The sequence below is a fragment of the Caretta caretta genome, chromosome 8 (genome assembly GCF_965140235.1).
Source record: "Caretta caretta isolate rCarCar2 chromosome 8, rCarCar1.hap1, whole genome shotgun sequence".
NCBI lineage: Eukaryota > Metazoa > Chordata > Testudines > Cheloniidae > Caretta > Caretta caretta.
The window spans coordinates 74,839,583-75,127,940 of record NC_134213.1 but is presented as its reverse complement, the minus strand read 5'-3'; the positions used below and the strand labels follow the sequence as shown (position 1 = coordinate 75,127,940).

General features: G+C 41.2%; 5 protein-coding genes and 1 long non-coding RNA gene across 13 annotated transcripts in view; 3 read left to right on the top strand and 3 right to left on the bottom strand.

The window, feature by feature from the left end:
* The window catches only part of LOC125641790 (uncharacterized), a 44,459-nt gene extending 19,514 nt beyond the window's left edge, over positions 1–24,945 (bottom strand). The window contains exons 1-4 of the mRNA XM_075131986.1: positions 24,936–24,945; positions 24,159–24,782; positions 22,820–23,064; positions 10,879–11,018 (exon numbers count right to left, since the gene is read on the bottom strand). Coding sequence (XP_074988087.1) covers positions 22,964–23,064; positions 24,159–24,782; positions 24,936–24,945 — 735 coding nt within the window. The 3' untranslated portion in view covers positions 10,879–11,018; positions 22,820–22,963. The remainder of the gene's footprint in view (positions 1–10,878; positions 11,019–22,819; positions 23,065–24,158; positions 24,783–24,935) is intronic.
* Positions 8,038–19,158, top strand: LOC125641788 (retinol dehydrogenase 8-like). The gene is made up of 6 exons (XM_048862215.2): positions 8,038–8,146; positions 9,428–9,589; positions 10,902–11,081; positions 12,549–12,642; positions 14,453–14,636; positions 18,582–19,158. Exons 1-6 carry the CDS (start codon positions 8,050–8,052, stop codon positions 18,813–18,815), a joined length of 951 nt encoding a protein of 316 aa, XP_048718172.1. The 5' UTR covers positions 8,038–8,049; the 3' UTR covers positions 18,816–19,158.
* Positions 24,518–42,580, top strand: DR1 (down-regulator of transcription 1). The gene is made up of 3 exons (XM_048862214.2): positions 24,518–25,297; positions 33,810–33,973; positions 40,398–42,580. Exons 1-3 carry the CDS (start codon positions 25,078–25,080, stop codon positions 40,542–40,544), a joined length of 531 nt encoding a protein of 176 aa, XP_048718171.1. The 5' UTR covers positions 24,518–25,077; the 3' UTR covers positions 40,545–42,580.
* A 12,137-nt stretch (positions 42,581–54,717) lies between these two features.
* LOC125641785 (uncharacterized) lies at positions 54,718–80,341 on the bottom strand. The gene is made up of 3 exons (XR_007358148.2): positions 80,202–80,341; positions 56,903–57,022; positions 54,718–56,190 (listed from the first exon to the last, which is right to left on the bottom strand). It is a non-coding gene; the product is annotated as an uncharacterized LOC125641785 (long non-coding RNA).
* On the top strand, positions 80,185–176,924 carry FNBP1L (formin binding protein 1 like). Of its 4 annotated transcripts, XM_048862199.2 has the most exons (17): positions 80,185–80,318; positions 135,489–135,604; positions 146,764–146,817; positions 148,642–148,789; positions 149,189–149,251; positions 153,826–153,930; positions 154,541–154,669; positions 159,949–160,095; positions 161,576–161,779; positions 164,246–164,404; positions 167,940–167,954; positions 170,452–170,561; positions 171,365–171,497; positions 172,005–172,099; positions 172,815–172,963; positions 173,353–173,511; positions 174,763–176,924. In XM_048862199.2, the coding sequence occupies exons 1-17, from the start codon at positions 80,295–80,297 to the stop codon at positions 174,768–174,770; spliced, it is 1,818 nt and encodes a 605-aa protein (XP_048718156.1). In that variant the 5' UTR covers positions 80,185–80,294; the 3' UTR covers positions 174,771–176,924. The 4 variants fall into 4 exon arrangements, with proteins under 4 accessions (XP_048718156.1, XP_074987721.1, XP_048718154.1 ...); XM_075131620.1 differs by lacking the exon at positions 167,940–167,954; XM_048862197.2 differs by lacking the exon at positions 174,763–176,924 and having other exon boundaries at positions 173,353–173,703.
* A 2,206-nt stretch (positions 176,925–179,130) lies between these two features.
* Positions 179,131–272,503, bottom strand: BCAR3 (BCAR3 adaptor protein, NSP family member). 5 transcript variants are annotated; one of them, XM_048862194.2, is made up of 12 exons: positions 272,254–272,503; positions 263,094–263,421; positions 237,438–237,477; positions 195,476–195,604; positions 193,781–194,217; positions 191,601–191,701; positions 188,053–188,699; positions 185,805–185,920; positions 184,701–184,872; positions 183,280–183,391; positions 181,442–181,654; positions 179,131–179,676 (listed from the first exon to the last, which is right to left on the bottom strand). In XM_048862194.2, exons 2-12 carry the CDS (start codon positions 263,411–263,413, stop codon positions 179,498–179,500), a joined length of 2,466 nt encoding a protein of 821 aa, XP_048718151.2. In that variant the 5' UTR covers positions 263,414–263,421; positions 272,254–272,503; the 3' UTR covers positions 179,131–179,497. The 5 variants fall into 5 exon arrangements, with proteins under 5 accessions (XP_048718151.2, XP_048718152.2, XP_074987719.1 ...); XM_048862195.2 differs by lacking the exon at positions 272,254–272,503 and adding an exon at positions 271,435–271,520; XM_075131618.1 differs by lacking the exon at positions 272,254–272,503 and adding an exon at positions 270,658–270,829.
* Between the last annotated feature and the right edge of the window lie 15,855 nt (positions 272,504–288,358).

Below are 288,358 nucleotides of genomic sequence, written 5' to 3'. Positions count from 1 at the left end.
ACCACCCTCAATACAAATGGATTTTGATCTGGCAAATTAAACAAGGAAGTTGAAAGTAAGATTCTGACTACAAATACTACTTTAACTAGCATACATATCTATTTCAGGGACAAAGATTGTGAAGAAAGACTATTGCCGTCTGACAAGCAATAAAACATAAGTGAAATTGTTTTAACACAGCATTGCATTCAAAGAAGACATTTTTAATTCAGTCATGATGTACACAGTTAAATATATTTATATTGATTGTAAATCCCAACCCTCTTGTTTTTCCAATTTTGTTTTAATATTATTGCTTTGAAATAATTTGTATGGTAACTTTGTTTTGGAAATAAAGGATTGTTTTTTTTTTTTTTTTTAAAAATCCTTAAATTATAGGGATAAATTTGGCTGGTCCTTTGTGACTAGGATTTTTAAAATCAGAGTCCTTAATCTTTATATCTAAATTCTACCTAAAAGTGATCCTGAATCACTGCTTCATTAGCAATTTTTGTTGAGAACGTTTTATCTTTAGTGTAGTAAAAATATACTGTTGCTGACAAGGCTTTTCTTCAAACCATCAAATATAAGGCAATTTAGAATATAGGGTGAGCATAATATTGAGTCAAGACTTTACACAAAATCTTGCTTGTCTCACTCCCACAAGTAGTTTCATTCACTGTTAGGGGAAGGAAATTCAAGGCCTAATCCTGCTCTTTTTGAGGTCCATGGACAAGTTCCCATGTGCTTCAGTGGAAGCAGAATTGTGCATTTAAGTTGTCTTATTTTAAGTTGTAAATTAATACATGAAGTTCATAGAATCATAGAATATAAGGGTTGGAAGGGACCCCAGAAGGTCATCTAGTCCAACCCCCTGCTCGAAGCAGGACCAATTCCCAGTTAAATCATCCCAGCCAGGGCTTTGTCAAGCCTGACCTTAAAAACCTCTAAGGAAGGAGATTCTACCACCTCCCTAGGTAACGCATTCCAGTGTTTCACCACCCTCTTAGTGAAAAAGTTTTTCCTAATATCCAATCTAAACCTCCCCCACTGCAACTTGAGACCATTACTCCTCGTTCTGTCATCTGCTACCATTGAGAACAGTCTAGAGCCATCCTCTTTGGAACCCCCTTTCAGGTAGTTGAAAGCAGCTATCAAATCCCCCCTCATTCTTCTCTTCTGCAGGCTAAACAATCCCAGCTCCCTCAGCCTCTCCTCATAAGTCATGTGTTCCAGACCCCTAATCATTTTTGTTGCCCTTTGCTGGACTCTCTCCAATTTATCCACATCCTTCTTGAAGTGTGGGGCCCAAAACTGGACACAGTACTCCAGATGAGGCCTCACCAATGTCGAATAGAGGGGAACGATCACGTCCCTCGATCTGCTCGCTATGCCCCTACTTATACATCCCAAAATGCCATTGGCCTTCTTGGCAACAAGGGCACACTGCTGACTCATATCCAGCTTCTTGTCCACTGTCACCCGTAGGTCCTTTTCCGCAGAACTGCTGCCTAGCCATTCGGTCCCTAGTCTGTAGCTGTGCATTGGGTTCTTCCGTCCTAAGTGCAGGACCCTGCACTTATCCTTATTGAACCTCATCAGATTTCTTTTGGCCCAATCCTCCAATTTGTCTAGGTCCTTCTGTATCCTATCCCTCCCCTCCAGCGTATCTACCACTCCTCCCAGTTTAGTATCATCCGCAAATTTGCTGAGAGTGCAATCCACACCATCCTCCAGATCATTTATGAAGATATTGAACAAAGCCGGCCCCAGGACCGACCCTTGGGGTACTCCACTTGATACCGGCTGCCAACTAGACATGGAGCCATTGATCACTACCCGTTGAGCCCGACAATCTAGCCAGCTTTCTACCCACCTTATAGTGCATTCTTCCAGCCCATACTTCCTTAACTTGCTGACAAGAATACTGTGGGAGACCGTGTCAAAAGCTTTGCTAAAGTCAAGAAACAATACATCCACTGCTTTCCCTTCATCCACAGAACCAGTAATCTCATCATAAAAGGCGATTAGATTAGTCAGGCATGACCTTCCCTTGGTGAATCCATGCTGGCTGTTCCTGATCACTTTCCTCTCATGCAAGTGCTTCAGGATTGATTCTTTGAGGACCTGCTCCATGATTTTTCCGGGGACTGAGGTGAGGCTGACTGGCCTGTAGTTCCCAGGATCCTCCTCCTTCCCTTTTTTAAAGATTGGCACTACATTAGCCTTTTTCCAGTCATCCGGGACTTCCCCCGTTCGCCACGAGTTTTCAAAGATAATGGCCAATGGCTCTGCAATCACAGCTGCCAATTCCTTCAGCACTCTCGGATGCAACTCGTCCGGCCCCATGGACTTGTGCACGTCCAGCTTTTCTAAATAGTCCCTAACCACCTCTATCTCCACAGAGGACTGGCCATCTCTTCCCCATTTTGCGATGCCCAGCACAGCAGTCTGGGAGCTGACCTTGTTAGTGAAAACAGAGGCAAAAAAAGCATTGAGTACATTAGCTTTTTCCACATCCTCTGTCACTAGGTTGCCTCCCTCATTCAGTAAGGGGCCCACGCTTTCCTTGGCTTTCTTCTTGTTGCCAACATACCTGAAGAAACCCTTCTTGTTACTCTTGACATCTCTGGCTAGCTGCAGCTCCAGGTGCGATTTGGCCCTCCTGATATCATTCCTACATGCCCGAGCAATATTTTTATACTCTTCCCTGGTCATATGTCCAACCTTCCACTTCTTGTAAGCCTCTTTTTTATGTTTAAGATCCGCTAGGATTTCACCATTAAGCCAAGCTGGTCGCCTGCCATATTTACTATTCTTTCGACTCATCGGGATGGTTTGTCCCTGTAACCTCAACAGGGATTCCTTGAAATACAGCCAGCTCTCCTGGACTCCTTTCCCCTTCAAGTTAGTCCCCCAGGGGATCCTGGCCATCCGTTCCCTGAGGGAGTCGAAGTCTGCTTTCCTGAAGTCCAGGGTTCGTATCCTGCTGCTTACCTTTCTTCCCTGCGTCAGGATCCTGAACTCAACCAACTCATGGTCACTGCCTCCCAGATTCCCATCCACTTTTGCTTCCCCCACTAATTCTACCCGGTTTGTGAGCAGCAGGTCAAGAAAAGCGCCCCCCCTAGTTGGCTCCTCTAGCACTTGCGCCAGGAAATTGTCCCCTACGCTTTCCAAAAACTTCCTGGATTGTCTATGCACCGCTGTATTGCTCTCCCAGCAGATATCAGAAAAATTAAAGTCACCCATGAGAATCAGGGCATGCGATCTAGTAGCTTCCATGAGCTGCCGGAAGAAAGCCTCATCTACCTCATCCCCCTGGTCCGGTGGTCTATAGCAGACTCCCACCACTACATCACTCTTGTTGCACACACTTCTAAACTTAATCCAGAGACACTCCGGTTTTTCTGCAGTTTCGTACCGGAGCTCTGAGCAGTCATACTGCTCCCTTACATACAGTGCTACTCCCCCACCTTGTTATGTCATTATGTCACAGTTATGTCATTTGGTTTTTAACTTCACAAAAATTTCACTCAATTTAGCCCTTAAAAATGTCTTCTCTACGCCCCCAGTCTCTAAAGTTAAAAAACAAACAAACAGATGTATAGGGATCATATACAACAAACCCAGGAACTAGGTGGACTTAAGGGCATGAAGTCTGAATCCCCTATGAAATCCTGAATCTACACAGTTGAGATTCCAAAGCTTTATAGTATTAAATCACTCAGAATGAGCCATGCTAAAAATGTACTTGCGTGAAAAACGCATCAGCAAAGCTATTAGCAATGAAAGTGTTTCAGAAGAACAGAAAATAATAGTGTAATGCAGTTAAGAATTTAAGGCCCAAATGTGCATATTTAGAAATCATTAAGGGTGCATCTCAACCAGTAAAACTAGCACTTGTATTTCAGCAGCTGTGCAAATGAAATTGCTGTACAGACACAGAGCTCAGGCATTTTTACCAGTGTCAGGAAAACCTGCTCCACTGGTGCTGGCAGCTCCTGAAATACAGGTACAGATTTTGCTCATATAGAGAAGGCCTAAATACACAAGGTACATGTTCTTGGCTGTTTGGAAAGATTTATGCACTGTAACAGAAGGACTTTAGTTTACTTTTGGAAATAACCACATTTTAAATCTTTTCATCAAGCCATTTGCTTCCCTACAGAATAACAACAATAAAATCTATTAAAACTGTCTTGGCCAGTGTAACAGAAAAACAGTTCAGAAGATTTAAACCTTTTTTTTCCCTCTAAACAAACCAATAGGCCTCTAGGCTAATAACGTGTGTGCCAAGTTTCAGACAGATCTTTTAAAACAATAGAACTTTAAACGTTAGATCTCTCAAACCAGGATTTCAAATGGAAAGCTTAACCAGCCCTTAATTAGAGTTGCATTACCACATCATTGGAATTTCATCATCATAGGTTGTATAAAGCCTAGGTTGCCCCTCTTACAGGTGCTAAATATAAATGTGCATGAACAGCGAAAGCATTTTGTCTAATAGCTGAATCAGCTAAATACAGTGTGAGCTGAAATTTTTTATCTGGCCATTTGCTTTCCCTAGTGAAGTCAGGATCAAACCTGATAGCCAAGGTTAAATTATAATTACATTTAGCTCATTCATTTTAGATGTCATCTTGTGCCTTATTTGAAAAGCTAGTTATTCTGCTTGTTACATTAGCAAATGTATTTTTATTAGTTTGGAAAGTAGGGAAAGCCTGTGCCAAACCATAATTTCACTTTAGTAGGGATCTAAACAAGTCATTTCTTTATATGCCTATATAAAATGGTTATTAACAATACTGGAACATTGAGTGCACTTTTCCAAACTGTATTAGATAATATGGGATTATTGATTCTTGGAAAATATTCTTGTTCTGTGTATCCTGGACAGCATTGTCATCCTGAATGCTATTTAGAAGTGTAACTGTTAGTATCATTTTATGTAGCTCTAAAGTTGCAAGAGACCCACTCAAATATTTCTTACTAACTTGTAATTTATCTATTTGTTAACCATGTATATGGACATATTGTAACATTAAGGGTGGACCCATACTAAATTCCCAGCTCTAAATGCCCCCAAATTTTGGAGGAATTCAGATCTAATCCAAACTTTTCAGCCAAACCTGTTTGTGTGTAAGTTTTTTTGTTTTTGGTAGTAAGATCTCAAGGCATGCGAGTTCCTTCAGCCTGTTCAGGAAGCAAAATGCAAAGGGCTTTTGCATCTGAGTAACCGTTAGAACTGTTCTGCTACAGCGCTTGTCTTGTAACCGCCTTAGGATATCTCTTTATTTTCACTTCTTCTGGGTGTGGCTCTTCTCTTCTTTCACTGATGAAGATGGAGGGAAATCAACCAGGGAGTTACTTCCCCCTCTCTGATTCGGCTGCTGTTGGGGAACTATCACTCTCCTAATCAAATACCCAACAACTACTTGTGTTAGACCTGGTGCATTATGAATTCCCTTTCTTACAATGCCCTCTGAAATGGTGTCTTTATTTGCTTAATTGCTGTTTATTCACTGCCTCAATTCACTTAATAGCACTTTGAGTGGCCTCTCCATATTTCCACTCATGGGATGTGCTGGCCAGGTGTGGTTTAGACTGTGGAACTAGCAGTTAAAATATCTAATGTGCCCCTCTACTCACCATTTGTGAATGTTTTGAGAGCTATGTTATAAAAAGGGAGTGTGGCACTCCAGCTGAGCTCCCTCCGTTCCATTCTATCACATCTAGCTGACAGTTCAGAAAATGCTCAATCCATCAACCTTCTCTTCAGTGCCTTTCAGACCAACACTTCAATAGGTTTTAGATAGTTTTGGTACATTTTAAAAAATCTTAGTGTACTCTCCCTTATTTAGGCAGAAAAAAGGGCCAAATAATTTCTAAATGGGTTTAATTATATATCCACAAGTTTTATAATTTAGCACCAGTCTCTCTCCCTTAAGGGATTAGAGCCCATTCCACTACAACCAAAGCAGCATCTATGCCCCACTCATTGAAATACCTTACAGATTTAATTTTACAAATGCCAGCCAGTCTTACAAAAGACCAGTGACAAACTATTTTTCAAAGCAGGGATAAAAAATCATATGAAAGTGATGTTGATGAAGAACAAGTCAACACTGCTTCACATTCCAATGCCTTCAGTGTATTGGAAATGGTTTCACTGTGATTTGAAAGACAAAGTGATGCAGTGCACTATACTGCAACTTATGCACATTTACTGTAACTTTGAGATGTTCAATTTTATGAACTTTTCCATTTTAAATTCCTCAATCCCCGACTAGTTTGTAAAACATGGCTATTACTATATGTAAGGCGGCAACCTTGGGTTCTGTTCGTACTTTCTCTAGACTTGGTATCCAAATAAAATGCTAGATTTGGCAGAGCAGTTCTGCAGTCTCTGTTTAATTACGACTCCAGATCCTTCCTTACGAGCTTACGGTTTTTTAAACTATTCCATGAGTGAGAATATGCAGAAGTCGCTCACTAGAGGAAGAAATGAAGGTTACTTACCTGGAACTGGAACTGTGAGATTTGCTATGCGTATTCACATTCCCTGCCCACCTTACCCTCTTCCTTGGAGTCCTAATTTCTAAATGGAACCTGACTGAGTGGTGGAAGGAACTGAGGTGGTTGGAGCTCTACGCCCCTTCTTATAACTGCCCTCAGGATGTTTGCAAACGTTGGCGGGAGTAAGAAAGAGGGCAGAGGAGTGTTCCAACAATCATTGCTTAAATTCCACTGTCTAAACTGCACGCAATTGGCACATCCCATGAGCATAAATAGGCAGAGACCATCTCAAACAACTCTGGTTACAGGTGAGTAACCTTTATATTTTAGTGAAAGACTTAAATATGTGACTATACATGTAAATTAAGCTTTTCTCCATATGACTATCATGTTTTGTTATAAATGAATAGTAATATAAAAATTTACTAAAAAGGAAAGGTAAAAGCATTGGAAACTCTAACGGGAAAGGAGGCAAACTGCAAATAACAAGGGAAAGCTGCAAAAATAGGGAAAAAAACAAACATAAAATGTTTTGGATTGGAGCAGAGGCAAGTGGAACATTGGGAAAACTCTCAAGAGCGTTCAGTCATCTTTCTGTCTCTCTCTTCAAAGCCACACTCCTTTTTCCATTTCACTTCTTCCAGATGTTCTATTAGGACTTTTAGTTGCAAACATTCAATAATATATCGTCAATTGGCATTGTGTGGTTAAATCCTTGTGTGCCTCTTTGAGGGACAAAATCTGACCTCACCACTGTGGCTGTGGAGAGATTGGTCTATAATTTGGATAAGTGTTGTCCTGTTACACAAACAAACAGGGAGGAAGCTAGGCCTGAACAGCAGGGAGCTATGCTTCATGTGCACCCTTCGTACCCCAATGTGGAGGGTAAAGTAGGGGTGGATAGTTTATCTGTGATTGCATAGATCACTAGTCATCACTCTCTTGTGCATGACTTGTGGGTACTCCCCCATGGGGGCTGTGATAGAGGCAGCGGAGTATGACAGGAGGAGATGGTGACTCCACCTCCCTCCCCCGATATGCATGGCCTAATTATTCAACTATTTAAAACTTTTTGGCACAAATGTTTTGCAAGATTTTAAAATGGATGTTGTAATTGTGTTGAATGTACTGTACATTGATGATCCCCATCAAAGGCAGTTCAAGACAATTTTCCACCCTAGGTAAATGTCAGTGTGCCTTCTTCCGTGCCACCCAAATTTGGCCCAGTCGCCCCTGCATCCTGACAGAGGAGTGGCCACACCAAATCTACTGCCCTTGGCAGCTGCCTAGTTTGCCTGTACATAGAGTAGCCTCTGATCCAGATTATGTATACATGCAGAAGCATCTGCTCCTATTTATTAGTGTCCAGTTGGAGATTATCCCCCTAATCATACAATGTCCAGGTGTGCATTTTCAGTTTTGTTGGCTCAGTGAAGCTGTAAATAAAGCATAAAGGGTCAGTAATACTCAGCTGTAGCCACAACATTTAGGTGATTGTTCATCAGAGTAGCAAGACTTCCCACTATATCTGCTGCCGTCCAGCTGAAAATAATGGCTCAGAAAACTGTACTCATCACAGGTTGCTCCTCAGGAATCGGACTGGCCTTGGCTGTAAAAATGGCCAGAGATGAACAGAAAAGATTTAAAGGTAATGATATTTCTGAAATTAATATCACACAGTACTGTATCTTCCATGTTGTTAGTCACTTTCATTTTGTGATGTAACAGAGTGGACTGTGCTAAGTGCTGAGTGTCTCACCGTCTTATGGATAGATTTTCACCAGTCTGTACCTGAATTCTGTTTAGCTTCCCTTCTCCGCCACTCTTATTAATTTTCCCTTTCCTGACAGGAAGATACAATGCAATCAAATGTACTAATTTTTGCGAACAGATGGCAGTTCTGTAACTGTACTGAAATGAAATGTTTATCTGAATTAACAGATGATAAATGTAGCAGTGGTATAAAAATGGAAACTTTTTAAATTAAAAAAACAAAAATGCATTTGCAGCACACTAAATAAATGTACCTTTTTACAGGTTAGTCCTTCACACAACTGCAGATAGCTTTACTTGGCACTTAGCAAAGTTTTGTTGGTGTAAATGCAATTCCTAATTTTAGGAGGAGAAACATTGTGTCTGGGAGCCCTTAATTAAATTAGCAATTTGTTTCTGAGAGGCAGGATTCAGTATTTCTTCCTTGCATTTACTCCCATGAGGGAGGAGAGGGAAAACTTGGTTTCACTGTCTGCCTTACAAAACAGAAATATTTGCTGCAATTGTATGTAGCTGACTAAATAAATTTAGCAATTCAGATCAGGTTTACTCTCTGTGTCTTATTCACCAGGGAACAATTGTATGGATTTATGGAAGTTAGAGTAATTAAGTCACAGTAATATTAAAGCTGATCTATACGATGATAAATATCTTGCAAAACAATTCTGCAGTCTGAGGAATCATTTGTTTCACTCCCATGTAAAATCCTGGCTGCTTTTCTAAATACACTGGCTGTGATGTTCAAAAATGAGTGCCTAAAGATAGGCTTCTAACTCATTATTTAGGTGCCTAAATGTGGACTTAGGAGCCTAACTTTGGCACCCGTTATTTAAAATCTTGGGCTTAGTTTTTCTACCGTATCTTCCCTAATTGATATAGAAATAAAAACACATAGCTATGAACGTGGCTGTATAAGTGGTTTATTTCTCCATTCGCTCCTTCCCAAAATCTGATTTAGGAAAGTTAGAAGCACTATATAAAAATTTAAAATACATTCTGTTTTAGGTTGTTATCAAGGCCCTATCACCAAGATATCTAAGCACTAAAATACGGACTTAAAGGTTGTATGCACTGTAACTTGTGTCTCCTGTCATTCTCAAAGGAAAAGCTTTCTCTGTAGTTACATTTCTGATTACTTATTTATAATACTTTACAGTGTATGCTACCATGAGGAATCTGACCAGGAAGGACAAACTTGCAGAAGCTGCAGGCAAAACCTTGGGTAAAACCCTGGAAATTAAACAACTGGATGTCTGCAATGAAGAGTCTATTAAAACTTGCGTCAGTAGCATCCCTGACAGAAGGATTGATATATTAGGCAAGTAATGAACACAAATGAAAGATGGACAAGAAGTCAGGATACAAGATTTAATTTAAGGGTCCTTTTAAATATTTCAGAGATGTTTCTGTAACATATTATTCTTTCTAAAAATGTTTATGGATTTAAGTATAAATATATGAATAAAACCAATAATACAGTACACTTCTATAACGTCTTCCATTCAAGGTTCTCAAGCCATTTTACAAATACTAATTAATTGAATTCAGGCACAAAGAGATCAAATAACTTCTACAAAATCATCCAGTAGGTCAGTGGCAAGGCTGAGAACAGAACTTGGATCTCCTGATTCTCCATCCTGCACTTGAGACCTAAGACCACCTCTACCCTCTGAACACAGTAGACCCCTATTTATTTGCTCTAACAATAGGGTGATCCCTTGTGAATTAGCAAGTAAGTGAATAAATAATTAAAAGACTAATGCATCATCAAATGCACATGGTTAATTTCTAATAACAGTTATAGTTCCATTTTATTTTATACTTTACTAGTAAATTTTCTGTAATATATTTTGTAAAAATAAATTATAACATAATATGGCAACTAACTACACCCTCAGCTTTTAAATCTTGGCTAAGAGGAAGCAGAGCCTGCCTTTTGGGGGGAGATGATAGGGGAGCAGCAGAACAGCAAGGTAAAAATTAACATGATTTTCTGCAAATTGCACTATGCTCCAATTTGACATTCCACTTCTTACTAACAAGTGTTCATATTATGGCATGACCATTCTGGATTTTTGAAACCACAAGCACTCAAATGGAATCTTCTTTTGACCCCCACATAGTGACAAAGTTCTCAACCCCCAATGCCAGTTCATTTTTAAAAAAAATAAACTGACATTATGAGGCGCTAAACACAAAGTAGACCAAAAATATCAAACAAACATACTAAGGCCTGATCCAATACCCAGTGAAGTAAACTGAGATGCCATTTGACTTGATTGGGCCCCTAATTCTTAATACTGAATTATAAGCAAATATCATAGGGAAGTTTTTGCTCATTTTTTCCCTTACCTTTTCCTGATTTAAAGAAAAAAAGTAAGGCATAAATCAGAAATAAACAAGAAAAACTTCAGAATAGCAGATATTTTAAAATGTATTTGAGTAAAAGCAAAGACATTCCATGTCAAATGTAATCTCAAGGTTTCAGTGAAAAGCTGAATAACTAATTGCTCTTGTGTGTTTTAATCCCTTATTCCAGTCACTCATTTATACCACGTGTTTTCCAGTGAAAGTGCTAAGTTAATATTTATTGCCGTTACTACTCACTATTGTGTTTTGCATCTGTACAGTTAGCAATGCTGGAATGGGGCTCATTGGACCTATTGAATGCCAGACCATAGATGAGATGAGAACTGTGATGGACACAAACTTCTTCGGATTGGTTCGCCTTTTGAAGGAGATTTTACCTGATATGAAGAAGAGAAAGAGTGGACATATAGTTATAATAAGTAGTGTAATGGGAATACAAGGCAAAGTATTATTATGTACTAATTATTTGTAATTTAAAACTCACATTTTTCAGTTCAGAAAAATGTGAATGCGATCTAGTATATGAAGTTATTGTTTCCAATTTACAAACATGGGCTTCAGTTCTACATTCTTACTCACACTGAGTAATATATTATGTCAGTACTCTCATTTAATTTTAATGGGACTACTTGCAGAGTAAAGTACTACTGCTTGTGAGTAAAGCTGGCAGATTTAGGACCATAATAACGGTGTCTGAGTTTTCTGGAAAGTAGCACTTTGCTCTTTTCACAAAGTGATTTCATGTGGAAACTTGTCTCTGTGTCTTGCTTGAAGGGACTGTGCAGGAAAGACCAACACATTTTAATACACTTTTTTTATGCACAGGTATTTTGTGAAACTAGCTTTAAAAAAAGCTCTGCCTTCAAAAGATTTAGTACATATGCAGTCTGTTAGTAATTCACATATTTGACACAGGAAAATATTCCAAGCAGTATATACAAAGTTGGTCTTCCAACACTGCTCTCTCTCTCTGCCCCCCACAAAAAAAAAAACAGAACAAAAAGATGGAATCAACAGTTCTACACTGAAATATTCTAATTGTTTGATCAGTAGGTCCTTTCCCACCTCCATTGGAGTCCTCCATGTCCCAAGTCCTCCATATCCCAGACTATCAAATCAGTATTTTCTTTCTGTAAGGCTTTCCCTCTTACTAGACACCCAGGTGTTGCCACTAACCCCCAAAGGGGAAACATCAAATGGACCTCACTTTAGAGCCAGATAATGTTGCTCTTAATTTGGTGCTCCACCCTGCATAAACTTACTTGTATGCATCTTCTCAATAACTTTAATAGGCCTCTCACATATGGATTATTCATGCGAGTGGGCAGTTAAAGGGTCAAGGCCTTGGCTACTAAGAGTTGCTAATGAGCAACATGATGCTCACCATCCATCTTAGAGGGTTGTATATTGCCTCCTCCGAGTCACCAAGAAGTGAAAAATCCAAATCTTTTAAATCTTAGATCTCTTGCTTGCATTGCAACACAGCTGCCATGCCAAATGCTGCAGATTGTATTACACATGTAGATCGCTGTATTAGACAACAAAATATCTAGCATAAATACCATGCACTAGATCCTCTGCTTTGGCCAAGGAACAGCTTGAAGGCTGCTCTAACCTGTGCCAGTTGCCAATGGCACCTAGGGATCATAATAGTCAGGGTGCAAAGGAGACAATCGCTGCTCAGCAGGTATGCAAAAAAAACAAAACAAAAAAAGGCTTGGTCACCCCAGTGCATTTAATAGGAGTGGTTTTAACGTCTTCATAACTTGAATTAGCACAACATAAATCAGGAGCATTTTTTTCATGCTCTCATAACCACAAACAGCTTATATTTTAGGAAATATAAGCCCCTCAAAAACTTAAAATGATCTTAACATGATCTGTAACTATTTTGTTTTTGCCTTCAGGTATTTTGTTCAATGATGTTTATGCTGCATCTAAATTTGCTGTGGAAGGATTCTGTGAAAGTTTAGCCATACAAGCACTCAAGTTTAAACTTCAGTAAGTGTTGACCCAAAGGTGTGAGGTACATATCAGACTGTGCTTTAAAATATATCTTGAGCTAGTAGGAGTCGTACAACCCTTATATAGCAGGCTGCTGTCCCGGAGAAAGAGGATGAAGAATTTTTCCTCTTGAATTGAAGCTATACATTCACAAGAAGCCATTGAAACCTTCTTATAGAAGTTCCCTTGCCCTCCCTACCAAAGTACTGCAAACATTTAAATGACAAAATAAACATGACCTACAGCATTCAGATTAGAAGTAAGTTTAGCTTTGAAAAAATATGTATAGCTTTCATATACATCCCTGGAAACCTGGACTCTCATCTACCGTACTATGGGGATGTGGTCATGTAATATGTGTACCTCAAAGAGAATGTTTTCTCTAATCTGTAGTACCCAGATACATTAGTGAAAATGATCAATAATGACTTTCATTATAATGATTATTGGAGACGTTTATATAACAACATAGTGGTATGTAGCACTTTCAATAGTGAATAAAAATGGGGCCTTGCCTCAAAGAGTTTACAATGGAAATCAATCAAAGCAAGACAGAAAGAGGAGATGCCTACAGTCTAAGTGAACAGAGCATGAGCAAAAGGGATGCACAAAATAAGATTGTGAGGTAGTTTACATGGTAGTTCATAACTTTTTTTATATCATTACTTAAAATGTATTAGTTTCTAATGAGAATTTTGTAGAGAATTACTGTATGTGTAAATAGGTGGGCTCTGAGAAGGGGTTTAAAGGAGACAAGAAATCTTTGTGGCATATAGGATTAGAGGACATTAAAGGCATAGGAGGCAGCATGAAAGAAGGAAGAAGAAAAAGGCTGCATGGAGAAATGTGGAACTGCGATAATGATAGTGACCAGCGATAATGTAAGCAAAGGCAGCACTGTGCAGAAGTTTTAATTTGGAAGTTCTGCTTAAAAATCAATAGCCTGGTATAGCCCTTAGGAATAAGGGGCAAAGTACAGTTATTCCATAACAGTTTAACCCAGCCACAGAACTGGCCAAAAATCTTTTGTATAAAAACCTTGTTCAATAGATAACTACGGTTGTAAACAGGAAGGACTTTTCATACTTAAAACTTGAGAATGGAGCTGGAGAAGGAACTGGTGCAGGGACCTTAAGTATTTCTTAGCTTTACTATTATGCACTTCTGGGCAAATCCTGCTCCTCCTCCATAGGTCCAGCGAGCCCAACAGCAGCAAAAGTCTGGGCAGCTGGACTTTCTGCCTAAGCATTTGTACTGTACTTTGTGGGTACCACAGAATAAGAGTGCTTTCCAGAATTATATACACCCAAGAGGTAACCAAAGAGAATCTTTGGGTGATCTCTCTCTCTCTTTCTTTTAAATACTTCTACTATTACTACTATGTAGGAGAGATAGCAAAGAGAGCCATTTAGCACTTTGTCCAAAAGGCAGTGAGGTTTACCATCATTTTTAGGTTTTGTTACAGAGATCTACAGCTGTGAGCCAGCAGCTGAGGCTTTGTCTCCTGCTCCCACTTCTGCCCTAGACTGATAGTTCCACTGCTCCCCAGCAGTGCAGCCAGTGTTGTTCTCCCAGGGAAACCCTCAGTGCCTGTCTGAGATACACAGGGCAAGAGCTGTGGTATGGATCTCCCCCTTAAAGAATGTATTGTTTAAAAAATGTTAACAAGTGCTCATTTATTTGCAGCCAGTCACTACCTATATAAAGGATATACACGTTTCCCATATAGAAGCTTTACATATATAAAGCTTTACACGTTTCCCATATAGAAGGACAAATCACCAATATGTTATTGTTCTTGTAACAGGCTAAGTCTGATTGAGCCAGGCCCAGTGATCACAGAATTTGAAAAAAAGGTGTTTGAAGATGGAATGAAAATGGATCTTTCGGCTGCTGATGAAGAAACTGCTGACATGTTTACTAATATTTACCTTAAAAATTACAAACAGATTTTCCAAAGCCTGGGACAGAGTGCAGAGGACATAGCAGAGGTAATTAGTCAAACTATTTTGTGCAGTCTTAGAATGCTCTGTTTGGTTGTTGACCCACTAGACTTCATTAAGCACAACCTCAAGCATTTACTGGATCTAGAATTTAGAAAGATCATGTTCTCCCAGTTTTAAAAGGCAACTGTGAATCTTAATCTGTAATACCATTGAGTGGATAGTTGCAATGTGATCTAATCACCCAGTGAAGTCAGAATGACACAAGTGTGCACGGCCACCAGAAATCTAGATGGGTTACTACCATTGTTTATGGCCCCTCTCTTGCTCAGATTCCCCTAGTGCAAACCCCTACACCCATGTGAAATCCAGCAGACTATCCCAGGAACCAACAACAGAAACGCAGCAGCAGATCACAGCAGAACATAGCTGGAGGCAATCTCTGATATTTGAGACTTTATAGAGCACAACCAACACCATGAACTGCTTCTAGAAGCAAGTAGGTAGACAACGTAGGGTATGGAACATCAGTCTTACAGACTCACCTCTCAAATTTAAGCTGTTGCATTGTGCCAGCTGACATGCTCTTCAAAAGTAGGCCAAAGTAGAACTCTAGGGTAAATGAATGCTTGAGGTTACAAGGGCCTGAATCACTGTGGAGAGGTTCGCAAAAAGAAAAGGAGTACTTGTGGCACCTTAGAGACTAACCAATTTATTTGAGCATGAGCTTTCGTGAGCTACTCACGAAAGCTCATGCTCAAATAAATTGGTTAGTCTCTAAGGTGCCACAAGTACTCCTTTTCTTTTTGCGAATACAGACTAACACGGCTGTTCCTCTGAAACCTGTGGAGAGGTTGAAATACAGGAAAGTTTGCAGCCTTCAGATCAACCATAAGTTAAAAAGGACAGTGCGTGATTAAGGGCATCTTGGAATCTAAGAGCAGAAATGGATTCTAAATGTTTACGAGCAGCATTAGTGAAGGTCGGACACACAGTCCACCTCCAATATATGAAATACTAGGTAAGGCCCTGATCCTGCAACTGGTTTTGTGTACACAGATTTGTATGCATTTACACAGCCATATTCACTTCAATAAGACTCTGCCCTGGCATAAGGATCTGCCTGTGCAGGACTGGGAAACTTACATAGAGTCCCAGTGATTTTGTTCGTGTCTTACCTTAGATCTATAGGGTGTGATTCTTAACACCCTCAGCATTGGCATAACACTGCTCCCACTGAAGTTAATGAGAGCTTTACCGCTGACTTCAATGGGAGCAAAGTTAGGCCAACACTGTGCACTTTTGAAAATCCCCATACAATGTATTTTTTTAATTTGAATTTGATTTAAATCGTGTCAGGCTCCTGAATCTCATGTTGTTTGTAAACTGGTAAATATGAAACATCCTGATTCACACATTTGATACCATATCTGTGAATTCAGTCTTGTTCTGTATTTAGTATTTTATTTTTAATAATTCCACAGTTAATCACTTCTAAATGATGAAGCACTTTAGTAGCTTTTACAGCAATATACAGTTGGAAAACTTAGATGCATGCAATTAATTCTTCCAGATACAAGTGAGTGCAGCTAGAACTTTACAGCTACATTCTGATCTTGACGTATAAGGATATGTGTGTTACTCCAACTGAAATTGAGATAACTCACTCTTTGCATGCCAAGTTGAAAATATATCTCTGTCAAACGCTTGTAGTTTGAACAAACAACAAATCAGCAGAGACCCTTCCTTTAGGCTGAGTTCTTCTAAGCAAGAGCTTCTAAATCAGAATCAGACTCCTGCCCTAACTTCAACCTGCATAATATGTCTTCATTGCAGAATTTACCCAGTGGATCAACATGCAAGTTTGCCTAGCTTGGGTGTGAGTGGCCACGCTGCAAAGCCACGCTTGCGTTGAGTTAGTGTTATACTCACCTGTTTGAGATGCTAAAACTTCTGGGATTATATCCCATGGTTCTTAGCACTGCAGTACACTAAGCCAGTCTGATTCTCTCTGAGTGAATTGTGGGAAAACTTGTCTGTCCTTTTGGGCACACAGGGGGAATTGTGGGAAAGCACTGGACATTTATCAGGTTTCAGAATAGCAGCCGTGTTAGTCTGTATTCGCAAAAAGAAAAGGAGTACTTGTGGCACCTTAGAGACTAACCAATTTATTTGAGCATAAGCTTTCGTGAGCTACAGCTCACTTTATTGGATGCATTCAGTGGAAAATACAGTGGGGAGATTTATTCTTTCATGTTCTCTATGTATATAAATCTCCCCACTGTATTTTCCACTGAATGCATCCGATGAAGTGAGCTGTAGCTCACAAAAGCTTATGCTCAAATAAATTGGTTAGTCTCTAAGGTGTCACAAGTACTTCTTTTCTTTTTGGACATTTATCAGCACTTGAGAGGTTCAGTGTATATCCTCACTGCAAAGTGGGCAGCTTACCAGCCTGAGTGAACATACCACTCCAGCTTTAGTGTATAGCGCCAGATGAGCCAGGTATCTTGGGTGCAAAGCACAACCAAACTTGGGTGAGAGGGGTGCATGTGTGAGAGAGAGAGAGAGATGGGATAGGGGCAAAACCCAAGCAAGAGCCCAAGTTAACCCTGCAGTGAAGATGCACCCTGAATCTCACCCTGCACTTTCTTTGCTTCACCCATGCTTATCTGACCACCTCCTTTCTCTCCTTTGCCTACATGTAATTTCATGTCCTCTTTCTTACCACCTCCATATGTTCTCAACTGATGTTTGAGAAGGTTCTCCTTGACCCTCAAAAATATCCTGAAAATCCGCTCCATGAAGTGCTCCTGCTTTAGTCACCACTTGCTTACTCTGCTTTTCTTTTGTTTTAAGACTCTTAAGGTCTTAGACAGAACTTGTCATTTGTTCAGCATGCATTGCATATCATACAGCACTACGTACAGGTTTAAAGAATACAGAGACACAACCCTTTGGGCATGAGCACAGAATTGCTAACCAGCAGTGATCCCTGGAGCCACAAACCCCTTACATATGGAACCCTATACAAGGCTATCAAAGAAATGGGTCTCCTACCTTTATTCCTTTCCAAGTTCAGTGCTGCAGTAGATTGGAGCCAGCTAGCAATTTTTATTTTGTATTTTTTTTAATATTGTTTTGCACCAAATTGGGAATTAGTATTAGAGCCTTTTTTGGTAGTTTATATGGTAGTTTTTAGCTTTAGTTAAGAAACCACTCTGTGCTGAAGTTCCCTCAATACCCATTTCAAATAAAAACGAAAAACCAAAATGCAGCCCTTGGACCCCCAATGAAGCTTAAGTCTTTCATAATACCAAACAGGAGACATTTGGGCCAGAATTTAATCACTATGATGCTTTTTAAAGGATAAAAGGGTCAAGCAAACATACTGCACCATCCTGCTTGCCCAATACTTCAAGAGCAGGAAATGATTTTACTCAGAAATAGGACTGATGTTGGCACTAGATGCAGTATTAGTATTAAAGATGCTCTGAAAATGTCACTGATACATGTCTGTATAGCTCCAAAGCTTGTATCTTCCACCAGCAGAAGTTGGTTTAATAAAAGATACCATTTTACCTACCCTGTCTTATTGATGCAAACAGCAAGTTTTAGAGAAAAATCCCTGTGGGAGTAAAAAACAGATTTCTGGCTTTGTAATCACACATTCCACCACTGATCTCAAATTCAAATGTTCTAAATAGTAAATATATTACTTTTGTTTAATATAAACTTCCGCTATATTTTCTAATAAAGTTGGAAAATAAAATTATGCTGATTAGTCTTAAAGAGAAACATGTTTTTTGAGGTTTCTAAATTATCCTAAGAAAGTCTTAATGGATTAACTGCCTGATTAAAATGTGGTCAAATTTCCTAAAGGATTTTACAAAGCTACCTTTGGTACTTTGCTCAGTCATTCTGTTTGTTGATTCTTGTACATCTATTTGGATGAATGATGTTCTCTAAAGATCCCATTTCTCATTCTAACAGCATACAGTAAAGATAATTCTTGCAGAAAATCCACCTTTTCGCCATCAGACCAACACCCTGTACACACCAATGACAACCCTGAAATACGCAGATCCAAATGGAGATCTACCTATTGATACCTTCTACAAAATGGTTTTTCAGCATGATAAAATCTTCAGTGCAAGTCTTAACTTCATCAAACTGCTAAGGTGGAGAAGCAGGAAAAGCTTTGATTTGGGAAACCCTTCACAATGAATATATGTATGCTATTGTGTGCATCTGGATCACTGGTTCTAGTCACTGCTGACATATTGTTTTGAAAAATATCTTTTCAATATAACTGATTACAAAAAGACATTCAAAATGTTTGGTTAGTGAGCTTAATTGAGGTATTAATGTTGATTAACTTTTATTTTGAACTTCAAGTTTCCAGTGCTTTGAAAGTAAACTGTTTCACCCACGTCAGTTATTGTCAGTAATCTTGGCCATATATTCTATTTCCAGAGTTGATCCTGGTAGAAATGTATGACCACTATTTTTTCTGAACATCAACAAATCCATTATCAAACAGCTCCCTTCAGCATTTATTAGAATTAAAAAGAAAAGATACTAAGATTAGTACTATGTGTATATCTTATTTGTAGAAAACCTGATTTGTTAGTATTGTAAAACATATTGAATTGCTTTGCTCATGTTCTAGTGATTTTTAAATCACTTAACACCTTATTCTATAGTGCTATACTTCTAATTAAAAGGATTAGAATAAACTACTTGTTAGAAACCTAAGAAGTGCAAGCATTTTTATAGTTTTTAAAATGTATTTAATATGTATATCCATATTTTAGGCATCTTCTAGTCAACTTCTATGATAGTGGTGAATGGCTTATGATAATTTCTATGCTTTCTTAGGGAACACAAATCAATATACTCAAAATTTTCAAACCCGAGGGCCTAAAGCTAGGCCCCTAAATCCAGATTTAGACATCTAGATAGAAGAGATCTGATTTTCAGAGGCGCTGTGCACCTGCAGCTCCCACTGAAGTCAGTGTGAGTTACATGTGTTCAGCACCTTTGAAAATCAGAGCACTATCTAAATCAGTGGTGGGCACCCTGCAGCCCATCAGGGTAATCCGCTGGCAGGCTGCCAGACAGTTTGTTTACATTTGCATGGCCGCCCACAACTCCAAGTGACCGCGGTTCACTGTTCCTGGCCAATGGGAGCTGTGTGAAGCAGTGGCCAACACATCCCTGTGGCCCGCACTGCTTCACGCACCTCCCATTGGCCGGGAACGGTGAACCACGGCCACTGGGAGCTGCGGGTGGCCATACAAATGTAAACAAACTGTCTGGTGGCCCGCCAGTGGATTACCCTGATGGGCTGCGTGCGGCCTGTGGGCCACAGGTTGCCCACCACTGATCTAAATGTCAAAAGGTGGATTTAAGACACTGGCTTTAGGCACCCACATTTGAAAATTTCATAGGAGTTGACTAGACATCTAAATGTCTTTAGGCTTTCAGGTTTGAAAATGTTGGCTTGTAGCTCCACTTCATTTACAGCTATGTTTGAGTGTCTGAAGCATGGGTGTTTGTATGTATGTATGTACATAGATGTACCAGTAGCTTTGATAAGGTTGGCACTGTTCTTGGGAATAGGATTTGCTGACTGTGCTATATAACATGCTTTGGTTATACATAGTGGGATTTTTTAAAATATCTTAGCTACACAGCATTTTTTTTTAATATTTAGAATTCAAAGAATATTTGTCATCAAACAGAATAATTTTAAAGCTAAATCAAAGTTTAAACTGAATGCAATAGTATTCCTTTAAATTTCATGTTGCTTTACTGAAATGGGTATGAAAAATTTGGTTTGCACATAACAGAATCAATTAATCATAACAGAATTTAAACATACAAATTACATATTTAAGATCAAGAAATGCTATTATAACACTTGCTTTTTATAAGGTCCTGCTTTTTTGAAGAACTTTAACTATATAAACAAAGTCAAAAACCGAACATAAGAATGGCCATACAAGGTCAGACCAATAGTCCATATAGCCCCGTATCTTACCTCTGACAGTGGCCAGTGCCAGATGGGGCGATTATTGACTGATCCATCCTCTATCGTCCAGTCATAGCTTCTGGCAGTTGGAGGTGTAGGGTTGCATCCCTGACTATCTTGGCTAACAGCCGTTGATGGACCTGTCCTCCATGAACGTATCTTTTTTTTTTTTTTAAGCCAGTTATGCTTTTGACAGTCACAACATCCCATGGCAACAAGTACCACAAGGTTGTGTGAAGTAGTACTTCCTTTTGTTTGTTTTAAACCTACTGCCTATTAATTTCATGAGGTGACACCTAGTTCTTGTTTTAGGTGATGGGGTAAATAACACTTACTTTCTCCATACCATTTATGATTTTATAGACCTCTATCATAGTACCCCTTAGTTGCCTCTTTTCTTAGCTGAGCAGTGCAGGTCGTTTTAATCTCCTCATGGAAGCTGCTCCACACCCCTAATCATTCTCATTGCCCTTCCCTGCACTTTTTCCAATTTTAATCTCTCTTGAGTAACTTTGTATCATCTGCAAATTTTGACACCTTACTAGTCATCCTTTTTTCCAGATCATTTATGAGTATGTTGAACAGCACAGGTCCCAGTACAGATACTTGAGGGACCCTGCTATTTACCTCTCTCCATTGTGAAAATATTTATTCCTACCGTTTCCTAGCTTACATAACGGTTGCTGATTTATGACAGGACCTACTGTCTTATCCTGTGACTGCTTAGTTTGCTTAAGATCCTTTAGTGAGGAATCTTGGACTTTCAGAAAGCTTTTGACAAGTACACTATATCCACATGCCTGCTGACTCACTCAAAAAATTCTAATAGCTTGGTACACCTATTCAACTATTCTAATAGTTTGAAGCATGCTTTCACTTTAAAAAAGCCATACTGACTTTTCCCCAACTATATCTAATAATTTTATTATAGTTTAAATTAATTTGCCTGGTAATGAAGTAAGCTGTAATTGCCCTCTAATTGCCAGGAGCAGCTCTGGAGCCTTTTTTAAAAACAGGCATTATGCTAGCTACCCTCTCACACACAAGCAAATTTAAACAGTAGGTTAATATATAACAATTAGTAGTTCTACAACTTAATATGAGCTACTTCTGAATTCTTGGGTGAATACCATCTGGCCTGGTGCCTTATTACTGTTTGTTTAATCAATTTCAATTTGGAACAGTTCCTCAGATTTGTCCCCTAAAAAGAATGGCTCGGATGTGGCTCTCCCCCATATCCTCTGCAGTGAAGACTGATGCAAAGAATTCATTTAGCTTCTCTGCAAAAACCTCATCCTGAGTGCTCCATTAGCACCTCAATTATCCAGTGCCACCACTGACTGTTTGGCAGGCTTCCTGCTTCTGATGTCCTTAAAAAACAATTTTTTGCTAGTTTTTGTGTCCTTAACTAGTTGCTCTTCAAAGTCTTTCTTGGCCTGCCCTATTATAGTTTTACACTTGACTTACCAGTTTCTATTTTCCTCACAAAGATTGGGCTTCTAATTTTTAAAGACTGTATTTTTTAATCTAACTGCTTCTTTTACTCTGCTGTTTGACCATTGTTGAATTTTTTGGGCTAAGGTATGCATTTAGTTTGAGATGCTATTATGGTGTTTTTAAATAGCCTCCATGCAGTTTGCAGGCATTTCATCCTTGTGCCTGTTCTTTTTTATTTCCAATTAACTAGCTTCCTCATTTTTGTGTAGTTCCCCTTTTTGAAGTTAAATGCTACTGTGGTGACTTTCTTTGGTATTTTTTCCCCTACAACAGTGTTAAATTGTATTACATTTCAGCTATATTCACCTCTTGAACCAGATCCTGTATTTCACTTAGGACTAAATCAAGAATTCCCTCTCTCCTTGTCGGGTCCAGAAAAAGCAGCTCCAAGAAATTGCTGAAATATTCTATGCTAAGTATTGTTGCACTGATCTTCACACAATTACTTCTGATACTTGGCAAGATTATAGGGAAAAAAACATTAAATGATTCTAGTATGCACACACATGTATCACATTCATTCTGGGGAGAGGTCGGAATTTTATTTTTAATTATGGTTTTTACCCAGCCTATACGTTTAGGACTAAGTACTCCCCCAAAATCCACAGCTCTCCCACCTATGTCAATGGGTAGTTTGCATAGTGCTCATGAGGGGAATGTGGCCTTTATCTAATAACTGAATTTATTTATTCTGTACCTAATTATTACATTCAGCATCATCCAGTGGGGCAAACGTTCACCTTGAAGACCACTATTACTTCTGCCCTTCATTTCTTTCTTCCCTGTCTTCATTTTTGTTTCTTTCCCCCTTTAATGTTTTTGTCACTCCTCTGTTTTTTCTTCATTTCCTTTCCTCCATCAACTCCTGGTTCCCAACCCCTCTTGGAGGGTGTAAGACATCTGGAATAGATTCCCTACCTCTATGTGACCATGCTGCTACATCTGTGAAATATATGGGAGAAAAAAAGTGTCACTTTGTCCACAAGATGCTCCTATTATTAGATTACTCAATAAAATGTAACATAAAGAGATCCAGAAATTGCCATCTTATTCAGCTTTCTGAAGTCGACATATCATTTATCTAACGTAGAATACTCTGCAACTTGATGGCTAAAAATTGTCTTAAAGATGGGTCAAACTGTACTAGCACTGGCTGAAAAGCTTTATAAAGACAACTGCAAAATGTCTCGGAAATGCATTTAGAAATCTAGGTATACTGTAGTACCTGCTGATGACCACCAAAAGGTCTACAGTTAAGGGCTTGTTAGCTGGGGAGTTATTGCAGAATAGTCATTTCTGATTAACTATTTATAAGCAATACATCAGATATTACAGGCTGAGAAACTCTCTCCTGTTTGCTGAAATAGTAGACCTAAAATATGGAATTGCTGATGGTATCACATTGGGAATAAAAATAAATGTTGGAGCTGTGGGACTAAAAGCAGAACTCCAATCAAACCACTGGCTTAAATTTAGATTGTGCAGCAGTGTGAGTTAAGTCAAATAACCCTAACTTAGACATGATATACTGTGTGCTACTGTCTGTGTGCTACATCAGAATACAACTTTGAAACTACTAGTATAGATATCAAAATGGGTTATTTTTAAGATGATTTATTTTGAAATTTGTAAATCCTGAAAAACTATGGTAAAATCAAGGTCTTGTTGATGCCTATAAAGTACTCAAAACTATTCTGAAGGTATCGACCGTGTACACTGGGCTCCTAGTCAGGTCACAACGCTCAATGCAACGAAAACAAATGATCAGGCCTTGTCATCCATTGGGGACGCACTGCAGACGGTGAAGTAGGGCCTGCTGGAGCCCGAGCTAGGGGCACTGTTAAGGAGTAAAGGTGTGCCCCCCACTAGGAAAAAAGATGGGTTTTAGCACGTGTTAGCTCACATGGAAGTAGTAACTAACAGAACAGAATCCGCATGCAGACAAGGCAGCGGTTGTTCTTGCTCATGCGTGTTAAACTACCCCGCCTGGTGCACAGGGGCCTTCAGCACGTCTGGTCCACCACATTAAAACCCACCTTTGCTGCTAGAGAAGAAAGACCCCAGAGGTAACACAGCCGCACAGGGCGCATCGCGCCGTCTGCACGCGTGGGCGCCGCCGCCGCCCCCGCCTTGCCCCGGGCGGCGCACACAGCAGCGCCACGAGGCTACTGAGCACGTGGGTCCAGCCTTGCCCCTTTCCTCCGCCACCGTCCGCCCGGTGCTGCCCCACTTCAGCTTCCGGAGCCCGGCTAGGGGCGGGGGGACCGCGGAGCGGAGCGGTGTGCCCCAGGGTGGGCGCGGGGCTTGCGCCAGAGCTCTTTCCGGGGGATGGGGTCCCGGAAGCGGAAGTGTCCGAGGACGGCTTCCGGCGGAAGTGGCGCTGGTCGTTGGCTGTGCTCCTCGCTGGCTCGTTTCCTTCTCCCGGCCGCCCTCGGTTCCGAGGGAACGGCCGCCGCTGGGTGAGTGCGGAGCCGGAGCCGGAGCCGAGCCGTGCGCGGGCTTTTCGGACGGCTTCCTGCGGCTCCCGTTCACAAGGCGGCGGCCGGCATGGCACGAATACCCGGCGGCGGTGCGTGAAGGATGTGGCAGAGGCTGTAGCCGAGGGAGCCCTGAACTCCGGGCAGCGCCTCCCGCGGCTGCTCCCAAGCTGCTGGCACCGGCTCAGGGGAGCTGGCAGCGGGCCCCGCGCCGGCCCCCGCTAGCGCTCTCCCGCCTTCGGGCGTGAATCTGATCCCTCCCTTTCTCCCCCAGCGCGCGGTCCCCTCAGCACCCGCCCCGCACCCAGCGTCCTCCCGCCCGCAGACTCACGGCACCTGCTCTCATCCCCTGCTTGGACCTGCCCCGGCAACACCGCCTCGGGACTCCCTGAGCAGCGGGTCTCTGGTGCTCTGCGTGTCTTGCTCTGGGTCTGAAGATTTGAGTTCAAAGAGTCTCGGAGAGTGTGTGTGAAATATAATGGCTTCGTCGTCTGGAAACGACGACGACCTCACCATCCCAAGAGCTGCTATTAACAAAATGATCAAAGAAACTCTCCCCAATGTCCGGGTGGCTAATGATGCCCGGGAGCTGGTGGTGAACTGCTGCACTGAATTCATCCACCTCATCTCCTCGGAGGCCAATGAGATCTGTAATAAGTCTGAGAAGAAAACCATCTCCCCAGAGCATGTCATACAAGGTGAGTTCCTCGGGGGCAGTCATCTGGTAGATGACAGACCATTTCGTTTAATGCAGTGCTGTTGTAGCCATGTCGATCTCGGGATAATGGAGAAACAGGATGGGTGAGATAATTTTATTTAGTTGACCAGCTGGTGGTGGTGAGAGAGGTAAGCTTTCCAACAATACAGAGCTCTTCTTCAGGTCTAGGACCCTACAACTGACTTCTCCAAAAGTACTGGCAGAAAAAGTCAATATTTTAAAGAATATGAGTAAGGTTATTTGTTGCCTTGCATTGCAAGAGGGAGGCTACTTTTGTGGTGAAGGGGGCAGGAGTTTTCAGTTCCTCCCCTTGTTCTTTTCCTGTGTGACTTTGCGTGAGTCACTTATACTTCTGTGCTTCAGAAAAGAGAACTATCTCTCAGGGTGGTTGTGCAGATTACTTCCCTGTTTGTTACAGAAATAAAATAAAATATTAATTACTTGCAAACCAGAGGCTGACACTGTATAACAGATGGGGATGGGAGGTGGGCTTTACAAGAGAGTTCCAGGCTCTTGCCCCGATGATCCCTAACCAATCCCCCAGCTGATGTAAAAAGAAAGATACTGGGATTCCTACCATACTGTCCCTGGACTTTCTTTGTGGCTTCATCTTTTGTATCAGTTCTACTGTAATAAGTGGGTACACTTAAAAATATGCTGTTGCACCCTATTCTGGCAGTTGGCTCCCACCTTCTATGGCTGCAGGGTGGAAAAGTTTTCTGATTCTTCTTTTGTTCTCTCTCGAATCTCGGAGCCTCCTGATTTTTGTGAGTATCTGCTGTTCTAGTCTTCTCCAGCCTGCATTTTTTTGAGTTTGTTCATTATGAATAGAACCAGTGCCTGCTACTGCTGCTCATAGCTTTCTCAAGCAGTAACAAAATGAAACTAATGACTAGTAACTGTGGGTTACTTCCACAGCTGCTTTTGAAAGCCACATGGGCTGCTCCCATCAAGAATCATGTTAATTTTACTCAGATACTTGAGAAAGCTACCACAATTCTTGACAGTTTCATTGCTGCCCACAAAGTTGTGAATTAAGGTAGTAGTGAAAGTGATCAGAGTTTTGGTTTTACTCAGCTACTTGGCAAGTCAGTGAATAGTGGCATAAGCAGTAGAACTTCAGGCTCAGGAAAACAATCCAGTATTGGTTTGTATCAGTTCACATGGAAAGTTGTTTTTGAAACTATAAGTACTAAATGCTCAATTAATTAGATTCTGCAGACTATGATGGGGTATGATAACTCCACTTAACAGAAAAAGTTTCCTGTTTGCAATATAGAAGTGAATTTTTCAAGCTTTGATTATGATGACTTATAATAAAGAGCAATATAAGAAAATATGAACCATATATCAACTTTTGTTATAGTTAACATTTTAAGAAAATGGTACCTTGCAGTAAAATTGATTCTTAAAAATCCTCTCAAACTCAGACTTTAAAAAGTAAAACCCAGACTTGCATTGTGAATGAAATTTTGTGCTGGTTAAATACATAAAGTTGCCACCAAAAGTATCAGTACAAGTTTTTAGGTTAATAGAGATTATCTCAAAAGAAAAGTAGAACAAAGTTATATTGGAAACCCAGTGTTAGTGGGAAGAAATAATTTAGTGATGAAAGACTGGTTGCCTATGATAAATGATTCTAAATGCAGATTTCACTTAACACTATCCTGATTCGTCCAGTGGATTATTTTTCATAATGCGGATTAAGAAAATTTGTATGTGGTTGGAAGCTGAAGTGAAATGATTACCACATACATACTGTATCTGCAGCATGTTGTCTACTAACAAATATTTTGTCAAGTTATAATTGCTAGTGTGTTCAAAGTTCTAACTTTTGATATAAAGCTCTTCTTGAAATTTTGTTAAATGAATGTTGATGTTTACCCATTTATATGGTCAAATGTGATAGGGAGGATGTTATAGTCATAAAATTTTATATTCTGCATCTACCTTCATTGCTATCCTCATTATCCTTCAGAAATACATATGGTACTAATTCCTTCCTAACCTGTCAGGTGATTCCTTGAAGCATGAGGGTTAATATTACTATTTTAAAGAAAATTATTTAAGATGTATGTGGTACATATAATTTAAATATTTCTATCCCATTCTGTATTGTAAAACTTATTTTGCTTTTTTGACTACTATCTTTAAGTTGTCTACAATGACTGACTTTTTGTCAAAAGCTTCCTGAAAGTTCAAATACATTTCAGTAAGTTCTTCTTTGCCTACTATTTTATCAACATACTAAAGGAAATATTTCATTGATATGCTCAAATTTTTAGTAAGTAAGCTGCAGTTTGCTCTTTCTGTCATAGTCATCTAGATTTTTATAATCACTTAAACCAGTTTACTTGGTACATAAATGAGGCTTACTGGTTGATTATTCCCAGGATCACCCCTACTTGTTCAAAATTTGCTACTCTCCAGAGCACCAGTATAGCAGCTAATCTTAATGAGAGATTGTATCTCTTTATTGGCAGCTCAGCCACTTCATTCATTCTTTCAGATATCATGGTCCATACTATATGGCTCTTGTTCCTGCACTACCTTTTTTGACACATCAGTATGTCAGTTGAATACCTGAAAAGAGTAGGTCTAGGGTAGGTATCACCAACATTCTTTGTGGGGAAAAATTGGAAAAAAAGAAATAATTTAGCTTCTCTATTTTTGTGTGTGTGTGTGTTTTTTTTTTTTAAATCCAAATTGCTATATGCTATTTTAGAAGATCACCATTTCTTCTGTAACCTTTCTGGTTCATATATATTTAAATAATTCCTTGTAGCTTTTTTTATGACTTTGACTATTTGCTCTTCAAAATCCCTTATACCCTACTAATTTTCCCTGCCATAGTTCATACTTTCTTTCTGTTGGCTTCGCTGGAGTTAGATTGGCATTTTCTCAAAAGATACCTATTTGGTTCAAGAGTAACAAACGTGTTAGTCTGTATTCGCAAAAAGAAAAGGAGTACTTGGGGCACCTTAGAGACTAACCAGTTTATTTGAGCATAAGCTTTCATGAGCATAAGCTTTCGTGATGCATCCGATGAAGTGAGCTGTAGCTCATGAAAGCTTATGCTCAAATAAATTGGTTAGTCGCTAAGGAGTGCCCACAAGTACTCCTTTTCTATTTGGTTCAGATGTTAGTTGTAATTGAACTGTTTTTTTGTTTAGGTCCTTTCTGTTTAGATGTCTGTGACTTTGTTATGGTATGTTTTAAGTGGCCTCCATTGAGTCTAAGGATTCTGATATATTTACTTTCAATTTTAATGTCTTTTTAATTAGTTTCCTTCTCTTTTTGAAGTCTCCTTTCTGAAGTTTAATGGAACACTACTAGATTTTGGTATGATTTCTTGCCCAAGCAAATTTAATCTGTTTCCTTCAATTAATGGAAGTTCTGATTTTAGTTTTTAAAGTAAGATCCTGCAACTGCAGCGGTTCTCAAACTGTGGGTTGGGACCCCAAATTGGGTCACGACCCCATTTTAATGGGGCCACCAGGGCTGGCTTAGACTTGCTGGCGCCTGGGGCTGAAGCCTGAGCCCCACCACGCGTGGCTGAAGCCAAAGCCCAAGGCCTTCGGCCCTGGGAAGTGGGGCTCAGGTTACAGGCCCCCTGCCTGGGGCTGAAGCCCTTGGGCTTTGGGCCCCCCGCGTGGAGCTCAGGTGGACTCCGGCTTTAGTCCCCCAGCCGCTGGAGTCATGTAGTAGTTTTTGTTTTGAGAAGGGGGTCAAGGTGCAAGGAAGTTTGAGAACCGCTGTGCAACTGGAGCTATGTGGGCTGATCCCTGTAGTTGCTCAGAGCCCCCTGAAGTCAGTGGCAGATGTGCTATTTGCTTTACACACTATTGTACTCAATATTGACAGTATAATCTCTCTTAATTTCAATATGCTGTGGTAAAATTCTGTTGTTTTGCTGAATAACAGGGTACGTTCAAAAGTATTCAAGTCTCTACCTATCCTAGAAAAAACACTTATTTGGAAGATTTCATCATTGTATTTCTTATTCTAAATAATGCATTGCATAGGTAGTATGTAAAATGCAAGCCTACCCATGATAATGTATTCCTTATTGTATTTCTTTAGATTTAATAAAATACTTAAGACTGGAACATTCTGTACATTGGTTAAAATACAAAATATTTAATATTTTAAAAATACAAACTTTCAGCCAGGCCACTATGCACAAGGCAGCTTGCATTATCACATATTCTACCCATTACATAATACAACTGTAAAATAAAAACCACCATAAAGAATAAGGCTCCTGAACTAAAGTTGCCTCAGATCCCAGCTGTTCAAAATGGATGCCAAGACTCTCAAACTCACTCTTCTGAAAGAGTTCTTTCAACGTGTAGGAACAGAAGCGACTAAGAGTGAACCTTTTACATACACTATCTCTAATCAACAGCAAGATTCCAGGGTTGATTCTGAGACATCTCTTACCCCTCTAGTTGACAGAGCAATTCAATTGTACCTGTGGAGCAGAGGCCAAACTTAAAGGCCACAGGGGCGAGAGTTAGTTTTCAGTTTACTGATACCCTACCTGTTCAGAAATGAGCTCTCTACGAGGCTTTTTTTGTATAATTCAATAAAATGAGTCACCTGATAAATCTTTGAAGGGGACGCGGTCTAAATTGTCTATGATCACTGCAGATTGACTGCTATTTTCTGTATATGACTGGAGGGCAGATCTGGACACACCAGTAGCCTTAGTCACTGAAACAACAAGTTTTGGTCACTTAAAAGCTGACCCCAAATGGCCATTAGACACCACTCTAAAACCAGTAGATAATTCTTAAGTCAGACTGGAGTCTACATAGGCTACCACTGTTGTTCAAGTGCACTTGAAACGTCAAAACCACAGCCTTCTGAATCATAGTCCCTTAAAAGAAAGCAAAGTGTGAGAATGGGCTTTAATTGACAAAAACTCTAGCCTACAGACATGGCTTTTTGAAGATACTGACCTTTATACTTGTTTAAGAATAGCAGGCATTCTCCCTATGGTGAGGTATTTATGATGTCTGACCGTAATTTGTATTAGTCAGTCATGCCAAAACTGGGTCTAAAGCTTCCTCCAGGTCTCGGTATGTTAACCAGATCTGGAACATACTACTAAGAGAAACATGAAGTCACACATTGCATATTCAGACCAAAACTGGCATCACAAAATCAAAAACTCATGCATGTTACCTGTCCTGTCTTGGTTGCATAGTTTTTCATGATGGGAACCAAGGTTTCTTTGGCAAATTCAAAACCTAGGTAATGGGCTTCAGAGCCTGAGCTCCAGCCTGAGCTGCAACTTCAAAGTGCTGTAGCAGGTGTTTTTAGAGCATTAGTGTGAGCCCCTTTAACCCAAGTCTGTCAACCTGGGCTTTCTCCAAAGCTGTGTAGATGTACCCTGACTGTCTCTCACTGTTTGTACAGTGCCTAATTACAATTGGACCTCAGTCTGTAGGTGTTAGTGCAATACAAATACTAAGGATAAGTAATAAACTAAAATTAATGCATTCAGATTTTTAAATCTAGTGATTTATGGAAACATTTTATTTGTTAGAAATAGAATATCAAACCTGTTTGCTTGGCTTTTAAACTAAGACTTCTGGTGGATGTTAAACCTGTAGCATTTAAAGTAAACCAAATAGATCAGAACGTTGATATGTACGTGTGCAAATAGTAATAACAAAGCTGTTGAAGGTTGTGCCATTAACTTAATCAGAAAATATTTGTCAGTGATAAAGTAATACTGGTATGTCAGTTGGCCTTATCTACAATAGGCTTTAAAACTAATTTTGAAAACAGAATATAAACTTAATTAAATTTAGATAAAAGATGCTGTCAACTAAATTTGCCAGTTTAAAACTGAAACTGACAATAAACAAAAGGAAGACTGTCTTTGTAGATTTTCATTGTCTAAGATTAGCAAAATGTACAAAATAACTAGAACATGAATTGTGACAAGGAAATTCTATTTTTACAGTTTTCATTTTTAATAATCAAAGATTTTACTAATAAAGAAATGTACTTGTTTTATTAATTATAATTATTATTAGTTTTCAAACACTTTTTGGCTGGTGAAGAAAGGACCAAACCTCTTCCTCTTATTATTTTTTTATAAATCAAATTTGAGCCAGGGGCTATTTATCCAGGTACTTATGTGGCTACCATCACATTAGTTTTGTAGTGCTTCCAAAGTATATTTAAAAACAGATAATCTGTCTTCCTAGTTTAATTAATTTGAGACCTTTTTCGTGTGTGAAGAACTAAGCTTTCGCTCAGTAAGTTGAAGAAATTAGTTTTACACTGACTTTTGAAAGTGGAGAGGTCCATAGTCATCCTTCTCATCAAATCTAAGATCTTTACCAGCAGCCGGTCTATCTCTCTCACTCCCAAGCTCGCTCTTCATTTGTCGTCTGTTTCTTTGTTCAGGGGAATGTTGCTGTTGTAGATGCTCATGGAGCTGAGAGGCAATCTCTCAGGTATCGCCTAGTCTACACTGGGTGGGGGGATCGATCTTAAGTTATGCAACTTCAGCTACGTGAATAATGCAGCTGAAGTTGACGTAATCAGATCTACTTACTGTGGTGTCTTCACTGCGGTAGGTCAACTGCTGACGCTCCCCCGTCGACTCCGCCTGTGTGTCTAGCTTCAGTGGAGTAACGGAGTCGACAGGAGAGTGCTCGATAGTCAGTTTATTGCGTCTTCACTAGATGTGATAAATCGACCCCCGCTGGATCGATCGCTCCGGAGGTAAGTGTAGACATGCCCTTAGACTAGTCCCAATGAGGGCTTTGAGTACCAAGACAGACTAGGATCCAGAATAGAGTCTGAGACTAGAATGCTCGGGTGGGGGTGATAACTGGGAGGGCCTCTGTTAAGCAGATGCATTTTGTACCACACGGAGCTTTTTCTGGGTTTGACTTCATTCTTAGATATGAGGTGCAATAATCCAGCATAGAGGTCACTGATGAATCAATCACTGTGGACAGGTCTCTGTCTGTTAAGATGGGGTGTAATTTACTGGCTAGTAACAGATGGTTGTTACTGCTGCTGTTTGGGCATCTGATAGCATTGAAGAGTCCTTAAGCCCATGGCTGCTGACCAATTTGGCAATCTAAACGCAGATGCTCTCTGTAGTACAGAGGCAAGTTTTTCAAAGTATTTCTGTAGCTTTCGTCCTATTTTCAGTGGCTACCTGAATAATGTTTGAAACCAGTGTATCCAGAACCCCTTTTTTCCAGTAGTTCAAACTACTTTAAAGCATGGTTCAAAGCTCAGTATAAACAAGAGTTGGATCTTATCTACAGTAAAACAACTTTTAGGAACTTGGTTACAACAGTTCTTCCCTAATGCTCTCTGTCCAACCCTGTTGTATCTTTTGTGGAGATTATTAATACCATGATTAGGTCCCAGCTATGTTACAAATTGGAATAGTGTCTTAGCATTTTAGGGAGGGTTGGAGGACAGTTACTGAATTGCAACTAGGTATGCAACACACTATTATTTACATTGCGGGTAGGGACTTAAATTAGCAATCCTTTCTCTCCTGAAATGGCCAAGTTGTTGCATATCAGTGCTGACTTCAGCCCATTAAGAAAATGTGCTTTTCTGGTTGGTCCATTATGCTTAAATAGTGGAAGGAGGGGACTTTGGGCATGTGTGGTGTGTATGGTACATGTTACTATATATCTGTTCTTAAGCAAATATGGGAAATATGGCACTGGTTCCATTCATTGGTCTGGTTTATATGAAATTATTTTAAATGTATAACTAAGAAATTAAACTGTCTCCTTGTCTTGCTGTTTTTCTCTGACTAGTTCCCTCACCTTTATGAAATACAGCTAAGAAATTTAAAAGTACCAGCAAAACCAAGAAGAGCACACTTGATAGTCTCAAGTTTTGAAGATAGTGCACTTTTGGTGCAGGAAGGGAGTAGGGGAATATGACTTAGGCCAGTGGTGTTCAACCTTTTGGAGCTGAGGTGCCCCCCCACCCCCACCCCTCTTGAGTTAAAAGTATTGGTTGTGCTGCCCCAACGCATACAAATATAGACACAACACCTGCCCCTCAGGTTTTCAGGGTGTGGGAAGGCACATGTGACAGTCTCTGGGGACGTAGCCAGCACTGGGCTTGGAAGCTGCCAGGAGCAGAAATCAGCAGAGCATCAGTGGATATTGACACTGACCCACAGGCTGGATGGTCTGTTGAAGTGAGTCAGGGGGGTGGAGGTGGTGCTCCCTCCCCAAGCCCCAGCCTCCTGGGGACACCACTCGCCCCCCGAATGTTCCTCTGTGCTCCTCGGTTTGAAAATCTCTCGTTTAGGCCTTTATATACTACAAGAGTAAAAAGATGCACATTTTTAAAAAAAACTGTTGTGGGTCACTTTAAATAAGCAATCTATAGGACAGAACAACTTGGTGTCTTATTACAGGAAATTGTTTTGATGTGACTACAAATTTTAGTTATGCTAATTGATCATGTTTTCTTTTTTCCAGCACTAGAAAGCTTGGGTTTTGGCTCCTATATCAGTGAGGTAAAAGAAGTCTTACAAGAGTGCAAAACAGTAGCACTAAAAAGAAGAAAGGCCAGTTCTCGTTTGGAAAATCTTGGCATTCCTGAAGAAGAACTTCTAAGGCAGCAACAGGAGTTATTTGCAAAAGTGAGTGAGGCAATGTTTCTGACTAAGAAATCTAATGTGGATTTTTTTCCTGTTAATTGCAAAAATCTATCAGTGAGGTTGAATGAACTAGACACTCCCTGATTTAGTGCCATAGAAACATGCATAAGTCCAGAAGAATCCCCTGTTTTATGGATTGCATGGCAATGAAAGATTTTACTGAATCTGACCTTGCGAAGTCAGGGCAAGAAATGCAAATGGATAAATAAGATGCTGACTTTTCTTTGTTAATTCTGTGATCTGACATGCCAGAGAGATTGTATAGAAATGTGTAAGTTTTATTAGTCTGAGTTTTAAATGAATGTATTACTTTACCACTGGTGATATCAAAGCCGTGCCACTCAATCATGTATTCCTATTTTACAGAAACTTTTACAAATGTTTGAGTTTTAAAGTTATTTTCAACTACTTTTTGTATTCCTTTACGTGTACTACGAGGTTGTCTTTAGTCCAACTGTATATATGAAGGGAAATGCCAACTAATATATTAGAAAATGATCACTTTCTTTAAACTATAATCATAGAAATGTAGTGCTGGAAGAGATTTTGAGAGGTCATCTAATCCTATCGCCCTGTGCTGCGGCAGGGTCATGTATACATAGGCCATCTCAGACATGTTTTTATCTAACCTGTCCTTAGAAACCACCAATGACAAGGATTCCACAACCTCTCTTAGAAACCTATTCCAGAGCTTAACTACTCTTATAACTAGAAAGTTTTTCTTAATATCTAACCTAAATATCTTTTGCTGCAGATTAGTCCGTTACTTCTTGTCCAGTCTTTAGAACAACTTTTAAAATAGCCCATAACATATTTGAGGACCGTTATGAGGTCCCCTCTGAGTCATCTTTTCTCAAGACTAAACATGCCCAATTTTTTTTGACCTTTCCTCGTAGGTCTTAAACCTGCTATCGTTTTGTTGCTCTACTCTACACTCTCTCCAATTTATCCATTTCTTTCCTAAAGCATGGCACCGAGAACTGGACAGAGTACCCCAGCTGAGGCCTCCCTACTGTTAAGTAAAGCAGGACAGTTACCTTCTGTCTTTTGCATATGACACTGTGTTAACATACCTTTTTTTGCAGCTGCATCATGTTGTTGACTCATGTTTAATTTGTGATCCATTATAACCCCCAATCCTTTTCAGGAGTGCTACCACCTAGCCAGTTATTTCCCATTTTGTAGTTGTGCATTTGCTTTTTTCTTTCCTAGGTGTAGTACTTTCCACTTATCTTTATTGAATTTTATCTTGTTGATTTCAGACCAATTCTTCAATTTGTCAAGGTTGTTCTGTATTCTAATCCTGTCCTCCAAAGTGCTAGCAACCCCTCCCAGTTTAGTGTCCTCTACACATTTTATAAACATACTCTTCAGTCCATTATCCAAGTCATTGGTGAAAATGTTGAATAGTACAAGACCCAGGACAAACCTCTGTGAGACCCCACTAGAAATGTCCCCCCAGTCTGATAGCAAATGGTTGACAATTACTCTTTGAGTAGGGTCTTTCAACCAGTTGTTCACACACCTTATAGTAATTACATTTAGCTCACGTTTTGCTAATTTGCTTATAAGAATGTAAGGTGGACTGTGTCAAAAGCCTTACTAAAATCAAGATGTGTCACATCTACGGCTTCCACCCATCCATTAGGCCAGTAATCCCATAAAAGAAGGAAATTAGGTTGATTTGTCGTGATTTGTTCATGACAAATTTATGTTCAGTTTTACTTATAACCTTATCCTCTACATACTTGCAAATTCTCATTTAATAATTTGTTCCAGTATCCCTCAAGTCTCAAAGTTAGGCTGACCGGTTTATAATTCCCCATGTCCTCTTTGTTCCTCATTTTAAAGATAGGAACTATGTTTTTCCTTCTCCAGTCCTTTGGGACCTCACCATCTTCCATGAGTTCTCACAAATAATTGCTAATGGTTGAGATTTTCAGCTAGTTTTTAGGTATCCACAGGTGAGTTTCATTGGCCCCTGCTGATTTAAACACATCTAACTTATCGAAATATTTTAACCCTTTCTTTCCTTGTTCTAGCTTGTTCCTTTCCCATTGTGGTTAATATTAATTATCGAGTCACAATTTAATATTTTAGCCAAGACTGAAGCAAAATGGGGATGTCATCTGTTATTAGCTGTCCTTCCCCACTAAGTGAGAACCTACATCTTCCTTCATCTCTTTCTCCCTGTGTATTTGTAGAACCTTTTTATTGCCTTTTATGACCCTTGCTAGGTGTAACTCATTTTGTGTCTTAATCATTTCAGTTTAAATATCTGTCTTGGTTTTGGTTCCATCACTTCATGGGGGGAAAAGGGTAATTTCCATCTCTCTAATAGTTTTTGTCACAAGAATGCTAAATCTCTAGCATGTCTCTTTCCTTTCTTTCTGTTCCCATGGTGAAAATGCTTATTCAGGTTCCTGGTGATCTTACATCTTAGTTGCAACCTCCTCCTCGCTGACCTTACTGAAACTCATGTAATGCCAAAACCCAGATAAACTTTATTTTTGTATGTTGTAAAGTGCCAAGTACATTATAGCTAAATAGATGATGATGATGAGACAGTTGAGGTTTTCACCAGGTTTGGAAATTTATCACATGGCTAACACATGTAATGGTAAAAAGAAAAGGAGTACTTGTGGCACCTTAGAGACTAACCAATTTATTTGAGCATGAGCTTTCATGAGCTACAGCTCACTTCATCGGATGCATGCCGTGGAAACTGCAGCAGATATTATATACACACAGAGATCATGAAACAATACCTCCTCCCACCCCACTATTACCAGCAGGAGAGTGAGTTTGTGTGTAGGGGGGTGGAGGGTGAGAGAACCTGGATTTGTGCTGGAAATGGCCCAACTTGATGATCACTTTAGATAAGCTATTACCAGCAGGACAGTGGGGTAGGAGCAGGTATTGTTTCATGATCTCTGTGTGTATATAATATCTTCTGCAGTTTCCACGGTATGCATCCGATGAAGTGAGCTGTAGCTCACGAAAGCTCATGCTCAGATAAATTGGTTAGTCTCTAAGGTGCCACAAGTACTCCTTTTCTTTTTGCGAATACAGACTAACACGGCTGTTACTCTGAAACATGTAATGGTGTAGTCCTGTGACAAATTAACGCATAGATACTTTTTTCCCCTTCATGCTAAGATTAAAAAAGCCAATGTGGCTGCTGCAGAAGCAGTGTTTGGTTTTATAACAAACTGGTTAGTTTAAGTTTTTATGTTCTTTTAAGCTTAATGCAATGAAGTTTAATGTGGATAACTTAAATAAAAGCTGCACTCTACACAGGTCAAAAGCAGCAGAGGAGGGGTGGGATAGGGATATTATAGAGTATTATAAACAATGGGGAATTAAAACAATTGACATTTCATTTAAAGAGGTATTATCAACTTAGACCTGATTTGTTTTTACCTACTTTAAAATTGTTTAATCTAGTAGACACTGTCCTCTGAAGGTATGCATTTAATTTTTTAATTATTAGAGTTTAATAAAAAATGCATTATAAAATTGTTAGTACATGCAAGTTGCACTAGTCTGTGTATTCGATCAGTAAATGAAACTTAAAATGGTCCTCATTTGATATTGTACAAAAATCTCTGATCAGATTCTAAAACAGTGCATTTTTATTTTATTCCACAATTTATGAAAGTAGTTTGTGGATGTATTGTTGGAACAAGTGCTGTACTTGCACTCCAGTCCTGCAAATACTTATACATGTGCATAACTCTTGCATGTGATTAATCCTATAGATGATCCAGAATTTACCAGTGGTTATATGCAGAAGGAATACTGGCTGCTTAAATGACAATCACACTTCTTAAAATATTCATCTACACACCTGAGAAATTAGGTATGCGTATAAGTGTTGGTAAGATCAGGGCCCTAGTTTTCCGTCATTTACAAAGATAACTTCCTTAATGAATGAATAAATCCAAATCAAGAGGCATCCTAATTTGTTGTGAACATTAGGCTGAAGTTTGTAGGAAAAATTCTATGTTGTAGTATTTGAGAAGTGACTTGATTGTGCAATTAAAGACTGGCATACTGCATTATGGCATGAGGAGGCAGATTTAAGATTGAGGACACCTTAAGTTCTGACTCTGAGTTCTTAGCCATGCAACCTTAGGGAGTTTCCTAGTATTTTCAAAAGAAAAAAGATGTGAAGAAGTGGTTATATAATCTGGTGGCACCTAATATTTCCAGAATTATCTGTCCAGCAGAAGGTGCACAGTCCCTTGGAGCAGTGTTTCTCGTCCCTGAGATCGCCCTAACACAGTTTAGGAAGATAGCAAGCTGGTCCCTGGTATCTGAAAGGTTGAGAGAAACTACTGTAGAGCCACTGACTCTTATGGAGCACTGACACATTGAATGTGTATCTTAGACATGCATGTCCACTACTAATGTGTTCACGTGTTGCTTTCATTTGTTTAGAACTTTGGTTAAAATGGCTAAAAGTGTACCAAGTATTGACACTGAACAAATTTTGATTCTATTTCAAACCCTAGTGACTGCATATGAATACTTTTAACTGAAACATTTAAAGCCTCTTTTCAGTGAGGGCTATTTCCTTTGCAGATGTCAACTTTTTTTTAATCCAGCACATTTGTGCTAGAGCTTTCCAAAGAGTTGCCACAACTCTTGGAATAGGGACAGTATCTTTTTGTACTCTTATTGACTGACTGAATTGTCCTTGATGAAATGTTCCAAAATATCATCCTTAGGTAGATAGTAGGTTCAGAAAATTTTTTCCTGATAGGCCAGTTATGGAAAATTCAAAATGAAAAGGGGATTTTAATAGAAATGTGCACTTAACTTTAAAGGTGTCCTATATAGAGGGGGGAAACAAGCTTTTGTTCTCTTTTGCTTTATATATAAAGAAAACCTGATATTTTTGTTTCAAAGGTTTTTTGTTTTTTTTTTTCTGCTGGGTGTTTTTTTTACAGTGCAAATTCAGGTTTTAAATGGACTTAACAAGCTGTTCAAGTAATCACCTATATGACCACTGTCAAATAGTCTCAAATATTTCTTCAAGAATACCCTGATTTAGGCAATGGCCTACCTTTTTGATTGCACCATTATACCATTCTTTCAGTTTTTAGAACTTCCATTTATTTGTGTTCCACATTTTTCTGAGTTAAAATAGCTCAGTTAAGAACTTTTGTCGTTGTTGTAATTAGGCATAAGTGTCTATCTAAGGTTAGGCTGATTGGAGACCATAAAGGCTTACTTTGTTTTCTTACTGTTATTACTATTCTAATAAATTAGTGCTTTAAAATATTTGGCCAATGTTTGACTGGTCAGTTGACCAATTATTTTTGGTCTGGGCAAATGCCCATCCCTAGTTTTAACTATCCTGGAGGCGACTATAGTGACTAAAGTACTAGAAAAAATATGACATCACAAGCAAATGAAAGCTGACAGTTGAGAGGAGAAGGGACTTCTAATCAAACTCTTTTTAGTTTGTTTGCACTTTTTATACTCTCAACTTCAGTACCTAACAATCACTTAACAAAGGCTTCCTATCAAATGTCAAACATCTTCTCTCCTTGAATTGAGGAAGATGAACTCACAATAAACTGCTGAAAATCTTGAAAATTCATGTAACAAAAGCAGACTTAACATTCCTGATATTTATGTAACAAAAACAAGCAATTTTTTGGAGATGGGGAAAGAAGCAAAAATGGTGTTGGGAGGTGGAGGATGATAGGGCTGAATTTAGGTTCAGCTGCAAAGGTTAGGCCCTTATTAAATAAGAATATTGTTACATCACTACTCTAGTTCTGACACTTTCAAACTATAACACATTGCACATGTTTCACTTTACTTACCCTCCATTTTTCTATTTAATTTAATTAATTTAATTCTTGCTTAAAGTAAGGCCTGGACTTCCTGATCAGTAAGTGGTGGAGGGACTTGTTAATGCTAATTGTACTTGTTGCACTTCTAGCCACTCTGCAACGTTCCTGGTTAATTTTTCATTTGAAAGCGGTGCCTCTATGACCCTGTGCAACCCCCAAAATTGACTTTTTTTCAAGTACGTTTTTATTTACCCCAACCTCTTTGGTTTTCTGAGCATAAATGTTCCAGATGATGGTTGAACTGCATACCATCAAAATAGGTTATGCCAACATGAAGAAAAAAAGGTACTGTATTAATAGTAAGGCGTTTAGAGTGTGGATGAGAGGGAAAGAATAACTAAATGTTAATATCAATACAAAGCATTGCAATATTTTGAACACCCTTTATGTACAGTGATTATTTTTAGGTATAAATCTTGTACTTTGCACCTGCAGTTTCTGCTAGACCATTAATGTAATCTTTGCCAGTGTGCTATACTAATTCCTTAAAAGGTTATTGGAAATTGGGTTTTGTTAACAATTTTGTCTGTTTTCAGGCTAGACAGCAGCAAGCAGAACTGGCCCAGCAGGAGTGGCTACAGATGCAACAAGCGGCCCAACAAGCACAGCTTGCTGCTGCATCAGCCAGTGCATCCAATCAGGCAGGATCCTCTCAGGATGAAGATGATGAAGATGATATCTGAAATTCACCAGCTGAGATTCTATTCCCACTGAGAAATATCTTTCCTGCACAATGAAAACAGTGATATGAATGCTTACCTGTAATTTTGTATGCATCTTGGACTGGCCATTGGTATTCTAGGGATGTCTGCTGTTGTGTGCTGTACATGTAAAAACTGTCTTTTTTTGAACTCTTAAAGATTTAAGGTTCAATATCATATCAACTTTGGATTTTTAATGGTGTATATGGAAATTTTAGATAGCAGTGCGTCATTTATTTGATCAATAAACAGTGTTAAAATAAACAACAAGTTTATAAAATAGTGAGATTTATACAGAAGCTCTAAATCCACATTTGCATTTCTCTTCCCTTTTAACTAAACTATAAAATCTTACATAAAGAATTTTTAATTGGTTTTTTTTTTTTGGGTGGGAGTGGTTCAGTAAACACTTAATCTGCATAATGGAAAAAAGCAAAGAGGTCAGCATAGTAAAGTCTGAATTCTTTGTCCTTTTAAAAATGAGGATATATATATATGGCAGTAAATATTATATGTGCTCAAATACCACATTTGTTACAAATTTGAAAAGATACATTTTCACTAAGATAGGAAAAGGTATGTTTAATAGGAGTTGTAGAAATTCGGTCATTTTTTTTGTATGGGGTGCAAAAATAAACCCATGATTTTATTATATCTATGAAGAGTCCTGAATCAATGAATATTTCATTTCAAAGACTGACCAGTGTAGAGAACTAATAATTCTTATTATTTCACTCCAATTTAATGTTAACTGTTGTTGATGGTATTACTTGCATAGTCCAGATATGTTCATATTGTTCACATGTAAAGCTGGAACTTGGTGAAATGCAATTGTATTAGTTCCATTGACTTAACTGGGAATTATTAAATGTTCAAGCCTACAAAAGCAAAAATTGAAGTTAATGAACATGCTTTCAGTAAAGAGGGATTTTTATTTAACCCTGATTTGTTAGTTATTGTTGTCAGCATAATGTTAACATTTTCCAGACTAGGTTACCAATGGATTCCTCAGCTACCTTGTGAAACAATAACATTTTCTTCATTCAAACAGGTTAGTAGGTGCAAATGATTCTGTACAAGTTTAGTTAAAGTATGCCCCACGAGTAATCAGGAAAGAAAATCAGGATAAGGAAAGAAAAAGGAGTCTTTTTGACAATTTGAAAATTCTGTTTATATAAATGGATGGGCAGCTGTTCTTTGTGTTGAAATAGACCATAGTTGTGTCCGTTATAGAATTTTAATGTTGAATGAAGAAATGTTGGCCAATGTTCTGGTACTCTTGTTTCCAGCAGAATGGAAAAGCCACTTGCATACTAGTGCAGATGATCAGATCAGATAGCTGTGTAAGAATGCACTGTCTTTTCTTTTAGTATGCTCTTGACAAGTTTCTCTGGAAAAAATTTTTGGACTAAAAGCTTTGCGTGCAGCAGCCTGTTCACATAGCGAAATAAACAGAAAACAGTGTGCCCATTTTAAGTAGAGATCTGAACAAGTACAGTTGGCATATATTCAGATCTCCAAGGATTGCCCAGTGGCTTTTGATTTAAATTTTAGAGAAATTAGGTTACATATTGAATTAACTTGCACATTTTCTAAATGCATCCTTGCAGTGATGGTTCAAAAAGTAAAGATTAGTTTGTTGAATGTTAAGTCGAAAAACTTTCATGAAATATGTTGGACAAGATTTGACTAAGGAAGTGGTTTTCTGTAAAGACTTCAGTACCAAAGGTAGTAAATCTAGTCTAGTGAAACAATGTTAATGTGCAGTGTTGGCTTTTCTAATTTGTACTGTAACACCTTACACTTTATATTTTAAATTAGTCTTTTTCTTTTAAGTAAACAAAATTAGGTATTTCACACTTGTTTTTTCTGATGCAGAATTCAGGTTAACATTTTACTGCATCTGGTATGTATGGGATAGTATGTTTGGTTCCTTGTGACCTTTTCTTTGGAAGTTCTTGTGCTTTTTTCATATGCTGTATTCTTCAAGCAATAAAATTCTGATGTGTTTTTATAAATGGTTTTTATATTTGATGTTGAGTAGCCACTTTTCTTCACTGCATTTGCAATGTTATAAGAAATTTAAGGTTATTTAAGCACTGCTGCCATTTTGACTGGTGAGTAATTTTTGTGACAAAGATAATGCTACCCAAAATCTGCTGTATGATATATTCCTGCTCAGTTGGGCTAATTATATACTTACAAACAATATCTCTGTTTTGTCATGTTGACTCTCCTTCCAGGAAGTATATTCTCCCTATTTGCATTTTTGTAAAGTGAACAGGTTCACTTGTTTAAAAAACTGCATTTCCAGCTTTTCAGTGCTAAAGGGACAGTCAAAACCTCTAGGTTCAAATACACATTACTTATTACATCTTTTAGAATGTTATGGTGAGAAGAAATTTTTGTGAATTTTTTAATTTGAACAAAGTAGCCATTATTTTTGTAGGACTTACTGCATTTATGTCTTGCCTTCTTCTGCTGGGTGTCTAGTGGCAAACACAAGGCTGTTTCTAGAGCTATGATACTACTGATGCTGGTACACAAATAATAAATAGGCATAAGACATTATAAATTTAAGTTTGGTGAGTAAATCAGATGTCAGTACTTAGTCTCTATTTGAAATAGGTGTGTCAGGAAATCAGTACAGTCCTTGTGGGAAAAGAAAAGGTGCAAAGAATATTGCAAATAAGTTAAATTACAAAAATTAGTTGTTCTTTTTAAGCTTATCAAATATAAACCTTGAATGTTCCATAGGCAACTTTTTGTTTTCTCTTGTCAGAATTAGGCTCTCTATTCAGTATCCAAAATACAGTTCAGGAATAGTGAAACTTGAAATTAATGTCAGTACCAAATGTGAGGCTTTGACACTTTCTCAAGGTAAGACTTATAAGAAACCAATAGAAAGATGGAGCAGAGTTGTTTGCTACCTAGTTACTTGTCATATGTGTAGCAGATTCTTTTCAAGCTTGGCATAGCACTAAATTGACACAGTACATCTCAGCAGAAGACATTCATTGCTGAGTAACACTTTCAATTCAAGGCTGTTATGGAATTTGAGTGAAGCTCTGTTTTCTGTCACTTCAATGAAATGTGTATGTATGACGTTTTACATGGTGAATAAAGTAGTTCCTTTTAATACTGCTTTTCTGGGATAAAATGAAGAGTGAATTTAAAAAAAAAAAACAAAAAACTTAAGCTAGAATCCCCCTTAAAAATATATTTGAATGTCTCTTGTTCGTACAGAAGTGCTTGTTACAGGTTTGTTGTTAATACGTTAAAAAAAAAAATCACGTTTCTAGGAATGGAGAAAGCTCCAGTGGTAGATGGTGCACCTCAGATTTTGTAAAAGTGCCTTCATTAAAGAAGATTCTTTTATATGCATAATAGTACATGTTCATTGATCTTCAAATCACTTTGAAATACTGTCAAATTAAAAAAAGACTAACTGTAAATTCTTCATTGTGTATGTGCAGAACTCAATTACTTTTAAATGGAACCGCTTACACAACTTCAGTAATCTCGCGTTGTAATGTAACATTGAATTTGAATGCAAAAGCTAAAGTTCCATAATGTTGCCTTACGATTCTGAAATGAAATATAATACTGAATGTGTAATGACTGCAGTATACAAAGGCTGCCAAGGATGACTTGAGTGCTGTAGTTCAACTGGCTAAATAGTAACAGTTTTACTTTCAATATTGCTTTATTATCTCCTGTGAATCATTCCTTTTGTATTTGACAGTTTTTACTCCCCACTCCCTTTAAAGGGACACTTTGTTAAAGTTAAGATGGGGTTCCAAAATACATCTGTTTGTGAGATCTATCTAGTTGTTAAAAAATTAGGATTTCAGTGCTGGGTCAAGTAAATGGACCATCCACCCACACTGAACATAGCCATCATAGCTAAATGTTCCTGGTATAACTGTCAGGGGAGGAAAAAGGTATGGCAGTAAGTTTAAAAGTTGGTCTGTTAAGGTGCACTTGTAGTCAGAAGTGGCCATTCCACTTCGACAGATGCTCTGTGTGCATTTTGTTTATTTTATTGACTAAGCTTTTATGGTACTTTTGTCTTCCAGCACTGCAGAGCTAACAGAGGTCCAGAAGTGAGCTGAATTTTATTCTGGGTCAGAGATCAGCAGTGGAATTAGTTGCATCCTGTCTCACCTCTCTGTGCACAGAGTTCTAAAAGCAGTAGAACTGAGGCAGTTTCACTGGACAGCGGGACAACCAAGGCGAGTTTTTATAGGGAGGGAGTGTTCTTTGCTGGGGCCCTCTCCCCTATGCAATGTTAAGTCACGCCATTGTACAGGTGCTTAACAAGTGGAAGTATAACAGCATGGGGGAATGGAAATTGGGTTTATGTGGATCCCCCTTCAACAAACTTTTGTGTATTGGCTCTGCTGCAGAGGCAAGACTAGCAGAAGATGAATAATCTATTGTACAAATGTACAACAATTTTTGTACAGCATCAAACCCAGACTTATGTACATTTAATTATACATTTGAGTAAAACTAATGTCACAAGTGCAGTGAAGGAGCTTAGAGAAAACAACTTGAATGTACAATGTAGGATGGACACTATGCTACAATTTCTTTAAAAATTAAATAATTTCAAGCTTTAGATATGGTTGGTTACGATAAGTGGATACTATCATACATCTGGTAGTGAGATCTGTGTGATAATAGCCATCTTAAACATAAAATTGATCAGTGGATACTATGACTTACCTACTTTTTACTGCCTTCTCTGTCTTCTGATGCAGCCCTACCAAGTCTATTGCTAACATTCCTAACATTTGAACAGCTTCACACAGCTTGTGTTTTTTAAAATAACCTATCAGATATGTGTTCTTCCTAACATCCTTAATAAATCAGAAATTATATTGTCCCAAGCCCTAATGTGGGCAATATGCACTATCTGTACCAGCGATGGCATTAGGGGCTGATTACACGAAGCTGCCATGAGCTAGAGGGAATTGTGAGAACTGACCTAAAAATCACTTTTGCTTCAGAATTTTTAGAGCCACACATTTAAATGTATATAGTAACTTTTCCAAAAGGACATTTTTATATCCCTCTCCCTTTAATATCTAATACTTCAATAATAATATGGTGAACATTATTTAATTTGCATGTTTACAGAAACCAGTAACAAAGCTACATTTATTTTTAATTTGCTGGGAGAGTTTTTCATTGGATGCTGTCATAAATATAAAGGGAAGGGTAAACACCTTTAAAATGCCGCCTGGCCAGAGGAAAAACCATTTCATCTGTAAAGGGTTAAGAAGCTAGGATAACCTCGCTGGCACCTGACCACAATGACCAATGAGGAGACAAGATACTTTCAAAGCTGGAGGAGGGGAGAAACAAAGGGTCTGGGTCTGTTTGTGTGATGCTTTTGCCAGGAACAGAAAAGGAATGGAGTCTTAGAACTTAGTAAGTAATCTAGCTAGATATGCATTAGATTCTGTTATGTTTAAATGGCTGATAAAATGAGCTGTGCTGAATGGAATGTATATTCCTGTTTTTGTGTTTTTTTGTAACTTAAGGTTTTGCCTAGAGGGATTCTCTATGTTTTGAATCTAATTACTCTGTAAGGTATTTACCATCCTGATTTTACAGAGGTGATTCTTTTTACGTCTATTAAAATTCTTCTTGTAAAAAGACACTGAATGCTTTTTCATTGTTCTTAAGATCCAAGGGTTTGGGTCTGTGGTCACCTATGCAAATTGGTGAGGATTTTTTATCAAACCTTCCCCAGGAAGGGGGGTGCAAAGTTTTGGTGAGGATTTTGGGGGGAAAGACGTTTCCAAATGAACTCTTTCCCAATAAAATATCCCAGTTAGACATTTGGTGGTGGCAGCGAAAGTCCAAGGGCAAAAGGTAAAATAGTTTGTACCTTTGGAAAGTTTTAACCTAAGCTGGTAAAAGTAAGCTTAGGAGGTTTTCATGCAGGTCCCCACATCTGTACCCTAAAGTTCAGAGTGGGGAAGGAACCTTGACAGATGCAATTTTGTTTCTTGTTTACAAGACTGTAAGCTCTTTGGGGTAGGGGCCATATTTGTATAGGGTGCACATCTTGCAGGATGGGCCCTGTGTGTATTTTTATTTCATTATATGCCTGAATTCTTTTTCTAAGTGCTTTTTTAATGTAAACTGTGTGGGGATTTTTTTCTGACTGTATAGAAGTGAACTCTCACCTGCAATCACAAATAGATTTCCACCTGCTGCTTAAGATAAATAGTACAACCATATTGCTTAGGCAAATATATCTCCCTTTCCTGTCTTTAGGTGAATTATTATGTACATGTTTAAACATTCATTCTATGTCGTTGTTAATCTCTGGGCAGAGATCATATTTTTATTATTGCTGTTAAGCAGCATACAGGCTGCAGTGAGAAAACAGATGGAGATAAAAGACTAGATTCAGAGATCCCCTGTGACATGTTTGTGGCAATACTGCTAAAGAGCCTCAGTGGCACAGATGGCCCACACAACGTGTGCAAAGCCACCTCTGTGCTGCCTCTGAGGTAGAAGGCATGTTGGAGTGGACTCAAGGCAAAGTTGAAACGGTGTGTCTGGGGCAATTTTGCACCTCTACAATTGTTCATGCAAACTATTGTAAAAGGCCGGTCTATTAGGTCAGTTCTCAGCTACGAGAGTCTGTAGTTGTGGTGGTGGGGAGGGATAGCTCAGTGGTTTGAGCATTGGCCTGCTAACCCCAGGGTTACGAGTTTAGTCCTTGAGGGGGCCATTTAGGGATCTGGGGAAAAATTAGGGATTGGTCCTGCTTTTGGTGGGGGGTTGGACTAGATGACCTCCTGAGGTCCCTTCCAACCCTGATATTCTATGATTCATGAACTAGGCCATTGCACTCTTTGAATTGAATTGGGGAAGCACAGGTCTTTCCCCCATCCTTGCACCAGTGCACGGATTAATCTGGGCTGAAGTCCCTGTCGGACACTACAAGAGACCTCTATAAAAGCAGTTTCCTGGAAGCTAGAGGGGAGTCTAATTTCTGAGTAAGCAGCAATACATACACAGTTCTTGGAGCATCACGTTATACACAGAGCTGGGGTGCTTCTAATTGTCTAAATCTCTTGTGGAGCTTCTGCACCCTAAATGGCAAGACTATTAATTCCCAGGGAGAAAAACTCAGTAAGGCTATGTCTATGCTACAGACTTTATACCCGCACAGCTGTACTGCTGCAGCTGAGCCACTGTAAGGTCTCCCTTGTAGCCGCTCTGTGCCAACGGGAGAGAGCTCTCCCGTTGGCATAATTAAACCACCTCTTACGAGTGGCAGTAGCTATGTCAGTAGGAGAGTCTCCCCCACCAACATATTGGTGTCCATAGAGTTGCCTGACCAGGCCGGCGCCTTTGTTGGTGAAACTTATGTTGGTCAGGGTGTGTGTTTTTTCACACCCCTGGCTGACACAAGTTTTACCAACAAAAGTGTTAGTGTAGATGTAGCCTTAGTGAAAGATTAGTTTTGTTGCTGGAGCAGCTGCTCACAGTGGAGCAGTACTGCATGGCATGAGTAGAGGAATTTCCATGCCTGTCCATGGGAGAACAATTTTGCTGTACTGTGAAGATTTTGAATTGGGTGTTAGATATTACTGCTCAGCACTTACACAGAGTGTTACATCTTCAAAGCACTTGACAAGGATTAATCAGGCAATGTTATGCTGCCTGGCATAATGTCTGTGTTCCCAACTAGGCTTTGAAGTTGATGCCTATTCATATACGAACATACTAGGGAAATAAATGGTGGTGCAGGGTGTAGAAGATCAAGCTGTTATCTGCATCTCAATCTGTGGAATGCTGACTTGTCTAAACAACATGTCATTAAAAAAGCTTTCTCTAAAGAAATTTGAAACCTTATTAGAAAAGTAATTCTCTGAACTGAAAGCATTTGTTCTATTCTCCCATGCCTGTAACCCAAACAGTGAAAAGTGTATTTCCCAAACGTCACCCAGAACAGAAAGCAAAACTAAATCTCTCTTCAGCACAAGAGCTGAACTTTCCGCAGTCAGGCAAAAATATAAGCCAAGAAAGAGAATTTCATCAGGTAGCAGTCCTTGCAGTGTGAGCAAGATGAAGAGCCTGACTACTCCATTCCACCCCACCACCAGATTTTCCAGTTGAGGTCAAACTTCCAGATTTTGTAACTCTTTGGAGAGGATGATTAAGGAGATGGGTATGGGAGACAATCAATGATGGCTATCTCATGTAATTCATCTAGCTGCTACAATTACTCTTTAGAGACAACCACATCCCAGACAAATCTTTGAAATATAGACAGTAGAATGTGAATCTTTAATGTAGATATGAAATGTATATTTACACAACTCCTCCCGGCCCCTTAGATCGTCTCTTTTTACAGTGTTCTTCCTCATCCACTTCCTGCTGCCAGTTGTGCCAGTCTTGATGCCTCCTTGTTACCTTTTCTCAATCTCATTTTCATATTTTCTTTTGCTGCCTTGTTTATGGAGAACACACTCCCAATCTCAATCCACCCTACTATTATTATTCAAATTCTTCAGACTCACTGCTTTCATGAGGCCTATAGAACAAAAACATACAGTGAAGTTCAATATATTCATAAATGATCGGGAAAAAGGGGTAAACAGTGAGGTGGCAAAGTTTGCAGATGATAAAAAATTACTCAAGTCCAAAGCAGACTGCAATAAAGGGATCTCACAAAACTGGGTTACTGGACGACAAAATGGCAGATGAAATTTAAATGCAAAGTAATGCACACTGAAAACATAATCTCAACTATACATACAAAAGATGGAGTCTAAATTAGCTTTTACCACTCAGGAAAGAGATCTTGGAGTCATTGTGGATCATACTCTGCAAACTGCATACTCTGCATTGTGGATCATACACTGCTCAATGTGCAGTGACAGTCAAAAATGCTAACAAGGTTAGGAACCGTTAGGAAAAGGACAGAAATAAAATATAATGCCAATATATAAATCCATTATATGTCCATGCCTGGAATACTGCATGCAGTTCTGGTCACCCCATCTTAAAAAAGATGCATTAGAAATGGAAAAGGTACAGAGAAGGGCAACAAAAATTAAGGGCATGGAACAGCTTCCATATGAGGAAAGATTAAAAAAACTGGGACTGTTCAGCTTGGAAAAGAGATGACAGAGGGGAATATGACAGAGGCCTTAAAAATTCTGAATGGTGTGGAGAAAGTGAATAAGGAAGTGTTATTTACCCCTTCACAAACACAAGGCAGCAGGTTTAAAACAAAAGTAAGTATTTCTTCACACAATGTACAGCCAATCTGTGGAACTCATTGCCAGGGGATGTTGTGAAGGCCAAAACTATGAACTGGATTCAAAAAAGAATTAGATAAGTTCATGAAGGATAGGTCCATCATTGGCTATTACCCAAGATGGTCAGGGATGCAACCCCACGCTCTGGGTGTCCCTAAGCATCTAACTGCCAGATGCTGGGAGTGGATGACAGGGGATGGATCACTTGATGATTGCCCTGTTCTGTTCATTCCCTTTGAAGCATCTGGTATTGGCCACTGTCAGAAGACAGAATACTGGGCTAGGTGGATCATTGGTCTGACCCAGTATGGCCATTCTTATGTTCTTATTTAAAATTAAGATGAGAGGAATAGGAGCATTTTTAATCTTAAAGTAACTTTCTTCTGGATCTCCCAGTGCATCTTATTCTTTTGTCCATTGTCTAAAAATTGCAAATTCTCTGTGGCAGGGACTTCACATGCTTCTACTTACCAAATAAGTAATAGTAATGACGACAATAATCATTACTGGTTGAAAAGCAGAAACTTTTGTGAAAAAATTTGAAATTGTTTCCCTTGTGCAGGGTTCAAAACCAACCTATTTCAGTTTTTTTGTGAAAACTTCCACAATTTGTTCGTACTGAAATTTACCAAAGTAGAAGATTTGAAAAATGACATTTAACAAAAATCTGGCTTTTAGTAAGAAAACATGAGTTTTGGTAAATGTAAAATTTCAAAAACAATTTTTTAAAAATTCAGTAGCTTCTGTAATAAAAAAAAATCAAGGATGTTTTGTGACAAACAGAAGATTTTGATAATTTTGAAAGTTGCATTTTAAAAAGATTGTTGCTTTTTTTTTTTTTTACAAATAACATTCGAAGCAAATTTTTTGATGTGCTCTACTAGTTCTGTATTGCAACAGAATTAAGTGGTTTCTGTTTACTCACTGAGGATTGTGACTTGTTATCCCATCAGAATATGAGAGTGAGAGATGAGTATGTGGGTGTGGAAACTGCTCTACTCATGCCATTCAGTGCTGCTCCCACAGCGTAAACTGCTGCTCCAGCAACAAAATCAATCTGTTACGAGTTATTCTCCCTGAAAACTAAGTCTTGTCATTTAGGGTGCAGAAGCTTCAACAGAAAGTTTAGACATGAATAGAAATAACCCTGCTGTGGGTATAATCCAGCCTGGCAAGAACTGTGTAGGAAGAGCTGCCTACTCAAAAATTAGCCACTCCTTGGAGGAGAAGGGATCTAGGGTGAAGGCTGAACAATCGTGAGGGAGTAAATATAGGAGCAGCCAGGCCAGGGGAGAAAGTTTGAGTTAATCGTTTTGTTATGTTAGTGTTTTCTCTGTTAATAATGCCAAACTCCAGAAAAAAGGTTAGTTTGGACCTTAACCGGTATATGGAATGTGGGTGTTTGTTTTTTTTTCCCCACAGCAGGTTGCAAAAAGGTATCTTCTCACTATATTGAAAGAAGCTTCTGAATACTGAATTTCTCTGATTCTCATACGTGTATAGTATGTTCAAAAAACATATAAGCTACCTCAATAATGTGCCTTACATGTGCCCCAGAGGGACCACATGCAGGTGGTGAAAAGATAGTTCAGTCCCCACATCCAGTTAAATCTTGGTACTGAGGCTGCCAACAAGTCCCAGTTTCGATGGTGGCTTTTTCTGCCATAGGAAATCAGTTCCTTTGACATACTAGCTACTGAACAGACTTAAGAGGCTGGGAGCTTTTTGGTCGTTAACAGCCTGGTTTGCATTTAAACAAGCAATGTATAGGTGAAACACTCATTAAAGGCTTTAGAAATCTACTTTTAAAGCAATCCAGTCTCCCCAAACTTGGCTTGTTTTAACTTCATGCTTTGTGTTAAGATTAACACACACAATAAGGTCTGGTCTATGCTAAAAAGTTAGGTCAACATAAGCCAGCTTGCGTCGACCTTGTGTCTACACTTAAATTTGTCTCCCACCGATGTAAGCTCTCCATTATGCCAACGTAGTAACACTACCTCTCTGAGTGGTGTTGAGTCAGGGTCAATGTATTGAGGTTGGCAGAGTGCAAATGTAGACATTGCATTAGCTATGTTGACCCTAACAGTCCTCCAGCAGCTGTCCCACAATGCCCAATGCTGACCACTCTGGTCACAATTGTGAACTCCGCTGCCCAGGGATCATGGCCATTGGAGGCGCAGGGGGCTGAACTCTGCTTGGCTGATCATGCTAGTTACATGCTCCAGATGCTCTCTGGCCTGGAGTAGACAGGAGATATTGGATCTCCTGGGTCTGTGGGGAGAAGAGGCTGTGCAGGCACAGCTCCAGACCAGTCACATAAATGTGGATATCTATGAGCAGATTACTTAGGGGATGCAGAAGAAAGGGTATGACAGGGACCAACAGCAGTGCTGTGTGAATGAAGGAACAGTATAAGGCATATCAGAAGGCTAGGGAGGCCAGTAGTTGAACCGGTGCCAAGCTGCAGGCCTGCTGCTTTTCCACAGAACTGCATGCCATACTTGGCAGAGACCCCACCAATACCCTGCACATCACCATAGATGCCTCTGAGGAGCCTGAGACAGATCTCTGCCATGAACAGTGAGGAGAAGATGGAGGAGGAAGAAGAGAAGGATGGGAGACATTCAGATAGAGGGTCCTATGACCCAGGACCTGTTTGAGATTCCACATCAGTCCCGGCAGTAGAGCACAGGTGAGCCCAATGCAATGAAAGGAACCTTGGGTAAATGTGAAAATTTATTTCTTCTTCGAGTGCTTGCTTATGACAATTCCATTCTAAGTGTGTGCCTGCCCATGTGCGCGGTCATCGGAGATTTTTTGCCTTAGTGGTATCCGTAGGGCTGGCCGTGGTGCCCCCTTGAGTGCCATGCCCATGTGCTGGTATATCAGACACCGCTGACCCTATGCCCTCTCAGTTCCTCCTTACTGTCCGTGGTGGTTAGTCAGAACGCCTTTCCTTGCTTAGCAAGGGCTAGCAGTTTTTTCTCCTTTGGACTTCGTGTCTTAAGGTCTTGTATATAGTTGATTCTTTAGTAGTTAGTGTTTGTTTAGTTGTTAATAGTTAGAGTCCCAGCGGGGATTGTGCCCCTCGCAGGACATGCCCTGGTCTCCAGGCTTCAAGCCCTGCGCAGACTGTAACAGGCCTACACCTGTGTAGTGACCCCCATTTCGGCATCAGTACGATGTGCACCCGACACCAAATCCCATTTGGCACCGTTTCCTGGTGCCGGTGCCGAAGAAGGCCAAGCAGCAAGGCTCCCTGGCAGTGGGAAAGAAAGAGTCATGTGGCAGTGGGCAAAACACCCGCCTCGGGACAGCCATCTACCCCGGAGTCCCACACAGTCAGCCTTTTCCCACTGGGGACATTAGCCCTGTGAAAGGTTCTCTGACTCTTGGGAAGCAGTATCAGACTAGCTCCCCTGCCAGCACAAATGTCTTCACGTGCTTCCCTGGCATCGAAGGAGCAAAGTCCTCTGCCTACACCGCCGATGCAGCAAGGGCTGCAGGCTTCAGCAAAGACTCCTCAAGAGGGAAAGCCAACCGATAAGACTCCTTATGTAGCAGTGGAGCGCCGCCGATCCCTGAGACAATGACATGCTCTCCACTTCTGCACTGCCAGTCACTGAGCCACTGCTGAGATCATCTGGGGCTCGCCATCGGTCTCTGGCACTGCGATCGCGGTCCCCGTCGTCTCGACATGGATCATCAAGAGGGAGATGTAGATCCCCTTACTACTGCTCACCTCCCCGCCAGTCACCGTCTCGTCTCTGATCCAGGTTGCTTACATGATGGGAGCGTTCTTCGTCCTGCCCCTGGTCCCCCTGGTATTGACACCAGTCTCCATGCCACTGGTAGCAGTTCTCTTGTACTGTGCACCAGACACCTTTATCCGTGATCTCTAAGCAGATCCAGGCATCCACAGCACCTTCGTGGTCTCTGGAGGGCGGTTCCTCCGGTACTGAGGGAAGGTTTAGCCCCTCAGCTAGAACCCAATGGAGGTGACTGGGCGACCAAGACTGTAGCGCTGGTGCAGTGGCCTGGCTGGAACGCATGGGAAGTTCCAGTCATGGCTATGCAGCCACCACTTCACTCGTCAGCTACCATCTCAGAGCAGCAGCTGCCGGCATCGACAGCACTGGGCTTGGTGCGGGAAGCACGCCCAGAGACCGAGGCTCAGGAAGTTGTGACCACTTCTAAGCCACCCTGCCCAGTGGAGGAGGAGGACCAGAGCCCACCACCTATGGTACGGTCTTCATCTTCGTCCCTGGATGAGGCAGTCGTAGGCCCCTCTAGGTGAGTCCGCCAGATGACTTTAAGGATCACCAGGCCTTGCTTTGTTGAGTGGCAGAGAACTTGGGCCTGGAGGTGGAGGAGATGGCTGAGCTGATGGACACCCTATTCAACATCCTTTCGGCCTCTACCCTGACCCACCTTGTACTACTGGTGCATGACGGATGTGACAGTTGGATCACAGAAACCCCCTTGGGACTGCCAACTAATGTGCTGAGGTTACTTCTAACCCGTTTTCCCTGCCAGCTTGGGAACCTTGCCTCTTTTGAGCCGGTCACGCTAGCCTTCTATAAACCCAGACCCAGGTCTGAACTACGTCCCCCAAAGGCTGCAGGCTTAACTGAAAACAGCTTAAGAAGTGTTCCTGTCTCCAACACCCAGATGCCCAGTTCCCAATCGGGTCCAAATACAGGGTAAACTTATAAATTGTTCACCCTCTATAACACTGAAGGAGAGATATGCACACCTCTTCCCCTCCCCCCCCAGGTATTAATGCATACTCTGGGTTAATTAATAAGTAAAAAGTGATTTTATTAAATACAAAAAGTAGGATTTAAGTGGTTCCAACTAATAACAGACAGAACAAAGTAAATTACCAAACAAAATAAAACACAACACACAAGTCTAAACCTAATTCAGTAAGAAACTGAATATAGATGAAATCTCACCCTCAGAGATGTTCCAGTAAGCTTCTTTTACAGACTAGGCTCGTCCTAGTCTGGGTCCAGCAATCACTCACACCCCCGTGGTTACTATCCTTTCTTTCAGGTATCCTTGGGGGTGGAGAGGCTATCTCTTGAGCCAGCTGAAGACAAAATAGAGGGGTCTCCCAGGGGCTTAAATAGACTTTCTCTTGTGGGTGGAGACCCCCTCCTCTCTCTTATACAGAATCCAGCTCCAAGATGGAGTTTTGGAGTCACACGGGCAAGTCACATGTCCATGCATGACTCCGTTTTTACAGGCATTAGCCATTGCCCACATGCTATCTTGAATGTCTCCAGGAAGACTACTTATGTGGATTGGAAGTCTTCCAAGATCTACTGTCAGTTAAGTGTTTCTTGGTTGGGCACTTAATTTGCACATTCCTTTCTCAAGAAGCTGACCAAATGCTTTACTAAGGCTACTTAAACTGAGACAAGTACACAGCCAATATTCATAACTTCAAATACAAAAATACTACATGCATATGAATAGGATGAGTATATTCAGTAAATCATAACCTTTGCAGAGATATGTTACATGGCATATGTATCATAAAACATATTTCAGTTGTCATATTTACATTCATAAGCATATTTCCATAAAGCATTATGGGGTGCAACGTCACAACGAGGCCTTCAGAATTGCTAAGTCCATCTGGCAAAGCCCTTCCTCCATCCCTCCCACCTCAAAATGGGCCGAAAAGAAATACATTGTGCTGGCCAAAAGTTCTGAATATCTGTATACCCACCCTCCCCTCGGCTCACTGATGGTCTCAGTGGCCAGTGAGAAAGAAAAGCAGGGTTGGTCCAGCTCAACCCCAAAAAATAAAGAGACCAAACAACTGTACTTGTTTGGGAGGAAAATTTATTCTACCACCAGTTTACAGTTTTGGGTCGTAAATCATTAGGCCCTCTTGGGCCATTACATCTTTAATTTATGGGACTCCCTCCATAAGTTTAAGGAGTCCCTCCTGCAGGACTTGGCCCAAGAGTTTGATACTCTGGTGCAGGAAGGCAGTATGGCAGCCGAGTGCTCCCTGCAAATGTTGTGGGATGTGGCAAACTCGGCAGCCAGTGTGGTAGCGTCCGCTGTGGTGATGAGGCGCAGTTCCTGGCTTCAAACCATCCGACTCTCCCAGGAGATGCTGACCTCCATCCAAGACCTCCCATTTGATGGGAATGGTCTGTTCTCTGACCAAATAGATGCGAGACTGCATGGGCTGAAGGACAGCAGAGCCACCCTTTGCTTGCTGGGCGTGCACACACCGCAGTCGGCGCGTAAGCAGTTCTGTCCGCCTCCGCTGCCAAGGCCATGGCAGCCTCGTCCGGGGTCTGCTAGAAGAAGGGATAGAGACACTGGGTTCAGCCATCGCTGCTCTTCCACCACCCACGCAGCCCAGCCCAGCGAAACGGTCCGGAGGCCAGAAGCACTAGTTTTGAGAGCGTGCTCAAGAGCACCACCCCAGCCAATTCCCCAGATCTACCATTCCTTTTCCTCAACCGCCTCCACCCCTGCCGTCTGGCCTGTTTGTGGGTTACCTTGGACCCCTGGGTACTGGACATAGTATCTCCAGGCTATACCCTGCAATTTTCAGTGCCCCTTCCTCCCGCCCCCACACTTTCTCCATCCCTCTTCAGGGACCCTTCTCATGAGCAACTCCTCGTTCAGGAGGTCGAGAATTTTCTGTGCCTGGGGGCGGTAGAGGAGGTCCCTCGGGACATGAAAGGAAAGAGGTTCTACTCCCAGTACTTCCTAATCCCGAAAGTGAAAGGAGGCTTCAGACCCATCCTGGACCTGCATCACCTCAAGAAGTTGAAGTTTGGCATGGTTTCACTGGCCTCCATCATCCCCTCCCTGGATCCAGGAGACTGGTATACCACTCTCAACTTACGGGACATTTATTTCCACATTTCTATATTAGCGGGTCACAGGCGTGTCCTTCGCTTCATAGTGGGCAGGTGCCAGTTCCAGTTCACCGTGCTGCCTTTTGGCCTGACTTCATCCCCAAGGGTGTTCACAAAATGCATGGCACCAGTGGCAGCTTACCTAAGACGTCGAGGGGTCCAAATTTTCCCATATCTTGACGATGGGCTCATCAAGGGCAGGTCTCAGGAGCATGTGAAGAGGAGCCTTGATCTGGTTAATTCCACCTGCCACAATCTGGGCCTGTTAATAAATATAAAAAAAAGTCCCCATTAACGCTAGTCTAGCACATAGAATTCATCGGGGCGGTCCTCAACTCCATGCGAACCAGGCCCTTTCTCCTGGAGGCACGTTTTCAGGCCATGTTGGGCTTGATCTCCCACTTAAAGAGCTACCCGCTCACTATGGCCCACACCTGCCTACGTCTGATGGGCCACATGGCCACGTGCACATACATGGTCACCCATGCTCGGCTCCATTTACAACTTCTGCAAGCACGGCTGGCCTAAGTCTGTATCCCCAACAGACATGGGTTGGACCAGGGCCATTGGCTGCGGGACGATCTCGCCCTCTATATAAATGTCAGGGAACTCAGGGTGGTTTGCTTAGCTTGCCAGGCTTTCTTGCCCCACCTGATGTATTACATCAACAGGCAGGGCGGTGCCAGATCCTCAGCCCTTTGTCAAGAGGCACTCAGCCTTTGGGACTTTTGTATGCAGCATGCCATTCATCTGGTCGCCACCCACCTGTCAGGCACCATGAACATCTTGGCAGATTGCCTCAGTGGGACCTTCTCGTCTCGCCATGAATGGTCGCTCCATCCAGAGGTGGTCAACATAATCTTCCAGAGGTGGGGGACTCCCCAGGTGGACCTGTTCGAGTCCAGAACAGGAAGTGTCGTGTTCTGTTTCATTCGGTGTTTGGACAGAGGTTCCCTTTGGGATGCTTTCTTCATTCCATGGTCGGGAACACTGATGTATGTCTTCCCGCCAATGCCATTAATTCACAGGGTCCTCGTGAAAGTCAAGCAGGATAGGGCAACAGTTATCCTGGTAGCCCCTGCGTGGCCCTGTCAGCACTAGTTCAACATGTTGCTGAGCCTTTTGGCAGCCACCCCTCTTCCTCTGCCTCTTCAGCCGGATCTGCTGTCCCAGAACCACGGCAATCTGCTGCACCTGAACTTGGCAGTGTTGCATTTGACGGCTTGGCTACTGCATGGCTAAGCACGGATGAGCGGGCGTGATCGAGCAGTGTCCAGCAAATCTTGGTGGGTAGCAGGAAACCCTCCACCATGGCAACCTACCTGCCTACATGGAAACGGTTTGAATGCTGGGCCTCGGAGCGATGTCTTGGGGCTGAGCAGGCCTCACTGCAGGACATATTGGATTATCTGCTGCACCTCAAACTCCGAGGCTTGTCCCTCTCTTCGATCAAAGTCCACCTGGCTGCCATTTCAGCTTTGGATCCTCTGTTCCAAGGCAGGTCTCTTCACCCATCCTGTGATGATGCAGTTTTTGAAGGGTCTGGAGTGCCTCTAACCACACATCCGGGACCCGGTCCCCCACCGGGACCTGAATCTTGTGCCATCCAGGCTTCCTGTTCCCTCCTGCTTCTCTCCTGGAAGGTTTTGTTCCTGGTCGCCATAACATCAGCTCACAGGGTGTCTGAGATCATGGCGCTCACCTTGGAGCTGCCCTATATGGTCTTCTACAAGGACAAGGTCCAGCTGCGACCTTATCCAGCATTTCTGCCCAAGGTTGTTTCTCAGTTTCATACTGGCTAGGACATATACATCTATTGGAAGCCCCATGTGTCTGATGAGGAACACAGGCTTCACACCCTAGACATCAAGAGAGCTTTGGCATTTTACATAGATAGAACGAAGCCGTTCCGTAAGTCAGCGCAGTTGTTTGTTGCGGTGGCAGACAGGATGAAAGGTTGTCCAGTGTCTACACAGAGAATCTCATCATGGATTACGGCCTGCATCTGTTACTACTATGATCTGGCAAAGGTGCCCCTGCTGGCAATCATGATGGCATACTCAAAAAGGGCACAGGTGTCGATCCAAGAAATCTGTGGGGTCGCTATTTGGTCATCGCATTACGTGCTGACCCAGCAGCAGGCTTGAGACGATGCTGGCTTTGGCAGAGTTGTGCTGCAAGACTGTGAATTCCGAGCCCACCTCCGTTGATACTGCTTGTGAGTCACCTAGAATGGAATCGACGTAAGCAAGCACTCGAAGAAGAAAAAATGGTTACCCACCTTTTGTAATTGTTGTTCTTCAAGATGTGTTGCTCATGTCCATTCTATTACCTGCCCTCCTAGCCCTCTGTCGGAGTTGTTGGCAAGAAGGAACCGAGAGGGTGTAGGGCCAGTGGCGCCTGATATACTGATGCATGGGCGCGGCACTCAAGTGGGCGCCACGGCCGGCCCTACAGATACCGCTATGGCAAAAATCTCCAATGACTGCACACATCTGTGCACACACAGCTAGAATGGAATGGACATGAGCAACACATCTCGAAGAACAACAGGTACAAAAGATGGGTAGCTGTTTTTTCCCATTACAGTGATGATATTCCCAACTTAGCAAGACATAGCTATTGACTTTTAATTAATTTACTTGTACAGGAATAGATAGTGGGACAACGAACAGTGGTGGAGCCATCTGCTTTTCATTCCCTTGAAGTTAGGCGCGGAGCCAGGGACATGCGGAACACTTTGTTTATGTACACAGGGATGTTCCTTGAATCCTCCTGGGTGATCTTGATGAAACTTCCATGGAGGTATTCTGCAATCCTCTTCCAAAGGTTTCTGGAATGGCACCCCATAATCATGGGATGCTTTCCCATGCCCCTCTGCAGTAACGTCAGCAGGCTCCATGGCAGTAAACAGTCTAGTGGCATACAGGCCCAGGTGGCTTCTGGATGCCAGCAGCAGCACTCTCTGTGTCTTTATTACTCTCAGGAGTGAGAGATCAGCTAAAATCACCACAGCCTGTGAAAATGGTGCCAGTCAGTGCTATTGCCCTATACTCATAATTTCATGCAACCAAGCAATTCCCTTCTCATTTCCCTCACCCCTGGCGTGTCATACTCACTATGGCTGGAGCTATGAATAGTGCCTTACACACACACACACACACACACACACACACACACACTCCAAAGCAGAATCTTAACTTTTGCTTTCCATTGTGATTATACTTAAAATGTTATCTATGTGTTTTATCTGTACCTCCCGCTGTTGTGGCATGAAGGGGTTCCCCTTCCACACCCGCAGAATGCCTAATCCAGGCATGGAGGAGAGAGAAGAGGACTCAGGATGACATGTTCAGTGAGATCCTGCAAGCCAGTGCTGTGTCAGTCTGAGTGCTGAGGGCCTGGAGGGTGAGTATTGCAGACTTTATAGAGAAGGAAAGAGCAGGCAGGAGGAAGGCCCAGGAGTAGGAGAGGAAGATGCACCAGGACATAATGGGCTTCTCCGGCAGCAAACAGATGCTGCAGACGCTTGAGGACCTATAGATTCAACATTCCTGGTGTCGCCTCACTTTGCAATCCATGAAGAGCTCCAGTATAGTACCCTATACTCTCCCTCAACATTCCATGTGGCATCAGGGTACGCAGCCTTACCCCTACCGCGCCATAGCAGGGGACATTAAGAACAACCAGAGCTTCACATGCAGTGAGCTGAGAGTGTCATGGTTAATGTATGTGTAGCTAAAATGGACATGAATGTTCCTTCCCATTCTTTAACTTCTGTTCCATATATTTATATGGTTTTATATGCATTTGCTTTTAACTTGAACAAAATTTTTTGAAGTATTTTCATTACTCAGTAAAACAATATTGTATGGAAAATAATTCATCTTTAACAGTTCCCAACATATGCTAAGCATGCCTAGTGGTACTGAAAGCACCCACTTAGTTATTGTATGCTGTGACACAACTCCTAGGATCAGTGACAAACACATGGTAATAATCATAAATCTAAGGCAAGCACCACAAAATTAATAGGTGCATTGTCAGTTATATTCATAGATGTGCTCCAAGCATCATGCTATTCCAACAGGCCCCCAAACAGCAGGGCCAGGTAGAGCACAGTACAGCACAACGCGTTACTGTGGTTTACTGTTAAAGTGCTCTTTCAAAGCCTCTCTGAGCCATATAGCTCTGCTTTGAGCTCTTGTTCTAGCCCTTGTGTTCAAACTCCGCAGACAGCCTGAGCCACTCCACCTCCACCCTGGTGGCAACTTTTCCACCTTTGCTTCACAGATATTATGCACAACATAGCAGGCAGCTATAACCATTGGGATATTTTTCTCACAGAAATTCAGTCTTGTGAGTAAACAATGCCAGCGTCCTTTCAATCTACCAAAAGCACATTCAACTGTCATTCAGCACGGGCTGAGCCAATAGTTGGATCTTTCCTTGGTTCTGTTGAGCTGGCTGGTGTACAGCTTTATGAGCCAGCATATCAAGGGGTAGGCTGAGTCCCCCAGGATCACGACTGGCATTTCAATTTTGCCAGTGGTAATCCTGTAATCTGCCAGTCCTTGCTTATTGTTTTTAAGAATACTCCTGCGTTCTTAAAGATGCAAGCATCATGCATCTTCCCAGACCAGCCAACATTAATGTTGGTGAAGCATCCCTGGTGATCCATCAGCACTTGCATAACCACAGAAAAGTAAACCCTCTGTTTAGATGTACTCTGTGGCAAAGTACTCTGGTGCCAAAATAGGGATACACATGCCATCTCTCACTCCACTGCAGTTCTGGAACCCCATTGCTGCATATCCATCCATTATGTCCTGCACATTGCCATGAGTCTCAGTCCTGCATAGCAGGAGACTATCAATGGCCCTGCACACTTGCATGACAATGGTTCCCACAGTGGATTTTCCAACTCCAAAATGATTTCCCACTGACTGGTAGCAATCTGCTGTTTGCAAGTTTCTACAGTGCGATTAGCACTTGCTTCTCCACTGTCAATGCAGCTCTCATTCTGGTGTCCCTGGGGTGGAGGACTGGGGCAAGCTCAGCACACAGATCCAGGAATGTGCCCTGAGCATCCAAAAGTTCTGCAGCCACTGCTTTTCATCCTAAACCTGCATTATGATGCAGTTCCACCAGTCCAGGGCTTGTTTCTTGGGCCCAAAAGTGGTGCTGTACCTTTGCAGCTGCTCTGTGAATGCTACCAACAACCTTAAATTGGTTCTTGCTATGTCCCACAGCAACCTGTCCTCCAGGAAATCATCATGTTTCCAGCAGTTCATGCACCTCTGCAAATGCTGAAGGATCATGCATCCTGTGCCTGCAACACTCATGACAATAATGCAGAGTTGTGTGGGCTCTATGCGTCTGTAAGTGATGGCAGACAGTGACCAGTCCCATGTGGATTCATGGGATCTTAAAAATAGGCAAAAAAAATTATCGGATAGAGATAGCATTATGGAGTGGAGAAAGTTGCATGATGGGAACTTGACCCCACAGTCCCAGTCACCTCTGTGCGACTCGTTTCTGTGCCATCGTGCATTGCCAAAATGTCCCAAAAGACAGGACACTGGACGATGGCAAGTTGCACACTGGGATAACTACCTAACAGTGGTGCACCGCATAGTGTATCAAAAGAAGTACGCCTGGTGAGTACACAAAGCACTGACACAAGGAGACAAGTATGGATGCACACAAGCAATATACTAACTGCAGCGGCTTTATGCCAACATAACCTGAGTTAGCAAAAAGTTGTAGTGTGGACATGCCCTACGTCTTTGTCTATACTTAAAACTTATATTGGCATAGCTAGGTCAGTCAGGCATGTGTGAAAACCACACTCCCTTCGTGACATAGTTGTGCTGACAAACCCCCCAGTGTAGATGCAGCTATGTCAACAGAAGAGTGCTTCTGTTGGTGTAGCTAATGTTGTTTGGAGAGATTGTGTTCCTACACTGGCAGAAAAACTCCTTCTGTCAGTGTCTGCTGCATCGACACTAAGGGGATATCCCAGCATAGGCTGTGTAATGTAAACATAGTCTATATTAAATTGAATTTTTATTACAGATTTCATGCTATGATTTAACAAACATACTTAGGACTCTGGATCTTACCTACTATCAATTTCTCTTTGTAATTCTCATTAAGCTTCTATCGCATTCATAAAATAATATGGGCTCCCTCTAGCGGTCAATTTAACAACTGAAAATGTTGATATCTGTTAATCAAAAAGACTGTAGGCCCAAACCAGGAGCAAATAATTTATTATTTTTCCATCACATGATGTAGTTTTCCTATCACTGTTGCAGTTAAAAGGCCCTCTTGACTCCATCGCTGTTGTGTGGGATACTCTCTGAGTATCAAAGTGAAGATTTTCTTTTTCCCCTTTGTCATTTGGTGGATGTGAGGGAGGGTTGGAAAAAGAAGAATATGGGGCCCTATATGGCAGGTTACTATCTGGCTGAGTGTCCACTTTCTTTGAAGCTGTTTCACTAAAAGCACTGCTAGTTGCTTGATTTGAATGCCATATCATTCTCACTTCTGACTCTGTATGATCTGGCTGATCAAGAAAGGGGACGATAAAGAAGCACTTTAGGACAGATATTCTGTCTCTCTCCTTGGCTATTTAATGTGATTGCAAAAGTGAGATGGACAGGGTAGAAATTTTTACTTATTTTTACTAAGAAAAGATTTCTTCTTCCCCAGATTTTTCACTGTTGCTTCTACGCGGGAGGGTAAGCATCACTGTAAACCCCTGCCACACCCAATGGCTTATATATTCACACTGAAGGTAGTAACTGAAGTGCATTGTTCATCTTAGAATCTCCTATAGGTGGAAAATACAACCCCTCCCCCCACCCTTTTTCCTCACTGAGGAAGGTACCACTTTTTCAGTTCAGCAGTTTGCAGGGGGAGATGGTATCCCTTCTGGATTTTTTTCAGGCAGATAATTGTCTGCACTAAGTGTTTTTGTTGGTTCTTCAAAATTGTTCAATTTAATACACACAGAGTTGGAAGATGCTCCTGCATTTCAGACCTACACATCACTGTATGCTAGGATTGTTTCCTTTGTACAGCACCTTTTAAATATAAGATGGCTGTCGGCTATGGAGGCTGGGATGCGAGAGGATTCAAGATGGAGGATCCAGACTCCTCAGCCGCCAAGGCCAGAAAGCAAGATGTAGTGTGTGACAAAAACCCTAAATGAGGGAAATAAAATTTGTGAATGCAGGAAACTTAAAATGATGTGGGATTTATGTAAATAGGTAACTCTTTTTATGACCTTGTCTACCTTGGGCTTTTAGCAACTAGTGTAGGTGCATGTGGCAAATTGCCGGTATGATTATGATGGGTCCCGCGCTTCCACTCTTGGGTGGGGGAGGTTTCAGGGCGCAGCTTCCTGCCCCTGAACTAGGGTATCTACTGTCCCACTAGTAACCCAGAGAAGGATAGTGGAGAGGGAGGGCCTTAGGAATAGTGGTAAACCATTTGAACTAGTGCTTCCTTCCCCTGGGCTACTTTCCTCTCCTGCTCTTCAGCTTGTGGGACTTCCTGCCCTCTCTCTCTCTCTCTGCACAAGCCAGGTGTCTCTTTACCCAGGGTCTTGGTCTTCTAGCCAGCCCCGGCACTTCTCCAAACTCTCCGCTACTTCAACTCCTTCCCTTGGCTGATTGAAGCGGGGGTTTTTTATCAGGTGACTAGCTTCAGGTGCTTTTAATTAATCTAGAGAAACCGTTCTTCCCTCTACAGGGAATAAGGCTTCTCCTCATTCTGGGACCTACATATCTCTCCTATATCACTCTCCTGCTGCCTTCTGGCCATGCTGTATCACATGCACTAGTACAAACCCCTAGCATAGATATGATTTACACCAGGGCTCCTTACCTCAATTTCAAAGCAGGGTAAACTGCACCAGTGTGAATAATCCTGCATTTGTGTGAGTCAGGTCTGTAGAAAAGCAATGCACCAGTATAGCAACACTCGTGCTTAAAAATCCAGTGTGGGAAAGATGAGGCCTAAAAACCTCAGTTTCATGATTTTTTTATATTTATTGTAAATAATTTCCAACAGTGAAAGGGAAGGGGACATCAATTGTGTGCACAACATAGGTAACGAGACTCAAATGTGGGAAGTCCTTTTGAAATTAGAAACGTCTGAGAGGAACTTTTGCAGCAAGAAGGAGCTACCCTACTTTCTCTTAGAGATTTTATATTTGTTCTTTCTTTATAGCTTTCCTTGATCTAATTTAAGTTATCTAGACCAGGGGTTCTTAACCTTTTTCTTTCCAAGCCCCCCGTCCCCAACATGCTATAAAAACTCCACAGTCCACCTGTGTCACAACTGGTTTCCTGCATATAAAAGGCAGGGCCAGCGTTCGGGGGTAGCAAGCAGGGCAATTGCCTGGGGCCCCACACTACCAGGGGCCCTGTGAAGCTAAGTTGCTCAGGCTTCAGCTTCAGTCTGGGTGGTGGGACTTGGAACCCCAGGCTTCAGCCCCATGCGGTGGGGCTTCGGCTTTCTGCCCTGGGCTACAACAAGTCTAAGGCTGGCCCTGCTTGGCGGACCCTCTGAAACCTGCTCGGGGCCCCTCAGTGGACCCCGGACTGCTGCTTGAGAACCACTGATCTTGACTAAAGGGCCGTGCTTTGCTCTTTGTATGATACATCCTCTTGGGAGTGTATCTTTTTTTCTTGGGATGCTGTACATATGTCAGGGAATCAACTCAAGTGGGTTGAGTAGAAAGAATAGGTTGTTTTATACTCCTAAACTTTCCTATTTTATTCTGCCCATTGGTCTCATACGTGTAAAGGAAATGTACGTGTTATGTTAAAGAATTACTTTACCAAGTAGCAGTAACACTAGATTTGATCAATCACTATAAAGTAAGACAATGAATGACATTATGCTCGAGTGTAGTTGCACTAGATATTAACATTGCGCCAGAATTTGGCCTTTGTGTGAGCATTCCTGCAGTCTTCCATACTCTCCTAGTTCTAGAAATTATTGTAGGGTGGTTGTTGTTATTATTATTGATTATAACTGACACCACTGCAGGGGGACATCGTGAGCATTTTAGATATCTGGTAGCATACTCTGCGTACCATGAGTTGGAGACCAGTGCTAGAGGGACTCCAAGCACTATGCTGTATTAACTCTATCCCTTATTGTGAAATGGAAGAAATCCTATAGTCAGTCCTTCTCCAGGCCAAACTCCCGTTTGAAGATTATTTAATCTATTTAGTGTATCTGGGCATTTATATTATGTTCAGCACTGTAGTTTGTGCATGCAACAGGATTGGTTCTGTGTATTTTGCTGGAGGCTACACCAAGTACTGTAGATAACAAAAAAGGAATATTTCATGCTGTCATATATTAATAGTGTTGCTAATTTCCAACAGATGAATTGCAAGCTTCTGCTGGTGTTTGCTTTTCATTGTCAACCATATTTCCTGCCATTCATCATCTAGACAGAGCCATCCCTTGGGTACGGCAAATCGAGGCAACTGCCTCAGGCCCCGTGCTTTAGGGGGCGCCTGCGCTTCGTCAGAAGGTGGGCGCCTGGCGGGGAGGTGAGGCAGGAAGCGGGCGGGGTGAGGAGGTGAGTGGCAGGTAGGCAGGCGGGTGGTGGGGGTGGCGAAGAGCCCCCCCAACAACCTCTCCTTCCCCCCAATGCCTCCTGCCTGCCACAGATCAGCTGTTTTGCAGTGTCTGGAGGCGCTAGAGGGGGAGGGGAGAGGAGTGAGGGCGCAGCGTGCTCGTGGGAGGGGGTGGAGCGGGGGTGGAGCCTTGGGGGAAGGGGTGGAGTGGGGGCAGGGCCTGGGCAGAGCCAGGGGGGAGCACCTCCTGGCAGATAGAAACTCTGCACCTATGTCCCACACCCCCTCGGGACGGCCCTGCATCTAGAGTATAGGGTTTTACACCTTTTTTGGTACTCAGAGGAGTGTGTATATAGCTGATAGAATGAAGGAATATATATTTAACTTTTGTCCAATATTTACTGGTATAGTTGTGTGTCTGCTATTTTTAAGTCACTGTAAATGGGTAGGATGAATGGTTCTTGTCCTACATTAAGTCAGGTTATTTATAATGTCATTGGCAGTGCAGTAGCAGTTTGCTGATCTTTCCTATGCTGATATTCAGTAGGTACCTGAGATGTTCCTGTTCCAGGGGATTTTATGGGCCTGTGATTCCTTTCCTTTTTATGGTGCTATATTTATCACATACCCATTTTTATGTGACTTGATGTGAGCAGGCTGGTTAGCACCATTTGTTCTCTTTATGGCACAGAGTAGGGTTTTTACTGTGCAACTGTTAATGGGCGATTTATTTTAGTGTTTTTATGCTTGGGAGTGAATGAATCTTCATTGAACCTGGTGGGTGACACTGCTGCCCTTCATTCAGAGTAAATATCAGACACAGTCAAGCTCTTTTGTGGAACCAGAGAGCTGAAGCAATAGGAGCCATTACCCATAACACAAGCATGTAGCAAGGCTAGAGTAGATGCTGACTACATGTTGCCCAAGGGTTTGCCCTGGGACGGATACAGTAAACTGTGGGGCTGTGGCATGGATCAGTGGAACTGTGTGCGTGTCTGTGAGTGAGAGAAGCAGCAGAAACAAATAGAAGGACACAGAAGGAGCAAAGAAGCCTAGACACAGCCAAAGAAGCCCAGGTAGCATGACCCTGAGAAAAAAGCTGAGAGGGAGCTTTTGGGTACAGTGGTGGCTGAAAAGAGGCCTAGAACTGTGAGCAAAGAAATTGTTTCCTGTTTTTTGACTCCAGATATGTTCAGGACTGTGCACATTCTTTGTAAAACCTTGTAAACAAGATGGCATCAAAGAATACACCTGACTCCCTCAATTTCTCATAGCAGAAATGAACCACCAAACCCTGAAAATTAGCTAATTACTCAGGTCAGAAAGGAGTAAGAGTATGTGTGACCAGGGTCCCAGTGGGGGCCAGCTGAGGTCACTCAATTAGGGTGAACTGCAAAGAATGGGGCAGACAAATCCCAAAGCTCGTTGATAATTCAATACTTAAATTTTCCAAGCCAGCATAAAACAGCTTCTTTATTACCTTGCTGGTTATTCAGAAGTCCAAAACAACACAGTTCCCTTAAAGTACCCAGCCTCAGGCCTCCATCCAGGTACCTAAGTCAAATATGATGAGGATTCCTGTAAATCTTATTTCATCATATAAAAGAAAAGGTTCTACCAATCCTAAAGGATCGGACACGTTACCTCCCAGGTTAATGAATATTCTAGATCTTACCCAAATACACGCATATAGCCAATTCTTATTAACTAAACCAAAATCTATTAAAAAAGAAAAGAGAGAGTGTATAGGTTAAAAGATCAATATACATACAGACATGAGTTCAATTTTTGAAGTGCAGATACATAGCAGAGATGGCTAATGGGATTGGCTGGGTCATTACACATATTGAATCTATTTCCTTAAGTATCCTCACACCTTCTTGTCAACTGTCTAAATGGGTCATCTTGATTATCACTACAAAAGTTTTTTTTCTCCTGCTGATAGCTCATGTTAACTAATTAGCCTCTCACAGTTTATATGGTAACTTCCAACTTATCTGTAAGTATGTATGTGTGTATATATGTGTGTGTGTGTGTATGTAAGTATATGTCTTACTATATGTTCCATTGTATGCATCGGATGAGGTGGGCTGTAGCTTATGCTCTAATAAATTTGTCTCTAAGGTGCCGCAAGTACTCCTATTCTTTTTGCAGATACAGACTAACATGGCTGCTACTCTGAAACATAGCAGAGATGATAAGCTTTGTAGTTGCAAAGAGTTCCTTTAGAATTTAGTCCATAGGTTATAGTCCAATGTCCAATATCTTGTTCAGGGCATTCCATCTCAGGACTGGGATCTCAGTCCTTATGGCTTAAGTTTCCCTTGTATGAAGCCTCAAGCAGATCTGAGATGACAGAAGCAGGATCCAACTGTCTTTTATACAGTGTTCTAGCATCCACTTGACCACACAGTCCTGGGTAAACAATAGGCTTTTGATGTAACCTTCTGTTTTCTAAACACCACCAGTAATTAGTTACACAAATTAATATAGGGCAATTTATCCATTAGGCGTTTATCACAAACTTCAAAGAGACATATAGACAATGACATTACTTCACCCAAGATTTATCTAAGTGTTAGTATTCCCTTTTGATCTCTGAATTAATAGTTTTAGTGACAGAAAGGAATTGTCTGTTTACATGGCTAGCTTCTAAGATACACACAATTAGTATTACTTCTAACTCCTAACAATGTAGGTTTACATTTCAAATTTGTGCTGGAAATGGCCCACATGCTGATCACTTTAGATAAGCTATTACCAGCAGGACAGTGGGGTGGGAGGAGGTATTGTTTCATATTCTCTGTGTGTATATAAAGTCTGCTGCAGTTTCCACGGTACACATCTGATGAAGTGAGCTGTGGCTCACGAAAGCTCATGCTCAAATAAATTGGTTAGTCTCTAAGGTGCCACAAGTACTCCTTTTCTTTTTGCGAATACAGACTAACACGGCTGTTCCTCTGAAACCTGTCATTTAGCATGCAATGACCCTAATTATCATTTGCATACCTTTTTAACATGTCTTTAAAGGTCGGCTTCCGGTCATTCAGCCTGCAAGCTGTTTAACCCTTTCTGGGCATGAGTTATATTTTGTATAAGATTTGTTGCAATTATATAACAATGGTAGCAATAATTATTTGCATGGTTATATTTTAATTAGACAATGTCACAATATGATACAATCAATTTGTGTATAAAGTAAAGTAATTCAGAATACTGTCAAGATACAGTACAGGGAAACAAAAAATGACATGTACAGGATGCAAAGATGCAAACAATTATACTCACTAGAGATGACTGCAAACCACAAAATTCCACTATGGATCCGGAGTTCCAGCATCCCAAAGCTAGAGAATGTTCACATTTGAGGTTTTGGTTTTGTTGTAACGTGGTTCATTGGATAAGGCACAGTGGACTTGGGAGTCATGAGACTTAAGTTCTACTTCGTGTTCTGCACTGAGTCTTTATTTGACATTTGGTAAGTCACTTGGGGCCTGATTCTGTCACCGTTTCTCTTGTAAAGAAGTACCTTTCTATAGAAATAGTTTTATGGTACTACGCAACATGGGAAAAACTAAGCAGCAGAATCAGACCCTTAACCTCTGTTTCAGAGTAGCAGCCGTGTTAGTCTGTATCTGCAAAAAGAAAAGGAGTACTTGTGGCACCTTAGAGACTAACCAATTTATTTGAACATAAGCTTTTGTGAGCCTCATTTTCCAAAATCCTTAGGTTTTGGGGGTCTGGGCCAAGGCAAATGAGCAATCCCAAGGTAGCAGTGAGTCAGTGAGAAAATGAAATTCTTTCAGAGCAACTACAAAATGGGGGGGGGGGGGGGAAGGGGGGAAGAACAGTATTCCTGAGGAAATGTGTGAAAGAGAAAGTACCCTACTGAGAAGCAAAGAGCCAAGAGGAAGAATAATTACAAGGGAAGAAGGGAGGGGACAATATTTGTTTGAGAGATCAAAAAGTTGGGTTTATCTGGCCTTCATTTAATTTTAATCTGCCACTCTAGATAATGAGTTTGTCAGGAGTTACTTTGTATTAATTCAAAGCCCTAAAAAAAACCCATTGTAATCCTTTCTTCAAATTTTATGTGTGTTTTTATGCTATTATTTATATGGAATTATTTAAAAATTTCTAATAACAAAGTAGCTTACTTATCAAGATTTAACAAAGAGACAGGGCTACATGCATATCCCTTTAGATGAGATCATTGTTTTGATCACTGAGATACACAAGATCCGTGTACAAGGTATGTCTTTACTATACACTATTTCAGTTTCTATTATTGGTTTATTTACTGAGTCCTATTATTCTGTTGATGGGATAACAGCAAAAGACAGAGAAATTAGTTGTCTCTCAGCTGTAATGCAGAGTACGTGGATTTCCTACAAAATACCTCAAAGAAAGTTTCCATCAAGGACACTTTTCCAACTGTCAGTTTCTGCTTTCTTTGATGCTAGAATGGGGTCTGGAGAGGAAAACTTCTGGCTATGTATTGAGTTCCTTTGGGTATTGTGGGAAAGAAGAGAAGTCACAGGATCTGCAATGGTGTAGGGGTTTGGAGGCTCAATCCCAGTGACCAAAAGGGATTGGGCCTTTCTCAGGTCCCACCATTTTTACACATTACACCTGATTTACACTAGAGTAATGAGATCACAGTCAGGCCCATTGTTCTTAAATAATACCAAGAAATTATTTTTCTCTTGTCATTGTTTGTTTTGGTGTTAATACAATAGGCCTTTATGTTCCATTATTTGCCAGTAGGTGGCTGTCAAGTCCAATACAATAATTAATTGCCTCCTGACTTCAGAAATGCATTATGCAAAAATCACTGCTTGAACCGCCTGTTTCTCTTTGAAGTTTCGCAAAAAGAAAAGGAGTACTTGTGGCACCTTAGAGACTAACCAATTTATTTGAGCATGAGCTTTCGTGAGCTACAGCTCACTTCATCGGATGCATACCGTGGAAACTGTCAAATCCAGACTCCAGCGAGAAACTGCTGAATTGGAATTCATTTGCAAATTGGATACTATTAATTTAGGCTTAAATAGAGACTGGGAGTGGCTAAGTCATTATGCAAGGTAGCCTGTTTCCTCTTGTTTTTTCCTACCCCCCCCCCCCCCACCCAGATGTTCTGGTTTAACTTGGATTTAAACTTGGAGAGTGGTCAGTTTAGATGAGCTATTACCAGCAGGAGAGTGAGTTTGTGTGTGTATGGGGGTGGGGGGGATGTGAGAAAACCTGGATTTGTGCAGGAAATAGCCCGACTTGATTATGTAAAGAGTTGTCACTTTGGATGGGCTAGCACCAGCAGGAGAGTGAATTTGTGTGGGGGGGTGGAGGGTGAGAAAACCTGGATTTGTGCTGGAAATGGCCCACCTGATGATCACTTTAGATAAGCTATTACCAGCAGGACAGTGGGGTGGGAGGAGGTATTGTTTCATATTCTCTGTGTATATATAAAGTCTGCTGCAGTTTCCACGGTATGCATCCGATGAAGTGAGCTGTAGCTCACGAAAGCTCATGCTCAAATAAATTGGTTAGTCTCTAAGGTGCCACAAGTACTCCTTTTCTTTTTGCGAATACAGACTAACACGGCTGTTACTCTGAAAACTGTATAGATTAACCACTGAGCTAGGATACTTGTCACTTGAGTAATTAAAACATTGATCAGAGGGTTTTTAAACATCAATTGTGTGCAATTATATAGTAGTATAATCGCCATCAGGAGTTCTGTAGAGCTCATTGTTAAAACAATTACAAAGCTCTGTACATTTCTTACAGCATTAACAGTTTCAATCTATTAGTTAACTGAATTTGTTAATTTAAATGTATAGATAATCTACAGCATAGTTTATTTTCATAACATTTAAATAAATCTGCTTCTGGACTTGTGATTCTGCTAGAGAACAATAACTGGAAGGGTTTTACTTTTTAGAAGGGAAGTATTACTGGATACCTTTCCATTGTACTGTCTTGTATTTTATCATATTTCAGTTGGACCTCTAGTGAATGGGCCAAAATACTTTCATATAAATATATGTCCTTTGATATTGTAGATGTTTGTATTGTGTTACTAAATTTATTGTAGTAAATGTCAGATTAAACTGAAAGGGAATTTTTTTAGCCTGTCAGAACACAGGGATGCTGTACACTTACTGATTCATTGCTGCACATGCTTCAGTTATACATTCCCCTGTGCTTTGACTCAGCAGTTGGAATTTGCATCATTACAGTATAGACATTTCTCTATATCCAAACAGTATGCAAATCCCTATATTCTGGTTGAAAGCTATTAGTCAGTGAAAGCAGAGGGATTTGGATAATCTCTGCTCTGCTCTGATTGGCATTGGTGCTCTTCATCCATATGCTCACAGCAAACAGTATCATTAAAACTTCTGGCCGCCTGCTGTCACCCAACTCCAAATATTAAATACATTTTTTATTTTTAAAGGAATTACTCTTCAGGGCATATTTCTCAAGAGGTGTACGTCTGCTCTCTGGAGTTAAGGGGAGTAGCACGGAGAGGAGGATTTCAGAGTGGAGGTGGCCAGGCCATGGTGGTTGTGGGAAAGGCTATGCCAGTCAAAGCAGAGGGATTTATAGTATTCATGCAGAGAATGCAGGTGTGAAGAGTTGAAAAGCACATTTCAGGAAAATAACAGCTTGAGGGAATTCCCTGCTAACTCAGTAATAACTACACCCAGGGTTTATAAACACCCAGCCACCAGCCGTCATGTTAATTTAGCTCAGGAGACTGTTATACTTTGTCAACAGGAAGCACCCACAAATTATCATTTAAAAGGGTAATTTAAAAATAAAGCAAGGAAAAAACCCTTTTATGCTGTCTCTATACACCATAAAGAAGAAAACCCCAATGTTTTAAATATCCATGAATGGGATGAAATTTCCTAGTTGTCTGCAAGGAGTGAAAATCCCAATTTCACACAGTAGAGAAACTAAAGGTTGACACAAATGGGGGTAAATGGCATCTCATACACAGAAGGCAGTACCTGGAGAGTATATGTTTGATCCACTGGATCCATAACGGAATCCAGCAAGAGAGACGGGATATAATGGAAGAAGAAAATGATCTCTGATTATAGAAAGATACAAATTCCAGTTCTAGAAGGGCATAAACAGCAATCTTGCTTTTCTGTTGTAATTAATTGGGCAAATCAAGCCAGGATTTAATCATCCATTTTTGGCAGCCCCAAATGCAAAATTTGAGACTATGAAAAGGCAAGCGTCTTCTGTCTTTAGAAAGTGTCTCTCTAGAGAGTGCCAAAGGGGTTTCTCTGCTAGTCCAAATTAATCACACAAATCGCTGTTCTGTCAACTTAATTTCCTTAGGTACTGCTGTAAACTGAGCAGCAACTGCTGAAGTGGACAGAATCAGTGAGACATGATAATTATTTTAATAAGTGGAATTCAGTCTAAAAAATGAAATCAGAAGTTTCTTTAAAACCTATATTAATTTGTCAACCATGGGAGAAAAATTATCTATTTCCATATAGTAACAAATAACCAAAGGTAAATGCAAACTGTCACCAGCTTCTATTAAAGGCAAATGATGGTTGCGTGGGTACCAGAATGATATGATTTGAGGCGTGTCTCCTGGAGCCTTTGCCAGGTATACAAATTACTTACATACATTTATAATTTACTTCCCCCCATGTCAGCCAGACTAAGCAGAGAATTTTTTAAAAAATCTGGTTGGTTTTAAAAAAAAGACTCTTGTCTTCAAATATATTTAGAGAGATATATTGCTGCAATACATTACAATGTGATTTAATAACTCCTTGGGAAAGAGCCAATTAGTATAGAAAACTGGAGACCAATTGCCTCCGTCAGCAGGAATTCCAGAAATTAAATGATTTATTAATGGCAGACATATTTCTAACAATATTCAGCACAGATGTACTGGATTGTTTCCCTCCTTTTACAGCTATGTCCTCAGGTGCTGATTTTTTTTAAGCTAAGCAGATTTGAGCCTGGCTCAGTATATGGATAGGAGTCCTCCAAGGAAAATATGGGATCATGCTGGAAGAGGGGCTGATTCATGATATCACACTTCCCTCTAAGTCAGTATTGAGTTATTGCCCCTGCCTGATATTGGGTGGTAGTGCTGGATTTGTTTTTTGTTTTTTAATTAGAGTTAAAATTAGAGTCTTGATCACTTGTGGTCTTGGGTGGTTTGTCCTTTTCAAATTTCAGTTTGGGTAATTACTTTGTCTATCTAAAACTTCCTTGTAATTTCAGTTGGATACAGTCAAACTGTTTTTGTAGTGATGCTGTGTGCTGCTGAAACAGCTGCTGTTTTCTACTGAAGAGGTGGCTGAATGTCAATGGTTCAGGGAAGAGTGAAATGTACTTGGGCATCTAAACATCTTAGAGATGGATATAAATCTAATCTCTATATCTGGAATATATACTACAAGATTTGGAATGTTCAAAAACTAATAGACATTTGGGACCCAATCCTGAAAACAAATAAGCACATGCTTAGATTTAAGCATGACTTAAGTGTTTGAAGGATGCAGGTTTTGGATTTGAATTTTGCAGCATGAACCTCTCTTGGTCATTCATTCATGTGTGTACAAACACACAAAGATGTAAAAGTGTTGCAGAATCCCACAATATGGAAAGAGCTGTATAAATGTAGGCCCTTTATATTATTTGGGGTATTTATATAAAGCTTTTAATCCTATAATGCGTGCATTGTTAAAATCTTAGATTTGTTTTGCTTTGTTGTAATGCTGTAATAATGTAATACAAGAATTCCAAAACTGAGAGACAAAAGCTACTTGTGTGTGTAAGAGCTCCACCTTTCCTCCAATTCTTCATAGACTATTTAATGATTATCCAATCTCCCCATAATTGTTTATACAATTTAGTTGCAGAACTGATTGCACCTCCAAGAGGCACAGAACAGAACTTGCAGTCCAAGGGAGAGGGGCTCGGATGGCTTTAAGACACCTTTGTACCCTCCTGATCCTGGGCTGCTTTGGGGTGTGGAACAGTCTCTGTCATTAAGTTATACAGGCCAGAGGGGCTGTTTAAATTATACACTATGGGTTGCAGCATTGCCTGGAATCTCTGTAACACTGAATGCTGTGGCTCCTTCCCCATCAATCCTTAGTATATCCCCTATACCAAGGCTTGTGAGGGGGTCCTTGAAAAACAGCCTTATGGCTGTCTTATGTACCTGGATTGCAGGAGTGATGCCTGCCTGCACTAGGGGAATCCTCCAACAGCCAGCATTGGGGCTTTATGCCACTCTGGCCCATCTACCTGATATGAAGGGAACCAGAGCAAGGATGAGGATCTCACCTATGTATACAATTTTACCCCCTATTTCATAATTTTAAAGTCCTACATGCCAAAAACAACTATGCGATCTGTACTAACTAATAAATGCATGATGGTAGTACTGTGAGATCCAAATGGTTCTACAGAATGGAAAATATCAACTTGAAAGCAATGTTTCCTACTGAGGAGCTCAGTGTCTGATGACTGCAGCTATGATACATTCTGTCATTGAAAGCTCCAAGCACTACTAGATCACCAGTATAACAGTAAGTCTGGTTATATTAATATGAATAGAAAAGCCCCTGACATTTTGGGGAATTTTTGTAAAATATATCAGGTTGAAATGGGAATATTTAATTAGTTCTTATGCAGGAGTTCCATTAAAAAAAATAAAAGTTCAGCACTTTAAAATATGTGCAACTCTTAACCAACCAACCAACATTATTGCAAGTATTCAGATGAAACCTCCCCTGGATGTAACTTTCATATATATAAAATCACAGAGCTCATATTTTTCAAAATTGTGGGCCTCAAGTTGTCTCAAGCTGAGCACACAAAATTAAGGCACCCAGAGTCACTAATCAGTTTTGATAATCTTGCTCCTGAAGTAATAGCTTATCCATTCCTTTTTACCTTTGACTGTAAGATTTCTTACAATGGGGACAAGTTACAATATTGACCTTAATTTGAAAGAGGAGTTATGTGGTAAAAAATGTATACAAGTGAACACGTTATTCTAATTTTGACCTACTCAGGATCTGAACCAAAATTTCCAGCGTTTACATAGAAATAGATTAACTTATCTGTCTTCTGAAGGATTTTTTTTAATAAGTGCAAAACTATAACAATTTTAAGGTTGATATTTCTCATGTCCTTGTATCTAAACAAAAAGGTAAATCAATACAGTTTAATAAAGATAATTTATGTTCCTAGATGTGAAAGCAAATTTATCTTGAATTATTTAATTTTTTAAGAATGAGTTATTAGTGTTTGAGGACATCAAACGTGTATGCAGTTTTGGTGAGCATTTTCTACTCTATTCACAGCAGTATTGTCATGCACTTATTAGTACAGATTGCATAAAATTGTTTTTGGCATTTAGGACTTTAAAATGATGAAATATTAACTGTCCAAGCACAGGCAGCAGTCTGAGTTCTACACAAGTTTGTGTGTGTGTGAAATTTAGTCTATAGACTAAAATATAGGGATATGTTTGCATTTACCCTAATTGTGAGCTCAACTGTAAAAAGTCTGTGAATGTTCATAAGATGTCATAATAACCTCTAATAATAAATGTTGATGGGAAAATTGGACTGAAATAGTCCAAACAAAAAGACCTACTGATATAACTCAAGGACTGCATTAAGATCATGCCTGGTAAACAAGAAAATGTGGGTCTGGAAACTAACGAACCAAAACTGGAGTGTTGGATATTAGGCCTAATTGGTGGACAAAATAATGAGGGGATGGGTTATTCCATCCATTGCTTCCTTTTTAGGTCCTTAAAGAAAGAGACATTGGAGGGGGAAATACAGAAAAATGGATGGAGGTTACTAGAGTGAGTTTCAACATCATGACTGACACCCCATGGTCTCCTGCGATCCTCAGCCTTCGTCATCCTGATCCTGAAAGATGTCCTGACCTGACCAGGCCACAGAGAGGTACCACTGGGATTCATCTGGAGTAGGTAGAGGTGACAAACACCACATGGGATGAAATGGGATACAACTTTAACAGCGCCAACAGCTCCAGATCATATCTACGAACTTCTTTTTTACCCAGGTCAGTTATCATCTTTGATACCATCTGAGAAACTGTCAAACAAGGGTTTTTGTCCTTATAAAAGCTCTCTTCAACTAACGGGAAGGGGAGCAAGGGATATTGCTAAAATGAAAGCCTTACTTTAATACTTTACATTTCAAATGCTGTTTTTCCTTCTTTTCTGTATCTAATAGAAGATTAAAAGGATTTTTAATGGGGTGTTTGCCATGGTACTAAGCAGACTGAGGTCTCTGTATACTAAACTCTGAACCTTGTTTAAAACTGTTTTAATGTTGGACTGTGAGAGAGTCATCTTAACATCTTTGACCCTTTGGACCCATATATTCCATCTAAACTAATATATTTTATTGCCCCAGTCCTGCTTTCAGGGAACATAACATCTGGCACAACACTCACATAAATCTGCACACATACAGGGGGCTGGATCCATTTCCTGCTGTAAAGTCACTGATTTAAACAGTTACTCTAGGAATGAATTTGGCCCATGATCTTTATCATAGCAGCTGTGCAGAGACATATGTTTCATACAAGATCACCTGTTTATTATTTTGATAATTCCTTGCTTTACTGAAAAAAGAAAGTTGATGGAATTCAGAGGCTTATTAAAGCTTAACTTTGTCCCTTTATAAGATGAAACCTATTTAAACAAGACAACTAGGCACATTACCTAAAAGGTGACTTGCAAATGGAAAAAAAGTTTTTCCCTCTTTGCTTCATGATAACATATAACAAAGGCCTGAAAAGTGTTTCTGCGCACCCCTCAACTGCTTTTTTAACCTTAAAAATTCAGATTTTGTCTATCCTGAAACACTACGGATGACTAGAAAGCTAGCAGGTTAGCCAGAGTAGAAATGTATACCAAGGAAGTGAAACCTCATTGAAGGGGAATTTATTTTTGATTGTTTAAAACTTTGTTTTTTGTTAACGCCTTTTTAACTTAAAACATTTCCTCTCAAATGTTTAAGTTAAATAGATGTTAACAGAAAACAAAGTTTTAAACCATCATAATAAAAATTTCAGAGGGGTAGCCGTGTTAGTCTGTTTCAGCAAAAACAATGAGGAGTCTTGTGGCATCTAATAAATTTGTTAGTCTTTAAGGTGCCACAAGACTCATAGTTATTAAGATCAGAAGGGACCATTATGATCATCTAGTCTGACCTGCACAATGCAGGCCACTGAATCTCACCCACCCACTCCTGCAATAAACCTCTCACCTATGTCTGAGCTATTGAAGTCCTCAAATCATGGTTGAAAGACTTCGAGGTGCAGAGAATCCTCCAGCAAGTGACTCGTACCCTATGCTGCAGAGGAAGGCGAAAAACCCCCAGGGCCTCTTCCAATCTGCCCTGGAGGAAAATTCCTTCCCGACCCCAAATATGGTGATCAACTCGTTTATAATAAAAAAAAGTTCCCTTTCAACATATCCCTTTAATTAAGAGCTAAGGAAGCATCTGAGTCATTCTTGTCAACCAACAAAAATTGGTAAAACAAGACCTCACATTTCTAAGGTGAAAAACAAGCAGAAAGAAACTTTAAAAGAAGGACTTTTCAGGATCTATTAATGCATAATTATAAAAATAAGGGGGTCAAAAACCAGATTCCTCCTCCTTTCAGATCTCTCTTAGCATCACAATAGTGTATCTAATCAAAGCTTTAGTATTGTTCCCTGTAATTCTGGTTGGATGAATAATGCTTTCAGATACAACTGCACTGGCAATATTGATTTAGAAGCTGAGTGTTTTCCTGCGTGAGTCATTCTCTGTGGAATTGTGTGGCCTATACCGAGGTACAAAGCTTTAAGGGGAACATCTTGGTCAGGTGCTATATAGCACGATTTTAATGAGTTCCTGTAATGACATCCTTCCTTCTTCATAAGAAGAAATATTACATAACGCATGTGCTCAGGTATTATTTTTACTTACTGAGTCAGAAATAATTTCTCAGTCTCAGATCAATGCTCAGCAGCAGTAAGTTTCTGTACGGATCCCACTTAATTTCCTTTATTTGCATGTTGCCTTGGCTATTCCACATTTAGTTTGCTCTCTTCCCCATGTTTAAGAAATAGAAACCAATGGTTGTAATCGATTCCCCCTGCCTGGATTCTCTGGGAACAGGCTGGGTCGGGATCAGCACAGGAGAAAAAGGGAGGGGCTCTTTCTTCCGGGCTTCTACAGCAGGAGGTTTCCTGAGCCGGCAGGGGCAGGCAGCTGTCCGCTGCCAGAGAAAGCCTTGGAACAGTGGCGCGCAGCCCCGGGAGAGCGAGTCGTCTTCCCCCTCCCCCGTACCCCCATGCTGGGAAATAGCCCTTCTACCCCGACCTGCTCCCCCTGCAATAAAAGACGCCCCTAAAGCGAGACCCCCAAGAGTGCCCCGCCCGCGAGACTCTCCCTAGGGGGGCGTTCCCTCCCCAGCGCGGGCCCCCGAGGAAGCCCCCTTTCCACCGCCAGACCCCCACCCCGCAAAGGGAGACCCCGCGTCCCCAGGAAGGAGCCCTCGATCCCCGTCTGAGACCCCCTCCCCACAGTGAGACCCAGAGAGCTGCGCTAGGGCTCCTCTAGGGGCCCTATTACGGGAGGAGGTAGCGCAGCCCCGACCTTGTCCCTGGGCCTCCCTGGGGAGCGGCGGCCTCTCCCCTCCCCCGTAGCCGAGCCCGCCCCTCTCCCAGCCTCCTCCGCGGCTCCCCCTCCCCTTGTCCCCAGCCCGTGGAGCCGCCGCAGCCTGACTCGCCGCAGCTACCTCTCGTCCTGCCCCGGTCGCCCAGGAGACCCCGGCCCTGTGCAGCCACCCCGGACCCGGTTCTCGTCAGCCTGCGCTGCCCGCGGAGCCGCCATGAGCTGGGGCGCGGAGCTGTGGGTGAGTCGCTGCTGGCGCCTCATTGTGTCTGGGATTCACCCGCTCCTAGTCTGCCGAGGGACTCCCGGGGGAGCGGGGCCGGGGGCTGGCGGGCTTTTGTTAGGCTGCCGAGAGGAGGGACAGGCCCGTGGCCCTCCCGCCCCCTGGCAACCGGGCCGAGGCGCTTGGGGATGGGCAGCGGGGAGCACTGGGGAGGGGGCGGGTGGGCCGAGAGGGCAGCGGGGAGCACTGGGGAGGGGGCGGGTGGGCTGAGAGGGCAGTGGGGAGCCATGGGGATGGGCCATGGGGAGGGGAATGGAGGAAGAGGGCTTGGCTGGGCACTGAGGAAGTCTGGGGAGGAGGATTGGGATGGGAAGGGGAGGTTGGGGATGGGCAGTGAGGGGGACTGGGATGGGAAGGGGAGGTTGGGGATGGGTAGTGAGGGGGACTGGGATGGGAAGGGGAGGTTGGGGATGGGCAGTGAGGGGGATTGGAGATAGCATGACAGTTGGGGGCTGGATATTGGGCTGGGAATAGGATAGTGCTGGGCAGTGGGTAGGTGCTTGGTGGCGATTTATGGGGCTCTAGGAGAGTGCTGCATCCGAATTTCTAGTGCCCATCACTACAGTGGCTAAGCAATGGTAATGAGTGGCAGCTGGGGGAAAGTGGCATTGGGGATGGCTGTAAGTGCCTTTAGAGTAGTCTTTTGTGAACCACAACAGTATATCAACAAACAAATTTTTTTGGTGAGCAAGGACAGGGGTGAAAAGGACTTTCCAGTTTGTTCAGTCCCTTTTTGTGTGAGTCAGTTGTGCCTGGTATCCTGTGTCAGGGGATTCAGAGAATGCTGAGCTGCTGGGGATGGGCTAGCAGTAGATAGCAGGAGGTGCTGTGGTGAAGAAGAGAGATTAGTGAGTAATGTAAGTAAAGTCTGATCCTGCGTGTATTTAGGCACCTGAGCAGTCCCATAGAATTTGGAGACAACTCACATCCGTAAAGCTACTCTCCTGTATTTGCAGGATCAGAACCTTAGTTACTTAAATGGGGGATTGAAGAGAGAGGGACTATTTCTATACAGGCCTATTGATGGCACATAATTGTCAGAACAGTTCACTGTTTTTGAAAAAAGAAGAGTCCCACAAGCAAATAATTTTGAGGTGTGTCATCTCACTATGTACAATTCTATAATGCATCTGACGAAGTGGGTATTCACCCACGAAACCTTATGCTCCAATACATCTGTTCGTCTATAAGGTGCCACAGGACTCTTTGCAAATTCTATAATAATGGCCTAAAGTATTACAGCATAATACAGAGTATAGGGCTGTTACTTTCCTATAGTACTTTTTGTACAAAGAATGCATGGCTGCAAACCAGGCAGTAGCATCTCTTATGTGTCCACACTACATCTTTGTTTTAAAAATTTCCACCATTACTACAAGCAGTTTGATTCTGCTAATGGTAGTTGTAGAGGAAGTGCTAGTGTGGACAGGGCTCCAGGTAACCACCAGTGTTTTTAAGTACCATGATGTCTAAACCAGTTCAGGGTGAATCAACATGATATGGTACATTTTCTACACTACTGTGCCCACCATTGGTACCACAAATGGCACAGTGGTGGTTGCAATGGTGGGAAATTTTAGGGAAAAAATCCTACTGCCCAGAAGGGCTCAGTTCTCCAATTTTAAATGCCTTCTGCCATATGTAGAGCTAGGTATTATGATGATGATTACTATATACTAGGGCTGTCAAGCGATTAAAAAAATTAATTGTGCAATTAATCGCATTGTTAATAATAGAATACCATTTATTTAAATATTTCTGGATGTTTTCAAATATATTGATTTCAATTACAACACAGAATACAAAGTGTACAGTACTCACTTTATGTTTATTTTTTATTACAAATATTTGTTCTGTAAAAAACAGAAGAAATACTATTTTTCAATTCACCTCGTACAAGTACTGCAATGCAATCTCTTTATCATGAAAGTTGAACTTACAAATGTAGAATTATGTTAAAAAAAAACAAAACACCACCTGCATTCAAAAATAAAACAATGTAAAACTTCAGAACCTGCAAGTCCACTCAGTCCTACTTTTTATTCAGTCAGTCACTCAAACAAACAAGTTTTACATTTATGGGAGATAATGCTGCCCGTTTCTTGTTTACAATGTCACCTGAAAGTGAGAACAGGCATTTGCATGGCACTGTTGTAGCTGGCGTCGCAAGATAATTACATGCTAGATGTGCTAAAGAGTCATCTGTCCCTTCGTCTTCAACAACCATTCCAGAGGACATGCGTCCATGCTGATAAGGGTCCTGCTTGATAACAATTCAAAGCAGTGCAGACTGATCTATTTGTTTAAGAAGAGAGTGTGGAATGAAGAGACAATTTTTCTGATAAAAACACTTTACTGGAAAAATAAATGTTAGAGCTTTATAGTTTGAAGAAGTTTAGTCAATATTGCTTCATTTTATCCCCCAGTGTGATAGTTGGTCTGTTATGCTAAATGGAATACAAGGGATTTGTTGGGATGTTTATGTGATAGTGTAACGTGTGAATTGTATTCCAGGTAAGACACCGGTTTGAGAGGTATCAGTACTTAGATTGAAAACTGTTTGGCGCATGGATTATCTTTCTGTTCTGTACTTGTGCAGCACCTAACTCAATGGGACACCCTGGTCTAAGACTAGGGCTCTTAAGTGCAATGATAATAAAATAATAAATAATAATAATATTGGTTCATTGCCTACTAACAGTAGGCTAACAGTGCTGCTACACTGCCTTCACAAACTAAAGCAAAAAATATAAGTGAAAGTTCTTGTAATTTTATTAACAATAGCAGTTTATATATAGAATTTGTATTAACAGCACAAATAACTAAATTGAATTCACACCCTGTGCAAAAAATAAAATGAAAAGTTTGTGTGTCGGATAATATATGCACGTCTTGGGTGGGCTGAAATACGCTGCTGGACTTTGTACCTCAGCACACCCAAAATGTGTGTATTGGCTGAACAGAATGCTCCCTGTTGTGTGTTAGTGCTTACATATATGTGTATATTTTTCTTACTTGACAACATTCCTTTAAAATGTGAACTAAAAATAGTTAAAAGGTTTGTTAGTTTAAGCTGACATATCTGTAGAACTACTTTCTTCTACAGTTTTTCTTCACACTGCATAAAAAATTGCTCCATCCCCTTTATTTCCCCACTCACATATCTTGTTACAACTTTCTGATCCATTTTTAAGAGTGTTGTTCCCTTAATAGCCTTATTCTCACTAGTGTATTTGTTTCTACGGTCACCCCTGCAGCATATTCTAAATTCACCTGTCTTAACAGAGTTTAAAATATTATTTATCATTCTATCTTGGTGAGCATGCACTGTCTGATGGTTAGACCAGACTACAGGGAGTAGGGAGGTCTTGGGTTCTGTTCCCAACTTATCCAGCTGTCACTATTTATGTCTTTGTGTGAATTACTCTGTCCTTCAGTTTCCCTATCTGTAAAATGTGACTAATATCTACTTCACATAGGATAATTAATGTTTGTAAATCTTAGATCCTCTGATGAAAGATAACATGTAGTGACAAAGTATTGCTTCTATATTTTATTATAGGATGAAAAATGCTGCTATTTTATTTAAGCAGATATATTTTTCAGGGATTTAACTAAATTTTAAATTTGTGTACTGTGTATCTAGTGACCTCATGCTCAGTTCAGTAGCTGTGAGACAGTTACACATTTAGGCTTCATGTCTGGAAAGACTTAAGCACATGCTTAACTTTACACACTGATTTCATAGTTAAGCATGTAAAGTTAAGTCTTTCCAGATCTGGAGCCTTAATTGTTAAAAACAGCATTGTTAGGTATAATTTTACTTTCATCCTCTTGCATAACTTGCATTAAGTTTCATGCCTGCTGTGTACATTATCCAAGAAGAAAATAGAGAGGTGATAGTTCATTATTAACTGTTTTTGCTGAAATGTTTCGAAATGGTAGAACCTGATCTGTTAAATGAATCTATTCATAATGAGTCAAAACTACTGAAAATATTTAGACCTTATTTTATACTGAAATGTTTCTGCTTTTGTGCATATGGAGTTCTCCTCCTCTGTGACATACAAAAGCATACAAGTTACCTATTTTATTTTGTATCTTAATTTTCTTCTTGGAGATTTTTCAGTTAAGCTAAATATGAAATATCTTTCTATGTACTCACTCCAGTTCCAATCACAGAGTGAGCTCCAGAGACACGGGAGTTTCTAATAAAGTCCATGGGCATAGCGATCTGCCCACATGGAATGCAGTGCATGATCAGGGCTTCTGTTTTTGTTGCAAATTCATTAACAAAAAAAAGTCTAACACTGGCCCTTTTTTATTAGGTGTGAAAAGTAACAGAAGAAAAATATTAATTAGACCCTTACTAATCTATACTAAATCTAGGCATTTTCCCCGTCTTTGCAGATATTTAAGAACGCAAGCTGGAATAAGGTCCTTTATGTTACTAAGACTTCATCATTTTTGCAGAATGTGTTATAGAATATTTACTAGTATACTGCTGTGAGTGCCTTGGGAAGGAATTCATGCCTCCTTCCATATTAGGAAAGTGCTCAGAACATTGTGAAATAAACTTTAAAGTATTTTCATAATTTAAAAATAAACTACAGTTGACCAAATACATGAACAAGGCATATTGTTATGCGCTGCCTTATCTTGTTTTTTTTTTTTTTTTTTACTGTTGACCTGATTTTGAGTCTGATCCAAAGTCCATTGAAGTCAATAGGCATCTTCTCATTGACTTCAGTGGGCTTTGGCTGAGGTCCTTTGAGTAGTGCTGATTAGCTGCAACTCCCATTAATCAGCAAGAATTTGAGGTGCTCTTTAACTCTCAGTATCTGGTCCTTACTTGCTAATTTTCAAAATTCATTAATTAGCAAGGGTCTTTCAGTTACTGTGAATTAGTATAGTTTTACTTTATCTGACTTTTATGAGCCTAAATTTTTCTTCATGCAAGCGCTCCCAGTAAGGAAAGTGTTTGTTTATCAATTAATATTAAGTGGGTTCAGAACTATAACCTTTCTGACAGATGTAAACAGGCAACTAAGAATTTGTCATACCGATTCACACTAATGACAGCTCTGTCTAGTCCAGCATGTTGTCTCTGATGGAGACCAGTACCAGATGCTTAAAAGGAGATGCAAGAATCCCCATAGTGAACAGGCATAGAGTAATCTGCACACTTAAGAAGTTTCTTCCTAACTTCATTGATTAATGGTTAGCTAATGCTCTGAAGAATGAGGGTTTGTATTTCTTACAGATTACATACTATGCAATGTAACTGAATAGTCTCATTTTCCATATGTCAGATTCATAAAAGAATTAATCTGAGCTCTTCGTCTCAGTCATATCATGCAGCATGATTTCCACAGACTAATTGTTCTGTTTAGAATATCTCTGTGTGTATATAGCTAGTCCCTCATAATTGTCAGAATTGCCCGCCCTGATGATTATTTTAAAACAATAATTTAGAAATCTTTGAAAGGTGTTCTGTAAACTAAAACAAATCCTCTGGCCTGAGGAAATGTTCCTTTAGTTTTAAATCTTGATTGTGCTGTGAATTGATTTGTAGTAAGTTCACACATATAGTGTGAAAAACACTATTTTATCTAATTTCAGATTTTCTGTAGATATTTTTCAGTATGTTCTCCGATGCCTCCATTTGCATCCTCTCTCTGTCCAAGGAGCGCTAAATAGTAGCCCCTTAGTGATGCTCTGAGTTGGACATACAGGTTGCTTTGAGCTGTGCAGTGGAATGTGATGAGGATGGTCTTGTGGCTAAAGTATAGTCTGGAAGAATTGTTAGTCCAGAGATCTGAGTTCTTTTTCTGCATCTGCCATAGACTCCCTTTGTGATCTTGGGTAAGATGTTTAATATCTCAGTGCTTTAATGAGTATGATCTTGGGTATAATGTTAATCTCTCAGTGTGGATTGATCTGTCCACACTGGCACTTTTCGTCGTTAAAACATTTGTCGTTTAGGGGAGTGTTTTTCACATCCCTGAGCGACAAAAGTTTTAACGACGAAAGTGCCAGTGTAGACATAGCCATACCCTCTGCTGGCCCAGTGATGAAAACATCAGAAGAAAATTTCATTCTGAAGATCCCACAGGTCCAATTATTACTAAAACAGCATTTTATTTTAGTTAGAAATAATATTTGTTTGTATCTTTCCAGCAGTTGTCTCGTTCACAAGCATCTGACCCTTTCTGCTACTGTTTCCAGAAAGAATGAGTCATTGGCCCCAAGATTTTTTCATCAGTTTATGTTCTGAGTTGGCAAAAATACTGCCAGAGATGCTTAACTAAGGGATTTTCTGCTATCAGTTGACTAAATGTGTGCATATTTTTCTGTATCCCTTTCAGAATCTTGTTAGATTCCTTTCCCCACCCCAATTTGAAACACTGGTAGTCACTTGATGTCTGTTAGAATTACATCTGTTCCTGATTTTATTTATGAAGCCTCGTGAATTCATTTGTATATGGATTTGGAAATCTGGCTGATTTTCAAGGAAGTCCATGCAGCCATACATAGGATGTTACAAATCCTGGAGTGCCATGGAATGCTTAACATGGGAAAAAATGTCTCTACCTTCCTTGCCAGAGTCCTTATTCACAATTCTGAGAGCTGGCTATCTCAAGGGAGTCTAAATGCTACTACTTCCAGTTTGATTTTCTGAATGAGAATAGCAGGAGGTTGTCTGAGATTACAAGGCCTCCTATCTCAGTGATGCAGAGGATTTCTTCAAAGAGCAGTCCTGTCAAAATGATGCCTGGGACATGATTCTTTGAAAGTGAAAATTACGCCATCATGAATGTGGGAGGGAAAAAGTGAGGATATGGGCAAATCTGTTACCAAGCTTTTAATTGCTATGTTTGGAGATTGTCAGCAGCCCACAATACAGTTATTCTCTGGGGAGGGATAAACAATCTAACAAATGTTTGAAAAACAAAAAATGGTATTAACTGTGGAGTCTAAAGATACAGATACACTCAATTAAGGTAGCAACTTAGAAAAAAGGGCCTGCCCTAAAGAGTCATTTGTGTGTTTAATCCTGATACTAGGTTAGGACATATTGTGTAGTAGTTGAATGCCTTCTCTGTGACAGTTAGAAGAACAGCTTCTTAGCCTATTCAGTGAAGCCATTCATTGATTATCCCAGTAATTCTATACTGAAGGGAAGTTCATATATGAACACTTCTAACTTTTTCAGAATATTTTGTTCATAATGCATGCACACAGATTGTTTATGATGATGTACAATTTTTGTTCGTAGGAAAAATTGTGAGAGGGCCAAACATGTTCAGTTTTTTCCATGTGTTAGGAAACAAATTGTTCAGTGAAGGCTGAAATTCCAATCAGTTTGCCTCAGTTGCCTCTAGTGAGATTACATATCCCAGTCCCAGTGCTGTCTTGGCAGAAAGTTTATGGATTAATCTTCTGATATACGTTAGTGCTTCCAGCTGTATGCGGAGAGGAAAGAGAGGAGAAAATAACATCTTACAATAATGAAAACAGAAGGTTTTTATTAAAATGCTGACCCTCAACACTGACTCTTATTGCAGTTAATTCCCATAAATGTAAACTGTTGGCTGTTCTTTGTACTTACAGTTTTATTCCAAGATGAGAGTAACAACAAGATCATAATTCCTTTTAGGTGACGCACCAGACTGCGAATACATTAATGGCTTATATTCAGGTGTTCTTGTTTGCCTGTATATGTCCTAGATAGAGCAGTAGAATGTTGAAACAATTAAATGAGAGATTTTGGATAGCTTTCTTTTTCTTCTCTGCTGTTGCTCCTGTTGTCGTGCTCACTTTGCTTCTGCCCTATGACTTGGGTCACGTGAGTGTATCCGAACTGATCATAGCTGCTCCTTGTCATTATGTACTGGAAACCTATCTTCTGTAGGCAGTTACTTGTTCCGTCTGTGGTTTACAATCCACAATTGAGATTTTTTTTTTCTTTACTTCCTCTGGGGGAGAAGTATTGTCTTGTTGTTAGGGTACTGGGCTGGGAGTAAGGAAACTTGAATCTTGTTTCTGGCTTGCTGTGGACTTCCTGTTTGCCTTAGGCAAGTAAATTAACTTCTTTGCCTCCATAACTCCATCTGTAAAATGGGAGAAATATTTCCCTTCCTCAGATAATTGTTTGAGGCTTAATTCGTTAATGTTTGTAAAGTGCTTTTGAGACCCTCTAATGGAGGGTACTATACAAGTACAAAGTGTTATTTTTTAGTTATTACTACAGGTCAGAGCTTTTGTTTCATATGGAATTGAACATTTTTTAAAAGAGTGGAAACTAAATTTAAGGGCAACAAATTCTATTTTTTTCCTAAATCTCAATGATCAGAGTTATTGCTTAATTGAAATAAAATGAAAGCTATTTTAAATGGTGTCTTTCATTATTGTAAAATGTTATCTTCTCCCAACTTTTGCGTACTTGGATCCTTTTTTTATCATTTATACAAATAAGTCAAGCAGTATGCTGTAAATGTTAACTAACTAGTTACTCCATAGACTGCCGTTTTAAAAGACGTTTATTTACAGTATTCATCAAGCAATAGTGTATAGCAAATTTAATTAATTAAAGTGAAAAGTTGATTTATCATTTGGTATGTATTGTTTGTTCATTTAACACTTGTACTTACCAAGTATTTGTTTAAGAGGGAGGAATAGTGCAAATTCACTTGACAGGCTGGCACTCAACTGATTTTTTTTGTAATTCCATATTTACTATAAATGACTATGCCTTTCAAGCATTTTATGACAAATTACTATGTGTTTTTTGCGATAGTGTGGAGTGTTAGCTATATGTACTGAGAAACCTTTAAGTGTGGCAACATGGATTCACCATAGGAAAGGAATAGGGCAATTCATGAGGCAATTTTAAGAGCCCCATGAAATTTTTTATTTTTAATAGTTTTTTTTATTTTATTTTTCAGGAATTTTGTGTTGTTTCATTTAATCTGCATGGGAGGGGTCGGGTCAGGAACCTCCTGGGGGTGGGAGGTTGCAGAACAAGCCTGCCCTGCACTCACTCTACAGTGGCACCTCCTTTTCCTTGGGGCTCGGCTTGACTCCCTGCTCTGGGTGTTGCAACTGGGTGAAAAGGGTTGGAGCGCTGCTTAGGTTTGTCTTGGTCACCCCTCTGTCATGGTGGCAAACCTGAGAGAATGAAGCTGCGAGCTGATGGAAAAACAAGTGTGTGAAAAGATCTCGAACTACTCTGTAAGTCCTTAGGAAAGGAGCATTTGAGTTTTAGGTGGTACAGCTTCTTCCTGATGATGGGGGAGTTCAAATCTACTGCATGGACATGAAAGCATCACTTCCCAACTGTGGTTTATTGAGCAATAGCTGGTAGCTTGTGTAGAGTTGATTTTTCAGATGATGCCTCCTTTCTTTGTTTCTAGCTACTAGACTGTTAGAGCCCTGTGTGAATACAAAAATTTGGATCCACATCCCCCGATCTGCTAGCTGTCTTTTACCTGCATCTGCACCTGCAGCAGCAAGCCCTCTCACAAGGGCTAGTGATGGGGTGGGGGAAGAGATTGGGGAGCGGGGTCTTGTGGGGAAGAGGCAGCGCGAGGGTGGAGACTGGGGGTAAGAGGCAGCGCAGGGGCAGGGTCTCAAGGAGAAGGGGTGTCGCAGAGGGGAGGGGCTGGGGTGTCACAGCCTGTGCTGCTCCCGGGGGCTCGTGAGCAATGGCACGCAGCAGCAGTGCGTGTTGCATCACAGTGGGGTGGAGGAGTGGGGTGCCGGGGCTCTGCCCACTCCAATCCCCATGGCCAGGGGCGGGCCCTGCTGCCCAGGAGCTGGTGGGCCAAGCCTGGGACTGAGATCGCTGCCAGAGCTGCTGGGCCAGGCCATGGTGGGGACGCTGGCACTGCCCAAGGGGCCTGAGCTGCTGGACTGGAAGCGGCGTAGCTAGCGGGTGCCGGACAGCCCCAGCCACTGGGTGCTGGCTGCCGGCCCCAAGCACGCTGCGCCCCCTGGGCTGCCTGAGCTGGACTCCATGGGCCAGGCTCCACCAGTGAGTAGAGCCCTGCGCAGTTGTATCTGCACCTGATCCACTATTCGCAAAAATGGTTTGTGGATATGAAGCGGATATCTGCGGATTTGCAGGGCTCTACAGATTGTATTGAAAGAAGCTAAAAAAAATTACTTTCCTAATAACTCTTCCATGTAAGCGGTTGTAACAGGCACAGTGATGGTATGTAATTTTGAATAGGAGGAGAGGTCTGTGTGTTTGTGTATGAACGGGAGGTGATCCCTGAGACCATCTCTGTGCTATGATGTAGTCTTCACTTTGAAATGGTTTGAATATCTGTGCAGCAGACATAAGACTAGGAGCTGAGAGATTCTGTTCATGATAATATTAAGTTATAGCTTATTTTTTATGTAAGAATCAGTAAGTGCTTATTTATTAACATGGTTTTCCTGTGTATAAAAAGTATTCCTTCTGTAATATGTAGATGTAATTTCATCCATTTGCAACTGTTGTTTTTTTTTTTAAATTAGTCCATAGGTTTCTTTCTGTTTGTAATCACATAAAACTATCTTTAATATTCCTAATGTGATTATTTATTGGACAGCTACAAGGAATCAATAATAGGGGAAGGTTTGACTTTGACATTGATCCATGTTCAGTAACCTGCTGCTGTTACTACATCTGAGTAATTTTTGAACACAAAGCATTAGTCTATTGTGCCTGTTACACTTCTAGCACTATATAAATAATGATAAAGTAGGTGTTTGGAAAGTGCAAACACATTTGGCCACAAGAAGAGCACAAATAAAATTGTTCCATGACTGAGGGCAGTGGTTCTCAAACTTTTGTACTGGTGACCCCTTTCACATAGCAAGCCTCTGAGTGCGACCCTCCTACCTTATAAATTAAAAACATTTTAAATATATATTGAACACAATTATAAATGCTGGATGCAACGTGGGGTTTCAGGTGGAGGCTGACAGCTCGCGACCCCACCACATAATAACCTCGCGACCCCTAATTTGAGAACTCTTGACCTTGGAGATGTGGATGCGTTTTTAGTTCCATCATTTCCTCCTGGTCATCTCTACTAGGCTGATATCATAGTGTAGCAAAAGCTCGGTCCACTGGAGAAAGGACCATTCTTATGTTGCTTTCTAGTGAGCTCACTGTTTCAAAAATACTACTGAGAGGCTCCAAAAGGATTGTTAACTTGGTGCAGCATCTTGAGGGAGAGGTCAAGAGGAATAAAGCATGGCTTTCTAGAGCCATCACATCACATTTGGAAAAATCATATATTCCTAACAATCTCCGCTCTACAATATTGTATTTCAGCAATTTGGGTCCTGAAACACCTCTTAATTTTCTTAAACTAGGATTCAGTGAAAGCAGGTGTTTTTTTTTTTTTTTTTACAAAATGTCTGTGTCCAACCAAAATACCCAGACGACAGATAGAGCTTGATCCTGTGAGGTTCAGAGTTTAACTCCTACTAAAGTTAAGAGGACTTGTGGATGCTTAGCAGCTTACATGTTTGTAATACATTTCTAGATTGTAACAAGAGACATCAGTGGGATGTAGCTACTACTGTACATAGGAAAGAGACTGCACCAGTAAAGAAAAGCAACCCCACGAATAGATGCAGCCTGCTTGAAAAAGAAACAGCAAAACACAGAAAGGGAAAGATATTAGAAAATTTTGGGACTTTAACTCCTTACTCATGTTATGTCATGATAACAGTATCATCTCTAAGACAATACCTATTCTAAGAATCCTTGTGCAAACACTTTGTTATATAATGCATAGGTATACATATCTATATCTATATCTATATATATGACTCACGTATCATGATTGGCTCCTACCTGAAACCACTTATCAGAAACAATTTTTGTCTTGTACAGCACTTTAATAAGTAATTGCTGCCAATCCAAGCATAGGACAGAGTCCTTCACAAATTTTCCTCTGTCCCCTAGTCATATAACTGTATTAGACTGTCAGTGGTTGGTAGCTTAGGAATGCCTAGATAGCTAAACAAGAAGCTTGAATTTGGTATACTAAAAGACTAGAAATTAGCAAAGGTAGTGGATGATAATATAGTAGGAAACTATCATCAGGAGTGGATGATAATATAGTAGGAATGTCGAGAAAGGAAGATTAAAGCTAAACACTACTATTTTAAAAAAGAATGACAGAAATATAGTGGCTGTAAGGGGGTGTGATGCATAGTAGCTGAATTTTAGTAAAATGTTATGACTCTCAAAATCTTACCCTCAGCATGAATTCAGGTTAGCACCAAACATGGCCTGAGAACTGGCTGAAAGACAATAAACAAAGAGTGATAAAACACCAGGGCTGAGTTATGAGGGGCATGTTTAGTGGGGTACTTCAGGGGTCTCGCTTAGGTCTGGTCTTTATTATGGCTTTGATCTTGCAAATGCTTATGCTTTTTCTTTACTAACATGAGTAGCTCCACTGAAGTCAAAAGAACTATTTACTTGCTTAATGTTAAGTATTTGCACAAGACCTTATAAGATCAGATCCTTTAGAAGAGTGAATAAAACAGCATGTTAATGAAATGTGCAGATGCTGTGTGGGTATAATAACAATGATGCACACTTGTAGATAATCTTGGCTACTTTAATATTATAAAACACATTTTCATGGGATGTGTTTCTGTGGTAAGATGCACAACTGTATCCTGAGCTTTAAATTGGCATATTGGCTGCCACTCCCTGTAGATCAGTGGTTGGCAACCTGCGACCGTCAGGGTAATCTGCTGATGGGCTGCCAGACCGTTTGTTTACATTTGCACGGCCGTCTGCAGCTCCCAGTGTCCGTGGTTCGCCATTCCTGGCCAATGGGAGCTGTGGGAAGCAGTGCAGGCCTGGCTGCCGCTTCCCGCAGCTCTCATTGGCTGGGAACAGCGAACTGCGGCCACTGGGAGCTGTGGGCGGCCATGGAAATGTAAACAAACGGTCTGGCAGCCCACCAGTGGATCACCACTGCTGTAGGTCATAGTTACTGTACTGATTCACACTAATCTGCAGGAATTACTGGTAATTTGTGATTTTAAGTAATTGTTTTGTATTAAAGTCTGAGAGAGATTTCTGAGCTTGGATGCTGGATACTGTGCTAGTCCAGAACATTAATACAAGTCACTGCTTGTGTTTATGAATGTTGAAAAACTGATAAGTTCAAATGATTTGTATATGAATGTTATACTTCCTTGCCTCCATAAGGGTGTTGTGAGGATAAATACATTAAAGATTGCAAGGTGCTCTGACATTTCTGTGATGTGGACCTTAGATTGTCAGATTTCACCATTAATGATCAAATCCAGATTATAATTGCTTTAAAGCAAAATATCATTTTATTTAAAAGTACAAAGAAGAAACACTAAAATAAGGAAAAATACTGTTGCTCTCCTTTGGAGTCTCTCTCCAGTTTGTCCTCATTTTTCTTAAAATGCAGTTCCCATAACTGGTCACAGCACTCCAGTTGAGGCCTCACCACTGCCGAGTAGAGTGGGGCAATTACCTCCTGTGTTTTACATACCACTCTCCTGTTAATACAGCCCAGAATGATATTAGCCTTATTCACAACTGCATCATATTGTTGACTCTCATTCAATTTGTGATCCACTATAACCTCCAAATCCTTTTCAGCAGTAGTACTGTGTAGCCAGTTATTCCCCATTTTGTAATTGTGGATTTGATTTTTCTTTCATAAGTGAATGTAGTTTGCATTTGTCTTTATGTAATTTCCTTTTGGTGATTTTTAGGCCAATTCATTAAAGTGGTTTTGAATTCTTATCCATTCCTCCAAAGTGCTAGCATCTCCTCCCAGCTTGGTGTCATCTACACATTTTTTAGTATACTGTCCAATCCATTATCCATACAATTAATAAAGCTATTGATTAGTATGGAACCTGGGACAGGCCTCTGTGGGACCCCACTAGATACTTCCCCCTTGTTTGAAAGTGAACCGCTGATAAATATTCTTTGAGTACGGTCTTTCAACTTGTTTTCCACCCATTTTATAGTAATTTTATCTAGATCACATTTCCCTAGTTTGCTTATGAGAATGTATGTGAGACTGTGTCAGAAGCCTTACTAAAATCAAGATATATCACGTGTACTGCTTCCCCCGATAAATTAGGCCAGTAACCCCAACAAAGAAGTAAATTCAGTTGATCTGGCATGATTTGTTTTCAACAAATCCATGTTAGTTGTTCCTTATAAGCCTATTATCTTCTAGGTGCTTACAAATGTACTGTTTACTAATTATATGTCCATCACATACCCAATGTAAAACTGTTTTTCCTTGTTCTCAGTTTTTGATTATTTTGTTCATTAGTGTATCCAGTTTTTCAGCTATAGAGCAGCAATAATATATATTTTAAAATTCTAGTCCCATCTCTTACGTGGTTGATTGGCATTGATCTTGACTGGAAAATCCTAAGAGTACGTGCTCTGTGTATCATCTTCAAAGGTTAGGCCCTACAGGAAGGGGAAGGAGTCAATAAACATTAACAGCAAAGTCACTAACTTTATTGTTTTTATTTTTTTTTAAGAGTGAGAGGCTCTTCACCCATCTACCTGACCCAAAACATGAACATAAGAACGGCCATACTGGGTCAGACCAAAGGTCCATCTAGCCCAGTATCCTGTCTTTCGACAGTGACCAATGCCAAGTGCCCCAGAGAGAATGAATGAAACAGATAATCAAGTGATCCATCCCCTGTTGCCCATTCCTAGCTTCTGGCAAATAGAGGCTAGGGACACCATCCCTGCCCATCCTGGCTAATAGCCATTAATAGACCTATCCTCCATAAATTTATCTAGTTCTTTTTTGAACCCTCTTATAGTCTTGGCCTTCACAACATCCCCTGGTGAAGAGTTCCACAGGTTGACTGCGTTGTGTGAAGAAATACTTTCTTTTGTTTGTTTTAAATCTGCTGCCTAAATAGAAGCTCTTGTCTCTCCAAATCAGGATCCCAGGATATTGGATTGCCCCAAGTCTGACTGTAGGGCCATTTTACCTAACCCTTTTATCTGGAGTGCTATTTCCCCATCTTTATTAGTCTATACTGCAGTTAGAAACCTGCGGCTGACCCATGCTAGCTGACTCAGGCTCATGGGGTTTAGGCTGAGGGGTACAGAGATTCAGGCTCAGGCTGGAAGCCAGGCTCTAGGAACCTGCAAGGTGGGAGGGTATTAAGCTTGCTTTTAACCATATTGTTTCCCACTTAGTGACTCAGAATTTTGTCTGTCTCATGACACCAAGAAATACCACATTGAATTTATTCATCTGAGTTCCTTCTCATTTTTGCCACTAGATTTTATTTTAGCTTCTTCATACATATAAAATATTCATTTGAACTCTCCTTGTCACATTCATTTGCACTTTGCTGGAAATTGTCAGCATTTCTCTGTTCTTGTGCCACCCTTTAGTTTTTAGAATTGTCCTCCCTCCCTCCCTCCCCCTATTTCCTCCCCCACCTTTTTTTGTTACCTCTTTTCTTACTCTTTGATCTCTCTTGAATTTTGTATGGTTAATGATCTTTTATATCCCAATACTTGACACTTATTTCATTCTCTTCACTTTGGCTTACTTATGCAGTCTCTAAATACACATAGCTAAACCGTGAAGGCCCTGTGTAGTTTCTAGCCATGTTTAGTTAATTGAGTTTGGTGTTTCTTTTTCCATGTACCAAGAGTCAGTGGTCAAAAAAACTGGCATACTGCTTGTTTATACTGATGACTTGTTTGCTTTTTTGATTATGTAGCCAGGGAGGGTGGGCCAAAGAAGTTCCTTGCTGTGTATAGATGGGTTTCTTTGAGTTGCCATGTGCTAGGGACTTGTAGTGGATTTTTTTAGGAATCTTTATGAATAAACAGAACTATGCATATGCTTGAGTACAATCAAGAGAACAAACAAAATACACTTGAATAACTGGCTTAATACAAATGATTTGCAAATATTCATAGTTGACTTTTTATATTTAATTCTGAGATTATAGTTTTTACCTGATTGATATGATTTTAACTAGCTGAATTTGAATTTGTTAAATAGCAATAAGAAAAGGAGTACTAGTGACACCTTAGAGACTAACCAATTTATTTGAGCATAAGCTTTCGTGAGCTACAGCTTTTTGCGAATACAGACTAACACGGCTGCTACTCTGAAACCTATCATTAAATAGCAATATTTATAATGATGTGTTGCTATTATTGACCCCCTTTTGACACTGCCAGTCCTAAAGTTGAATTTAGGAGTAATGTAGAGGGCACTAGAGAGTTAGTTTGATAAATTTGAATTACAGAGGTGCCAGCTGCTGTATAAAATAATCTTTGTTTAGTATGTATTTAACCCCCTTTTGTTCTTTAGGGGACAGACAGCTTAGCTCTGTGACACATATGGCCTTCTCTTGGGATTATAAGAACAATGGTTTATCTACTATGGCATATGATGCAAACAATACATAACATTTTAAAAGGATACTGTCAAGTGGTCTTAGGCCTGATGTTTCAGTAGTCTTATATAATTATTCCAGTCTGATGGGGAGTGTCTTCTGGATATTCTCTTTTGCTTTATAATACACCATTTTGTCACTGAAAAAATTGAAAACCTTCTCCCTAGAGACTCCTTATACAGGATTTAAATCAGTGGATTGGGGTTTATTGTCAGGCTTTTAAGTTTTTTATTAACAGAGTAGGGGGAGAAATAAGTTCCCAATAATGTCCTCCTAATGTTGGCTACTACAGATACAAGTAGGGCTCATACCACTGTATTCATTTGCACAGTGCATAAGTACCAGCAGCTTATCATATCCTTTAATGTCATATCGAATATCCTTTTGTCTTGGAGTCATACTGAAAAAAAAAATTGCAGAAAATTTCAAGTAAAAAGAATGCTTCCTTTTAAAAATGCTTTATCTATTCAGTGTTTCCGCCAAGATTTCAGACACTTGATTTCACCTCAGTGCTAGTTTTTATAGTATATTTGTTGTTCTCACAGCACTGTTTTATTAGTATTCAGTATTCTGTTTGCTACTGTACTTGAGCATCTGCTTGGTATTGTTTAAACACTCTACCAACTGCCTTGTTATTGTACTGTAAAAACAGTTCTTCTAGTGTCTTTATTATGTAAAAATGAGTCTGGTTGTTATTTCGGACTCTAATGTGCTTCTAGATCAAAGGTGTCTGTTGGGACCTGTTGACAGGCCCACTGAGTTGTGATCTGTGCAGCCTGGTTTCTATTGAAGTTAGTAAAGCTATAATCTCATCATGGGAATGGATGTGTTTGTCAGTTTACTCAGCCTGTCTCTTGGTTTGAGATTTATTTACATTCATTTTGTGGATACTGATAGAGACATAGCTAATCAAAACATTTAATACAAGTTTAATTTTTGTTAAAGGTACCATTATGTTTAACATAACCAAGTAATAAGATGTGATAGCTTAAAAATACAACTAGAGGTACTGATAGTAACTAGAACTGGGCAAATAATGGATTTTTTGGGTTTGCTAGCTCTTCCAAAAATCGAGGGGTTGTGGGGGGGAATCATTTTGGGTTGAACTGAAAAATAAATTTTTCTGAAATTTTCAGTGAATTGAAAGTTGAAAAATGTTATTCTGGGTGGACCAAAATGTGTTGTTTGACCTAAGACAAAATGTTTCTTTTAGATTTGGAGCAAATTTAAACATTTTTAAATGATATTTTAAAATACAATTAAAGGGAATTTTAAAATGAAATGTCATTTCAAATTGAAACTTTTCAATTTTTTTTCAGAATATTGTTCTTGTGACCGGAACAATTTGGCTAAACTGACACAAATTTGCGAAATTTTTTGGTGACATCACATCTGCAATTTTCAGTGGGGAAAAAACTTTCATTGGAAAAAATTTGCCCATTTCTAATAGTAACAGCTAAAAATCACAACAGCTTAGAGAGTATGTTCACTAAATTATTTTAAATATTGCTCTCCTGTTACTAGCCATTGTGTCTGTGAGTGGTTTGATTTAAGTGATCCTTCATTCATTGTAAGAGATATTAGCCTATTCTGTGAAATATTTAATAAACACATTTTAGATTCATTCTGATACATATTGTACAGATCTTACCCACAACCAATGTAAAGATTTCCACAAAAAGAGACATTTTAATTCTCTTGATTCCGGACACAGCAATGGACTTTTAACTCTAATGCATTGGTACCAAGTGAGGATTTCCAGCATAATTTCCTAATGCAAAATGTATGAGCATTAACTGCAGGCACTCCTGACATGAATGGGTTTTGCATACACAGAATCTCATTTGGTAAATGATTGGGATTTTAAATTGGTGAATACAACAGACAAAGAACAAAACTTTCCAAGTTGGAATATGATGTTTGTTTCTAGTCTAAGCCATTTCTCTCAGTATTTCCAAATAAGAATTTGTTAACTCTTATCTGTGACTGCTACCAGGATCATCACTTTTTGGTTTTATTTCAGTAATAAAAATGGGGCTGAGGGCATGCTGAAATTTACATGCACTCTCTGGATTCCTGCTTCCACAAGAAACATGTTAATAAGAAATGTTACTGCAATACCTCTAGATATGTGTTATTCCTATACACCACCTGGCCTTCACCTGGTTCTTCCTGCAAGCCAGACTGTAACAAATTTGCAGAACAGTGAAGTTGCTTCATGGTAAAGAAATTGGAAAATGAGTCCTAATGTGAAAATTCCAGAGGTCCCCACATCATTCTGAAATATAAAATTTGCATAAAATAATTTTTAGAGAGAAGATTTAGTTCTTAAAAGAAAGGGAGCTCTGGAAATATTGTTAATAGAATAAGCTAAGAGATGTTCAAACTAGGGGACAAATAGTGTTTCACTCCTACCTCGGATTCTGCCAGATGCTTGATTTTAGACCTGGATAGTGGAGATACTTCATCTTTGTACAAAAACATTGTTTACCAAATCTCAGTGTGTCAATTAAATAATTACTTATTTTTCTCTCCTCCACAACTTCTGCTGATGTGAAAGCAAATACTGACAAACCTGATTTTGTGGCAGTGGAAGATCAAACATGTAATGTTAAACCGCTTGGACGGCTTTTTTAAGTGGGTTGTCTGTTCCTCCATATAGAAGAATAATCTTTTAAAACACTTAGCAAGAACAATCTTTAAATAGGAAAAAGACATGAAATTTTGGTGAACAAAAATGGCTGGTTCCTGAAAAGTATGTAATATGTGACCATCTCCTGTCCATTCTGAAGCACTTCATATTAACCTCTCTCCCCCAAACCCAAGCAAAAAATCCCCTTGCATAAATAGAAAATGTGATTATTTGGAAACTCAAAAACCAAGTTAAGAATTTTTTAATTAATTTGTATTAATTGACAAAGGAGACCTCTTTCAAAAAGAATGTGAGGATCTCTTTTATACTTACTAACCTTTTTGAAATATATTTTAGAAACACCTCGTGCTTACAGTCTTTAGTGGTTTACAGCTTCAAAGCACGGTACAAATATTGGTTAATCCTCACTATGATGTAGGCGAGTGTTATTCTCATTTACGGATGGATGTTCATTTCACTCAGTTTCCCCTGGGATTAATACTCCAGGTTCAATTGTTTGCTAAGGTGACCACAGTGCATATTGTCTGCTTGCCTCCTGTTCTTAAAACATATTTAGTATGGAATCCAATAACAGTGGTTCAGGATTGTATTTTGACTAAATTCAAGGAGGGGATGTTATGATTAATTGGGGAATCTGTCTATACAGTTTATGAATTCTGGTTGATAATATGAAGTTGTTACTCTGAAAATTGCTGCATCGTTGAATGTCTCTGTGTAAATGTAGAATCCACCATTGCTGACGGGGTAATAAGCACACCTCTGCCACATCAGGGACAGTGATCAGTCACCTATTCAGGTGGAAGCAGCTGAATGACAAATGGGTTGGCTGAATGTGGGAGAAGTTACTTCATTCAGCTTGTTTGCAGGGAGAGGGAAATGGAGATAGTGGAAAATCTCAAACAGAACAAAAAAATGTAAGTGATAAAGCAGGGGTTTAAAAAGGAGTCAGAGGCAGAAGGCTTTGGAGAAAGAGAGAGAGAGAGGAAGTTTTGGGCAGGAAAGGGGAAGTGATGGGTTTGCTTTCATAGCAGGGAGTGGGGCCAGTTGAGCTGCGGGGCCAGCTAAGAGTTAGAGAAATCAAACTGACCTACAGGGAAAGAGGCTCCCTGGTTCAGAAGTCAAGACACGAGCTGCAGCAGGATACCAGACACCTCCCAGAGGACCCTGCCACCAGCCCAAAGAATGTTTGGGAGTGGTGAGGAAACTAAGGCAGGGAACTGCATGTAGGATTTATTTCTGTATAGATCTGTCTCTTGTCCTATTAAGTAAAAAGCAATGGTACTTTAGGATCTAGTGCAAAGTCTTTGTGTATCTTGTGTTTTTCCTGTCACATGCCCTTGAAGAGTTAATTTGTGAACCCAGAGTGTCCACAGGGCCAGAGTTCTGGGATGGGCTATATATACACTACAGGGGAATCCAAGGGGTTAGTACTGATCTCTGGGGCTAGGCAGTTGCATCGTGAGATCTCACCTCTTAGGAAGTGGTCTGCTAGATAGAAGGTCTGCACCCTTAGAGAGCCTAGAGACCCCAACCTAGGGGCAGTGCCCTCTGTTCAGACACTAGAGTCTTAAAGCACATGAAGAAAAGGAGTACTTGTGGCACCTTAGAGACTAACCAATTTATTTGAGCATGAGCTTTCGTGAGCTACAGCTCACTTCATCAGATGTTTACCGTGGAAACTGTAAACTGTAAACTTGTAGGCAGTTTCCACGGTAAACATCTGATGAAGTGAGCTGTAGCTCACGAAAGCTCATGCTCAAATAAATTGGTTAGTCTCTAAGGTGCCACAAGTACTCCTTTTCTTTTTGCGAATACAGACTAACACGGCTGTTCCTCTGAAACCTGTCCTTAAAGCACATGGGGATTCAGTGTCTTGTGAGTCCCCAAGAGGGGGTGTTCGATTAGATTTGTGACAGTGGTGAAGTAGATATTTACAACATTGTGCCAAATATCTTTCCATGCCCTTAGTATGATATGGTCTTCCATGTTCCGCTTCACTCTGGAATCTGCTTAGTCATTGATGGCAGTGGCTGGCAAAGTGAGGGCTTTCTTTAGTTAGTGTCAGTTTCAATATAACTGCACCTATATTTTCCTCTCTGTGGTCGCTTAAGGGCACCCATTTAAAGGTTTTTGCTCCTGGGTGTTACCTCTCTTGGACAGAGACCTGTGTCTCATTCCCTTCTGACTGGGGGTTTTAAGGCTGCACATCTCCCTGTCTTACAGTGCAATATCCTCAGCAAGCCAGTCTGCCTAAAAGGCCTGTGCTTTGCTCTCTCTCTCTCTCTCTCTCTCTCTCTGAGGGCTATGAACATTGCTGGCAATACAGTTACAAGTTACCACACAGCTCCTTCTAAACAGGCACGTTTAATGTTAAGGTAAAAACATGACAGAGAACGCATATAAAAGCAATAAAAGAACCTAAAAGGGATTACCGGGGGTCACCACCAACTTCAACATAGGGCTCTGGTAAGTCTCTGTCCTTCAGACTCCACAACTGAGTTTTCCCTGTGGTTATCTGTCTTTAGCTCAGGAACCAGAACCAAGGCTGAGCAAATCAGCTGTTCCTTTATACAGTCGGGCCTTTGATCTCCAGTCTCTGGGAACAGGTAGTCACTAGTTGACAGCCCTCCCCTCAGGGCTTCAAAAGGCACTTTCTCCCCCCTACAAAACCAGAGTCATAGTATTCACCACTCCCCAGGAAATCTACTTAACACATATTGTCCTGAAAATCCATGCTTGTCTTGTGCATTTCAGTATAGTCATATGAACTCTTTACACTTCTGAGGTCTCACCTCTGTTATAGTTAGAAAGTATTAGGGCTGTCGATTAATTGCAGTTAACTCACGCGATTAACTCAAAAAAATTAATCACAATTAATTGCCATTTTAATCACACTGTTAAAGAATAGAATACCCATTGAAATTTATTTTCATATATATATTTGGATGTTTCTACATTTTCAAATATATTGATTTCAATTACAACACAGAATACAAAGTGTACACTGCTCACTTTATATTATATTTTATTACAAATATTTGCACTGTAAAATGATAAAAGAAACAGTATTTTTCAATTCACCTCATACAATTACTGTAGTGAAATCTCTTTATCATGAAACTGCAACTTACAAATGTAGATTTATTTATTTTTTTGTTACATAACTGCTCTCAAAAACAAAACAGTGCAAAACTTTAGAGCCTACAAGTCCACTCAGTCTACTTCTCGTTCAGCCAATCGCTAAGACAAACAAGTTTATTTACCTTTACGGGACATAATGCTGCCCGTTTCTTATTTACAGTGTCACCAGAGAGTGAGAACAGGCATTCACATGGGACTTTTGTAGCTGGCATTGCAAGGTATTTACGTGCCAGATATGCTAAACATTTGTATGCCCCTTCTTGCTTCAGCTACCATTCCAGAGGACATGCTTCCATGCTGATGGCAATCGTATTTAAAAAAAAAAAAGCGTTAATTAAATTTTAACTGAATTCCTTGGGGAAGAATTATGTCTCCAGCTGTATTTTATCTACATTCTGCCATATATTTCATGTTATAGTAGCCTCAGATGATGACTCAGCATATCTTGTTTATTTTAAGAACACTTTCCCTGCAGATTTGACAAAACGCAAAGAAAGTACCAATCTGAGATTTCTAAAGATAGCTACAGCACTTGATCCAAGGTTTAAGAATCTGAATTGCCTTCCAAAATCTGAGAGGGATGAGGTGTGGCATGCTTTCAGCAGTCTTAAAAGAGCAACACTCCGATGCGGAAACTACAGAACCCAAACCACTAAAAAAGAAAATTAACCTTCTGCTGGAGGCATCTGACTCGGATGATAAAATAAACATGTCTCGGTCCGCACTGTTTTGGATTGTTATTGAGTAGAACCCGTCATCAGCATGGATACGTCGCCTGGAATGGTAGTTGAAGCATGAAGGAACATATGAATCTTTAGCGAATCTGGCATGTAAATATCTTGCGACACTGGCTACAACAGTGCCATGCAAACACCTGTTCTCGCTTTCAGGTGACATTGTGAACAAGAAGCGGGCAGCGTTATCTCCTGCAAATGTAAACAACTTGTTTGTCTGAGTGATTGGCTGAACAAGAAGTAGGACTGAGTGGAATTGTAGGCTCTAAAATTGTACATTGTTTGATTTTTGAATGCAGTTATTTTTTTGTACATAACTCTACATTTGTAAGTTCAACTTTCATGATACAGATTGCACTACAGTACTTGTATTAGGTGACTAGAAAAATACTATTTCTTTTGTTTTTACAGCACAAATATTTGTAATAAAAAAGAAATATAAAGTGAGCACTGTACACTTTGTATTCTGTTATAATTTAAATCAATATATTTGAAAATGAAGAAAATGCCCCAAAATATTAAATAAATGGTATTCTATTATTAACAGTGCGATTAATTTTTTTAAAAAAAATTAATCATGATTAATAGCACGATTAATCATTTGACAGCCCTAGAAAATATAAAATATGGAACTTACGTATTATGATTGTAAATCTACGTGCCATATAAATAGAAAACACCTGTTGATAATAGTCGTGTCCCTCTGCCAGGGAAGGATAGAAATCTCTTATAAACCCCTTTCATCTATCTATTTTGTTTTTGTTTTTACTGCTTGCTTCCCAGATCATCAGTCTCTATTACAAACTTCTTGTAGGAGACTTATTTCCTCTTATGTTCAGGATGTGATGAATTGATAGTACTAACACAAACAAGACAAATGTCTCTCTGTAGTGTCAGTTGTGTTTTTCTTCTTAGAGATGTGTTGGGAAGCAGAATGTTTGATGTGGATTTGCTTAAACATTGTTGTAGAGTGAATTATCTTTATAAATAAATCTTGTTGTGTGTTGAGGAAAAAATGTAATTTGGTTAGTCTTCATTTTGAATTTCTTTAGCTGGCAAAATATGAAACTCTCTGCTGATTAAAAACCTACAAGAAATGGAAGCTCTAAAGCTAGAGAACTCAGTTTAAACACATTCTCTCCTAGATAGGAAATTCCTTAGCAAGTGATTAAAGTGTGCCAGTTTTAAAGTAGCATACGATATAAGAACAGGCCTGTAGCAAGCATACACAATAGATGGATTCCTTTTTCTGTGAAACTTGTTCCTAATTTGTTTGGTTTTGTGTGAAGCCAAAGAAAATGGAGATGTTAAATGTCAATATAGTTCCTTTTTAATCAGTGTAATGGAAAAGTCCAACTGCAATCTTACATCATACAGGGAAAAATAATCTTCTGAGGCTTTATCTTTGTTCTGGTTTATCAAATATTTGGAGCGATAGCGTCTTACGGTCCATTTGTGACTTCAGGAGGGGAGAGAAAACACTAATCCTGTGTTGTATTTTGTTTTTGTTGTTGCCCCTTCATTTTTTAGGTTTTAGAGGATTGAGCCCAGAGTACAAATAGGAGAAGCACATTCCACTGAAGAAATCCATAAGTCTTGTCACAACCCTCCTCCTGCCCATAGCCCACCAGATTGCTGGGAGGCGAATCAGCTGTAGAATCCCTGGGTGTTTAAAGCATCTGGAATCTAAACTGAGCCCAGCCACTGTTCCCAGTTTGAGGTCCCTGGGCATGTTCTTGAGGTGAAGATGATCAGTCAAGCATCCCAGCCTGAGAGCTGAGAGTGCACAGTCCCCTACCTAGCCCCTGGAACCATTTCTGATTCCTCAGACTCCCTGTAGCTTAGACATACCCTCTCCTAGAATCCCACTGAAAGTATGAACCTTAGGGGTTTACCTCTTCCAGGGATCATGTGGTAAACGTAGCATATAATACCAGACATTTTGTACAGAAGTCTTCCACATTATTGTTCTTTATTTAATTACACCAGAAATACACGGATCTTTACAAACCCTCAGTTTCCTCACAACTCTAGGGCTTTGGACCGGGGTCAAAGTCCTTTGGGCCCATCCAGAATTGTTCTGTTTCAGGGCATGGCTTATGGTCTGAGACATCGAACCTTCTCCCTAGAATAGCTTGCTTCCTCTAGTCTTGGACAGTCCATGCCCTTCCTTCCTCCTGCCCAAAGTTTGTGTGTCTTGTCCCCCTAAAACTTGCTGTACTCACCTGTATCTTTGTTCTTTTTTGATGACTTTCCACTGCTCTACACTCGCCCCCTGCGGATTGTGGAGAAAGTATTTTTTCACAGATTGAGCAAACTTCCTTTAGTGTATCTGTTGCCTAATCAGTACTCAGTGGTTAAAGTTAATTACTCCCCATTGTTGTCAGTCTGCTGTGTACTTGTTGCAGGTCCTGTCAGTGATGATGGATACACATTAACACAGGGGCTTTCCATGATACAGAAATTTCATAATACCAACCGGAATTCATAAGTTGCACAGACAGATCCCCAAATCAATCACAGTTATGTATTATTTCCCATTAAAATGTATTAAACTGTTCACAAAGATTATATATGACTGACTTGGTGTTGGAGAGAATACAAAACATAGCAGATACAGACATACAAATGTAGGTATTAAAAAGTAGAAACTTTACAATCAGTACAAGTAAGAGTGGTGCTATGTCTCTATAGCATAGCCTGTTTGAAATTTTATAAGATCCTTCGATTAGTACTGAACCAACTAAAATATTACCAGAAATGAGTGTTTCCTGACATAATTTTTTTGTTTTTTGGGGTGGAGGGGAAGAGACCAACCCTGTTGTCTGGATTGGTCTCTCTAGCGCAGTGTTATTGGCAGAAATCCATACTGTAGTATCCAATGTATTTTTATGCTGAAAAATGACAATAATGAAGTGTCAGTTTTGCCATAGCACAAGATATACCATGTTTAGTGACAAATCTGTAAACAGGAAGATTACTTGTACAACTTACTATAGTTACATGACATTTCTATTGCTGTCACTAGGGCAAACTATTGAAAGATTTTGCATTGGGTATAAAATTAAACCATGGTTCAAAATGTGGCTGTTAATTTGGTGTCCCTGGGTAAGTACTCTTTGATTAGGGAACTTTTTTTTTAATTACCTGCTCAGTGGGGTATCTAATTAGGTCCTTCCATCAGGGAGGCAGGAAAGGAAGCAGGAAGAGAGACTCAAGAAGAGCAAAATGGGTAAGGGAGGGATGACAAAATGGTGGTGGTTGGACAGGGAGAGACAACAAAAGTGGAAATTGAGGATAAGAAGAGTAGAAAGGAACTCTGGTGAAAATAACTGGGAGAAGGAAACAAAGAAATGGCAGCTATCTCTTTTTCATATGCAGCAACAACCACAATATTTAGGTTAATGACCGTTATTATTATTGTGCTTATACATTTTCCTGTGTTCCACTGTGTTCAAGAAACTGTCTTGTAGCTCTATTAGTTTATGGCAGAAGGCAGTTGCTGATGAGGTACCTTGATTGTAGCATGTATAGATTGAGAGAGAAACAGACACACAGCAAAAAATAAAAATAGGATGTAAAAGTCTGCTGCTACTGATGTCATTCCTTGTTTACTTTTGCCTGCTTAACCAAATGCTGTTTACCTGGTGTTTTCTTCAGAAATATTGGTACTGATTGGCTGCAATATGAATTTGTATGGATTCAACATCAGACACACACTGTTTGTGGAAGATGCTTGCTGGACACAGTGCCTTCCTAAAACTACTACAATAGCTACAATGTGTTCTAGAAAAATCAGAACTGAGCTTTTTTGAACCTGTACTTTGTGTAGGTAGCAGGGAAAAGGTGATCATCAAGGTTTAGAAATGTGTATTTTCCACACAATGAAGTTGTATACAGTTCTAGTTTGCACAATGTATAAGTCTAAATTGAGTATGACTTATGACATTCTTTTGAAAACATATTATGCTTTTTAAAAAGCTCCATGGGCGATAGCCACTCCCACTGGAGTACATTACTGATCTGTAGCTTTAATTGATCATATTTTTAAGAGGATAATATGAGGGGGGGAATGTTTTACTCTCCATATTGCTGTCTTTCCTTTAGTTTTCCTTATGTGTTCAGCCTTACAAAGAAAGTACCTTTATATTAGACTGAGATGCTTTATGAAGAGTTTTTGGGAATGGAGGTTGTTCATAACTATGAAATGTTTGTAACTCTGAACAAAAGGTTATGGTTGTTCTTTCAAAAGTTTACAACTGAATCTTGACTTAATACAACTTTGAAACTTTACTATGCAGAAGAAAATGCTGCTTTCCCTTTATTTTTTTAGTGGTTTATGTTTAATACAGTACTATACTGTATTTGCCTTTTTTTTTTTTTTGCCTTTTTTTTTTTTTGTCTCTGCTGCTGCCTGATTGTTCCAAATGAGGTGTGTGGTTGACTGCCAACTTAGACATGTTTTTTTAATATAAATATTTCATTCAGTTACTTTACATGTTAAAATAAATTTTGCTTTAACATTAGTGAGTGCAAATAGATTTAATCAGGTATCTTTTTTTTTGTGAGATAATGCTTTTTATTAGAGACATTGTTCAAGCAGAGACAGGAAGTTCGTAGTTTACTATCTTGTTAACTCTGATCAAACATGTTTTAGGTTTTAAAGTCAAATGAAAGGAGAAAATGTAGAACACTTAAATACAGCTACCCGTAGGAAAAGAAAATGGTGGATTTTATGTATTTAAAAAATTGCTTTCTTCAGTATGTTAAACAATCACAGATGGCACTGGAAGGGAAATCTTTTCAGCTCAGAATAGGAATGGACCATTTGGAAGACACAACCTCTGGAACATCAGTTTTTGTCCACCCCATTGTAGAAGAGTTTCAAAGAACTTGTTAACTCCAGTTAAGAGAGTTTAAGAGCCCAGTAAGCTTATGTAATTGTCACTCTGTTCATTAGATTCCTAGCTCAAGTCAACATGGGCCTTGAATCCCGCAAGGTGCTGAGCACTCTCAATTCCCATTAGCTTCAATGGGAGGTGACAAAGCTCAGGACTGAGCCTATAGAGACTAATTTGATTAACAACACTTTTAGTCTCCTAACTTCCACCAATAAAATAAATTAAACAAAACAAAATGCACGAAAGAGTTTAACCCAGTAAAATTAAAAACAATCAATCGGAACGGTTTTGTGCACAAATGATAATTGTAATTTTCACATGTTCCCTAGAAGTGCAAATATTAAAATATTAGAAAATGAAACTACAAACAGTAATCCAGTATTTCTGACTCTATGATCAGTTCAAAAGATGGCTCTTTAAATGTACTTATTCTGTTTTTTGGTCTATATATAAATGGCATGATTGCCCTGTGTATAGTTACAGAACATAACATATATGGTACATTTAACATTGTATTCCAGCACTATGAATTGTATTCCGTGAGTTCATTATTTAACATGGATCCAAAGTTCTCTAAAAGTTTAGAAGAAATGTATTATTTTGGAAAGAGGTTTCATGTTTGTTAAAACCAGTAGTATAGTCCCACATTTAACATGTACCATTACTATTACTTGGTGAAGGTGATTCTAAGGGACACACCTTGTCCTGGTTCCATTGATGTAATTGGAAATTCTGCTGCTAATAAAGAACAGTATATGGCCCTAAGTAGTTAATATTTTTATAATAGGTCTCTCTTACTATTGCCACAAAAGTAAACAAAATTAAATTACTAAAACAGAATTATCTAATACTTTATTTTTTTTGAGTGCTTGCTCATATCCATTCCATGCTAGGTGTGTGCGTGCCGCATGCACAGTTGCCAGAGATTTTTTCCTTTACTGGTAAAGGACCTCATGTCAGTTGGCCACTTCGACTCTGGATGTTTTCCAGCAAAGGTCTCCTTTGGATTGAAGAGGTCGAGGAGTGGTGAGCTCCATCACAGCACTGACCATCATGGCACCGTCCAGAGTAAAACCCTCCATGGTCCTGTTTCAGCAGTCTCCTGCCCGTCATTGGTCACCTGTTCCCCGGCACTGCCTGGAGGAGGAAGCAGGTACGATGCCTCCTGGGTCTCCCAAGTGAAGAATCCTCTTCATAGTCCAAATGGGAATCCTTCACTCCACTGAAGAAGCAATGGTATATGACCTAAGCACCGGACTTTAGTACCAGCCCTCCAGCTGGTGATTGGCCAGTGGGCCACTGGCCAATGCATTGGCAGTATTGGAACCCATGGGAGTTTCCACGAGTAGCAGGACCTCTTACCCGTTGTTCCTGTTCATAAGAGACAAGCCACTGTTTCATTCTGCCCAGGACTGGACCCTGACTCTGGTACCGATGTCCCAGAAGTGGCCCCAATTGGAAATGGTACAGGTGGAGGAAGAAGCATTCCCTCCTCCAGTGCTAGCCTCTTCCTCATCATCCCCGGATGAGGCAGTCACAGGCCCTAGCAACCGTTCCCGCTGAACAACTACAGGGGCCATCAAAAGCTCCTGAAATGGGTCGCCAGAAACTTGGGGCTGATAGCTAAGGAGTTGAAGGAGTCTGTGCACAGCTTAGTTGATATCCTGGCTGCAGTGGCTCCCTCCAGAGCAGCCCTGCCAGTTAATGAGGCAGTGTTGGAACCCATCAGGGCATTATGGCAGACCCCCTCACCTCTGCCCCCTACCACAAAAAGGGCAGAGAAAAAGTACTATGTACTGGCCAGTGGGTTTGAGTACCTCTACTCGTGTCCCCCCCGCCAGGGTCCCTGGTGGTGTCGACTGCAAACAAGAGGACAGACAAGTGCAGTCGAGCGCCCTCTCCAAAAAATAGAGGCTAAGAGACTAGAGGTTGTACGGACGCAAGGTTTATTTGATGAGTTGCCTCCAGCTATGTATCTCTAACCAGCAGGCTCTGCTGGGGAGGTACGGTTTTAATCTGTGGGACTCGATGGCCAAGTTTAAGGACTCCATGTGGCAGGAGTTCATGGCCATCCTGGAGGAAGGCAAGACGGCGGCCAGGACCTCCCTCCAGGCAGCTCTGGATATGGCCAACTCAGCAACCAGAACGATGGCATCAGCAGTCACCATGAGGTGCTGTTCATGTCTCCAGTCATCGGTTCTCTCTCATGAGGTGCAGAAGTCTATCCAGGACCACCCCTTAGAGGGTACCTCCCTGTTCTCTGAAAAGACAGGCTCCAAACTTTACACCATCAAAGACTCGAGGGTCATGCTTCGCTCCCTGGGCTTTTAGGTGCCCCCAGCCTCCAAGAAGCCCCAGCAGCCTCCCAGATTTCTGGCACCTCCCAGTCAGGAGCCCTACTAAAGAAAGGGAAAGGGCTATAAATGTTGTCAACCCCTACCTTCTGCCTCAGCCTCCCAATCAGGCTCATGTAGATACGCTGGCAGGGCCAGGCAGGCTTTAGAAAGGTACTCCCGAGGACAGCATACTGGTCTTGACTATGGATCCTCTCCCGCTCCACCCCCCCCAACCCCCCCCCCTTTTTTTTTTTGGACTACCTGTCACCCTTCCACCCACCATGGTCTTGCATAACATTGGACTGGTGGGTGCTCAATAATATGGCAGCTGGGTACACCCTCCGGTTTTTGTCGACCCCTTCCTGCCATCCCCAGCCCCTGTCCCTCTTCAGGGACCCTTCTCACGAGCAGCTGCTTATTCAGGAGGTGCAAGCCCTCCTATGTGTGGACGCTGTAGAGGAGGTTCCTCGAGACTTGAGAGGGAAAGGGTTTTACTTCCAATATTTCCTAATCCTGAAGGCCAAAGGGGGTCTGCAGCCCATCCTGGACCTGCCTTGCTTCAACAAATACCTCAAGAAACTGAGTTTCTGCATGGTCTCCCTCACCTCCATCATTCCCTCCCTCGATCCAGGAGACTGGTACGCCACCCTCAATTTGAAGGACGCTTATTTCCACATCTCCACCTTGCGTGGGCACAGAAGATTCCTCAGGGTAGTGGTGGGTCAACGCCACTACTAATTCACCGTGCTTCCCTTCGGCCTCTCAGCAGCCCCACAGGTTTCACAAAGTGTATGGAGATGGTTGCAGCATTCCTCAGACATTGAGGCATTCAAGTCTACCTGTATCTCAACGATCAAAGGCTCAAGTTCACCGCTGTATCGGTACAGTACGGGCCACCTTTCAGGCACTGGGTCTATTAATAAATGAGCAAAAGTCAACTTTGGTCCTGGCTCAGAGAACAGAGTTCATTGGGGCAGTGTTCAACTCCACCCAGGCCAAGGCCTATCTACAGGATTATATCGTACCTGATCGCCCAGGTCACAACCCACTCTCTTACAACCACATGGGTTTGCCTCAAACTGTTGCGCCACGTGGCAGCATGTATGTATGTGATGCAGTACAAGTGGCTACACCTCAGACTCTTACCGATGTGGCTGGTGTCAGTCTACTTCCTGAGCACACACCACTTGGACTCAATATTCACGGTTACGCCAGTTGTCCCGGCTTCGTTGTCTTGGTGGAGCCTGTCCTGTAATGAAAGGAGTACCCTTTGCCACCCTGTATCTATTGGTAACCATGGTTTCAGATGTGTCAGATCTGGGATGGGGAGCCCAACTTGACAGTCTCAGGACTCAGGGCCTCTGGTCCCAGGAAGAACTCTCCCTGCACATAAATGTCAGGTGATCCTTCCCCAAATCTCAGGCAAGGTGGTATGGGTCTTGATGGACAATACGGCCTCGATATTTTACATCAACAAGCAAGGGGGAGCTCAATCTTCAGTCCTGTCCCAAGAGACCCTCTGGCTGTGGGACTTCTGCATGAAGCACACCATTCACCCGGAGGCTTCGCAGCTCCCAGAGGCCTGGAACACATTGGTGGATCACCTCAGCAGGTCATTTTCCTCTCACCACAAGTGGACTCTTCGCTTGGAGGTCACCTGGGTCATCTTCCAGAAGTGGGGCCCTCCCCAGGTGGACCTGTTCGCCATCAGTTCTGTTCACTGCATGGGCTCAGCAGGGGCTCCCTCTCTGATGCCTTCCTGCTCTCATGGGCAGATAGACTACTATATGTATTCCCACCAATCCCATTGGTTCACATGATCCTCCTAAAAATCAAGCGGGACAAGGCAAAGATTATCCTGATAGCTCTGGCATGGCCATGCCAGCACTGATTCAGAGGCATTGGATCTCTCAGTAGCAGCTCCACTTGTGCTTCCATCCCATCTGAACTTGATTTCACAAGACTACATCCGATTGCTTCACCCAGACCTCGCCTCCCTGTGCCTGATGGCATGATGGCAGCGTGGCTGAACACTGAAGAGCAGGCCTGTTCGGAATAGGTTCAACAGATCTTGCTAGGTAGCAGAAAGACTTCCACCATGGCTACCTAAGTGAAAACATTTCACTTGGACCTCCGAATGGAATCTTTCTCCATCCCGTTCTTCTCTACAGTCTATCTTGGACTATCTGCTACACCAAAAACATCACAGTCTGGCTCTCTCATCTGTTAAGGTTCACTTGGCAGCCATTTCGGCCTTCCACCTTCCAGTGCAGGGCAGATCAGTGTTCTCCCACAAGATGACGGTTAGGTTTCTCAAAGGCTTGAAAAGACTGTGACAGGATTCCCGGGGTGCAGCCTGGGACTGTGGGACCGCTGTGCCCCCTTAACTCTCTCCAGCCTGGGCTGTCTCTCTCAATGCCTTGCTAGTGACCAGCAGCAAACCGCTCCAGGAGCTGTTATCACTCAGCACAACAGCATGTGGAGCCTCACACCCAGCTATATTGCATGAGTGCACAAGGGAAAGGCACCAGCCAAATCCATCCCAGCACTGTACCAGGAATATACCAGCAAGATAAGCAGTGCAAATTTATTAATTGGTTCACCATTTCATCAAAGGAAAGTGAATATACACTAGTCTTTGCAAAACCTGAACAGATTTTCCACACACTTCATATGAATTCACTGGTAAAGATAAAGAGTAAACAAAGTTTATTGATTACAATAAGATTTTAAGTGCTTGGGGAGCACAAAGTCCAGGCATGTCTGGGGGCATTGCTGAGTCTCCAGGCAAGGCTGAGCAGTTCCCCTGGTGTGGCCTCATGCAGGTGAGTCATTGCTGGACAATGGTTGTTCATGGGTTGATTGATACCCTGCCCTGGTGTTGGTTAATTTCCTTGTTGTTGCCTCTGGGGAGCGAATATCTGGCTGATTCCCCAACTTACTGCATGTTTTAGTGATAACCATACAACACAATTCTCATAACTTCATATGCATTAATGATATATGTATATGGATAGAGAAATGACTTTCAGCAGATCATAACCTTTTCCCTGATACCTTACAAGGCATGCTTTATATTCTATGTAAGATCACGGTTATATAAACATGAGGAATATGGGGGTTACAGGACGCTCCCCCAAGGTACAGAATGTGTCAAAGACTATACCCTCTGATTCACGACCTGATTCCCCCATGGGTCCTAAACTTGGTCCTGTCAAAACTCATGGGGCCTGCCTTCAAGCCGTTAGCATCTTGTTCCTTACTGCTTATCTCTTGAAAGGTCGCTTTCCTGGTGGCGATTACCTTGGCCAGAGGGTCTCTGTGATCAAAGCTCTGATGTCAGAATCCCCTTATAAGGTGTTTTTCAAGGACAAGGTCCAGCTGCGCCCCCATCTGGCCTTCCTAACATGGTGTCGCAATTCCACAGCAACCAGGACATCTTTCTGCCTGTCTTCTTCCCAAAACCTCATAAGACCTCTGAGGAATGTCAGCTCCATACGTTAGATGTTAGGCGGGCCCTGGCCTTCTATATTGAGAGGACTAAGCCCTTCCGCAAGTCTACGCAACTCTTTGTAGCAGTACAGAAAGGATGAGAGGACTGCCAGTGTCATCCCAAAGAATCTCATCCTGGATAACTGCCAGTATCTGGGCTTGCTATGAGCAGGCGAAGGTTCCGCCTCCAGCCATCGTAACCACTCATTCTACGAGAGCTCAGGTTTTGTTAGCAGCATTCCTCGCGCAAATACCAGTCCAGGACATCTGCAGAGCTGCGACATGGTCATCAGTTCAAGCCTTTGTGTCTTAACAGTGCCATCATCTAGCAGGCCTGTGACTGTACCAGTTTTGGAAGAGTTGTGTTGCAGTCAGAGGGCTTGTCTACACTGACAATTTACAGCGCTGCAACTTTCTCGCTCAGGGGTGTGAAAAAACACCCCCCTGAACTCAGCAAGTTGCAGCGCTGTAAGGCGCCAATGTAGACAGCGCTGGGAGCCAAGCCTCTCATGGAGGTGGTATTTTTAGAGCACTGGGAGAGCGCTCTCCCAGCGTTGCACAGCGACCACACAAGGCACATTAAAGCGCTGCCGTGGCAGCAGTGCTTTAGCGTTGCCAGTGTAGACTAGCCCAGCATGTCCAGAAACTCTGAGCCCACCTTCAAGGGTACTGCTTGTGAGTCACCAAGATTGGAATGGACATGAGCAAGCACTCGAAGAAGAAAAATCGGTTAATATTTCGTAGCTGTTGTTCTTCAAGATGTCGCTCATGTCCATTCCATGACCCACCCTCCTACCACTCTGTTGGAGTTATTGCCAAGAAGGAACTGAGAGGGTGTGGATCCGGCAGCACCCCTTATATCAGCACGTACACAGATGGCTCCCGGGGGCATTAAAGCCAGTCCTACAGATACCACAAAGGGAAATATCTCTGGCAGCTGCCACATGCACACCTAGCATGGAATGGACATGAGCAATGCATCTCAAAGAACAACAGTTATGAAAGGTTAGTAACCATTTTTTTTCACTTTGGTGTTGTAAGGATTAACGTGCATGAAGATCTTTTAACATGAAAAACATTAACTTGCATTATCTATATATCTAACTATAGATCTAATTTATCATCATCACCTATATGGGATTTATGCACACAATTTGTGCAGTCTTGTATGCTTTGTAGTATCACTTAAATACAATTCCCAGAGCTATTCTGGCACGTAAGCAGATGGACAAGTAAATGCAAGAAACCATGTTGAGTTGATGAGCCAGAATGAAAAAATTAATGTCATGTTAGAACTTTTTGATCTGTTATAACACCCCGAATATGCTTTCATTTCTAATAAAGTGTTTGATATTCTTATTGCTTTCATTGAGTGAGGTAGGAATTAGGATACATTTTGAGACAATGTAAAATTACCATCTGAGTAAAAAGAAATTTTCTTGTTCTATTATCAAGATATTTGGGGTGGTATTTTCAAAAGTGCTCAATAGTGAAGTGAACGGGAGTTTCTTCAGTGGGAAGAGAATGAGGGTAACAGTGAGCACTTTTTGGAATATCACCTGAATTTTTGTCTACTTGTTATTTTTTCTGAGCAGTCTGTAGGCATGATCTCCATATATATGTATTTTTGTGGAATGAAAATTACTTATTTTGGTTCACTGTGCTAATTTGAGATTCAGGTTTCATCTTATTGTGGTGTTTCCTCATTAGAATAAATCAGATTGCCATGTACCTCTTAGTAAAATGAATATATTTTTTTTTGTTGGATATTGGATTCACTTCCTTGTTTAAACATAACTCATGTTTCTTGTAGAAGTGTCATAACACTTTTTATGTGTGTCTGCATGCGTGCGTATGGTTTTTTAGCATTAGTTTTAACTCATATTTGAAAAAGGGAATCTGGTAAGCAATTAATCCTTGGTGTAGCCCATCATTTTTGGAGATGTTCAGAGTTAAAATTTCCAAGTTAACACTGCGCAAGTGGCTATGTTATTTCTCAAAGAACTTTCAGAAGCAGCCTGACTGCATCTATAGGGTCATATGAAGGTTTAGGCATTCCCACAAAACTGTATAATGGCTCCAAAGAAGTAATGAATGGTTTTGTCATGTCACCTCTCAAACATTTCAGGAGCTTCCATTCCTTTTCAAAATTAACGTTATACAAGACCTCTTTAGTTATTTTCTCTGTTACTTTAATTGGCAAGCATAAGGAAATCCAGTATAAATACTGAATTTCTGTATCCTCTGCATTTTTTTCCCCATGAAAGCAAATGCCTGCTTAGGAAAATTTGTCCGCTTAAAATGAGAGTTGGGATAAGCTGGATAAATCAGGCTTTATCTGATTAGTCTATTTTAAGAGGCTTATATTGTAATATGTAAGAGTACTAAGGTAGTCCAAATAGTTGCAAAGCAGTGCTAATTACTAACTTCTCCCAGTAATCTGAGTCAGAATTTCTCTTGGAGTCCAATTACAGTGTTTATTACTATGATAAATTTAGCTCACTGAACTAAAGGACAGTCAGCAGTTGTAAACACTCATATACTATAGGGATGAGTATAGGACAGGGATTCTCACAACAAATTCTTTGGTGGCCTCAGGTGTAGACCAGCTCTCACTGATGGCCGCACTGACGCTTTTCCCTAAAATACTTAATTAACTTTAGGAAAAACAATTAAATATGCACACACACACATCCAATTCATTGTAATTTATAGTTATAGACATTTTTGGCAGACTCAGTAGTAACAATAATGCTACTGGGGGAAAGCCGACAGGTGCGGAGGAGCATGTGGTTTGGACATCCCTTAGGGGAGGATCTACAAATAGAGATTTCCTATGTCCTAATGAGGAGAGGATGGAAAATGATAAAATACAGGGAGGATCTGATGAGAAACAATCAAATGAAAAAAAGTCCCATTCAATTACGTCATACAATAGGGGACAGCCAAAAAATGACAAGTTTTTAAAATGCTTATATACCAGTGCTAGAAGTCTAAATAATAAGATGAGTGAACTAGAGTGCCTAGTATTAAATGAAGATATTAATATAATAGGCATCACAGAAACCTGGTGGAATGAGGATAATCAATGGGACACAGTAATACCAGGGTACAAAATATATCGGAAGGACAGAACAGGTCATGCTGGTGGGTGAGTGGCACTATATGTGAAAGAAAGCGTAGAATCAAATGAAGTAAAAATTTTAAATGAACTAAATTTTACCATAGAATCTCTATGGATAGTAATTTCATGCTTGAAAAATAAGAAAAAAGCAGTAGGGCTATATTACAGACCACCTGACCAGGATGGTGTTAGTGACTCTGAAATGCTTAGGGAGATTAGAGAGGCTATTAAAATAAAAAATTCAATAATAATAATGGGGGATTTCAACTATTCCCCATATTGACTGGGTACATACCACCTCAGGAAGGGATGCTGAGATAAAATTTCTTGACACCTAAATGATTGCTTCTTGGAGCAGCTGATCCTAGAACCCATAAGAGGAGAGGCAATTCTTGATTTAGTCCTAAGTGGAGCACAGGATCAGGTCCAACAGGTGAATATAGCTGGACCACTTGGTAATAGTGATCATAATATAATTAAACTTAACATTCCTGTGGCAAGGAAAACTCCACAGCGGTCCAACATTGTAGCATTTAATGTCAGAAAGGGGAACTGTACAAAAATGAGGAGGTTAGAGAAACAGAAATTAAAAGATACAGTACCAAAAGTAAAATCCCTGCAAGCTGCGTGGAAACTTTTTAAAGACACCGTAATAGAGGCTCAACTTAAATGTATACCCCAATTTAAAAAACGTAGTAAGAGAACCAAAAAAGAGCCACCGTGGTTAAACAACAACATAAAAGAAGAAGTGAGAGGCAAAAAGGCATCCTTTAAAAAGTGGAAGATAAATCTTCATGAGGAAAATACAAAAGAGCATAAACTCTGGCAAACGAAGAGTTAAAATATAATTAAAAAGACAAAAAAAGAATTTGAAGAACAGCTAGACAAAGACTCCAAAAGTAATAGCAAACTTTTTTTAAATACATCAGAAGCAGAAAGCCTGCTAAACAACCAATTGGGCCACTGGACAATTGAGATGCTAAAAGAGCACTCAAAGACGATAAGACCATTGTGGAGAAACTAAATGAATTCTTTGCATCGGTCTTCACTGTTGTGGATGTGAGGGAGATTCTCAAACCTGAGCCATTCTTTTTGGGTGACAGATCTGAGGAACTGTCCCAAATTGAGGTGTCATTAGAGGAGGTTTTGGAACAAATCGATAAACTAAACAGTAATAAGTCTCCAGGACCTGGTGGTATTCACCCAAGAGTTCTGAAGGAACTCAAATGTGAAATTGCAGGACTACTAACGGTTATCTGTAACCTATCATTTAAATCAACGTCTGTACCAAATGATTGGAGGATAGCTAACGTGACGGCAATTTTTAAAAATGGCTCCAGAGGTGACTGTGGCAACTACAGGCTAGTAAGCCTCACTTCAGTACCGGGCAAATTGGTTGAAACTATCATAAAGAACAAAATTGTCAGACACATAGATGAACATAATTTGTTGGGAAATGGCCAACATGGTTTTTGTAAAGGGAAATCATGCCTCACCAATCTACTAGAATTCTTTGAGGGGGTCAACAGGCATGCAGATAAAGGAGATCTAGTGGATATAGTGTATTTAGATTTTCAGAAAGCCTTTGACAAGGTCCCTCACCAAAGGCTCTTCAGCAAAATAAGCAATCATGGGATAAGAGGGAAAGTTCTCTCATGGATTGGTAACTGGTTAAAAGACAGTAAACAAAGGGTAGGAATAAATGGTCAGTTTTCAGAATGGAGAGAGGTAAATAGTGGTGTCCCCCAGGGATCTGTACTGGGCCCAATCCTATTTAGCATATTCATAAATGATCTGGAGAAAGGGGTAAACAGTGAGGTGGCAAAATTTACAGATGATACAAAACTACTCAAGATAGTTAAGTTCCAGGCAGACTGCAAAGAGCTACAAAAGGATCTCACAAAACTGGTTGACTGGGCAACAAAATGGCAGATGAAATTTAAAGTTGATAAATGCAAAGTAATGCACATTGGAAAACATAATCCTAACTATGCATATAGAATGATGGGGTCTAAATTAGCTGTTACCACTCAAGAAAGAGATCTTGGAGTCACTGTGGATAGTTCTCTGAAAACATCCACTCAATGTGCAGCAGCAGTCAAAAAAGTGAACAGAATGTTGGGAATCATCAAGAAAGGGATAGATAAGACAGAAAATATCATATTGCCTCTGTATAAATCCATGGTACGCCAACACCTTGAATACTGTGTGCAGATGTGGTTGCCTCATCTCAAAAAAGATATATTGGACTTGGAACAAGTTCAGAAAAGGGCAGCAAAAATGATTAGGGGTATGGAATGGCTTCCGTATGAGGAGAGATTAATAAGACTGGGACTTTTCAGCTTGGAAAAGAGGTGACTAAGGGGGGGATATAATAGAGGTCTATAAAATCATGAGTGATATAGAGAAAGTAAATAAGGAAGTATTATTTACTCCTTCTCATAATACAAGAAAAAGGGGCCACCAAATGAAATTACGGGCAAATTAGTTGAAACAATAGTAAAGAATAAAATTGCCAGACGCATAGAAGAACATAAATTGTTGTGCAAAAGTCAGCATGGTTTTTGTAAAGGGAAATCATGCCTCACCAATCTACTAGAATTCTTTGAGGGGGTCAACAGGCATGCAGATAAAGGAGATCCAATGTACATAGTGTACTTAGATTTCCAGAAAGCCTTTGACAAGGTCCCTCACCAAAGGCTCTTACGTAAATTAAGTTGTTGTGGGATAAGAGGAATCCTTTCATGGATTGAGAACTGGCTAAAAGACAGGGAATAAAGGGTAGGAATAAATCATAAATTTTCAGAATGGAGAGGGGGTAACTAGTGGTGTTCCCCAAGGGTCAGTCCTAGGACCAATCCTATTCAACTTATTCATAAAAGATCTGGAGAAAGGGGTAAGCAGTGAGGTGGCAAAGTTTGTAGATGATACTAAACTGCTCAAGATAGTTAAGACCAAAGCAGTCTGTGAAGAACTTTAAAAAGATCTCACAAAACTAAGTGATTGGGCAACAAAATGGCAAATGAAATTAAAAGTGGATAAATGTAAAGTAATGCACACTGGAAAAAATAACCCCAACTATACATACCATATGATGGGGGCTAATTTAGCTACGACTAATCAGGAGAAAGATCTTGGAGTCATCGTGGATAGTTCTCTGAAGACATCCATGCAGTGTGTAGTGGCAGTCAAAAAAGCAAATGGGATGTTAGGAATCATTAGAAATGGGACAGAGAATATCTTATTACCCTTGTATAACTCCATGGTACACCCATATCTTAAATACTGCATACAGATGTGGTCCCCTGATCTCAAAAAAGATATACTGGCATTAGAAAAGGTTCAGAAAGGGGCAACTAAAATTATTGGGGTTTGGAATGGGTCCCATATGAGGAGAGATTAAAGAGGCTAGGACTTTTCAGCTTGGAAAAGAGGAGACTAAGGGGGGATGTGCTAGATGTATGTAAAATCATGAGTGGTGTGGAGAAAGTGAATAAGGAAAAGTTATTTACTTGTTCCCATAATATAAGAACTGGGGCCACCAAATGAAATTAATGTGTAGCAGGTTTAAAACAAGTAAAAGGAAGTTCTTCTTCACGCAGTGCACAGTCAACCTGTGGAACTCCTTGCCTGAGGAGGTTGTGAAGGCTAGGACTATAACAGGGTTTCAAAGAGAACTGGATAAATTCATGGAGGTTAAGTCCATTAATGGCTATTAGCCAGGATGGGCAAGGAATGGTGTTCCTAGCCTCTGTTTGTGAGAGGGTGGAGATGGATGGCAGGAGAGAGATCACTTGATCATTAACTGTTAGGTTCACTCCCTCTGGGGCACCTGGCATTGGCCACTGTTGGTAGACAGGATACTGGGCTGGATGGACCTTTGGTCTGACCCAGTATAGCTATTCTTACGTTCATGAGGCTTAACTATTTATCAATAGTCAGGACCTTGTCTATTAGTGATTCCACAGCTGCAGAATGCATTCCCTTACTGCAGAATTGTTCTCCAGAATACAACCTTTTATTTGTGTGTGTACGTACACAGAAGTTTAGACAAGGTTGACAGCCTGGAGAACAAAGAACTGGAAGAAAGCTAACGTTGTGCCACTGTTTCAAAACAGTAAATGGAATGACGTTGGTAACTATAACTATAGAGTAGTGAGCCTGCCATTGATCCTGGGCCAAATCATGGAGAAGCTGAAATGGGATGAAATCAGTGAAAAATTAAAAGATTGTAGCATAATTAATGCCAATCAGCATAGTTTTATGGAAAATAAGTCTTATTAAAGAAACTTTATTTTTTAATGAGATTACGAGATTGATAAAGTAACTGTTCATGTAATATATTTAGACTTCTATAAGGCATCACTTGGAGTACTGTGTCCAGTTCTGGGTGCTACACTTCAAGAAAGATGTGGACAAATTGGAAGGAGTCCAGAGGAGAACAAAAAAATAATAAAAGGTTTAGAAGAATAATCTATGAGGAAAAGTTTAAAAAAAACTGGGCATGTTTAGTCTTGAGAAAAGAAGAATGAGGGAGGATCTGGTAAGTCTTCAAATATGTTAAGGGCTGTTACAAAGAGGATGGTGATCAACTGTTTTCCATGTTCAATAAGAGTTATTGTGGGAATGTTCTGACCGCCTGTATGACAGGCCATATACTGTCGTTAGATGATCACAGTGGTCCATTTTGGGCTTGTATCTATGAATCACTGAAGGTAGGACGAGAAGCAATGGGCTTAATCTGCAGCAAGGGAGATTTAGGTTAGATCATAGGAAAAACTCTCTAACTGTTAGCACTGAAATAGGCTTCCAAGGGAGGTTTTTGAATCCCCGTCATTGAAGATTTTTAAGAACAGATTAGACAAACACCTGTCAGGATGGCCTACTTGTACTTGGTCTTACCTCAGCTCAGGGACTGGACTAGATGACCTCTTGAAGTGCTTTCCAGCCCTACATTTCTGTCATTTGACTTTGTCCAGTATGATAACTGGATTAAAATAAGAAAATTAGCACTATACAATATGAATATAGCCCTTATTAAATGGATTTTAAAACTGGTTAACTGATAGATTGCAGAAATTGTACATGGAGAATTGTCAGTCAGTGAGGGTATTTCAAGTGGGGTCCCACGGGGATCTGTTCTTTGTCCAAATTTTTTCTTTTGAAAGAAAGTATAAAATAATTACTGGAAATTTTGCAGGTGATTCCAAATGTTGGTGGACTGATAAATAATGATGGGGACAAGTCAGCTATACAGACTGACCTGGTTCAGTTGAACAATATGTGTTTTTAAAACAGCCAAATACCAGGTTATACATCTGGGAATAAAAAACATAGAAGAGTGGCGGCTGTATCCTGAAATGCAATGATACTGAAAAAGAATAGCAGTCATGGCAGGTAACTAACTGAACATGAACTCCCAGTGTGATGGTATAATAAAGAAGACAAATGTAATTCTTGGGTATATAAATAGGGGAATGTCAAGTAGGACTAGGGATGTGGTATTATAGAATCATAGGACTGGAAGGGACCTCGAGAGGTCATCTAGTCCAGTCCCCTGCACTCATGGCAGGACTAAGTATTATCTAGACCATTCCTGACAAGTATTTGTCTAACCTGCTCTTAAAAAATCTTCAATGAGGGAGATTCCACAACCTCCCTAGGCAATTTATTCCAGTGCTTCACCACCCTGACAGTTAAGAACTTTTTCCTTATATCCAACCTAAACCTCCCTTGCTGCAATTTAAGCCCACTGCTTCTTTTCCTATCCTCAGACGTTAAGAAAAACAAATTTTCTCCCTCCTCCTTGTAACAACCTTTTACATACTTGAAAACTGTTATCATGTTCCCTCTGAGTCTTTCTCTTTTCCAGACTAAACAAATCCAATTTTTTTCAACCTTCCTTCAAAGGTCATGTTTTCTAGACCTTTAATCATTTTTGTCGCTCTTCTCTGGACTCTCTCCAGTTTGTCCACATCCTTCCTGAAATGTGGTGCCTAGAACTGGACACAATAATCCAGTTGAGGCCTAATCAGCGTGGAGTAGAGCACAAGAATTACTTCTCGTGTCTTGTTTACAATACTCCTGCTAATGCATCCCAGAATTACGTTTGCTTTTTTTGCAACAGTGTTACACTGTTGACTCATATTTAGCTTGTGGTCCGCTATGTGACCCCCCAGATCTCTTTCTGCAGTACTCCTTCCTAGGCAGTCATTTTCCATTTTGTATACATGTAACTCTATTATTCCTTCCTAAATAGAGTACTTCACATTTGTCCTTATTGAATTTCATCCTATTTATCTCAGACCATTTCTCCCGTTTGTCCAGATCATTTTGAATTTGTATTGAAATTGTATACATTAGTGAGACCTTTGCTGGAGTACTATGCCCATTTCTGATGTCCCTGTTTCAAAAAAACTGTCAAAAACTTGGAAAGAGTTCAGAAAATAGCTCCAAGAATGATTTGTGGTCTGGAAAACATGCCTTTATAGTGAGAGACTTAAGAAACTCAATCTATATAAAAAGAAAAGGAGTACTCAATCTATATAAAAAGAAAAGGAGTACTTGTGGCACCTTAGAGACTAACCAATTTATTTGAGCATAAGCTTTCATGAGCTACAGCTCACTTCATCGGATGCATACTGTGGAAAATACAGAAGATGTTTGTTTTTATACACACAAATCATGAAAAAATGGGTGTTTATCACTACAAAAGGTTTTTTCTCCCCCCACCCCACTCTCCTGCTGGTAATAGCTTATGTAAAGTGATCACTCTACTTACAATGTGTATGATAATCAAGGTGGGCCATTTCCAGCATAAATCCAGGTTTTCTCTCCACCCCCCCAAACAAACCCACTCTCCTGTTGGTAATAGCTTATGTAAAGTGATCACTCTCCTTACAATATGTACAATTGTACGGAGAGTGATCACTTTACATAAGCTATTACCAGCAGGAGAGTGGGGTGGGGGGAGAAAAAACCTTTTGTAGTGATAAACACCCATTTTTTCATGATTTGTGTGTATAAAAACAAACATCTTCTGTATTTTCCACAGTATGCATCCGATGAAGTGAGCTGTAGCTCACGAAAGCTTATGCTCAAATAAATTGGTTAGTCTCTAAGGTGCCACAAGTACTCCTTTTCTTTTTGCGAATACAGACTAACACGGCTGTTACTCTGAAACCTGTCAATCTATATAGTTTATCCAAGAGAGGATTAGGAGGTTGCTTGATCATGATCTACAAATACCTACACAGAAGAGATTTATGACAGTGGATGGCTCTTTAATCTCATAAAAAAAATAAAAAAGCATAATGAGATCCAGTGGATGGAAATGGAAACTAGACAAATTCAGACTAGAAATAAGGTGCAGATATTTAATGAGGAGGATAATTAACCACGGAAACAATTTACCTCAGAATTTGGTGGATTTGCCATCATCTGAAGTCTTTGAATCAAGACTGATGTCTTTCTAAAACATATGCTGTAGCTCAAACAGAAGTGATGGGCTTTATGCAGAAATTATGGAGAAGTTCTATGGCCTTGTTAGGCAGAAGGTCAGACTAGATCAGTGGTTCTCAAACTTTTGTACTGGTGACCCCTTTCACATAGCAAGCCTCTTTATGCATCCCCCCTTATAAATTAAAAACATTTTTAACATACTTAACACCATTATAAATGTTGGAGGCAAAGCGGGGCTTGGGGTGGACCAGGCTGAGAGTTCGCAACCCCCCATGTAATACTTCATGACCCCCTGAGGGGTCCCAACCCCTAGTTTGAGAACCCCTAGACTAGATGATCATAATAGTCCCTTCTGGCTGGTGAAATCTATAAACAGTGCAGCAACTGAGGATTGGGGAGCCAGGGAGGTAAATTTTTGAAGCTGGCTATAAACTCCTCCCTTCCCTGGCATATAGAACATATAAGGAGGCTCTGAAATGAATTTCTTGAACATCATTGTGTGGACTTTGCTTCTGGCTTCCTGAAGAGTATAATAAAAACCCATCCTTGAAAATGACGATGCTAGAACACAATCAGCAGCCGACTTTGTCTATGAGCATTTTCAGCTCTGAGCCAGAGGCTCTGTATGTGTTCTTATGGGGTTGGGGGATGGAAATGAACTATATTTTTTGGTCACAGAACATATAAATGTTACCACAGAATATAGGTGTTGCTGCCACGGAATTTGGTGCCACTAATGTAGAGTACACAAGTCCCTGTTTATAGCTAGAGTAGAAGTGAGTTCTAAGTGACTGCAAATATTGAAATAACACAAGAACCTGTGGTTTGACCTGATGTAGCTCTCTGCACTTCTGTTATTCACTGGCTAGCAGGTATAGGGTACATCACCAGGTATGGTGATAGCTCCAGGAAAAGGGAAGACTTTATGCTTATGCTGTGGCATTTGCCACTGGACCCCACAGAGACCCTCTTTCCGTTTCTCTTGATTGGCTTTCAAAGCTGGTGTTGCAGAAAACTAGGACTCAATCTGAGGCTCCAATATAGAAAAAAGGGAGAGCAGAAGCTGAATTCGGGTTAGGAAATGTTCTCTTTCCTCTGGTAGAATATCAGATCAGCAGTGGGGACTCTGCCTCTCACATCTTGAGCGGTGCTTTGATATTTCTGCCCTAGACATCTTCAGTGATGCACCCCATGGCTACTCCTCCAAATAAGTAAGTGAGGCATTCCAAATTAGATCTTTTAAAACCAATCTTGGAAAAAAGTCATTTGAGATTTGGAAGGCTGGAATGTGAGATCTGTTGTGTAGTCTGCATCACCTTTGGTGCAGCCTATCTCTGGTGCAGTCTACAATTGTTTGTTCTAAACTGATTTTTTTTGCTTTTTACTTTAAAGAAAAATATTTACCAAGTAAGTGTCAATAGTTTAGTTTCAGTAAACTGCTACTCTGAAGTTAAAGGTTTGGTTTGTTAATGTGGATAATATTCTACCCATCTTGACTTGGAATTCTTTGTTTTCATTTGGTTACTTTTTTTGGTAACTAATTTGCATTTGAGAAGGCAGGTACATATAAATGAATAAAATCCCCAATATTCTGAGAATTTTGGAATGAGATGTCTAAACTACTTGAATTTTTACACGTCTCGTTCCCAGTAACAATTATGTTATTCCCGAACTACAGTTAAAATACATCCCGTTGAATAATCTACACTGACTCATTATGGACCTTTGTGGAATGGCAGACTTATTTCATATATGACTCTCAAGCTTTGAACTGGATTCCAGTTGGTGAGTGGGCAGTGTAATATCCACCAGGCCCATCGATCAACTGATATCTGCAACGCATTAATAGAATGTCAGATACAGTGCTAATTAAAAATTCTTCAACAGACTTACACGTTTGGCTGTTAAGAACAGTGTTTCATTAAATTGGGAGCTATTGTTTTGTCATTTATTTAATAGCATATAGACAAACAGCCCTAATTATACAGTGTACCTCATGTATATTTGTCTTGGGAGGTCAGTGGGAAAATAGTTTCTGCTAAGGTAGTGGACAGACATTTTGTTCATTATCTTGTGTCAATCTTTATTTGCTAATATAACTTCTACACTTTCCAGAAAAGAAATACTTGTATATCTAAATATTTAATGTTTTTTGCTAAAAGTTCCAGACTTAAAATTAATTGTAATTTTAGACACCAGACCACATTTACTCAGTTAACTTTGTCCCCTGTGTTGTACAGCCTGCTTATGTTCAGAATAGACTAGGCTTAGTTTCACACAGATAAACCAATTCAAAACTGATATTAACATCAGTAAACAGTATGTTAAATTTCCAAATTAGGTGGTTAGGAGAGCTTTTAGTGCTGGCAAGAAAGTTGGTATCTAAGCATTCCCTATCAGGTGATGATACGGATTTTTGCCTTTGTTGTCTTCCTGGCACAACTCAAAGCTGTCTTGTGTCTCATCCCATAATGTGGCTACCTTTGCAGCAGTGAGGAACAGTTCCTCTGGTTATGTGTCTTGTGGGAGCAATGGAGGGACTGGGGTGAAACCTGCAACCAATCTTGCTAAAAATATGAATATCAGGCTGATTTCCACGTCCAAACTGAATCCCTCTCTACCTTAGAAGTTTTGTGTCGTCGTCATCCTCCTTCTGCCTGCTGACTGAATGAAACTTCCTTGGCTGTTGCTTGTTCGTCTCTGTACGACTGCTAAGAAACGTAAGGCCCCTTGTCCCTCCTAGGGGATGAGCACACTATCTGCAGCACTCCTGTTCCCTTCAGGGTAGATTCCTTGTTGTGTATAGAATTATAAAAAAACAAACTGCATGTTGGAATTAATAATAATATTTAAAATTATTAATATTGATATGGGAAAACACCAAACACTAATTTAACCATAAATTTCTCCTTTAAATCCAAAGGCCAAATGGTATTTTATGCAGTTGCTCTAAACAAGTCCAATATCCTAACAATAAGCAGTTTCTACATCCAATACATTAACAATATTTATAAGCACACGATCAGTTACTTACTAATAGGCTAAATCTGGGGGTGCTGAGACCCATATTAGTCATCTCCAACTTGGTCAGGCAGGTATTAGCAATGAACCTCTTTAGGAGTTTACTTTTTATACCCTTTAACAAACAAGTGATGTCATTGCCAATAACTGACTTCAGCGAATTTGCTAGCTTTAGCAAAAACCTGGTTTGCAGCAGTTTCTCCTTGCTTCTTTCCTTCCTACAAGGCCTTCTCTTATTCTCCCCACCCCCTTGCTTGTACAGCAGAACAGTAGGAAGGTTTGCGGCTGTTTCTTTTGAGACAATTTCCCTTTGTCTTGTTACCGCAGCTCTTTTTTACTTTATTAGTTACTTTGGGAGCCATACATCCTTCCCATGCTAAAAGTAACACTACTTACTATTCTCATGGCCTTCGTTTACTTGCTGATTGGGGTCTTTTCCCTACTGGCCATGAGCTATAAGGAGAAAATGTTATTTTCTTAACCAAACTTAGGCTAATTTTAATTTTTATTATTATTCTTATCCTATGCTGCAGAACAGATGTATTAATTTAACATATTTTCTTTTATCTGGTAGTCATTGAGAGCAGAATGTTCTACAGTATGTACAGTGTTTGGAGAGAATGAAATGCATACATTGAATGTGTCCAGTTTTTATCCTTGATTACATACTTATATTGTAAGTAGGAGTTTATTGTATTTTTTTTAATCTAAACATGAGATGTCTTTTGTGGATTTTAAAAAAAAAAAAGCAGTTCTGTTTTGAGGCATCTATTTTTGCTGAGTCTCAATCTGTCCTTCAAAGGATACTTAATTTTTCAGAAACCTTTATTTTAATCTTCAGTCTTTCCAACATCCAAATATTCCACTCCGTAGTTAACATGAATTCTTCCAACATATTAAGACACGAAACAAACAATCTTTGTGAAGTCATCTCCCTATGAAAGGAGCAGCGCATACCACTTCTATTGATTATATCTATAAGGGCAGGCTACTGACTTGCTAAACTAGGGTTTCAGGCCCTGGTCCAGCAAAGTGCATAAGCACATGCTTAACTTGAAGCATGTGAATAGCCCTGTGGACTTCAGTGAGACTGCTGATATTCTTAAACTTAAGCTTGTGCTTAAGCGCTTTGCTAGATCAGTGCCTTTGTATTATAGGTAGTGCATGTAAACACCTATAGTTAATGTTGCTTAGACATTTCCATTATTGAAGGATCACTTTCATTTGTTTCCCATTCAGTCCTTAGGTCATAAATATGCTTTTCACTGATTCAGGAGATCAAGTTTAAACTCTTAATGATGGAGCAAGCTTTATGTCCTGCTTCAGATCCAGGGCTGGAGGACACCTCTATACATAGACCTCCCTGGACCGCTAGTGCCCCATCCACAACAAGATCTCAGACACCAGAGCCACTAGAGGTAGGCAGTACTCTGCACCGAGTACATATACCGTACTGTAGACCTTATCTTCATCTGCCTCTAAACAGAAGGAGGTAAGGAATAAATCTCCAAAAAAGATCTTGGTCACCAGCACACTAGAAGGCTATGGAGACCTCCAGTCCCACAGAGAGCTCCATACAGGGTTTGAGTGATGCTGGTATTGCAAAGACAAAGATAAAGGGTCAGTCTAAGACAGACTCACAGAGTTCAGGTACTTGGACCCAGCCTGGCAGAGACATGGTTGAAAAGAGCTATAAGTCCATCCCTAAACAACACTTGGTACCGTATCACAAAAGTCAATGGTACCAAAGACTGCGAGGCCTCCTGCGGTACTGAGAAAATCTGAGCTGACTCACACGCAGGCTAAGCGTTCAGGGCCAACTACATCAGTTCTGAAGCCATCCTCCACAGATCCTCTCCCAGGCCAGTCTTTGTTACCATCGATACTGCAAGAGTTCGGGTATCCTAAACTCTTTGGAGCTAGTCTCCCCTATTAATGAGTGCCAGGCATTTCTCAGCATCAAGATCCTCTCAATCACCAGCCCCTTTATCACCTTGATAAATATATTTGCCCTTGTCTACTTTGCAGCTCTCCCCCATCTTGGATTTCAGTATAGGGTTGCCGTGTCTATTCTAGGACACATTGCTCTCCTTCCTACACTGATTTGCAGGAGGGTAGACCTCAAATGATACCCACATCGCAGGAACACAGATGAATGCCTCCACTTTTGCCATTTGGCCCCCCTGAGTGGCCTCACTGGCATCTGTGGGCATTCAGTTGCCAACAATTTGCTATGAGGTCTTTCCTCGACTCTTGAGGGAACAGAGAAGGGCCCATTCTCTTCATTCCCCCTCTGTCGCCACCTTTGAGGAGTAAGAAGCAAGGTAGATAAGGAGGTGACACCTCTTACAAATATTTTCTCCTTATCAACTGATGAAGCTGGCATGCCTCCACCCCCTTTTATGTTAGATGACTTCAGACATTTTCAGGAACTGATGGAGTGAATTGCTGACATACTTGAGAATCCCTTAAAGGAGGTTCCGGAGTCCTGCTTCAAACTCCTAGATATTTGACACACATCGTCATCTCTGAGAATTGCCTTTCCAGTGAATGAAGCTGTTATGGAGCCTGCTTAGACTGTCTGGCAAACCCCAGCTACCTACCTTCAAGGGCCTGGATTAAAAAATATTAGGTTCTGGACAGAGAATTGGAGTTTCTATTTCTCACCCAGCTCTGAACATCCTAGTAGTGGAAGCCATTAATGAACAAGACAAGCAACATAGCTCAAAGTCTGCCCCATACAGTAAAGACCATAAGAGACTCAATGTTTTTGGCCACAGATCCTACGCATCAGCCACACCTCAGATTAGCAAACCATCAGGTGCTCATGGCTAAGTACAGCTACTTAATTATAACAAATTTAATTCCTTTATTAAGCATCGGCCAGAGGAACATTGTGACCAATTTAATATTCAAGAGGGCCAGTTTCTAGCAAGGACATCAATTCAGGACTCCTTAGACATGGCAGATTCTGCAGCATGGTCTATATACACTGCAGTGGTAATGAGAAGAGCACCCTGGCTGCAGATGTTGGGCTTTCAGGGAGAGGTTCAGAGTACCATTGAAGATCTCCCCTTTAATGATCTCGAGGTCTTTGCAGACTCAACAGATACCTCCTTTCCTCCAGATTTCTTGCACTAGCATATCTCATCTCAAGGATTCAGAAAAGTCCTTAAGTGATGATAAAGATTGCCTTCGATCTGGGACATATCAGCTTGTGTCTTTGTAGTGTACCATGCCAGGTTAAATCTTCAAAGTCCACAGGGATGGCTTTGAACAGTTTAAAAACCAAGCAGACACAATCTAGGCAGGTTACTCTGTTCCCCAGCGGATTCTGCACTCAGTAGGTAGAAGAACCTCACAAAGACATCCAAAGGTGTTTCCTTCATTCAGATTTTCCCCTACCACAGTGAAAATATCAGATGCTTTGCTTTGAGTTGGGGGACACATCTGGGACCTCTTACGGTGCAAGGCAAATGGTTGCTACAAGAGCAGCTTCTACACATAAATCTTTTGAATTGAGAGCTGTCAGAATTGCTTTCTACACTTTCCACCTCTAATCAGATCAAAGTCAGTAAAGATCATGACAGACAGTGTGGCATGTGTCTATTATATCAACCATCATAGAGGAGGATGTTCCTCATCTCTCTAGGCTGAAGTGATAAAACTCTGGAATTGGTGCATAGCCAACAAATAGTCATCTCAGATTCTTACCTACCAGGTATTCAGTACACCATGGCAGATGACCTCAACAGACATTTATTTCTAAATTATGAATGGGAGCTAAACTCCAGAGTCCTCCACACGATGTTCTTAGCTTGGGAATTCCTGGAGATCAGTACGTTTGCCACAACAACCAACTCAAAATGCATCAGGTATTGTTCTAGGGGAGGGAGGGGGTCTTGATCCCCTATCTCTAGGAGATACATTTCTCATCTCTGTGATGATGAAAAGACTTCTCTGTGCATCTCCACTGACATGGTTACTATTGAAGATTCTCAGCAAGATCAAACAAGATTGAGCCAGAGTTGTACTGATTGCACCACTGTGGCTAGACAAGTCTGGTATCCCTATCTAATGAGACTCGCCTCTCGTCTTTCCTGGAAGCTTCCGATCAGTCCTCACCTACTGACGCAAGGTGTCGATCAAACGCTTCACTCCAACTTGCGGATTCTGAGGTTCCAAGCATTTATTCCTCAATGGTTGTTGGGAATAGAGATATCTTGTTCCTCAGAGGTACAAGTTTTATAAACCATCTACAAGAAATACTTACCTCCAGAAACTGCTTTGGTATAACAGTCATCAGATTTCTCCAACTCACTCTCCTCTTCCTAGGATATTAGATTATCTGTTAGAATTGAAAACACTGGATGTTTCTGTGAATTCCATTAGGGTTCATTTAACACCAGTAACAGCCTTTCATACACTCATAGGGGGTTTTTCACTCTTCATTCACCCAACTACATCATGATTCCTGAGAGATTTGTTGAATGTCTCCTCAGAAATCAGAGACCTACTTGTAGCTGAGACCTGAACCTAGTCCTTAATTCCCTTTCTGAAGCATCTGTTTGAACCACTAGCTATGTGTTTGTTAGATTTCTTTATGAAGAAAGCCTTTCTGATAGTGATCTCTTGTGCACAAAGGGAATGAGAATTGTGGGCTTTAATGGTGGATCCCCCATTTACAGTATTCAACAAAGCTAAAGTGTTGGTACGGGGTCATCCAAGATTTACCTACAGTGTCCTCAGAATTCAACATTAATCAAACCATTCTTCTCCAGACTGCATTGGAATAGTCAAGAAGCCATATTCCGTACTCTAGATGTCAGGATGGCATTGGTCTTCTAGCAAAATAGGACCAAACCATTTAGAAAATGTCCTAGATTATTTGTATCCATTGCGGGCAGAAACAAGGGTTTGGTAACCTCAAAACAGAGGCTGTTAAAGTGGATCTGTGGTTATATTAAGACATGTTATAACAGAGCTGAAGTCCAACCCCCTTTGAGAGTAATAGCACATTCTTCAATAGCACTATGTACTTACTTAAGGATGTACCAATTGCAGACATCTGTAGAGCGGCAACTCGGTCCTCTCTTCGTACCTTTTCTAATCATTACGTCCTAGTGTCTGTGGCAAGATCAGATGCTGCTGTAGGCAACTCAGTTCTCTCTTTTCTCTTGGACTCTGCTCTCAACCTCCTACCTCCTGAGCAGGGTACTGCTCAGGAGTCACCTGAAGTGGCATACCCACAGGAACTTTACTTGAAGAAGGAGAGTTTACTAACCTTCTGCAATAACTTGAATTCTTTGAGATGTGTCCCCCTGTGGGTGCTTCGCTACCCATCCTCCTCCTTCTCTGCTTTGAAGTTGTCCTTGTGGGACTTTGCAGTGGAGAAGGAAGTGAGGGTGGTTTTCCTGAGCAGCCCCATATAGCCTTTGTCTTGCATATGTAGGCTGAATGGGTACCTCTGCCAAAAATCATTGATCAATTCCAGTTACTGCACATGGTGAGTAACCTCTCTTTCCAGAAGCCAAATTATTCTTTTCATGGAACCAAAAGCAAAATCTCCTATCCCTAGCTGTCCTCGCTCAGAATCTGCAGCTTCTAGAGTGAGATGGAGGAAGATGAAGTAAAGAAAGGAAAGCTTTTCAGGGAGGAGGAGTGATCCTTTTGTTAATGGTAGAAGGAGAGATGTATATTACTTATACAGGTTCACCTTTGTATATGTCAGTAGTAAATAAGTAACTTTCATTAACAGATCTTTCAAATTATTTGTTTTTTATTTGAACCTGTAATATTGGAAATATATTCTCTGTGGTTATGTGTTCTAAAATATTAACAGTTTGGTGTTCCAGAATATTAAGTTAAACCTTGGCAGCAAATCAAAGCAGTGGAGTAAGCAGCTGAAACTAGGACAGCAAGGAATTGTTTTGCTGTTCACTGAAGGAAGTCTTTTTTTTAATGGCTCTGACCATTGGCTCCCTATCAAAAACACCTTATTGGGACTTCATTTGGATGCAAGGCTAGTATTGTCAAAGTAATTACAAAAACAAGAGCAGAATATAAAAGAGCAAAGCTTCTGAGAAAGTTATAATTTATGCTTACATATGATATTTTAATGCTTCCCAAAAAACCCTGTTTAAATAATGTTCAGGATCTGACTTCAAAGAAATTTAGAGTGAAGGCCAACACTGTCTTTAAATCACCATTATGGCACAAATTAGATGTGTGATATATTTAATCTATGCTTCAATGACCTAAGCCCAACAGGTTGAGATGAGATTTGAGAGCAATCTTACTTCTGAATTTCTTCCTTACGTTTGTCAAAGCTGATAAAATGTTGTTTGATCTTATATATTCTAAATGATTGTATATTTTTACTAACAGCATTCCTTGATGGAACTTCAAATCACTGTAGTGTGCATTGGAATAAGAAGACTAAAGTTGTTAGTAGGAAAGGGTGGTATGACTTATTAAGTTAAGGTGCAATACTGAGTCAGGGTTGCCAGGCATGTGGTGGTGCATAACTTAAGATAATGAAGAAAGTAATGTTCTATCATGCAAACTTTAAATATCTAAAGGCAACACAATTAGCCTTGCCTGTACCTCATCACTTTCTTTCTCTGGTATTAATTTTTAATTTTACTTTATAGCTGTATTATTTAACTATCAAGTGTATCTGGACACAGTTTCTATGGGCCACACTGTACGATAACTTATATTTGTTTTTACATTTGCTCATGTTTTTTTAGATTATTGAGCAATTGTTCATGAGGAGGTGTGCTAAATATAGTCAGAATTTACAATAAATATTGTCATCTTAAAACACAAATCCTGGACTTCTCTTCAGCATGGCATAGTTTAAATTTTTAATATAAAAATATGACTGTGTGCGGTGTGGTGTGGTTTACTGAACTGCATCTTCATTTTTTTTTTTTTTTTAGATATTTCATTCAAGTTTCCCCTTTTTGTTTTTGGATTCCTTCTTCACCCTGAATGAATGTTTGCTCAACCTGTTGATCTGTCACCTCTAATAGTGAAAACTCAACTTTGAAGGTAGCAATATGACAGGGTTTTTGATCATTTATATAGAAATCTGCTTTTTTAAAACCCAGTTTCTGTTGCCAGTTTGTCATAGCCCTCTTCATTTTGAGGACTAGTTTTGTTCTGTCTGGAGACTGTCACCAGCACCTATCATGGAGTGAGCATTTGCTGATGACTTGGACTATCTGTGTATCAACCTTTGTTATATAGTATCACTTAAGTGTGTTTCCTGTCATTGGGTGATCTTAAGGATGTAAATACTTTTTTGTATGCCTAGAAACCATACCTAGGGTCTGTGTTAAGGAATTTTAAAATTACTAAAAAATCTTTTGGAAATAAATTGTACTTGAATAGTCTGTTAACCAGTTACAGAACGCTTGTCTCCACTTATATGTTCAGTGTTGTATTGGAAACCTTCCTTGATTGAAAAGGATTATTTTTAAAGTAATACAAATATTAATGGTCATTACCTTTTATGAAAAAAATCAACCGTGAGTAATTTTAAAATATGAGTACAGGTGCTTTTACATGAAGAGCCAAAGGTATGTTTGCACATGTGATTTTAGCTTACTAATATTCTGGCATATGAAGGTTGTGATATGCATAGGACTGGCTTTATTATCCCCATTGTAGTGAGTTATATCTAAATATCAAAGACCACAACTTCATAACTAAATGAAATTGATTGATTTTTCTGATTTTTTTTTTTAACTTTGTGTAGCTAATTGAATTTCTTTGTTTTGTTTTAAAGGATCAATTTGATAACTTAGACAAGCATACACAGTGGGGCATTGACTTCTTGGAGAGATATGCAAAGTTTGTAAAAGAAAGGATAGAGATTGAACAAAACTATTCAAAACAATTAAGGTAAGTTGTTGTATTTTTTTAAACAAATCCTACTCCGCAACAGTTACTCTGAATTACATTATCAGATGGGTAGATAAATATTTGATTCTGTTGTTCAAGGTCTGTTTTTCATCTGTCGTCCGAATTAGATCATTAGTTACTTTTCATGAGAGACGGATTTTTCTGATCTTCAGATTTACCAGTCCAAAGTGCTCTCCCCCCTTGAGTCTTTTGAACCTGAAAGATACACTCAATGGAATCTTGAGACTTTTTAAAAACTACTGATACTTCTGCACTGGTTTTGGGGTTTGCGTTTAGCAATCTTTTCGCATTAGCCAGCTCTTTGGTTTCTTCTCTGTTCAACAAAGTTTAGAAGCAGACGCTTTAACATCCATTTCTTATGTTGGATTGGCAGAATTCACTTCTTTATGTTAGAAATCTGATAGAAGTAATTCGTGAGCAGAATTTTAGAAGATTGGAATATGAGAATTTAAGGAGCTCAAGAAGTGATTTAAGTATGCAGAATGCAGCACCATTTCACAGCGCTGTGTTGGTTTGTTTTGCTCATTCTATCTGTTTAAATGAGGAAACCATTTTATTTGGACACGTTAATCAAAAACTTTTTCGCAGACAGCACAAACAAGTCACCTCTTTGCTTAAGTAACTGAAGCTTATTTTTTGACCACCTTACAGAGGGTTATTGACTTCAGATTTGTCTGTGCCTTGATTTTTAAAATGTTGATGCTTAACTGTAGAGGCCTGCATTGTCTATATGTGAACTTTTATCTACTTTGTTCTAAAAGTTATATTATCTGTATTATTATGTCAATATTATATAAAAACAAACCTTTCATTCTTTCATTTTTAATATTGTTTTGGATAAGATTTGTAATTCCTCCTGAAGAGTATACTGCCTTGGAATTCTTGCATAGTGCACTTTATAAATGAAAAATGTATACCCTTATAATTTACTCTAACCTAGTGGCCACCAACCTGTAGACCATGATCGACTGGTTAAATCTAGAACCTCTGCCAGCTGATCATGATCTCTGGCCACTAAAAGTCCAGCAGCACAACGGGACGAAGGCAGGCTCCTTGCCTGCCCCAATCCCACACCACTCCCAGAAGCAGCCAGAACACCCCTGCCGCCCCTTGGGGAGGCAGGGGTCTCTGCCCACTGCTCCTGCCTGCAAGCATTGCCTCCGCAGCTCCCATTGGCCACAGTTCCCTATTCCCAGCCAATGGGAGCTGTGGGGGCAGTGCTTGCAGGCAGGAGCAGTGTGCGGAGCCATATGGGCCCCCCCAGAGGCATGTTACCCACTTCCAGGAACAGCATGGGACCGGGATAGGCAGAGAGCCTGCCTTAGCCCCGCTGCGCCACCAACTGGGAGCCGCCCAGGGTAAGTGCCATCCAGCGTGAACCCGCACCCCAACCCCGAGCCCTGAGCCTCCTCCTGGAGCCAGCACCCCAACTCCCCTCCTGCACCCCAACCCCCTGAACCCCCTCCCAGAGCCCCCTCCTGCACGCAAACTCGCTTCCAGAGCTTGCACCCCTCACCACCTCCTGCACCACAACCTCCTGAGCCCCCTCCGACACTCCAAACCCCTCGGCCCCAGCCCAGAGCCTGCATCCCCTCCCGAACCCCAATCCCCTGCCTCAGCCCAGTGAAAGTGAGTGAGGGTGGGGGAGAGGGAGTGAGCAGGAAGGGGTGGGGCCTCAGGGAAGGAGCAGGATAGATCCTGTGTTGCACTTAAATTAAAAACATAATCTTGTGAGTAAAAAGGTTGGAGACCACTGCTCTAACCAGTCATTTTCTTGAGCACAATTAAAGAGGAGCAAACAAAAAGGTGTGTTGTGTAAAACTTGTGATGTCTTAATATGTTACCAGGGAACCAAAGAATAAGCAGGTTATTGATTGTTGCAAAGTTTCAGCAGCATGAGTCAGAACAGGTAGACCTGGATATGCAGTAGGTTAACAAAGTCATTCAGTGATATACATATTTAATTTGTCCTTAATTTATGATTAAAAAGAAGTTGGTTTTATTATGTGTCAAATTATTATACCGTCAGTGGATACTTGTAACTGAACTATCAGATGTTGTTTTTGATACAGTAACTGTTGTTGATGAAAGGGAAGAGGTTTGTTTGGTTTACTTCCTCTTTGTCAAATCAAAACAATTCCAGAGATTCTCCTTTTTGTTTTTATTCTGTTCAGCACATTTCTTTCATGCTAACACTGTTGTAGTGGGAGATACAACTTTCTGTTATGTGATGCAGAAGTATAACTAGCGTAACTTCAACAAAAAATAAAATTCTGAATTTGTTCAGTTGCTTTAAACTGGAGTGAGGCGGAAAAAGCCACTCACTCCTTGGAGTGAATGTTGTTCTCTAATTATGTAATATTCCATGATCTCTAGAATCATCTAGTTGATTTGAGTCAGTTACAGAAAATGTTTTGCTTAAATTATAATGGTGATTATCCTCTGACTAAAGTATACTACTGGGTTGTTGTTTTTTCTTCATAGCAGATTAATGTACATTTCAAGTCACCTTGAGACATTTACCTAAATTGCTATATATAAAAAACAGAAAAACGTTATTTAAACATAAGCTTAAAAGTTAAGTTGGGAATGCAAATTACCACCATATGTGTTTGTTTCTCAAATCTGGTTTTCTTTGATTGGAGCTGAAAACTTAAGCTGTTGTTTATTATCCAAATGTGGATCTGGCAAATTTTCTTTTAGTGACTACCTTAAGAGCCAAAGCATATGAACTTTTATATTCCAAATAGATTATTTTATTTTGTACTCAGCTACCACGTAGTTCCTTTCTATGGTGTTTTGTCTTCAGTTGAATGCTTTTTCTGATAACTTATTGAGATATTAAATTAAAACACTTTTGTGATCAGTGCTCACCATAACTGTTAGTTGATGCTATTCCAATCTTTCAAGCTACTAGAGTGCCATTAAAAGTGGAGCTTTTCCTTTAACTATCAAAAGGCCTGGAAGTTCTAATTGCATGGCTTCATAGTCTGTGAAAGTAGACTTTAAATATAATTCACTTCCAAAATCTCCCTTAATGGAATATAAAGATGGTGGGACAAATTCAGAGTTGGTTTCTCCAGCTGTATTAAAATCATTTAATCAAAACAACTTTTAGAATGTCAGTGAAACTGCACCCACTTGTAATGCTGCTTACAGCACTGTATGGACCTAAAGAAAATATGCAAAATTCAAGATAACCACACCGCTATACAAATATTTACAGTAAATTGCTGTAATGTAGTGACTGAGGCACTTCATGAGATTTACATAACTCCATCCTACGTTACAGAAAATACACACATTTCCTTGAAAGCTAGTACTACTTTCAAAGAGAGTTGAATTGGGAGATCCGTGATGTGGAAGCAGGGAAAGAAAGAGAGGGTTTAAGGGCAGCCATTTAAGTGTCAGAGACAGAACAACTGTTGAGCTAAGTCTTAGCCTAATATCGTGAGACCTGTAGAAGCAGTAGGAAACAGCAGAATAGTCCGTGTGACCTATCCTTGAGATAACGATGTTTTGAGAGGAGAAAGTGAGAAAATACTGGAATAGATAGTAAATAGCCTAAATAAAATGTAGATGTTTTTAATTTCTGTACATCACAAAGAGGTATAAACGTTTTTGTGATTTTGCTTGTACTTTGGAGAAACTGAGGCAGAGATGCTCTCTGCCAGCTGTATTCTTCCCTTGCAATTGCTCGATTTTGTTGCTTCCAACCTGAGAGTGGAGTTCGTTTTCTTCCAGAGTGCTATATTTTTAAAAGTACTAAGCATCTTAACCCCTAGATTTCATTAAGCAATAATTATTGCTTGCCACCACATCACTTGAGTCTTTTCACCAAACCAGAGAGCAGTGTGGTCTAATCCTGCCACTAAAAAAATTGACCATCCAACTTTCATCTGCAATCAAATGTTTTTAATCTAGAGCCCTCATTTTGTCCCTATTTTATTTTTAGTTATATTAATTTAGTGCTTGTGCATGATGCTGAATTGACCCTGTTAGACTGTGAAATCATTTGTTCGTGTACAGACTTGGGGCACAGCACAGGTAGTGGCAGTCCAAGACTCTCCGCTCCATCCTGCTGGTGTGTGGAAATCCTTTTCTAGAAAGGCCACAGTTAGGGATGAGTTCAGTGTCTGTGACCTTAGTAACCCTGAGAATCTCTGCTGAAGCCATTAATTAATGTGAAACGTGGTGCCCGTATGTACAGTGTGGATATGTGTCCATTGGGTAAGGGGTCATAACTAGACTGGAAGGATTAGATTTTTATTGGTAAATATGGATTTCACCCTTCGCACAAACTGATGAAAACACATTTCCACTGATACTTGGCCTATTTGTAAATTTCAGTTAAGAAAAATGCTGCTTGAAAACTTACTAGAGTTTGAATTAAGGATATTTACTTGGTATATTTTGACATGTGAAATTGACAATTTGTGTTTTAACCGTTATAAAGCTTTAACTTTTTCAATCTAAATTTATACTGTTGTTAAATAATTATATATGACCCTCCCATAATTTCCTGCAAATGCAAAAATTTAAGTGGATAAAAGTTGTGGGAAAAGATGCTTAAAAATAAACATTGATATTATCCATCAAAATTATTCTTTTTAAATATCAAATTCTGCGAACCTTAGCCATAATTCATTTCACATGGGCTAGCAATGCAATGACTTTCAATCATTACTAACCGGGGTGGGATTTAAATTGATGACCTAGTGGTAAAAAGAGTCGTATTCCATTTTCAGCTTTCTAAGCCATCAACTCTCATTTTCTATCCTCACAATGACACAATGAGTTTTCTTTATACTGTAAGTAAAAAGATCATAATAATATGCTCTGTTAAAATAGACTCTCATTATTTTCCAATGTGTTTGTTTTGTATTGCAGAAGATAATTACAATGCTAAACAAACTGTTCATCATAAACTCTTTTAATAAATCTTGTGACCTTAAAGATTCAAAACGTTGTGGGTGGAAGAAAAGATTAATCTGAGTTGTCATTAAGAACCTGACAAAATAAAACACTTCATAGTCTAGATTCTTACTCTTCAGCTTCACTTTAAGTCCCCCATGCCTGTACATCTGGGCAGATCCCTATGTCAATGGCTTGCTGATGGGGGTATAAGTCGGCATAGAGCTGGGTGATTTTTTCTTTTTTTTTTTCTTTTTGCAAATCGTATCTTTGCCGAAAAATGCATTTTTTGGATCTCTGAATCCATTCACAATTCTGATAGAATTCAATAAATAATTTTTACTTCTTCTTTTTTATTTCAAAAATGTCAACAAATTTCATTTTGACCATTTTGAAATGCTTTATTTCAACTTTTTATTTTGAAATGGTATTCCACTTTGAAATTTGGCCAATTAAAAAAAAAAAAAAAGGGGTGTGAGTGTGAAAACACCTGAAAATGATCACATTGGAAAAAAAAAAAAGTTTGTGGTTGACCCAAAATGTTTTGGTTTATTTGAAACAGTTTTTTTCCCTCCAAATTCTTGATTCATTAAAATGTTTGAAAAAATAAAATTTGGGCTAGATCTAACAGATTTTTTATTTATTAGATTTTTTTTTTGGTTTGGCCTCATCATCTGGACAGACCAATTATCTTTAGATTCCAAGAGCTAAGCTCAAGTTTAGATACAAATGTCAAACATTTCTCTTTTTTCCAAGAGATACCTGTCAGCAAATACTTTCTAGAGGTGTTGCCTGAGCTTCTATTCCTGATGTCCTCACAAACCCCCTGGCACCTAAGAGTTATTTTCCAGGACATCAGTTCATTTGCTCTTTGCTTTTCAAGCCACAGTTTTCTCATTTTAGAATATCCTTTTGTGCTCCTTTGATCTCTCCATGCCTTCCGTTTTTCCTCTGACTCTTGCACTCATGATCTGTCTTTTCATGTTTATTATCTTGTGCACTTATTGAAGCCTGAGCTATTTACTGTTTGCTGAGTCCTTAGAAAATCTGACAAAATTTGATGCATCAAATTACAAATTCATGTGAGCCCAAATGCAGTCAGGATCCAACTGCTAGTTAATTTGGTTTAAATGCTACAGCGTATGTTGTTTTTGTTTAAGGGGGAAGGTTGTCGTAAGGTATTTCTGTCTTCCTAGAAATGATGAATAAAAACAGCATCGCACTGGAAAAATAAAACTAGAACAGAAATCAGCATGCTACTAAGTCATCAGTAATCATGACCCTCCCCCACTGCCATTCTAAACTGTATGCTTTATATTAAGTGGTTTTCCTTTCTTATCTGTAACATGCCAGAAAATCTTCTCTTGCACAGGCTCTTGCACAGTTGCCTAGTTACAGCATTGTTATGCTTGTTATGGATTTCACCTTCTGAATAATAATGAGGTGTATTTTAGGAGTTCCCTGTTTATAATGTAAGCCTCTATATAAAGAGTGTAAGGCAGGAATATAAAATAATACCAGAAAAAGCAACATAGGAAAATTATTTTGGGTGCCACGGAAGAGGTTTTGTCTTTTTTGACATGAGAAAAAACACACACTATCCAGATATATGGAGACTTGTCTGCTTTTAATCTCTAACAGCACAGCAAATAGAATTTGCACACACACAATGGACTCCATGATACTGGAGAAAAATTCTTGTCTACACCTGGAGAGTCACAGTATTGCCCTCTGAAGTAATTTTTATTCATAAAATGATTTAGAACAGCAAAAGTTGAATTTGTGAAATAGTTCTGGGCATCATAGGCAGACTACTATGTAGCTCTGTATCTTATTGGTGTTGATTATATAATCTCTTATGTTACACCTTTTCAGAAGTTTTGGATGGAAAAATGAGCTCCCCTTTCAGCTAATATTAGGAGCTATATTTTAATATAAAGCAGGAAAGAGATGCGATTATGAGCTCAGTCTTTCGAAGAGAATAGCATGATGAGTATGCTAAATTGAGGAGGTAGTCAGAAAAGTGACTATAAAAATGGCATTGTAGGTTACTTTATTACTTTATTGTAGAGGGCGCTGGTAGTGATGCCTGTAGTTATAGTTAAAGTTGCCTAACACTTTGATTATAAGACACTGTTTTCAAGTTGCTTATAACTTTGACAAACTTTAATCATTCAGGCTGAACTTTCCATGCCTGATGTCTGCTTCAGGCTGAGTATTTTTTGAAAATTTCAGCAAGAACAGTTATGCCATTTCTAAGAATAAAATTATGAAAAATACTTTGCTTTGTCTGCGTTATGATATGGTGTAAAAATTTTCTTAAGTAGCTCTAGCACCTCCAAGCTTTGCAGCACTGACTTGGAATTGGGCAGAGGGTTGATCCTAGTGTCAGGCATGTGCCTTTTGCCATTCTTGTGAAAATCTGCCAACGTTTGGCCAAACTATAAGCCTCTGAAAAAAATCATAGTTTGCACATGCTCAGTTTGCAGCAAAATTCTCAGAAGATTCTGTCTGCTCTGCATGTGCACAGCTCCATTGTGTCAGCCAGACCGTTTGTATGCCATCCCACAGAGCGACTGAACGTGATCCATCCCCTCACAATGGGGTGGGCATAGGATTGAGACTGGAGCTGAGGGAACAAGAGTGGAAAGATCTGTAGCTACTAAACACACTCCCTCTGGAACGTCACTGGACCCAGGATTCCCGAGACTCAACACTCTGCTGTCAGTAAATAGGTGGGAAACCCACTGGAAAAACATCTTCTTGAGTGGTTAGGTGACATAGCGGATGACATCCTACTATGCATATCCGTTACTATGGCCTATATGGGGGTCAATATGGTTATGATGGATTTTTTTTTTTTTTTACTTTTTAAAAAGTAGGAAATTGCATGTAAAAATAAAACAATATAGTAAAATAATGTTAATGTTGCAAAGTCAAGCACTCAAAAATTCGGAAAGTTGGAACTGCTCTGGTTATGAATCAGGGTTGTGTAGTGAATGAGGTGGTTGTCTGCGTGACCCCTGCCTCATTTGTTGTGGAAGTTGGAAGATGTGCATTGAACGAGGCAGGGAACTGCAGGAAGAGAAAGGAGCATCTCATGATTCAAGTAGCTGAGTACCACTTTGGAGAACTGAGTTCTGTGTCTGCCTCTGCCAGAGTTCCTGTGGGATGCTGGCCATTGCCAAGCCATGCAGCATTCCATGTACATGAGGAGAGGGAAGTAAACCCATAGTTCCTTGGCTCACAGATCAGATTAAGATCTCTTCTTCTACACTGGCTGCTGCTTATATTTTTGTGCACTTCACCATTGAGCATTGCTTCATACCCTTTCCATACAGAGGCAAGTATCATTCCCCCCAGTTTACGTATAAGTTAAGAGAGGTTGCACAAGGTCTCTTCTGGTGAAACTGGGACTACAACCCAAGTCCCTACTATCTACTACTCTGTCATACTGCCTCTTCTACAGAATGTTGCAAATCTATGTACTTAAAACTACTTTTCTAACTACTAGGTATACTTCCTTCACAGAGGTAGGAATAGAATGCAAAAATCCTAATCTCCAGCATTCTGTTGCTGCTTGTCAGTGGGTTACACAACAATTTGCTGAAGTATCACAACCTCCCCAAAGGGCCTGGTCCAAATAGAAAAATAACACTTCTTTAGCTCAAGTTTAGATGTCTGTGCTGGGAATCGCATGGTTCAGAAATTCAACCTTAATGCTAACCTGGGGAGGGTGAGGGTTGGGAAGGGTTTCTTCTATTTGCACATGATGGAATTTCTTCCCCCTCCCAATTTTTCTCTTTGAATAACTAGCTTATTTAATTTACAGTGAGAAAACATCCTTAGACACTTTTATGGTTTAAAAACCATCCTATGTGATAATTGTGTTGCAACAAAACACAGGTGGTCCACATTTTGGTGCTCTGTCACACTGAAAAGTGTGAAGGGTGAGCGTATTAGTAAAATAAGTAGACACAGTATGGCTTTTGAGTTACACAGCAGAGCAAGAGAGTGCTGTTCTTGCAGTCATCCTTTCAGTGTAACTGCACTTTTAAATCCTAAAACTGAACAAAGGGAAGCCTGGGCAAACGCTATTCTACAGCAATATGTAAATAATATGCTAATTTGTACTGGTTTTTATTGTTTGGATTGTAAATATATAGGATGGATAAAAATCTGGCATATGAAATATGCAGTATTGGGCATGGTATTAGCAGCCTAAAATGGAGAATATACAGCAGTTAGCTCTGCTATCTGCCCTTCTCATTGCAGCTACTAAATGGATTTCATGGTGAAGAAAGTGCAATATAAACAGTATTTTACAGAAATATCTGGAGAAGAAATTGATATGCTTTCAAAATGCCTATAAAGAAACCTGATACCTCTTCAGACTGTACTCACTGCCATCGTCTGTTGGCTGCAGAAGACTCTTAACAATAAAATTGGGTGATACAGATTCTATTGTGAAAGGTTTTAATAAGTACTGACAAGAACTAATGCTCTGCAAAAGTCCATGACTATTACGGAAGGAAAGCTAAAGAGTTTTCTGCTAACATGACCACATTGGATACTAGAGCTACTGAAGTAGACTCTTAAATTAACTATCAGAAAATCTTCAGTAAATTCAAGCAAAAACTGAAGAGTATAACAGCTTGCATAAAACGTAAAATCTGATCATATGATAGAGACTATTGGAATTACTGGAAAATCAAATAAAATGTAGAAATGTTAGATTTAAAGATGTGCCAGTGGCCAAAGAAGTGCCAGATCCTCTTGTATTTTGTTAAAATTATGGTTTGTTTATTTCACTTTGACACAGAAAATTATTCTGTATTTGCTGAAAAAGATACAAAATTCCTTCTAGACAGAGGCAGGGAGATCAGTAATGGAGCTATAATTGCAACTTTTGTGGTTTATAAAAAGTGAGAGAATTTTGAAGACTGTTATAATAAAAAAGATACTGCAGTATGAAGATGGGATCTTTGTCCGTATACTGAAAATAGGAGGGTGGGGAGAATTAATTGTGGGCTTGTTTGTTTGTTTTTTTAAAGGAAGGGTTTCATGGTGACCTACAGGTACCTTTCTGGCTTTCAGTTTGTTACCTGTGGCAATAAATCTTTTTTTTGGGACAGTAAATCTGGTGCAGCCGGGTGGGAGTGGGGGAATATATGTTTTGGAGAAGGATTGTATTTGAAAATTGACACTCAAGTATTGTTTCTCTCTCTCTCTCTCTTTTTTTCCTTTTTCTAAGATTGTGGGCATGTTATGTTGCTTTGGCATGTCACAGGATTCTTTATAATGTTGTTCTACTGCATTTCCAAATTTAGGCACTAATCCTGCAGTTATTTCTGTAGCAGTGCATCCCTATGTTATCAGTGTCTGACTAGAGGATTTAGTACAGCAAATGTGTTGATCAAGATTGCATTCCTGCAGTGTGTAGCATGCAGATGCATGGCTATGTCCACTCATTAAAGTAAATGATGCTTCTCACAGGCACAGCAGTCTGTCCACATGCTACATAGAGCGTATTAGGGGTCTCAGTCTCTTTTTTTAGATTTTTTTTTCTTAGCTTTTGAACTGTTGATGTTTCCAGGGACACTGATGATGTTTTCAGGTCTAAGGTATTGCCTCCATTTTTTAAAAAAAAGATTCTGCATCTTGCACCCTAAAATCTGCTCATGTTCAAAACAATGACTGTAGTGTAGTTAAAATAATTTGTCTGAATGTCTGCTGAAAGCTAAACCCTGGTCACCGGATTTCTCTGCAAACAGTCATGAATGTGGTACCCAGAATGACTATATGATTTGCACGTTGCTTAGCTGTGCCTGTCTATATCATTTGTGTGTCCAGATAGGATAGTAAATGTAAAATAAAACCTGCTGTTTGTGAGCCTTTTAAGTTGGATGTGAATAAATGAGGTGATTTAGTTACTATGGCAACAGGTGCCTTAAAATATATATTACTCTGTTGGCTTCACTGAGTTTACACCAAAATAAGTTTGCCCTGTGAAGTTGTATCAAATTCTTCTTTCAAATAGTTTACAGTATGTGACCCTAGTGCTGCAGAGACCTTCACTGGTATAAGGCTCTCCCCATGAAGATCCTTTGCAGCACTGGGGCCTATTTTTTATCACTATATCCCTCTCCAATTTTTTTTTTTTGACACTGCAACTAGAAAAATGCTTTTATAATATAGTATATGTACTTTTCACCTTTTAACAGAAATCTGGTTAAGAAGTACTGTCCCAAACGTTCATCAAAAGATGAAGAGCCCAGGTAAAATATATGCATTTAAAGTTTTACATATATAAATAGCAAATACCACTGTATATTGTTTAATCTTTTTTATCCTTAATGGAACTTTTTCTGTGTAAATATTTTTGATGGATAAATTAGCAAATGAATGAAATCAGGACTTCCTTTGTTTGGGTTCTTGTTCTATAACAATTAAATATCACACTTTACTGTTCCCACTATTGGTGTCTTAAAGTTTTAGGTGTTGTCAATTTGTATTAGCAGCTTTCCAAATTAAACTTCATTTAGCAGAAGAGTTTGAAAGTGAAGTTTTAGTGCAATATATATATTATATATATATACACACACACACACACACACATTCTGGCATTACTTTTATAGGATTGGGAATAATTTGGCCTTAATGTGTGTGTTTCTTTTTCTTACAATTTTTATTAACCCTTTGAGAATCCTGGTAACGTTCTACCAATGCAGCTCTGCAGACTTGGGTTTTGACTGCATGCTGAATTGTCATTTATTTTTGGCTAGTGAAACTCAAGTGTGTTACCCTGGCAACTTACTTTGGCTCCAAGAGGCAAAGTAGATTTGGATGACCATTTGTGAGGGTAACACTGCATGTTAAGCAATTCCATTGTCAATGGTGTAAGGATACATCTACACTGCAGTGGGGAGGTGTGATTCCCAGTTCCGGTAAACGTACATGCTTAAGCTAGCATGCGGGGTGGCTGCGGTGGCATAGCTGGCATCATGTGTATGTAAGATCTCCCATGGAGTTGTTCTTTGGAGGCTAGCCTGAGCTACCACCAGTGCTGCCATGTTTAGCGCACTCACTCCAGAAGTGCTAGCACGTGTATGCCCACAGTCACTCCCAATTACAGGGTAGACATAGCCTAAGAGAAGTGCTTATTTTGCTGTCCTCGTCATTGATGATATTTGATGTCTGATTAAAACACAGTGCTAGTTTTTAAAGTATAAATAATTGGACTATGAATGAAAGAATGGTGAAAACTTAAGGGTAGCATGTGGGATGGATTTCACGTTGCAGCCAGGGAAGTGCTATGCAGAAATGCCTTGGGGAACCCCACCAGAAACACCTCCAGTTCTATTTAAACCCACCTCCAAAGAAATCTGGACGGCAGGAGTCAGGATTTCCAAGTCCACAATGGAATTCAGGATGCCAGCTTTAAGAAGATGGCAATATTCCATTATTAAAGAAAGATGCATATTTTAATATGGTGACTGTTTTTGTTTCTTTCCTCCCTTCCACACACACTTTCTACCCTTATTTTTGCCCCTCCTCCTCCCCCTTTTTAGTGCCAGCCATAGTGGCACCTTACCTCCAGCCAAGAGGTGGGCAGGCAAACAGGCAGCTGTCTCCAGAGCTGATAGCAAACTTGTTCTGTAGATCATCCATCGGGATGCAAATGAGTGGTATGATTGGCATGTTCCACCCTCAAGACCAAGCACATCATCTCTGCAACAAGTTCAGCCTCCGAGCCTAGGGACCTAAGTCCGTTCCCAAGCTCAGGCCTCTCAGTTGGCAGCTTAGGATACCACTAAACTGCAGGGCCTTTCAGGTAGTATTCTTATTCTTTCTTTTCCACTCCCCAGAATCCATGTTCTTATAAACTATGTATGAAGAGACATTAGAATGTGGTACATCTTAGGCCCAACGTCGGCTTTTCCCACTGTGCATTTTCACTGTAGTTCAGCATTAGTCTAAGGCTTATTTTACAGTGTATCTAATTTTAACACACACTATGTTCTCTTAATGGCTAAGTAAAGAAATCCTTAGTGAAAGTAAAAGTCAATTTCACCTTGTGTTTTCCATGTGTATTTTGTCAGGTTTACATCCTGTCTAGCCTTTTTTAACATCCTTAATGAGTTAAATGACTATGCAGGACAACGAGAAGTAGTAGCAGAAGAAATGGGACACAGAGTCTATGGAGAACTAATGAGATATTCTCATGATCTAAAAACAGAAAGAAAAATGGTAATTCCTATATTCTTATCCAACAATCGTGTATAAAATGACTGTTTTCATTCAAAGAATCTGTATACTTATTTGTCCAGTCAGTAGTATAAATGTGACAGTAGTGTCAATTATAAGTTTTATGTGCAACTTAACATAACATCAGAGTAGCTCTCTTCAATACATATTTACTTGCTATGATGTTCAAAATACAAATATAGAATAGTGCCCATTAATAACTTTTGAGTAAATAACCCTGGTCTATCGTGCTGTTCTTGCATGGATAGTAATATCTCCAATAAAGTACCTTCATAAATTAGTAAGCAATTGACATAGCATACTGAATGTAAACTAGAACAGAAACCAGTAAGGTTAACAGTATCTGAGATTTGTGAAAATGTCTTATTTATGGCCTTACAGCATCTTCAAGAAGGGCGAAAAGCTCAGCAGTATCTTGACATGTGCTGGAAACAGATGGATAATGTGAGTTTTTCTGTTAATAGTGTACAGTTCTACACAACTGTTGCCATTACGTTTGCGTTGGTGTTTAGTTTAGCTGTATCACTGAATGATCGCATTAGATTTATTGTTCAGTAGCCAAGACAGAATACAATGTACTTGTAGTTCATTACCTAATTAATTTCTCTGTAAATTGTTATTCTCTGTAGGAGTTACCTTTTTGGGGTTTATGTGATGTAGAGAAGTAGCTTTCAAATATATTAGAATTTTCTTGAAAATAACACCAATCCTATGTCCTGGAGGCATCTACTAGCAATCCTTCAGCCTAGCAATCCTTCAGCTATCAGTCCCTTTTCTCCTAGCCTGCTCTCATTGTAATCACCTACAGTTTAAGAAATAGCTTATTTTGTGGGACAGTTTCACTAGTTATGTTCCATCTTTTCACATTTTTATAGATTTACTGCTGCCTCCTTAGTAGTTGTAGTAGATTTTCCAAGTTTCTGTTCTTACTAATTAACCTCAAATTAACCCAACTGTGTTTAAAGACTTGAAGGTATGTAGCATTTACTTATGCATCATTTAGGAAATCAAAGCTTTAAGTCCGTCATCAGTATTGGACTTGATCAAGATGGCTTGTAACAAAAGGTTTATTCAAGAATGCTGCTATGTCTATTGTATAGTCCTTTTTTGTTTATTTCACTTTCAGTCAATATAAACTCTGTTTAATAGAGGAATACAGGCAGAGTACTCCCAGGGTTCCATTCTTTGAAAGCCCCAGTTTAAAAGGAGGCAGAACAGAAATTCTACTTTCCATGTCTCAGTGATACTTTTGAAGTGATATTGACAAAGATTTCTCCTGTGCCAATACGCCATCCTTAGAATGTGTTGCTTCTTGGTCAGATATCCTAAAACAATGGTGAAGAGGTGGAAGATTCATATTTAGGAAGGCAGAGTCAGAAGAATGAAAGAAATTTTTAATTTCACATGCTTTACATCAGGGGTCGGCAGCCTTTCAGAAGTGGTGTGCCGAGTCTTCATTTATTCACTTTAATTTAAGGTTTCACGTGCCAGTAATACATTTTAACATTTTTTTAGAAGGTCTCTCGCTATAAGTCTATATATTATATAACTAAACTATTGTTGTATGTAAAGTAAACAAGGTTTTCAAAATGTTTAAGAAGCTTCATTTAAAATTAAATTAAAATGCTGATCTTACGCCGCTGGCCCACTCAGCCCGCTGCCAGCCTGGGGTTCCGTTCACCTAGGCTGGCAGCAGGCTGACCGGGGCCTGCGGCCAGGACCCTGGCTAGCAAGGGGCCGGCAGCCAGAACCCTGGGCTGGCAGCCAGAACCCCAGACCAGCAGCGGGCTGAGCGGGGCCGGCGGCCGGGACCCCAGACTGGCAGTGGGCTGAGCGGCTCAGCCCGCTGCCACTCAACCCGCTGCCGGTCTGGGGTTCAGTCCGCCGTCTCCTGCCAGCCAGGGTTACGGCTGCCGTTCCTGCTCAGCCCGCTGCCGGTCTGGGATCCCAGCCCTGCCCACATAGAGGAGTACCTACCTTCTCCCTGGTTCTACCCCATTCTCTTCCTCTCTCTGCACTGAGCTGAGGGTGGGAGTGCACTGAGCACAGGGTTGAGGGTGAAGGAGCAGGCTGGGGGTTGGGGTGCAGGGTCTGGCCAGGAACTAGAATGAGGGAGGGGGCTCAGGGTTGGGGCAAGAGGTTTGGGTGTGGAGTGCTTACCTGGGCAGCTCCCATTTGGTGCGAGGGGTGGGGGTGGGAATGTGGGGGGTGCAAGAGTTAGGACATGGGGTTTGAGGGGGCTAGGTATGTGTGGAGGGTACTGGAGTCAGGGCTGGGGTTGTGGGGGTGCAGGGGTCAGGGCAGGAGGCTGGGGTGTGTGGTGGGTGCAGGGGTCAGGGCATAGGGTGTGGGGGGGCTAGGTATGTGGGGGGTACTGGAGTCAGGGCTGGGGTCATGTGGGGTGCAGGGGTCAGGGAAGGAGGCTGGGGTGTGTGGGAGGTGCAGGGGTCAGGGGAGAGGGCTGGCTGTGTGTGAGGGGGGTGCAGGGGTCAGGGCAGAGGGCTGGCTTGTGTGAGCGGGGTGCAGGGCTCAGGGCAGGGGGCTGGGGTGTGGGGGCGGAATGTAAGGTGCAGGGATCAGGGTAGAGGGCTGGGGGTGTTTTGGGGGTGCAGGGATCAGGGCAGAGGGCTGGGTGTGTGTGAGGGGGGTGCAGGGCTCAGGGCAGGGGGCTGGGGTGTGGGGGGGATGTAAGGGTCAGGGCAGGGGGCTGGGGTGTGGGCTGGGGGTGTGGGGTTGCTCCCAGCCCCCTGCCCAGAGCGGCTCATGGCAGGGGGCTGGAGGGGATATGCCCTGATTCCACCCCCCTTCTCCAAGGCCCTGTCCCCCACCTCTTCTCCGCCTCCTCTCCGGAGCAGCGAGCGCACTGTGGCTCTTCTTCTCCCACTCCCGTGCTGATCGGTGGCAGGGAGAGGAGAAGGGGCAGGAATGCAGCACGCTGGGGGAAGAGGCGGGGAGGGAGGAGCTTGCCTGCCCTGCAGCAGCAGCCGGCAGGACCAAGCTTCTTCATCTCCAGGGGCGGAGAAGAGCAGGCCGGGGCAGGCAGGATTTTTAATGGCACGCTGCTGCCTGCCGGGGTACCGGTCTGGGTTTGGCAGCAGGCTGAGCAGGGCCGGCAGCTGGGACCCGGCAGGCAGCAGTGTGCCATTAAAAATCAGCTCACGTGCTGTCTTTGGCACGTGTGCCATAGGTTGCCGACCCCTGCTTTACATAAAGAAGAGAGGATAAGCAATAGGATTTCAAAATACTTCATTTGTAAAGTGTCAAGAGAGGGTAGCAGTTGGTTGCTGAAGATTGTTCATAAAGGTTCAACATTCTTTCTTGGAAATCTTGCCTATTGTCACCAAATTTTTGGAAAGGAAAGTGCTAATCAGGAAGAAGATTACAAAAACATTTGCATTTCTGAAACATTTCCATTGAACCAGTGCCAAACAGAAGGAAGGAAGAGCGAAGGGAAATCATTAAATCATTTTAAGGTGAACTGACTTCAGAACAAAAGTGAAAACTGAGTTAATCCCAGATTTCTATGCTGAGTGGTCCCCATTTACCAGACTGAGGGACATGCAGTGCAGAAATAAATTTTTAATTAACCCTTTTTTTCCATTCTCCTACATGAAATCCACTGGGCACTGCTCAGGTAACTGAAGATGGTTATTTAAAACTTATTTCTGTGCTGAATGCTCCTCCCATGCTGGGTAAATTGGAGAGACAGTTCTGGGTTTGTCACAGTTTTAATTTTTAGCTTTCCAGTTCATCTTTGAAACTTCAGTATTACAAAGACTAACTTCCCTCTTAATGTCAGAATAAATTAGAATTACATATCACTGCACAGGAAAAATCTTAGTGATTTTTCTGGAGTCAGTCATCTGTCTTGGAAATCGATGTGATTGAACCTGAAGAATTCTCGATATCTGCATAGGAATATATTTCAGTCACTATGGATTTGTGATGGAAAACAGCATTACCGGTCCTGAAAAACACCATTCCGGCAGATGCTAGCACTTCATGTGCTCACATACTTTGATCATTTATTGGTGTGTATGTATCTTCCTTAATGTATTGTTTCAAGTCCCATCTAATTCTGGCTTAAAAATAAGGAATTAATAGGGCCTTGGTGAACATGATGGGTAACAGCCTTTTCTCACTCTGGATGTTTAATAGTGGGGCATAAAATAGAGCCATCGTGTGTCAACAGTCAGAGACCACCTTACAGTAAATGTGTTGAGAATTGCAGTCTCAGTAGGTTGGCAATACCGACAGTGCACTTCTCTGTGAGATATTCTCAAATATATGAAGATTAGTTGTCTTTGGCTACAGAGTCTCTCAACAAATCTCTGAAGGCTTGATCTATGCTGTGAAATCTGACAATATATGACAGATTTGTTATCAGTAAGGTTAGCTAATATGATGCCAAGTATGGGTTAGTGTGGTCAGTGTAGACCAGGACAAACATTGTTCAGCATTGTGTCAGAGGGTCTAATTTTGGTTAGCTGAGACATTGCTGAACACTATTTGTTCTGGTCTATGCTCACTGCTAAACCATGCTCAGTATCTTGTCTATTAACATCATTGTAACAAATTGGTTAAGGAAATGAATTTTAAAATTATATAGATGTCTGGGTCCAGATTTGGATTTTCTTTCCCAGCCTCTTTCTGCCCCCCCGGGTAATCTGAGCTAGAATCTGGACCCAGCTATTCTTTATAATTAAATTTGTCTCTGTAATTGGGTGTTCATAATTTGGTTGCTTGTGTAATAATTTTAAAATCTATTTTGAACATTTCTGTGCTGGAACCCCATTAAGGTAAATGGAGCAAGTTGAAACCTCTGGAGAAAAGGTGGCTTGGCTGCAGATCGAACAAGACAGCAGTGCTTTGATTTTCAGGGTGAAGGCTCTTCTCAGCCAAGATTAATGGAAATTTTAAATGGAAGCTTAGATATCTAGGTTTTGAAGTTGCTGTAAAAATAAAACAGTACTATCTGTTGGTTTGTTAGAGCAATATAGTTTTCATGATTTTTATAGAGCAAAAAGAAATTTGAAAGAGAGTGCAGAGAGGCAGAAAAGGCACAGCAAAGCTATGAAAGACTGGACAACGACACAAATGCAACTAAGGCCGATGTTGAGAAGGTAAGACCCATGACACTTCTTCCTCTCCGCATTCTTGTTGTTACTATTATTAGAAAATGTTAATTTTTGTTGGCGTTATTTTTTGTAGCAATATTTGAACAACATAATATATTTATTTACATATTTTAGGCAATATCAAAGTTACAGTATAATTCATCTTTTAAAACTCAATGTACAGTGTAGTGAGGCATATTGACATATTTTAGTCTTTTAATTATTCAAAGGATGATCACACAGCAAATTACAGATAATGTCTAAGACAGAAGCTGTAGATGGGGATATTCGTCTGATGTAATTTTTGGTGTAATGTGCTTAGAATCTAGTTTAATGGTTTCTATTTTATTCTCCTTCTGAACCACCTTTAGTCCAATGGCTGCAGAGGAAGTTTTTATGGCAGTTCCTGAATATGACCTGTAGATTGACATTACAAATTTAATGGCACTCACATTCCTTCCCTTTTTGTTAATTATAGGGAGAAATGTTTGTGCCTCCACATCCACTGTGACTAATGTTTTTATGTAATTGGTGGGAAAGCTAGTTAAAGTAATGTTACATTTCTTTTGAGAGAACACAAATGAGGCATGTTTGTACTGATGTGACTTCCCATTAGGCTAAGCAACAATTAAACCTGCGTACACACATGGCAGATGAAAACAAAAATGAATATGCTGCACAACTACAGAACTTTAATGGAGAGCAACACAAACATTACTACATTGTCATTCCTCAGATTTACAAGGTAAAACAATATTTAATAAAATTAATTTCTTTATTTTTTGAGGGGGAAGAGGATTTCAAAATCTAAAACTTAAAGAAAAAGATAATCTTGGTAGATCACTTCCATCACCTAAGCTGGTAAAGATGTCTAAAGCATATCTGCCTAGGTTTTTATTAGGTTACATTTATTGTTCATAGCAATTAGATTTAGAAATGTAAATAAAATACTGTTGTAGTTTCTGTGAATATTGTTATAAATAGTAAGCTTCCTTTTGTTTGCTTAAAGAATACTAGAATCATATTGCAAAAGAAGAAAAAGTTTCTTTCAAGGACATACATTCTGTGCAGCATTCATTTAATATAAAGTGATCCATGGACGGCAACAAATGGGAAATCCCTCAAAGGTCTTGAAGTCTGTTGAAGCATTTGGGATAACACTGGGAACCTCACAGGCTACTCATCATCACTCTCATAAACACACTGGTCATTGGGGCACCATCATTGATGAGCAATCCATTAATTTTCTCCACCCCTGGTGATTGTTTGTCAGTGCTTGAGTCTCCGCAAAGCCCATTCCTGTCCACTCTTTTATATTGTCAATCCATCTCTTCTTTTGTCTAACTCTTCTTCTCTTCCCCTGTACTGTCCCTTGGAGGATGATCTTGGATAGGCCAGATGATCTTGTTACATGGCTGTACCACTTCAGCTTGCGCTTCTTCATGGTCATCAGGAGGTCTTCATATGAGCCAGCGCATTGGGTGATATTGCGGACCTCTTCATTAGTGACGTGGTCAAAGTAGGAGATACTTCTGTAAAATCCTGGGCATCTCATTTCTACTACCTGTATTTTCCGTGCAAGTTCTGCCGTAAGGGTCCATGTCTCGTGCGCATACAGAAAAATGGAGATGACCAATGCGTGCAGCAGTTTCAGTCTGGATTCCGGGGAGATGTTCTTATTCATCTGAATTGGCTTTAGCTTTGCCACTGCTGCTGTTATTTCCGCAGTTCTTGCCTGAATTTCTGCCTTGGATCCTTCATCAGTGATGACTGCCCACAAATACTTGAACTGTTTCACTGTCTCCAGCTCTTGTCCACTGACAGTGATACGTGAGCTGATCCCATCACGTTTGTTTGTCATCAGCTTGGTTTTCTCTGCACTGATTTCCATGCCATATTTTGCGAAGGTTTCATCCAGTTGTTTCACAAGATTGGCAAATTCATCTTTATTGCCTGCCAGGACATCAATGTCATCAGCGAACCGAAGATTTGAGATTGTTCACCCCCAATGCTGACTGTGCATATGTGATCTTCTAGGGCATCAGTCATTATGCGCTCCAAGTAGATATTGAACAGTGTGGGCAAAAGAAGGCAGCCTTGCCAGACTCCAACAGTAGTGCGAAACCACTCTCCCATTGTGCCATTGATGAGAACTGTACTGCTGGCCTTGGCATACAGTTGTTTAATGGTAAGAATAAGCTTATGACCAACATTGTTCTTATTCATGGTTTCCCAGAGAGCTTGGTGCCATACTCTGTCAAATATCTTCTTGAAGTCAACAAAGACGTGGTAGATGTCCTGCTGGTGGTGTAAGTATTTCTCACATAGAACACGAAGGTTGAAAATCTGTTCTGTAGTACTTCTTCCAGCACGAAAGCCGGCCTGTTCTTCAGCAATGATATTGTCTGCTTGTGTCTTCAGTCTGTTCAATATGACTTTCAACATCACTTTGTTGGGATGGCTAAATAAGCTTATGGTCCGATAATTTTGACACAATTGCAGGTTGTCTTTCTTTGGCAGAGTGACAATTAGTGACTGTGTCCATGTGGAGGGCCAGTCACCGGTCTGCCAGATCTTGTTGCAGATTTTGGTGAGTTCATCTATTACTATTTCTCCTCTGAATTTCATCAGTTCAGCTGGGATGTTGTGAATACCTGTAGCCTTTCCATTCTTGAGTGATTTCACAGCTGTCTCCACTTCTTCACATAGTATTGGAAAGTCATCCTCCTCTGTTCAATCTGGGCTGTCTAAAACACTAGGATCTCCATTTGTCTGATGGTTGTATAGATCAGAGCAGTAGTTTGGGGTCCACCTATTGATGATGTCCCTTTCTTCTGTAAGACTGTTCCCTTCTTTGTCTTGAATTGCATTAGCTTTGGTCCATCTTTCCTTGGTCAGATTTTTTACAACCTGGAAGTTTGCTATTTTTATAATTGATACGCTCTTCAGTTTTAGAGCATTGTTTTTCAATCCATATCTCCCTGGTCACCTTCATTCCTTTCTTGATCTTTCTGCCAATCGCTCTGTATTTATCAGCTCCTTCAGTGTGTTCTTGTCTCTCTTATGTTCTCTTCTAATATCACACATTTGTAGTATTTCATTTGTGACTCATGGTTTTGTCTTCTTACAGTGTTTCCGAAGGATGTCCATTGCTGCCGCATTCATTACAGCGTTGAAATTGTTGGTCATTGTTTCTATGTCTTGCTCCAGAGCAAGCAGCAAATTTTCTGCCAGTCATTGCTTGGAATGACTCTGCAACATTTTGGTCTCTGAGTGTGGTGAACTTTGGCCTGACAATTTTCCTTAGCCGCAGCTAAAAATTTAGCATCACAAGGTCATGATCACTTCCAGTATCAGCACCAGGGAAACTCCTTGTTTTAGCTCTGTTAATCCCAGAACAAAATCCATGTGTGCCATGTTGATCGTCTGGATGTTTTATGTGCTCCTAATATATTTGCAAGAACCAGATTGTTACAGCTGGCAAACTCCAAAAGTCTCAATCCTATCTCATTGGTTACCGCAATACAGAAAGGGCCACAATAATCTTGCCAATCTGCCTGTGTGTCAGTACCCACTTTAGTATTCCAATCTCCTTGTACAATCAGGATATCTTTCTTGTGTACCTTATCGATAATGTCTTGGAGCTGGTTGTAAAGATCTTCAATTTGATCATCGTCCTAGTCTGTTGTAGGGGCATAGACTTGTCCAACTGTGATATTAAACGGTATTGCCTTTAGACGGATGTGGGTCCGGGGACAGAATAGGCCCACTGCTCCTCCTACATCTTGTAAGAGGTGATTAAAATGAGGCTGCCTGGAGAGGATGGGCTCCGCCAGGTTAGAAATTTGTCCAAGACACACCATATGATGAGCAAGTCAACGATGTCCATACCGGATTGATTGCAGCCCGGGTTAATAATGACTGTGCCATCCCACCAGGGCAGACGCGACAAGTATACTACTGGTGTAACCCCAACAAAGAGGATCCGTGGAAGAGGTAACATCACCATAGCCACATGGAATGTAAGGACATTGAGACAAATAGGGAGGTTGAAAGGACACGTACGGAATGGTACAATACACCTGGCACCTGCTAGGAATCTCTGAGGTCAGATGGAAGAACTTTGGAGAGGTACTAACGGAAGAAGGCCATGTACTCTATTGCAGTGGAGAGGACAAACATGTCAATGGCTTAGGATTTCTTGTGCATAAAGATATCAAGGATTCAGTTTTAGGATGCCGCCCACCGTCCAGCAAGTTTATTTCCATCCGTCACAGGCTATTACTGAGAATCAAAGTGAGAGGAAACAGAGGAAGAATGAAAACCTTGAATTCATTTACAAGTTTAATAACCTGAGAACACATGAGATTTTCCAGGAGCATGGGAGAGGATTGCAAAAGAATTATTTATTTGAAACTAGGAATCTCAGGAGGAAATTTTTCTTCCTTATTTTTTTACCAGGTGAAGAATGCTACCTCCAGTGAATCTGTCAGTAGAAGACTAAGGAAGGAATTATAGTGCATACCTGAGACTGCAGAAATCCGTGTATTAAGCAAAGACCCAAGAGGAACATTTTTGATCAGAGACTTGGTTTATTACATTTCTCCAGGGTTAAAATAAATTTTTTGTTATGAGAAATTACTTTTGTTTCCTGAAGTCCTTAGCAAATATGATCCCAAAGACCTAGTTTTACTTTATAACAGAGTCTTTCAACCTTTTTCCATATGCGGACCCCTAAAAATTTTCAGATGGAAGGTGCAGATGTCTTTGGAAATCTTAAACATAGTCTGCGGATCCCCAGGGGTCAACAGACCACAGGTTGAAAACCTCTGTGCTATGGTACCAAAATTGTTTCGCAGACCCCTTAGATATAGTCTGCAGACCCCCAGAGGTCCACGGAGCATAGATTGAAAACCACTACTTTCTAAGGCTCTTTCTTGGCATTTCTTTTTATTGTTTATTTGCAAGTGTTGAGTAATATTTACAAGCGAGTAATTACATGACTCAGCTGGTATAGTTTTATCTTAGGGAGATCACGTGAGATGCTGCTTGAGGCATCTGCTTCTGTTAGGGTAGATTTAGCAAAGACTTAAGCCTACCTCAGATGCCAATTATTGTAACTAATAGGCTGAGTTTTCAGTAGATTTTTATAGTGTCTTTTTATAGTAAGAGTGAGGTGAGCTCTGGATACGCATCATTATATAAATAATGGATTATTGTTGTTGTTTTTTTAATTTGCTCAAGGGTCTCTGTGATTTTGAACTTAATGTTACCTTTTTCTGTTTTAAATGTGGGACTGGCCAACATCCACTGAGATACTTGGATAAGAAATAGTTCTAATTGGCTTTCATTACAAAGCTTATATAACATTGATATTTTTTCTTATTTTCCAGAACACATCTCTTGCAGGATAGGGTTTGTTTCTTAAATGGGATTTTAGAATTGTGTCCCATGATATTCATATCTTTTCCCAATGTTTTTAATCATTTCTGTTCTTCTGTCCCAGTGTTTTTAATCATTTCTGTTGGCAACGTGTGTCAAATGGAAGGAAAGTTCAAAACAAAAACAAGATTTTTTTTAAGAAGCCTCAAATTTTTGTTAGCTAAGACTAGAAAGAATTACATGGGTGGGGGAGGTTAGAAGATGGGAAATTCAGCCAATTGTCCTACAGTATTTTCCAAATTTTATCTGAAATGTTTCTTAATTAAAGGAAGTGTCTATGTGATTACGGGGGTAGAGGACAGAGAGGAGACTATGACAATAGGAAGCCTTGTGTTTCCAAATATTGTTTTTAATAGAGTATCCAGTCTTCCTGATTACACTGTATTCTGTACTTCTTTTGCTAAAAAAGTGTCAATGACAAAAGTATTTAAAGAATATTAATTTTTATCTAATTGTATTCAGTTTTGTACTAATACTGGATAAAGAAATTCCATACTTTGTTATAAAATGGCTCCTGAATCTGCATACTTAACAGGAATATCAGTAAACAAAATCATCATATTATCTTTTTCTTCTTTGTAGCATCTTCAAGAAATGGATGAACGAAGGACCATCAAACTGAGTGAATGTTATAAAGGTTTTGCTGATTCTGAGCGCAAAGTTATTCCCATAATCTCTAAATGTTTAGAAGGAATGATTCTTGCAGCAAAATCGGTTGATGAACGCAGAGTAAGTGAATTCAGCTCATTTTGTTTTTTAATATGCATGAGTAAATTAACTAATATGGGAGCCATGTGGCATATTATTGAAAGAGGGGAAAATACACTAAATAATTCAGATTTATATTGTCCACTTATCTTTTAATCTAAAAGATCCAAATCCTGAAGTTAACGTTGTCTTTGGGCATTTTACATGAGTAAGAAATGAGTTATGACTTCAGGATTTGGTCAAAATGCTCATTTCCTGTTTTGATGTCAGTTGTCTACATCAAAACTTTTTCGTACTTTTTCATCCTTTTGGCTCATCACTGTTAATGCAACCCCACTGGTACTTAGTACTCAGGTTGGCTTTGCACAAATGATCACTCCATCTTAATAGTCTATTTTGAAAACTATGGTTGGGTAGCCAGGCCTGGATTAAACCAATGTGAGTTTGTGATCTGGAGGCTTCTTGACTGGGAAGTGGGTTGACAGCAATTTATTTTACATGAGCTGCTGAAGAGCTGTCTGAAATAGACAGACAGCAGTTTGATCACACAAAGAACTAAGTGTAACGACTGGTATGGTTGTAAAGTCCAGTACTCACAAATTAGGAAATTCCAGAATTGTCTGCTTGTGCAACCTTAATTTGACCCCCTGGTACATAGCATTATGACCTGGTCTTTAAATTACATGATCACACAATATAAATGTAAAATACTGTATTATGGGATTGATCCTACTCACTGAAATGAGAGTTTTGTCATTGGCTTCACTGGTAGCCACACTGGACCTTATGTTTGTAATATATAAAATATTTTATATAAGGAATTATATTGGGAAAGTTTTTTTCATGTGTAATTAAAACAATTTACAGAAAATAGTGTATATGAAAGCTCACTAATTTGTCTGAAAGAGGAGGTATAAAAATTAATTATTACTGTGGAATGATGCAATATTTGGTTTAATCTATAATATTAATATTTAAAAATTCTGTGTGTTACAGTAGCTAAGTATTATTTTATAGCTGGAAGATTTGAGTCAGGGATTTATTGACATACCCAAGGCTATAGAGAGAGTCAGTGTCAGAACTGATCCTATAAACTTTGGATTTCCTGGTTCCCTGTCCCACGGGCTTAGCCTCTAGACTACACCTTTGAATAGATTAGATCAGTGGTTTTCAATCTTTTTTCATTTGCGGACCCCTACAAAATTTTGAATGGAGGCATGGATCCCTTTGGAAATCTTTGACATAGTCTGTGCACTCCCGGGGGGTCTGCGAATCACGATTGAAAACCTCTGGATTACATGATAGTACAAGTGCTAACAGGAAGATGGTATCTGTAAGCGTAATTATTCAGTTAGAAAGAATATTCATGTCTGGAATTATATTTTATGCAGTCCATATTGCTTCTGTTGTCTTGGGTGAGTATGTTTATGGCGTAGCCAGTGGAGTAAGAGTCATATGTGGAGATTTTTTTTTTAAGCTCACTGATGTTGCTTATGTACAGGATTCTCAAATAGTGATAGACTCCTTCAAGTCTGGGTTTGAACCTCCTGGAGACTTCCCATTTGAAGATTACAGTCAGCATATTTACAGGACTGTCTCTGATGGAACCATCAGTACACCAAAGCAGGAAGGAATGAAGATAGATTCAAAAACCACTGTGGGCAAGGCTAAGGGCAAGCTGTGGCTTTTTGGAAAGAAGCCAAAGGTAAGAATTGTGAAGTTACTATTCCCAAATAACAGTGTGCTCAGGATTTGTAGTTTGTGGTACGAGGAATTACTTCTTTTAAAGGTGACTCACAAAAGAAAATTAAATTACATGCTTTCCCCTTTACTTTGCAGGTAGAGGTACCAAATGGATTCTACTATTTATTGCTGGTTTTGAAAGTTTGTGATAATATTTTCATAAAAATGCGTTCTGTTTGAAAACACTAAATATTTGGTCATATAGTAAAACTTCTAATTTTTTGGAGTTTCATATGGGCAGGTGCCAAAGGGAAATCTTAAGACTAAACAGATAAAATAATTAATAGCTATAAAGCTACTTTTGATAAAAATGTTAGAACAGAGATGTTATTCCTCTCTTACTTCTGTGCATGTAGGTTTAATTGACACTTTCTGTGAAAGATGCCTTCATGGACCAACAAAAAGGGCCACTTATACTGGTGTTGGCTATTTAAATAAGTAATCGAACATACAAAGATTAAATTAAACCTGTTTTAGATCTTTTTTACTTGTTCCATATTAGAGCATATAAACAAATCATTTAATTATTCCCACAAATTTTAATGAGGACTTTCAGTGCTGCTAGTCACTAGCAACTTAGTGAAATAGAAAAGCTTTATTATGATGAAAGAACTACTCTCCAGACTTCTTTTCAGTTGGGATTTATGTTTTTGCAGATAATATTCCAGATACACAAGTCTTCTCTAAGGGGAGAGATAGAATATCTAATTCCTGTATCCTCCTCATAGTTCATTTCTAATTGCTTCTGTGTGATAGCAATTAGAAATGTAGAGATTAGGACTGAATTTAAATTAAAGGACACCATCAATTTGAAAATCATACTTCTGTCTGAAAATTTTAGCCATGGCCTCATCTGGTGTCAATTGGCTATTTCCATGGAAGTAATGAAGCAGATTTACACCTGCTGAGGACCTGGCCTTTTGTTCTTACTTTAGTTACAATTAACACCTAAGATGACTGTAGTTGAAAGAAGGTATCAGGGAAAAAATATCTCTCTCTTCTCCAGTTTTACTTTGTACATTTGATAGCATTTTGTATATAGTCACTGTTTACTTTATAGAATCATGCTACAATTCTGCAAATACTTACACATTGAGTAGTGCTGCTGAACAGAGTGGACCAAATCATGTGTAAAGTTACTCATATATAATGGTTACGTGCATTGCAGAATGGAAGCTTATGTCAGTGTTTCTCATTTTCTGAAGGAAAAAACCAGTGACAAGAAAACATACTTTTTTTTAAAGTATTTTTTAAAAAATCAGAGCATTATTTAAACAATTTATAACAGAAACTGGATTTTTTTAATTGATTTAAAGAAATTCTGGTTGACAAACTAGCTGGATGTTCAGGTAGCCTTTGTGACTTGATGTATCTGTGAATCTGGTGGGTTTTAATTTGCATTTCAAGATACTTGACCTCTTCATAGATGGTAAGTTCCACGGAGATGGTAGTTTTTTGAAAGGGGAAAGAACTATAGAAGATGGAGGAGAGGTGTATAGCAGGTGAGGGAAAAGCAGATTAGAAAAGGAGCTAGGGAGGAGGAGGAGATAAGATTAGAGGCGGGTGCTTTAAAACAAAAGTGGAGGAAGGATGAGGACATTAAAGAGGCTGTAATGGTGAGGAAAGCCATACACCTAATGTCAAAGTCCAAAGGCAGTGAATCTACCTTACCTACTTCAGTAATTCCCCACAACTGGGATTACAAATTCATCTTTCTGTGACTGACCTATTTAGGGATATCATGATGGTAATTCTGGGTTTAGCCTACCACATATAATGGAAAAAACCTTACAGAGAAGGAGGAGCAGTGCAGGGTGGGGAAGAGCAGGAGTCTAGAAGGATAATAGCAGGGGTAGGGCAGAGGTTCTCAAACTTTTGTACTGGTGACCCCTTTCACATAGCAAGCCTCTGAGTGCAACTCCCCTTTATAAATTAAAAACACTTTTTAATATATTTAACACCATTAAAGATGCTGGATGCAAAGCGGAGTTTGGGGTGGAGGCTGACAGCTCCCGACCCCCCATGTAATAACTTCATGATCCCCTGAGGGGTCCCGACCCCCAGTTTGAGACCCCTGGGTTAGGGAATACTGAAGATGCTATTGGGAAGTATTAAGGAAGGAGACTATCTCAGGTACTTGGATATTGCTAGGATCTTGGAAATTGCGTGGAAAGTTTTCTTAAACCTGTATCTGTTATCTGCACCAACTTTAACTCACATGACTAATTCTGAATAAAACAGTTTAGAAAAATGACTATATTTGCTCTGCAAACTGTTTTAAAGTTGATGGTGGTAAGTCTTCTAGTAAAACATGCTACGAACCGTTTTTGTGTTGGATGGAAATTTTGTTACTGAAAGACAGAATTTTCATTTTAAAATTACTTTGAACATTTGGCTTATTTATTTCCTTTCTTTATTTCCATATTAGCCACAGTCCCCACCCCTTACCCCTACTAGTTTATACACATCCACTACTCCTAATGGGTCCCAGTATCCCATATTCTCCATTGAACCAGTGCATTATTGCATGAGTGACATAAAAACAGGGAAGGCCAGAATTCCTTCTTTCAGAAGCCTCAAAAGAGGGGTAAGTTTGATAACCAGTCGAAAATGCATGATGGGCTATGAAGTGTGTTTGTGGTGTGGCTTTTCTGATACCCTCCACCCTCATTATAAGGCTCACTCTGGTGTAACACGGATAAAAGGTCACTTTTAAGGTAGTTTACTCTCTATTACACAATAGTTACCTTCATTTTAAAAACTTTTTATAACATTAAAAATTTTTGACTCCAAAAGGAAAGTGTTATAAAGAGGGTGCTGAGTATGTGTTTGAAATCTTTTGTTGTTGTTGTGCACATTCACAAATGTCTTACCTCCATCATGTAATGCATTTTTGCAGTAATTTATTATTGGGTATATAGTCATCACTGAACAAATTGACATGTCTTATTTTCTGATGTCTTACTAAAATAGTAGAAGCTGACTTCTGAGAAACTGAATTAAAAGGGAAAAACCCATCTCCCGTTGTAGTTGAAATGCGATAGCGTGCAGCTTTTAACATGTTAAACCATCATTCATTTCTTATAATGGATTATAATTTTTTTACTGTAATGTACATTGATAGTTAAATTGCTTTTGTTTCCTAAAGGATTTTTTTTTGTAAAAACCTTCCATCAATTATAAATTACTACTAAATGTCACTTTCTGAGATTTATTAGGGGAGTGCATTTACTAATTTATAATAGCATATTCAGCAAATGGAATTTGTTCCGTTGACAATAAAATTGAAAAGTTGAAATGGTTTCCTAGAAACATATATTGTACTAGTGAAAAATGAACTGGCATTATCCCATTATGTCAGTGAAACATAGTCTTTCTTGTTTATGTAAAATTTATAGCATTTGTTGATCCCCATAATCAGAAATTTAGATATATTTGGTTGGATTTATTTCATTGTTTTTCTGATATTAAAAACGAAATAAACCCTCTGTTTCATTCTGTATACAACCATGGCGGATTCTGTTGCTCTAGAGTGGAGATCAAAGTCCAACGTCATATGGCAATCCAGTTAATGATTAGAGGAGCCCTGGCTGTCAGTTGATTACATTTCAGATTATTTTAAATTTACATTCTTTAATTTACCTTATCTAGTGCCCAGTTACTCCAAGACCCTCCAGTTACTCTGTATACCACCCCTTATATACAGGAGCCTAGGTTGCAGAAGACCCTTGTGGACATCTAAGATCTTGATGAAGGACAGATTTCCCCTTTCTCTCCTGTGTCAATTGATCAAAACTTGCTTTGGCCAGGAGAGTATAAGGAAACTCCTTCAATGCTGTTCATTAATGAGATATGGGAGGTTGTTGAAATAACACTAACCTTTTCCGCTTTCTCCTGATTACTGAACATGCCTGCTTCTGACTCAGGAAGCAAGGTCTGATGGGTTTTAACCAAGTAGGCTATTTTATTACATGTAAAAATCATCTAGTGGCAGTTTTACTGTATGAACAGAAAATGAAGTGCATTTTAAATGAAGTTTTTTATTTTAAAATGCACTGATCACAATCCAAAACAGAAAGGTTAGCGAATCTGATCAAATATGGCATTAATTAAAATTTACAAGGATCATTCAAGCTTTGACAGATCTGAGCTCAGCTCAGTGTAAGTCCCAAAGTACCAAACATTATTCTCTCTTGTAAACCTTCAGGGCAGCAAATATAATTTTTAGTTTCATTTTTAAAAATTTTGCAATATTGTGCAAGCACTTTAAAATACTACTTTAACAAATATCGAGGGAACTGATACGTCCCTTTGCAAGCTGAACAATTTACCATAGTTGTAAAAAAAATTTCCTGTCATATGGCAATTTAATATTTTTATATATTTTGATGGAAAACATATACAGTATTTCAGATATTGTACATTGTCACTATTTAACACACACACCCCTGTTATTTCCACTCTTTTATTGCTGTAAAACATTTTCTCAATGGTATTGACATTCTCTGCTATCAAGTGGCATTTTAATTTGCTTTGTTTTTTAATTTAAATTCATCAGTAAATTGGCAAATAATATGCACAGAAGCTGAGTGTGTTGGATATTTTGTTTACCTGCCCTGTCCAGGATTTCACTCAACGGATATTTGAACAAGGCCATAAACAGGAAACGGCTCTCATTACTCTGTCTTTGTGCATCATCAAGACTCCCCATCAGCAACTGTGTGTAACAGAAAACAAATTAAAACTGTAGGGGTTTTCTTTGTTCACTGTTACCGTTGTCCATCTGAAATGAGCATAAATGCAGCTATGTTGTTTATTTAATGTGAAGGAGAAACCCAAATATCATTCCATGCTATAAATCAAGGGAAAAAGATTCTGCAAACCAGACACATCAGATAATGGGTAGTTTTTGTCACTTATTTGTTAAAATGCATTATTATTTATTCTACTTCAAATTTGTAATTGTCAAAGAGTTTAATGCTGTGAAAGGTGCCAGCTTGATATCAGTTTGAATGGAAATCCCAGCCTTAAAACAGGCCTATCATAAGAAATGGAAGTGCAAACCTCACTCATGCTTCTCTGCCAGTTCTTCTCACTGCGTGTCTGGGGAGATTACCTCTAGAAAGCAGAGTAGTTCAGTCTATGTCCCCATTACATTATTAGAATTTACTGAGCTTGCTAGACAGGGGGTTATTAATAAAAGTGGATTTTTAGGTAGAAACTTTTTAGAAAGTTGCTTAAATGAGACCTCTAACCTTTCACGTATGCCACTCGTCAGCAGTCAGACAGTAATACCATTTGGTCACAACTGATGTGGTGAATATGGATCATTGATACATTGATGAAAGGGTCCTTTCTAACCCCTTCATGGTGCTCTGCTTGAGAAGCTTAACAAGTTTGGTAGGATCACTCTGAGTGTATGGCATGTCCCTAGGATATGGCACCTTGTTGGAGCCGTACCAGTTTTGTCTATCATAAGGTATTGCTTTGTCCCAGGAGAAAATCCTGTTTGTTCTCACCAGTTTGTCTGTAGATTTTAATATTTTTGAGTATAGCGCAATGATCAATTGAACAGTTTAAAATGTAAAATTAAATTTTTAAGCTTGAAATGGCAGAGAAGGGATTTTGAAGCTTCCACGGGAAACCTCTCTATTTTTGTTCTATTGGGATATTAACAATCTTGAAGTGATGCAGTGTATTCCTAGTCATGATTAACCAAATTTTTGTATATGGTAGGCCAGCCCATCATCATCATCAAATTCTTCTGCTTTGTACAGTGTTTGCTGTATATTTTGTTTTTCTCTAAATATATATTATAAATACTAAAATTAATAAGTCATTAAATGACACCATGCATTGTAATTCCATATGGTAAACTACCCATTATCATTTCAATGTAAGCTTTAATTGCCAGTAATTCTCTCAGCATAAGTGCGCTTCAAACTTGTATTTTGCTGTTTTTGTGCTGATAGTGAAGTGCATTATTTAATTTTGAGTTTGTAAAATTTTATTTTGAAATAATATTTTAAAGATATATTTTTAGGAATAAACCTTCACTTCCTAAATGATGATTGCATGTGAATAACTTCCCGTTTCTTTCTGTTTTCAAATGAACTGTTCAGTGGTCGGTGAAGATGGTAAGCCTGTGTGCTGATCTGTCTGCTGTACTTCTGATAAAATAGCATGAAAGTAATCTTTTGAAATTGTTTCCATATCATAATTGCTTTGAATCAGGTGCTGAAATACATTTTCAGATTTTTCACCTTGTATACATGGTCTTTCTTTTTAATCATCCATGTGCAGTGTGAGCTAATTAGACCTATGATCTGGATGCAGTTTATCTATGACTTAGAGTGAAGGTGGACAGATTTCATGTGTTGGTCATAATGAAAATATATTTTATGATGTATCAGGGATTGATAGAAAAGCTGTCATATAGTTATATGAAAAGATTGTGCAAGTTTTATAAAGCGGGAAACATGAATAAGAATAATAAAGGGTCTTTTGGACTTAATTTGTAGTGGTTGAAGGAAAAATACACCTCTTTCCACTTGTATTGCCAAGCTCTCAATTTGGATGAAAAATTCCAACACACGCCTATTGGCATTTAGTTCCCTGGAGTGAATCAATGATATTCACAATAAGAGTCCTGTTCTTCTAATTTTACTATAAGGTACCACTGATGTAAAAAGGCGGCAGGGTGGATGAGAGGGGCAGGAGGAAAGTTTGTCCTTTCTTGTTTCTTTATGATGCGTAAAGAAAGCAACATGGTGGTGGCTGTGTTTTTTACATTAGAAATATCAGATCTTGATTTCCCTGGTTGTACTGAATGACTGAAGTAGTAGTGGAATGATGATATCACAAGTGACAAGGGACTGAAAACCATGCAGTTGAGAAGGGAAGAAATTTTTAGACACATTGTTTAAAACTTGGTGTGGGCTGGTGTTGGGTCAATGAATGCCCATTTAACTCAAAATCCTGACAGTTGGGAGAACTGCACTGCTTGTTAAATTCTCCCCTTTTCAGGTTGCCTTTAATGCCAGATTCTTTTTCAGTGTTTAAAACAAACAGTCTTCTAAGTAACTAGCACATGAAGAATGCAGCATTTTTATCAATCGGTATTACTGTATTAACCCTAAGGCTTGAACCTTTTTTTTTTCTCCGCTACCCGAATGCATATTCTTTTTCTCTCTCTCTCTCTCTCTCTCTCTCTCTCTCTGACATGCATGTCTGTCGTTGAGGTGTGGGCTTTTGGCAACAACCTCTTAAAATTCATATGTATAAATACCCATGCACACTTAATTGAGAGGACATATGGGGGCTTATTCCTGCAATATACTAAGGTGAGGGAACTCATACTGCCCATAATCCATATTTTCTGTAACTTATTTGGTAAAAGGATTTGAGCATTTGAAGTTAGTTTTTTATGCAGAATTTCAATAACCATCAATGTTTGAGCAACAAACTGTTCTTCGAGTAGTGTCCCAATGGATGCTCCACTTATTTTTGGATGAATACCACGATTGTATTCTTTTCCTTTGGCAGTATCCAAGTAAAGTGGAAAACAGACACTCTAGGCAGATTGCAAACCATATAAACCTATTGATTTCTGGATTTCAGTTGTAATTACTATTTGGTACAGTATTTCATGCTGTCTGTTAACTTACTAAATTGGCTTTGATTGCAAGGACTGGACTAGGAGGACCTATGATTCAGTTTTTCTGTGTAATTGTTTACAGATCCATAAATTATTTATTGTGGACCTAACCCAGCTATTGAAGAAACTGTCAGCATTTCTGTTGACTTCAGTGGGACCAGTATTAGGCTGTAGGCATAGTTGTATCTACAAAGTAACTTACAGCAACTAAACGTTATTTTACAGAAGTATATATTAAGATAATTGTGGAAATACTGATGATGGGGTGTAGTTCACCAATGTTGATAGAATTTAGACAGTATGAAAAAATGTTTTTTGGTTAGATACTGATATTGCTCCTGTTCATTAAGTGATTGTTGTAATATTATGAAGAATACTTTGAACTGGCATTACTGTACATGAAAAGTACTTAGGGTTACAAATTTTGCTGACTTGCACATTTACCAGATCTGCCGTGGGCAAATTAATTTGCATATGAAACAAAGAAACTAAGTCTAAATTTCCTCACAGCTTAGCTGAGATGGTTATTCATTTTGATTTATTTTCTGCTAGTGTGTATTCTAAGTCAATTTATTCCCCATCATGTATCACTCTTGTGATATGTATCCTATAAAGATTTTATTAAGACTTCTTGTTTGATTATTTTTTGACGATGCCTAAAAGTGCACTAGGCACTTCAGGATATACATTGAGGGAGAGATGGTGAGTCTTTCGAAATGCCTATAATCTAACTTGTCACATGATGTGACTGAACAAAACAGTAGGGAGGTGACAGAGTGAAGAACAAGGGCTGTGACACTATGATCATACATACTCAGTTTAGATGTATGCTTGATATAGCCGTGTATGTAGTATAGTTGCTAAGAAGGTTCATTCTGATACCTCATGTCAGAGAAAACTGTTTGTGTGTGGATTGTCAGTAGAAATAACTATAGACAGAATTTTCCAGTGTTTAATAGTATTTAACTTTGTTGCAGGGTCCTGCATTAGAAGATTTCAGTCATCTGCCACCAGAACAAAGACGTAAGAAACTGCAGCAGAGAATCGACGAACTCAACAGAGAACTACAGAAAGAAACCGACCAAAAGTAAGTGTGTCCTTCACAGCTTACTCCATTTTTTTGGACACCCTTATCTTTATGACCATTTCTTTCTGTGTTTCTTTTTATAAGCCAGAGTTTTCAAAAGTTAAACTACTCTAAGTAGTATGTCAATTGTTGGTCTGTCATCGTTATCAACTTTGTTGTTCTAGCAACTGAGTATCCGTTTTATATTATAAATTATAAATACTGTATCTAGACTTGTGAATGCTCAACAACTCTGAACATCGACCTTAGGTCTGTCAAGCTGGGCATCTAAAACTAGTGGATACATTAGAAAATGTGGGCATTAATTCTTAAGAAACGGACCATATGCCAGGAACCAGGCAGCAGAGGTGAATTATAATGAGACTGAAGATGGGTGGAAAGACTCTGTATTTGAACTCTGTATGTCTTTCAAGAGGGAGGGCAGTGGTGGGGAGGGAGGCGCATAAGCACAGTGGGATGGAAGACAGGATACTGGGCTTTGCCCTTGGGGAGAGGCTAAGGAAATGAGGGCCTTATTTTACTCCGAGAGTAGAGGATGAGGGGACAGGACTGGGGTGGGAGACAGTAGCTTCTCTTGGGGCAGGAAAGAGAGAATTTTTATATTTGTCCTCTGTGTGTCTATGATGGTGGTGGTTATTTGTGTTACTGTAGAACCTAGGAGCTCTAGTGATGGACCAGGAACCCATTGTGCTAGGTGCTGTACAAACATTGTTTTAGTATTTATTGGACTGTTAAAGACAAAACATGTTGTAATGTAATTGTCACTTGTAATAATTCCTGGGCATTCCTATACCTCACTACAGGGATGCACTCATCAAAATGAAAGATGTTTATGAGAAGAATCCACAGATGGGGGATCCAGGCAGTTTGCAGCCAAAATTAGCTGAGACTATGAGCAACATGGATCGTCTTCGAATGGAAATACACAAGAATGAGGTTAAAAGCTATTAAATTATTCCTTGGAAAGTGTATTGAAATAGGAATATGTTGGTGTTCCCTGTAAGTCACAAACATAGGAACCAGAAAATTTCTCTGTTTGAAGAAGTTAGCCTGATTCAGTTTTCCATGGAGCATCTTTCCCCCTCGTATGTTGATGTAGCTAGACTGAGATGATATGCACTGAGTAATTTAATGTAAATTATTTTCTACAGATTTATTTTTAAGTTATTCATGTTAAATGGTTCAAGATGTCAGTTTTTACCATTTTCTCAACACCACTCCTGAGTATTAAACTAAGATGATAGCTTTGTGCTTCAAGCCAAGTAAATAGGAAACTTTGCATGATGATTTGGTATTTAGCAGATATCTATATATTTATTGGCACCTAAATTCTACACTGTTAAGTGTATTTGAAATCGTACATTTAGTGATATATAACATTTGCTGGTTGAGAATTCTCTGGTAATATTGACCCCAGATATTTTCTGACTTTTTTCCCATAAGGCCTGGCTCTCTGAAGTTGAAGGTAAAGTAGCAGCAAGAGGAGACAGAAGGCACAGCAGTGACATCAACCACCTTGTAACACAAGGAAGAGAGAGGTAACTATTTTAACTATCCTTACGTTGAAGCTTTACTGGAATTCTCAGTAGATTTTTTTTATTTTTCACAGCTATTCCCACCATGTCCATCTGACATTTAAGTGAGTGATACCCACCTCTTCTTCTCCCACATTCCCAGATACACTATGTATGTCCTTCAAATGGCATCTTTTGGCCATAAGGTTCTAGGTTTTACTTCTTTTCATACTTGCCACTTCAGTGAACTAATGAATTTTCCATTAGAACACATGAGACAGAGTAGTCAGGTTTTAGGTAATTCAAGGTGAAAACGGTATATGACATCACTGAAGGGTCACTCTTTCAATTAATGTCCCCTGTTGACTTCTATAACTTCCCAAACATCTCAGATTTTTTTTCCCCATTTCGCTCCTCTGTCAGATCATCCCCATTGCTGTATCTTCCTTGTTAAACGTTAAATTTGGGCTGTTCTAATAGCAGAGTTCAGTTCAAGCCTTTAAAAAACAGCTCTGCTCCTTCAGAAAATAACATTCATTAATACTTAATCCATAATTAAATATTGCCAACCTGTTTTCCTGATGTGTTCACACTGATAGCCTAGAACAACTTTGAACAACCTTTTCTGAGTTGCACTAGGGTTCCGATATATTTTTAGATATGGAAATGTAACTTTTAAAGTTGTGTGGGTGGTTTTTGAGAAATATACAGAGTCCTTACTCTCCTCGTTGCATTATAGCCCTGAGGGGAGCTACACGGATGATGCAAACCAGGAAGTCCGAGGCCCACCACAACAGCATGCACACCATAATGAATTTGATGATGAATTTGAAGACGATGATCCCTTACCAGCTATAGGACACTGCAAAGCAATTTATCCTTTCGATGGTAGGGTTAACTCTGTATATTGTGCTAATTTGATTTTAAAAAACAGAACAAAAGACTGATGGATTATTTCTTACGAGAATCTTGCATCCCTGTTCTCTTTGTTTTAAAAAAAAATGATATTAGCAGCAGCGTTTTAAGGTCATGAGAAGTAGTCCATAGATCAATTGAATTCTTTGGCAGAATAGTACTTTTATATTGTTGTAACACAAATATTAGAAAAACAGCTACTGGCATATATTCAGCTTTACAACATGAGACCAGATTTTTGTGTGCAAGCCTATGTTTGTCCATATGTTCCCTTCCATAGATTATCAGTACTTCCTGTTTATATAAAGCTTACTTTTAAATCGTGTCTGAGCTGTGAGACTTTTTTTTGTCTGTTTTCCCAGGTCACAATGAAGGCACTCTGGCAATGAAAGAAGGGGAGGTTTTGTACGTTATCGAGGAAGACAAAGGAGATGGATGGACAAGAGCTCGAAGACAGAATGGAGAGGAAGGCTATGTGCCAACATCATATATAGATGTAACTCTAGAGAAAAACAGTAAAGGTGCAGTAACCTATATATAACAACTAAGGTGGCAGCTTACTACTCTACATTCCACAGGGAAAATACTGAATCACACAATTTCATAGAAAGTGTTAGGATATCTGAAGGCATTTGTGTGGTCTGTTGTTCACTGTGTGAGCTTGGCTAGAGACATTTTTTTTTCAGAGATGTTAGTACTAAAAGTAAAAAAAAAAAAAAAAAAGTCTTAATTAAATTAAATTGCTCTGCAACATTTGCCTTATTTCCGCATTTACCTGTCTGAGGTCCTTTAGTGTTTTCATTTTACAAATCATTGGATCCGCTCCATTGATCAGGTCGTCTTGTTTTTATACTACTATTTTTAAATCCATTTTTAATATTCATTTGCTTCAGAAAGTAATTTTGACAAAATTCTGTCTGTATAATAATATACTTGAAAATAACCTCTGTTCCAAATTGCAATTTCTGAAAACCTCTTTAGGATCTATTGTTCGTGCATCAGCAACTTTAACTACCACATACTTAAAACTCCAAAACAAAAAATAAGTAAACCACTCTACAGCTGACTGAGCTCAGTTACTGAAAGTGTTCATAATTGTCCTTGCTTTGTAAATATACTAGCAGCTTTCATGTCATAAAAGGGAAAACATTTTCCTGTTCTCAAAGGTAAAAAAGCACAATCTATTCAGGATGGTCCATTAAAGATAGAGAAAGTACAGTATGATGACCTACCCTTTTATTCTCCTTCCAGCAGCTATGAACCTAGAATGTTGTCTATTTGATACTACTTTGGCTTGTAAATGTTTTTGATGTTACTGTATGGTTAAAACATAAAATGTGTCTTTCTGAATTCCCATTCTCCTTTCCACTCTTGAAAAGCTCTTGGTCTCTTTTTCTGAGTTCTAGTAAATGTTTTACATTCCCAGTGTAAAGGATCTTGTACCATAGCTAGAGGCTTTACATTTAATCACTTGTGGGTTAAAATTCAAACATTAGATCTACAGCCATTTTCCTTACCTAATTTTAAATAATGAAGGATAGGAAGGTACATTGCACTAGTTTATTACTAGACAAATAGCTGTTCTGGAATGTATGTTGAGAATAAGCTTGAAAGGGCTTTTGCTTGCCATCAGATATGGTTAATTGTTCAGGGATTAAATAGAATAGCTATTCTATAGCCATTTAGGATGGTTGATTAGAATTGAGAAGGCTTCTCTGTTTTCCAGATGCTTTCAATAACTCTGTTCTTTTCTTTTTCCTCTTGGACTGCAGGTTCCTGAAGCGGGTTTCTGAGAAAATGGGCGAGATGTTGAAGGAGGTTACATGCAGCTGCTTTTGGGGGAGGGCATTAGGCTGGGAGGGCCAGCAAAAAGAGGGAAAAGCAAGTTGCATGAATGCATGCAGACATACATTTATTCACTAACATTCTTGGCATTTCCATACATAATTAAGAACATGTTACAAATTCTTAAATTTCTGAAAACTCCATTATGGCAGAATAGAAAGGCAACCAGATTTTAAATAGTTCAGACTCATGGTCCTAAGTTCTGAAAGATGTACAAACTGTTCATCAGTTTGTATTACATTTTGGCTGTCTCAGCTGTCTTCTTTTCCTACCCCATTTTAATTGGCAATCGGAACCCTGTCATTTGTCCACATCTGCCAGTGCCACCTCCATGCTCGCCCTAACCTCCTCCTGCATGTCTAGAATTGTCAGGCACCCCTGCATAACACTTTTTATTATTTCCATTGCTTCTCATTTTATTTTGCATTTGTAGCAAAACCACTTTGTTTAAATATTTCCAGCACTAAAGTTTTCATCCCAGTGTCCATGCGTGCTGCTATAACTATTCCAATGCAACCATCGTTACATTCCAGTTTTCTTGGCATTATAACTGATGTAAACCTTTATGTATTTATGTTGATTTGGGGAAAAGACTATATCTCAGCTCTAGCCCCTGATGCAGTCACAGGATCTCCAAGAACTGTGGTTCATCTTCAGCACTTCAGTAGCCTGTTGTGAGCACTGAAAACCCGGCATAACAACAAAGAGAATCGCCACTACAAGACAAACGACTGTTTTCAGAAGTCAACTGCTTGCCACTCAAATGCTGCCTTAAAACTAGAGAGTGCCTAAATCTGTTGATTGCCAATCCTACCACTACAGTATCCCACGAAGGGCTTTGTGTCTCAGCTCAGTATGACCGCCTGTTACTCTTTCCAAAGTGCAGCAGCTGCTGAGGTAGCCAGGGTAGGTGTTTGTTTTCTAGAGCTCTACCTTAACATAATACATGGTGCATCATAAATTTTATGCATTGAAACTAAAGACATATAAAAAAAAATTATGAAAACTCTTTGATTGTTTTTTAATTTTGGGTTATGAGGCTCCAGTGGTAGTCTGTTTTTAGCTGATGCTTCATTGTATGGACCAGTTGAAATTTGAGTGATACTTTGTAATGATCTATGTGCACTTTTACTTGTAAACAATTGACATTTGGATATGTTTATACGTGTAAATATAGCTGTCTGCAGTGCCCCTATTGCTTATGGTGTCTTTTCTCCCATTTGTGATTCTATTAATAAAATAAATCTTATCTGATTCAGTGGGGAACACTAGAATAGGGGACGTAGCGGGAGGGAGACTTGTATCATTTAAAGCTTCATAAGCCCAGCCACTTGCTGTTTGTGGAATGAGCTAATATTGTCTCTTTCACAGGGTTTGAAGCAATACTTGGACACAGCAGTGCTGGATTCTTTTTTTTAAATGAAAAATTCAGTGTTGTTAGAAATTGTACTACCAGTAATACTAAATCTGAGTGATTTCTTGTGTGGAAGTGTATTCCTTTGTTATGTATACCACTATTACACAGCTGACCTAGTGTATTACATTTGGGGGCTATTAAACTCAAGTTTAGATTTTTGGATATTGTATACAGGGTTATTTATATAAGGTGACATTACTCAATACTGACAAACTACATAATGTAGTTTTTTTTTAAACAGTGCTTTTTTATTTTAAAGTTAGAGAAGAGGTGGAAATGTGAGCTGATATTTTGGCTAAGAAGCCTTTGGTTGACTTGGCTAGATGCTTCAGAGGTCACTGGTAACACTTCCTGGTAAAGAACTAACTGTTCTTTTCATGCTACTGTTTGTTTTTCTAAAAGTGGAATTTGCTTCCTTTGGAGGCAAATTGCTTTCATGAGGGATAGTGCAACCTGTATGAGGGTTATTAAATATAGGGGGAAAATTTGTACTTGCACATCTAGTTCTAACTCATTCTGAAATTTTGAACATGAATTGTCTTAATCTTACATTTTCCAGTAATTTTTAATCTTTTTGTGCACATGTTGATTTCTTAAATGTTAAATGCTTTGTTTAAAAATAGTGTTCTCTGTTGAGAATATTTTAATGGAATAAAAACTTTTCATGGTCAAGATAGCTTCCTTTTTGTCTTCTGTTACAAAACCATCCCTGTACATCAAATGTTTTATACTGATCCATTAATAGAGGGCCACATTATGTCACCCTTAGAGTGGTACGTTGCAGTGACTTCATTAGACCTACTTGTGGCATGAGGAACAAAAGTGGCCGAATCTGGCTCCGAGTTGCTGAAATATATACAGGGCAGTGACTCTATATGCCACAAAATGACTCTTGTGGTTACAGTTTTATTTATATAGCAATTTGTATTTGAAAGCTACATATCACAAGAAACACTCTCTGTGTATATATTATGAGGTTATGGTGCCAATAGTAAACCTGTCTTGAACATAAGCTTGTTTCACCTTTTTTTAAATGTGGCCATATCAGGCCTTCCCAATGGATTAAAGCATGAGTTCGCCATTTGATGGGCCAGATTAAAATCTGTGCAGGGTGAGGTGTGTTTCTTTACTAAAATAGATTGCTCAATCTAAGGATTTATAGCATATGCCTCAAGGGTATCTCAATTACTTTCAAAGTCAATGCACAGGAATATTTCTTCTCCCCCTCCGCAGGAGGGATTTTTAAGTTTTTACACGCATTGAGACATTAGTGCAATTCTTCTAGCTAGCCATCCACAAGTAAACAATCTACCATAATCATATTAATGCCTCCCTCACACTACAGTAATTCATTATCATTTTGTTTCTAATGGTTTACTTAGAGATCTGGCTTTTGGGCCTATCATTTAAAGTGCCAAAAAGGTCATTAACTTGCTTTCTTTCGCAAGTGGAGACAGTTAGTGTGCCAGGTAGTGGTCTCTGGTCTCAGTGGAGGAGAGGGCCTGTTTGTGACTCGTATAGCGTGTGAGGTCCAAAACTGCATTGAGCTTTGTTTATATTTAAGTGTGGCCCTGGAGCGCACAGCGGTGATTTCCATGTAATAACCTCAGTTATTAGTTTGCTTTTCCTCCTTAGTCCCCATGTGGACTCCTCTCCTCCTCCCCCCCCCGCCTCCAATAATTAGGGGATTTGCATAATTAACTACAGGCAACAGTAATAAAATCACCTAGCTAACTTGAGTGCAGGGATTTGTGTAACTGAGAAATAATCACACACTTCAGTGGGCAGAGAAATTTCTAGTTCAGTGTAAGATTTTAATCAGCATCATAACTTTTGTCACTGAGGCTGTGGTTATTTATTTTTCTTGATCGCTTATGGGGGTCCTTATGAAAATCCAAGTAAATTAAATTTGACTGACTGTCATTTTTATCTACTATTTGAACTTCCTGAAATAATCCTAAAGCACTAAAGATGGTTTCTCTTGTAGAAGGCTGATTTCATTTGACCATTATAGATATTGCTATAAAATATGGCACAGGTATATTACTCTTACAATGGAGATGAGGATTCTGAGTAAGCCCTTTTGAGAGTTTATTAATTTAAAAAAAACCCATTAGCAGCCATGATCTACATTGCAGCCACAGCTGCACTGACACTAATTTGCTGTCTCCCCTATTTCATAAAATACCATCCAATGTTGATGGTTTATTACAGGTGAGCTTTTCTAATATCTCCATGACTAGTTCCTCAAAGACTTGAACTCCACCACACTTTGCCATCAGATTATACAGTTCCTCTTAATTGTATACAGCAAAGATTGATAGATTAATCTAGCTACTACTTACTAACCTCTGTTTCCTCCTGTTTGCTGGAGAAGACCTGAGATACAGGTGCAAACCTCTAGCTGATGGTGAAGTTGAAGACATTTTAATGATCTTGATTGCTTAGCTATTTGTTCTTCTCATCCCCTTGTTTGGGCTTTTTCCCCCCACTCATTTCCAGCACACATGACATAGTTTGTACTGGAGCCTGAACAACAAACCAGAACACTCTTGAATAGTAACTTGTGAATTATGAAGTCCAGAGTAACTTCTAAATACTATTTTCCTGGGAGACAAATGGTATCAGCTCATGGGTGCTATGTACCTTGGTGAAAGAATATATCAAACTCTACCCTAATCAACTAGTTAATTTTCTGTTCCATTACAGTCTCAGCCGTTTCTTCCCCCGTCGCCAGGACAGTATAAAAAGGACACTTTTTTAACAGATCACATTATTTCCTGTGATTATAGTGTACAATGACCCACTGTACAGTATTTATATTTTAATTCACAACTATGTACAGGTTCATATTTATTAAGGAATATCATACAACTGATACTTTCTAAAATACCTATCGTTTTTTATTTACAGTACACTGTTTCATTATTGATAACATTAAGTAAAACACCCATAGTAATGACTAGTAGACATCAATAGACACTTTTGTAAATCACAAGAATACATTATGCAGACTATCTTAAATTTGACTGTTCAAGAAATTATTAAAACAACATGGTTACATATTAATAAATAAATTATTCATTTAGAAATCAGTAGCTTTTAAACAATTCATAAATGTGCATTGTGCAATTTACAAGTCCTAAAGATCCTGTGAATGCTAGAAGCTTGTACAGTGACAAATGGGCAATTTCTTTTAAATGGCAAACTTGAAGTAATCATATCTTAAGGGTCCATTTGATATTTTATTGCTCTACCTGTTTCACTGGAGAAGGTTCTAATTTTCGGGAGAGAGCAGTTAAAATCTGGTTGAATTTCTCGTATCTCTCTCTCTGATTAACTTGTGCTCCTTTGCTGCCCCATAACAATCTCATTTGAAATTCTGTCTTGAAGATCTCACTCATCTCATCATCTGGCTGAAAACCTAATGAGGAAAACAGAAAATGCATAAGGGTGTATGACCTGAAGAAGAACTCAGTGATTCAAAAGCTTGTCTCTCTCAAAATTGGTCCAATAAAAGATAATACCTCACCCACCTTGTCTAACCATCAAATCGGCTTTTACTTGGTGATGGGGGGCGGGTTCTAAGGTTATTGAACTTTTCCAAAAGTACATCTATGCTCAAATGTTGGGTTCTTTTTATACTATCGGCTTTATCTCCAAAATAAATATTTGGAGATATTAAAAAGCTGGGTAAATACTAAAAAACACTTCCACTGGCCATGCTGTGGGGACATGTAGATGACTTTGGTTTAGTTAAAGATCATTGGCACAGGATATACTCAGAACCAAGGAAAACTTTGGCTCTTGATAGTGCGTAAAAAAGGTCAGACTAGGAGATCATAATGGTCCCTTCTGGCCTTAAAAATCTATAAAGACTGTTAGGTGAAGAGGAGATGGTGTAATGGCAGCTCCTGAAAAATGTAGAGCTCTCTGAGAGTATATATTTGCCTGCAATAACTTTATTTTTAATTTCCCTGCACCAGCAGAAAATCTGTTCAGTGTGATTAATATTGGTCATAGTTATTGCAAACACACAAGTGGAGTCAGAATTTTTTTTTGCAGGCAAAATAATCACTTGAGCTGGAATTTAGTCCGATTGGTGGGGTTAATAGATACTGGTTTTGAAGAGCTCTATGGGCTCTTTAATGAGAAGGGTCTCAGTTTTACAGCACCAGAATCCCTGAAAACCATGCTGGGTCTTTGCTTCCTGAGTCAGAAGATAGAATACCATCTACTGAACCACCTGCTTCCCTTGCCGGTCATCTAGCCACATACTAAGCCACTTTGACCTATCTTAAATTATATGAATGGCTGCAAATTGTCATCAGCTCCTTATCAACATATGTTGAGAGTCCTCTTAGGTTCTTACGTGCATATTTACTTAAAAGGTCACAATGGCTCTGATTTAACAGATAAATGTGTATAGTGCAATTGCATTACCATGCTGCTAACTGGATAAATACAAAATGACTGTTTAACTCGAGCCAGCCTGATGATTCACTTGAGAGTGTATTCGGCTACTGTGGCCTGGAAGAGACTTTGATTTAGGAGAATCGCAGCCTTGGGAGAGGAGAGAAGAATGTATTTCTTGCAGCAATTCCTAGTCCACTTAAGTGAAAGACCTTCTCAAAGATATTCACAGTTCTGTACAGCAAGAGTTCCTACAGAAGATGGGTTAGGAGGGTATTAGCTAGTGACAAAACTTCAGCTAAGGGAGAGTCAGACACAAAAGGAATGTAGAGGATTTTCTTTCGAGAGAATCTAACAGCTAATGGAGAGACTGACTCACTAACAAAAAGCAATAAGAAGCCATGTAGGTTTAACGTGGAAATACTCCTTTTCATACAGTACATTTCCTTCTGTAGGGCATGCTGCTGAGAGTTGCACACAGTAGCTGTAGCATCATGCCCTCAGACTAATCCAGTTGAGAGGGGGAGATAGGACAAAGGCAAATTCCTGGTCAATTTACATGTTAACTTTTCTCAGATTTGTCAATTGCTGAAGAAAAAGCCTGTACCAGATTTTCTAAGCTGTTATTTCAGTTACTAATAAGAGCCTGGACTCTTGGGAGAATATGCAGTATCTCTTCATTACTTTAACAAAACACCTCTCACATTCTGCTCACTCTGAGAAATATTGAACTGGTGAAATGTGCAGCAAGATTTTACTGCTGCCAGTGTCCCTACCTTCCAGTATCCTTTCCGCAGTCATTCGGTACATGTCAGCATTTTGTGCTATAAAACGGGCTGTGGCTAAATGCTTGAGCATTATTTCACAGCTTTGGTCGGTGTTTTCCCACAGGTCCATCCCATCAAAAATGACAATCTGTCGCTCCATCAAGGTAACTGAGGGCATCAGCAGGGGCACGGTTATGTTGTTTTGGGGAGCGCACACGGACTCTGGAAGAGATGCAACACAGCCACTCAACAATCGTAAATCCTGCTAATTTACAAGCTAATTATAGTACAACATTCTTCCCTAAACCAGTTACAAATAGCATTTGTTTTGAGTATTTTTCCCTTCCATAATATGCCTCTGTAATCCTTCAAATTAGCATCCTCACTATTCATCCCTGCCCCCCAGCTTCCAGTTAATATCCTGATAAATCTAGAATCTACTGTAATGCTGAAAAATTGCAGCTGGTGCAGGGCAATAGCTCGCATCCCATCTATGTTCTCTGCTGAAGTATTAGGAATCGAAGGCTAGAGCCACACAGGAATTGAAGTGCATCAGTGCCACTTTAGCCACTTACGTTCAAAATTCAGATCTTCAAATCCCCTCTCAGCTGCCACCTTACCCTGAAGGTGCATAAAGTCCTTTGGTGCCTAAGTTTCTGCCATTAAAGTACGCTGCCTGTGAGCAAGTGCACAGCCACTTAAGTCCTGATGCAGACAGGATTTACAAACCAGGCATGCAGCTCCTGCTCCTCCTGGAATGTGGATGCAGCGGGCATGAGTCTGAAATGGGAGCAGCAGCAGCAGCAGCTACACGTGGGGCTCAGAGTTTATGGGGCTCTGAGCCTTCCCACAAGTAGAAGCAGCAGCACCCCTGTGACTTGACAGGGCCGGAAGAACTAGCTCAGGTGGAAGACCCTGATCCGCTTCCTTCCTTCTGCATGAAGATTGGTTTCCCCTGCTGCTTCCCTCTCACCTCCAGGATGCAGCGTGAGTAAGGGTATGGCTACATTGCAATCAAAAGTGCGATTACGGCTCAAGTAGACATACCTGAGCTAGCTCTGATCTAGCTACCTTGACGGGCAATAACAGTGAAACTGCAGCAGCAGAGGTGACAACAGGGGCTGGCTGCTCTAATATATATTCTGGATCCCCAGTGGGCTTGTCGAGCTAGCTTGGGTGTGTCTACACAGGCTGCAGTCTTACTTCTGAATGCAGTGTAGACATATAGGAGTCTGCCACACCACCGTTCTTCCTCCTTTGCAGGGGGAAAGGGAGGCTCTGCACAGATTTGCTTTCTACTAGTCAGAATCCTGGTGAAGCAGAAGGGCCTTGTCAGTTCCCCTGCCCTCCTCGCACTCCATAGTGGGTGTGGGGAGGGGAAATGCTGGGAGCACAAGGGATGTTACACTCTGGTTTGGCTAGCTATGGACTTACTTGCAGATATGGACTCCTCTGATTTATTCATCCCTGTCCCGTGTTCCATCACACACAACGATGCAGTGTCACTTCAGCGCATGATCACATAGAGCCACCAGAATGAGTGAAACGCCCCTTCTGTACTGATCTACTATATTGACCGGGCTGAGGCAGTCGTACAGCCTGCCTGGTCTGTGCTATGGGAGTTGAAGGCATTCACAAGCTAGTGGGTAGGACTATGCTGAACTGACTCCATTTCTGTGTATGTCCGTTATTACATTAATGGAGAGGGGAAGCAAGGTAAAGGCTATTCAGACTGAAAATCTGTCATTTGCAGTAAAGGACTTAGTCTGGTTCCCTTAATGAAAACAAATATGGTGAAGGCCAGTGTCACACACGTCTGGCTGCAATCCCACGTGCTACACACTCACCTCTCCCTTCATGCAGAGCTTTGCTGAACGGCTTCAACTGCTTTTCATAAGTAACGGCAGTTTGGGTGTAGTGGTGCCGTAAAGTCACCCATGTTTGTTCCAATCTTGCGATCTGTTCAGATGCAAAGAAGAGAGTCCAATTTTCATTTTGCAACAATTCTTAAGTAAAGCCACTATGCTGCTTCTGGCAGACACCAGAGGGTTAATTCGGATTGGTCTGAATCATAATAATATGATACCATCTCTTGTTTAAGCTTATGCAACAGTTTGCCTCTTCCACTGGATCCTGACATTAATAAATAACAATACCTTGATACAACTTAATACCACTGAATAAAACATCCTAGTATTTAGGCAAAATAATTGTGTGCTCCTTGGGGAAAAAGCCACAACCCAATGTTCTGTTCCCATGAAGTGGCCCTTTCCGGTCATCTAGGACAAGTTTCAAATCACCACAGGCCAAGATACAGCTAACAAATTCCTCTCACTCAAAAATTAAAGCAGCATTCCTGGTGCCACATCTGGCAATCTCTCCTTGCAACTACTGTCTCACTTTCCTTGTGTAGTAGTAAACTTTCAGCCAAGCATTTAGCTGATGCAATAACAGCATGTTTCTCTGCTGAGTGATTTTAAAAGGGCCCTAAACTTAGATTTAATGTCGGGGGGAAAACATCAGGGTTTTTTTTTTACTGGATTGACAAATAAATAATTGCTGTACCATGTCCATTTGCACGTGACAAATGTACATTTCTTTGTTTACAGACCAGCTATTCTAAATACTCTGTGTTTCTAACGCTGTTATTCAAGGATTAGATATGAGAACTGTCTCCCAACTGGCATGTGTGATTGGAAAATTTTGTTTAGATAAATGTTACTAGCTGAATTCAGATAACATCCATTCTTTTGGTATTTAGGGTTTTTACTGCTGGTTGCTCAACTTTCTCTCATCAAAGTGTTAATCTCAAAAGGTCATCTATACCCTGCAGGATCACAAAAAAAGCTTTCACCAAAGAGCATAATAGAGATATATTCAAAAGAGGCAAATTTCTGTAATTGCAAAAAATAGTTATTTGTTTCATAACAAATTTGTTGGTTTTTTTAAATAGTACAGAAGAAATGTCTTGACGCTATCAGACCCGCCTTGCTTTAAAATAAACAGACCGTTGTTCTATAAAGCAAAGTTTTCTTCTTGTCCTGGCATTGAATGGAATGAGATTGTTACGATCAAAAGTATTGTAAGTTCATAATGGCTAAACTTATCTTAGCTCTTATGACCATCTGTCTGTCTACATGGGGATGGGCCTTCTATAATGCCCATTCCTGTCACATCTAAGCACTTGTCTAAGGGCTTTAAAATGTTGAAAAAAAGCAACTAACGAAAATTAAGCTCTTTGAATACCATAAAGGGAACCTTGTTTTACCTGTGGCATTTCAAGTGCTTTCATGACAGCAGAGAATGCGTACAAATCCCCCAGGGAGTCCTTCAGTTCTATGGCTACCTGGATGATCCTGTTTAACGTTGCAGCCCTCTCTTCTAAGTTTCCTGTGCAGCCCAAAATATCCACAGCTATTCCGATTGCCATGGTGTTGTGTCTAGAGAGAAGCAAGTCAGTGATATCTAGAGTAAACTATTGAAATGATAAGAAGTGATCAAATAACAAAGGCAACGCTTAAAAGACCTTAATGTCCCTAGACAGGATTAAATGGATGCTACTGACAATGCTGCTGTTACATGGAGCTCAGGGACAATGGTACGCTTATGTGATATAGACTGACCATATATTGGAGGCTTCAGGGAACAGATCTGCCCTTATGTTATTGCACACCTGTGATGGGGTGTCCACCTCACACAGTTCCTGAAGGGGTAAGGTGACTAGGTAAGCCACTTAGACTGCACCTAGAGGAAGAGCCAGGGAGCAAGGATTAATGAGAAGAGGCTCAGCTGGACAGGAACAGGTGGGGCCTCTATTAAGCCCAGGAACAAAGAGCAGCAAGGGGAAGTAGTTTGCAGTCACTGCCTGGGAGAAGGGAGGTGTGTTTGAGGCAAAGAGATAGGTAACCTGCAGTTACTCCCTAGGAGGAGGGAGTTTGGGCTGGTAAACCCAGGGAAGGAGGAGAGCCAGAGAGCTAGGAAAGGCTCAGGGGAAAAGCAGCAGGAAATTGGATAGTGCAGACCTTGGATGCTGAAGAGAGGGCCCCAGAGCTGGAACCTGGAGCAGAGGGCGGGCTCAGGTTCCCCTACCAGAATCAGACTCTTAATACCTGGTTTTTTCCTCCAAGCACTCCCTCCATGGAGTTGCCTGATGATCTCCAGGAGTCCTCCTAAGCACAAAGCTGTACAATATCTCTGTGTCCCAATAAACTGCCTCTCAGTGGATTTCAACATAGTATACAATACTGTAAAGTGTTTATTGGGGAAGGAGGGTGTTTCTACCTGGAGATATAAGACACACCAATACCAACAACAGACTGATATTCTAGCCAAGTGTCTCAGAACTGAAGCACAATGTAACAAGAACGTATACCTTTCAATTATGTCCAAGCGCAATTGGTGTCCATAGGGCAATGTAATGAGCTCCAGACCTGAGCTCACTCCCATCCTCCTCCTCATCTCTTCAGAGACCTCTAGTATCCTAGCAACCTGTCAAGTGCAAAAGTTCACACACACTGATCCAGGAAGTTGACTTATTTAAGGAAAGGAGGAGTTTGATTCCTTCCTACTGTTACTCTAACTCGCTGTGCAGCTAGAACATTAATATAAAGCCATTTAAAAATATCCCCGTTAAACAGAAACATGCTGAGTACATTAAACACAATGAGGTTTTGTGCAGAACTTAGAAATGCTTTCCTTTAGTGAGACAAGTGTATGAAAACAAATAAGAATTATGGCCAAGAAATAAGGACTAATTCTTTGATCTGGTTTTTAAAAAACAACAGAAAACAAGCAGCATCATAAGGAGATTTTCTTCTAGAGAAGAGAGCCGTAGGGCTTGTGTCAAACCTACAACAGATCTGATCAAGCACTCTACCAAAAGCAAATCCCCACACATCCAACAAAAGCACGGAGTGGCCTCGTGGCTTGATCTTTGCTCTGACACGAACGCTCTGTGGCCAAGATACTTAACCTCTTTGCCTCACTTTCCTCATCTGTAAAATAGGTATAATACTGTAACACTGCTGCTTCTCCACGCCACAGAACTCTTGTGAGAATGAATTAATGTACACAAAGCATTCTGAATTTGGAAAGGACTATGTGAGTGCTCCGTGTCTGACAGTAATTCATACAAAAAAGCCTCTATTTTCCCTCCCTACTGCATTAGTCCTTGCCTTTCAAATACATAATGATTATTTGCAGTTTCCATTCTTTCTGCAGTGGGCTGGCTGGTGCTTCCATTATTTAGACTCAATCAAGAACCATTCAATTCCAATTCCAATAGATTGTATAGAGAGTTTAAAGGGGTGTAATGGAGCTGATGGCGGTAAGAAGGAAATGCTATTTGAAACTGTGCACATGTAACGCTGACAGACCCCGGTCGTTGGGGGGTGGGATTGAACCTGGGACCTCTGGAGCTCAATGCATGAGCCTCTATCACATGAGCTAAATGCCACCTGGCTCTTAGCTAAGGCTGTAGAACAGACTCATTAATTGCTCTCTCAGTGGTCTCGGTGCCACTAGATGGGACAGAACACCCCACCCAGGTGGTGTGTGGGTTACACACAGATCATGTCATTCGAATCACAGGCATTGCAATTATGACATATCCTAACTCCCCTGGATTTCATTAGACCCAGTGCTACTGATTTCAATGGGAATTGGGTGCCTAAATAACTTTGAGGATCTGGAACCAGGTTCACACTGAAGAAGTGCGAGGCATACCACGCTTTCTCTCAAATGCTGTGTCTGTAATGGATACAGCATTCAACCATCCACTTCAAATGACTTAGAATTCAAATGGGTTTCATGTTCCCTTTAAATAAAATCATTATCCTATAAAAAGGGCTGTTTGTACTTGAATTTCTCTCTTCTTTTTTCCATGTTGCTGATTCCAGAATCGCTGCTCAAAGATTTGCCAGTATAACCAAGCCTGCCTCCTTGTAAAAATATCTGTGTGCTTCTGATGCTTACCAAGGTGTGCAATAGAGGGTACAAATGGCATGTGAGGAGAGAACTGCATCTAAAGGCTCTGCAGGCCCCTTCCACTACCTCTCATCCTGTCAAGGCCCAAAGACCCAAACAAGGGTTAGAAGAGCAGTATTCATACAGGAAGCTAAAACAGATTGTATTCTATTCAGGTTCTTAGCTCATGCCCACCATTTTGGTATCTGAGTGCCTTCCAGTAACATGAGCAATGTGTGGTGTCCTCATTCTCTGATATGGGATTCATTCCTTCAGAATAAATACCATTTTTCCTAATCTCAGTTTCACGATTCAGCATTTCTGCTGTAAATACATCTACAACAAACAAAGAGAATATCAAATTTGTGTGGAATGGAGGGAAATATAGCTCTAAAATTAGGGACAACTAAGAGGGATTTTTGGTCCAGAGACAAATTTGTAATCATTCTTCCTAGGCTAAAAGCTCTTTTCCAACCCTACCCCTTGACAAATCCCTGCAAGTCCCCCAAGTAAATATATACATTACCTTAGTCCCAGATCTCTCCTTTAATTCTTTCAAATCTCTGTTTTAAAAAAGCTTAATCTGGCAGGGTATCCAGTGACATGCAGAAAAGTTAATGCCCTTTACAATTATTAAAAACCAAATAATCAATTACCTTGCAGTCCATTCTAAGCATATGCCGGGCAATAATCTTTGGATTACTGTTGGTGAATAGCTCCTTAACTCTTTTTAACATTGGTGTTTCAAGTGGCTTGTTTTCAGGAGGAAGAAGTTTGGATTCAAAATCATTTGGTTTAAAACTGGATACTGTCTCAAGAACAGGTACTACAAACATGCTGCCTTCTTCAGCCATCTCAGTCCAAGCTGCTAATGGATCCATTGAGCTCTGTAAGGCATCATCTTCATGGATCAGATAACTTGTTTCAGAGTTCCTGAATGAGAGCAATCCATTCTCTTTAGCTATCAGATGCTCCACATAGCTGCTCTTCTGAGACAGAGGTTGCTGTGTTGCTCCACAGTCTATGGAAGTGGCAGGGTTTAATTCACAGTAGTGTGCCTCTGAACTGTGCCAAGCTAAAGGAGACTGAGGTTGCCTCAGCAAGGGCACTTTGTTGGGTTTAGGCGGAGGCTTGGGACAGAGCTGACTGTCTGATCCTCTAAGAGCTTCTCCTACTGGCGACTCAGAAGCGATCCTCTGAACTACTGTGGGGCTTAGAGTAGGTTCACTGCCTGTTCTAAATGCAGGGGAATTTGAACATGGGCTTGTATTTACTTCAGGTAACTGAGATGGATGCCTTGAACCTGTAGGTGAAGAACAGAATCATTTTTTATGATGTAATAATAGCATTAAGGCAAAACTACATATAATCCTGAGATACATTTTACAGTTCTTTTTTTTGCTGTTGTTGTTGTTTACTGGGGGAAGTGTTTCAGATTATGTAAATTCTTCATTCTGTCAAACACTGTTTAAAATGTATACTTTAAGAGATGAGCTACCAAACAGATCCTCACAAAATCCCAGATACAGAGAGCAGCTGGGCTGTAATGTCACCCTGTGGTAACACTGACAATAACCCACAACCCCACAGCACACAAAGGCTGTACAGTCAGAGCTGGAAAGTCCTGGCTTGGAATGGGAGTGAGTTTGTAACTTGATCTGCCAGATAAAAATGGAATCTAGCTGCACCACACGAGGCCTATGAGTCATTTTTAAGAATGACATGTTTTGAAAAGAAAGAAAAACTTCCTTAAAGTGGAGTCTGGGCATGTAGTGAGGTATGAAAAGAATGAACTTCAGGGATTCTACTTCTGTAACCCTAAAAGACAGTTGACTCAAATATGAGGGAATGTGTGTACACTGTAATATTTACACACATAGGCCCCATCCTGCAGTTACCACACAGGCAAACATCCCATTGACATCAAATGAGGGCTGGCTGCAGGATTCTTAAGACCAGAAGCGGGCAAACTACAGTCCGCAGGCCACTTCCGGCCCGCAGGACCATCCTGCCCAGCCCCTGAGCTCCTGGCCGGGGAGGCTAGCCCCCAGCCCCTCCCCTACTAGTCCCCCTCCCCTGCAGCCTCAGCACGACATGACGCCAACGCTCTGGCCCACCGCTCCTGCTGGGCAGCGCGGTGGCAGCGTGGCTGGCTCTGGCTGGGTAGTGGGGCGTTCCTGCTCTGAGCAGCATGGTAAGGGGCGGGGGTTGGATAAGGGGCAAAGGGTTCCGGGGGGGCAGTCATGGGACAGAGGGCAGTTGGATGGGGCAGAGGTTCTGGGAGGGGGCAGTCAGGAGACAGGGGGGTTTGGATAGGCATGGGAGTCTGGGGGGGGCCTGTCTGGGGGTGCAGGTGTGAATAGGGATTGGGGCAGTCAGGGGACACGGAGCAGGGGGGTCGGATAGGGGGTGGGGTCCCGGGGGTGCCTGTCTGGGGGCGGGGGTTTGGATAGGGGTCGGGGCAGCCAGGGTACAGGGAGAAGGGGGGTGGGGTTTGGATGGGGTCCTTGGGGGTGGTTAGGGGCCAGGGTCCCGGGAGGGGGTGGTCAGGGGACATGAAGCATTGGATGGGTTGCGGTTTCTGAGGAGGGTAGGAAGTGGGAGGGGGCGGATTGGGGGTTAGGGCCAGGCTCTTTGGGGAAGCACAGCCTTCCCTGCCCAACCCTCCATACAGTTGCACACTCCGATGGAGCCCTCGAGCCAAAAAGTTTGCCCACCCCTGCTTAAGACAGAAGTTCCCAAACTGTGGCCCACGGAGAACTTGCTGGTTGTCTACAGAGAGCTGACTGATTACTTCATACTTCTCATTACCCCAACTGCTACATTGCATTAAAGACCCCCCAGACTGTAAGGTCTCCAGAGTAGCGACTGTCTCCTACTATGTGTCTGCAAGGTGTCTAGGGGCCTGCTCCTGATTGGAGCCTCTAGCCACCATCATAATATAAATAAATACATGAATCACACATGAAATACTTTCCTAATTTTACTTTTCAGGATAATTGCTATAGTTACTACATCAATGTTATTGCAATCGTGAATGGGTGGAAGGCAGTTCATCCGATCACAAATGGGAGGGAAAGCAGTTTGTTCAATTATGTCTGGGAGTACGGTGGAGGAAGAGATGCGCATGACTAGACAATCTCTCTCTATTAAGGTGCGGGCCACTCCACAGAAATGTTTGAGAACTCCCGCCTTTAGAAATCAGTTTAAAATCCACAACACCCATTTCCTTTTATTTTATTTTTTAAACAGATTTAGTGCTCTACAAAAGTTCAAGATTGACCGCCTTGGAAACCAAAGGCCAGAATTTATCCACAGGGCTACTCACAACCTCAGCTCAAGCTTCCTCACACAGTGCTCCTGTTTGGCATATAAGGGGGTGCCCTTACAATTTTCCCCCCTAGGTATAGCTTGGAGGGTAGGTCGGGGGGTGGGGGGGGTGGGAAGGTAAGCAAAATTTCTCTGGCAATTGGGCAAGTGCTAGTAAGTCTTCTATCAGTGGGGTAATGCAAATGAAACTGATCACATTCTGGTAAATTTCATATTGCTGCCCCCCAGGAAAGTTACATGGGGCAGCAGCAGGGGCAGAATTGTGATATAAGCAGAGAGAGGAAGAGCAAAGGGGGATCAGAGGAACAGAGTGTACAGCTGCCCCACTTCCTCTTCCCTAACCACCAGCAGTAGCCAGGGGTGGAAAATAGCAGAGTACTGATTCTGCATTAGCTGCATTACCCGCCTAACAGCAGTGAAACATACCAGATTGCATCAGGTTTACCACAGCTGCTCAAGCAGCTATGGGCAGGATGGTATCAGTGAAACTGTTGAGGGTCTTGTAAAACTCTAGGTTGAGATGGTGACACTGCCAAGAAGTGGACCTATTCGTGCCAATCATGATCATCATTTTTGTGATGTGTAAACCTAGGCACTAGGGTGCCATACCAAGCTGATGGGTGCCTTCTAAATAGCATGCTTGACTCTAGTTATTATAAAGAGCCTATCAACTCCATTTCCATGGACCACTGAACAGTCATCAGATGCTAACTGTATTCAGTACCCTCACACTTGAGACCGTGAATTTCACGTGGGCTCCAGTCTTTGAAAATCTCCAGCATTTTAAAATGTAACCTGAAGACAGGGTAGAAGGCTGACTGCTTGCTGGCATGCATCTTCTAAGAAGTTATTAGAAATCTGCCTACAGACATACCTATTGGCAGGTAGCTTTCTGACTGGTGAGCCTTTAGGGAGAATCTTTTCTCCTGGACGTGATCCAAACTAGCTGGCTGGCTACCACTTTTTTCTTTGTTTCTGAGGGGGAAAAAAGCCAACACAACAATATATCATTAAAGTGCAGTAGGACACTTAACATACAGGACCAACCTTCAGTTGTGCCAGAACTAAGGAGAGTCCTCAGCTTCCCACTTACAGCCGCTTAAAGGGCCCTTAGTATGGGTGAAGATCTGGCTCTGAGCATTCAGTACTGAGAGTTATTGCTTTGTGCAACATGGCAACAGGTCTGTAATTGTACAACATGGCAGGGCAGAAATTAATGCTTTACAGGTTCTCAACCTTTTGCATGCTGTGACCCCCTCTTACAGCAGAGGAAAGATTTGTGACTCCTTTTCTCTCCTAGCCATACAGGAAGGGAGGAGGAGTGTGTCCCCTGGTTGGAGTGTGTGTCACAACCCTCAGGTTAAGAACCCATTCTCTAACACAGTGATACTCAGACCTCAGTGGTTCAGGAGCCAAACTAACAATCAATATTACCCAAAAGAGCCACAGTAGTTTGAATTCATTGTTTCATTTACTATAGAACTATACATTCAGATTTAAACAATATGACTGGAGAAATATTTAGTTTATTCTCACAGCAAAATGGCTGACCAAGTATTATTATTATTTTATCAACTACAATTGGTTAATAACATAGTAAAAGCATCCTGATTGGTTAATAATTAAATCACACCACTGTTTTAATATCATGTGCTGCAAATAGCTGCAGGAGACACATTAAAGAGCCGCTTGCGGTTCGCAAGCCTCAGTCTGGGTATCACTGAGCTAACAGAAAAGAAAGCTGCCCTTCCATTTCTGCCCTGGTTCAGCCACAGGAGAGTAAATAAGGACATGCTTTGGTTGACATTCCCAGGAAAAGCAGATGCAGAATATTATTTACAGGCTTTGGATGAACGACTGCTCAGCCAACATGCAGTTTTCATAAAAGGCATTAACAATGTCTACCAACTGCATTTCTCAGTTCAAGAGCAGACATCATTAGCGGTCCAGACCCCACTGCTGCACAAGCAATCCTCTGCATCTGTCTGAAGTTCCATGGACTTCACTGCGACTCCTCGTGGGCTAGCCCCTCCTCCCCCAGAGTCCCGTTCAAGTCAGGGTGGCTCCATACAGGCATAGGTGTCCAGCTGTGCAGATCAGATTCCAGGATCCAGGCCAGACTCCCAGACAATGATTTGGAATTTTTGTTGTCAAAAAGTTGCTTTAGCAGTTTGGTTCCCTTTTTTGTTGGCATGCTAAGACTCTTTCAGTACAACACCTGAACTGAGCAGTAATGAAGAACTACGCTCCATCAGCTGTCTCCTTCCAGACAGTCAGCTTTATTAGTGCACTTTATTTTAGTCATCTCACGTTATCTCTTTTTAACTATCTTAACCCATTTGTGGCATTTTTTTCACAGCAACAGAAGAAAGAGGGCTCACCTTGAGAAAAACAACAAACTTTTTACTTTTTTTATCCTTCAATTTACGTTTAGTATTTTTATTATTTCTAAGCTACAGCACAAGCTGCACCATTACTGTACTTGCAGAGCCCGAGTCTGATGTCACTCACTCTGGTTTGACACCATTAACTTCAGTGGCGAGGCTCCTGATTCACACCAGTGTGAGTGAAAGGAGAACCAGCACTGCAGAGCCCAAACACCATCTTGCTGAGGAAACAGATCTCACTGCAAAAACCCTGAATCATGTTTTTTCAAAGATATTTTAGAGCTGATTATTTTCAAAATCTGATTACACCATTCATCTAGTTTGTTAGAATATCTGTACTTAAATTAGGCTGCTGCCATAGTCAAATGGCATCAGTAATCTCTGTGTTTTACATTAATATAATTGAAGGCAGAGTTACCTTAAAGCTCCTTATTACAGCTGTTAGTCCTCTAAGGCCTGAGCCAAAGCTCACTGGAGTCAGTGAGAGTCTTTTCACTGACTTCACTGGGCTTTGGATCAGGTCCTTAAAATGAGTTATTAGATGAGACTGTGAGGCCTGATTCTTTCCCCATGAAAGTAGAGGATAAAACTCCCATTGACTTCAATGGGAGCAGGATTGGATTCTTGACTCCCTTTTAAGGATGATGGTGGAACAAGAGAAAAGTACCTTAAAAGATTTCCTCTGGTTAAGCTGTGCTCCTGGGACTGCACGCCGCATATACTGAGCCTTACTGCTGTCTCTGTTTTTCCTTCAGTGATATTGCATTCTCTTTGTCGAACTGGAGATACTCCGTACTTTTCCTCTAGACACCTCAGTGGCACGGTCCGGTTGATAGGCTGAAAAATAATTGCTCCACTCTGCTTTGATATTGGCCTGCGATTCCCCACATAACATCTCACTAACCCAGGGATGCTGTCGAAACTTTCAAGTTCGAACTGATACTGAACACGGCAGTAGGCTTCATTGAGTCTGAGGACTGTCCTGTTGATTTTGAAATGTTGAGAGATGTTTTTCCACTGACAGGTAAGAACAAAGTTTCCAGGACTGGAGAGAGAATCCCTAATCAGGAAATCTCCATCTCTCTGAACTAGGCTTTCTGCCACCTTAGAGAGAAAACATACAAAAACAAAAAACCCACATTTAGAATCAGAAGAGGAATACTCAGCCTGGGCTAGTATCACATCAGTAGAGTCTTGTTATTTAATCCTAAATGTCGGGCCCAATTCTGGCGGCTCTGTGAGCACAGGTTTAAAACCAGAAAAGACAGGATAGAGGAAAAGCGTGGGGCAGAATGTTGCCCTCTCTAATTCTGGCTCCTTCTAAAATCCACAAGCCATTCCACAGACTTTCTACAACAGGAGTCTGGAAGGACCTTCTAGGACAGGGCCAGAGAACGCAGTTTGTGTGCATATTTCCCCAATTTGTCAAAAGAAACTAATCTGTATATACCTCAAGAGAGACAAAAGAGCTATTTTTAAAATGGGTTTCACACCATTCTTCTCTTTGTTTTGCAATATGCACATAAAAGCTGAAAAAAACCATTTCTTTTTGAACCAAGCTGGCCCTTCCCATTGGACAAACATTAATTCATTAATTTTCAAACCACAGAGCTGCCTGTTTCTGGCTGCTCTGCCCAATGTTCAGCATCTGCTGATGGCAGCAGGAAAGCTCATAACTATGAGAAACAGCATTTGCCAGGTGCATGTTGATGACGAGCCAGCAGGGGGAGCTCATGATGTTTTTCCATTCATAGAATAGACTATCAGGGTTGGAAAGGACCTCAGGAGATCATCTAGTCCAACCCCCTGCTCAAAGCAGGACCAATCCCCAATTTTTACCCCAGATCCCTAAATGACCCCCTCAAGGATTGAACTCACAACCCTTTTTGGTGTAGACGACCAAAATAAAAAGATAGCTACTCCAAATAACTATTAATCATTATTACTACTAGTACGCTGTTTTATCATTTCAAACTAAAGAAAGGGAGAAGATTGGAACATTTTAAAATTCTGGATAATCATATTAATCTAAATTCAGGCCAGCAGCTGAACAACAATATTAGAGGACAGAGTGTAGCTCATCTACAGCACAGAGGAGCATTCTTACCTCTCCTCATTGGATGATTTTTTATTTGTTAAAAGTATAAGAAACAGTGGATTTCTTCCCTCAGTCTCATTTCTCACCAGGGCATATTAAGTAAACTATACCAGACACTGTTTTTTTCTCACACTGGAAGGCATTCCTTTCTACTGAATTGCTGATCTCATGCAGCCTCTGTAACACGCCAGTATTAACCTGTCTGTATCTGTATATGAAAGCCCACAGCTTTGCCTGTGAAAGGAAGACCCTGGAGGGACGTACCTGCCGAGGAATGCGTCCATGGTACCAAGCATGGCTACGTAAGTCTTCGCTGCTCAGCTGCAGCTCTTCCTCTAACTCTTTCTTCAGCTTTTCTGGGGTGTTGTCCATAATCTGCCTCTCTTTAGAAAACTGCAATAAAGATTAAAAGGTTTGACTGTGCCAGGTTTAGTCATTAACATTTTATATCACTCAAAACTTTCATCCCATATGTCACACAATCTGCAAAAGCTACTGGAACATGGGTGCTACGTTTAACAAGCTGACCTGCCTTTGATCTCTAAGTTGTATTTGCAAAAACTAGTGTCAGGTGAGAATGTGCGTAATGACGACACACTGTACTGAGTGCATAATAAATGGCCCATCTGCGTATCGAGAGATAACATGCACCTACTGAGCCACTTCAGTAATTGCATCTTCCCAAGATAAGAAGCAGAGATGGGTCCAAAGCTTCTGCCCCCGCCCCAAGACTTTGTAGTTTAATTCAGATCTGAACTTTGCTTTTTTGCCCCATTCTAAGAAAGCATATCCTAAACTATCAGGACAGATACAGAGTGTACAATTCAGTACTTATGCTGCATGAGAAATATCTGCCTTATTAAAGGCAAGTTTCCCTTAAAACACTTACTTCTAAGTAGAAGTACAGCCTTATTGAAGCCTGCATCTTCTGGCATTTCTCCTTATTCCTTCCTGAAGAGAGCAAAAATCTTGGTTCCCGTTAGGGCACCTCCCTACAATGTGTAAGGTCTTCTGGGGGATTCCTCTATCTCTATAATATAACAACCGTAAGATCTTCTATGGGATTTCTCCCCCTTTCAACAAGCGCAGGATATTCAGGGGGTTGCCGTGTCCCTCTATTCCCAAATGACGTATCACTTCCATCTGGGGTCCTTATTCTTTCTCTGGAGTGTGACTAGGGTGACTAGATGTCCTGATAAAAATCGGGAATGTCCCGATATTTAACCCTTTGTCCCGCATCCCGATCAATGTACAATTGGGACCGCATCTGTCCCGATATTCAGGAAAGGAGGCAAGCGGGAGGGGTGAGTAGGTGAGCAGCAGGCAGAGGCAGGTGTGAAGAGGCGAGTGGGGGGGGGGGGGTGCGAAAAGGCAAGCAGCAGGCGGGGAGGGTGAAGAGGTGATTGGTGAGCCAGCGGTGGGCGGGTAGGAGGCGATCAGCGAGCCAGCAGCAAGTGGGGGTTCTCGGAGCAGGCATGGGGGTTTCTGGCAGCGGAGTGAGGAGGTGAGTGGTGGGTGGGGGACTGAGGAGGGACGCAGTAAGCCAGCAGCAGGCCGGTGGGTGAGGAAGGGCACGGTGGCAGGACGGAGGGGCCGAGCAGGGAGGGGGTGGGACCTGGGGCAGAGTGGGAACGGGAGCCTGGGAGAAGCAGGGGTGGACTGTGGGCAGGGTCGATGGCACCCCAATGTGTCCCGATATTTTACTGTTGTGATCTGGTCACCCTAAGTGTGACTTTGGTGATCCATGAAGGGTGTGGCTCCTTCTCCAGAGAACCACTAAGGATACTGTTGTCCAATTTTCCAGAAATTCTCAAAGGGGAGACGTTCTTTGGACATTCTAACTTCCTCTGCAAGGCCTGTGATTTAAACGTAGGGTTTGATGTTGCTGAAATGCCTTCAGAAAGCCCCATATGTTCAACTATCAAATATTTTAATGGGATTCGGCTATTTGTGGAAACCGACATGATGCTACACTGATCCTGGAAAGAGACAGATGCTACCTCCAAAAAATAAAATAAACAAGCCAGAGCTAAAGTGACACGGAATGTTGGACCCCTGATAGGAGGTGGGTTACAATGAAACAATAACCACAGAACATTTTTCCCCCTATGGACAGACACTTCTTTTTTTTTAAGTTATTTGGATGGGATCCAAGGCGCCCAGATTCCTTTCACAGGACACTTTGATTGAATGGTACAATTTATGCATTGTTTATAAAAAGACTGGAGAACACTGCTGTTCACCCACTGATCACAGTCTTTCTGTGATCGCTGTGCTCTCTAGAGTTTCCATCATTGCATCCTTTCAGCATATAACAGAGAGCAGATGCTGTGTGTTTTGAGCTCCCATCAACAAGCCTCGGTGCAGTCTGGGATAGACCAAGTTACAACTGTTTGTTAGAGAGCATATTCTTGATGGAAAAATTTCAGGAGAGGTGGGCGTTCTGCTGCCCACATCATTTAAACAGATTCATTCTAAGATGAATTTTCTTCCTATCTCTTCCAAGGAAAAACTATGTGCCTTTTTAGACAATAAATAGTTGAAGGTTTAGTTTATACAGTTGAGGTCAATGAAGCACTATAGTAGCACTTTAAACCCCCCTGCAATTTTGTTTGTCAGCCATGTTACCATGCTGTTTACACAGGTAAACATGGTTAACAGGGATACTCATGTTGTGCAACAAGGGACAAGTCCTGCTCCTTCTCCTGCAGCCAGGATGCCTCTCTGCTTCAGGGATCGGGCAGGATTTGGGGGTTGGGTGTATAGCCTATACATGGAGCTCCCTGCACAGCAGCATGCAGTGATGGGAGGGCACAGAAGGCCACAGCTTGAGTGCAGAAAGAATCATGCAAGGGGCTACGGCAAGGACTCTGGCCACTGATGTAGAGGAGTCTCGACAAATCAGCTCCCTGGTTGCGTTGCAGCCTGTAGGGGAGAGGATTTGTAGTCTCCCCATCCCTCACAATACCTGTGTTTGGTGCCTGGCTCAGCTAGTTGGGCCAAGCACTCAGTGTAAGATTCCTCCCACATGCACTGCATAATTTAGAAAAACGGGGGCATAGATATAAACAATAGGCCAAGTCATCCCTCCCTGCAGTAAAGCAAAGTAAATGAGCATTGCACAGGGGACCTTCAGAGGGGTGGGGTGGACGGAGCCATCCTTCCTGCAGCTGTGGCCTGTGGAGCACTAATGAGTCACTTTTGCAGCTGCTACTTCAGCTCTCCACAGCTGTTTCATTCTCCCCTGTGGTGCATGTGAGTGTCTGTGCATGAATGAGTATCCAGTAGATCAGCAAATTGGCAGATCCACTGAACTCAGCTCCAGCATCGTCATCACTTAGCTGCCCAGCGCAAGATTTGCACCAGTGATCTTTAAATACAAGGAAAGGTGTGAAAGATTAAAAATATTATCCTACACTAAATGGGTTAAAGCTAAATGAGATACAATTATAGCATTTGTATGGACTAAAGAGGCATACTGTTGCATCTGCATGACAACATCATGCCGATTATATATTTGCAGTTACTTAGGGAAGTTAGTGTCAGGGCGGGCTCCAAGCACCAGCTTTCCAAGCGGGTGCTTGGGGCGGCATTTAGAATGGGGCGGCAGCCCGTGTCCCGCGGCGGCAATTCGGCGGCTGCTCTGCCGCTCTTCCTGCCTCAGCGGCAATTCGGCGGCGACTGCCTGGGACTGCAAAATTGGTAGAGCCGCCCCTGGTTAGTGTACAAATCTAGGATGGGATTTTCAAAAGTAATTAAGGGAGTTAGCTGCCCAGTTCCCATTTTAAGTGGCTAGACGTTGGGCACTTAAATTGCCATAGGGAGTTTTAAAAATACTAGCCCAAATCAAAATAACTCAGTGCACAAATGTAATTCTAAATATCTTGTATATACATCTACTGTATTAGATGGAACACATTTATCAGACAGTATTTCTGTAGTGTAGTTGTTCATGGATTGTAGCTCCTAAATAAAGAGTTTTGATGTAATCTATTGCTTACTGCAAATTTTCTGGATATAAAAAAAGCAGTATTTATATCATTAATCAAGGGTCGCTCTAGAAATGAGACCATTTCAGTGGTGGGTGACGCTATTACTGTATAATGGAATATGACTTTGTGACATGCTACAGGACCAATCAGGATGAAAGATGCTACAGGTCTATAAAATATAATCATGCCAGACCTTCAGCTCAAGAGTGAATTTCAATCATAGTGAACAATGCTGACAACTAACTTTTATCTTACAGATGGAGGCTGGGTTATCTATCACAGCTGTTCTCATCAGGATACAGGAACATATTTAATATAATACAGGAAATAAATCATGGGTAACTGGATTATTCACTAACTTTAAAATGAAAGTAATGAAACAGTGTGCTCATCATAAGAAAAACATTTTTAAGGAATCCAATTTAGCCAAATAGTTAACATTCATGATCAGCCTTTTAAACTCACAACAGACTGGAACCTAGAATAAAAATGGTTAGATTTGAAACTCTTCAGGGGAGGGACTGAGTCTTCCTATGCATCTGTGCAGCACCTACCACAACAGGGGCATCCTACAGACAGTACTACCATTAGCCCAAATCTATTTATAAAACTGTGGTGTTTGTACTTAGAGAGCAACAGCAAATAAATCATATATTAGATTCATTTGTCTTGACTTTTTTTTTTTTTAAATTGAGCAGCATTTGTCTTAATTTTGTGTCTTGGACAGAGACAAACGCTTTGTCAGCAGTTATCTAATAATAATAAACAATAAAGAGGTTTGAATGGAGCGTTGCTTCTACCATGCATTTGCAGAGAGATGGTGGAGTGGGTGATAAAAGTCTTTTCAACCTCTAAATATGATCCTATTATTCCAATCCGTGTTGTGACATAACTCACTCGGACAGAGTAACAAGGAAGCATGCAGCTCAGATTCCTCAGGATCTCCAATCGGTAATAACAACTCCTTCATATGCAGCCCTGATACTGCAAGGAGAACCATGTAGGCAAATCCCTGTGCCTGCACAGAGCCACTTTGACTTCATTAATCCACAAGGGCCTGCCCAAGGGATTCCCTCAGTGTTGAATTCTGCTAAGAATCCCAGTGGGAACACATGGTCCCAAGCTTTTAATTTTCAGCAAAACGTTTAAAATGACCACTGCAATTATTTTACCATTTTTCCAATTAAACTTGCGGCGTTTATCACATTGTACGAAGGATTTCCCCTCAAGTCTCATTAAATCTAGGATCACAACCTGTCATTAATTCCATAGGCTTGTTTTGATACTATATGTTATTTTGCATTTCAAAGGCAAACATAAGCTGTTAGGTGCAATGAAGATTGGAAAATACCAGTGAAGTTCAAGAAAATCAAATTCCAAAAGATTCACTCCATTTTGCCTGTTTAGGATAAACTATCAAAAGTGACTTGGATTATCATCATATATTATATGTATGAAATTTGACAAACCTATTGTTCTGGGAAGTTCCGATTAAAATATACTATTCTCACATCCAAATGAAAACAATTATTTTTATTTGTGCAGATGGGATTCTTCCAAAGAGACCTCTCTACTACAGCAGGCCCTAGTTCTTAATCCTCCATTCAGAACAAATCGCATTAGGATAATTTTGAACGGTGCCCATTGCTCTGTAGCAACTTTGGGCAGGTCTACACTACAGCCAAAAATCAATATAACTTACGTCACACAGGGGTGTGAAAAAGCCTTCCCTCCCACCCCAAGTGAGGCAAGTTTTGTTCTGTTCCACTGACACAGCTTCCACTTCTCACTGAGGTGGAATAATTATGCCGACAGGAGAGTGCTCTCCCTCGGCATAGCGCGTCTTCACCAGATGCGCTGCAGCTGTGCCGATATAGTGCTGTAATGTAGACTCGCCCTTTGTCTGCAAGCTAAACTCATAATTGTTGTTTATCCTGTAGACTAACGGGGCAGATTCCACTCTCCCCTACACCAGTGTAAATCTGGAGTAACTCCATTAAAGTCAATGGAGACACATCAGTTTAATACGAGAATAAGGAGGAAGAGAGTCAGGCCCACTGTTTTACATACATCCCCAAAGCTTATGTTGCTTCTGCTTTGGAGGCTTATCTCAATTCTAATGGGAAGCAATAAACCAAATCTGGTTTCTATCTGAGTTTGAGAGTCAGGTATTATATAGTCAGAGAATGGGTAGAACAAATTAAATAATCTTAATTTACACTAAAAATGGATAGGAAGCAACGATAATAATAATAAAACCTAACCTAATCCAAATTGGCTGGAATTATGAAGACACAAATGGTTTTCTTTATAAAATATATGTTGGAAACTGTTCAAGATGTTTACTGCACAAAATCTCCAGATGAATATTTGGTTACCCAGGGGATTCACTGTCATATCTCTGTGTAGCCTGTTGGTAAAGTATTATTTACTCAAAGCACATCTAAGGACTGTTACAGTTGTTTCAGTAGGTCTCAACTTTCCTGATAAAAGGTAACCCGAAACCCTGATGAGGTTTTCATCAGACCATTCGCTAGTATCTTCTGCTCATGCAGCTTCCCTTATGTCCTTCATCCTCATGATAGTATTTCAATTATTTCCTGCTGCTATGGGCACAGTTTAGCTAGCAGACATTTAAATTAGCCCCAAGAGGCAGCCTTGTTATTTTCTGATTCTTCTTGCTTTGAAAGGAAAAGCTCAACTTTTGAGAAGGCTTCAAAGCAGAGAGCAGTATTAGAGATCAATGAATCAATTAGGAAAAAAAAGGGGGCATCACCTGAACCAGGAATTGAACCAACCCTACACCTTGCCCAAGGTTCTAATAAATTCAGCTACATATCCCACAAACCCATCTTTTCCCCAACCCCCCACAGGCCTCCTGCTCTTGGTTAAGTCCATCCTGAAGTCTTTGCTAGCCTAGTTGCAATCTTCAGATCTCACAAGTTCTGGCACTTTCTTAGAATAGATGAGGGGAGGAGGGAGGTATGCCCTGGCTTCAGATACTGAGAAAATCCCAGAATTCACATGATTTGAACAGAGCAGCTGTCCAGAGTGCTAGACTGAAAACTCCCAAAGGAATAGAAGCACAGGTGAAAGGGATGTTGGGGATTTGGGAGGTGAGGGAGAGCAAGACAGGAGAGGATAGGAGATGAAACAGAGGAGAAGTATTGAGGAAAAGAAAGGGAAAACTCACAAGGTCTGGAAAAGCTTCCAAACTGTAGGGAGTGAGTGGGGCTCATCTGAATCCAACCCCAATTTTCTCAGGTTGCTCCTCTCTCATAATAATAAGAGAAGATTTGGCCTAGATAAGGTAAGAGAAACTCAATATTTACTGTAAAACTCATGGCTTCCGTTTAAAATGTACACTTACTGCAGTAAGTTTAACCTTGCCTTCTTTTGACATTTGCTGTAAGTACCTGGCACTGCATGTATAAAGATATTTAAAGGTATTGGATACCACAAAACATCCTTTACAATTCCCTAGCCCCTAAACTACTAAACAAGACAGACTTGCATCAAGTATTTCACATGTATAGGTGTAATCACCTGCAAAAAATATCCCTAATGGGATGCTATTTGAAAGCATTCTGTTTGGTCCTTATTCTCTCGTGCCTGGTGGTTTTATTGCACTTAGCCTGTAAAACTGCAAGCATGCAAAACCCAGACTAATTTCAAACACTACTTTGGGGGAAGTGGAGGGATGGAAGACTCTCTTGCTAAATGGTACATCTTGAACCATAGCACTGACTTCTCTGCTTAGATTTCCCTTAATTTCTCACAAAAAATGGAAAATGTTTGTGGAACTAAGATGGTGTGTGACAGATATCGCAACCACATGCAACATCTTTGGGGATCATAGTACATTAAGTGTGTGAATGGTTTATGTATCACTATGGGCCAGGAATTGTATGCAACTCCAGGAAGAGGGATGCCATAACTCCTCCATGAACTAAGAACTGTGGGGGGTGATTAAGGTAAATCACTCTAGGACAGGTGTAAACACCTCTAGAGAGGTACCAACCCCTGGGGAGGCTTGAATATACTAGTTCAAACTGGATTTTCCAGAGACCAACAGATAAAGAAAGAACTTTTGGCATAAAAAGGCTGTATTTAAACAGACCCAATGCCTTCTTTCTGATCCAGCAAATGAATAGGACTTTCTGTGTAAGCGCCCCCACCCTTGCAGAAGGATTTTGCCTACTAGAGCCTCATATATTGATGCATGCAGCTTCTTCTATTGTTTTTAATGTTTTCCCTGTAATGCTTTTACCTGAGGAATAAATGTGCTTGTTTAGAAGAAGCTGTGTGTTAACTGGTAGCTACTGTTCAGAGCCCTTGAAGAGAAAGCAAAGCACAGGTGCTGGCCTTTAGCTAGACTGGCTTGCTGGGGATATTGCAGTGTAGGGCAGGGAGCTGTGCAGCCTTAAAATCCCCAGTCAGAAGGGACTGGGACAAGGGTCCTCAGCCAGAGATAAGTGATGGCCGGACATGTGAGAGCTGACTGGGCATTCCTGGACAATGTGAAACTTTAAGTAAATTAATACAATGGCAGCAGCTACAAGAGGGGCACATCTTGACTATAGCACACAGCCCATATTTTTAGGTCAGGTACTGGGAAAATCCAGAGGAGGAAAGAAGTTTTCCCCAAGGTAGCGTTCCATGGCTAATACTGCAGATTCAGGGCTTCAACACACCCTGCAGCTGCTGCCCTCCCCAGTCATGGAGGAGAATGGCAGGTGGCTACCCATTTCCACACTTCACAGAAGGTGTGGACCCCTGCATAATCTCCCTGAAACCCATCCCCCAGCACAGTGGAATCACACCAGTTCAAATGAGGTCAGAGCCTTCTACATGTAGGGGTGCATGAGACAGAATTTGGCCCAAAAGAGGGAGACATAAAACTGATCTAAACTGAATGATGTAACAAGGCAAGGTCAGGCCCAACTGCCAGCTTGTTCAGGAGAAAGTTTTGTAGTTCAGACTGATTTAACTCTCCCTTTGAGATGTCTCTATTTGATTCACTCTACATTTGAGATGGCCAATATATAGATCTTAAACTGACCCAAGGGAACCCTAGAATTAACCAGAGATCTGAACTAAGACAGAGTGGAATGACATTTTATGGGAAACCCAAATGGGCACTGGCTGAAGAATCGTGAGTCTCTAGTGTCAGCTGGGAACTTTTGGAGGAACAACTGGGGAAAAGTATCAGGAACAGGCAAACTTCAATCATCATCTCACTGACTTTCTTGAAATTCAAGTCAGTCACACAAGCGGAGTGTCCTTTGCCCACCACAAGGCAAGGAGCGTGGGGCCCTTCTGACATTTATGGAGATGTTCCTGAATGGAAGAGCCACATGAACATTGATCTGGTTTATGCCCAACAGGCATACAATACAATATCACCGGGTTCAGTCAAGTGCTCACTGAAACCAACAGAAAGAATCTCATTGGCTGCAGTGGGCTTTGGGTCAGGCCTATGTTGTACAATCCTTCACTCCAGTAAGAAAATAATACCCTCCCTACAACCCAACTGTAAATATAACTCAATCCTTAATTACTGAAACGACAGCATTCATAGACTAGGGAATATGGTTCACCTTTAGCTAATGGAGCCTAAAGCTTTGAATTCTTATGTGTCACAATCCTAAAGTTCCTATTCCACTGTTGAATGGTACTTGCTCAGGAAAAATTCCCCTTAATTGCAACGGGGATTTTTGCCCGAGTAAATCTTAAGGACTGCCAGATTTGGCCCCATGTGCTTATGCAAATGTATTTGAGAAATGCTTATGTCCAATCTATTACTAAGAAGCCAAATGCTGATGTATGTACTCATGTAAAGCTCCCACTTCAGCAAATGGGAATAGGCTGAAGCAAGTACAGAGTAAAAAGTAAGCATGGAGTTTAGGAGTTTGAACAAAGAAGGAAAATTGTGGTAACAAAGGCACAAAGTAGCCTTGGGTAGTTCTCAAACATAAAGACAATCGTTTATCTCTTTTAGCAACACATTCCGTGCACCATCTTCACTACACCCACTATAGCCATGCTCAGAAAAAGAACTGGGGTTGCACAGATATCAGTTACGTGTGTGTTAGTGGGCATGTGGGAGTGGAAATCTTATGAATTATGTAAAAGTAGCATGAGAACTCAGAGAGAGGAGCTTTCCCCTTGGAAGATCTTAGGACATGCAGACAGGTCAAGAAGGAAAGAAGATCTTTTCAAACATGATTTTTTAAAAAAAATCAGCCTTGCTACCAAGGATGCAAAACAAACCTCATTGCAGATCCTGAAGTCAATGGGGAGCCAAGGTTCAGAGAGTTATGTGAAATTTCATAGTATCTTGGTAAGTTATTCCTTCCCAGCCCAGACTCTCCAACAACAACAAATTTTATGCCAAAAACAAAGATCCAAAAGCTGGGCTGTGGTGACTTGCTAGCTCATGGTATCAGACTGAATATCCTTCATGTGAATGCTGAAACTGGATACGTAAAGCCAAAGATACCAGTGAATCAGATTTAGATTGTCATGTAGTGAAGAAATATTAGTTAAAAATCACCATCTATAAAAAGCCATTGCAAAGGCCATCTTTCTCTTGGACGAACTTGCAAGGGTGGCCTCTTATAAAAGGCTGCCTGCCTGGGTTACATTCATAACATTAGGACATTACTGGGTGATGTGGTAGCTCTATATACTGGAAGTTTCAAAACCTGGCAGCAATGAGAACTTGAATGGCTTTCCCCTTTTGAACAGCTTCAGAAGAGGGTGAATCATCAGCTGTATAATTAGGCTGTTACGAACAAATATGATATTTGAACAGGTTCTCCCCTTCTAATCGTAAAGAACATATTAACTGAATAGAAGTTGCAACACATTCAGGGCTAAGATGGGGGCTGTTTACCATTTTTACCATGGTTGCATCTGAATTTCCAGATTCTGAATCCCAAAAATGACAGATAGAACTTTTAAAAGGAACCATTTTCAGTGGCTTGAAGCTCACATAATAAATGAGCACAGTTTAGGGGAAGTAGAAGTGCCTCTGCCCATTTCTACAGACAGCTGCCAATCACACTGCAGTTTTCTATAAATTGCAGTAAACATCTGAACTAGGTGGTGATCCTCATTCTTACTTACTGTTAGTAATTGAACAGGGGTGCACTTACTAAAACACACACACACACACCCCATTATCATGATATAGCGTCATTAGGCTATAGAGTTTCTGAACCATTACTAACCATTACAACGTAACTAACCATTACGTTGGACTTTACACTCCAGTAACTAAAATACCACTTTAGCTGCTGTATTTCTGATTTTCAAGAGTCACAAAGGTAGGTATAATGCATTATCAGTGCTCAGACCCCGTACATGTCACTACAGTGCATGGTGGGACATATATCAGTGTCCATGTGCTGGGCCAGATTCTGCTCTCAGTTACAACTCAAGTCAGTGCAGTTACTGTGGATTTACCTCAGTGTAACAGAACAGAATTTGGTCCTGTGTCTCAGATGCATCCCTGGTATAACTCTACTGATGTCAGAGGATTTATTCAGAACGAACTTGTCCTCGGTAACTGCACAAAGCTGATCCCTAACAAAGTTAAGGATAAATCTCATCTAAATATAATTTTTTTCCATTGAAGTCAATAGGTTTACAGTGGTGTGAGAGAACAACTAGCCCTGAGTTCTTTATCAATGCTGGCACCGAAGTGCATTGGCGTGCTAGAGAAAGGAGGCATTCAGCTCCCTCTCTTGGATCTCATGTTCTCTTGCCCCCTACCCATTTCCATGTCTGACTGTTTTCCCCTCAGCAAGGGTGACCCACTTCCAAAATGTAGGCATGTCTAAAAATAGCAGTTCATTGGATTTAATTAAAGATAAGTCAGCAGTGCCTTCTGGAACACATGTATTGAAATCTATTTTAAATGCTGGAAATCTCTTTAAATAGAACCTTATTTTTGAAAGAGACCAGCTGTAATTTGTTTCTTCATAAAAGGCTTTATTCTTTTCCCATACAGCAAACACTATTAATGTTTCGGTTTCTCCAGAGACTATATGGATTAGACCAAATGGAAAATTACCATGACAACACCAGTGTTATTTTAGATATTAGAAATTCATGCCAAGTTAAACAAAAGGCATGGACAAGAATGATCGTTTTAATTCAGTTCTGATAGCACACAATAAACCCCAACTTCATTTTGAAAGTTGTAGAGCAACAGAACTACAGTGAGAACCTTTAAAATCCCAATTAAAATTAAAAGCAATAAAGTTAACAGGACAGACTCTCCTTTCTTTGATACTGGTGACTACTTCAATGCGGTTGCATCAGTGAAAAGGAGAAGAGAATCTACAGTAGGGTCAAATTTTCAAAAGTGCCAAAGTGATTCAGGAGCCCAAATCCCACTGACTGTCAGGGAGACTGTCTTTAGGCCCTTACGAGCATAAATCTCACTGAAAGTCACTTTTGAAAATAGGACTAGGCTCCTTAATCACTCTGGCACTTCTGAAAATGAGACCCCTAATATTTTGAAAATGAAGATTAAATATTTCAGGAGGGTATAGGATTTTGTCCCACCAACCATACATAGTGAATGGAAGGTGAAGAAAAATTTAATTACCAGCGCACAAAACAAGCCTGCACTCTACTGAACGCAGTTAGCTTGGGCTGGTGGGGCACTGTGCACATTCCACTCGCTCGCATGGCAGCAGCATTAACAGGCTTGGGAGAGACACACAACCTGCCTTCCTCAGCAAGGTAGCCATTTGATGCAATCATGTTTGATGCAATCATGCAGCTACATACCCGGCTTGTGCAACAATCTGTAGCATGCGTTTTTGTTTTCAAACAGAAATCAGGGATCAAGTCTGGGTTCTAGGATTCATTTCAACACAAGCTAGTCTGTAATAATTACAGAAAGCCAGTCTTTAAAATAAATCTTAATGTTTGCATTAATTAAACTGTACAGTGGCTGCATTGTGTCTAGATAGTGAAGGCATCTCCATCAGTGAGGACGCTGTCCAATTCTAATCACAATGACAATACCTTTTAATGCTGATAGATGCTCATCTCTGAAAGCCTCAATGCATCTTCTTCACACAAACAAGCTGCCATGTAGGCTCACATATCTACAAACTAAACCCATGAGAGCAGCTCAAACGGAGAACCTGTTTATATGGTTTGGCTATTGTGGTTTTTATTAGGGATGGGGCTGAACTGTAAAACTGATCCAAAGCTCTTTGGAGAGATTTCGATCACAATTGATTGTGGCTCATATGGAATGCGTCCCACTCGGTGTCTGTAAAGTGCTTAGCGCATTTAGGATATTACATAATCTCACATTTTAAATCTACAATAAAATCGGAATTGCCTGTAGGGTTTTAAAATGATACTATAATAAAAGAAAAACTAATGACCTTGACCCAATACAAGTGTATGAGATGCTGTCACTGAAAAGTCCCACCTATTCTTTATAGCATTTTGGCTCCTTTGGACCAATACCAAGGCTTAACTTCTGAACACTATTACCTGAATAGAAAGCAAAGACTGAACACAGTGGCCTAAATTTTCAAATTTAGGTGCTTAAATTTAGGCACCTAAATCTATATTTTGGCATCTAAATCAAAGCAGCCTGATTTACAAGGTACTGAGAACTTGAAGCCATAGGTGCTGGAACTAGGGGTGCGACCGCAACCCCTGGCTTGAAGTGGTTTCCATCATATACAGGGTTTACAGTTTGGTACAATGGCTCTCAGCACCCCGCACTATACAAATTGTTCCAGCACCTCTACTTGAAGTTACTATTTATTTCCATGGGATCTGCTGGGGCTCACTATCTCAAACTCAGGGCACTTTGATTTAGGTGCCTAAATATGGATTTGTGCATTCAACTTCAGGCAAGTAAGTTTGAACATTTTTAAGCCTCTCCTTCAGCCGACAGTACACTATCAAAAGATACTTCCATTATATGACCATCACACACTGTATCTAAATGTCATTTTAAAACAAACACTGTTGAATATCAACTAGTATGCAGTATAGTTACTGTTATTGCAGAAGGGCACCTACCTTAACTCCAATAATGGATTTACGGTGATAAAAACAGCAAAGAGCTGTTATGAGAGTTTGAAAAACATTACAATCCTTAGGCATTTTCAAATCCTCTGTTCTGTGGACCCTTTGGATTAAAAGCAAATGGTCATCACCAGCAACTTTCAGGAGTTACTTTTGAGCTCTTTTGCATTGCCCTCAGCCTGCCAGGGCTCATACACTCCCCCTTACTCACACATCAATCTGGGACTATTTCCTCAGCTAGTGCAGATACTATCAGTTCAGTGGCTTCAGGCATGCTAGCTTCCAGCCTGCCATGTAGAGAGTGCCAGAATCCGCATGTGATCTATCACACTCACCAATGAAATTCTAACCCTCTGGGAAAGTGCCTCTATTTGGGTATCCCCTTGGATCAGAGTTGCAGTGTACAAATTTTTGAGCCACAGGCTCATGGCAGACTCTTTTTCTCAACAATGTACAACACCTGAGTCACTCACTGCACTCCTAAAGGTTTGATTGCTCACTCCTGCTGTCTCTGTTCAGTCACAAAGTATCTACATGTTACATAAATAATTCTGTTTAGCACACAAGTGATAAGGAGAGAGACGGAGAGTGGTTGCCTAGGGCTTGCATGACTCTGTTACTCTTCATAATCAAACAAAATGGTATATACTTAGAGTGTAGATAACCAAGGAAAATGTCAAATCTGTTTATTTTTAATTAGGAAGCTTCTGGCAGCCAGTCACAGGAAAAAAATTGGGAGAAGCCAATTACATCAGCACAGTCATTATTAGCGACATAGCTAATACAACCTTTTGGAGTTTAATTAAGACCATCAACTAACAGCCAGAGCCTGGTGCAGGTCCCACGTAATTGGGCAAACTGTTAGAAAGGAGAATATACTGTGTAAGTTTGAAAACTTCAGCGTGGATATAAAGTTAGACCTTATCCTCACAGAAGAAGAAGCAGTCATATTTATATATATATGCTGCTCTTCTCTTAGAGAGCACAGTTCCATCCGGAGACCTCTGCAAGGCTGTTAAAGTATTCCCTTTCATCTGTTTCTTTTAATCTCTTCTTGTATTGTGGAAAAAAGTAAATAAAGCATTGCTGATTGGCTCTCTCAACATGGTCATATTTCCTCTTCTCCTACTCTTTTCCTTTCCAATGCATTAGTTCTTGATTATGCTCATAATAAAGAAAAAAAGCAGCACTTAAAATTTTCCTCAAAAAGATATGGTCACAAATGGATTAGTCACTGCCCTCTACTGGATGGAAGCAAAACTGGTCAACGATATATCTTAGTCCCTGTATAACTAGGAACTAACAGAGAGTCTTCTCTAACTCAAGTGTTAGGGACCTGTGCTTTTGGAGGAAAGACTGGATTTTTATACAACTTCATTACTGTGACAGTCTGAGTGGCTATGACATGCAGCACAGCAATAGCTGTGAGATTCCTACATGACAATGGAATTGTTACAATATTTTACGAAGTTAAAATCTATAGTACCAGTGGAGAGGAAAATATTAGGAAATGAAGGATGAACAAAGGTAATGGCTATAGGCAAGAAGCTGGATTTAATTTAAAAAATAATTAACGTCCACAACATAAATAGCTTCTGGAACTCACTACCACAGGATACTAGGGAGGCAAATAGTTTAGCAAGATTCAAAACAGGATCGGACATTTTTATTTATGATAACATCTGCAGATGTTTAATTTTAGTTATTTAATTTTAGATGGATTTTTTTTCCAGCCAGAAGTATTTGCTGAAACAGATTCACTGATGCTTGTTCCAGAAGCAGTTCAGTAGGAGGTGGTTTTCATGCAAAGCTCCTTTCCACACCATTTGCCTGCTAAGATCACTACAAACACACATACTAAAAAAAAAGAAAAAGCCCTGTTGCCCAGTGGGTGCCCGCCTGCTCCTGACCAGGGTGTGAGCAAGAGAGCTCTGAGGCTCATGTGCAGAAACACTGGCTACTGGCCTGTAAACTCACAAATTGTTAAAAAAAGCCCTGGTTCCAAAATGTGGCCACTTCTTATGGATACAGAGCACAGCAGGGTTCACTTCTCTTAGTATTTTAAATGGAAATGAATTATATGACATTGCAATTTATAGGCCTGATCCTGAAACCCGTACTTATGTGAGTATCTCCTTGGAATCAATAGGCCAAATTCTGATTCTGTCTCATCTGAGTTTTTCCAGATTTACACAACTGCAACAGAGAAAAACTGTCCCAAGGTATGTGCATGTATGTGGATCAATCACAGAAGACCAAAGTTTACTTGTGCAGGGGCCTGATCCACTGCCCACTGAAGTCAATGGAAAGAACCCCAAAGTCTTCAGTGGGTGTTGGATCAGGTCACCGCTCTCCAAGAAGTCCCTCACTTCAGAGCTCTATGAGCTGTCAAAGTTTTCAGTTATTACTCTCTTAGTGAATGGAAACCTGCTGCCCCCCACAACAGTACATCCGCTCCAAACATCTGTGCAATGTTGGAAGTAGCCGACCATGGAGATAGATAAAGTTTGAGGGCCTGATCCTTTACTTGAGGTGTGTGTGTGGTATGTGTGTCTCCAAAGGTGCTCATCTGCATGTCTCAGTGTGGGACTGGGCCCTAAAGCTGCAATTACCCAGCTAGGGAATTCAGAGTCTGCGATTTCTTTGAAGACTAGCACTCTCTGTTCCAGTATTTATTTTAATGTGCAATGATTTAACTCTAGAAACCACAAATTTGAAATGCAGGCAAATAAACCTGTACATTATACTGACTGGGTCTCCTTGGGGCTGGTGTGCATGCTGCAGCTCTTCACTGGGGAACAAACAGAGAAAGTCAAGTCAGTATTGACTCTCTCAGCTTTGCTTTCACCATCCTCCTCCTCCCTTTCGTAAAGACACGGTTTCCACCACATGGTTTCAGTCTGGTCGGGAACGAGGGTACTATCACCACAGAAGAACTGTCCAGCTAACTTCCATTTTAACCATGGACCATCTAGTCATCGTGGCGCACACAAAGTTCTGCTAGTTCAGGAGCACTGAGTCCAGCGGCTGACAGGAAGGTGATGGGTGGGAGGCCAAAAGGCTTCTAATAATAAATAATAATAGTAGAGCACACTATTTTGCCCTTCTATGGTATATTTCATCCAAGAAAGCCAAAGCATCTTTCAGATATTAAACTTGGCCCTGCAGTACCACTGTGAGACAGGTATTATGGGTACAGATGGACAAAGTCAATCACCTGGGGCTAGAAATTCAGAAGAATTCAAGTCCCATCTAGATACCTAAATAAAGGCTGTACTTTCAAAAGATTTGCACCTAGAACCTCTCATTGTGACACTTATGGCCAGACTTTCCAAAAACACTCAGCAACCTACACTGTCAACTTTGCTGAAAACCTGGCTCATTGTTTTGGTGCCTAAATGGGAACTCAGCCTTTTAAATAATCTGGCCCAAATTACAGATGCTGAGCTCCTCTGAATATCTGTGTGGCCCAAAAGAGCTGCAATGATTTGTCCAAATCCGGGATGATTTGTCCATGCCGGGGCAGAGCCAGAAGTGCAATGGACGGGTTCCCAATTCCCACTACTCTGCTTTCACCAGTAAACAACACTGTCTCCTTTTTTTAGCTGACCACAGTCGCTATTCCACATCAGTGGGTATGATCAAGTTTTTAATTCAGATACAAATTCTGACTAATTCCTTCATGCAAGCAACTACAAGTACAAGTACAAGCAAGTACAGTCTATCACCAAGAAAACATGACTGGTTGTGAAGAGGTTCAAATCATGTCATCTTTAGGACTGGTTCTAAATTCACCCTCTCAGATACCTAGATATATTAGATACAAAAAGCACATAGTTACCAGTCTGTGTAAACATGGGGCTTTTAAATATATGGGAATGGGAGAGTGTGTGAATTCTGATTCCACCCTCCCAGGGTGAGGGGGGCTGGCTGAGAGAGGGACTCTAAGAAACTCCTTCTCAAAACTGCACCTTCAGCTGAGCCCTGCAGCTCCTCTCACACCAGTTACAGACATTCAAAATATCTATCAAGGATTCAGAGAGAAACGGGCACTGGGAAAGATCCAACCACTATCTTGGAGTTTGGCTTTTTTCATGGTCAGGTCTAATTTAGCACACATTAGTCCATGACCATGGAAACAAGGGCATTTCAGGCTATCTATGGTGAATAGCTGTTCAGTTAGGCCTGGTCTACACTATGGGGTTAGGTCGAATTTAGCCGCATTAGGTCGATTTTAAAATGAATGTGTCCACACAAGCAAACCCATTCCGTCGACTTAAAGGGCTCTTAAAATCTACTTCTATACTCCCCGGTGAGGGGAGTGGCGCTAAAATCAACCTTGCTGGGTTGAATTTGAGGTAGTGCGGATGCAAATTGACGGTATTGGCCTCCGGGAGCTATCCCAGAGTGTTCCATTGTGACCGCTCTGGACAGCACTTTGAACTCCAATGCACTAGCCAGGTACACAGGAAAAGCCCCAGGAACTTTTGAATTTAATTTCCTGTTTGGTCGGCGAACTCAGCAGCACAGGTGACAGTGCAGTCCCCCCAGAATCGCAAACGAGCTCCAGCATGGACCGAAAGGGAGACACTGGATCTGATTGCTGTATAGGGAGAAGTATCTGTGCAGGCCGAACTTCGATCATAAAGAAGAAATGCAAATGTATTTGCCAAAATCTCACAGGGCATGTTGGAGAAAGGCTACAACAGGGACACACAGCAGTGCCGCGTGAAAGTTAAGGAGCTCAGGCAAGCCTACGAAAAGACAAAGGAGGCAAATGGTCACTCTGGGTCAGAGCCCCATACATGCCACTTCTATGATCAGCTGCATGGCATTCTAGGAGGGGACCCTACCACTACCCCACCATTGTCTGTGTACACCTGCAAGGGGGGAGTCTCATGCAACAGGGAGGAGGATTTTGTGGATGAGGAAGGGGAGGAGGAGGAGAATGCGCAGCAGGCAAGCGGTGAATCCGTTCTCCCCGTCAGCCAGGACCTTTTCATCACCCTGGAGCCAAATACCCTCCGAAGGCGGGATCCCCGACCCTGAAGCTGAAGAAGGCACCTCTGGTGAGTGAACATTTGTAACTACAGTACAGGGTTTAAAAGCCATAGTGTTTAATGTTTGATTTGCCCTGAAGAATTGGGATGCATTCGTGGCCAGTACAGCTACTGGAAAAGTCTGTTAACGTGTCTGGGGATGGAGCGGGAATCCTCCAGGGACATCTCCATGAAGCTCTCCTGGAGGTACTCTGAAAGTAGTCTGGAATCATTGCAGCACAAAGCATGGCAGCAAATGGTCCTGGGTTTTGGTCGCATTCAAGCAACATTCGGTCTATATCATTCTGTGTTAGCCTCAGGAGAGTGATATCATTCATGGTCACCTGGTTGAAATAGGGGAATTTTTGTACGGGAACAGTAAAAGTACTCCTGTTCATGCTGGGCTGTTTGCGCTTGGCTAAAAGGGATCATCCCGGAGAATAGCCACACGGTGGGGTGGGGGGAAGATGTGTGCTGCACATCCACCTGAAAACCTCAGTCCCTCCTTTCAAATGTGAAACCCAACTGGCATTGCTTGCTATGGGAAAGGATGGTGCTGCAGTTTGAAACCATTCCCACATGTTATGTGTAAAAAGCCAACCCCGCATACCCTTTGCCTTACCATGGCTGCCTGGAAATTCTGCTGCCCAGCCATGTGTGATGTGTCACCATACCAGCAGGCGCTCAATATAAAAGGCAAAATGCGACCTTGTACCCAAAGCTCATGTGCTGTCTGCTGTGAATTGCTTGATTTACTGTGAAAGAGTCTCCCTTTTGTCCTCAGAAATGTATCATCTTAAATTTTACTCTCCCTTTTTATCTCCCCCCAGGTGCAAATGTTTCTATGCTCCCCCTATCATCTCCATCCCTGAAGTTATCGCAGATTAGAAGGCGGAAAAAACGCACTCGCGATGACATGTTTTCCGAGCTCATGCAGTCCTCCCACACTGATAGGGCACAGCTGAATGCATGGAGGCATTCAGTGGCAGAGGCCAGGAAAGCATTAAGTGAGCACGAAGAGCAGAGGCAGGAGGCGATGCTGAGGTTAATGGGGGAGCAAACGGACACGATGAAGTGTCTGGTGCAGCTGCAGGAAAGCCAATAAAAGCACAGCCCCCTGCTGCCATTGTATAATTGGCTGCCCTCCTCCCCAAGTTCCATATCCTCCTCACCCAGAGGCCCAAGAACGCTGCGGGAGTGGGGGAAGGCTCCGGGCACCCAGCCACTCCACTCCAGAGGATGGCCCAAGCAACAGAAGGCTGTCATTCAAACAGTTTTGATTTGTTGTGTGGCTACAATAAGCCATGTGGCCTTGTCCTTCCCTCCTCCCCCACCCCACCCGGCTACCTTGTCAGCTATCTCCCTTTTTATTTTAATTAATAAAGAAAGAATGCATGGTTTCAAAACAATAGTTACTTTATTTTGAAGGGGGGAGGGTGGTTGGCTTACAAGGAATTAAAATGAACAAAGGGGGCGGGTTTGCATCAAGGAGAAACACACACCAGCTGTCACACCGTACCCTGGCCAGTCATGAAACTGGTTTTCAAAGCCTCTCTGATGCGCAGCACGTCTTGCTGTGCTCTTCTAATCGCCCTGGTGTCTGGCTTCTCAAAATCGGATGCCAGGCGATTTGCCTCAACCTCCCACCCCACCAAAAACGTCTCCCCCTGACTCTCTCAGATATTATGGAGCACACAGCAAGCAGCAATAACAATGGGAATATTGGTTGTGCTGAGGTCTAACCTAGTCAGCAAACAGCACCAGCAAGTTTTTAAACGTCCAAAGGCACGTTCTGTCACCATTCTGCACTTGCTCAGCCTATAGTTGAACTGCTCCTTACTACTGTCAAGGCTGCCTGTGTATGGCTTCATGAGCCATGGGAGCAAGAGGTAGGCTGGGTCCCCTAGGATAACTATTGGCATTTCAACATCCCCAACAGTAATTTTCTGGTCTGGGAAGTAAGTCCCTTCTTGCAACTGCTTGAACAGCCCTGAGTTGCTAAAGATGTGAGCGTCATGCACCTTTCCCGGCCATCTCATGTTGATGTCGGTGAAACGTCCCTTGTGATCCACCAGTGCTTGCAGCACCATTGAGAAGTACCCCTTGTGGTTTACGTACTGGTTGGCTAGGTGGTCCAGTGCCAAGATAGGGATATGGGTTCCATCCATCGCCCCACCACAGTTAGGGAACCCCATTGCAGCAAAGCCATCCAGTATGATCTGCACATTTCCCAGAGCCACTACCCTTGATAACAGAACATCAATGATTGCATTGGCTGCTTGAATCACAGCAGCCCCCACAGTAGATTTGCTCACTCCAAACTGATTCCCGACTGACCGGTAGCAGTCAGGTGTAGCAAGCTTCCACAGGGCTATCGCCACTCGCTTCTCAACTGCCAGGGCAGCTCTCATCTTGGTATTCTGCACTTCGGGGCAGGGGAAAGCAACTCATAAAGTTCAGGGAAAGTGGCCTTACGCATGCAAAAGTTTTGCAGCCACTGTGAATCATCCCATACCCACCACACTATGTGGTCGCACCAGTCTGTGCTTGTTTGCCCGGCCCAGAATTGGCGTTCCACTGTATCAACGAGCCCCACTGTCACCATGATGTCCCAATTGCCACAGCCCGTGCTTTCAGGAATGTCTGTGTCCATGTCCTCATCACTGGTGCTGGTGTCTCTTAGCCCGGTTCTGCATATACTCCAGGATAATGCAAGAGGTGTTTACAATGCTCACAATAGTAGTGGTGAGCTGAGTGGGCTCCATGCTTGCCATGGTATGGTGTCTGCAGGAGAGCAGAGTTGCAGCGGAAGCGGTGGACGATGATGGATGCCACGAGAATAGATATTTATACAGAACAATGAGAGGACCTGCGAGGTGGATTCATGGCACCAGAAGAGCAGGAGAGCAGAGTTGCAGCGGAAGAGGTGGATGATGATGGTTAGCAGTCGTACTGCACCGTCTGCTAACAGCAGCACCCAGGACACAACAGCAGCCGTGACAGTGAGCTGAGTGGGCTCCATGCTTGCCGTGGTATGGCGTCTGCACAGAAAAAAGGCGCGAAACGATTGTCTGCCGTTGCTTTCATGGAGGGAGGGGCAACTGACGACATGTACCCAAAACCACCCGCGACAACGTTTTTGCCCCATCGGGCATTGGGAGCTTAACCCAGAATTCCAATGGGCGGTGGAGACTGCAGGAACTGTGGGATAGCTACCCATAGTGCACTGCTCCGTAAGTCGATGCTAGCCACGGTAGTGAGGATGCACTCCTCCGACTTAATGCGCTTAGTGTGGACATACGCAATCGACTATATAAAATCGATTTCTAAAAATTGACTTCTATAAAATCGACCTAATTTTGTAGTGTAGACATACCCTTAGTTGCTAAAAGCAAGAGAAGTTTAATAATGCTGATTCCTTATGAAGAGGGAGTAAAGGCTTAGGACAGCAGAGAGGGGAAGAGAGCGTCTGATGTTGGTATTTTGTAAGTTGTTACTACAGTATCTAGGCCCAGTGACTAGAGTGTAGTCCAGACATCCAGCTATAAACAAGGATGATTACTGACCCTGCACTATGTATATGTAGTCCCCATGTAAAATGCCCACAGCCATTTTACAGGTACATTCATGTCTTAAATGACAAACTAATAGTTTTGTAAACTTCACTTAGGCCTTGTCTACATGGGGAAATTTACTGGGATAATTATTGCGATATAATCATACAGCTGTAGTTTTACTGGTATAACTCACCGTGTGGATACTTATTCTGGAATACAAGTGTCTTTTTCCGGTTTAGCTTATGCAACTTTGAAAAATTTCCTCATGTAGACAAGGCCTTAAGGCTTAGAGAACGATTGTGCCAGCTCTGCTCACCATCAGTGATATTTTGCCATTCACTGATTTCCATGGAGCTCTCTGGAGTGAGACACTGCTCAACATGAGAGGAGGTGGCAGAATCGGGCCCTTAATGAAGAGCAGAAATGGCCAAGTTCTGCCCTGATATACATCATGGGGTTTAACAAGCTCTAAGTCAGGGTAGAATTTGGCCGTAGATTCCAAATTTGACCCAGATCAACTTCAATCTCTTTCGGGTTTTCAAAGACAAACCAAAAATCACAACCAGAGATGGGAACAAGGACAGGAAAAGTCTGTGAGATTTCCCTTATGTGGTTTCCTTCCAAATCTTCTGAACAAGACCTGGTTGTCTCTCTTTCCTTCTCCTCTATAAAAATAGAGGGGTTGGCCCTGTGCCTCCAATAGATCCCCAAATGGGCCCAACCTCCTGACTTGAATGGGTATTCACAGGTATAACTGGATGTGATTTGGCCCAGTATGTTTTGATGTGGAGGTGCATGTTTCTCTTTGGAAAGGCTTGTTATCAAGCAGCAAATATAACAAAGCTAAAGTATTGCATCCACAATCTGAGCTGAACAGCATGGCACAAATAACAAATAACTGGCAACTCATTCTGTGACAGTAAAGTAAAGAATCTGTTCAGAAGTGACTACTCACAGTGCATGAGTGCCAGTAATAATGATCCTGGCCCTCAAGAAAAATAATACTGTCCAATTTAATATGACAACTGCTGGCATCCTTTACAAAAACAGCAGTGTAACTGTCAGGAAATAAAGACATCTTTCTTTCGGTAATGAATACTGCATCGTTATACTGAATTAATCCTATCCAACAAGCATGTAAAAATGGGATATTTGTATTTATCAAGGCTTAATGCCAGTCTTGCATTGCTCTGTTTGTGCCTGTGAGAGAGAGAGCATGCACATGGGCACCCCCTCCACAAAGAGTTAAAAGAGTCCCCCTTCGAGATGGGGGACTCTATCCTGGGAAGCAGAGCCTCTAAAAAGATTTGGTGGTCATGGTGCATAATCAGCTGAACATGAGCTCCCAGTGTGATGCTGGAACCAAAAGAGTTAATGTGATCCTGGGATGCACAAACAGGGGAATCTCGAGTAGGAGCAGAGAGGTTATTTCACCTCTTTATTTGGCACTGGTGCGATCACCGCTAGAACACGGTCTCTAGTTCTGGTGCCCACAGTTCAAGAAGGATGGTTGATAATTGGAGAGGTTCAGAGAAGAGCCACAAGGAGGATTAAAGGATTAGAAAACATGCTGTATAGTGATAGACTAACGGCTGCCCCCCTGGAACCCGTGCCACATCCAACCACCCCTTCTCCCTGACTGCCCCTAGAACCCCTGCCCCTGACTGCCCCCCTCTCCTTCCTGACTGCCCCCCCGGGACCCCTGCCCCCATTCAACCCCCTTGATCCCCGCTCTCTGACCGCCCCGACCCCTATCCACATCCCCGACCACCACCCTGAACTCTCTTGCTCTCTATCCACACACACACACACCCCAGCTCCCCGTCCCCTTACCGCGCTGCCTGGAGCACCGGTGGCTGGCAGCACTACAGCTGCATCACCCAGAGCACCAGGACAGGCAGCCGTGCCGCCTGGCTGGAGCCAGCCACGCCACCTCGCAGCACAGAGCACTGGGGGAGGGGAACAGCAGGAGAGGGGCCAGGGGCTAGCCTCCAGGGCCAGGCGCTCAGGGGCCGGGCAGGAGGGTCCAGTGGGCTGGATGTGGCCCACGGGCCGTAGTTTGCCCACCTCTGGTTTAGATGCTTCAGATTGGATTTTTTAAAATCACATGGTTAATTTTGCTTTCAGATTCCATTCATAACACATTTCCTCACAGTCCTTACTTCAAATAGTTGTCTGTTTTCATAAGGTTGTTATACATTATTTCAATGAGCCATTTATTATGCTGAAATGCAGGATCATCTCTTCTTGCAGTACTTCAGTTCCTGGATGGTGAAAAGACCCTTGTCCCTTATGCCCAGGCCCTTTATGCTACATAAAAAGGCCAGAACCACAGTTGCCAATTTTCAAGTGGTAAATAAGCACCCTGACTAAATAAGCACCCCGCTGTGCATCCCTGACTCTCTCTCCCCCCACCCCCTTTTTCCCTGCTTGCCAGGAGCCGATCAAAAAAAAGAAGCAACAAGCAACAAGCTACAAGCCAAAAACTAGCCAACAAGGAATTCAGAAGCCAATTAAGCCAAAAACAAGCCCAATTTCTGCATTTTTTCCGCGGATTTGGCATGTTTGGCCAGAACAATGTAAAGGGGCTGAAAAAGTCCCAGATCTGAGTGGGGGGATGATTTAAATCTGCAGTTGACGTTTTGAAGGTATATGACACAGGAAATTTATTTTCTTGCACTCAGTGACCCAGAGCGTGGGTTGCTGTCAAGATGTATGCAGGATGGGATGGTGAAAAAATGGCTTTAGACCACTTTTTTGGATCCTTTATTTTCCTAGGTCATCTATGCACCAAGCTGGTTTCCCTATGTAAATTAGAGCAGCCCAAAGGCTGACTATGAACAGCTTACTGGTATTTGGCAGTTCATAGGAGCTGCTATACTTTTTCTTCGCTAACAGGATTCCCTCGCACTCTGGTGATTCTCCCATAACCAGCTACACCAGCTTTATGGCTGCTTTGTGCCAGCAGTGCAATACAAAGAGGCCACAAATCAGGCCAGGTTCCAGTCCTGTGTCTCAGTAACATGACACACCAGGCCATAGATTCTAAGGCCAGAAGGGACCACTGTGATCATCTATTCTGCTCTCCTGTATAATACAGGCCATAGAACTTCCCCCACATAATTCCTAGAGCAGATCTTTTAGAAAAACTTCCAATCTTGATTATAAAATGGTCAGTGATGGAGAATCCATCACAACGCTTGGTAAATTGCTCCAATGGTTAATTACTATGACAGTTAGAAATTTACACCTTATTTCCAGTTTGAAAACTTCAGTTTCTATCTTCAGCTTCTTGCTGCTGGATTGTGTTGTACCTTTTTCTGCTAGATCGAAGGACCAATTAAATACTTGTTCCTCATGTAGATATCTATCAACTGTAAACAAGTCGCCCCATAACCTTTTCTTTGTTAAGCTAAATGGATTGAGCTCCGTTAGTCTATCACTATAAAGCATGTTTTCTAATCCTTTAATCCTCTTTGTGGCTCTTCTCTGAACCTCTCCAAGGAAAGAGAGAATGGGTTGGATGGGGCGGTGGGGGTTAATCGGGGCAGGGGGCCCAGGGATGGTCAGGGGACAGGGAGGGGTAGATGGGGCAGGGGTCCCGGGGTGGCCATCAGGGGACAGGGAACAGGGGGGATTGGATGGGGCAGGAGTCCTGGGGGGGCTGTCAGGGGGTGAGAAACGGTGGGGGGGGTCGGCCTCCCCTAACCAGCCTTCCATACAATTTCAGAAACCCGATGTGGCCCTCACGCCAAAAAGTTTGCCCGCACCTGATCTAAACCCTAGGATGGCAACGCTCTTAACTTAATTACCAGAATTTCCCTTTCCCTTAACAGGGCCCTCTTTATTAACATGTGAGAAATACACAATGCAGCCCATTTGTAGTGGCCATCGTTGCCATCAGCAGAGCGCCCACTCCCCATTCTTCCTTGTACTTAGTCCGGTCCCATCCCCTCTGTTAATCTGCTGAGGGAGATGCCTCCACACAGTGGCACCACCTCCCTAGTTATTCACAACAGAATAATGCACATAGTTTACAAAGCGCAGGTCATTGGAAGGGAAGGGTGGGATGATGTCCAAAATGGAAGGGGGTGAAGGCACTCCTGAAACCGCTACCTAAAACTAGCCCCTTCCTAATTCAACTGCATGTGGACCTAAATTAAATATACAAAATCCTGGTGCCAAAATCCCATCACTCAGCCGTCTGTGTATAGGGCAATCCTTACTGGGATTGACCTTTTCTTTCCCATACACTCTCCACCCTGTTACCTTTGCTTTTGCAGGCTGTTGTGTGGCTTCTAATCATAATTCAGTAGACACAGCAACAGGTGTAATCTCACTTGTTTGCACTGCAGGGGAGTGGTGTGGGAGAGGTCAGTGTAATTTCCTTTTTCTCGGTTTGATGGTTCTATGAGGCAATGTAAGAAACTTTCTATAGCTGTCACAACAGTGGCAGAGATGGCAGCCTGCCATCTATCTGGTTTTCAATACACTTTGGGCCAGATTTTTGATTTTTGAATGTATTTATGTGCCTAACGATGCAGATAGGTGCTTAGTGGGATTTTCAAAAGTGCCTAACCAGGTTAGGCACCTGACTCCCACTAACACCTATCTGTATCTTTAGGAACCTATATACCTTTGAAAATCTGGCCCAAATTTATAACTACAACAGGCCATTTTCACGCCAAAACACACTCCCACACACACCCTGCAAGAGGCTAAGCTGCAGCAACCTCTTTCTTACCCCCTTCAGCCACCTCCTCTTCTTCCCTTCCTCCTGTTAAGAGCTGATGTAAAAAGCTGCACAGAGGAAACCATTTGCATTGCACAACACCAGCAAGTTTTATTGGTCCTACAACACCCAAGAATGATGCTGCATGTTTCTCAGCACCATCTGCTGTCTTCCTAACTATTCGCATATATACAGATGTAGATGACTTGTAACACCTCCCTCATCTCTTGATTCACTCTTCTTTAACTTAATTTTTAACTTACCCTTCAGACAGTTTTTCTTTCATTGCCATCACAGTTGGTTCACGTTCTCTGTCAGCCTTTGTACCTGGCCTTTTCTCCTCCCCTCTGTTGCTGACACTGTGTAGGCTGTCACCAATCTAACGCCTGTCTTGCCTGACACTATGCTGAAGGGGCCCTGCCTCTAAAACGGATTGATTTCCCACAGCATGGCAACACCACAAAAATGTTTCATGTTTTAACGATCGTAGTGGGATTGTGATCAGCTCAGCAAACCAGAATCAGTTCTACTCTGGCAGGGTGGGCAGTATTTTCAACAGTGGAAGCCTAAAGTTAACAGTTTAATTCATATGAGACATCTAAATAAATGATCAGATTTTCTAAAACGCTGAGTACCCATCAGCTCCCTCTGATCACAAAGGGTTGTTGGATGCTCAGCACTTTTGAAAATTAAATCTATATTTAGGGGGCATAAGAAAAATAGCCTGGGAGTTAGTTTTAGACTCCATTTTAAAAAATCTTGACCCATGAGTGCATGTGTTTGGGGATGATTGGCTCTCTTCTATTTACCCACACACAAAACTTGGTGTAGTTGAACAGAGGCTACAGGATCATATTAGTGCTCTGAGTAGATATTATCTTTCAACAATTTTTATTCAAGATATTGGGATTTTCAGAAAAAAACCTGGCAACAGTTGGTCCTGGATGACCAGGGTAAGGCATTTGCTGAAGTGACATTGTAACATCATGGGTATCCAAGTAAATGAATCCAAAAGAATTCAGCGAACAAAGCAGCTGGAGCCCTCACACTGCAGCATGTGCCTACCCTAGAGCAGATGGGAGGTGACATCACCCCACCCAAAAGAGCACTTTGTTCCACCTAACATTCCCCCAGCTACTCTTCCAACCCAGACCCACTTGCAACTCAAAGAAGGAGGGAAGAGAAGGGAACTAACTACAACATATCAGGAGGGTTTGAAGCAGCTTCCCCCTCAATGAAGTGAGTGAGACACATCATTTAAAAGGAACAGTTTTATTCAAATCAGATGCACATATAGAGAAAACTATAGCATCATGCTACAAAAGATAGGGGAAAGGAACTTCAGCCTCAGAGGACCACACCTTGAATAGTTATACAGCCTGAAATTATTACCATAATCTGCCTGGCAACAAATTACACTCTAACTCCCCCTTGTGGCTCACAGTATATTAAAACCTTCTGCAAAGTCTGTTGCAGAAAAGTACAGCTGTAATCTGGTTTCCTTCCAGCTATGAAAGAGTCAAACACAGGCTCTTGCCTTTTCTACACTAGACAACTGAACCATTGTTGAACTGCTCTCCTTGAATGAGTGTTGACGACAGTATCAGAGACAAAATCATTTCCAACACCACGTCAGGATCCCTTGGATGGTGTGAGCCACGCACATGGATTCAGCTACCACCTTTTACCATCCTGGGTAAGATCAAAGCAACGCTCACTGAATGGGGAAAATGTTTTGAAAAACAAACCAGGATACTCTCCTTCCTTTCTTCAAAGCTGTCTGCCCCTACTGGTCACAGTCGTGCCAAGCCTCAGCATTCTGTTCAACTCAGCGCTTAGCCTAGAAGACTAGGTACCATCAGTGATTAAAAATGTCATCTTCCAACTCCAGCTTGCTAGGGAACTTGCTCCCAAAGAAAGTTCTGGCCACACTGATCCATGTGCCTGCCACCTCCACACTGGATTACTGTACCTGTATCTGGGGCTGAAGGAGACAGCAATGCCAGGAATCCAACTCCTCAATGGGACTGGCTGCCGCAGGTGCATAATACTGTTGCTTTGATCCCTTCTTCAGCTCCCAGTCCACTTTTCTTGCTAGTGCAATTCATTTGTCCTGATCTTCAAAATATATACCAATAGATCAGGACCTAGCTACCTCAGTGACCACAGTTCCATCCATTACTCACCATGACCACCTGCAGTCCTCTGGGACAATACTGCCCATAAAATGCAGGATGAAACGGGAGAATTAGAGACATTTTGCTCTCGCTCAAAGGAAACAATCCCAGCAGCCAAGAAAGGTGCAATACAGAAGGGATAAGACTTCTGTGCCTGTATGGATAGCTATCGAAATCCAGCTCTACTGCAGGTGGTTTCACTATTTCATGTCACAGAGAGAGAAATAAAATCAAATCAGAACACATTTTAGCAATAATTCCACTTCCAGGAGACTCCACCAATGAATACGTAATCAATCAATTTCCCATTGTGTTAATTAATAAATCCATTAGTTAATGTTTGTATGAGCCTTTGAAATTCAAAAATGTTGTATAGGTGCTAAGTATTACACACTGCATTGCCTATTCATCCCCACTTTATACAACATGTAGTGACAGGACTCATGGAAACAGGAGACCCATGAATGACAAAAGAGAACAAAGACCACAATGTGCATATTGTTATCATTACCCCCTTCTCCCTCCCCCGCCCCTTTATTATTTTATTTTATTATTTTTAAAGAAATGCTCCTGGCCTGGAGCCTGATGCAAATCCCATTAAAGTCAGTAGGAGTCCTTCCATTAAATGTAATGGGCATTGGATCAGGCCCTGGTGCTCAATGTCTCATGGCTTGTATCATGTCAATAAGAAACACGTTTTGTCTTGCATTTCAAAAATAATCATGCAAAAGACAACGATCGTCAGTACAAATTTATGATTTTATAAGGTGCATGATTCTGAACCACAAATAAAATCTTGTGTGGTGTCATTCCTTAAAAGTAAGCATTGTCCTGTATTTTTAATGTCTTTGAAAAGCAGATGGCCACTCTACTGTTACCCACACTTGTGCCTCACTGGCAATGCCATTTTGATTCAATGACATTATTAATAGCAGCATATGACTCTCCGCATTTGGAAGCCATAAATATGGATATTTTGAAGAAAAATAAAGGACACTCCAATTTCTTCCAATGAAATACACGGGAGGATTAAGAGTATTGTCATGAAAATCTGGACAGTCCCTGAGACATAGAAACAGGTGGTATGTTTCATAGAAATACAGACTTTAACTGATGGCATTTACAGCAGAGATTTATGTTTTATCTCTCAGCTCCTGGAATACTACTTCTCCCCAAAAAGTAGCACTTTTAGCCAATTCCAGGGATACACAGCAATGGAAATTGGTTTGCAAAACTGTTGTTTACCACAAAAGAATGACCAACAAGAGATGTGTGGCTTTTACTATACAACAGAGAGAGATGTTTGATGCCTTTACTACAGATAAAGCTGCGGAGGAAGAGGGATTTGGTGGACTGAGCATGTGTTTAAGATTCAGAAGTTCCTGGTTTCTACTACTAGATCTGACTCACTTTCTCCATCTGTAAAAATGGGTTGATAATAGTTATCCACCACAGAGGAGTACGGTGAGGATTAATTAGTTAGCAGATGAAAGCACCACCTGAGCTCTAAGTATGCCTACTGGCGCCAAGGTACCATAGAAATTGGCACAATATACTTTTATAGATTTTCAGCTCAAAGCTCAGCTATCGCAACTGTAGTGAATGTATAAGCTTTGATGTTTCAGGATCAACCAGAACTTAGAGTTAATGATTAAAAATAAATTAAATCAGAATGTGGTTATTAATAGAGTCAGTGATGTATAATGAAACTACAGAGATAAGATTATTCTTTAACATGCAATCCTGGAAAGTAAGTGATAGTCACAGAAACATCATTTTATGCATACCCAAGTCAGCAAAACTACAGCAGTATGTAAGAATAGGCATTGCTCCATACACCAGAGTCACCAATCCTACCTGCATCAGTAACAAAAGTGGAGAGAAAGAGAGCAAGAGTCAGCACTACAGACGGATCACCCAATGAAAGGTGGGGGGTAACTTTCTATTAATAACCACTGCCATCCACTTTTGGGTGAACTAGAACCGATGAGATGGTTATCACTCAAAAGAGAGAGAATTCTAATACCTACCATGTATTCAAAATCAGATCTTAGTGAGAAAAACAATCAGGAACATCTAGGCATGGAAAAATCAAAAAGACTAGTGTAGGAAATTGTATACTGGCCAAGCATGAATTAGACATGCAATAGGAAATTGTATTATATAGTTTTACATAGTGGTAGGCATACTTTTTGCATATTCACTGGGGAAAAAACAGCTTGGATTTATGTCACTGTAACAAAAAGGACTGTATGTGAATTACTATTTTCCAACTTTTCATCGTAGACTGACCTGATGTCGACCACGTTGTCAAAAGCTGTGAGGATACCCCATAAACCTATATCTGCATGGGTAAAATTCCAGCAACAATCATGGACAATATTATTCCATTGAGAAATTAAAAAGATTTCCATGAATTTAAACATATAGGGTACAATTTTCAAAGGTGCCTGGGGGAGTTAGCTACCTAGTTCTCATTACATTTTAATGGGATTTGGGCATCTAACCCCCTTAGGCTCCTTTGAAAATCCTAGTTGTAACTATTAGACCAAATACACTGGGCTGATAGAGCTTTTGGGGGGAACAGTAGAAACAAATATTTAAAAATTTTAAAATAGGGAATGTTCATCCTAAGAAACACAAGACATATATGGATCCAAAAATGTTTAACAACGTAGTTGTCATTTTCCACTTTGCCTCAGAAAAGCACTCTCATTCCACAGTAGAGATAAAAGCTTTAAGTCTTCTGACAGCCATGCTGGGAATGAATGACTCTTGCTATAAGCCATCTAAGTGACCATTCTTTCTCAATTATCTTTATGTTTTTAAAGTGAAAAACTCTATTCAGTATCATTCTACTGACCTACACTAGAGGGCAATGCATACCATCAGGCACTCCTCAAGTATCACATTTTCAAAATACTTTTTTTTTTTTAATCTGGAGACAAATAGATAATGAACTGACTCAACAATAGTCTAAATTACTGATAATCTCTTCTGTCTGAATTGTTTTGGTGATCAACAAAAGGGTTGTGTTAAAGCCACATTTGCAGGTGAAGTTCTGTTGAAAAGTTAAATGTAAAAAAACTCTTTCTAAAAAGCTTCCCGAAGTGACGTTATGAAATAGCCTCCATGCCAGTGGGTTTCTTCCAGTTTGACAGTTTGTTCATAGTTATCATAGAAGCTTTGTAATGTATGTTTAATCAGATATGTAGGAAGATTTCAGATTTCTACTAATGGAGGCATATCCTCATGCTGCTACCCTTATTATTTGCCCTCCTATCTCCTGCTGGTGCCACTATTGTAACAGGGACAAAGAAACAAAACTGAAAAATTTTGGATCTGAAAGGAATCCTGTTGCTGCTTGGTGTTGACAAATTCTATCGGAGTCTCCATCCCAGCTCTGATTCTTAATGGATAACGCTCATGGACAGGGTTAGAAATCTGGCAAACTCACTGCTCACAAGTCATAACATGCATCTCATTGTGCAAGTCTCCAGAGGACAACATTAAACAGAAGCTCATTTTATCAGCATGAGTAGATCTAGATGATTCAGTTGGGAGTTTTTCTGGAATGGGCTGATTTCAGGACAGGGTGAGGCTTCTGTAAAAGATTATCACAGTGTCTTGGGGGACAATACTGCCCATAAAATGCAGGATGAAACGGGAGAATTAGAGACATTTTGCTCTCGCTCAAAGGAAACAATCCCAGCAGCCAAGAAAGGTGCAATACAGAAGGGATAAGACTTCTGTGCCTGTATGGATAGCTATCGAAATCCAGCTCTACTGCAGGTGGTTTCAATATTTCATGTCACAGAGAGAGAAATAAAATCAAATCAGAACACATTTTAGCAACAATTCCACTTCCAGGAGACTCCACCAATGAATACGTAATCAATCAATTTCCCATTGTGTTAATTAATAAATCAATTAGTTAATGTTTGTATGAGCCTTTGAAATTCAAAAATGTTGTACAGGTGCTAAGTATTACACACTGCATTGCCTATTCATCCCCACTTTATACAACATGTAGTGACAGGACTCATGGAAACAGGAGACCCATGAATGACAAAAGAGAACAAAGACCACAATGTGCATATTGTTATCATTACCCCCTTCTCCCTCCCCCGCCCCTTTATTATTTTATTTTATTATTTTTAAAGAAATGCTCCTGGCCTGGAGCCTGATGCAAATCCCATTAAAGTCAGTAGGAGTCCTTCCATTAAATGTAATGGGCATTGGATCAGGCCCTGGTGCTCAATGTCTCATGGCTTGTATCATGTCAATAAGAAACACGTTTTGTCTTGCATTTCAAAAATAATCATGCAAAAGACAACGATCGTCAGTACAAATTTATGATTTTATAAGGTGCATGATTCTGAACCACAAATAAAATCTTGTGTGGTGTCATTCCTTAAAAGTAAGCGTTGTCCTGTATTTTTAATGTCTTTGAAAAGCAGATGGCCACTCTACTGTTACCCACACTTGTGCCTCACTGGCAATGCCATTTTGATTCAATGACATTATTAATAGCAGCATATGACTCTCCGCATTTGGAAGCCATAAATATGGATATTTTGAAGAAAAATAAAGGACACTCCAATTTCTTCCAATGAAATACACGGGAGGATTAAGAGTATTGTCATGAAAATCTGGACAGTCCCTGAGACATAGAAACAGGTGGTATGTTTCATAGAAATACAGACTTTAACTGATGGCATTTACAGCAGAGATTTATGTTTTATCTCTCAGCTCCTGGAATACTACTTCTCCCCAAAAAGTAGCACTTTTAGCCAATTCCAGGGGTACACAGCAATGGAAATTGGTTTGCAAAACTGTTGTTTACCACAAAAGAATGACCAACAAGTCATTCTTCATTGCCTCAGTCAAAGGATTCTTTCCCAATCCATTAACATTTGTGATGCCAATGGGTTGAAAAAAATATTTTCTTCTTGCTATTCTCATGGAAACTCTTTCTAAATGGTCTTTTGGCATGTGAGTGACAAACAATGGCAAGAAAATCGGTAAGAAATCATGATTACTGCCAATGTTCATATAAGAGCCAGACAGCTGCAAAAGTTAGTTCCATTTAATTTGGGAATAGTAATAAAAGGTATGGTCTCTACAATATTTTGATTTACCACCCAGTAAATGTCCCCACATGAGCTGCAATGCTTCCTGTAGGGGAGATCACTCTATAAAATACTGGACAGCACTGCAAAGCTACAGAAAAAGTAGGTTGACAGAGAGGCTCTGATGCCAGGCAAAGTTTTGTTTTTAGACACATTAGGGTTAAGCCCTCATAATGCTGCTATTCTCGCTATAACACTGTTACTCCCTGGGCAAATCTCACAAGTAAGATGGAATAAAGCCTATAGAAGAAAAGACAGTTAGGTGATATGGGGCTGGGGGAAGCAGGCACAACTCATTCTCAATGGAGTGTCACGAATGAAGGATGACAGTACTGCAGTTAGAACAGGGGGACTTGTGGCACCTTAGAGACTAACCAATTTACTGGAGCATGAGCTTTCGTGAGCTACAGCTCACTTCATCGGATGCATAGAATGGAACATATAGTAAGATACACATATATACACACACAGATAAGTTGGAAGTTACCATACAAACTGTGAGAGGCTAATTTTGTAGCTTCCTTATGGCAGCGGTGAAATGGTTTCTCCACATTGATCGCTAAATATAAACTTTCTTCTTAATCATACTCAGCAGACAGTCACAGATTTTGTTTTCCTTTCCATTGAAGTTTTAACACACATTTCCAGAGTAAGCCCACAACTCATCAGTGATGCATTAAATTCTTATTTCTGTCACTATCAGCACACTGCATGGAAACACTACGCAAGATTTCCATGTAAGGAATGCAATTAATCCATTCTTCCATCTTCCCACCCTCTCCTAGCTATAATAAGAGAAAATCAACACTTTATTACAAAACCTCAAAGATCTTAGTAGTGGATAGGGGAGTGGTGGGTGGCTATACTTAGTTCATACAAATTTGATTGCAAAAGCTCAAATACAGTCCTGTTACACATTCGCAGCTGGCACCTTTTGATCCTTCCCCCCACTCCCCACAGGGCGATGGAGTTTGTTCTGTGGATGTGCAGACTCAGGCACACACACACAAAACCCAACAAAAAACAACCACAACCCCTGCATAGGCAGTCAATGCCTCCGTTATTTGGTTCATCAAACTTGTAAAAATCTCACAGAATGTACAACGTTCTATTGTTTTTATAAAACTCTTTCATGACTTTGTTAGCAGCCTAACTCAAAGTAGACTGGCCTGTTTTCACTTCTGGAATGAAAGGGTATTCTCAAAGAGCCATTTAACTGTGGCCATGGTTTCAGCAGTACTGTGAGCACAAAGGAAGGGTTGAAGTCATGTTGCAACTTTTCAGTACTCAGGCTCCAACACATCAGTACATTTTTTTCCCTTAGAACTGGTTTATGCATAATTAGCTCTCTTTTTATCAACTGGATGACATAATGCATCATTATTCAAGATGCAATAAACTGCCATTTGTGAACTTTAATTTAGATTCAAGTATGAGAAACTCTATAACATGCCTATAGAGTCTTCTGTGACAAAGAACATGTTCAAAGGATTAATGTTACAAATAAGCAGTCTAAAATATCTGGTGTCATTGAGCAGCATTAATAGGAAGGAAAACGAATCCTTTTGCTGTCACTCTTGGTAGAGCATTTTCTAAACAGGTCCCTCAATTTATCTCCAAATGCAACTAATTATTTACTTCAGCTCCAGGCAACAGTTTTTGGCAAGGAGAGACAAAGTACAGATGAAAAAGTAAAATGATACAGCAAACCTACAAGGGTGTGTTAAATAACAGATTATAAACATCTCCATCTTTTATGGTGACATCTGGCTGCAGCTCTTGGTGTGCGTCTAACACCGCTATACTTTGTTTATTGTGCAGACACTTGGCATATTGTAATTTTCTTGAATCCAGCCAGTAACTGTGTTATTTTTTTCCTTACTCCACAATGAATCCCCTCCGTTCTATTTAAAACTGAATTGCAGCTCATCTGGGAATGTTTGTCATTTCCAAGCAGGAGCACTTTTTGAACCAAGTACTCCATGGCAACAAGCATAAGTGACCTTCAAACAAGCATATGTGCATACTACAGGCCGACAGAGCCCAGCTCCCCAGTTCACAAATAGAGGACACTGCCAGGAAGGAGGGGGAGCTGGAGGGTTCCCAGCACACCCTGAAAGAAGGAGGCGGCATGCAGGAAACTCCATACAAGTCCAGTCTGCCCATCATCATCGAATCATAGAATCATAGACCTGGAAGGGACCTTGAGAGGTCATCTAGTCCAGGCCCCTGCACTCAAGGCAGGACTAAGTATTATCTAGACTATCCATGACAGGTGTTTGTCCAACCTGCTCTTAAAAATTCCCAATTATGGAGATTCCAGAACCTCCCTAGGCAATTTATTTCCAGTGTTTAACCACTCTGACAGTTAGGAAGTTTTTTGTAATGTCCAACCTAAACCTCCCTTGCTGCACTTTAAGCCCATTGCTTCTTGTCCTCTCCTCAGAGGTTAAGAAGAACAATTTTTCTCTCTCCTCCTTGTAACAACCTTTTATGTACTTGAAAACTGCTAGCATGTCCCCTCTCAGTCTTCTCTTCTCCAGACTAAACAAACCCAATTTTTTCAATCTTCCCTCAGAGGTCATGTTTTCTAGACCTTTAATCATTTTTGTTGCTCTTCTCTGGACTTTCTCCAGTTTGTCCACATCTTTCCTGAAATGTGGCGCCCAGAACTGGACACAATACTCCAGCTGAGGCCTAATCAGCTTGGAGCAGAGCAGAAGAATTACTTCTCGTGTCTTGCTTACAACACTCCTGCTAATACATCCCAGAATAATGTTTGCTTTTTTATACACTGGTTTTATGCCAGGGTAGATGAGATTAGAATCACATGAAAGCTCTTTCCCCCAAAGAGTTTACAGTCCAAACAACCTGATAAACAATGGAGTGTAAGAAAGTGTAGCATCAATGAATGGTCATAGTTAGTACCATACTTTATGTTTGGGTACTTATATTTAAATTTATTTTCAGCCATCTAATTTAACACTTTGCAGTAGGAAGGTGTAAGGGCTTGTGAACAGGCTCCCCTATCCTCTCCTGGAAAACCCTGGCAGGTAAGCCCTCTTGGTGAATTGAGCAGCACACATGTCCACCAAGGTATCTTCACCATGTGCATTTATTGTTTGTCTCTTTCGTAAGCTCCAGGCACAATACAACCATATAGCAGCAGTTATGAGGAGCCCCCTCCCTTTCAGCACCCTAGTTTTGCTTTTTATACTGCCTGTCTTCCCTCCTGGGTTCTCCAGCTGGTGAGCTAATTACCTCATTAATTCATCAGGCTACCACCAGGTGTAAGTGCTCCCTCCTACCTTCAACCCACTCAGTGCCCTGATTGTTCTAGGTGACCAGGTGCTGGCTTTAATAGAGCCCAGTTTGAAGCAGCTCACGACACCCTGCCACAGGGCTACAGAGCTATGTTTTCTTGCATGCATCAGACAGTTTGGTCTTAGGAAAGTTCTCTTGCTCACAGCTAGAACCACCAGAATCCTATCTATTCTGATATCACATATCAACAAAGTAAAATGCTCTTGGTGTTTTTTTTATTGAGTTTTTCCCTTCCTCATTTTATTTACTTCTAAGGGTTAATTTTGTTGCTTATCTCTTATCAGTGCCACTTCCTTCTATAACAGGCTTGTGTCAAAGATTATCAAATAAGAAGAGGTGAGGTAACTAATGGAAAATCTTGAGTGTGCTTCAACTCCCTGAGCTCAAGCAAAGCAAACTAAGACTTTGTGCCTCTTGTCAAATACACTTGTTAAGTGCAAACTGCAGTTATGGGTAGGAGCACAGCTGGATGCTACAGGAACCTCTGCACTGAACTTTGGGACTTTACAGGGACTTTACTGTTCTTCAGTTTACAAATACTACTTTCCACCTATAGCATCTTTTATCCAAGGAGCTGGGAGAGCTTTACAAACATTAATATATTAATCCTCACAAGGTGAGGTTCAGCAGGTTATAAATAAGCACAACGAAAGAAATTGAGAAGACACACAAAATTAAAGAAGCAAAAACCAAAAAGATCTTTTAATATAGTTTTTAAACTGTTAAAAAACATTTTTAAAGAAAATTTATGACTAGTAGCTATTGAGATGTTCCCTTCTTTGTGCAGCAAGATCAAGAGTGAGGTCAACACAATTCTAGAAATAATTTTTATCATCTACAATTGCACAAATTACAAGATATTGTTTTGTGTAGGTCCTACACAAATTGCAATGATTTCTTATTCCTATATGTATGTTTTAACTAGCTATTTAGAATCCACAGGATTTTTCCCATCAGGGAATTTTTATTCTAAGGCAGGTCAAATTCTAGGCCTAAACTACTTGACAATTAATTAAAATGAGGGAGCAGGAGAGGGAAGTGGAAGAGATGGGGTTACAATGCCCTCCTCCTGTCTTACAAACTTGTTCTGCCATGCTACCCTCCCCAGCTCCAAAATCTTAATGATTAACAAACATCTCAACTACTGACAAAAGTATGGGACCTACTCCTGTTGGAAAGGTTACAAGCATCAGAATTAGCACTTAGTCTATTATCTTTTCACAGCATCACTTCCTGCTACCAAGCACACTCGTGAATGACCAACACAGAACCTTGTCTTCCTCCCTGCCATATTCATAGACTCTAAGGCCAGAGGAAACCACTGTGATTGCATAGTTTCACCCACATATAACACAGGCCATAGAACTCCCGCAAAATAATTCCTGAACTATACCACCTGTTTTTAAAAAATCCAATCTTGATTTTAAAATTTCCAGTGATGGAGAATCCATCACAATCTTTGGTAAATTGTTCCAAAGATTAACTACTATCTGAAAACTTAAGCCTCTTTTCCGGTCTGAATTTGTCTAATTTCAAAGTCTAGTCATTGGATCTTCTCTGCTAGACTGGAGCCCATTATCAAATATTTGTTCCTTATATAGGTACTTACAGACTGTAATCAAGTCGCCCCTTAACCTTCTCTTAGGTAAGCTAAATAGAGTCAGCTCCTTGAGTCTATCACTGTTAGGCATTAGGAACCTTACCCAATTTAGCCACATCCTTCTTGAATTGTAGATACCAGGACTGGACATAGTATTCCAGCAGTGGTTATACCAGTGCCAAACACAGAGCCAATATAACCTTTCTGCTCCTACTTGAGATTCCCATTTATGCATCCCAGGATCACATTAGCCTTTTTGGCCACAGAGTTGCACTGTGAACTCATGTTCAGCTAATTATCCACCATGATCCCCAAGTCTTTTTCAGAGGCACTGTTGCCTAGGATAGAGTCCCCATTGTGTAAGAATGGCCTACATTCTTTATTCCTAGATGTGTAACTTTAATACATACGTATTAAAATGCAAATTACTTGTACCCGGCTTACCACATGATTCAAATCACTCCATTATTTACCCCTCCCCCAATTTTTGGTGTCATCTGAAAATGTATCAGTGATGATTTAGTCTTCTTCCATGCCATTAATAAGAATGTTAAATAGTGCAGGTCCAAGAACCAATCCATTCATGACCCACTAGAAACAACGCCTGCTATATGATGATTCCCCATGATGCTGCCAGGTATGACCCTGAGCAAATCAGCAGTGACTACAGGGCTCTGGGAGCCAGGTGTCTAAATACCTTTGAGGAGCTGAGCCTAAGGGATCAGTGGTGTAAGATGCCAATTCAGTGGAAATTGAGGATGCCAGCACTTTCAGGAAGCATTCACATCAAGAAGAATCCCCCCTCGTGTTTCCTTGGATGTTCCTATATTGCTTGCCCAGGATTGAGTTTAGAATGAGTATTAATGTATGCTCCAGAATGTAAATGATCTAAGTGACTCCAGAACTTCATTGTTGCCTGAGGGTCAGATAAAACATACTATGCTGTCTTGTCTCAAATCACTTTAGACATACTGCAAACACCAGGAGTCAGACTCTCAGACTGTAGGGACAATACTTGTAAAGGTATACACAAAAATATTGGCCGATTAGTTCAAATCATAGAATCATACGACTGGAAGGAACCTTAACAGGTCTTCTAGTCCAGTATCCTGCACTCCGGGCCGGCTCTAGGTTTTTTGCCGCCCCAAGCAAAAAAAATTTTGGCCACCCCCCCTTTTTTCCCGTGCCCCCCCAGCCCAGTCCCAACTCTACCTCTTCCCCCGCCCCATTCCAACCCCGCCTCCTCCCCTGGGCACGCCACATTTCCCCTCCTATCCCACCCTCCCAGGCTTGCAGCGCGAAACAGCTGGCGAGCCTGGGAGGGAGGGGGGAGAAGCGGAGCAGCGTCGCACTCAGGGGAGCAGGCAGAGGCAGAGCGGAGGCAGAGGCGAGCTGGGGCACGGGGGTGCAGGGAGGTGCTGGTGGGTGCAAAGCACCCACCAATTTTTCCCCGTGGGTGCTCCAGTCCCAGAGCACCCACGGATGCTGCCCCTGGAAATGTGCAGCCCAAAGCAAGTGCTTGGTTTGCTGGTGCCTAGAGCCGGCCCTGCCTGCACTCAAGGCAGGACTAAGTATTATCTCGACCATTCCAGACAGGTGTTTGCCTAACCTGCTCTTAAAAATCTCCAATGACAGAGATTCCACAGCCTCCCTAGGCAATTTATTCCAGTGTTTAACAGGAAGTTTTTCCTAATGTCCAACCTAAAATTGCCCTTGTTTCAATTTAAGCCCATTGCTTCTTGTTCTATCCTCAGAGATTAATGAGAACGTTTTTCTCCCTCCTCCTTGTTAACAACCTTTTATGTACTTGAAAACTGTTATCATGTCTCCTCTCATCCTCTCTTCTCCAAATTAAACAAACCCAGTTTTTTCAATCTTCCCTCACAGGTCATGTTTTCTAGACCTTTAATCATTTTTGTTGCTCTTCTCTGGACTTTCTCCAATTTGTCCACATCTTTCCTGAAATGTGTCACCCAGAAGTGGACACAATACTTCAGTAGAGGCCTAATCAGCACTGAGTATAATTAGTGTTAGTGTTTAACCTAGCAGCCTTGCCTTAACTAGTGTGGACCAAATCCAGACCTGGCTCTGGCTTTTTAGACCAGAGATGAATTTGTAGCTGTATTTGTAAAGAGGAAAGTGCCAAATCTATAAGGCCTCAATTTCAGATTGGCCAGGGGCGGAGGGTAATCTTTTTGAGATATGACCTATTTCTTTCTTCTACTTCCCCAAAGGCCCTACCTCACAGTGAGAAATGTGGGATCATTTAACCAATTTAATTCAAACATTAAAAAAAAAAAAAAAAATTAAAGCCGTTACTAAATAGAGAATATTCATGATGTAACAGAGGTCTTTGAATATCAGAATATATTCTCCCAAAAAAGAAACAGTCCTTGGTGGCCAAGTACTCTATTTTCTAAGTGTTTGCTTCACACAATATAATTAATTCTTTTTTCCCCTAATCTGAAAAATTTGATTGCAGTACTATTCAATTGCATTCGATCAGAAACGGAAAATAGATTAATAATTGGCTATCGCTGATTACGTACACTATAAAATATTTGGGAAAGGATTTTGATGTTATGAAGTGATACAGTACCTTCACATATTCCATAGCTGGATCCAGGATATTCTGACCTCTACAAAGGAAAAACACAGTAGTGAATCAAATGTTTTCTTATGCCAAAGAGATGCTTTCAAGAGCAAAAAGTTAAAATAGTTATTGTTAAACTCTAACCTAGACAAATCAACATTTTGTTGCTCTAATGCCTCATGCTCTCTATACTTTAACAAATATATGCAGCCTTGTTTCCCTCCTGAATGTCATTACTGAACTCTATTAATTCATTTGAAAACTCATTACACAGTTTTGAACAAAGAAAATCTAGAGAACAGCATCTCAACAGATGGCTAAAAATAGCTATACGGCTAGCCTTTGTAATCCAAATGCTCTCTAAAATTCTTGAATATTATGCAAGCGAAGGGCGTTTATCTGCTTTAGAATGAGGAAGACCGCTTTCTTCACTGAAAGAACTGAAAGCAAATCTTTTGTCTGAATGCTTAAATGCCTTGGAAGACATTTTTCCCCCAAACTTGAGCTAACCCACTGAAGGATTTCCATTTGTTAAATTTACTTGTGACCATATTAAAGTAATGAATATAAATCATTCTAATTGATGTTAGCCCTAAAAGTTGTCTAGAAAAGACAGGGATAATGTAAGAAAATGAAAGTACAGCATCTTTCAGTTTCACTAGAGATAAAGCTCTGGTGCGCAGGAGGGTGTGGGAGTTAAACTTATATTTATAATTGAAGAAACTTACGTGGTTCTTGCAAGCTCTGTTACAACCATAACTAAGCCACAATATAGTCACTGTTGTATTACTTGCCGTAGAAATAGAATGTTAAATCAATAGAGCTCTATTTCTTTTTAAAAAAAGAGTCTCCTTGCTATTTTCCCATCTGCACAAATGGCAAATATTCCCAAAGGTGTAGAAACCTAGGAGGACAGTCCACTCATCACAATTACAACTTTTTTCTACAAAATGCAATTAATAAAAAACCCAAGTATTTACAAGATTTTTATAAGAGGACAGGCTTACAAAACCTACAAGTTGTGCTTGGATTGTTTCTATAGAACTTAAAGGCACATATAATACCACAGTGTTCCCTTTAAAAAAACCCTTACAACACACACACACACACAAAACCAGACACACCTGTAAGGGAATATGAGTTTGGTGTGAAAACCATGAAAAGGTCAATTTGTATAAGGCTATTGACAGGACTTAAATTCTCATGTATTTCCTGGAACCCCCTATGTTCCCCCCGTCCCCCATTCGGGGCTCAGGGCTTCAGCCCCATAGGTTTAAAAATATTTACTGAAGCTCTGCTCTGGACAACTCTGGCTGAATTTAAGCCCTGGCTATTGATCATATTACATCTGGAAACAGCATCTTGCACAGCAGGGGGTTGTTATGATATAATGCTTTTAATGTAATATGCAACTTCAAAATGTGTAGGAGTTGAGTTTCTCTGGAATCAGTCTGACCTGGAATTCTCTGTCTCCAATTTCTCAGTGTTGTCTGAATGTAGCTTTAAATAAACTCAATAAACTAAGCTATTATATATCTAATTTTGGGTCTGGGCTCTTAACTTTTAATCCAAAACATAACAATTAGGGAAATAAAACACCACCACCACTCCCCAAAGACATTTCTACAATGAGGAAAATTTAGCTGCCAGGCTGGTATCAGCAGCTGCTATTGTTTGCTATCCAGTCATTCACAAAGGCCCAAATCCTATTCCCAGAGAAATTAATGTGTTTTGCTGGCGAGTTCAGTGGGAATAGGATTTGGCCCAGTGTAAAAAGCTGCTTTTTAAAAGTGACTTGCAAAGAAAATCATATAGGTTTGTGTGCTTATTTCTCTTTTATGATGCATAAATAAGGCCTGAAAGATTAATTATTTATTTGCCTGGCCTTCTATTTGATTTTTATATTAGAAATTAGGAATGGAATTTTCAAAACACACTAACTAGTGGCCTAACTCTACTTCTATTAAATGCTGAATGCTTCTGAAAATCCTTGTCCACCCTGTTTTTCCTGGACTGAAGAACTACCAATGTCATGATACCCAAAATACCAAGAGAGTGAAACATGAGCATTAAAATTAACAACTAATTTATTTGATAGCTTCTGAAATAGTAATGAATACACTTCATCCTCTACTATGCTTAGTTATACTGTGTTCAATACTAGCTCGGCTATACCCATGGTGAGGAATGGATCATTTTCCTAGTGTAAAAAGAAAAGGAGGACTTGTGGCACCTTAGAGACTAACCAATTTGAGCATGAGCTTTCGTGAGCTACAGCTCACTTCATCGGATGCATCCGATGAAGTGAGCTGTAGCTCACGAAAGCCCATGCTCAAATAAATTGGTTAGTCTCTAAGGTGCCACAAGTACTCCTTTTCTTTTTGCGAAGACAGACTAACACGGCTGCTACTCTGAAATCCGTTTCCTAGTGTAGATAAGACTATAGAGTTTTCTAGACTAGACAGTGCCTAGACATTTAATGACCCCCCCCCCAAAAAAAAACCCTAAGAAAAAGCAAACCCATCCAGATCTTTATCCATCATAAAGAAACAAGAATTCACCCACATTTTTCCCCTGTACAGCCTTATGAGATAGAGTGGGAGGGATTATTTCCTCTGCTTAAAAGATGGAGGAGATGACACACGGACAGGTTTAGCATTTTTCCCAAAGTAACACACCAAACTGGTGGCAGACCCATGAGTAGAGCCCAGGATCTGCTGAATCCCAGAGCTGTGTTAGCCACATGTTCTCTCTGGGCTGTATGCACAAAACCATCGATAACACCCAAGACCACCATATGTAAGTATGAAAAAACGCACACACATTCTGATTTTATATTAAGCAGTTCGGGTTACCAGCAGGAAAGGGGTATTTTGATATTTTCAAATGACTTCAGGTTGGATGACAGGTGCTGCAATCCCAGCCATCTCCAAATGAACTGCAGCTGACAATTTGTTTCAATACAATATAATATTAAGTTCTGTCTTTCATGAGATGTTATTAAATTTCAAATAAAGCTAATGTTTATCTTTTTATTTAGCTTGAGTTTAGAGAGCTCTTGATTGGTCTCTGTTTACTCACAGTATGTTTGCATTAGAGAGCAATGCTTGACTTGTGTAGTATGTAAATTGTGGGTCCACAAGTAAGTTTACATTTTACATTTGGCTTCCTAATGATCAGATAAAAGCCTTATTTCCATGTAAACAAAGGTACATTTGATGTAGGTGTTGCTTAATAGCACTTTAAGGGGAAAGCTATTAAGTACTTTAAAAGAAAAAATTGTAACAAAGCAGTTTGCAATTTAGAGATTTGGATTTAAACTATGAACTACCCAAGTTATATGTCTCCCCCTGCACCACAACCCCAGGGCAGACAAGCTTGTCTCTGTCACCAACAGAAGTTGGTCCAATAAAAGATATTACCTTACCCAGATACTAGTCTGAAGCAGATAGTAACACATTTTGGATCATCTGAACACCCTGCAGTGGAGTCAACACCCTTCCTGTCTTAACAGCGGATTCCTTACCAGTCAGTGGGAAATCATTTTGGAGTTGAAAAATCCTTTGTGGGGTGGGACGGGGGGGAAGGAGCATTGTCATACTAGCGTGCAGGGCCACTAATTGTGTCCTGCTTTGCAGGACTGTGATGATGCAATGTACAGGACATAGTGGATAGATTTATAGCAATAGGAGTCCCAAACTGTGGTGGAGCAATAGACAGCATGCATCTCTCTACTGATCACCAGGGATGCTTCACTGACATCAGTGTTGGCTGGCCAGAGAAAGTGCATGACTAAGGCTACAATTTTGTCATGGACATCTTTAGTAAAAGTTATGGACAGGTCACGGGCAATTAACAAAAATTCTCGGACACCATGACATGTCCCTGAGTTTTAGTAAAAATGTCCATGACAAAACAGGGAGGGAGGGTTCAGCACCTTGCCCTGCTGTGGGTGGGAGCTGCGGCCCCTGCCCTCTGGCTGGGAGGGACCCCCTCCTGTGGTGGCTGGAGAGCTGCTGGGGGATTCCCCCTCCGCTGTCCGCAGCATCGGGGGAGCTGCCGGTGGTGGCGGAGGTACCCTGCAGCTCCTGGCCACCAGGGGAGGTGGAGGTACCCTGCAGCTCCCAGCAGCTGCAGGCTGAAGTCACAGAGGTCCACGGAAGTCGTGGATTCCATGACCTCCATGGCCAAATCGTAGCCTGATGCATGACACTCGCATCTTTAAGAATACAGAGCTGTTCAGAAAACTACAAGCAGGGACATTATTTCCTGAATGGCAGATTACGATTAGTGATGTTGAAATGCCAGTAGTGATCCTGAGGGACCCAGCCTACCCCTTGATCCCCTGGTTCATGAATATATACTCCAGCCACATCAACAGCAGCACCACAAAAAGATTCAACTACCGGCTCAGCAAGTGCAGAAGGACAACTGAAGGTGTTTTTGTTAGACTGAGGGAATGATGGCATTGTTTATTCACAAGACTGGATCTCTGTGAGAAAAATATCCCAATGGTTATAGCTGCCTGCTGTGCCCTGCGTAACGTCTGTGATGCAAAGGGAGAAAAGTTGCTGCTGGATGGAGTGGATTGTCGGTCTGCTGAGTTTGAACAGCCAGACAAAGGTCTATTAGAAGATCTCAATATGGAGCTATACAGCTGAGGGAGGCCTTCAGAGAGCACTTTCATAGTGAGGCACAGTAACGCATTGTGGTGTACTGTGCTTTACCTGGCCCTCCTGTTTTGGGGCCTGCTAGGAACTGCATGCTGCTTGGCGTACATTTGTGAATATAACACTGTCAATGGCCCTATTAATTTTGTGGTGCTTGCTGTACACTTATGATTATTACACTGTGTTTGTCACCAGTCCTATGAGTGGTGTCATGCTGTACAGTAACATGTAACTAGATGCTTTCTGTATCACTAAGCATTCTGCAACTGAATTATTTTCCAAATAATAAAATTTTATTCAGTAACAAAAGCAGTGGGGAAAAAAATCTGTGCAGTGTAAAAGCAAATACATGCAAAACTTAATAAATTAATAGTACAGAACTTAACAACGGGAAAGAACATTCGTGTCCATTTTATCTACACATGTATCAATTGTGGTTCTCACAGATCAGCATATGCAAAGCTGTGGCTGTCCTTAATGTCCCCCAGCATGGAGGATAGGGACGTGGCCCCTGACACCACATAGAACGTTGAGTGGGGTGAAGGTGTAGGAAGATGCTGTAATGGGAGTTCTCCATGGACTGCAAAGGGAGGCGAGCCTGCGATTGTTGAATCTGTAGGTCCACAAGAGTCTGCCACATCTTTGTTTGCTGCTGTAGGACTCTCATTATGTCCTGGTACATCTTCCTCTCCTTTTCCTGCTGGGACTCCTGGGCCTTTCCCAGTCTGCTCTTCCCTTCTCAATGTAGCCCGAAATATTCATCCTCCAGGCATAGACGCTGACTTCTGCTGGCACCGGTGAGTGCTTGACCCACCTCTGCCCCAGACTCCGCCCCTGCCCCGCCCCATTGCAACGCCTTCCCCAAATCCCAGCCCCACCCCCTCCCTGCCCCTCTTCCAACACCTTCCCCAAATCCCCACCCCAGCCCCGCCTCCTCCCCTGAGCGTGCCGCATTCCTGCTCCTTTCCCCTCCCTCCTGGAGCTTCTTATGCCATGAAACAGCTGTTTTGCATTGGCAAGCGCTGGGAGGTAGGCGGAGAAGCGGGGACGTGGCGCGCTCAGGGGACAAGGCTGGGGTGGAGGGGAGGGGGGTGAGTATGGGAGGTTGGCTGTCGGTGGGTGCAGGGCACCCACCAATTTTTCCCTGGAGCACCCACGGAGTCGGCACCTATGCCTCCAGGCCCTCTGCTCACGGTCTGGCACAGCACTGGGTTTGCAGGATCTCACTGAACATGTCATCCCGAGTCCTTTTCTTTCTCCTCCTCATCTGGCTCAGGTGTTCATAAGTGTGGAGGGGGAATGCTGCATTTGCAGCAGCTGCAGATAGAACACACCGAGGTACCATTGTCAGTATAGTCACAATGGAAAGTGAAAGTTGAGGTTCAGGACTCCCTTCCTTTGCTCTCCAAAGTTTTAAACAAGACATGCTTTTTGACATGTCTGCTTCAAAGTGTTTGTTTGTACACAGCACCACTCACAGCACTGCATTAGCCATTGTGCGTATGGTGCTCCAGGCATGAAGGAAGTGAGGAGGAATTGCTTGGTTGGATGAAACCATGAGTATAGGGCAATGGAACCGAACATAGTCACTGTTTCCCGCAGGCAGTGGGGATATTAGCTGATATCTCAGAGTAAAATAGCACAGTCGCTGTTAGCACCCCAAAGCCCCCAAAGCCTATATGCTGCTAGCCTGTTAACTTTGGCAGGCTCCATTGCAGTAATCGCAGAGTAGTGTGGGAAAGTGTCCTACTGCGGAGGAAGAAATAAGGCTGCCATCCCTAGAAGCCTTTGGAAGAGGACTGCAGAGTACCTCCATAACGTTATATCGAGATCTCTCAGGAGGATTCAAGGGACATCCCTGTGTACATAAACAAGCTGCTCCGCACGTCCCCTTGAATCTATCTCTACAGAGGAATGAAAAGCAGAGGATAACTCTACCTCTCTTTGTAGTACCGCTACCTCGTCTAGTCTGAGTAAATTAATGAAAAATCACTAGCTAACTCCTACTAAGTTGGGGGTGCCAGCAGAACATCATTGTAATGGGAAATTCATTTATACACTTACCTGAGGTTTTTTCCCCTGCATCGGGCTCACCAGTGCTTAACTGGTGGGACTGACTGGACTGTGGTTGAGTCTCAAACAAGTCTTGGCTCATGACATAGCTGGACCCCCCCCCCCAGTTGCATTTCCCACATCCTTTTCCTCTTCCTGCTCCTCACTGTTCATAGCAGACGTCTGGGTCTCAGCCTCCTCTGAGGTACTTATGGTGGCACACGGGGTGGCGGTGGGGTCTCCACCAAGTATGATATCATACGCCACCAAGTATGATATACAGTTCTTTGTAAAAAGTATCAGGTCTGTGGCTCGGCACTGGATTAACTGTTGGCCTCCCTGGTCTTCTGTTATGCCTGCCACACATTCTTCTCTTTCATGTGGCACTGCTGTTCATCCCTTTTCCTGCATCCCCATGCAATCTGCTCATTGATGTCCATTTCTACAGCTGCTCCACAGCTGTGAATGCACAGCCTCTTCTCTCCCCAGCCCCAGGAGATCCAGTATCTCCTGTCTACTCCAGCTAGGCAATCAGGAAAAGGCATTTCAAAAATGTGCAGGGTTTTAAAGAGGGGGTAGTGTGGCACTTCGTCTCTGTGAGCATAGGTGTCGACTCCATGGCTGGAGCACCCATGGAAAAAAAATTAGTGGGTGCTTAGCCAGCTCCCCCATCTCTCCCAGCACCTCTTGCCTGCTGGCAGCCCCGCCAATCAACTCTTCCCCCCTCCCGCCCAGTGCCTACTGCCCACTGCAAGCAGCTGTTTTGCAGCATGCAGGAGGCTCTGGGAGGGAGGAGGAGGAGTGGGGATGGGGCACGCCCAGGGGAGGGGTCAGAACTGGGCAGGAAGAAGCAGGGCCGGGGTGGGAAGAGGTGGGGCCTGGGGCAGAGCGGGGGGAAGCTGGCACTTATGTCTGCGACCCCTGAGCAGTGGAGTTCTCAACTGTGACCAGAGTGGTCAGTATTGGGCATCGTGGGACAGCAGCTGGAGGACAGTTAGCGTTGACATAGGTCATGCAGTGTCTACATTCACACTATGTTGAGCTCAGTATGTCAACCATTTGAGGAGGTAACGTTACTTCATGGCACTAACTGCGCTTTTATTGTTGGAGACAAATTTAAGTGTAGACACATGTACAACTAGGTCAACGCAAGCTGGCTTACATCAACCTAACTTTGTAGTGTAGACCAGGCCTTAGTATGGGGCTTTAGTAAAGGCAGGAATAAGTGTTGCCCTAATGCCCCTCTTTTAAATGCCACTGCGGAAAGCAATTCATGCCAGGGGAGAGAAGACGCTCCCTCATTCTACCCCATGGTATTTATGCCAATTTTCAGACTGAGGTATTTGGAACAGATATTGTTTTATATCATCTCAAAACTGTTTGTGCGTTATTAGTGAAGAATCAAGAAAGGAACTAAAAAAATGGCAATAAGCGGGAAATTTGGGGGCTGCTCTAACTTGTGCTTTGTTGCCATGTCCCTTTATGGGCTGTATTGCTGCAGCCCAGAATCTCAAGTATTTGAAAACACGGAACCTAGTAGCTGAACTACTCCACCAAAGAAATTCAGGATCTTTGTCTCCTGAGCCAATATATTTAATTCTGGCGTATTTATCCTTAACGAGAGAGGATTTTCTGTTCCCACTATCTTGTGGGATTGTAGAGTTAACTTGTTACAGCCTGAATATATCTAAGGCCCTGTCTTCACTAGCAGGGGTTGCCGGATAGCTACACTGGGCATCTTTAACTCCACTCATGGATTCATTTTTTCATATGGTTCTGTTTGTACACTGTTCATATATAAATAGCTACTGACAAAAGTATAAAGTTATTAAAAATATGTATATTTCATTTAGTAGACACTTATTTTAATGCCAGAGATAAAACACCTGCTCCAGCAGTTAGTGTTAACATTAAAGGCACTTGCACGTATAAATCCCCTTTGTGCTGAGATGAGAGAATATCCCTTAGGGGTTATTGGTAAATTAATTAACCAAAAAGGTTAAGAGTTCAGGCCATGGTAAAATCTCCTCTCAAAGCACAGGAATTCACCCTTACAACCTCCATTTTCACTGCTAATATTTGCATGGACAGATTGAGAAAACAGCCCTAAAGGACAATTCACTGGCGGCTGCTTCTGTTTAGACTCATCTTATTAATGTATTAACCTCTGTGGAGGGGGATGAGGATAGACATGTCCCTCAGTGTAATTTCCAAAGTGTTATTAAACTCTACCTCCACAATATACAAAAACTTGGTTTTAAACCTCATACATGAGAAACCTACCAGAAGCTAGAGAAAGTTACCCCCCACCCTTTAATTTATGACAATATAGTATCAGGACAAAAATATTTGTAAAGAACAAATAATCTAATCCAGCATTTCTCAAATGTGGCCACCATGGCCACATGAGGCCACCAGGGGCTTTTCTTACAGCCACAGCCTCCTGGGTCTAATGGGGGGAAGGGGAGGACAAAGTAGAGGTCCCTCCCGCTCCCTGTTGCTCCTGATGTACTTCCTTGGTGTTGGTTGCTGGGGTCGCCAACAGGGGCTAGGCCAACGTCTGGGGCACCACACTGGGGGAGCTGGCAGCCGGTGAATTCCCCACCTTCCTGGTGTAGTGGGGCTCAGGCTCCGGGCTCCAGGCCTGGGCTCTGGCTGCATGGCGGCAGGCCCCAGCCTCTAGCTGCTGGGCTTCAGGCTCTACTCCCCAGCTGCCTCCCCTGTCCTTCCATCCAGGGCTTAATTTGTCCCCAGGCTTGGCAGGGCTGAGTAAGACTGCTGTGAAAAAGTGATACTTGTATGTTGGTTAATATCACTTTTCACAGCAGACTAACTAGCTAGCAATAAATAAATTACAATGATTTGGATGTGTCTATGTGCATATTTATTTGTTTTTCCTAAAGCTAATTAAGTACTTCAGGAAAAAGTGCGAGAGCAGCCACCAGCAAAAGTTGGTGGCCGCACTCTGAGGCCACCAAAAAATTTGTCCTGAAAACCTTAATCTATGTTAACAATAAAGATTTAAAATAGTTTGGCAGAAAAAAATATTTAAAAATCTAGTTTACTTTTCTCTGTGCATTTTACATTTATCTCAGCTTGGACACAGACAATAAACTAGACACTTCTATGTTAGTTGATAGTCCGATCTGCTCTCAGTGACCAGGCACACAGCTGTAATGTCTGAGCTGCAGGCCCTGCAAGTTAAAGTCTATTTATTGGGAGAGCAAAGTTTGGATCTACACTCAACTTGATGACATTTGTCTGTAATGCAATAACTTTTGAATACATCTGATTAATTCTAAAATTTCAGGGTATGATCAACACATCCCTGGGCAGAAGAACCCTATTTATTTTGGTGGAAATCAGAAAAAACAGATGAGGGGAAATGTGGGGCATGCAGAGCCCCTTGCATCTGGTTAGCAGAGCCAAGCGCTTCAACCACCTCTGTGATTTTCTATAGATCAAAGAACTGGTTGATGGCAGCCATTAACACATTCCAGCACAACAATGCCTTCCAATACAGTTGAGAAATGTTAACACAGTAAGTAACTTATCTCCCACACAGCAAGAGAAGAAATAAGAATGGGGGATCAATGATATAGGGGGAAGGAGGACATGGAGGACACACAAAGCCCCTGGGCAAGTTGGGAGGGGTGTTGTGGTGACTGCAGAAAGTCTGTGAAATAGAGGGGGTGATACACAGAGAGTGCAAGCGTGTATGTGAGAGAGAGGGTGTGTGTGTGTGTGGGGGGGGGGGGGGAAGAATAGAAAAATGCAATGTTTGTAATAAATCAGCCTACAGAAGCAACAGTGTCTCTCTCACACACACAAGTGATATACTAACTTTTGTGGCTGTATGCCAACATAACTTGCAGCAACCAAAGTTTGTTGCATAGACATGCCCCGACCCCTAGAATTTAAAACAAAAAACACCCTATTTCCAATCAGAGGTGTTTGTTTTTTGTTTTTGAAAGGAAAATATTTCTACTTGTCTGATGTTTTGTAACATTTGGGCCTATACTGACCTGACAATTAGCATTAAGGCCCCAGTCTTTGCCCTGGTCTACACTAGGACTTTAGATCGAATTTAGCAGCGTTAAATCGATTTAAACCTGCACCCGTCCACACAATGAAGCCCTTTATTTCGACTTAAAGGGCTCTTAAAATCGATTTCCTTACTCCACCCCTGACAAGTGGATTAGCGCTTAAATCGACGTTGCCGGCTCGAATTTGGGGTACTGTGGACACAATTCGATGGTATTGGCCTCCGGGAGCTATCCCAGAGTGCTCCATTCTGACCGCTCTGGACAGCGCTCTCAACTCAGATGCACTGGCCAGGTAGACAGGAAAAGAACCGCGAACTTTTGAATCTCATTTCCTGTTTGGCCAGCGTGGCAAGCTGCAGGTGACCATGCAGAGCTCATCAGCAGAGGTGACCATGATGGAGTCCCAGAATCGCAAAAGAGCTCCAGCATGGACTGAACGGGAGGTACGGGATCTGATCGCTGTTTGGGGAGAGGAATCCGTGCTATCAGAACTCCGTTCCAGTTTTCGAAATGCCAAAACCTTTCTGAAAATCTCCCAGGGCATGAAGGACAGAGGCCATAACAGGGACCCGAAGCAGTGCCGCGTGAAACTGAAGGAGCTGAGGCAAGCCTACCAGAAAACCAGAGAGGCGAACGGCCGCTCTGGGTCAGAGCCCCAAACATGCCGCTTCTATGATGAGCTGCATGCCATTTTAGGGGGTTCAGCCACCACTACCCCAGCCGTGTTGTTTGACTCCTTCAATGGAGATGGAGGCAATACAGAAGTAGGTTTTGGGGACGAAGAAGATGATGATGAGGAGGTTGTAGATAGCTCACAGCAAGCAAGCGGAGAAACCGGTTTTCCCGACAGCCAGGAACTGTTTCTCACCCTAGACCTGGAGCCAGTACCCCCCGAACCCACCCAAGGCTGCCTCCTGGACTCAGCAGGCGGAGAAGGGACCTCTGGTGAGTGTACCTTTTAAAATGCTATACATGGTTTAAAAGCAAGCATGTGAAAGGATTACTTTGCCCTGGCATTTGCGGTTCTGCCTTTGCAAAAGGTTTCTGGGGAGGGCAGCCTTATTTCGTCCTTCATGGTAGGACACTTTACCACTCCAGGCCAGCAACACGTACTGGGGAATCACTGTAGAACAAAGCATTGCAGTGTATGTTTGCTGGCATTCAACCAAAATCCGTTCACGCGGTGGGAGGAGGCAAAATGCGACCTTGTAACGAAAGCACATGTGCTATGTATGTAATGTTAACTTTCAAGGTTTACCCTGAAAGAGTGTAGCCACTGTTTTATAAAATGTGTCTTTTTAAATACCGCTGTCCCTTTTTTTTTCTCCACCAGCTGCATGTGTTTCAATGATCACAGGATCTTCTCCTTCCCAGAGGCTAGTGAAGCTTAGAAAGAAAAAAAAACGCACTCGCGATGAAATGTTCTCCGAGCTCATGCTGTCCTCCCACACTGACAGAGCACAGACGAATGCGTGGAGGCAAATAATGTCAGAGTGCAGGAAAGCACAAAATGACCGGGAGGAGAGGTGGAGGGCTGAAGAGAGTAAGTGGCGGGCTGAAGAGAGTAAGTGGCGGGCTGAAGACAGGGCTGAAGCTCAAATGTGGCGGCAGCGTGATGAGAGGAGGCAGGATTCAATGCTGAGGCTGCTGCAGGACCAAACCAGTATGCTCCAGTGTATGGTTGAGCTGCAGCAAAGGCAGCTGGAGCACAGACTGCCACTGCAGCCCCTCTGTAACCAACCGCCCTCCTCCCCAAGTTCCATAGCCTCCACACCCAGACGCCCAAGAACACGGTGGGGAGGCCTCCGGCCAACCAGCCATTCCCCCACAGAGGATTGCCCAAAAAAAAGAAGGCTGTCATTCAATAAATTTTAAAGTTGTAAACTTTTAAAGTGCTGTGCTTAAAGTGCTGTGTGGCATTTTCCTTCCCTCCTCCACCACCCCTCCTGGGATACCTTGGTAGTCATCCCCCTATTTGTGTGATGAATGAATAACGAATGCATGACTGTGAAGCAGCAATGACTTTATTGGCTCTGCAAGCAATGATTAAAGGGAGGAGGGGAGGGTGGTTAGCTTACAGGGAAGTAGAGTGAACCAAGGGGCGGGGGGGTTCATCAAGGAGAAACAAACAGAACTTTCACACTGTAGCCTGGCCAGTCATGAAACTGTTTTTCAAAGCTTCTCTGATGCGTACCGCGCCCTCCTGTGCTCTTCTAACCGCCCTGGTGTCTGGCTGCGCGTAACCAGCAGCCAGGCGATTTGCCTCAACCTCCCACCCCGCCATAAACGTCTCCCCCTTACTCTCACAGATATTGTGGAGCACACAGCAAGCAGTAATAACAGTGGGAATATTGGTTTCGCTGAGGTCTAAGCGAGTCAATAAACTGCGCCAGCGCGCCTTTAAACGTCCAAATGCACATTCTACCACCATTCTGCACTTGCTCAGCCTGTAGTTGAACAGCTCCTGACCACTGTCCAGGCTGCCTGTGTACGGCTTCATGAGCCATGGCATTAAGGGGTAGGCTGGGTCCCCAAGGATACATATAGGCATTTCAACATCCCCAACAGTTATTTTCTGGTCTGGGAATAAAGTCCCTTCCTGCAGCTTTTGAAACAGACCAGAGTTCCTGAAGATGCGAGCATCATGCACCTTTCCCGGCCATCCCACGTTGATGTTGGTGAAACGTCCCTTGTGATCCACCAGAGCTTGCAGCACTATCGAAAAGTACCCCTTGCGGTTTATGTACTCGGCGGCTTGGTGCTCCGGTGCCAAGATAGGGATATGGGTTCCATCTATAGCCCCACCACAGTTAGGGAATCCCATTGCAGCAAAGCCATCCACTATGACCTGCACATTTCCCAGGGTCACTACCCTTGATATCAGCAGATCTTTGATTGCGTGGGCTACTTGCATCACAGCAGCCCCCACAGTAGATTTGCCCACTCCAAATTGATTCCCAACTGACCGGTAGCTGTCTGGCGTTGCAAGCTTCCACAGGGCTATCGCCACTCGCTTCTCAACTGTGAGGGCTGCTCTCATCTTGGTATTCATGCGCTTCAGGACAGGGGAAAGCAAGTCACAAAGTTCCATGAAAGTGCCCTTACGCATGCGAAAGTTTCGTAGCCACTGGGAATCGTCCCAGACCTGCAACACTATGCGGTCCCACCAGTCTGTGCTTGTTTCCCGAGCCCAGAATCGGCGTTCCACAGCATGAACCTGCCCCATTAGCACCATGATGCATGCATTGTCAGGGCCCATGCTTTCAGAGAAATCTGTGTCCATGTCCTGATCACTCACGGGACCGCGCTGACGTCGCCTCCTCGCCCGGTATCGCGTTGCCATGTTCTGGTGCTGCATATACTGCTGAATAATGCGTGTGGTGGTTAATGTGCTCCTAATTGCCAAAGTGAGCTGAGCGGGCTCCATGCTTGCCGTGGTATGGCGTCCGCACAGAAAAAAGGCGCGGAACGATTGTCTGCCGTTGCTCTGACGGAGGGAGGGGCGACTGACGACACGGCTTACAGGGTTGGCTTCAGGGAGCTAAAATCAACAAAGGGGGTGCCTGTACATCAAGGAGTATTTCAGGCAGGACTGCACGGAGGGTTCCAATAAGAAATGGTGCACCTAAGTTATCGTTGTTATTGGAACAAGGAGGTTAGCCTGGCCTCTGATTGATACATGGCTAGATTTACCTCGCTGCACCTTCTCTGTGAGTGACTGCAGTGTGACCTAGAGGAATGAGTCCCCTAGACAGGGGAGGAGGCAAATGAGTACAAAACAAATCTGGTCTATTTCTTGTTTTGACCCACTCCATCTATCTTTTACATCTTTGGCTGGCAGCAGACGGTGCAGAAGGACTGCATGCCATCCACATCTCATGGCTGCTCGGCAGAAGATGGTACAGTACGCCTGCTAGCCATCCCCATCTCTTGCCTGCCTGGCAGAAGATGGTGCAATACGACTGCTAGCAATCCTCATCTCTTGCCTGCCTGGCAGAAGATGGTACAGTACGACTGCTAGCAGTCCGTATCGCCTGCCTGCTCACCATAAGACGGTTCAATAGGACTGACTGCAGGACTAAAGAGAATGACCTGGTCAAGTCACTCCAAATGTAGTCCCTGCGCCCATGTCTGCCCAGGCGCTCCCAGCCGACGCGGCCAGGAGCACCTCGGACACGATGAGGACGACTACCAGTCGTATTGCACCGTCTGCTGCCAGAAGGCAAGGGGTTACTGCTACTGTGCAGCAAAGCCGTACCGCGTCTGCCAGCACCCAGGAGACATAGGGTGACGGTTACCTGAGCGGGCTCCATGCTTGCCGTGGTATGGCGTCTGCACAGGTAACTCAGGAAAAAAGGCGCGAAATGATTGTCTGCCCTTGCTTTCACGGGGGGAGGGAGGGAACGGGAGGCTGACGATATGTACCCAGAACCACCCGCGACAATGTTTTAGCCCCATCAGGCATTGGGATCTCAACCCAGAATTCCAATGGGCAGCGGAGACTGCGGGAACTGTGGGATAGCTACCCACAGTGCAACGCTCCGGAAGTCGACGCTTGCCTCGGTACTGTGGAAGCGCTCCGCCGAGTTAATGCACTTAATGCACTTAGAGCATTTTCTGTGGGGACACACACACTCGAATTTATAAAACCGATTTCTAAAAAACCGACTTCTATAAATTCGACCTTATTCCGTAGTGTAGACATACCCTTAATCTTAATGGGCTCCGCAGGAAGGTCCTTGTGTCCATGCAGAGACCCACTAAAGTCAGTCTATGCACAAAAAGTTGCAGTATCAGGGCATAAGGTTAAACTGCTGATTATTATGTGTGTAAAATGTAACCTATAGTTCCATACCTAGAAAGTGCAGTGTGGTGTGGTAGAGGAGGCTCTAACTGATTTTCTAGTTACACTTTATATAATTAAATAAGCATTGACATTTCAAGGGGAAAGAAACTGCTGCACCTGCTACGTGGGCAGCGCTAAGGCACAGAAAAAGACTAGGGTCCCACTGTAAAATAATACACTGGCATCAATGGGATATTATTTGAAAACAGATTCACAGGAATGTTTAGTGTTTGAAATAATTCTGTCATGTTTTTCCTTTTTTAATAAATGTTTCTAAAAAAAGGGAGAGGAAAAAAAACCATTGAAAGTGTTGCGAGAAAAGAGAGTACTTCTCTTCTGTACAATCTCCTTTCAGTTTATTTCTCCAGAGGTGACTGAAATTTGCTATCTGATCCCAGATATGTCTCATCACAAAATAAATGGATGAGTGTTTAGAGAAACAGGAAAACACTTCCTAGCTTTTATTAAAGAGCATATAGGTTCACATCTGCTATATCCAATAAACAGATACAGTCTAGGGCAATAAAGTATGCCCTACCAGCCTATTCCTATTTAAAGGAAATTGTCAACTCATCATCTCATAAATTGGGGGGAGGGGGGGGGGGGAGAGAAATTAACTAAAAAGTAGATGTCGTTTCGGGTATTACACTGGTTTATAGTTTTGCAAATACATTTTCCTGTTTTGAAAAAGGAATCAAATGGGAAACAGACGAAGACCTTGATCCTGCAAACATGCAAGTACTCCCACTGAGTTCAATGGGCACAGCAAACATCACTATAAATTAATGTTTTATTCACTTCTCTCCATAAAATAGGAGAAACAAGACATATGTGAAAGTGTAAGTTTTAATGGAGATAGACAATACTCCACAATTTTAGCTTAATTTTAAATTGTACTTTGATTTTCAAAATACACCTATCCATATACTTGAGGTGCTCATACAGTAAAGGCAATTAAAACATTACAAAATAAAGCATTACGCAACCAGCCCATCAGGACTATTTATAATCAGGATTATCAATGGGATCCCTCCCAAACACCTAACCCTGCTCCTTCTAAAAGCCTGTAAGAACAGCTGGTCATGAAGGTCAGCAGGCCTGTGCTCTGTTGAGCTAAGGGAGAAGCGAATCCCAGAGTGTCCCCTAAAACCACCCTGTGCCTCCAGTTCCCTTGCATTTAAACCAGGGGGCTGTTAGCTCAAGTGGATCTCAGCTGCTCTGATATCACGACAAGGACAGAGGAGATTTTCAGATACTCAGGACCCAAACTATATAAGCTTTTATTAATCAAAATCAACACCTTGATTGATTGCTCCCAGAAATGTTCTTCCTTCATATGCTCTAAGGCCTCGCTCTTACAAAGTATTACCCGAGTGCTTCATCTTAGGCACTTCATTGTAACTGAGTCTCCTGGGGTAGTCAGTGGAGCCACTCAACATTATTGTATCTTTATTATGCTTAACCTTACACATTGTAAAAGTTCATTATTTTAAGAGACTTTTATAAAGTGCATAAACCCCACCTAAAACATAGGGGATGAGAGGGCCAATAATGACAAAATGCACAGTAGTTTATTTGATCATTAAGAACATATCTGCTCTAGAACAGCAGCCTGTGATAGCAATGGACAGTTCAATGCTAGATTATAGCACTTAATCTGAAACCACAGGAAAAAAGCTTGCTGAAAAAGATGGCTTGAGTGGTTATCAGAAGGCCAAAAGATTGAAATTTGGCTAAATATAAACAAGTTGGATACACTAAGAAATTCAAATCTGTGTGACAGGAAAAGTCTCAACACCAAATTCAGCATCAGAAAGAGGTGTCTATATTTATAGTTTCTAATAGCTAGTTTTCAAATAAAATAAATAAAATAAAAGTGGTTATATTTAATATCACCATGAATGTAAGGCCCCGTCTACATTACAGCTGCACCCACGACCACTACTATTAAAAACACAAATCAGTCTTATAGCACAGACAGTTAAAAATGCATATTCAAATGGTGTCCCTGGAACCATGCCAAAGCCTTGGATACCAATCAACTCCCAATCAAGGCTTTGGCATTGTTCGGGAAAACAAAGTGGAAGTACGTGGTAACTCAGTCAACAGACAAAAGCGGAATAGTCCGGTCTCTTGACATAGTGGTAGTTTCAACACAGACAGGGCCTTTAAGAATCGAACCATGGCCAGAAGGAAAGAAGTGAATATTACAGGTTCTACTGTTACAATTCCATGTTCTCAAAAACAATGAACAGAGTCTAGTGAAAACCTGACCTTTACATGTGAACATTCTAGTTGTGTACAGCCAGCACAGGCTAAACTAGTCACCCCATAAAAATTAAAGGAAAAGATAAGGTCAGAAACAGAATCCTTCAGCAACTGCAGTACAACAAAACATTAAGGACATCTTATGTAGTTTACAGAAGCAGGCAAGTGTTTGGAATCCAAACCATTTCCAGTACTACAGTCCAACTTATTTACCAGACTGACCCAGATTTTAAAAATGTCATTGTGGCCAAGGAAGGGAATTTGAATTGAAAACTGACTTTGCAACTCTAAATGCAGAAGAAATGGCTATTGAAATGAGCCCAGCCAGTAAAAGCATATAATTGGAAATATTCCCTGTAAATTAATTTTCACTTTGTAGATTTTTTTAATTCACACAAATTAATGCACAGTTTTTCTTACTAGCAGCTGCTAAGTGTCAGCACTTCCTAGGAGAGGCCAGTCTGGAGCATGAAAACAATGTAATGCAAATATGTGACCAACCTCTTATGTGCTAAAATACTACAAGGCATTCAGACAAAATGGTTCCATTATACTTATGTATGTTCTTAGGATTGGGGGAAAGCAGCTCTTCTGTCATGCCACCAAATGCTAAGCACCACAAGACACACTTGTCATTCATCCTTGGTAAAGGAAGTCTGGTAGGAATTCTGCCCACGTAAAACAACTCACAGAGACATTAATGTGCATATGTATTAACAGGCCATGGTCAGAAAAGTTACTTCTTCATGCTAAATCTTGCCTGGTTTAGAGTTTGTTACAATCTTAACATTTGGCCTAGGTTCCTTGAAAGGATCATGAAGCTTCTATAAAATCTGGGTCCAATTTCAGGCCCCTAGACCAGTTATATAGTTTTGATTTGAAACTATATGAAATTCTGTATGATAGTTTTGCTATGAAACCCATCAGTTTCAAATTAAGTTCATGCTGAATTTCTCTCTTGATCTCAGAAATACCTAAGTGCCCTATCACTTTATCTGAGTGCCAAACATTTTGGGGTTTGTTCAATCTGAAACAAACCAAACCTCAGGGAATCGGCTCCCAGCACAGATTGAAGCAAAAGAAATGGTTGGCATAAACCCCTGTACAGGAACACTGCAGCAATTCACATAGCTCTAACAGGAAACTTTGATGGTGCATGAAGAAATCCATCAATTCTGGAAAAAATAATCCACGTACTTGTTTAGAACAGGATAGATGGAGCTGAAATGACATTTTCAGCACTCTATTTGGCTATTAAAAATGTAACTCATTACTAGTAATTGAAATTGAGCATCCATTTTTCTCATTATGCGATCAACTGAATAGAGAGACACTAGTTTTAAGTGCTTTTTTTAAGTGCTCTTATTTTCAAGGTACTGTAGTTATAAGAACATACAGAAAAAGTGAGTAGTACAGGTGTCACCATATACCTAGCAAGATGAAGGCGGCGGCGGCGTATTCCATTTGTTGTGCCTTCTGAAATACCAGTGAGAGGATGGCTTCAGAACTGGAAAGTTGTTGTTCCTTTCTGACACTTTGCAAAATCAAGTTCTTATCTGTTATGCCTTCTTGGATGATCTTCAGAAATTCCTGTGCCTCTCCTGTGAAAGAACAGCTGAGAATGCACACATCATCTTAGCTCTTACATTGAAATCATATTTGTCTATAAGGGTCTGGCAGTTGTTATGGGGGTGCTACTGACAGGCTCATAAGGAAAGAAGATTTCAGTTGGCTCTCTCCTCAGCTTAGGATCCAGGGCAATGAACTATGCAAATGTCTTCCACAGTTGCCTTCACCACCAGCTTTGCACAGCGTGGGTGGTACCACTAACAGGCAACATTCTTATGCGCAATGATAATACTAATTTGCATTATTTTTAGATGTAACATATTTATGAAGGACATCTTGCTGTGATAAAGAGCAAGGGTGAAATTGCATTGGAAGACTAGCAAGGGTGACCTCCAGCATTGGAAGACTAGCTTCCAACTTCACCGACCCAGTCAATGGGAATCATAATAATCAAAAACTAGGTGACCTCAGTTATTTTCCTTCCTTTGCTGGCCCAACAGTGCTGTTGGGGCATGGTATATGACTCATCTCTTTTCTCAGACTTTTGCTTGACTGGGGGTTTGGTTGGTTGCATTTGCGGTAAGCCTATTCTTTCAAAAGATTTTGTAGATTTTTTTTTTTATTAAAGTGTGACCATGTGGTTTGAGGTATTTAATAATTAGGCACGTTTGATACATTAAAAAGTAAACATAAAAGCTCTGAAGGAATATGCTTTTTAGCATATGTATAAAGTCTACATTTGTGTAGATATTTGGTCTGGCAGAAAACCAGAAAAAAAAAACAAAAAAGTTTTCAACAGAAAACTTCTGACTTGACTAGAAAAATGTTCATGACCCTTCGCACCCACTTCTCATAGTACCAGAGCAGCCAAATTAAGTACTTCATATTACTATTCTATCCAGTGGTGTTCTGGAAATACAACGTTCACCAAAAGATGTGGGAAAGAATCTGGGCTGATCTTCAGTCAAGCAGAAGAATAGACATTCACAAAAATCCAACCCTAAACTAAATAAAAGGATGTAGAAAGTGGTGGGTTTTCTGATGTCAGCCAAAGAAAGCAACCCAGAATGACTAAGTCTCATTGCAAGGAAACACTTTTGAGTAATTCCGGTGTTTAAATAGAAACATTCTGCAAGGTCAAGTTAATCAATGAACAAGATCCATGGACCTGGCCTCAAAGGGAAATCCTTTATTTATATTTACTTGACAACATTCAAGAAACACTGCACACCACACACAAAACAACACTTTCAAGACGGACATGGCTCCAGCTCTGAGCCCTTGAATGGACAGTACATGCAGGGAGTAAATAGTATTTTTCTTTGCAAACTGAGAAAACACCAGAATAGAATAAGCAAAAACATTTACTCATATAATATACTGTGCACTAGTGTAACAGCTTCAAATAGAAGATCTCAAAAAACTTTGCAGACAGTAATTAGGCCTTGCAACACCCCTGCTTACTCAGTAAATATTGTCTCCATTTTACAGATGGGGAACTGAGGCAAAGTGAGGTTAAGGACCTGATTTTCGGAGGTACTGAAGAGTCATAGTTCCCATTGGCTTCACTGGGAGCCACAAGCATCAGCTCCTCTGAAAAATTGGCCACTTTTATTTAGATACCAAATATGGTGTCTAACTTTTGGTGCCCAGCTTTCAAAAATTTTGCCTGAATATCTTCCCAAAGATCATTCAGTAAGTCTATGGGACAGTCAGCAGCCCCGTGTTTTAACCATAAAGCGGTCCTTCAGAGCTTGATTAGCCAAATGTAATGGGGCGGAAGAGAGGAGGAAGAGAGAGAAGACACTAAACAGGTTTGAAGAATTGGGGATCAGATAAACAAGAACATTTTCAATTAAAAGTATTTTGGGGACTGTGATGCTTTGGGTGTTCACCCAGACCAGTAAGAGATTGTGTCACTACTTGCCCTGTAACCCCGTGTGTGTCTGTGCTGTACAGATCTGTCTCAGAGCCCTGCTCACAGCAAAATGCCCTCACCCTGCGTTCCACCAACCTGGCTAGTTGCAGGGTGACTCCAACAGCCTCTCCAATCTCAAGTCCTCCCAAAACCACCCCCTCACTGCAGCCCTCACAAAACCTTATCAAGTTTGATGCTCCTTTAGAGAGGCAGTACAAGCACCAGTCTGTTAGTGTGGCTGAGGATTTTACTCTTCAGTTTGAAACACTGCACTGAGATGATTGTGTAATAAAACAAGTTTATTAACAAAGAACAGATATCTAAGTCATACCAAGTAAAAGGAATTGAGATAGAAAGTAAAAATACACTAAGACTAAAACCGAACTTAACCAACTAGAATCTTTTGTTCAAAGTAGATTTCACCACAGTTCTTCCAGCGTGGGCAGCCAGTTCTTAGCCAGGGCCCGACACAGAGCTCAAAGCGCTTGGTTTTGTTTCTTCTAGTGAAGGATATGAAAATGGCTTGCTCTTTCTCCACTTCTAGCCTCTATTTTACCTTTATCTTCAAAGTCAGGACACTCTCATGGAGGCTCAGCTTGTTGTGTCCACCACGAACCTCACGCCATGTTAATTTTTGCAGTGTCTCCCTGCCTCCCATTGTGATACTTAAGTGCCCATCTCCCCCACTCACTAGTTTGATGGCTTTGTTTACTTTTTCTGTAAATGTACTTTTATTGCCTCTTTGCTCAATGTAGAGTCTGTATCACCCATACATACACGACACAGTAATATTAATGATGAGCATGTTACCAGTTCGCATATTATACCTTACAGGACACCCTTTAGATATAGATTATGACACTATCAAGTTGGGTTACATTGAGTTTGTCAGGACAGTTGAGGCTCACTGCTAGATACCACAGAGCAGTTTGCCTTATGGCACTGGGGTGCTCTGAGGGTCACAGGGAAACGTCCCTATTTGGAAAACAAGCCATTTCATATAATCAAGGTACATTACACAATAGATATTTAAAATATATAATTTACCTTGTGTAAAGTAAAATGTAATTTTAATAAGTAGCTCACATATGATACCATTCATACATGTTCTAAACCAATGCCTGGGAGAAATAGCTTCCTCTCCCCCACAACCAACTGATATTGAAAGATGACTTGACAAAGTATCAGGAGATATGAGAGGAATGTTTGGAAATAAAAACCAAGGGAGAAATATAAATTAATGCTCAGAGTTGCACGAGAGTATTGTACACTCTGGATACCTACTATATTTTTTCTTTTCTGCTCTTTACTGTATCCGGTTTCTTTCCCCAGCAATTTCAACTGATCCCTGTGTATGGTCTCCATTGTGTTTTCACGGTTTTATTCTTAACTTTAAAAACTCTTGGAAGAGTGTATTGATATATAAAGTCTCAATAAATGTTATTTAAAAAAAAAAATCTATCCCAAAAGCACAATACTTGAGCTTGCAACCTTGACATTCTGTATCACAATTCAATATTTAGGATCCTCTAACCTCAGTTCATAGCAACTACTATGCTAAGTATTAGATCCCTGCTTTATTGTTATGTCAACTCAGTGATGGAAGTGGACAGGGATTCTCCCAATTTCAATAAGGCCTCCAGAGTAAGTTTAAGTGAAAGTAAAACACTATATAAAAAAAGAACCAACTGGCCACAAAAGAATTTATTCAGTGCTGTGTTCTCTTAACTACCCAAACTGAGCTACCCTAGTGATTGCCTCAGATACACTTGTTTGCAATGCAGCTCCTACTCTGAGGAACTGATCTCTGACTCTCATTCACCAGGAGATTTTACACAGAAATCGGTAGTACAAGAGGGATATCTGTCTGTCTTATCAAACTGTAGGAATGCTCAGTGCCAAGTGAGCTTAGACGTATACCCTCACTCACATTGAGTAGAGCCTCCTCACTACCCCAACAGTCCCATTGATTTCAACATGCTCAACATCAGTGAGAGCATCAGAATGTGACCCCTGCTGATTATGACAAAAGCTCACTACAGGCAAATCATAAATGTGCTCTGCATTTGTGTCTAAATGTACCATCTTAATTTTTAGTTATTGAACAAAGGTGCAGATTTACAACATGAGACACCAAGGAGGATGGCAGAATACGGCAATTTCTAGCTTTCCTAAAAAAACCAAAACAAACAAAACAAAAACAAAAACCACAAACCAAACCTACTGGCAGAGTATTCAACATAAGCAAGGGGTAAAGAATCTGGCTCCATATGTCTGCCATCATATATATATTTACCTGTGGATGTCACAGCTCTTTTACACACTTACTCATGGTGCGAGTGGACAGTGACTTCAGGTCTAACATCAGTTGCCAGCACGGTAAACATTAGTCAGAGATGTATGGTAGTAGCTCTTGACTAATCTAGCAAGATGACTGGGAGACCAACCAGATCTCCTACATGGTAGTAGAAAGCACTATTACCTGGCTGTTCTAACAACATCCCTTATTATTTGAGTAGCATCATGTTCTCATTCTGGGTCCTTCCCCTCTTGACACTTTTGTTCTTGCTGAGACTGCAGCAATATTCCTAATAGCACAAGTATAAATATAAGTAATTTGGAGGCCCTATTCGCTAAAAGAGAGAAGGTACATCTCTTGTAAACTGTACTTGTACAGTAATTGTTATGTGAAGGAAGATTGTGAGAAAGCAACACTGTATGAGGTCACATTCTTCTTTTGATAACATCTCTGGGTGCATGCACTTTCTCATCACATAAAAATTAAAAGGAGTTCAACAGGTCACAAGCCAGGCCAAACAAGCAGGAAGCAATTACACCTCACGACCATTGCCCTATATACCATATGGAGAGGAATATTATGTGCTCTGAAGCCATTTACCCAGACTGATTTGTTGGAGGGTAGAAAGAAACAAACAACTGTTCCTGAACAACCTTTCAGCTTGTCCTCAAGCACTACTAACAATATAGATTCAGTTAACTTCACCCTTAAAAGGAGAAGGCTGATCTGATCTGCCAGAAGAACAGAGCATATACAATTTCGCTCCTTCAATCAAAGGTTGTGTGATGAAATCTGATTGGTAAATACATTTTTACAGTGTAACTATAAATCCCAATGTAGAAGTTCCATTTGGCTACTTTTCTTAACCATGCCAATTCTGAAATCCAAGCAGCAAAATGGGATCTCATATTCTTTGTACCTTATTAATCCACTGTGTTATACTCAAGTTTGTTCTGTTTTTCCTGACTCTGGCACCCACCCAAGACAATCTTGCCATTCTTATGGGATTGTCAACAATACTTTGCCTATGCTCCGCGACTGTGTTTTTACAACTTTGCACCCTAATTCTTCTGCTCTATCACTTACTAAATAACAGTAATAAATAATGACAGGTTTCAGAGTAACAGCCGTGTTAGTCTGTATTCGCAAAAAGAAAAGGAGTACTTGTGGCACCTTAGAGACTAACCAATTTATTTGAGCATGAGCTTTCGTGAGCTACAGCTCACTTCATCGGAATTGACTTCAATGGAGCTAAGATTTCACCCTTTGAGTGTAATATGTGGGCAAACCTAAGTAGATATCCCACAAAATGGTATGAGGAGGATGTTCAGAGCCATTGAAGGATCAGCATCTCTGAAAATCAGGACATTTAGGAACTGATACAGTGTTCACTGAAGTTAATAGAATGACTATCTGATGCAGGTTCTTAGTCTTCACTCATTATTGTAAGTAACTGAGGCTTTCAGTAGTGGTCCCAAATACTTCAAGTGGAATTGGATCGAGCTTTTGTTTAAGTGTCTAAGTTTAGGTACCGACATTTAAAATTTTTGGCCAGAATATTTTTATCTTTACTAGGACAACTAATTAGACCTGCCTCTCACCACACACACACCCCCCCCAGAGATTTCTGAATCTACAGGAACAAAGCAACAAAAATTATTAAAATTTACAATATTTAAAACTTAATCAAACCACCACCTAAGACTTTTTTTCATTTTAATCTATGAAATAAAATGCAAAAATTTCCCTTATAATTAGCAAAATGCATCAGATTTCATTTTTTGTGTAATAATTACATAGAAGCGGACCTAAAACCTGGCTTGTGACTTTGGGCCATCTCACTAAGGGCTGACTCAAGCTGAGCACCAGCTCACGGTCATGCCCATGTTGGCTCAGCCATGCCAGTGTAGCCTTATAAGTAGAGGACAGGAGTTCTAGAAGAATACAGTACAGCTCTTATAAAACAAACATCTGGGTTAAATTTAAGAAGGTACCTGAAGTGGAGTTTCTCACTCTTCCTGTCTTGCAGGGGATACTCCTCTAGGACATCTTGAATCAAAGGTGACTGCTGCCTATGTGTTCTGGAGAACGGCAGGGTTCCCATATGGCTAAACATATCACAAGATCTAATGGGAATGGTCCCCTTTTTCTTCCTAGGGAGAGTGCCATGGATAGAAACATCTTGATAGGAGTCTAAGCGATGCTCGGTCAGAGGAGGTTTGCTGCTCAAAAGATCCATAGAAGAAGCCAGTGAGAACTGATGGTTCATCTGTATATTTCTGTGGAGACTTGAAAGTTTTCCAGCAGCTATCATTCTCAGCTCTGAAAAATAAAAGTTATCCACAGTGTTCATCAATCACTAGTGCTGCCATTTTAAATGAAATTAAACAACATTGTTAGCTGTTGTCTCTATTAACATTACACTTCTTGTATTAGAAGGCAGACAATTTATATGCTTTTCAAATATACACTAAATTATGACCTAATCTCATAAATTCCAATCCTGCAGATTATTATACAAATGTACTTAACCTTTATGCATGTGAATAGCCCCATTAAAATAATTGACTTGAACACATATGCAAGTGTTTGCAGGATCTGGGCCATAATCTGCTATTACCTACAAGGTTTATCTTCTTATCTGTTGTTTTACCCGGAGTTCTTAGAAACCATTCCATTTGAAAGGTCAAACATCAGTCTGGAATCATTAACTGAAACTGAATTGTCAGGAAAAAAAACCAACAACGTACAGACCAAGGCTTAGTTTAAAAGATTGCTAGTCTAAACTCAGTAGTGAGCACTACAGACCTGGGGCAAATATTTTTAACAGTTTGTAAAACAAAGGATTTTATCCAAAAGAGAAGGGCAATAGATTACTGGAATTCTTTTCTGTAGGATACACAGGCCAACTGAGTCAAATTCACTACTGGTATAAGTGGGATGCAACTTTACATTAGAGGTGAATTTGGTCAATTATACCCTGGCCTACAACAGAGAGGTGTCTCCAACATGAACAAAATTACAACACTTGGTGTAAATTCATAGGGTCAGATTCTGGCCCCATGATAAGGCTGCTTTCTGCCACTCCACAAATATAAAGTAGCATTAAGTGACTACCAATGGATGCCTCTGGTTTAGGGGAATCCAGAGGTCCTGTAGTGATGGCTACACCGGCTCTATGCCCCACTCCATCCACTTCCAGCTCCAACATCAGGACATTGTTAGAGTGCTGGGGGTCTTTGCAGGTTATTGTAGCCAGGCATAATTTAGAGCAACACTGAAGCTTATCTCACTTATGTCAGGGTTCAGCTCATAAAACTACCTTTACAGTCTCCCCCCTCCACTTTAGCTGCACCACAAAGGCCTCGGATGCTGCTGAGAATCTAGCCATGGACTCCACAAATGTGTTGGTGACTTGATAAAAACTCCCTCCCGCCTTTTTTTTTTTTTAATAAAAACACTATCTGTAATTAGAGCAAGGTATTTATGGTAGGACCTTGATGACATCACTTATAATGTGAAAGTGAAAAGTTCCAAGTGCAGAGGCTCTGTAGAATTGCTCTTGCATGTTGTGTAATGTTTATGAGAAGTTGTGCTCTTGTAGATGGAGTCAACTAACAGGGATTAAATTAAAATAAAAACCTTTCAAGAGGTCTTTCTGACAGATTATGATGTGTCCCTTGACGTGACCACTAAATCTCAGACCCTCCTATTGTTTACATCTTCATTCAGAATGTGGTTTGGGGAAGTCATTTCTACCTGGTGGCAACAAAAAATATTGCCAGTTCATTCAAAATTTTACTGTGTTGTATAGGCTGCTTTGCATTTTTGATTACCCATGCCAACATAATTGATTCAGAGGTAGGTCCAAAACAGAAAATGCAGGATATAGATCCAGGGCCAGATTCCCAGCTAGTGTAAATTGGTATAACTCCATTGGTCCATATACTAAACAGAGTATTAAGGCTAAAAAGTTAACTATTCCCAAACAAAGTCAAGAAATGAAAAAAATGAAGGTTCTCAAAACTCACACTAACATTGAGGCTGGAACCTTAATTGAGTAGGCACCCAAACCCCATATTTACAGAAGTTTGGAAGTCCCAGCCTAACTTGCCCGCACTGAGCCAACTTTTAGAATTGCCTCTGATTTTGCACCTAATGATGGTACTTACCATCTTCATAAAAAACCTTGAGACTGATAAGTGCAAAAGTATTATAATATAATAAATGTACTTTCCTCAGCCTCCTTAACTCAAACATATGAGGGATTTTCCTCAAACTTGCTAGTAAATTCATCTCTAGGCTGAGACAAAGCATATGAAGTTTTAGTCTCAAAAGTTACAAGCATGCAAAAACAAGTGGATAGAATAATAGAAGTTGCAATGTAACTTCAGCTATAGTTTTGGCTACCACCAAAATCTGTGATAGACACACATTAACCATAGACTTCAGACTACTTCCTATGTAGCGATATCTAGAGAAAGAGGACCACCCGCCTGCACCAATAACTTCCATTATCAAAGATATTAATTTCTAAAACAACAGCCTGACAAACTATTTCAGTGAAACAAGAAAGGCTCATGAGGTTTACTTTTCCAAGTATTAAACCATGAATTTGCTACTGCACATTTTAAAGCACCTTCACCCCCCACATGAGCTAGACCATAAGCCCAGTTTTCAAATGCATACACATTGATGGGATATGTAAGTCTAGTATTTGTATACTTAAATTCACACTTAGGTATACAAAATGAGCATTTAGGTGCTGTTTTGAGAATTCACATGAGAGACATAAACATCCTGCTTTCACATTTGATAAACGATCTCTCCACTTGCAAAGTATATGTAGCTATACTTTAATTTTAATACATAAAAATGTTGATTACATTACAGCATTTCCCCCCTCAAAATAGGTCTACTCAATTTTTCTATAATCATGCCTGCTAGCATCCTCACCAAGGGTCAGAAGTAGGACTTGCTACTCCTTGATGGACTCCTAAAAGCAAGTCAAGATTCAGCAACATAACCAAAACAGTCAGCTCAGTAATGCAAATTGCCAGATTATCTGACAAGTTTTGCTTTTGCTGAATGTCAAAGCTCCAAGGAATGAGCCCCTTTTCAGCTGGAGATCCTGGAATGTTTCAATTGTTTCAGTGTATGAGCCAAGCAGGAATGCTTGAATTTACTGTAGATGCAGTCCTAGAAAACTACACTCATTATTAGAGAGCACTCTTTGCCTGCCAAAAGTTTCAATCAACAGCTGACACAATGGGTCAACATACTAGAGGGTTTCTGAACAAAAGGGACTGGAATCCCAGTTCTGAACATTACTGCTTGCTAACATGCAGTCACACTAGAGTAAGAGCCTGGGAAATGGTATAGCTCGCTTCTATTTAGGGCAGAACAAAAACTGTTTCAGTCTCCTATAATGCTAAATCTATGGTAGGAATTTTGTATTTTCATCATAGTACAATATCTCTGTCCCCGTTACTTCCCCCTAGCCCCATAAGAAGAGCAAAGACAGCTTTTGACCATCTGTGAAGCAAATTGGTCTTAGTCAGCTACAGAAGAAACAAAAGACTCCAGATCCCAGCTAATAGACAAGATGTTTTCCAGATTCCATGCACAGATTTTGAAAGAACCCACCCACCCTTTTATTATATTGCAAAGAGAGGAAGCATGGACCAAGAGGTCTTTAAATGACCATGTACATTAATGAATGTGGATGCATTGGGAAATTTTGCAGAGGGATTGGAAACAGGGTGAAGGCATCTGTCTGCTGGGAAAAACCAAACAATATTACATTCCAAAACAAAGATTCTATTCACACCATTGCTCAGACACCAACCTGATATATGCCTTATAAATACCTAAGATGGAGTATTCAAAAAGCTATTTTGACTCTGATTTGGGAATAAAAATGCCAACATTATGGTTCAATCTGCCTTCCTGAAGCAAACCCCTTTTCCCTACCCCCGCCTTCCCCGGAGATGCTCTGAAGTTTTTCTACCTTACTTCACAGAGTAAGTGGTACTTTTGGAGAACAATAAAATAAGTCTAATGGTGAAAACTGTAACTCCAGTCTGTCCAGGAGAAAACTTCTCATTTGGCCACAGAAATTAGATTCATCCTGTCTGCCCCCTTTGTATTTGTGAAATCCCTATTTACAGCCTGATTCAAGAATCCCATGAAGTCAATGGGAGTCTTTCTACTTATTTCAAAGGACTCTGGATCAGGGTCTTAAACCATCTCTTTTCAAAATGCTAAGCGATCAGTGCATTGTTAGATATATATGAAAACTGATTCATATCACACTCGAGTTCTGCTCCAAAGCTCATCATACAGAAAGATGCCCATTGACTTCAGTGGGGGGTTTGTATCAGGCTCTTTGGATGTATGTCTTACTTGGTTTGGTTGTACTGTACTATAGATACTAACCTCCTTCCTGCCCCCATCTCACCCCTGTCTCTCACTGCTCTCTCTAGTAATGGAGTTAAGAGGGATGGAGCAGAGTAATATGTGCATATCCAATTCAAGTAAACAAACTATTTTGGGACATTTAAAGGGGCATAGTCAATTAAAAACACACACCTGTTTGAAAACGTTTTACTTACAGTACTATTATTACAAGTAATCCTTAAGAATATTGTAATTGAAAGATTACAGAAAAATATATTTTTCAGTTTGTTTACTTTGCACATTTGCAAGCACTTTGTGTATAGTCCCTTTCACCATTTTCAATGTATGGTCAGCAAAGCCCTGATCCTGAAACTGAATTGGCACTGGCAGCCTTCTGCACGCAAGTGAAGGACCCATGCAGAGTCAATGGCAGGATCAAGGCCTTCAGTTTTCCCCATTGCTGGTGTGCGTGGTTTTTCATATCAAGAGAGAAGAACCGCACATTTTAAAATAAATAAATAAAATAAAAAAGGAAAATGTGATTGAAAAACCACAGAAGTTGGCAGGTGGCTTGGATAGATGTAGTAGCTGAAAACTATTTTGAACTTAAAACAAAAAGAACACTTTTTTTGCATTTGTCTAAAGTAACCAAGAAAATAGTTAAAAATCAAACAAGTCTTCCTGCACCAAGAGGTGCTTCCATAAAATTATCTGGGATTAAAAAATTCCTGCATACTACCAAGCCTTTGATACAGGTATTATAAAATTAATTGGTACTCTAGCCTCCATGGCAAACTGGCCTGAAGACTTTGAAATGAATACAAAGGTTCAGGGAATCCATAACCTGATATGATAAAGGGGGTGAGTGGGTGAGAGCACATGCAACAGTTCAAAGGATCTAAACCTCTATCAGGAACAAGCTAGAGTCTGCCAAGCATCAAACACATGAGATTACAGACAGACCAGAGCTTTGAAAAGGCTTCTGAAAAGATGTCAAGTGTACTTACAATTAAAAAAAAAAGCTGATTAATCCTTATCCTATATTATGATAAGCTCACAACCTATTTGAACAGTTTTTTATAACCATTATTCTGAGTCAGTGGAAAGCATATAAACAAGGATGACTTGGGCTTACTCAATATCAATTTCAAATTAAAATAAAGCTGTGGCCAGCCAATGTTTCATACTAGATTTTTAACTCGCTTTTGAGAAAAGTTTAACTGAACAAATCCCACATTGTTTGTCAGAAACATTTCAGATCAGTCTTTTTATCACATCATTTCATTAGATTTATAATAACTGGCCACAAACTAAATTTTTACTTTTATTTAAAAATGTATGCATAAATACTTCTAATACTTCAATTTTAACTGTTTTTTGGGATTGTAAGTCATTTAAATTGTAACATGATCAAGACAGTTTTGTGGATTTTGATTTAAAAGCTAAAAATGCATTTTGTCAAGCAGAAAACCTCTACTATATCATCATGAACGTTTCTATGATGAACATTTAAAAAAAAAATTCTCAGCCAAATTCTGATATCCATACTTAGAGAAGCTCATTCTGAAAGATTCTGAAAATCTGAACACCTCCCAGAAGGTGCTGAGTGCCCTCAAATCCCAGTGAGGTCAAGTCTTTAATTTTTACAAAGTCCTTAACCAGGAAAAATTCCCATTGATTTTCATTTGCCTAAATCAGGAGACCTGGGTTTTATTCCCAACTCTTCCATGACATGCTTTTATTTGTCTTGACATGTCATTTCACCTGTTCCCCACCTATACAATACCTTGAAATCTATGAATTAAGAAACAAAGCTATATAAAAGCTAAGGATTAAGTATTCATATTACTTACTTAATTTTTTACTGAGTCCTAGTATCTCGTCATTTGGCCCTTTCGCCGTACTATACAATTCCCTGAAAATGTTACATACCCCTGTTAAGGTAATATGAAATTAGACCCACACAGTGCAACTGCTCATTGATTTTGAATGGCAGATCAGCCAACAAACACCCTTGACTAGGGATAAAAAAAAATTCTGGATCCTCCTTCTCTCCATTCCTGAAGATAAAATGGTTGTCAAATCGGAGTATTTTTCAGCTAGCTCTTTAAATGAAAATCACTGTTTCCTAGGGGTGCTGAGTCACTGAATCAAATAGTTACTCCTGGGGGGATTCTGTGCCACTGCGCGTGCACAGAATTCATGTCCCCTACAGATTTCTTTGCTTTCCCACATAAAAATGACTTTCTGACAGGGAAGCAAAGAGAATCTGCAAGTGCAGTCATGCACCACTCCCTAGCAGAGCAGGTACATTGTTTCAGGCACCCAGAGCAGCCAGCGGAGAGGTAAATCACCATGGGGCTGGGGACACCTAGGAGCCAGTGGCTCCTATCCTGAGCCAGGATCAGCTGCTAGTCAGGTCTGGGCTGGAGGCAGGAGAGGACAGGACTTCCTCTTCCCTTGCAAGGATTGTCTAGGGCAGTGTCAAATCAATCCCCAGAAACCTCCCCCCGCTGCAGGAAGCTCAGCATCCTCCCCTGCTTCCTGTCCCCATTGCTCCTCAGTTGTGGATGGGAAGGGTCACTGTAGGGGGAGCTGCTCCCACATCCACCCAACCCCCATGCATACGGACCTCCCATACCCAGACACCCCTGACAAGCTTCACCAGGTACATCCACAACCCTCCTAGCCCTCCATACCCAAACCCCACCTCACTGAATCTCAACCCCCTACATCTGAAGCCTCCTATACCCAGATGCCCTGCCTTTGGACCCCTGCCCCCAGATTACCCCCACTGAGCTCCCTGCACTCAAACGACCACCCTGATGAGCTCCACCCCCCCGCACCACCCTGAGCCCCCACATCCAGACCCCCACACCACTAACCCCCAACGAGCTGCACCCAGACCCCCACCCCAAGCCCCACTCCCCCCACTGAGACCCCCACACCCAGACCCCTCCACTTAGCCCCAACCACCTTCACTTGAAAGCCCATGCAGAGTCCCATTGCCCCTGCACCTTGAACCCCCCCAATGAGCCTCTGTACATCCAGATCCCCCCACACATAGACCCCCCACCCAGAGCTGCCTGCACCCAGATTGTCCCACACAGAATCCTCTCACCGCACACCTGGATCCCACCATGCTGAGCCCCGCCTCACCTGGATCCTGCCTGGTTGAGCCCACCTGCCTTGCACCGAGCCCCAGGATTTTTCTGGGGCAGGTCCAGGCCTTGTGCTGTGTTAGGTTCGGGCCCAACCTCACCACACCACTGAGTCTGCGTCCTGAGGCTGGGAGAGGACTGCAGGGTGATCTCCCACCTTCAGCAAGCCAGTGGCCTGTGCGCCCCACTGCCATGCTGGAGCCTCTGCATTTATTTATTGACAAATAAAACTTGCAGAATTTTAAAATATTGTGCGTATAATTTTTAGGCACAGAATGCCCTCAGCAGTAAACTGTAAACCCTGTATATGATGGAAACCACTTTAAGCCGGGGGTGTAGCAGCACCCCTAGTTCCAGCGGCTATGCGGTTTCCTCTCTGTGCAGACAGAGACAGCCCAACCAACAAGACCTCCTCTCTTTTTGGCAGGGGGAAGCCATTTATTGTTATCACATTGTTCTAGTCCCAGGATTTCTCTGCGTTACCAGGCGCATCCCCATGAGCTATTTCAGAGTTCTTTCCAGTAGTAAACATACAGCTCTTCTATCTTGCACTAATAATGGGTTTATGTAAAAAACAGTAACAGAGCGGGACAGGAAGCAGCATCTTGCTATGGGCTCCTCCTTAAACAAAGCAAAATTATGTAATCACGAATGAGGAGATCGGTTATTGACTTGACACTCAATATTGTATCTTTCCTTTGGCTGCTGTGTGGAACACGAGCCTGAACGCACCAGCTGCTTTTGGCTTTTAAAATAACAGCCGTCGTTTACCGACCTTTGATTATGTATTGAAGCAGTTTCCACAGAGCCCATCCCCGTGGTAGCTAAACTCCGAAATCTCTTCCTCTCGAAAGCCTCAAAGCTCTAAACGCCTAAAATCGAGACCAGATTTAGTTCAGAGCTACCAAAATAGTTTAGGGTGAGTCAGCTCTGAGCTCTTCTCCTTTCTCCCCTCCCCCTGGGAGACAAATACAACCAGCTATTCATTCGTCATCCAGCAAAGAAAAAGAACAATGTTGTCAACACAGTTACATGGCAGGCTACTTCTCTTTCTTTGCTAGCTTTCGAAGAGATTAGTTGAAAAGTCTGTCTCCTCGAAATGATCTACCTCCAGCTGTGCCCCATTCAATTAATTTCCAAAGCAGCTGAGCCTCCTTTGGTACAGTAAACAGGGCAACACATTGTAAACAAGGACCACCACACCAAACCATTAGAACAAATACATATGTTTTTACACACACATACAAACCCAGCATATTTTTAACAAAGCTCACTGATCATCTGGAATATGCAAGTGCAAACGCCAGCTCCGTCTGTTCAAACTAAATTAGCTGGGATATTTATGGGCAAATTCCAGTGCATCACGATTACCATAGTAACACTTTTCATTTAGTTAATAATGACTGTTCATTATATAGACCAAAGATCTCCACATTAAAGTCTCGTAAAAGCACCCCGGTGGAATCATTGTATCATCACTGGGATAGCAAAATACAGAGAAAACTAGCGATGTAAAAATCTTTAAAGGCTTCTGGTTCAGTGACTTGTCCCTTCGCATAATCTGAAGTTAGACAAATAATAGGGAGCCACTTACCTCTCTGAAGAGTACTCGCACACTTTCCGATCAGTGCAGCATACCCTTCATCTCGGAGCCAGATCGGTTCGGGAAGGCAGACAGACACTGGCAGCTCTCAATCAGATCTCACAGCTAAACCAGAACCACTTTGATTGAACAGAATTCTTCTAGTCTTTTGAAGTTCTAATTGAGCAGCCTAGAGCTCTGTATACTGCGTGCAACAGCTCAGCAGCTGCAGACGCAGTTCTGAGAGACACACAAGCCAGCACTCAAGCGGTGATTTACTGCTTTCCAGCCACTCCCCTTGGTAGACTATTCAGGCTGAATCTCCCTGAACCCCCTACATAAATACTATTTACATGCGATGACCTCCCGTTGCCCTTTTCCATGGATTTGAGAACTTTAACTTCTCCCTGTAAGATACCACTGAAGTGATGATTTATCACTTCCTAATACAACCTTTAGTGGGCAATCCAGACGACTACTGTCACTTCACTCCCAGATAATTTAATTATATTAGCACCTATTTTTGCTCACATCCAGACATGGGTGCAACTAGTTTGCAGTGTAAAGTGTATTCACGGAGACAAAAGCCCACCTACCTGTCAATGGTTGTGACCAATTAAAACAGCAGGTGTTGGGTGCAAAAAACAAACAGCTCTTTCCCTCAATGAATTAACAAGGGCTCATTTACACGGAGAAAAGCAACATATGTAAAGATCAGGGTGCCCCAAGTAGACAGAAATGTTGTGTCCCTCCTCCCCATCATTTATCTTCCCCATTGTGCCAATGCAATGCACTGCATGTGGACTGGTACATATACCCAGCTCATCCATCTCCTCTCTCAAGCTAGCATCCCTTTTACTTCTTGTTTATACACAGATGTGTCCTCCTCACACCAAGGGAATTCCTTTGCACCTTGCACCACCCTGTGAGTTCACCTACCACCACATCTGCAACACCACCTGAAGCCACCACAACTCTTACTCTGTTGAATCACTGATTTCATGCCTTGATCACTGCAGCCCCCTCCTGTTGTTCACTTCCAGTGCTAGTCTGTTCATAACAGCAACACGCCTTCCAGAGGCAACAGGTAACTGTTCACAGTGGGGGAGGGCAGTGTAAAGGTTCTGGGAGGCAAGTGACCACCCCACAGAGGTTTTCAAACTGTGGGGCATGCCACCCTAGGGGTCAGTGGTGACGCTAGGGGGCTCAAGCTAACCCCACCTGGTGGGGTTCAGGGAGGGAGTGCCACCTCCACCCCCCACTCACTTCAGCAAGCCACCCAGCCTGTCTGAGTTTGGAGGGGTGCAACCAAAAATCGGGGGGGGGGGAATACATGAGCCCACATGCCTCCCTCCCCACGCATCACCTCTGAATTGCCTTCTCACCTCTGGAAGTAACATTCAGGCCCTGTGTGCCTGTGTCACCTTCCTGACTTGTCAGCAATCCCCTGGAGCTTGAGGATGATTGTCTTCCATAAAATGATAGCCAGTTAGCCCTGGTGGATCCGCAGGTGGCTAATGAGGCTGATCCAGGATCCACAGATTTTGTCACAGTTGGGGCAGACATTTCCCAGGGGTAGGGGCTGATCCACAGAGAATAGCCATGTGCTAACAACTCTCTGCTACCAGCATTAGCTCAAGTGACTATAGCCTTTGCTTAGGACCTAGAGGTCTTGGGTTCAAACTTGGCTGCTGCTGATGTCACACTTACAGGGCTAGCTGCCCTTCTGGTCTCTGAGTGCACCCCTTTACCTTTCCTCTGACAGAATCATGCAATTCTCCCACTGTCAGATCAGGACCTAAACTACAGAACCCTGTGTATCAACCATGCTAACCAGCAGGTCTGACTGGATTCAGTACCTGTGGTTCTTCCCTTCAGGAGCTAGTGACCAATGGACTACAGAGACCCAAAACAGCTTTTATAAACCAAAGTACTATTTATTTAACCACAGAACAAAGCAAACAAGACAAAGTGGATTTTTAAAACAACAGGTCTGCATGCTTACTTATCTTACCTAAGGCCCTAGGCAAGTCTGTCTTCCTCCTGACTCCTAATCTCTGGGTCTCAGTCTGTTCCCTGTTCTCTCTCTCCCCCTGGCCTTAAGGACCTCTCTCTAAATCCAGCCAAAAGCTTCTGTTCTCAGTTTCCTGCAGCGTCTTTGTCCTGCTGTCCAAAACCCACCTGCTGAGCTCAGCAGTGTGTCTGGAGGTGGAACTTGAAAGCCAATGGCTCTTTCACTGTCCCTCAAGTGTCGGTGGATAGATAACTCAGTGAAGCCGTTATACTCTTTTCCTGCCTATGTGCAAACAGCCTCTTCTTGAATTAACCTCATGTATTACAATAAACCCCTTATAACAACCAGGAAAGCATATAGAACATATAGTATTCATAAATTATTTCAGTCACCTTCAAATCTATCACTGACCCAACCAGAGGGTTATTGCTTACATGCAAAGGTAGGCACATCACCCCCTCATCCTGAAAGATCTTTCTGGGACTGCTACTTTTTTCAAAGATATGCTCACATTCCATACTGGATCCCTTCACTTTTCCAATTCAATATCCCTCTTTTTCTCCTTTGTTAGATGCTGATCCTTTGTTGCTGTCTCCAGTTATCCAGAAAAATGTTGCTAATATTGTTATTTTTCTTTCTTTTGTCTTAGGGCTAGTCTACACTGGCAACGTTAAAGTGCTGCCGCGGCTCTAAAGAAAACCACCTCCACGAGGGGCGTAGCTACCAGCACTGGGAGTACGGCTCCCAGTGCTGGTGCACTGTCTACCCTGGTGCTTTACAGAGCTGAAACTTGCTGCATTCGGGGGGGGGGGGGGGGTTCACACCCCTGAGCAAGAAAGTTGCAGTGCTGTAAATTGCCAGTGCAGACAAGCCCTTATTAATATATAAGTCACAAATCTAAGGACTTTATTATCATTTTCCTCATAATGTTGCAGCAGCCTGTGAAGAGCTGTCTCTGCCTTACCAGACAGAATGATATTGAATTGATCTCGAGTGGTTGTTTTTTTTTTTAAATATTTTTATGCGCTATTTCAAAATTTTTCATTTCAATCTGAAGTCTACCCCTTTCATTGTCTTCTTTCTTCCCAGAAGCAATTCTAAAGAGCTTTCTTCTTGTCACTTCATTATAAGCTTCCCATATAATGTTGTTGGAGTTTCCTCCATACTAACTGATTTCAAACTATGTTGTGGCCTCGTCTTAAACTATCTAAATGACAAACAATTAGCAGTAGATTATTCATTTTTCAGGGCCTCTGTGCCACACCAGAAAGTAGCAGAAAGTGGAACATGCTCACTCCAAACCAATTAGCCAATATCAGGTTATAAAAGGGACAAGATTAGAATATAATCAGCCTTCATTAAGGCTGTGAGTTGCCACAGAAGTCACGGATTCTGTGACTTTCCATGACCTCCGTGACTTCTGCAGCTGCTGGTGCGCCTGGCCCGGGGGCAGCTCAGGCAGCTGCTGCGCCAGTCTCACCGACCGCTGCTGGGGCAGCCTCAGGCTATCACACCCCGTCCCCAGCAGTAGCAGGAGTTTGGGTGGGAGGGAGGGTAGGGGATTAGGGCACGGGATGGGGTAAAGCGGGCTCTGGGCAGTGCTTACCTGGCGGGGGGCTCCCCGGAAGCAGCGACATCCCCCCCGCTCAGCTCCTAGGCAGAGGCTTGGCCAGGCAGCTCTGTGTGCTGTCTCCACCTGCAGGCACCACCCCGCAGCTCCCATTGGCCGCGGTTCCCAGCCAATGGGAACTGTGAAACCGGCACTCTGGGCAGAGGCAGTGCACAGAGCTGTCAGGCCATGTCTCCACCTAGGAGCTGAGCAAGGGGGATGTCCCCACTTCCGGGGAGGCACAGAGCCAGGTAGGGAGCCTGCTGGCCCAGCCAACCCCCCCCAGTCCCAGTGGGGGTCCCAGGCCGCATGCTGCTGCCCCTCCCCCAGCACCTGCGGCATCCATGGGCCATGCGCTGCTGCCCATGCCCACCCAAGCACCCGCAGCACCCCCGGGCCACCCCTCCTCCCCCAAGATTTAGTCAGGGGTATATAGTAGAAGTCATGGACAGGTCATGGGTTATATAGCCCATAACCTGTCCATGACTTTTACTAAAAATACCCATGACTAAAACATAGCCTTAGCCATAATGTATAGGTGGTGAACGTGAAATCCCTGGATAGTGGCTTTAATTTCTGCCAGGCACTAAGAATAACTTATCTCTTGCAGCTTATTTTTATGCATTATCCTGAATATTTATCTGTCTCCAATCAGACCTATCTAAAATTGTATGAAATATTACATTGAAATCACTTCACAACAGAATGAAATCCAAAGTGAAACTTGTCAAGTTAGTAATAAAACATGGACCTGAATCTGGAGCATAGATGGAGCCTGAGGTAACTTCTTAGCCCATCAAGAATCTTTAACTGAGAACAAGTGCTTTAAGGGATGGGGAGACAAAGGAGGAGGCAGGGACTGAGTACTCTTCTGAAAAGAGAACAATAGCAGGACAACTTGAGAGCTGGGTTTGATGTCAGGAAAGGGGGCTTTGCTAGCGGGTGGGGAGTAGAATTCCTCCAGAGAAGAGGAGAGGGTCAGGAATATTTGTGATGGGAAAGGAGTAGCCAAGCTCCCCAAAGCGGGCAAGAAGGGAAGATAGGGTGCTGAATGGGTTACAGAAGAGTTAAGATCAGATAGGGTACATGTGCTGAGAGATAGCGCACAGGTGGGAATCACCTTCAGGACCTCAGTGCAGTTTATACCTCTGCTCAGTGTTCTAAAAGTAGACTCAATTTCTGTCTGTAGGGGTTGTTGGGGTTTTTCGTTTGTTTTTTTGTCAGCTCAGGCTGCTGAGGTTTTTTTCAAACTGCAGTTTCACTTCCTCATTTTATGGCAAAATTTTCAAATAAATCCTAAAGAACAAAAATTAAAGAAGCTATCTGACAGACAAGCTATGGGGAACAAAGATCCTTCAGCAGAGGTTGCATTAAAGGGATCTAGTCTATTTCCCAAAATGAGTTAAATGTAGTGTCAGGTACAACTCTTACCCTTCAGTCCCCTGGCCAATTGTGATAGCTTTACAATCACATTTTCCTGTTTAAAACAACACTTCCCTCCCCTTCCACTGTGAAAAAAACCACACAAACAACAGGTAAAACTGTGAAACTGATTATACAGTGTTCTTAAATGCACAAAGTAAACAGACTGGGGAAAAATGCAATTTCTCTCTAATATTTTAAAGTTATAGTCCCTTGAGGTGTACTTTGTAATAGGTAATAAAAAGGTATGGACAGTATCATTAAAAAAAAATTGGTTTCCCTTTAAATTTTAGCAACATACAGTGTAGTGCTCCTAACCTGATCTAACACTCATCAAATCTAATCTTCAAAATGTAAACTGAGTGGCTCCAAAAGGCACTGGAAGGATCCCCTCCCCTTACTGCACAATGGCCGGATGCATTATGAAGAAATTCTCCTTTTGACAAAGCATCAGGTAGTGGTTGCTGCCAGGGGCAAGACACTACAGTGGATGGAGCAGTGGTCTGATCTAGTACTGGAAAAAAATGTACATGGCCTCTACCCTATATTCTATTAATACAATGCGTAATGAGCAATAGCAGCAGCCAGAAGGTTTTGCTGCTAGGGGCCATATCTTTTCTGTCAGGCTTCTTCTGGTAGTGTTGGATGAATAGCTTAAAAATCAAAATAAAGCAACTGCTATTTGCTGGCCATACACCTTCCTTTATAAAAGAAGAAATTAGAGATGGACCTGAGTTGAGACACATGATTCATCCGTGCCCACCTTCCTCCTGAACTTTTGGAAAGTTCAGATCTTGGTTCAACTTTTGATCTGAACATCACAACCCAGGACCATATCTCTAAAACAAGTGAGCTAGACTAGGTCCTGGTGCAGTGATACTCAGACCTCAGTGGTTCAGGATCCAAATTAGCAATCAGCATTGCCCAAAAGAGCCACGGTAGTGTGAATTCATTGTTCCATTTACTATAGTACTATATATTTGTATTTAAACAGTATGATAGGGGAAATATTTAGTTTTATATCTATATATTATATATAGATATATTATTCTCTCAGCAAAATGACTGACCAAGTATTCTTATTTTATCAACTACAATTGATTAATAACATAGTAAAAGCATCCTAATTGGTTTATAATTAAATCAGTGTTTTAATATCATGTGCTGCCAACAGCTGCAGGAGACACATTAAAGAGCCACTTGCAGCTTGCGAGCCTCAGTCTGAGTATCACTGCCTGGTGTAAAAGTGTGTAACTCTATTGACTTCAATTGGATGAATTTGGCCCATGGAGCTTGTTTTTCTTTTTACTTTGAGGTAAGAACACCTGATCTTAAAAATCAAAGATTCTAAAGGTACTGGAATCCATCTCACTAACACCATCAGTGGACAAAATAATCCACTCCTAGGCAGATCCTGCCTCCAACATCAGACACTTACAGGTAGAAATAACACATTACAGACCTTTAATGATGGCTGGGGCACATGGATGCATTGATGGAGCAGTGGGAGAATGGGAAAGAAATATGCGGGAGGCAAGAAGGATATGGGAGCCTCAGGTAGGGCAAGAGAGAGAGAATATGGAAGTGTGGGGAGAGTGACTAGAATATGGGGTAGAAGTGGGAGAAGAAAGGTTGGGCAAGGGGCTAAAGAAGGGCATGGAGAGAACAGAACAGGAAAGAGTAGACAGGGAATAGAAAGCAGAAGTAAGGGAGCCAGGGGAAATAGTATAACGCAGAAAAGGGGAAGCAAGAGAGCTGTGATTGAGAGCTGATGGGAGATTATGGAAAAAATGAGTGAAGTGGAAGGAATAAGGCGGAGGAACAAAAAAACATAGAGAGAGAGAGAGGTTAAGAGCCATATTCAAAGTCCATTAAGTCAATTGAAAGACTTGCATTGACTTCCATGGGCTGTGGATCAGGCTCCAGAGTGGGAAAGAAAGCTACTTTTTAGAGAACAGGCCACAGGGGAAAAAGCCATGGAAGGAAAGACTGTCAAATGGGGAAAGAGGGAGCACAAAAATAAATCAGTAGGTTTCAAATTGGTTCTCTTTAAACAGAAAGTTTGGTAGCAAAATATTATACCAACTCAAATGCTAGAGAGGGCTGAGGACTCCTCACTGTTGTTGCGGGGTGTACAGTGGAGTCTAGTGTCCCTGCCACATGTACGGAGGAGAGGATAACAAAACAAATAGAACCACATAAATGCAATATGGGCCCTTTTTTGAGTATATATGAGTATTTCTGAACCAAGGTTTTTGATACGTGTTGGTGTTTTAACTGCATATAATTTGTCATCAACAAGGTTTCCTACAATTCCAAATAAATAGTAGATAGGCTTCCTTCTTTGTGTTTTGGTTTTAATTGTCTAAAATCCTTCTAAAATACAGATGATTGCACGTGACATTTCACAGTTTTCTGTGGGGAGGACTCTTACCACATTTATATTGTTATTGCCTTCCCAAAGCATCCTCACTTTTGTTTGCCTAGCTACAAGCCTGAGCAGTTCTAAGACATGCTCACTGCTAATATTGCCACATAGCTCAAGAAACAAACAATATAAATGCCAGAAAGAGAACAGCAGGGAGACTTTAGGCTTGTCTACGCTACAGGAACTATACTGTCACTGCTATGGTGGAGTAGCTATGCTGACATAACCACACAGTATAGAACAGTGGTTCTCAACTCGTGGCCCACAGGCCACATACAGCCTAATTAGGACACAGCTGCGGCCCAGCTGTGTGCTAAAAAAATGCAAAATTTGCTGCTCCGGTCTGAAAGGGAGCAGGGCTGGCTGAGGAGGAGACAGTGTCTGGCAGCCTGCTGGAGCACTACTGCCAGCAGGGGGCTGGTGAGTGTAGTAGGGGGGCAGGGTGCAGGAGAGTGGGACTCTGGGCAGGTTTGTGGGGAGGGGGAGCACTCTGGGCAGTGACTGGGTGGGGGTGCTAGGAACGAGGGGCTTGTGGGGGTGCTGCAGCACCCCAGGTTTTAGGCTGCCCATTCCCCTGTGGAGGGGTCTCTGGGCAGGGGGTTTTGGGCATAGGGGACTGTGGAGGGTTTGGGGATGGGGACTGTGGTTCTCAACCTGCAGCCCACATAACACAGCCCATGTCGCCCTGAGAACCACTGGTATAGACACAGCCTACACCAATAGAAGGGCTTTTTCCATCGGTGTAGGACCACCACCTCCCGAAGCAACGGTAGCTAGTTTGACTGAAGCATTCTTCTCTTGACCTAGTTGCATCAGTGGGTGTTATGACAGCATCACTACGTTGCCCAGGGGTGTGGATTTTTTACACCCCTGAGCATTGTAGCTATATCAGCCTAACACTAAGTATAGCCCAGACCTTTAAAAATATATAAACAAACAAAGTTGCTCAAATGACACTGGAATCTCTTCTCTTATCAATGTCTACAGTTTTACGAGGGGCAAGACCTACAACCACCACTTGGGCTTACACACAGCCATCCTTGCCATATTGATGGATGAGTAGAACCCATCAATTTCATGTGGCTATCTTTCTGGGAAATACTGATACTACCTTCCCTTTAAAACTAGGCTAACAGAAGAAGGAAACCTTTTGAAATCATAACCAAAACCAGACTACTCTGGCTGGAAATGGAAGCTGATCTCTGGCCTGGTGATACAGACCACAACCACTAGGTCAACTAGGCAAAATAAAAAGAACCAACATCAGAAAAAATACCTTTTAAAGGTGACGTACAGAGGAGGGGAAAAAAGGTGGGGGCTTGTATACTTCTGTATGATATGTATAAAGAGAGCCTACATTTTGTAAAGGTGCTTTTTCTGCTTGTTTCTTACATTAGAAATTCAGGTCTTGTCCACTCTGGAAGATTCTACAGCCACTGAGAATTAGCGAAAGTATAATGTCACATGATTCAAGACAGTGAAAGAGACGTTTTTGAGAGAGGAAGGGATTTTTTAGTAAAACTGTTACTTTTTTTTGGTTACATCAATTTAACTTCACTGACTATTAACACTTTGGAAAAGGAAGCCTTTGTTAAAATATTTGATACACTCATCACATCAACTAAGGCTCACAATAAACATGCTTTGAGATATACAGTGTTAAAATGAAAGTGGAAAATGAAGTAATGAAAGTCTCTGAAGAGAAATCAGTTTTATTTGCATATCTATCAACTCCCCCTCCCCCAAAGAGAAGTAGTGAACCAATGAAGGGCAGCAAAGATGACATTGTGGGATGGTTTTCAAACCTCCCCCTGCTCGAGAAGGGAAGAGTAGGTGGAAGAGTCTTCACAGTGCTCTTCTTTACAGCAACAGTCCACTAGCAGGTCTATGTTCCCTTTTTTCTCCAGCAGTAGAAGAACACAATTAACATGGGTTAGCACAGTTTTGTGACAGTGGCCCCTTGTACATGGAAACCAATGGTTTTTCCAATTTCTGCGTGATGTCTCAAATGAAAGTAATGAATTAACAGCCTCAGTGAAGATGTTTTTTATTCACCTTCTGACTGACATGGAGATCTAGGATAAATAGGGAGCCAGACAGAAACAGTAAGAATAAACAAAGTTTGAACTTTCAAAGGACTGGGTTATAGTTTTTAGCTCAGCTGCTTTTGGGATCTGGGACTGCCCGAGGGCCCATGAGGTACATAAAAGCCAGACCTGTATGTTTATAATTTTGTAATTGTGTCTATGCTTTTGAGCTCCTCATTTAAAGCTGGGAAAAGGTGGGAGAAAAATTTCCAATCCTTGAACTTGTGAAGGAAAGCAGAAAGACCACACAGGTGTTGATGTCATCCCCAACTGTTATGCTAAAGGAAGCGTTCAAAGCAGCCTCCTCTGACTCTCGGCAAATGTACCAGAATACTTTGGCTCCAGTCTGGAATCTGCAAAGTAGGTAGTGAATACTACTGAACTGAAAAATCTGGCTGTGATTCCAAGGTTTTTAAGGAAAGCAGAAGAGACACAGTGGGAAAAAGCTGATCTGTTTGAGCATGACTTGTGTTCAACAGCGGGACCAAGTAGGCTCTTTTGTTCATCGCTTTGGCTCTCTGATAACTCTTTGCTAAAGACTGAGGTATTTCTTTATATATGGCTATTTACTAGCCTCGTTGAGGATGGATTTTTTTAAAAATAGCTGCACTGTCTATCTACATTGCTCCTATCACTACAGTATAGTCTGTATACAGTATGGAAGATTATAGTGCTGGAACATGTGGCTGCTGGAGACTGTTTTCTGGGGGATGAAGCCCATTTGTGCTTGCAGGTACCTAGAGTTAAAACGTGAGTGGCAAGTTTATTGCTCTCCCATCTCCCTTCTTAATAGCACAAATCTTAGGCTGCTCTGCCTTGCACCACGAAAGAAAGATCAGAAGATCAGAAAGAAAAAGCAGTGTACTGCAAATGGAAAGGAAATTTGACAGTAGCATATAGTTACTTATAAAGAAATTTAAATGTAAAAACAGCTTTCCAAACCAGAAGCAGGAAGATAGGGCATGTTAATTACACGTCAGCTTTTTGATCTCCTTTTATATTCACTGGCAATAAACTATGATGATGCTTATATTTGTTTAAATATATCAACTTTGGCCTTTGTTTTTTTAAACCACATAGACTAGGCTAATGGACCCATAAAAGATCTAAACATAGATCCCATTAAAATGGCAATCTCTTTCTCTCCATCTCTCATTCTCTCTAGGAAAATTTATATAAACAAACTAAAAATACCAAGACATATTACATAGCCAGTCTCTCAAAGATAAAGATTTAAATATTCCCTTTTTGGGCAAGAAAATATTTTGATAAAATTGTATTTTATTTCTACAAAATTCCCCAAAGATATAAATGAAGTAAGTTTAAGCCACAAACTGTTGTTAATCAGAATTCAGCTAAATTGGAATTGCATTGAAAAACAAAGTGCTAGCTTTTTGGAATTCTGCAAAAGAAATTATCTCTCTACTTTTTGATGCTGCTCACTTTATTTTCCATTCTTATGGCTGCTGTACAATTTCATCTGTATACAAACAGCACAGTCTTTAGGTTCATGACAATCAAGGTACCAATGAATTCTTAAATTAATAGCTTCTAATGCTGGTAAAACCTAAAAGATGTTTCTTTGTTATGTCAAACCAGAAATGTACCTTTAATATTTACATTGCCCTTTCTACAATGACATTTCCATCACACTGCAGGACCTGGTTACAACACAGCAGCCCTCCCCAACACAGCTGAAGCATGGTTTGGTCTTGTAGTGTAATTCAGATCAAACCATATTTTAATCATTCTCTTGAAGGCGGTAGCACAATATTGTAACACGGTTAAAACACTACATCCCATCTACACATAAGATCAAATCCTGCTGTATCTGTGTCAGCAGAGTCCTTTGCTGAACAGAGTTCCCCACCCCCCCCTTGAGACTGCCCAAATTTTCTCCAACTGGCTACAGCTCCCAGTGGGCAATCTACATGTTAGGGATATCTGGACTACAATACGCTCTGGCCACGCTCCCTCCCTGTGCTTCGCACGGGGAGCTATAGGGAGGAACAAATGTGCCTGGGTGTAGGAGCTGACTATCAGGGCTGTCTACACTAGGCAGCTTATGTTGACCTAATTATGTCAGTGTCTATACTACAGCCTTCCTCCCGCCGATGTAAGGGCATGTCTACACTTACCTCTGGAGCGATCGATCCAGCGGGGGTCGATTTATCATGTCTAGTGAAGACACGATAAATTGACCGCCGAGCACTTTCCTGTCGACTCTGGTACTCCACCAGAGCGAGAAGCGTAGGTGGAGTCAATGGGGGAGTGTCAGCAGTTGACCTACCCCAGTGAAGACACTGCGGTAAGTAGCTCTAAGTACGTCGACTTCAGCTACGCTATTTTCGTAGCTGAAGTTGCGTAACTTAGATCGACTTAGCTCGCCTAAGTGCCCTACTACACCAACATAACAACTTCACCTCCATGAGAGGTGTAAGGCTTATGTTGGTATAGTTAGGTGACACAGTAACTATGTAGACACTGCCTCCTTTACATTGGCTGTTGGCTGTCTTGTCAATTTTACTGGCCCCCACTCCCCTAGAGAGCTGGGCGGCTGGACCCCGCTCTGGCTGGGAGCTGTGGGCAAGAAGCCCCGGCAGCTTCCCCCCACTGGGAACTGGGGCGAGAAGCCCTGGTGCCTTTCTACACACACACACACACTCCCAGCTGGGAGCCACTGGCGAGAAGCCCTGGCAGCACCCCCCTACCCTGCCACTCCCAGCTGGGAACTGGGGTGAGAAGCCCCAGCACCTCCCCACCCCACTCACTGCAGGGAACGGGGCAACCATGTCAGTTTCACAACTTGGTGAGCCATGACATTGACAAGGCTGCCTGGTTCCCGGCAGGGAGTGGGCGAGGGTTGGCGTGGTGGGCTGACAAGCCTGAAACAGGATGGGGAGAAGCACTGGGTGGCTTCCCCTGCTCTTGGTGGGGAATGGGGAGGGGAAGGTGGGGGCAGCCCACCAAAACCCCGAGAGCTTGAGGGGCAGCCAGGCTCCTGGCAGGGAGCTGCTAGTGGAGCTGAGAGACTGGGCTCTCAGCTCCCCACACTTCCCTTAGGTCGGTGGAAGTGCTCCTGGTGAAGATGCGCACCACCGACTCAAGGAAGGTAGTGTGGACATGCACCACTGCAGTGATTACTGCAGTGGCTGCAAGTCAATCTAAAATAGGTCGACCTATATTTCTATGTTGGCTCCAGGCCCACTATGGACTCTCCAAGGTAAGGGATGCCCTGGCATGGGGGAGATTGTGTTGCTTTTTGGCTTCTTTGCATTACCTTAGCAGCAAAAAAAGAGCCAGAATGCAGCAGAGAACATGGCCATACGTAGAAAGAACCAAAGAGCATATTGAAAGGATCTTAGTTACTGATTCAAAATATATGATGCCTCATTCTAATTTCATCTAGGTTGGATTAAATACTCATAGGAAACAGGTTTCAGAGTGGTAGCTGTGTTAGTCTGTATCAGCAAAAACAACGAGGAGTCCTTGTTGCACCTCAGAGACTAACAAATTTGTTACAGTACAAAATTATTTCAAAATTATTGTATTCGAATTTTCAGAAGCTATTTTATACCTTCGGTCTTGTGTGTCCCCACTAAAGCGCGTGAATTCGGTGGAGTACATCCACAGTACCGAGGCTAGCATCGAATGTTGGAGCGGTGCACTGTGGGTAGCTATCCCACAGTTCCCGCTGCCCATTGGAATTCTGGGTTAAGATCCCAGTGCACGATGGGGCAAAAACATTCTCGCGGGTGTTTCTGGGTGTGTGTCGTCAGTCGCTCCTCCCTCCGTGAAAGCTACGGCAGACAATAATTTCGTGCCTTTTTGGCAAGCAGACGCCATACTGCTTTCAGCAGACGGTGCAGTACGGTGCACTGCTTCTCTCCTGGTACTCTGAATCCACCTTGCATTTCCTCTCGTCTTTCTATGTAATCTCTGTAAGTATCTACTCTTTCTCTTCCTCATCGACCGCTTCCACTGCCAACTCGGCTCGGCCATCGTAAACCGAGCAGCACAGCTTCTGCCGCCAACTCGGCTCTCCTGCTCTTGCCGCGCACCGAGCTTCTCCATGATGTCTGTCCTGGGCTCCCGCCTCCGTGAAAGCTACAGAAGACAGCCATTTCCTGCCTTTTTTCAGCTATCATGAACCAAACAGCACCTCTTCCGCTGCCACTCTGCTCTCCTACGTTTCACGCCCTTTTTCCAGGATTACCCATGCAGGCGTCATAGTGCAGCAATCATGGAACCCGCTCAGAGCTCCGCTGCAGTTTTGACCACTGTAAATACCTCGTGCATTATCCAGCACTATGTGCAGTACCTGCAAAACCGGGCGAGGAAGCGACAACAGTGTGATTACTATACTGATGAGGGCATGGACACAGACGTTCCTAGAAGCACGACATGTGGCGATTGGGAGATCATGGTGGCATTGGGCCAGGTTCATGCTGTGTAACGCTGATTCTGGGCCCGGGAAACAAGCACAGTGTTGCAGGTATGGGATGATTCCCAGTGGCTACGAAACTTTTGTGCGTAGGGCCACTTTCATGGAACTTTGTGACTTGCTGTTCCCTGCCCTGAAGCGCAAAGACACCAAAACGAGAGCAGCCCTCACAGTTGAGAAGTGAGTGGCCATAGTCCTGTTGAAGCTTGCAATGCCTGACAGCTACTGGTCAGTCGGGAATCAGTTTGGAGTGGGCAAATCTACTGTAGGGGCTGCTGTGCTGCAAGTAGCCAACGCAATCACTGAGCTACTGCTATCAAAGGTAGTGACTCTAGGAAATGTACAGACCATTGGGGATGGCTTTAATTCGCTGGGGTTCCCTAACTGCGGTGGGGAGATAGACGGAACCCATATCCCTATCTTGGCCAGTACGTAAGCTGCAAGGGGTACTTTTCCATGGTGCTGCAAGCACTGGTGGATCATAAGGGACGTTTCACCGACATCAACGTGGGATGGCCAGAAAAGGTGCATGACGCTCGCATCTTCAGGAACTCTGGTCTGTTTGAACAGCTGCAGGAAGGGACTTACTTCCCAGACCAGAAAATTACTGTTGGGGATGTTGAAATGCCTAGAGTTATCCTCGGGGACCCAGCCAATATTCCAATGGTAATTGCTGCTTGTTGTGTGCTCCACAATATCTGTGAGAGTAAGGGGGAGACGTTTATGGCAGGGTGGGAGGTTGAGGCAACTCACCTGGCAGCCAATTTCGCACAGCCAGACAACAGGGCGATTAGAAGAGTGTAGCAGGGCGTGCTGCGCATCAGAGAAGCTTTGAAAGCCAGTTTCATGACTGGCCAGAGTACGGTGTGACAGTTGTGTTTGTTTCTCTTGAAGTTACCCGCCCCTTATATATATGAAAGAAAATAAAGTCACAATTGTTTAAAAACCATTCTTTATTATTTGTTGCACAACACATTGAGAGAAATCAGAAGGCAGACCGGGGGTAAGGGGAGATATTGGGTTAGGGGGGTGGAGGAGGAGGGAAGGACAAGTCCAGAAACCAAATTAAAATTTCGGATATGCCAGCTTTCTGCTGCTTGTGAAATCCTCTGGGGTTGAGTATGTGGGTCCCCATAGCCTCCCCTCCCCCCCGTGTTCTTGGGCGTCTGGGTGAGGAGGCTATGGAACTTGGGGAGGAAGGAGGGCGGTTATACAGGGGCTGCAGCAACAATCTGTCGTCTTGCTGCCTTTCCCGCATTAGATCCACCATACAGTGGAGCATGTCAGTTTGCTCCCCCATGAGCTTGACCATAGCATCCTGCCTGCTCTCATCGCACACATGTCTCCTCTCTTTGTGTTCATTTAACGCTTTTTGGGACTCCGCAATTGTTTGCCTCCACGGATTCAGCTGGGCCCTATCAGTGCGGGAGGACTGCATGAGCTCGGCAAACATGTCGTCCTGAGTTCGTTTCTTCCGCCTTCTAATCTGGACCAGCCTCTGGGAAGGAGTAGATAGGGGCCATGTTGAAACATTTGCACCTGTGGGAGGAGAAAAAGGGAGGGTAGTATTTTAAAAGATACATTTTAGAGAACAAAGGAGACACTCTTTCTCAGTGAAACAGGCAATTCATAGTACACAGCACATGTTCTTTCTGTACAAGGTCGCATTTTGCCTCTTATACTGAAGTGCCTGCCACTTTGGTGTGAGCAAGCCATCACATGTGGCCGGGCAACAGAATTCAGCTTGCAGGCAGCCACGGTAAGCCCTAGGGGCACGTGAGGTTCTGCTTCTTCCGCATTCATTTCAATGCTTTCAAACTGCCGGGCCCCCTTTCCCATAGCAAGCAATGCCTGGTGCGTTTGCCATATAAAAAGAGGGCCTGCAGGCTCTCTGGGATGATCGCTTCACACAACACCTCATCCCTACCTCCCTGCACCCACCACATGGCTCCGATGAGACTCTGAACAGGGATGAGCCCTTTAAACTAAACGCGAACAGCCCAGCGCGCTGGGTTTCCCCCCACCGCATGGCTCCGATCAAGCTCTCACTCACCGGAAGTGCCTTCTCCAGGGTCATGGTCTGGGAGCCTGCCTTGGGAGTTGGGGGAGGTTA

Bases quoted from the DNA above. Each gene is read 5' to 3' on its own strand.
- LOC125641788 (XM_048862215.2), top strand. From the start codon at position 8,050: ATGGCTCAGAAAACTGTACTCATCACAGGTTGCTCCTCAGGAATCGGA. The intron at 8,147-9,427 runs GTAATGATATTT...AATACTTTACAG, and splicing joins TGAACAGAAAAGATTTAAAG to TGTATGCTACCATGAGGAAT. The intron at 12,643-14,452 runs GTAAGTGTTGAC...TTCTTGTAACAG, and splicing joins GCACTCAAGTTTAAACTTCA to GCTAAGTCTGATTGAGCCAG.
- DR1 (XM_048862214.2), top strand. From the start codon at position 25,078: ATGGCTTCGTCGTCTGGAAACGACGACGACCTCACCATCCCAAGAGCT. The intron at 25,298-33,809 runs GTGAGTTCCTCG...TCTTTTTTCCAG, and splicing joins CCCAGAGCATGTCATACAAG to CACTAGAAAGCTTGGGTTTT. The intron at 33,974-40,397 runs GTGAGTGAGGCA...GTCTGTTTTCAG, and splicing joins AACAGGAGTTATTTGCAAAA to GCTAGACAGCAGCAAGCAGA.
- FNBP1L (XM_048862197.2), top strand. From the start codon at position 80,295: ATGAGCTGGGGCGCGGAGCTGTGG. The intron at 153,931-154,540 runs GTAAGACCCATG...ACTTCCCATTAG, and splicing joins CTAAGGCCGATGTTGAGAAG to GCTAAGCAACAATTAAACCT. The intron at 161,780-164,245 runs GTAAGAATTGTG...TTTCCATATTAG, and splicing joins TTTTTGGAAAGAAGCCAAAG to CCACAGTCCCCACCCCTTAC.
- BCAR3 (XM_048862194.2), bottom strand. From the start codon at position 263,413: ATGATAGCTGCTGGAAAACTTTCAAGTCTCCACAGAAATATACAGATG. The intron at 191,702-193,780 runs GTACTTTTCTCT...TTTCCCCCTCAG, and splicing joins ACCAGAGGAAATCTTTTAAG to AAACAAAGAAAAAAGTGGTA. The intron at 183,392-184,700 runs GTAAAACAAGGT...GCATCTGAACAG, and splicing joins AAGCACTTGAAATGCCACAG to ATCGCAAGATTGGAACAAAC.